The following is a 288,358-nucleotide window of genomic DNA, read 5'->3' on the forward strand; positions in this document are numbered from 1 at the left end:
CGAAAGCCAGTTGCACTATATTATTTTCCGTTCAGCAGCCTAACAGCCCACGGATAGAAACTGTTTTTTAGCTTGTTGGTATGACTGATTATACTTCTATATCTCCTGCTCGAGGGTAGAAGATTAAAGAGGTGCTGGCTGGGGTGTGAATTGTCCCTGAGAATTTTCTCGCTCTCCTAAGGCAACGATCCCTTGCGATGTCATCTAGCAGGCTCAGGGGACAGCCCAAGATATCATGTGCTGTGTTCACCACCCTCCGTAGAGACTTTCTGTCCGTGGCTGTCAAGCCAACGTACCACACTGTGATACAATATGAGAGGACACTTTCTATTGTGGACCGGTAGAAGGAGGTCATCAATTGTTGTTTAACATTGTTCTTTCGCAAGACTCTGAGAAAATGGAGTCTCCATATATATGGAGCATATGTTGTGTATATAAAGCGAGGAATTCCTCCCTCGCAGCTTTTCCAAACAAGCTGATTTCCTTTCCAGCTGAAAATGTGGGCGAAATCTTTACCACATCTCAAAGGAAGCATGACAGGGTCACGGGGAAGGTGGCTGAGAAGACAAGTTCCGCAGGCCTAATCTGGCCTATGGGCTGCTTGCCAGCAGGTCACACTGAGCCAAAGTCATGGCAAACACTCGATCCGAAGGGCACTGTCAACAATGCGACACCCCCACAACCCCCTTCGCTTTCAGGTAAGAAACACAAGACAAGTTTAAGTTTTAATGAGAAAATAAGTGTATACTTGCATTTTATGCCTCACAGTCACTATAAAACAGAAGCAGGGTACAGCAATGAAGTGGTTAAACATATACAAGAAGCCACGTTATTTTGCAGCAAGAGTGGTTGGTCACTTGCAACGACGGAGTTGCAACGGTATTCTGCAATGGATCCTTCTGGACTGGGAGTGAAATGGTCAGAACTGGTCTGAGGAAACAGCTCTGCAGTTAAGGAATCCTGGACATCGTCACAAATCGCAATCCTTAACTATTAAGTCAATGCACAGTTCAATTTTATCGGTATTTGCTTCAAAAAAGTAATAATTCTTAACTCTTTGTATGTGCCTGGAAGCAAAGCTTATTCTGCATTAATTTGTTGTTGTTGTTGTTGAATATATTTGCATGTACTGGCATATATTTAAAGACATTAAGCAGTGGTGGTGGGAATAATGAAGAGATGAGTCCATTGCTCCACTGTCAAAGCACTTGCTGAAAATGGTAGCTAAGGTTCCGTAATTCCTGAAAAAGAAACTGTCCTTTGTCAGTAGTTTACAATAATAACCATCAAAAACTCTGTTGTGGGAATAGCATAATGAATCAAGCCTCCCTTTCCTTTTAGCAAAGTTATCCCATGATGCCACGAGACCCATCTCAGATTTTTGCTGCTGGGGGAAAACACAGAGGGGGTGGAGAATGGAACAAGATACGTAGAGACAAATGAAACATATGTTTTGAAAAAATTTTGCTTCTAGAAAAAAGGGGATTTTCTCTTAACAACTCCTTGCCCTTTCACCTTGAGCTGACTACAACCTTGTAAAGGAGGAGAAAGCATCTCATTCCAAGCAAATGTATTATCTTTAGCTTTACCTCCCCTTTAAGAAAACCATCATTTCTCAGCAAGGGTTGTGTGTAATGTAAGCTGATCACCCACCTTCTCCACGCTCCATCTTTCAGAGCATTTTGCCCACTGCTGGCTTAAAAACATCTTCAGCACAGAATCCAACTGCTTCGTCATAATCCTGAGAATTTTTTTTTAACCCTCACTTTTGAAAGACACAGTCTTTTGGAGTAAAAAAATAAATAAATCCCAACTTGATTGTACAGGCAGTTTCTGCAAAAAGGTTCAGAAAACATTGAAAAATGTTGGGTGGCCCTTGCCGGGAAGAAAGAAAGGTTCTAAATTCTGGTCTCTGGCCCTTTCTGGTTTCGAATCCACCGTGTTGCATCTCTCTCCCTCCCTCTTTCTCTCATTCAACATACCTATTTTTCCTTTCATCCCATTAGCTGAATTCCTCTTGCCTGTGCAGCATTTAAACCTCGGGGAAACACCTATCGCACAACCCAGCCAAAATTAAAACACCAAAAACAAAGCAAAACCCTCCACTGATTTAAATAAGCAACAGCTAAATGCGTAGGCTGGTTCGTGCCCCAAATTCTCATTAAAAAAAAAAGTAATCAGAAAAGTGTGCAAACCACTAATATAAAGATCATTTATAGAAAATATTTTCTGACTGGATTTTCTGATTACAAAATCTGCAAAGGGCATAGGATCCACCATGTTTTCTAATGAGGTAAACAGAGGTTAGCTAGCCTGGTGTGTAACCAAGGAGTGTTGCTGATGCACAGAATTTGGATCCTCCTATTGGCAGGGAAGGCTCCCACTGCATACACAAAACTCTTATCTTCAATTCTTTATGACTGGCTCCTCTATATACGTGAGGAGCTTGGTTTGGAGGTTTGCATCCGAATTCGGTACAGATGTTATCCAAGCAGCTGGTCTATGTATAGCCAAATATTTCTAATTTAGTTTCTGCACACAGTACAGAATCCTTGCCAAGGCTGTTGTGTTCATACTACTCTGATTATATTTAGACATTTACCAGGAGGAAATTAATGTATTTCAACATGAAATCTCCTTGTTCGTCTGAACAGCAGAATACAAAGATCCTGTTCATAACATGAAACATAAAATAAAATGGAAAGAGAAGAGAAACTTGTTGAGGGCTGGTTTTTTTGTTTTACCTCATCTTAAAAATCAATGAAAAGTAATTTCTAGTTAAGATGCATGTACCATTCTTGAGTTGCCTAAAATGTGACAAGCTCTAGTCCAGAAATTTTTGGGATTCCATCACTAAACACATTCTACTGCATTTCTTGAACACAACAAGAGAAAACCAGCAGCCTCTAATACTACGCCAGAAGGCAAAGCACAGGAATAAATACCGCATTTCTTTTCTAAATGTCAAGATTACAAAACTGTTCAATACTTTTGGAAATGTTAACTCATGCAAATACCATGTCAGTTCAGCTTAGTTATTAACAAATACTGCATCAGTTTTAGTGCCTTTTTATATCCCTTTTCATAAAAGAAAAACAACAACACACGTTTATACCCCTAGAGCTGGCAAACAGCTTTGGAGAAAATAATCTCTACACCCACATTTCTTTGTCTTCACCATTCTACTTCACACGCACACAAGCAAACAAACAAACAAACACACAATCACTCCATATTCCTTTGTCACTGATTCCCACCCTACACTCGAACTAAAGCTGCAATAATATCTTTTAGCTCTGAAAACACTGTTTGAACAGCAAAAATAGTCCTTTGGCCCTGGCTCCTCTCTTCCCAACTCCCTCCGTTACCTTCTCCAACTTTTCATTTTCATGGTCACACAAAACATTTCTGCCCTCCCCGCTCTATTAACTAAGACCTTTACGTAGCATAAATATAGTTCAAGATACCATTATTTTTCTTTCATATCCTTCTCTGTAACATTCCGACTCGATGTGTCAGTTATTGCCTCAAGTAAAAATATTTTCAATGGTTCAGATGCTCCCCATATCTTTTCAACTCAGCCCGACTCTTCTTCCAATGGTCCTTTTCATGTTAAACACAGATGATAATGCCAGTAAGCGCTGAGAAACAAAGAGGAGGCCAAACTGCTCACTTCAAGCATATAGACCCACTAAAACTAAGATATTCTTATTTGGCATTTCTCTCTTCTATGCTACCTATGGATTGTGCAGCACTGCTAAAAGGAAACATTATTAAGCATACTGATTATGTGAGGAGGAAAAAAAAGGGGATGGCAAATCTTCAACAAAAACCACCCCATTATAAGTTAAGAGAAAAGCGAACAATCTGCCATCTCCCTCAAAAAACCCTTTCAAAAATAAACAGAAAAAACAATACATCGTATTTTATGGCTAAATGTATGGGATTGTACATTCACATTTGCAAGTTAACAGCCTCTGTTTTGTTGTTTTCTAATAAAAAACAAACAAGCAAAAACTTTTAAATTAACAGAAAGCCTTCCAAATCCCCCCCCCCCCTATTTGTTAACAGCAAAAATAAAAAATAAACCTTGCTATATTATGGCTGTCTAGGATATATACAGTAATAGCCCTCTTCTCAACGCTACACGTGGGACGATGAAGAGCTGCTGTCAAGCCCATACACAGCTTGAACAATTGTTTGTTTCCATGTGAGGTGCCATCTTGTGGTGAAATACTATCTAGGCCAAACTCTTCCTGTTCCACATATAAGGCTGGGAAGAAGACAATATTCAGAAAGGAACACGTGTTCGTTCTGCTCGCTCCGAAATGTGTCCTCTTGGGTTGTCGCTGCTGCTGCTGCTGCTGCTTCTTGACACAGCCATGATATCAGCACCAAGGTTGCTCCTTGCTTCTTCAGGCCCTTTTTCTTTTTGGTGTGTGTGCAGGGGGGCGGGGAGGGGGGAGAGTAGCAGGTGCTTTTCCTTAGTATAACTTTTCTGCGTGTTTTGTGCGTATATCTATGCATATATGAACTGCTTCTGTTTAAACATGGGTTGCAGAGATCGATACACTTGTAATAAATACCGGATTAAAATGCCAAAGCTTTCCTTTAAAAAAAAATTAAAACTTTGTTCTTCTATTTGGTTTCTTCCGTCTCTGCATTTTTTTGTTTTTGTTTTTTGTTTTAAACTGCTCTTTTATTTTACCAAGAGAACTATTCATTTTCTTCTCGGTTAGCATAAATGCCTGCTTCCCACCGCAGCGCCAGGGCACTCTTTCTGCGGTTGACTCTCGTAGCCTCAAGGACCTGAAAGGGGGGGGGGGAGAGAATAGTTTATTTGGTTACCAATCTCAAATTTTCCTGAAAAGGGCAGCCACTGAACAGTTCTGTGCACTTAAAAAGTTTGCATCAATAGAGCCTGGCTAACTTGAAAGACATACCCTCCTTGCAGCGTTCTGCATTTCTTACTCCCTGGGATAAAAAAAAAGCACGTCAGCACAGCTACAGGCTAAAACGTTTGAATTTAAGCATGTCAATGGAAAAGCCAACATGCAAGGAAGAGCACAGCAACATCGGGATGAACTGCAATTTCATTGTGAAACAACATAAGCAGTGGCAGGCACAAGGCATTTTGCTGCCTGAGGTGGAACAGCAAATGTCACCCTCGCCCACCGCCGATCCCGTATCAAGTTATTTTGGCACCTGAGACAGAACAGCTAACAAATGCCTCTCTTCTTCCCCAGCTGTAAAAGGCAATAATAATAATGATATATTTAAGTAACTTAAAAATCGACTCCCCTTTCCTGACACTCAAAAAAAGCTGCCTGAGGTCTGCACCTCATTTTGCCTAACGGCAGGGCTGTGGCAGCGTCAGCCTCAAAGAGGAACTCAGAGTTGCCATAGCCTTAATATACAATGAATGCACTTCATCCGCAGATGAGCAAAGCCCAAGACTAAGAACCGCAGAAGGTTTTTCTGTCCTCTGCTCCATCTGTGACTTTACAAAGCCTTTTGGAAATACTCGATCAGGTCTTAAATCATGCTCCATGATCAAAAGTTGCTTTTGTTTTTAAACCACGAAACGAACTTGTGAGGCTGGGACAAAAAAGCAAGCAAGCACTGCGTCTACACACTTTAGAGGAGAGCTGAGCTGTTTGCAGATGGGCACTTCCCAGCATAACTAATTATTATTATTGTTCTTCTGCTGCAAGCTAAAGCTGACTTGCAGTTGACCTTCCATGCTATTTGGGGGATGCTGTACTTTTTTCTCTGTGTACAGCTATGTTCCATCCATGCCAATGGGTGTGCAATATCGGCTGTGGCTGGAAAGTGGGAGGTCCAATTCACTTGAATGGCCATTTAAAAAAAAGAATACTGCAAGAGACTATTAATTTTTTATATATATAAAAAATATGTAACTACTGTACTTCCCAAATACTACTTAACTGAAACATGACGGTAAGTGAAACGCCAAGAAATGGAGTATTAAACATTTGCTTTGGATTGGAAGGGCAGACTGGCAATGTTTAATTGCAGGGGGTGTAGGAGTTCTTAACACGTCTCCATTTGTTTGTATGGGATAGGAAAAGGCTATATCTCTATAAATCAGTGTTTTTCAACCACTGTTCCGCGGCACACTAGTGTGCCGCGAGATGTTGCCTGGTGTGCCGTGGGAAAAATTGTGTTTATTTGATTCCTATTCAAGAGAATTACTTTATATATAGTCAATATAGGCACAGAGTTAAATTTTTTAACATTTTCTAATGGTGGTGTGCCTCGTGATTTTTTTCATAAAACAAGTGTGCCCTTGCCCAAAAAAGGTTGAAAAACACTGCTATAAATGATGGTTGGTGAGACCAAAACCCACCATCCAGCAAGGAACTGCTTGTACGAAAGGTCCTCGCTGGCTTGTGGGTCTTTAACCTCGCTTGCCATTTTCAGGGGCACAGCCTCCTGGCACCCAGTGGGTATGAATGAATGATGGCATCATGGGGATGCCCCATAGGAAGTGAGGGGGTAAGGGGCATGGCAACACCACACTAGTGTGCGAGGAGTGCTAAGAAGTCAGAAAGTTCTGGCTTAGAATCTTTTTTGACCCACAAAAGCACTTGGGAGGCCTTAGGCAAGCTGCTATTTCCTCAGCCTCAGGCCTGGTCCCCTTTGTAATGGGGCGGGGAGAACCTTATTTCACAGAGTAGTTGTGAGGGTTGCTGAGTGAGTACCTAAAGTCCTTTAAACACTTCAGAGCACCATATAAATTGTTAAGTACTGCCGTGGTCTAAACACTTGGCTGGCTGGAAACAGGCATGTGCCTTTTCGTTTCCGGAAATTTCATTTTAAACTCAGGTAGTCTCTCATTCCTATTGCGTGGTCAGGCGGACTCCCCCAAAACCCTAGGCAGCCCTTGAGGGAAATAACGACACGGGACAACGTTCTATGCGATTAATACTGGCCACAACTTTATTAAGATTCAGATGTAGGGAGACCTTGGCACAGGCATTGGGCGTTTATCCTTCCCAGCCCCCCAGCCGGGGTTCTGGGTAATTTCAGGGTTATCCAGCATGTGTAGGGATTGGGCTAGCTCTGGAGAACATATGTTCAAGCAGACAGCCCGCCCCCCTGTTTGCCGCCGCTGGAAGGGGAGGGCAATGACAACCTCTGGGTGTATGGCCAATGCCTCCCCCTAAGACCCCTCTAGCGAGAACCCTGGTATCGCTGCAGTAATGGGGGTGGGGGTCACCGCCCCCCTATTTTAGGTAAAGGATTCCGCCCAAGGCCTGCAACCGCCAAAGTTGTGACGAATTGCTACGGGAAAGGCGAAACCTGCCAATGCAGGGAAAGTCCTTTCCGGCCCTTCAACAGCGACCTTACTGAGTGAGTACCTAAAGTCCTTTAAACACTTCAGAACACCATGTAAACTCTTAAGTGCTGCCGTGGTCTAAACACTTGGCTGGCTGGAAACAGGCATTTGCTTTTTGGTCTCTGGAAATTTCATTTTAAACTCAGGTAGTCTCTCATTCCTATTATCAGGCCACTTACTTTAGCCAGCAACAAAGCAGAAAAGAGTTGGGATGAGGGCTGGAGCCCACAGGATCCCAAGATACGAAAACAGGTAAAAACGAGGATGAGGGATGTTGCCTGTAATAGCTTTGTTATAAATGTTACACACCCCTGAGACACAACACCCTGGCGTTTTCTTGGGAATTTCCTGCAAGGGAAGTTCTCTAGGGCAGCTTATTGTATTGAGAACAGCTTTTTAAAAACAGGAGACCCACAATGGTTTCCAAGATTGCAGTTCTTAAAAATGGAACTTAATCTGGGCGAACGTTTGTAGGATTGCACTGTTAGTTATCTTAAAAGTTGGTTGCCCGTGTGGTGTGATCATCTCTGGTCAAACAATAAACCTGGAAAAATCTCGCTGAAATCGCACGAGTATGTGCGACCTTGTCAGAAACTGGTGTGATCTCATCCAGAATTGGTGCTGATGCTGACGCCAATTTCCATTTGCCTCATGCAGCGAAATGGGATGTGTTGCTCCCAGTGTGTGTGTGTTGGGGGGGAGAATAAAATTTGAAAGTGGAGGAATGCATCCCCCCTCCACTTAAAAACAATTTGCAATGCTAAGCTGGGAAAGCTATAAAATCATACAATTTGGAAAACAAACTTTTTTGGCTCATTATACCTAAGTGAACTTTGGGTTTCTCATTGAGTGTGTCTCATGGAGTTGCAGCCAAACACAGCTCCCAGTCAAAGGGACCTGAATATTAGGTGTGCTTTTACACATGTTGCAGTCACACATTTGATATTTTGTGGTACACTTAAAAGCATCTAGGTTGTGAACCTTGAGCATAATACATGAAGTGGTCAAAATAAAACCATTTGGGAGGAGTCTAACTAATTACACTTGAGTAATGGAAGTTTTGTCACATATTGAATAGATTGTTCTGCCCTTTGAAGAAGACTCAGATGCATCCTTTGGTAACATTTATAGCTTGTGGCTAGAAGACTTAATCATAAAATCGTTGAGTTGGAAGGGACCGCAATGGTCACCTGGTCCAACCCCCACTCAGCAATGCACAAATCTTTTGCTCAACATGGGGCTCAAACCCACAACCCTGAGATCAAGAGTCTCATGCTCTACCAACTGAGCTATCTTCTATGTATTTTGCAATGCAGTCCAGCCACAGTTAAGCAATGAATGAAGTCCCATTCATTTCAGAAGTAAATGCATGCCTTTAATATCTTCCATTACAATCAATGGTGGTTACATCTGCCTGAATTGTGGTCATGTTTTTTTAACATTTTCAAAATGCTGCGCTTAGCAAAAGAATACTGTTTACTATATGTGATAACCTCTAAAAATAATGCAAATAACTATAAGGTACAGTTACAAATTCATAAATCATAAAGAGAAAATGGACCTACGCAATCTTAAAAATTCATGAGTTAGCAATGCAATATTTCAGTTTCAGAACTGAAGAGTTGCTACTCCTGCTGAGAACTTTTGAAAGTAGAGAGGCAGCAGACCTGGTGAAGCTGAGCTTTGTCCAAAAGAAGAAGAAGAAGAGTTTGGATTTGATATCCTGCTTTATCACTACCCAAAGGAGTCTCAAAGCGGCTAACATTCTCCTTTCCCTTCCTCCCTCACAACAAACACTCTGTGAGGTGAGTGGGGCCGAGAGACTTCAGAGAAGTGTGACTAGCCCAAGGTCACCCAGCAGCTGCATGTTGAGGAGCGGAGATGCGAACCCAGTTCACCAGATTACAAGTCTACCACTCTTAACCACTACACCACAATGGCACTCAGCCCTACCTCCTTCATTTCTATGGGTTGCCAGGATGCTATGTAAGTGACGTGCAAAAATCTTCTGCTTGAGACACATTGCTTGCCCTTTAAGGACAGCTAGGTTGCAATAAGGGCTGGGCAGCCATTAGTAATTTTAATAATAATAATAATAATAATAATAATTGTATTATTTATACCCTGCACATCTGGCTGGGTTTCCCTAGCCACTCTGGGTGGCTACCATTAGCATGGCAGCAACAGTGATTGCTACAACACTGTGGTAGGAATGTGATCAAGTTCAAGTGCTATCACAATGACAACACTAGAGCTGAAAACACTTTAATTACTTCACTGGGTGATACACAAGGGGCTGTAAATCTAGTGCACAGTTTACAGACACCCCCCTCACTTTAAATTGGGGAGATCAAGGCAGTGCCCTCCAGTTGCTGTGGTCTACAGCTTCCAATAGCTCCAGCCACTATGACAATCAAACAGCCAGGAATGATAGTAATTGTAGTCCAGAGCATATGGAGGGCATCACTCTTGACTACTCCCCACATTAAGTCATGAGGATGAACATCACATCACATCACACCATACGACTGCAGTCATCGTCATAATTCAAATATTGTGATCTGAATCTTGAAAGTGGTCCTATGTTCTTCTCGCCCCACCGTAAACAGAATCCCAAAACTGAGGCTAGGTACTAGTTGCCATCATCGTTTACAGCAGACGTGGGAAACCTGTGGCCCTCCAGAGGTTGTTGGATTACAACTCCCATCATTCCTGACCACTGGCCATGCTGACTAGGACTGATGGAAGTTCGAGTCTAAGTATCTGGAGGGCCATAGGTTCCTAATGCCTGGTTTAGGGACAGTTATACATGGGAACCAGCTGCCCTTCCCATCATACATTTCGGTCAAATTCATTGCCTAGTCCAAAAAAAGAAAAGAAAAGAAATTTAAGGCCCCAGTTGGGTGAAAATGCTCAGTGTGGTGGCGGAACAGTATTTTGGAAAAAACAAAGGCCTTCATCTTTCAAACCATCACTTCAGTGGTTATGCAAACAGCAATGGAAAGCAAACTGCAGCAGCATGCATTCGAAATCCTCATGCAAAAATAAAAAAAAGATGTTAAGCAAAGGCAAGTGCTTGAAAAGTACCTCAGAGGTAACCTTGTTAGACAGTAATTTACAGGTGTACTGCCAGAAAAGGAAAAGACCATCATTAGTTCACAAAGAAAAGACAGAGAGAGTTCAAATTAAACTGAGAACTAGCGTCTATCTATTAGCTTTACAGTGCAATCCTATTCACGTCTACTCAGACGTAAATCCTCCTGAGTTCAGTGGTGCTTATACTCTGGTAAGTATGTATAGGATTGCAGCCTGGATTGTTACCAACCCCACCCCCCCAAAAAAAACCCAACTTAAAAAATAATAATCCTGCTTAGACAAGCAAAATAGTAGCCAATTTAAGAATAAAAACAAAACAAGGAAGCTGTTTGTCAGTCACGACTGCATTAACCGTTTTGGCAATCTAAATGATGAATTCTGGTACAATTAATAATAATTGTAGTAGTAGTAATAATAATAATAATAATAATAATAATACAATTTTATCTGATTCCTCCAGAAAAGGCAGGCAGAGAAAGGAAGAGATCTCTTCCCTTTAGCTATGGAAGTGTTTCAAAGGTTCAGTTAGTGCTTTGCATCCAGCTGGTGCTAAACATATACTGGTACTTGGTCTTGGTAATTGTGCCACAACTGTTATTTCTGACTGAACAGCACATATAAACAGGAGGTCTGGGGGGTGGGCATGGCCCAGGGAAGACACACGCATTGGCACATGAGCTCCCAGCTCTCAGGTGCGTCTCAAAATCTACTTCTCATGAAGCATTTAGATTCACCAGTTCCACTAACCTCCACGAGGAGCACATTTGTGAAGCTCCCTGTGCCAGGTGGCTATTGATTTTGTACTCACTAGACTTCAGTTGGCACTGATCAGAAAATTCGCTGTCATTCTGCCAACATAAAAAGCCAACTTCCTACAAGTAAAAAAAATCACCAGCGACTGCACAAGGCAAGGAAGATGCAGCAAAACCCTCCACAGCTTTTAACTGCTGCTTGAGTATAAAGAACAGAAGTACGGATTGCGTGCAGTAGATTTTAAGGTCAACAACGGCTCTGCTGGTGTTTTCGACCCAAGCTTTCAAGCAAAATGCCATCTCTATGGAATTTTGCCTTGAACTTAACACTGGGTGTGGTACAAGCTGTGATGATAAAACAGGAGGGTTGTTTGGGAGGAGGTAAACAGACAATATTTGTGCTGTAGCTAAGTTGCTCACGGCAGGGTCTCGTAGCTTTGTGCCTCGGTCCCAAGCGCCCCACTGATTTCACAGGAACATCTAAGCGAGAGGATCCTTCTGCATCTAAGTATGGCATTTTAGCTCCACAGTGGAGTCACGAGGACACAGTGTTACTGCTGGGACCCCCTTTTGCCCTGCACAAATGTACACGACCCTGGGGAAGGGGGGGGTGTCAGCCATATTCAATATGCCCTCCTCATCTCTGAGAGGGAGAGAAAGAAAAGGGTTCCTCGTGGACATGCTGCAAGGTGTGGTTAAGGGACCAAATAAATTCATACCTGATCCTACAGCCGCAGGAGATGGCTGTGATTAAGAGCAACCTTGGGCAAGCTTTTTAGGTTTTAGTGCTATCACTGCTTTTCCTTTATAAAAGCTCTCAACAGAAGGGTACCGTTTAAAAAGACCCTAATAAGTGTGCCTGAAACTGGCCCTGCACATTGCCTTGTTGTGCTGAATTCTGGAAATGTGATCTTAAAAAAGTTTTAGAAACTTGTTAATTATTAATTTTTAAAACCCTACTGCGTGCAAAAGAAAAAGAAAAAGCCATCGGGCGGAGGAAACAGAATATGCTTACGCTGCTCTCATCCATCCTCTCCCGCCTCTTGGTTTTGTGACTTTCATAGTCTTCCATAAGAGTCTGCATCAGGTTCTTGGGTCTTTGGGATCCTCCCGATTCGTCTGATGCCGAGTCGGAATGCGAGGGGGGACCTTCAGCGGTTGGGGATGGAGGTGGCTTGATCTTCTCTATTTTACCTGCAAAGACCCAATCAGAATTTCCTTCTCTAGGTAACAGACTCGCAAGCAAGATTCTGGAAAAAACAAAACCCAAAAACCACACCACCATACTTCCAAAAGGAAAGAGAACTGAAATGAAGCATGGGCTGAAGAGATAATTACTGAGTCATGGTAGTTTGCTCTTCTCATTAAGAAAGAAGGGCCAGGACAGAATTTTTGCATTCAGATTTTCAAAACTTCTTTTTTAAAAAAATTTAAGAAAAGTTTCTGTGAATCTTGACAGACGCTTATGGTAGTTTAGGTCAGAGGTAGGGCTGCCTTTGGAGTTGGTTATGGTACTCAAGGCCTTCATTCCTGCCTTCCTCTCATGTACTATGCTACTGTTCCAATGCACTTTCATATACAGTGGAACCTTGGTTTTTGAACTTAATCTGTTCCGGAAGACCGTTTGACATCCGAAAACCGAGGCTGAAAAGTCAATGCAAAGTCAATGGTGAAAAATGCGCCTTGGAAGCCTTTCGACTTCTGAGGCATGTTCAAAAACAGAAGCAATTATTTCCGGGTTTTCGGCGTTTGGGTTCTGAATTGTTCGGCTTCAAAGACACTCAACAACTGAGGTTTGACTGTGCAATGGAACCTTGGTTCTTGAATGGCTTAGTTGACGAACAAATCGGCTCCTGAACACCAAAAACCTGGAAGTGTTCCGGTTTTTTTAACGTTTTTCTGAAGCCGAACCTTCCATGTGGCTGTTGGCTATTGTTTCCAGGATGCCTGCGCCAATCGGAAGTTGTGCTTTGGTTTTTGAATGTTTCAGGAGTCGAACAGACTTCCAGAATGGATTAAGTTCGAGAACCAAGTTTCTACTGTATACCAGAGTGCACTGGACTCTGCACTAGATGTTGCCCTCTCAATCAATGAATTTGGAATGCCTGCCTAGAAAGTGGGCTACCACTGCTATAACCTAGGAAATACCAATCACAGTAAAGTCTAATGTACACAGCCTCAAATGGACAGAAGTGCCAGCAAGGTTGAACAAGTGTAACTGCCACAACAAAAAATGCTGATTGTATGACAGCAGGGGAAATACTACTACAGTATTTTCACTGCTCTAAAAATGATGGATTGTTGTGGATTTATGCTTCCTAGATAGGACATTGAATATGCTTGCTTTTTTGGGTTTTTTTTGCATTTGAACATATAATAACTGCTTGCTAGGTTCATCGGCTTCAGTGTAGGGGAGGGCAAGTTTTCAAGCAAGGTTTATTTGCCTTATGTTATTTTATATGCAAGGCTAAATTGCAAAAAGAAAATGCAACATATTTAAAACAACATGCTACTACTCTTTAAATAGTAATTTGAGATGCGGGTATATATGAGGAATGGAGTCTGAAAGAAGCAGAAGGGAATTCCCCATTCCCAATATGGTGCCCCTATTGCCTTGGTCATCAGCTTTTGCATCAGTGGTGGGAAACCTGTGACCTTCTAGATCCTATTGTACTCCAGCTCCTATCATCTGTAACCACTGGCCATGGTGTCTGCAGCTGATAAACGAGTTTAGAGTCCAACATGATTAGTAGTTCACATGATCAAAAAGGGATAAAAGGAAAGCTTCCATTACATTTCCCTGAAGATAACAGCAGACATCTATCTATCTATCTATCTTTCCAGGCTACATTTTCCTCATCTCTATGCACCCAACGTACACAAAAATCTTAAGAGAAGCTCATCCAATGAGCCAGAATGACTATGGCCACTAGAGGTCAGGGACAGAGCAGAAACAGAGAAATATCTGCTTAGAATGAATACAGGTAGTCGGTTTAAGAAAGAAGTGAACATCAACGTGACTGACAGCTGAGGTTCATTGCTTTTATTTACCACAATGGGAAGAGCTCAGCTACATTGATATAAGGTTTCAGATAATCTGGATGGAACTAGCAAACACCATGGTTCTAACGAAATGCAGCCTTGAATTGTATAGGAGACCAAGCGTGCTTATTCTTGAGTTTGTAGATCAGATACAGAGAGCTTACAGGTGTTGCTGAACTACCATCACCCCTGGCAAGCATGACCAATGGCCAGGGATGATGGGAGTTGTAGTTTTGCAACATCTGCAGGGACAAAGATTCCCCACCCCTGCTTTAGATTTTTTTTTTTTTAAAAAATTTGCTACCAGAAGAACTGCAAATGTCATCTCCTCCCTCCCCCCACCCCCACCAAAACAATCAATGGATTATAAACAAAGCAAGCATCCTCACCCTGGGAGGAAACTTGTACAATATCTTTAGAAGATCTGCCTGGGAATTAAATTAAATTTGCTCGACACAAACGAAAATCTGACTGTACAGAGATCTTGGGCCATTAAAATTGTCTGTTATACTCTGCCAGTATTATACCTGTGTTTTTGCAGAATCTAGCCAAGGTTAAGAATGATTAAGTGCCACAGGTTTCAATGCGTTAAGTTCATGCTTTGTTTCCCCCTCCAACTGAAATTAACCAAACTTTGAAGTGTTCAACCTGAAACAGATTGTCTCCATTGGGACTAGGATAAAAATAGCAATAAAGGTGTGTATCACATTGGCAAAAATATGCAGAGATCAACCACTGGAGGGCCACCTAAAAAGGTAAAGGGACCCCTGACCATTAGGTCCAGTCGCGGATGACTCTGGGGTTGTGGCGCTCATCTCGCTTTACTGGCCGAGGGAGCTGGCGTACAGCTTCTGGGTCATGTGGCCAGCATGACAAAGCCGCTTCTGGAGAACCAGAGCAGCGCACGGAAACGCCCTTTACCTTCCCGCTGGAGCGGTACCTATTTATCTACTTGCACTTTGACGTGCTTTTGAACTGCTAGGTGGGCAGGAGCTGGGACCTAGCAACGGGAGCTCACCCTGTTGTGGGGATTCGAACCGCTGACCTTCTGATCAACAAGCCCTAGGCTCTGTGGTTTAACCCACAGCGCCACCCGCCTAGTTCTTGCTAATTGCTGGGATTCTTGGGAGAACAGAAGAAGTCTAGCTTTGGTGTTGAATGGTAAGGGGAACCTGTGGCCCTCCAGATGTTTCTGGGGGTACAGCTCCCATAAGCTTTGACCATCAACCATACTGTCTAGAATTTCTAAGACTCCCACAACCTCTGTAAGGGCCAGTTTCCCAATTTGTGCTGTACTCTTGCATAGTATCATCATGATCAACTGATAGGCATTATCCTTAAAAAGCAAGAATACGTAATTAGAATGTCTTGACAGTCTAGGCAGAAACAAATCTGCATTTAAGTGGTCCACAGTATGCAACTCTTGCTGAAGGTATTAAGAAACACTGCAGTGGATCAGACCAAGGTCTGCTTAGACCAGTATTCTCTGTAAGAATCCCACCAAACAGAGGGCTGTGCATGGTTTACTAACGGCCTGCAATCCACCTCATGCTCACATCTGTGGCAAACTCATTCCCATCACTTTACATACCAAATGGAAATTCAGCTGCAAAAATAATGTTGAGCTACGGCTGAATGGGCCGGTTCGTTCAATGCACACATAAGTTATCTGGCAAAATAATGAGAATCTTTCCCCCGTCCCTTTAAGACCCTTCTCGGAATTCACCTTCCACTTGCATCCTTTGATCTCTGAACTATTGGGATGGAGAATGGCAGTCCCAGGGGCCTCAGGGCTCTCCCCAGTCAATTAATTTATTTATAGTACAATAGATATCTACTGAGAAGTATGCATGTTTCAGTTCAGTGGGGCTTTCTCCCAGGTAAAATAGGTATATACCGGTATGATTTGCAGCCTTAGATTAAGGTTACCAGATTTCCCCCCCCCACACACACACAATGAATCCGGGGACACTTTTCAACTTCAATGGATTTTGTATGGGGGCCGATTTGTAAATCTGGGGACTGTCCCCGGGAAATGGGGACGTCTGGTAACTTTACCTTAGACGTATGTGCACATGGGGGGTGAGCTGAAGCTGAAGCAAAAACGGCAACCTGCGTTCTGTCTGTGAAGCAACTGTTTATTCATGAACACTAATAGGGGTCATAAATGGAGGCTTGGGGAAAGCTACAGCTGCCATGAGGCATCAGTCATATCCTGTTAGGAATTTCCTGGTGTTCACAGATGAGACATCTGGTACACATGGATGGTTTCGTCCCTCACTGAATGCTGCACAATGCCCTGAGTGTTACAATAGAATACAGGGTAGTAAATTCTTCCTCAGCTCAGTTATATCTGTGAAGAAAATAATACCGAGATCAGAGAAAGTAGCAAAGGTGTGTTATGCGGTTAGCTGGAGGGTGTGAACTCTACAGAAACCATAAAATGTAGTCCAACAAGAGCAATGAACGAAAGCAGCAAAAAAATGAAAATGAAATAGTGCATATCTGGTTTTCTTAGAAAATTACACTAAGACAGTCAACGTGTTTGAGCTGTAAGTTGCAGTAGTTCAAGTTGCATCAGAAGAAGTGTCACAAGAGTCCATGAAAACGTATCGCACAATACATTTGCCAGGCTTTTAGATGCCAAATGGCGCTTGGTTAGTATTACAGTGCAATGCACTTGATAACATCTTCTAGACGTTAAGTATTCTAAAATAATTATAAATCCGATCCTGAAAGCAATAACAGACACACACAAAAAGAACTGTAATTTCTAGTGATTCACAAGATTTCAAATAAGCTTGTACCTTATTGTCCCAGTGCATAACAAAGACAATTTTACATCAAAACTTCTATTACTTTGTCTCTCTTCTTGGTGTTTAACAATATCGGTAAATTTTAGAATATATACTACACCCAAAATTATTAGTATCCAATTTCTCAGTGTTGGGTTACCTCTCTGCTCCCAGCAAGTTTTAAAAAAAACAAAAACATGGCCAGTATAATTTTTAAATCAGGCTTGTGAATGACTATGGACTCAGCTACAATAGTAAATAAGCCAACGATTTGAATGCACTATAAACATGCAACACCAGATGGCAACAGAGAGCAGGAATTTTTTATACGTGATTTCTCATAGGGATTTTTTTCTCTGGTTATAACAATCTAATTTTTGACTTATTTATAGTGTCTTTTCCCTGTGTCACACAGAACTTCTAAGGAATGCTGAAGAGGGAGAAGGATAAAAGCACTACATACAGAGGTATACCCACCAATGCATACGTTACTTTTCTGTTCACTTCACTCTTGCATTCATCCTATTTGGGTTTGTCTTACTAACCATCCTGTATATTTTCCCCAAAACCTTCACTGTTCTCTAAATAAAGATGAATCCAGGTTTACCTCCCTTTCAACCGCATCTCACATTTCACCAGCATTTTATTAGCATCTAGGTTTCCTGCAAATTATAAAACAAAACAACCCTTCCCTGACCTACATAATCAGTGCATTTCACCACTTTCTTGAAACCTGAAAATATGACTGAAAAGCAAATTCCATTCCCAACTAGCAAAGAGATGTACGAGGCTTTATTGTTAGCCATTTGCCAGGGTAAAAAAAGAAGATGATTTATTCACCTTCTTTGTTTCTTGCAAAGTTGTGAAATAGAGTGAGAATATTTATTAGCTTAAAGGAATAATGCAAGCCAGGGCCAGATTTAGGTTTGATGGGACCCTAAGCTACTGAAGGCAGGGGCGTAGCAAGGGGGGGCATAGGGGTGGACCGCCCCATGTTCCATAATGGAGGGGGAGACAAATTATCAAGGAACAATTACTGCCCTACTAGGGCGGTTCATAAAAAACTTTAATTTTTTTTGAAAATGCCTGCCCTCTTATCATACTATACTAGGGATTATATAGCTATATATGAAATTTCATGCATATCGGTTAATATCTTGACCCTCCTCCACCAAAATAGCTGTTTACTTGGCTGTTTCCCTATGTCGTGAAGGCTGAAATTTCAGTTCAGTGAAGCACTTACTGTTCCCAAACCTAACCCTGCGGAAAGCCATCTAATTAGAGTTTAATTTGACTTTGAGATTTTTTTAGGAGGTAATTTAATTATTGTTTGATTTTATACCAATGTTATGTATCTGATGTTAGCCACCCTGAGCCCGACTTCGGCTGGGGAGGGCGGGATATAAATAAAAGTTTATTATTATTATTATTATTATTATTATTATTATTATTATTATTATTAATTCATTTGTAAGAAAATATGAAATAACGTAAAACCATTTTTGCGGGGGGGGGGGGGAATCAATGGGAGGGGTGACAAGAAATTTTCTGCACCTGACCTTCCCACGCCTCTGACTGATGGTAATGGGGCCCTTTATATATCCAGCTGTCTTTCGTCAACAACAAATTGTCACTGTTTTTTGTGTTGAATATATGCTATATGGTAATTTATGGACCTAATAGATAGATGATAGATAGATAGATAGATAGATACTTTATTGTCATTGTACGCAGTACAACAAAATTGAATGCCACCCCACATTTACAAACACATATACACATTTATACATTTACAACCACACATACACATACATACCATCCATCACAACTCCCCAAAGATCGTATCATTTGGTTACAGCATTTAAAATAGTTATAGCTCTTGGATAAAAACTGTTTTTTATTCTATTCGTTCTTGATTTAATTGTTCTGGATCTCTTGCCCGTTTGCACATAACAAAATATGTATTTTATCAAAGTAATTGTTGAACTTAACTTATATTTTGGAAATGTACATCCAGTTTTTTTCCCTTTGAAATTTTTTGGGGGCCCCCAAGAGAGTGGGGCCCTAAACTATAGCTTGTTTAGCTGATACGTAAATCCGGCACCGATGCAAGCACATGTTTGGAAATGCTATTGAAGATGGATCTAGCAGCCAGCTTGCCCACTTTTAATCAGGTTTGTTCTCAAAGCAGAAGCTCACAGTTCCAATTTCTGGATGTTCCTTCAAGTTGACATGTTACAGCAGATGACATTGAGGTCAAGAGTGAATGCCACATGGAAAAATAACTTTGAAGACGCACCCACTCCTTTGTAGCCTATTTCCCTCCCCTCTATCATTTGATCTACATTGTACACTATTGTTCTACATCTACATCATTTATCTTTTCTAGGAAGTAGCACAGATAGTTATTAGATCTACTGATATCAATAGGAAAGTTACGCCCATGCTTTCCATCCCCTACTGGAATCAAAGGAAACAAAAGTACCCAAAATTATTGGGATGGTGGACCACCACTTATTTACATTTCAAAAGCAGATGGCAATGATATAAAGTGCCTTTCCCATATGCACCTTCCCATGCCATAATATATGCACTTGAATGAAGTTCCATCATTCACAGAGGCAAGATACCCAGCAGTATGCAACAGACTCTCCGGAATTCCCATTCCTAGGGAACTCAGAGAGATTCCCGCCAGATGATGGAGACAAACAAATAAGGAGGGGGAAATAACGTCATGTTCTGCCATGTGCACCCAGGAGGCATCTGGATGCCATTTTTGCTAACAGGATGCAGGGAATAAGTGGGACCCTTTGTTCTGATCCAGCAAAGGTTGCTCTGCTGGAGGAGTTCTTTGTCAGGGTGAAAGTTTGAAACCAAACAGAAAGGCTGTAGTCTGAGAGCAACCTAGTCTCCATCAGGGATAGCCAATTTGGTGCCCCAACCCAGATGCTGGAGGACTACAACCCCCATCATACATGACCATGCTGGCTGTCGTTGATGGGAACTGGAGTCCAGTAACAAATATATCAAGGGTACCATGTCACTGGTCTGCGTCTATTTTGCTGATTAAGGAAAAAGTTAGGCTCTTACCTGGTGCAGTTCTGTAAGACACAGTTCTGGTGGGTAGAGGAGGCGCACTCTTTGCAACAGGGCTGCGTGCCAGCTGCATACCCTGCCTTTGTCTTTTCAGTTCTTCCTCTCTTTCTTGGGCTGCTCTGATTTCTTCTTCTATCATAGACAAAGTCCTCTGCTTTTTTGACCTTAATTTGAAAGGCCCTACTGTCACCTCCGCTTCTTGCATAGCCAGAATGGAAGCCGTGCTCCTTAGCTCAGCGGCTTCTGAATACTTGCTGAAATAGCTGACTTCTGGCTTGGTTTCCTCCACAGTGACTGGTCTGGTGGCGTGAGCAACAGGAGATGGCTGTGGAACTTGCCTTTCCCTGAGTACAGAGTCTTGAGCTGCAGAAGTCTTTGGTGCTGAATCTCGCTTTTCTTGCACAGGAGAGGACACCTGAGGTGGCTGAAATGTTGGATTGTGCTGTTTCTCAGAGCATGGTGCCTTGACCACCTCCTCCTCCTGTTCCTTGACCTGGAGGTTCTTTTCCTCTGCAGAAGATTGCTTAAAACTTGCTTTGTCAGCCTGCTCAGCTATGGCTTGCTGAATGGCGTTTTGGACCAGTAGGCCAGCCTGGTATTCCAACTGCTCATCAATGAGCATGGAGTCAAGTAACGGTGAAGATGGAGAATAAAAGCCGTGGTCGCTAAGTGACTTGAAAACACCGTCTCCTCGAGGGTCGGAAGGAGTGTTAGCTTGAGGGGTCTGGGGCAAGGAGAAATCGGTGAGCGAATTTTCTTGAAGGGCATTCATTGTCTCATTGGAGGCACCACTGTCACTAATATTGTCCATGCTGAAGTCATTGGAAAGTGTTTCCAAAATGGTTGTATCCTGAGATCTCACTGACAATTCATCCAGCCCAGAGTCCAGTTCCTCTGGAGGGGAAGACACATTGACTGACCTCGAGAACTGATCTAAGGTGCCCTGCTCATCATCTCTCACCACTGTAAAGACAGCCTTTGCACTCATGAACTCGCCATCATCTGACCATCCCTTTGTAGCATGGCCATGTTTCGTGGCATCACTGTATGGAGAGACTCTCACCGAGTCACCAGAGATGTTCTGAACGCTACTGTCATCTAAGATGCAAGACACCTTCTCAGCTTTTACAACAGTTATATCGTTGTTACCAACTAGCAAAGTCTGCCCACACGGAGAGACAGGCTTTGTAACTGAGGCTGTTCGCCGGTCCATTTGAGATGGACCTATTGGTTTGTAGAAGGGTTGTATGGTGAACATTTTGGGGGTCCCTGATCTCTTGGGTGCTGCTGTTGTGTTATTTGGCGGGCCTGAATTTTCCATTAACTGGAACTGCTTCCGTGCAGCTGAAAAATCTATTTGCTCTGTGACAACCTCAACCTTTTTACTGCTAGCTGGATCAGGTGCTGCAGACAAATTTGAGATGTGTTTCACAGGCATTGGTGGCTGCTGCTGCTGCTTCTCTTTGCGTTCCTTGTATTTTTTGTGAGACTCCAGGTGTTCCTCATCTAGTTGCTCCTCCAGCGTCTTCTCCTGGGGAGGGTTCCACCACTTTGCTGCTATACCCGGGTTCTTCTTGACAGCCTGGCTTCGAATGAGCTCCCGCCGCTCTTTCTCCAGCTCCATCATTTCCTCGGAGGGCCTCACTTTACGCACTCTGTAATTATCCCTTAGATCCTCCTCCTCAAAGAGCTTTGATGGCTTCTTGTCTTCATGAAACGCTCTAAGCTCAAACTTAGCCTCTTTCTTAATGGTGGCCAACGTCGCTTCTCCATCCTTGGAAGACCTTGAGCTTGTGGAAGAGCATGGACTCACTGGCACTTTCAGGCTGTCACAGTGTTCCTCTTGCAGGATGCCCATGGAGTGGCCATTTGGCTTAAGCTTCCTGGGCACGACGTTTATTCCACTGTGCTCCACGACTGGAGCCGCTTGCCCGCGAACTACAATGATTCCGCTTTCGTTGGGTGCTCTGGAATCATTAGCAAGGTGAACAGATGGACTAGAGCCATCCACAACAATGGATGCGCTTGGCTCAGGGGAGGAGGAAGTCATCCCGTTAAAGGGGTTATCAGAAGCCGAATCGCAACAGTTTGCTTCTAGCACTTCATCGAGGTACCTGATCTCTTTAGCAACCTCACTGTCCAACGATTCGTGCCTGTCTTTAAGTCCATTGTGGCTTGTAGCAGGGGAAGTGAAGTGAGTTTGGTTGTCTGCTGCGCGAGCTGAAGTCCCCACTGTGATGCTTCTACGTTCGGAGGCCAGGGCTTCTATTTCCATCCTCTCTCCCTTTGCTGCATGCACACCAGCAGGGTCCAGGAAATTGGCACGGTATCGGTCTGTCTCTTTTCTCAACTTGATGTCATCCTCAGAGAGTCTAGATGATTTCTAAAGAGGAAATAGAAAGGGAGGGGGAAGCAACTATGAAGTTCTGTGGAAAAATAAGATTCCTTGTAATGCAAAAAAAAAAAAAAAAAAATGCCTAAAGCAACCATCACCCCCAGCAAACAAAACCCCCTGTAAATCATTATATGAGAATGGGAAACAAATTCTTCTAGAAAAGAAAGAGAATATGCTTTTCACATGATACAGTGGTACCTCTGGTTACGAATTTAATTCGTTCTGGAGGTCCGTTCTTATCCTGAAACCATTCTTATCCTGAGGCGCGCTTTCGCTAATGGGACCTCACGCTGCGCGTATGCCTCTGGTGCACAATTTCCGTTCGAATCCTGGGGCAAAGTTTGTAACCAGGAGCAGCTACTCCCGGGTTAGTGGAATTCGTAACCTGAAGCGTTCGTAACCAGAAGCGTTCGTAACCAGAGGTACCACTGTACATGCAAAATGTTATAATAATTATATAGCCACGCTTGAAATCCAGTAAAGTTTCCACCTTCATTATCTCCCACCTGCGCTTATTATTGTTGCTACTTACTAATTGCTATGTGCAACAGCTTGTTTTGTCACTGAGATCTGATATGAGGGTGTCGACCGACTTAAAAACAAAGACCTGCACAATAACAGTTGACTTTCGCATTTCAATATTTCATAGCATTTTTGAGACGCAATGAATTAAAATGTGTTCCACAGCTAAGGAAGAGGACAGGCACACAGTTCGTTGTTTTAAAGCAGGGGTCCCCAAACTAAGGCCCGGGGGCTGGATGCGGCCCAATCGCCTTCTAAATCCGGCTTGCGGACAGTCTGAGAATCAGCATGTTTTTACATGAGCAGAATGTGTCCTTTTATTTAAAATGCATCTCTGGGTTATTTGTGGGGCCTGCCTGGTGTTTTTACATGAGTAAAATGTGTGCTTTAATTTAAAACGCATCTCTGGGTTATATGTGCAGCATAGGAATTCGTTCATTATTTTTTCCAAAATATAGTCCGGTCCCCCACAAGGTCTGAGGGACAGTGGACCGGCCCCCTGCTGAAAAAGGTTGCTGACCCCTGTTCTAAAGTGACAGAAAGTCCAGTGAGGTGTAAGGCGACCTTTTTTTTTTTTTTTTTGCTTATTTATTTCATTTAAAGGCATTTATAAACTGCTCATTAAAAAAACAACACCTCTGAGCAGTATACAGCATTAAATCAATAAAAAAGGTTAAAACAGAAATATAACACAAAATTGTTAAAACAGCAGTATAAAAAGCATATGAAAACAGAAGCAAAAAACAAAAAAACAAAAACCCAGGTCCCGTTCTTATGGATCAAGGAAAACCTGGGCAAAATAATATGCCTTCACAAGAGACCTGAAGCACACCCCATAGTACAGGGACAATAACGGGAAAAGCCAGTTTTCAAATCACCACCTATAACATACCGTATTTTTTCGTGTATAACACGCCCCCCTTGTATAAGACTGCCCCTGTTTTTGGGGACTACAATTTAAGAAAATGGGGGGAGATGGCCCAGAGTTGTTCAGTTTTTTGGGGGGCGGGGCGGGGAATGCACCACCGTCTGCAAGATCACCGCCAGCCGCCGCCAATCGCACGCCCACTGGCCGCAATGGCAGCCAATCCACAGCAGCCCTGGCCGCAGCCAACAATAACCCGCCTAATTGCCGCTGCCGCCGCAGCCAATCCAAAGCAGCCCCTGGCCGCATACACCATTCACCCATCCAATCGCCACAGGAAAAACTCCTGCTCGGGGCTGCAACCAATCACCTGTCCCAACTCTGCACTATCCATGTATAAGACGACCCTCCCCAATTTTAAACAATCTTTTAGAGTAAAAAAAAACACAACCCTCATCTTATACACGAAAAACTACGGTACCCACCAACATTTCTCCAATAAAAATAGGAACGTCCCATTCAAGAAGAAGAAGAAGAAGAAGAAGAAGAAGAAGACCCCATCCATCAGACTGGGTTACCCCAGTCATTCTGGGGGGCTTCTAACTTATATAAAAACATAATAAAACATTAAACATTAAAAACCTTCCCTATACAGGGCTGCCTATCCTCTTGGGTCAGGGGTCACACAACTCCAAACCCGTCAACATTTCCCCAATGAAAATAGGGGTGTCGTAAGGGAAAGTGGGACAGGATGGCTTCTGTAAATCCAGGAACGTCCCTAGAAAATAGGGACACTTGAAGGGCTTGCTATAATATTCTGTAGGGTGCAGTGACACAAAGAGAATTTCCCCAGAAAGGTGCAAGAAGACCTTAAAGAATATTTGAAACGACGCGAAATTGAAATCAGTGGATATTATAGGCCATAGCATTAAAATGTTAGTTTAAAATAGAATATAAGAAGATAGAATTGTGATTTTTTCCCCTATTTTTTGTATTTCTGTTAAGAATAAGGTGATAGATATAAGATGATAGATAAGGATTAAGATTAGTTGTAAAAGAAGAGTTAAAGTGGTTACAAAGTTACTACAGTATATTTGAAATGAACGCAGAAGAGAGGGCGTGAGGAAGTCCCCCAAGTAAGATTATAAACAAGATTAAAATAGTAAAATAGGTGTTTGAATGTAAGGTTTGTTTTTGTTGTTGTTTTAGTTGTGTCTTTATGTATTGTATTAGTTTTTTGTTTTGTATCTTGTAGTTTGTATTTTGTATGTATTCTTTTTTTGTATTTTGTTTAAATACCAATAAATTCCTTAAAAAAAAAATTCCCCAGATGATATGTGTGATCTTACAGGGCTATGAGGCAGTCTTTCAGGTATTGTCACTTTGAGAAATTACAACTTGGGTTTCTGAACTTTTGCATTATAGTGTGGATAAATACAATAGGCGAAAATCCACAGTGCTACTTTAGGCACACCCAAATTCTTGAACACTTTCTTTAAGCAACAGACCTCTATCTTTCCCTCTCCCTCCCACCTCAAACTCCATCACAATCACTTTTGAGCACTCGTGCAAATTTCAAATGTGGCTTGCTGGGCTGCTGTTCAAGGAAGGTAAGCCCAAAGCTCCTCTGTACAAGTGGATCAGTGGTCAAGGATGATGGGAGTTGTAGTCCAAAACCAGCTGGAGACCCAAGTTTGGGAAACCCTGATTTAGAAGATTCCTCAGAACTAGAACCTTAATTTACACTTCACAAATAAGGAAATTCTTCCAGAATGCTGGATAATAAAGGGTGGGATCCAATTGTCCCATTCTGTGAATGGAAGGGCTTTGGTGTCTATGAATGCCTCTGCTTGTGCAAGAGAGAGGTAAATTTCACATTCACCTTCTCCTAGATAAAGGTAAAGGGACCCCTGACCTTTAAGTCCAGTTGCGGACGACTCTGGGGTTCCGGCGCTCATCTCGCTCTATAGGCCGAGGGAGCCGGCATTTGTCCACAGACAGCTTCTGGGTCATGTGGCCAGCATGACTAAGCTGCTTCTGGCAAACCAGAGCAGCGCACAGAAACGTCATTTACCTTCCTGCCGGAGCGGTACCTATTTACCGTATCTACTTGTACTTTGATGTGCTTTCGAACTGCTAGGTTGGCAGGAGCTGGGACCGAGCATCGGGAGCTCACCTCGTCGCGGGGATTCAAACTGCTGACCTTCTGATCAGCAAGCCCTAGGCTCTGTGGTTTAGACCACAGCACCTCCTGCATCCCCTGTATAGACCCTGAAAACCAGTTTCATGGGATTGTGGAAGATGGTGTATAAGTCTGCCGAGGAAGTCAGCAAAGATCACTTCCCCTTTCGGTTAACAGAGGTATTCATTAGATCAAAAGCTTTTCTGTTCATGGAAAGTCTTTTTCCTTTCACATAAGGGCACAATTTGATAGGTGAGTGCTTGCATTGCATTCTATCTGGTCATCTGTGGTGAAAAACAAAATCTCCAGGTGACTAAGCAGGAAAATTATATTAATTTACTTCTCTCCTTCTTTAAGGCTACAAATGATTAAATTTAGTATAGGTAGGCAGTTGGTTTAATGAAACTTTTTAATGGACTGGTAACATCTGTTTACTTATTTGCAAGACTGGTATTGAAAATGCTGCATTTTGATGTTTGGGGAAGAAATATGAGATAATCAGGATAAGCACTCAAATATAACTGAAAAATAGCACATGCTGAAAAAGAATTAATGTTTTAGTGTAAAGGTTTAGAACCCACTACAGATTTATTTACATCCTGAGGGAATTTGGCATGGCTAAGGAATTAAAAGGTTTCAAAATTAAAATGACAAGTTAGGACTGTGAACCACACTGCTGATTCACAATAGCTTCTTTATTATGAACTGTGACTTCTGTAGCTATTAATAAATATGGCACAAGGTCTGAAAAACACACTCTCTCTCCTTGATTTCTTATGCCCCTACTAAATTGAAAGGAAGGGGTGGTTGGTTTTTTTTTTTAAGGCAATGAATGAAAGACCTATATGCTGAAAGTGTGCACTAACTTGCAGAAACCAGGACATAAATTAAACATTGCTCTTTTGAAAAGTTTCATTACAAGCAAAATAACAAAACAAAAATGCGGCTTGAAATTAGAACCGAAACAAATCAAGGGAAAACACTGGAATTGCAGAATTTGTGTTTGCATTTAAAATATTCAATTTGCAGTTGTCATATTCTTTGGTTCCCCCCCCCCCCCAGTTTAGATACTGGATGCCAAATATGACTATGATCTAGTGACAGTTAGCAAACTAACAGTTAAAACAGACATTACTATTATTTCATGTTTAGCAACCATGTCTAGGATTTAATTTTATTTGTAGTGCTGAGGGAAGATTCTCATTAGGACGACGGTGTTTAACCTTACTAGCCATGTTCCAGACAAAAAATCCCCCCTCTGCAATGGGCATAAGAAAAAAGCTGCATTTAGTGCAAATGGGAGCTTTTAAAGGAGGTTCTCTCTGCCACTGCTTATTGCTACAGAGCAATTTTTATCACTTGGAACGCTGCTCATATAGCTCAGTTGGTAGAGTATCTTAATCAGGACCATCTTAACCATTGAGCCTACTGCTGCAAGGCGCCAGGGCGCAATAGCCTGGAGGGCGCCTCCGCCCTCCAGCCCCGCTGGCAGTGCCCACTTGCTGCCCGGCGGAGTGCGGGAGCGCGAGTTTGCTGGCCACGCCAGGGCGCATGATATGCTTAAGACGGCCCTGATCTTAATCTCAGGGCTGTGGGTTGGAGCCCTACTTTGAGCTAAAGATTCCTGCATTGCAGGAGGTTGGAAGAGATTAACTTTGAGGTCCTTTCCAACTCTAGTATTCTGTGATTTCTATAATAACGAATATATAGTCTTGCAAGATCTGAGAGTTCTGGTGCTTCTACAGATACGACGACTACAAAGGACCATGAGGGGTTATTTCCCTGTATCCCTTCCTGGACATGTTGTGTTACAGACAAACCTGCTTCCGTATAAACATTCACAGTTTTGACATGTTCACAGAACTCCCAGTGACGCATCAAACATCACCTTAGCCTCTGGCCAATAAAGCTATCAGACCATTGTTTATATAGAACTAAAACTCTCATCACTTTAGAACTGTGATCAAGAACAGGCACACTGCAAGCTGGGGTTAAAATATGCTTCCTTTGTGCTTGAACACACTGCAGCAAAGGTGAATGTGCACTGGGCTGTAACCCATCACTTCTCTGAGCAAAAGAAGTGATGAATGCTATTCCCTCTGCTGCCTACTGTTTGGCCAGTAATACCACTACCTAAGGACAGCAGATGAGATGCTTCTCAAGGTTCCTTTCCTCCCTGCAAAAAACACTGGATGCTTTTCATGAAGGGCTTCGGGGTTAGCTTATATAGACATATCAATGGATTCTGCCTGCAAGAGACCCTATGGACAAGCGGAATCCAACTGGTGTAGGCAGTGGCAAAGGACTTGTAGATGCACCCCTTATAACAGGAGAAGCAGCTGTTAGGTACAGTTAACCATGGTTCGGTCCTAACCCTGCTTTAAAACCCTGGCTTCCCGTTCTGGCTAAGGAGAGAGAACTCTGCTCAGAATAAGCACATGCACACATAACGATAAATCAGCCACAGCAAGTATGGCCCATCAGCCACAGCAAGTGTGGCCAATGATCAGGGAAGATGAGAATTATAATCCAGAACTGGAGGGTATCAAGTCGCCTACCGCTGCCGAATACTGTTGTTCTCTGTCAGTGTCACTACACTCAATAATTACATTGACGGAATTACAAGTCACACACATGGTGTGTGTGAGAGAGGGGGCGGGGAGGAGGAGAGGAGGAATCTCCCGCGACCACCATTCCGCTCAAAATTGCCTCTTTCTGAAATATATTTTCTCTAAGAAAAACAACCATGTAATACTTGGTTTCATCCTTACAATGGGAAGACAAGGCCACTCTGTTCACAGAGAAAAGGTAATCTGCCCTATTACCGAAGTCTTGGTGCAATATGAACTATTAAAATAAAACAGATGTTGCTTTGCAAGCTTGTTCCATTTCCCTGATTGCTCTAGTTGCCTACTAAAATATGATGCTTTATGGTCATTTCACAACTTCTTCTGTGTTTAGCACACAAAGCAAAAAGGTAAAAGAGTTTGACTACTAGCTAGTGAAATAATTAGAGAAGAAACCCCATACTAATAATATTCCCATTACATAATTATCTCATATACATCTGATTACCTAAATTGTAGGTCCTAAAATCAGGACATGCAATTTTGGCATTACACAGTTCCTGAAGGTCATGCCATTGTTACCATCCTTTTAATTAAACATATGTTTACATATCCAGATGTACAAGAGGCTAATGAAAATAGTTGCTCAGAAGCCTCTAACCAACACAAGATTAAAAGCAGCAGATACACAGACTGAATGAATGAATAAATAAATAAACAAAACATTGTTTTAAAAAATGCAAACATGATGCAATCAGAGTTTTCTATGTAATTTATTTCAATGGGAGTGTTTAGGACATGCTTAGCCACTATATGTCCCATAGATTTCTATGGGAAAGATTTAAGTCTGATTTGTACATGCCCCATATAATTGTGACATATTATTGGGTCAAAATAAATACCCAGGTAAAGTGAGAAAAATAGGTCCTAATATTACCCATTAGACCCCACTAAAATAAATGAGAATTACTTCTTCATAGTAAATCAGAACTCAGCTGTAGAACCGTTAAAGCAGCTTCTGCAACATATATAGATAGATGATAGATAGATAGAAAAATAGATAGATAGACAGATAGATAGAAAGATAGATAGATATAGATATAGTATGCTGCCCACCTGACTGGGTTTCCCCAGGCACTCTGGGCAGCTCCCAACAGAATATTAAAAACACAGTAAAACATCAAACATTAAAAACTTCCCTAAACAGGGCTGCCTTCGGATATCTTCTAAAAGTCAGGTAGTTGTTTATTTCCTTGACATCTGATGGGAGGGCATTCCACAGGGCGGGCACCACTACTGAGAAGGCCCTCTGCCTGGTTCCCTGTAACCTCACTTCTCGCAGTAAGGGAACCAGCAGAAGGCCCTCGGAGCTGGATCTCAGTGTCTGGGCAGAACGATGGGGGTGGAGACGCTCATTCTACAGTTAGGGTTTCTCTTTCACACTGTCTATCTAGAAAGGCTGCTACCTTTCTAGATGCTCAAGGTCCTACTCTAGACTCTATGTGAGTCTAGAGTAGGACCATGAATATCTAGAAAGGTAGCAGCCTTTCTAGAACATGGGTGCTCTTGCCATAGGAATAAGAAGGAGGGATAATATAAACTTTTGAGAATACATAGGATGAGGCTTGAATAATGTATTAGACACCCGTGCTTGAACATGCTTGTAATTACTAATTAGGTCAATGGGGGCGAAAGTCCCTTTTGAGAATCCACACTTCCTTGCCATCAGTTAAAAAGTGATGCCAGTGATAGTAAAGCAAACAAAAAATTAATCTGACTGATTTTTTGTCCTGAATTCTACCTTCCCCTCTGAACAGATCACACAAACAGACTAGTTTCACCACATTAGCATATAGCTTCAGTGCTCAAAAGTTCTACTGATGCCATCTTGAAGTAATCAGAATTAAAACTCCGCAGGAGTTATTTTTAGTAAGTGTAGCATATTCCACACTCGCATGCCTTGTTTTGCCTTTTGATTCCAGCTGCTATGCAGCAGTGACATTTATGCAATGTACTGTAGTAAAACTGCAACTATTTGTGGCTTTTAAAAGCCATTAGCATATCCCCCCCCCCCCCGCTTCTTGGAATTCCTATTCCACAAAATGTTAAGTGTCTGAGATGCAAAGCATGTATGGAAATCAGAACAGAGGTAGTACAGGGATCAAAAAGCAAAACAGCCAACAACTTTGTATTACTTGCAAGCTCTTGTCATGCAGGGACCTGGTGTAACCTGGGTCTTGCCACTGCATCCAACTGTTTCAACAGGGACAAATTTTTGGAAGAATGTCAAGGAACTTCCAGTGATCAGGATGGAAGAAAAAATCTGCTGCTTGGACATTTGGAACCTTAAGGCCAAACTGCTGCGCTTTCCAAAATGGACCCAACCAGGAAGTAATAGGATGAGGGACACCCAGCCTTCAAAGCAAAATGGGTACATGGGTGAAGGAAGCTAAACTCTCTTCCCCTCTCATGACTTGCCTCCATTCAGCATCTCTTCCCAAGCCCCTTTGTCTTCAGTCACTTCTGGCATTGGGAGACCTAGCATGGGAAATATGGTCTGAGTGGTTTCTCGTTTGCCCCATCACTTCCCCTGGGAAAACCTGTTATTTACTGCTGAATTGGAACAAATGCCAATCAGGTTTTCTTCAGATTGCCGTTTGTTCTGATTCAGCAGTACACAGTGGGTTTTCCCCAGGGAAAGCGGTGAGACAAAAGGAAAACCTATCAGGCCCAGTGTTAGAAACTCAGATATATCGGGTCCTCCCTCAAAGAGGGCACATGTTGCAGTGCGACCTGGCAACCAGACGCTGTTGTTGTTGTTGTGGGTGGGATCATCTGGATAGCCATAACCCCTATTGGTAGGGCCCTCGATGCTGGGAGCAATCTGGCCAATGGGACGCAAGAGAAAGGACATCAAGGGACCTATTTATGCCCATGCTCTTGTCGCCGAGCTTCTTCTTCGGGCCAGTGCATTGAAACACCCGCCCACCTCTCCCTATATTTAGGGATTGCGCTTGACCTTGCTATGCCATCATGTGTCACCTGTTGTTGAGGCAGGGGCACGGCAAGAATTTCCCCCACTTGGCTGATTGGCTGTTGCCACTTGGGTTTTGCCTGCCACGTAGCAAATTGTCACAACTTGTAAGGTTGCGAATAGGCTCTGGTTCAGGTGATAGGGATGGCAGAAGGGTCTCGCCATCCCTATGTGAAGGGTATTCCGGTAAAGGAATCCAAGGATTCAATGGTTTGGTCAACCCTGAAAGGGGTTGTGCCCGTGCCAGAATCCAGGGCTCATCAGGGCGGCGGACAGGTAGAACACCGCCTTTTGCTAACCCTGGTGTTTACCCTAGGCTGACCTACGATTGAGCTCTGGGTCACCGCTGCCTGCAACGGTGCAGGGAGCTAGTCGAACCAGAGCCTATGCAACCACTCACTTGATTGATTGTAATCAATCAAGTTGTGGCCTAAATTCTGCCAAAAACCAAACCAAAATTTGAGTCATGTCTGAATTTATTTCTAGGGTCAGGTTAAAAGGTCTAAACGACTCCTTAAAAACCAAGGCTGCAGTCGCCAAAACAGAATGTCTAGTTGCCATTTTGGAGAAGACAGCTCTAAAGTCTTACTTTTCAAATGATGGATTGACTGTGATTGGTTCTTAGTTAAACATATGGCTAGCTCGGATGACAACCTTGAGCTAGGTTAAGATCTTTGAGAACTTAAAGAAGAAAAGTCACTTGATCCAGGGACAGTCCACATTATATATTGGCCTATTCCAACCTCTTTTTTTTTTAACTGATGATGCAGACCACTCATAACATAAGAAAATTCTTTACAACTGTGAGCAGGGCAGTGGTGTTGGGTAACTGAAGACAAACTACAATAATTGACTATAACGTTGTTTACTGCTCCTGCTCAGGCTGCACAGAAAAAGCAATTTGGTTCCAGAAATTCATTCTGATTGTGCAGACAAAATATAAGTGATAGAATTCTACAGGATGTGTTGCTAGTGTGTGAAAACAGTCAAGATCCAATGATCCTCGGGCATGTACCTCCAGGCATGTACCTCTCAGGTGCTATCCTGGCACCCAGGAATCTTCACTTGGTCACAAGTGCCCAATAGCCAGGTGCAAAATGCGCCTGGCTAATTTTGAAAACTGTTCAGACCCATGCCTATAAAATCACAAGACAAACTGAAGAAATCACAGGACAAATGGAAGTGCAGATGAGCCCAGAGTCTTGGCAAAACAAGCAAAGTATATCGACTGGAAGCTGAACTCAGCAAATTGGCCTAAACAGCTACTTTAGGCATGCTAAAGAGCTTCCATGTGCTGTCATTTCTTTCTTGAAAGGGTAAAAAAAGAGAGAGAAAAGCAGACCACATCCTGTGTCATGAAGTCCTTTGGGATCTTACGGTGGTTTCCAAAGCATTTTGTCATTTTTGAGGGGTAGTGGCTGTTAGTGAGAAACTCGTATCTGAAGTACAAAACCAGCTATTTCTTTTGGGGGTGTGGAAAGGTTAATAAAGAATGACTTACAATGCTGCTTTCAAGAAGGAAGTATAACAGGATGCCGTCAAATTCTTTACATGCCATTGGTGTATCTGGGCTATAACATATGACCTACCATGTGACGACTAACTAGCACTATAAGCTCAGTAATTTCCCTATGTTTTCTTAACCATTCGCCTAACCATTCCCCAGGCCAGCTCATTTCACTGGAAGCCTGATTTAGAAACTGCTCTCCTCCTCCTCCTTGTATGGACAAAAGGAACCAAGGAATCCTAATGAATAAGACATTCCCTTCTCCAACCCACTCCTCCTGCTGCTCCCTCCCGGCAGCCACCGATTCTCCATTTCCTGATGAAAAGCCACCAATGAAGCCAGAAGCAGCACATCTGGCTTATGTTAAGGTACTTATTTGATTAACACATTTTCATCAAAGTTGCATTAGGCAAAAAAGGTGGATGATGAAAGGAAGGCACAAACTCAACAAGCATGTTGCAAAGTAACTATTCAGAACAAGAATCTCCTAAAAGTCTGGTAGGTAATGTATGAAAATTTGGAGGCATGAGTGTAAGTTGAAAGCAAGATGCGCCGCCCCCCCCCCCCCACAAAACCAGCAGAATGAGAAATTGTTTGAAGTATATATTATCACACCAAAATGGTTATATGAAAATAAATGGTCTAATCTTCCGAAGGCAATTGTCTTAAGAAAGATGCACACTTTTTAAAACTGTAGACGGTAACTCTAGTTTCCAGAATATTAGACAACAAGAAACAACTCAAGACAGATGCTATTTAAAGAAAGTGAGGAGGGGGAGAACTAAAAACAACTGGAGGGTGGGGAGAGGAAAGAGGAGAGATAAATAATTTATCCAGACAAACTGATAAATCATCGGTGAACAAGTAAACTGGTAACAACAAGAACTTGGGATAACAATCCTAAATAGTGTTTTAACTACTAAATTAAGTGAACGAAAAGAAATAGCGAAGCAATGTGAGGCAGCTTGGAGAATGGTGATATAAAGGCACCATTCTATGCTTGCTTTTTCAGACACAATTAAACACACTCGCTATATCAATGGATGCATTATTAGAATGGGAGAGAGCGAGAAAGAAGTCAAAGGAGAAACAGACCTCACAAGTGCCTGTACAAACCCAAGAGGCTAGCTACCCCTATTGTGTTTCCCCAGTGTCCATTTGCTGTACTCAAGAAGGTCTCATGTAGCAGAAAAGTATAAGCTGTGTTTTAAAATAGCCTTTTGAAAAGGAAGAGAAAGCTGCGTGATCCTGCTGATAACCCCCAAGTACATTACACTGCACTGCAGCAGCAGAAGGAGGCTGTTCCGAGTAGCTCAGAAACGGGTCTGCAATCATTTAGAGATCTACTTCTCCTAAAATATTACAGGCTACTCCTGAAAATTGCATGTTGCAAAGGCGCAGGGTATTTCCTCCACTCGTGCTAACTTCATCTAATTGATTAATTTTGGTTGGGACAAGCAAGAAGTGTCTTAAGTTATTAAGGCAGGAAAAGGAAACACATGCATTTGCAACCGTTACCGCATAGTTTGCAGCAGACGGGGGCCACATATTCTTTTAAACCTCAACCACACTGCCTGCAACCTTTACGATAAAATGCACTCTTCAGAGCAAAACACTTAATGACAGGACAACCTGTGGTGTCTAGAGTTTAGGAAACAATAAGAAACAGGATCTTACCTCATTTGATGCCTAAGATCTTTGAAGCAGCCGTGCCTCTCCCACCCCCCACAAAGACTCCTTTTTTTAGCTCATTGAAATCAAATTCCTTCTCTGCCTCCTTATGGCACTGTGATGTCAGAAGGCTGAGGGCTGGTTTATAGGAAGGGAAAGAGGGGGAGAGAGCACACACAAGCTCCCCCCCCCCTTCAAGCCATTCATACAAAGAAATGTTAGAAAGTAAATGTCAGGCTGCTGAGTCTCTGCAAACTAGGAACTTCTAGCAAGGCTCACTCTGCCACTGACATCACTTTCCACCTCCCACTGTGGCTCCATTTGTAACCAAACACAACTGAAACAAAACCCCAACCATAATATTTCAAGGTTTGAAAGTATCAACTTCAGTTTTCAGGATCGTAAGTGATGTAAGTGATCAAGAAGGCTGATCGCTGAAGAATTGATGCTTTTGAATTATGGTGCTGGAGGAGACTCTTGAGAGTCCCATGGACTGCAAGAAGATCAAACCTATCCATTCTCAAGGAAATCAGCCCTGAGTGCTCACTAGAAGGACAGATCCTGAAGTTGAGGCTCCAGTACTTTGGCCACCTCATGAGAAGAGAAGACTCCCTGGAAAAGACTCTGATGTTGGGAAAGATGGAGGGCACAAGGAGAAGGGGACGACAGAGGATGAGATGGTTGGACAGTGTTCTCGAAGCTACCCACATGAGTCTGACCAAACTGTGAGAAGCAGTGAAGGATAGGCGTGCCTGGCGTGCTCTGGTCCATGGGGTCACGAAGAGTCGGACACGACTGAACAACTGAACAACAACAACAACAACAAAGTGATGTAAACTGTCCAGCAAGAGCAGCCAGCATGGCATCCTCCAGATGTTGGGACTACAACTCCCATAATCTCTGATCATGCTGAGGCTGGTGGGAATTGTAGTTACAGGAGATTATATCTGGTCACAGTGAACTACCACGGGTTTTGCCACCTTTATGAAACATTGTAATATTATAAAACAAAACAACTATGTCCACTATTGAATGCAAATACATTCTACACTGACACAAGTAACAAATACTTTTAATTTGTTAAACCAGAGCTTTCTAAACTTTTCATGTCGGTTAAACATTTTTTTAGACATGCATCGTTTCACAACACAGTAATTTAGTTTTGCTAGCAAACCAGAGGTTAAACCAGGGGTCCCCAAACTAAGGCCTGGGGGCCGGATGCAGCCCTATCGCCTTCTAAATGCGGCCCACGGACGGTCCAGGAATCAGCGTGTTTTTACATGAGTAGAATGTGTGCTTTTATTTTAAAATGCATCTCAGGGTTATTTGTGGTGCATAGGAATTCATTCATATTTTTTTTCAAAATATAGTCCGGCCCCCCACAAGGTCTGAGGGACAGTGGACTGGCCCCCTGCTGAAAAAGTTTGCTGACCCCTGGGTTAAACTAACCCCCTTCCAGCCCCTGGAGGAGCATGGGGAGCGTTTGCACGACACACCTACACACTGCAGCCAACACACTAACGTGTCATGACACACAGTTTGGAAGGCTATGAGTTAAGCAGTCTAGAAATCAATCAATCAATCAATCAATCTGCTTAGCCTGACAATTAAAATTTGTGGTGCCACTGAAAGTCCAAGTCTCTCTATTTTTTGTCAGAAAGCATGATGTTACCGTGTATAAACAGACTGCAGCCACGAAAATCACATCATTTTGTTATGTTAAATTTAGAAAGAGACATGGGGGTGCAACTGCAGAGTTATCCTGTTGCAGCCCTGATTCACAATATTGTATGAGGATCCTAAAAGTATACAGTACTGAAAGGTGTAAAAAGAAAAGAAAAGGATGCAGACCAAATGCAAAAAATAATAACAACAACCCTGCAGTGGTGGCAGTATATGAAGCAAAGAAATGTTAATGTCATTATTTTAACACACTGTGGGACACTTTCTTACAAGGCATGTAAGAGGACCGCCTCTCCCCATATAAACCAACCTGGACTCTGTGTTCATCATCTGAGGCCTTTCTTCGTGTGCCTTCTCCATGAGTGGTCCGGAGGGCAGCAACACAAGAATAGGCCTTTTTCTGTATTGGTTCCCCATCTGTGATATGCTCTCCTCAGGGAGGTTCACCTGGCACCATCATTATATATTTTTAGGCGCCAGGCAAAAACGTTCCTCTTGAACCAGGCCTTGAGCTGATTAATATTCTACAGCCTTTTAAATGTGCTTGGGTTGGCTTTTGTTGCTTCTGTTTTAACTTCCTTGGAAGTCAAACAGCATAGTTCCCGAACGTCTCAAACCCGGAAGTGACTTTTCTGGTTTGCAAACTATTTTTGGAAGCCGAATGTCCGACGGGGCTTCCGATTGGCTGTGGGAGCTTCCGCCGTGCTTTGGTTTTTGAACGTTTTGGAAGTCGACTGGAATGGATTCCATTCTACTTCTACTTCCAAGGGACAGTGGTCCCTCGACTTACGAAATACTCGACATCTGAATTTTTCGACTTACGAACGAAAAAAGTGGCCTCACGCCTACGAACTTTTCAACATCCGAAGGAAATCCATTGGCGGTTTTAGATGCGGTTTCCTCAACTTATGAATTTTTCTAAATATTTCCGTTTCCAATGCATTCCTATGGGAAATCGCCTTTTTCGACTTACGAACTTTTCGACCTACGAATGTGCATTCAGAACGGATTAAATTCGTAAGTCGAGGGACCACTGTACAACTGTATTTGTGCTTTTATCTAGTTTTTTGTCTTGTGAACTGCCCTGAGATATTTTGAGGACGGTATATAAATCTTAATAATAATAATAAAATATTTACTCAGAGATGAGTTAAACCCTGTTCAAACACAGCTTACTCCTAGTAAGCATGTTTAGGATTGCCACTTAAATGTAACTCCTCATGCAACTTTTGTATCATGATAGCGATCCACATACAAAATTGCAATTGCTGTTCAAAATTCAGAGCAACTGCAGAGTGGAGATTGGCAAATAAATAAATAAATAAATGCTGGTTCCTCCTACTGGGCCGTGTTACTGAGAAAAGATGAGGTCACAGCTTTTATGTGTTTTTAAAAGGTGAAAGCCCCAACTTATACATCTGAACCCTTCTCAGTTTATGTTTATCAGGGTACCTAACTTAGTATGATATAATAATAATAATTGATTATTTATACCCTGTCCATCTGGCTGGGTTTCCCCAGCTACTCTGGGCGGCTCCCAACAGAATATTAAAAACACGATAAAAAGGTGTATACAAATTATAGTATGAGGGCATATCTACATACTAATTTAAGTCATGTTGGGTGCTATATGCCCCTCTAACTTTACTACAGTTCCCAGGATTCCCAGAGGAGAGAGGACGAATGCAAAGCCGATTTAAATCTGTAGTGAGTGTCGGCTAGATGAGCAAAATGGTGTGCATATACCATTGCTTGAAAATAAAGGCTATACAATTCAGCATAGCCAGGGAAACTGAAGCATTCGTTGTTTCTAAGGAAAGTGTAGTTCACACAATGCAGTGTGTTCCAATAATTTATATCTAGCAAAACCAATTATGTGAAATCCCTGGGCTATAAATACAAGTTCAGAAGAGAACAAAAAAAAAATTCCCTTTTATTTCCAGTGCCCATTATTTGTTGCTCATTTTCAGGCACAAGAAATGCACAATGTTTTAACTCCTCACCTCGGCCTGGGGTGGCAGGCAAAACAATCCGATCCAATGGTTTTCCAAAAAGGAACTGCCCTCGATTGCAAGCATCCTAAGGTGCCTGAAGTCAGTTTAATGGCACAGGAAACCAGGCCATCAAGACATTTACATGCTAATGCAATTATGGGGTAGACTGGAGAACACAAGCCTCTAGAGAATAGCTGTAGATGCTACATTATTTTTGAGGGGTGGGGAGGGGAGAAAGAGAGATTGTCCCGGTATATATTCTTTCCTGCAAATCAGTCTATTTGCACTGAATCTGAAATAGCATTCATACAAGTAAAAAAGCACATGTATGGAGAGCTAGTGTCTTCAGAATGAAATGTGGCATACATTGTGCAAAAACACCACTGGAACCATTAACTGAATAATAGGATTTCCCTATAAATAGACATATTTTGCAGCATCCTGTATGGTCTTTCTCTTAACATGGACATCAAATCTAATCTCAGGACTGAAAAAGCAAGATGGAGACATATCACAGATTAACCAAGATTTCTTTTTAATGTTTCATTTTATAATCAGGTATTAATCAGTGTTGCTGAGCTACAAAATGTTTAGGCTGAAATTCTATGCACAGTTACTTAGGCATAACCCCCATGTAATTAAATGGGACTTGTTTCTGTGTGAGCAAGTACCGTATTTATTGGTATTCTAGTCATCACTTGCCTTCTCTTCTACATTCTCAAATTGAGTGTTAGTTTGAATATGCACCAGGATTGAATGCTAAAGCCTCTCCTGAAATGACCTACTTCAGGTGCAAGGTTGAATACTTTGCTATGGGCTGGGAGGAAACCTCCCTGCACATAGAAAACAAGGGTATCAGGGATAACGCTTCAGTTATATAAACCTTATAACTGCTACAGTAACTATAGGATAGACAGGGCAGGGCAGGATAGTAGAGTATCCAGGTTAATTTCCACTAGAAAATCTCTGTACTGCTATTTAGGGGAAAATAATATTATTGGGTAGTATTCAGTTGAGTTTTATTCACAGTAGACCCACTGAAATTAATGAACACGACTAACTCGGGTCATTTTAATTTCAATAGGTCTACTTCTGTGTAAAACTTAAGTTGAACTGAATACCAGTCAATATTGTTGAACCAGTCCCAAGGTGATTCCCAAACTTTCTCTCTCGCTCCTGCTACTGACATCTTGCAACTTTTATTCATTCTGAGGCAAAATGTGCCTTAAAATGGGACTGGCAACAGATCATGACCTTATGAAGTCAGCTATTACCAGTGGTGGTGGTAGTGCAAAAACCAACTGAAAGATTGAATTAGCACCACTTGTATATTTATTTTTTAAATATATATATTTTTATATCGCTTAGTAGCTTAAGTGTTTTACAAAATAATAAATACTGTATAGATCAGGGGTCAGCAAACTTTTTCAGCAGGGGGCCGGTCCACTGTCCCTCAGACCTTGTGGGGGGCCGGACTATATTTTGAAAAAAAATAAATGAACAAATTCCTATGCCCCACAAATAACCCAGAGATGCATTTTAAATAAAAGCACGCATTCTACTCATGTAAAATTCCCGGACCACATTTAGAAGGCAATTGGGTCGCATCCGGCCCCCAGGCCTTAGTTTGGGACCCCTGGTATAGATAATGATGAAACTGAGAAACTAAAACGTGGTGCAAATACAGTGCAATAAGAAATGTTAAAATCCTAAAAATACAAAAACCTAGCAGCACATCTTTAGAGTCAGTTATCTGCACTGGAAATACAAGAAAAGAACCTTCCACACTGGATTTCCCATCCCCATCTACAGTGCAAGCACATTCTGGGTTCCAGCTTCCGAACCTACTTCTATCTATCGTTGCGTATAATTTCATTTGTAGCAGAAACAGGACTATTACATGTTTTGCTCAGGCTATGAAGAGCGCCTTTCACCAACACACTTGTACAATGAAGAAGAAAAGGCAAATAACTGCCAAGCAGAAATTTTCTTACAATGCGAGCTATATTTTGGCAAGCTCTAGCTTTTGTTTGCTTGTCTTAACCAAAAGTACAAAGAGCCACAAGAAGCATTGTAAAGCAATATGCTATTAAAGTGATCCATTCAACTAAAACAAACGTTTCCCGTCCCATACGTCTCATGTGTTTATTTTATCAGTGCAAACTAATATTCTGATTATGCAATAAGATAGCAGCATGATACATTCACTCTAACAGGATTTTCTTCTTCCCAGGTCAACAGTACATCCAAGGAAAAAAAATATTTCTGGTTTTACGGGTGGGGTGGGGAAATGTAGTTGCTTTTAGTTCTACATGTCTAGGAAATCAGCAAGCACTTTATGGATATTTACTGCTGCATAGATTGTTGGTGTGAAACTTGCTCCATTCCAGATAACCAAACTTGTGAGAAACCCCTATACAGTATTCTGATACAGCCATGAAGTATGAATAAGCATATCCTGTCCTGTTCCTTTGAATCCCCACCCACTCAGTGGCTTGACAGAACTGACCCCACCAGGCCTTTAGTGTAAGTTTAGATTCACTAGGAAAGTGCAACTAGCCTCACTGTAATTTTTGGATTGGCCAAAGAGATGACTGCCATTAGACATGGGTCTCCTTTTGCCATCGGGTCAAACACCAATCGGTTTTTAGGAAGAAGACTGGCTCCTATGGGCTTCAGATTCCCATAAATATGTGAAGTTTTATCCTCAAGCTTTTGCATTCTTGGGAAGCATGTGATCATAAGTCCAAAGATGGTTCCTCTCGGAAATTTGACTCTGCAAGGAACTTGGCCAGCTAAGTTAGATTGGCTTTCTTTACAAGCCTAATTGTTGCCTTCTATTAAACTTCTACTGTTAACCCCCTCCCAATATAATTTATATTTAGACATCTGGCTATAGTGATTTTAAAAGGCAAATATCTGGAACTTCTCATCAATTTCTCCCTGTGCTAAAATGGCATGGCTAGCCTACGTTTTGTGTTCTAAAGACACTTCACAAGTTTTTGTGGTGGTTTTGGGCTGGGAACTTAAGTCCAAAGCTCCTCTCATTGATTATTTATTTTAGAGCTGGTTTTGGAAGGCAGGGACCTGGGGGAACGGACTCAAAAACTCCCCCATATGGCTGAATGGACATGGGTATGGCAGGAGGTATGTCCTGTCTGGTGGCAACATACTGTAATTTTGTTTTGCTTTGAGGAAACCTGTTTACAGAAAAAGGAGCGGTCCAGTAAGGGGCACCCCCTTCCAACCCACCCTGATTCACCACACAATTTTACTTTACTTTTCTTAAGCCTATTCATTAGAGGTTTAGTCCTCCACACAGTACCACTCATGGGTCTTGGCACTCATCTAGCCTGAAGAGAAACTAAATATCTAGCGAAGTAAACTGCTTTGCAAGATAAGAAAACATTTATGACACGTGACATCATGTTTTCAGTCAGCAGCAGAAGTTCCCCAGAGAGCTTCTTTGAACAGAAACTTGAAGATAGCATCCAAGTTCCTTTCTGCACTCATTGACACTTCCAGTGCAATTCTTTCCCAAGTACTTTGAATGTGTTAAGATTGCCTAATCATAATGCATTGTTTAGTTATACGGCAGAGATCACCATAAAGAATGAACGCAACCAAAAAATCGGATTACAGAGAAACAAGTCATCCTTTTATTTACACCACAGATTGGCAACCTGTGCCTCCGCAACAGCAAGTAGCCCTAGCTTCATCTTATGTGGTTCTTGGTTTTTCCCAAAAAAACCTCTCCCATTCTTGCATCCCATCATGGTTCCTTCCTCCCTGCCTGCCCATTTCCTCCTTCGTCTTCTTTGGGGGGAAAGGATTTTCTCCTATAACTCTCTGAAAACGAATGGGTATGTGGCATGTAGTGCCCAACAGATTCTCCTGAGAGCATGTGTCCCTCAGAAAGGGAAAAAGATTGCACCTGATTTACACTGCTATTGTACATTCAGAAATATAACTTATTCTTCATTGTGAAAACAAATACTGTAAATAAAAAAATCTTTGTAGTACTGCATTTCTGTTACCAACTCTGTTTTCCAGGACTTTTTATAGTCTATTAAAAACTATTATTTTTTAAGTTGGCTTAAACTTAAAAATTAAATAACAAGAGCTACTTCTTATTGCACATGTATTATCTAAAGAGTTACATAGGACATGTTCTCCTTGCCTAATCATAGCAGGTTAATGTAAACAATTCTATCCGCCCCGCCCCCCAAATATGCCCCATCAATTAATTGCATTGTCCTTTAATTAAAAACATGCATGAAGCATACACAAACAAGGCAGGATCTAAACAGATGAAAAGAACTAAAAGCAAGTTTTATGTCGTACACCGCCACCCTGAAATATGATACGATGAAGGTCACTAGAACCATGCTTGAAAGAAATAAAGTAAAATATATTGGGTGGTACCAATATTAATCTTACTCAGAACAGGCCCAGTTAAATCAATGAACTTCCATTAAGCTGGTCTAAATCTCTCCCTAGTTTGTGGGTGCAAGGGGGACTGGGATGGCTTTGGATCCAAGCTGTTTCCTGGTCATCCCCTGGCATGCAACCCCTTATCAACGGTTGGGTCAGGGCATCCTCACTGTATTCCTTACAGCAACTCTATTAAGTTTGGCCTGTATTACAAATGGGAGACTCAGAAAGTGTGGCCAAGAACTTCCCATTGGACGTATGCCACCTACTTATCTAGTGATTCCTAAGCTAGGCTGAAGAAGTGAACTTCAGATCTCCCAGCTCATATTTGTGCAATTATTATTAGTATTAGTATTTGCCACCCATCCGACCAGGTTGCCCCAGCCATTCTGGATGGCTTCCAACAAATGATAAAACCACAGTAGCACTATCTTTTTACTTGGGAGTAAGCTCCAAACTTGCTTCTGAGCGGACTAGCATAAGACTGCACAGTTAACCACACGATCTCCCAGTCACTTGCCACATTAAACACCAACACTTTCCCAAACTTTCCTGCCCCCTCCACCATTCTAAATATATAAATCAGCACTACTGTTGCAATATATATCTTTCATCCACGTGGCCTCAAGGTAATCTGATTTAGAAGGTGGATGGAGTATTAAACAATTTAAGGAACTGAGAAGTATTCTTCTCAGACACTGCCATGCCGTGTGAACTGGAATGGCAGACTTTGCAGTGCCTCAGGAGTTTTTCCAGACTGCTGCTCCACCCACCTCCCCTGTCTGGAGCATTGTAGCAGTAAACTATGCAGGAGAAAGCAAGTGAGGAAGAAGAAGAAGAGGAGGAGGAGGAGGAGGAGGAGGAGGAGGAGGAAAAAGAAGAATCCAAGGAGCACTGGAGTGTGTGCGTGTTGTGCAACAAGGGCTCTTTCAGAAGTACAATGCTGATCTTGCTATTCCCTAGTCTTCCATTCGGAATTGCAGTAATTGCCACAACCCAGGCAACCCAATTCTTGGCAACTGGCACAGTGAAGCCTTACCCAACCTGGTGCCCTTAAGATGATTTGGAATATAGTACCACCACCACCGGCCCCAGCTGGGGATGATGGGAGTTGTACAAAACAACAAGAGGTCACCAAGCTGGGGAAGGATGCTCTGGAATATCACCAGTACACTCCTGCACAAAACTCCTAGGCATGAACAGCCATTGGCTTATCTCACCTTTTACCTCTCTTGAGCTGCAGCCAACCAATGACAGTTCTTAACATTCTGTCACACTGTAAACTGACCAAGAAACAGAGCCCTGCATGGGTCAATGCAAATGAAAACGTGATGCTACACACAAAGCAGCAGGTTATTGATTCTCAAATGGCCAATGCCACCAGGGTCAGGGAGCTAGTACAGTGGTACCTCGGGTTACATACGCTTCAGGTTACATACTCCACTAATCCAGAAATAACGCTTCAGGTTAAGAACTTTGGTTCAGGATAAGAACAGAAATCGTGCTCTGGTGGCGCAGCGGCAGCGGGAGGCCCCATTAGCTAAAGTGGTGCTTCAGGTTAAGAACAGTTTCAGGTTAAGAACGGATCTCCGGAACGAATTAAGTACGTAACCAGAGGTACCACTGTCTAAGTCTCATTGTCCACAAGGGAACCCCTTAACTTTCTCTTACGTAAGTGAATACTTGCTGGTTATTCCTATGGGTGTGCGTAAAGCACTTGGGGATGCTAGCATGGGCACAGCATCCACAGCATCCCCTTAACACATGAAAACTTGACACAGATCCTGCCTGTCAAAATGATGGAGATTTCTTTGTTGAAACCAACAGAGCATAATAAAAACTTGCGATAATCAGAGCTGGTGGGGGATGCGATGCTATTGTGTAATCTGAAACATTTTGTTTAAATCCTTGGCACAATGAATTATAAAATTTAGCCTAAGTATCAGATTAAAACTTCTTTCCCCTTTAATAACACTGTTCCTCATTTACATTTCAGATAGGGATCAGTTTTGTTAGTAGATGTATTTGCCTGTATAATAATAATAATAATAATAATAATAATAATAATAATAATAATTTATTTGTACCCTGCCCATCTGGCCAGGTCTCCCCAGCCACTCTGGGCGGCTTCCAACAAGTATTAAAATACATTAAAATATCACAGATTCAAAACTTCCCTAAATCAGTATAATCAGTCTTTTTGATATTATATAAACATATAATTACTGCAAAATCAAAACCGGAAAGAAAACTGGTTATCATACATCACATTCTTAAACAACAACAACAACGCCACAGGCCAACAAATGTTTCTCATAATTCAGAAAATATTGTGGTTTCAGACAGAACAAAGCAAATTATTTTCTTACCCTCAAATCTTGTTCCATCGAAAGGCAGAGTACCTGCCATGGGGCTGTGTACCTAAACATCTTTGGCAACTTCACCAAACAAATGGCAAAAGGCACACTGCGTTTCTCAGCTACTTGGGCTGGTTCTCATTGGGAACATTTAACACGAGGAAAAGAGTTGGAAGTTATATTTCTCAAAGGTCTCTCGGGCTTGAATTATAAGCTGCAGTAACAACCATCACACTTGCACCCAGAGGAACTGAATAAGTAATTCACTAAGAGGCTTTTTTCCCCTGGGAAGAGCTTAGCTCAAACTCAATTAGCAAAAATAGGATGATAACCTCTGAAGCTCCCACTTCTCCAAGCTGTAGTTTGACAATAGATTGCATGGGCCAGTTTGGATATCATGATAAAGCATAATTCCTTTTGATGGGGATAAACTGTGGCCAAGTCTCGAGCTCAGGCAATCTTTCCACTCCTTTTGCACCATGGTCCAAACTGTAGTTAATATTAAACAATGGTTTGCTTCAAACAAGCCAACTTCAAACTCTGGGTTATGAAGCTGACTTATTTGAACAAACCATTTGAACAAGCCACCCCATCAACAGGGAAAGCCACTGCTGCACACTCTCAAGAGAAACTAACTCTTAGCACCTCTCCTCCAACCCTCATATCCAATCCAATTGTGAGGATATTTACAAAGACTTTTTTCAGGCACTATGGTAATACCTGCTATAAAACTTCATGTACATTTTCTGGTACAGAGAAAGGCCAAAGTATGAGTAAGTTTTGGGTTTGGCCCACGGTTCTAAGATCTGATTGGGCTAAAGTTCACCTTAGTTTTGGAGGTAGTATTGAAGTGGGACTGGACAGGACAGCTGGTTAGTGAGGGGGTGGGGTTTACCAAGAATGACAAATAGTATTTTTCCCTGAGTGACAATTGTGTTAAGATATCTTTTTTTTTTTTTAAGGTGCGGGTGGAGGGAGAAGGAGTCAAGACAATCCTACCCATTATGAATGCAGGAAACAATATCCTGAATTGCATGGCATAAAATCCTTGCCCCTACTGCCCCATGAATCCCAACATAGATAGAAGAAGAGTTTGGATTTGATATCCCGCTTTTCACTACCCGAAAGAGTCTCAAAGCGGCTAACATTCTCCTTTCCCTTCCTCCCCCACAACAAACACTCTGTGAGGTGAGTGGGGCTGAGAGACTTCAAAGAAGTGTGACCAGCCCAAGGTCACCCAGCAGAAGCATGTGGAGGAGCGGAGACACGAACCCAGTTCCCCAGATTACGAGTCTACCGCTCTTAACCACTACACCACACTGGCGTACACTTCCTTCCATCTCTAGCAGCAATGGGAGCAAATAACATTTCCCCTCTTCAGTTCCTGTTTTAAGGCATTTTCCCAGAATGCCACCAGCGGCTGTTTTCAGTAAAGGGAACAGTTGGGGTTCAACAAGGTTCATTTGCAATGCAACAGGGAAGAGCTCTCTGCAGAGTAAGGATGGAAAAATCTGTCAATTTTGCTTCTCTCGGTTTCTCATTTTCCCCGTCTTCAATTCGGTTCTCCACATTTCTACAGCAAATTGCAAACAGTCTTTTTTTAAAAAAAAATCCTCAAGGAAATTCTTCAGCATTTTAGTGCATATGCCTCCTAATAAACACAATTTTGGGTACGCAGTTTTGAGTAACGCACAGATTCCCCCCCAAAGTTATTTTCCTGATATAATGCATTTTCATATATTATCTTTATATATATACACACACACACACACACACACACAAACACACACACTGGTGCCCCGCTAGACGAATGCCTCGCTAGACGAAAAACTCGCTAGACGCAAGGCATTCGCTAGCGGAAGGCTGTCTCGCAAGACGAAAATGTCAATGGGCTTGCCTTGCAAGACGATTTTTTGTTTTGTTTTCGTCAAACCGCTATTTTCCCATTGGTGCTTCGCAAGACGAAAAATTCGCTATACGACAACACTCGCAGAACGAATTATTTTCATCTTGCGAGGCACCACTGTATATATATATTCACTTCTACCTAACTTATGCATTTTTGTAAACACTGTTTGGTTAGAGAACTGCATTGCAAAGTTTGGATAATTGCGAGTTTGAAAGGCATTATGGCAGTGCTTGCATAAACTCTCACTTAATTCTCTCTCACTAATTCAGATTCATCTGAAAACAGAACTAGAAAAAAGTTTTGAGTTTGGGGTTGTTGTTGTTTAAAGATGACTTACCTCTCTCTCTTTTTTTTTCCTTTTTAGAAATAGCTTGGTAATAAACACCCTAATCTAGCAGCAGCAGCAGCTGGTTAAGAGTTTAGACATTCTTAGCACTACAGAGACAACATTCCATGCCAGCCTATTCATTATTGAAGACAGATGCGAGAAATGCGCCTTCACTGAGCAGTTTTGCATGAGCGTTCCTAGCTTTCCTTTACTTAAAAAGAAAAACAGTAGCCCTCACAGTTGCATCAAAAATATGTAAAGAATTGTTTATATTCATAGCATTTTTAAAGTAAGGTTCTCCAAGAGTATATGACTGCAAAAATCAAAATGATCATTAAGCAATAGAGCAGGGGTTAGCAACCTTTTTCAGCCATGGGCCGGTCCACCATCCCTCAGACCATGTGGTGGGCCGGACTATATTTTTTTTGGGGGGGGGGGAAATGAATGAATTCCTATGCCCCACAAATAACCCAGAGATGCATTTTAAATAAAAGGACACATTCTACTTATGTAAAAACATGCTGATTCCCAGACTCTCTGTGGGCCGGATTGAGAAGACGATTGGGCCGCATCTGGCCCCCGGGCCTTAGTGCCTACCCCTGCAATAGAGTGTTGATTACAGCAAAAAATAAATAAAAATACAGGTGTCTTCTTGTGCTTTTATAACCAGTCCAAACATTGTATCTGCAGATTATGGACAGTCAAGTCATGCTCTTGTTTATGTAAAATGGATGCTTAAGATAGCACTGATGGTGGGAGAAATTAGCCACGGTCTTGGGGGTCAAGTTGTTAAATGTTTTCTGGCTATTTTCATCAGCAGATATTCAAGCATCTGCTATGCAAGGAATGGAGGGAAGAGTCTGAAGCAGTTCCCATCTCTCTGTTTACCCACAGGAACATGCAGCTGTTATGACCTCTTGACTCATCTCCATCCTTTTAAGGGAAAGGGCAGATAATGTCTTCCTCTGGACATGCCCACACAGTAAAGTAAATACTAAGGGACTAGATGCTAAATAGGAATAGGCCAAGCATTTCATGTTGCTTGCCAGATAACTATTGAACTAAAAGCTCAGCAATAACTAACACAAAAAAAGAATGTGCTTTTATGGATTATGAAGTTAAAAATTGTGAGTATACAAGGAAACTCCCAGATTCAGCAGGCAAGTCTTATAACATTATACAGTCAAACTTTGGTTGTCGAACGTAATCCTTTCTGGAAGCCCATTTGGCTTCCGAAATATTCGACAACTGAGCGCAGCTTCCGATTGGTTGCAAGAGCTTCTTGCACTCAAGCAGAAGTCATGTCAGACATTCGGCTTCTGAAAAACGTTAGAAAATCGGAGCATTTACTTCCAGGTTTTCGGCGTTCAGGAGCCGAAATGTTTGAAAACGGAGCTGTTCAACAACCGAAGTTTGACTGTACAAGTTCCAGCAAACACGGCTGCTTGTGTTATATATATATATGTTATACTTATGCACAGGTTCCCGTGAAGATGGAAACGTATGCAACACTCTCAATCAGGGCAAAAAGGTTGGGAGTACCTTCAGGGTTCTGGCCAAACTGGACCAAACTGTGGTTTGTCTAAGCAAAGCAAGATCAAAAGCACGGTTTCTAATCTTTAGTACTTTGGATAAAGTTAATCTGATAAACCATAGTTCAGTGTTACATCCAAACCAGGTAATTCTCTCTGCACTGGGCCTCAATGGTTAGAGCACTTTTATTGCACATGTTACAGGTGTGTCCAACATTGGTTGCACTCCAAATCAAAAATGAGCTGACCAACAGATTCCAATCATATTTGAAGAGAATTAAACCCAAAATGCACAGTAATAAATACTGTTTGAAATCTTGCGCTTTTCTTCTCTCAGCAAAAAATCATTAACAGAACAGGATGATCATTCAGAGAAGAACTACCCGGTAGGCAAAAGTTTGTGTATAAGCTTAGAACAACAGAGGGGATTCATCACAATCAGCACTCAAAACTGCATTTAGCACACACCCAGAAAAAAGCACATGCATATCTTGTGGTTCTGCAAATTTAGATTATTATGGTGCAGTTATGCAAAATGCCTGAAGGGAAGTCTTACTTTTCAGGGGCATATCAATGCTAGCATTTTGCAGTTGTACCTTGCATCTGCTTCCTTCTTCCAGTCAACCCATAACTACTGAGCTTGGCTAGGGTAACAGTCACAAGTTTAGTAATTATTCCCTATCAGACCTTGGGGATGAACACACTTAACTGATAATTGCAAAGGATTGCCATCCTTTTGGCAAATCTGCCTACCATACTGTACCCTGATGTGTTTTGAGACTTTGAAATGCTGGAAGATTGTCGGAATACGTTTCACGGATCCGCCATGGATTCATATTTATTTGGTTATTTTATAAGTTTTTCGAGGTCTACTTTTGGTATAATTGCGCGTAAAAGCGAAAGTGAAAGCATGAATGAATAATGTGGTTCACTTGTGAGATTAATCCGCCTTTATTTTGTAGATCCGGTCATGTTCAAAGTTGTTAATGAGCGTTAAACTTGCTTCCCGCCTTTTTGGAGGGCAGCAACAGTGATTTTATTGGTTAAAGTACTAATGATGATGTCACGTTTGTTCCCTAATAAAAGGCAGAGGCACCCCGCTTAGGCAGAGGAGTTCGTTCATGTTCTTTTAGTTGGGTTTTAGTTGAAGTCAAGTTTAGTTTAAGGGGCTAGGAGCGGGCTGGACGGGTTGGATGGGTTTTTCTTTAGTTAGAGTTAGATCGCTGAAGATCATTCGGTTTAGCCTTAGTTAGGTTTTCTTTTAGGTTAGCCTAGGGTTAGGCCCGCGGAAGATATTTCGGTTTTAGTTTATTTAGTTAGCCTCGCGGAAGATTGGGCGCGCAGGGTCTTTAAGCTTAGGGGAATTTAGCTTAGGGGACGAGCCTATGCGGGTTCTGCCGAAGCCACTAAAGATACAACCGGTGTCTGTCTTCCTTTGGGGTTAAAGGGGGGAGTAAAGTAAAAATTTTAATTTCTTTAATTTGGTCCGCATATTCAGAGTCAGGGTATATATTTATTTTCACGAGGCAACTGTTCATTAAAGAAGGCAATTAGGAACTCACACTCCACCAGAGTCTTCAATTGGCTTACTCATCATCCTTCAGACTGTGAGGCTTGGCCGGCGACCGTGCTCAAAAGCACGCGGAACGCTGGCCGCTTTCCCCGCAACTGGTACCTCGTGCATAACCAGTCTAAGGCCGTGCACGAGGAGCTCCAGCAACCAAACCCCGACAAGTGGTGCCCTCTCTGAGGCAAAGCGTAGTCAAAAATCGCTTCCACGAAGACTCCGGTTAAAGGCAACATATCGGAAGTGGCTCGGAAACAGACATTGAGAGGTGAGGTATAACGGCCCGGTTTATCCAGGATTTCGCTGCAGTAGCGCGAATCCACCGCTTGCCCAAAGTACTGTAAATAGAAGTCGCGCGCGTATATTTTGCCCCAAGGGGTCCCCGGGTAGAGCGGCAAGGAGTTTAGTGTAAGCCTACGGGCAGAGTAAGGTCTTCCCTAAAGCCTACGGGTGGGAAGGGTCTGGCAAAAGCCTACGGGTGCCAGGGTTTTCGGTCAAAGCCTACGGGTAGGGCCGGTGTCTCCCAAAAGCCTACGGGTGGGAGGGAAAGTTTTTCTGGCAAAAGCCTACGGGTGCCAGGGTTTTCGGTCAAAGCCTACGGGTAGGGCCGGTGTCTCCCGAAAAAGCCTACGGGTGGGAGGGAAAGGTTTTCTGGCTAAAGCCTACGGGTGCCAGGTTTTTTCGGTCAAAGCCTACGGGTAGGGCCGGTAGCCCCTAGTAGAAGCCCACGGGTGGGGGCGGAGGTTTTCTGGCTAAAGCCTACGGGTGCCAGGGTTTTTCGGTTAAAGCCTACGGGTAGAACCGGTGTCCCCTAGTAGAAGCCTACGGGTGGGGGAGGAAAAGTTTTGGAAAAGTGTTTAAAAAATGGGCTCCTCACTCTCAACTGCTCAAGTAAAATTTTGTGAAGATTTATTGTACCTTTTGAAAAGAAATGGTCATCCTGTCTCTGAATCAGAAGTAGAGCTTTTAGTTAAAACCATTGGGGAAATTTGTCCCTGGGTCCCTAAGGAAGGAACGAAAGATTTAGCCTCATGGGAAAGGATCGGGTTAGAATTTATGGCCAACCCGAAAATCGGAATTCCTGTACAATTAGTATGGAGCAAAGTAAGAAACTGCTTTCAACAAATCGCTCCAAGAAATGTTTTGCTTAATGGAACAGTGAATTTGGGAAATACTGCTTTTAATAGTGCCCCTGTGCTGCCGCTTGCGGTTGTGCCATTTTCGGCCCCCTCGCAGCAGCCAGTTCAGGCCCCGTTGTCGTACACGCACTCGCCCTTGTCCAATTTGTCGTTGCCAGATTCATTGCCGCCTGTGCCGGTGCAGCAGACGCCGTCGGCCTTTCAAGCCCCGCCGCGGACTGCCCCACCGCCAGTCGCTCAGCAGTCATCGCAGGCCTTTTACCAGCCAGCGATTTCAAGTCAGCAGCAGCCGCGGACCTCGCTCCAAGCAACGGTCCCGCTTCCTCCATCGCAAGCCGCGCTTTTGCCAGCGATCCAGCAGCAGCAGCAGCAAGCAGCCTTTTTGCCAGCAAACCCTGCTGCCCTGCAGGCCGCGCTCAAGCCAGCAGCTCCAGTTTTGCAGCAAGCTGATTTCCAATCAACAGCAATCCAAGCTTCAATGCAAGCAGCACAACAGCAATTTACCAACCCTTCAGCACCTCCAATGCCAATGCAGATTCCAAGACAAGAGCAAAGCCAAACAATGATGATCCAGATGCCAGGACTTGCAGTACAGAGCCAACAACCTTATGCTCCAACTTCAAGTCAGCCATCTTGTCTTCATCCAACTTCAAGTCAGCCATCTTGTCTTCATCCAACTTCAAGTCAGCCATCTTGTCTTCATAGTCAGCCATCTTCAAGGCATCCAGATGTCAAAGACTCTTTAGCACCATCTAGTGGCTCATCATTTGGAAAGCATCAAGAAGATTTAAACTCACTGATGCCACCTACAGACCCTACAGCAATGCAGCCCATCTGCAGAACCCAAGCTTTGGAAGCAGCTTTGGGACAAATAGACTTTAGTGCTGATCCAATGCACATCTTTCCAGTGATTCGTGCTAATGGAGGACAACCTGCAAGATATCAAGCTATTCCTTTCGAGACACTACGTGAACTGCGAAAAGCCATACGCGAAAATGGACTTCAAGCTCCTTATACTAGAAGTTTACTTGAAGGACTGTCCACTAGTAGACTTCTGCCATCTGATTGGAAGTTGATTCTTCGCACCTTCCTGTCGCCTACAGATGCTCTTCTGTGCCTTCAAGAGTGGAAAGAAGTAGCAGCCAGACGTGCAACGCCACTTGCCACAGAAGATATGCTCACAGGATCAGGACATTACTCCAATCTCAATCAACAGCTAGCCATACCTGATGCTGCACTTGTCACCATAGCAGACATTGTAGTCAAAGCTTGGCGCAGACTACCCAATCGCACAGATGCTAGCTCAGTATCAGGATTCGCTGCAGTTAGGCAAGGTCCAAAAGAACCTTATGGGGACTTCGTGGATCGCCTGATTGTTGCAGTGGAACGACAGATAGAAGATCGTCATGCCAGAAACATGCTGACAAAACAACTTGCCTTTGAAAATGCCAATGATGACTGCAAGAATGCCCTAACAGCAGTTGCAGCTCGTCCAGATGCCACATTGACTGAGATGCTACGCGTCTGCCAGAATGTCGGTACCCACTCCTACAAAGCACAGCTCTTGGCAGCTGCGGTACAGATGCCACGTCAAGACAGCTCTACGCCAGTCAAGAAGTGCTATGGGTGTGGAGGCGATGGGCATTTCCGGTCGCAGTGCACAACAACGCCAAGGCCTTCTGCCAAGCCGCCAGAGAGATGTCCCATCTGTCAGAAAGGATTTCATTGGGCGAATGATTGTCGCTTGAATCCACAAAACACATCACCTACCTCATCTCCAGTTCAGGGAAACGGTTCTGCGGGCCGCGCCCCGGCCCCGGTAAAACAATAGGGTGCAAGTTCAAGAACATCATGAAGGTCAACCATCCCAGAAAGGTGAACAACGCTACTCCTTATCCAGGTCATCAGGAAAAAAGAGTGATCCAGAGAGATATCCACTCTTCAGATGTCCAGAGAAAAGATGTGACCTCATCAAGCATTCAGGTTCCAGAGGTTTCATCATCTGCCTTACCTATTCAAAGGGTTCCAGTAGAGAACACAGCATTCAGTTCACCTTCTGCTGACCGCCCTTCAGTTCCTGCTGATGTTGATCCTGCTTCACAGCAAGCAATCACAGTCAAGTCTCTGATCGCAGAATTGCCTTCAACGTTGAGAAGACATCCTACTGAGATCAATCTCGCAACTCCTGAGCTTTATTCACCTTCAAATCAAGGTCAATCTGTCATTGAAGGACATTTGCCCTTGATGAAACAGCAGTGTTCAAGTTGCAACCCAGCTGATGATCACTTTCCATGTGGCCAAAGAATGCAAGTGAGTGAGACAGCTCCCTCTTGTGGAAGCTTAAACATCACTCCAGTTAACAATGTCCACACCTTTGTGTCACCTCCAGCTTTTAAGCTCAGTCAGCCACAATCAAACAATTATCATGGACAACCACTTCAACTGTCTTGTGTCAAAGAAGAAGTTCCATCCTGCCAGTTTGATGCACAACTGACTGAATGCCAACAGGTTCAACAGCATCAGCAACTCTTACTAACGGAAGAACCCCAAGTTTGCCAACTCAACGCCAAGCAGCTTCAGAGTTGCCAACTTCAGCAGTGCAAAAAACCCGAAGCCAAAAAGATATCTTCAAACACTGCCAACGAAGAACAAGAAGAATCTTCTGTCCCAGGTATACCACTCTTCTTAACAGAGGACTGTTACTTTTCAAATCCATGGTTTGCTCAGCAATTGCCAACATCCATTCGTGGTCCATTCCCAGACACCTCAATTTGCCTTATCCTGCCTAGGATGGATCGCCTCCCTGCCACAGTCACACTGACTGCAGGCCTAGTTCGAATCACAGATTCATCGCAGTTGCTGATTCCAGGATTTTCAACTGTTCCTTGTGTCCTAACAAAAGGTTTGGAAATTGCCAGACTCTATTTGCTTACTTCTACACCTACAGCTCCTGTAGACTCTTTGCCTCCTCAGACAGCAATGGCGCTAATCAAGATTACAGAAGAACGCCCTCATCTCGTCTTAGAAATGGGTGGACGAAAGATCAAGGGTCTTCTTGATACAGGCGCAGATGTCACAGTGATCGCCAGAAAGGATTGGCCTGACCAGTGGGCAACGACTGTCACCCAGGAAGTCTTCGGAGTCGGAGGTTTCGAACCCGCCCACCAAAGCGTGCATCCGATTACCTTCCAGTCAGACTCAGGCTCCATGGTGCAGCTCCGTCCACTTGTTATGGATGTGCCTATCACCCTTTGGGGTAGAGACTTATTGTCTAAAGCAAGAACTGTTGTCCATACACATTTTTGATGTGGGCCTTTGCATCAGCGCCAGTACATGCTCTTCCACTCACATGGAAGGAAGGACCCCCTGTATGGGTCGACCAATGGGCGCTGACGTCAGAAAAGCTCGCTGCAGCAGAGGCCCTAATCAAAGAGCTGCTACACCGGAATCACATGCAACTCTTTATTCTCCATCAGTACCTCATGGATAAAGCTCCACAGTCATTGACTTTAGAGTGTTCCCTTGATAGTCTTCAAACTGTCCCTTGCAGAAAACCTATTGCAAAGTTCTCCTGGAGAATTTCACTGCTTGGTAAGGTGAATTCTCCTGTCTACAAGTTCTGTTCAGCAGCATCTTCAAGCACTCTCACGCCGTTGAAACTTTCCTTTGTCTCAGTGATCCAATCATCAACCATGGGACGCTCCTTGCTATGTTCCGTGCTGTCTTTTGCATGGGCATTCTGTTGGCTGGTTTTGAATGGTACTCACCGTGCCTACAGATTGCTGCCATCACTTCTTGCAGCATACCTGTTTCCAACCAAAACCGCAAACCCTTTTCACCTGCTTTCTGTTGCTCTCTACCTGGTTGCAAATATGCTCCGCATCTCCCCAGGTATTCTTCTGGAGTATCTTTTCCTGCATCAACCAAGAACTCTACTACAGGCTCTTCAGGCAGTTCCTCCTTGTGCTCAGAAGTACTGTCTTCCGCAAGGAACTCTTCACCTGAAGATCAAGTCATGTAACCCTGCGTGGTACTTGCCAGCCTGCATCTTCAACGACAACCCCTTGTTGCTTAATCTTCTCAGCGGAGGACTGTCCCTACTTCTGCGGAAAGAACCCCTATTTCCCACACCTGTTTGTGCGCTCAACTCCATTCTTCACTCAAGAAACACGCTGGTCAAACTTTGCGTGAAATTCGATACTCCCTTTTCATCACAAGCCGTGATGTCTAACTCTGGTTGTTAGCTATTCGCTAACTTCTCAACTTCCTGTCAAATGCAGCAACTCTTCAACTATCCTCAACCTATGCCTTTTGTTTGCCCCTGGGCAGCCCCTTGGTTCCTGGCTGCCTAGATTTGTTCCAGTTATTCTCATACCTGCATTCACTAGCGGATCACCTTGATTTGCTTGCTTAACCTCCTTTCTTCTACAGGTATCGTTGTTTCTTCAGAGCTCGATGTTTCAGTACTTTCCTGAGCTCCATGAACTTTTCCTGAGTTCCAGGACTATTTCTTCTACATGGTCGTGTGTAGTCGGAGAAGAAGACGACCGGCAACTCATTCATCGTCTTCATCCTCCTCTCCAACACCATTTTGCAGTTCTAAACCTGTCTTGTACTTGTAAAAATTGCATATTTACCTTTGTATGCTTCTTGAAATATCCGCCTCGCATGTTACATGTGTTTTCCTTATAGCTTGATAATTAATGATATGGATGTTTATATATGCAAAGCTTTTCTGAAATGGTTTCCATTTAGAGCGTCACAATTTTGATGATATGGAAATGTTTATGTAAGGTCAAAGCATCATCTTTGTGCAGTTCTAGTCATAGATATATTTATACATATATGTTTTATTTCAATAATCCTAAATCTCCACGTTGTGCTTACAAAAGTTGTAGTTCAAAATGTGGTAACATTTATATGCCTTTTGGTCAAAGAATTGGTCATTCTCGGATTTGTTCAAGATATATATGTCAAGTCTGGTGGCGTCCTACCCTTTTGGTACCCCTATTTATTTTAAAGATTCCCCCTCTATATGCTACCTTTTGGCAGTAAACCAGGTTCCCAGCTTTTCCCTTCACTCTGTTTCCTGCTGTTAATGGGAGACCCTTATGTAGCTGGTTTAATTCCAATTTCGTTTCGCTGGAAACCCTTGCGTAGATGGTTTAAATCCTCATCCTGGCTGGGACACCTTTATATAGGTAGCTTAAATCCCCTCTAGTGGCGCAAACCACTTGTACTTAGGTGCCTTAAATCCCCTTTCTGGAATCAGACCCTAGTTCCCCGTTACCTGTGGTCGCTGTGGTAAGTCCAGAATCTGTCTTCCTGAAAGTTCCCTCGATTCTGTAGCCTCAGTGCCACACACCTTTTATGTTTCCTTATCCATTTTTCCTCAGTTTTCCAAATAAAAAATAAAAAAAAATGGGGGAGGGGTCTGGGTAGGCCATGTAGCCCCAGCTCTAGTTATACTTTAATTTTGGGTCCCGGATCGGGACCTCTCTTATGTTTGGGCAGTCGTTATCCGTTATTTTTAATTTTGGACCTGTATCAGGTCCTCTCTTGTGTTTGGGGAGTAATTTGTTGTTTTACGCTGCACGCGAAAGTATACATGCTTATAAGACGATTTGTTGTGTTACACTATGTATTGAAGTATTTATATATGCCTAAAAGGTTTACAGTGTATCGGATCGATCACTTTTTATGTTCGGCTAGTGGTTTGTTATTTTCATGACTTTATTGCTACATTATTGTACAAGTATTTCCTCCTATGAAAAGGGTGGATGTTGATGGTGTTGCTAGTGTTTATATCACAGTCTTGATGTGGACACTGTCGGCACTGTTGACGCTTTGCCTTTTCATGTCAAGGTTTATATCGAAGCAAATGGTAATGTTTATGTCAGATAAATACTTATGATATCTCTAACCTTCTTTTTTTATATAACTAAATCAAAAATAATTTAATTTAAAACAAAAAAAGAAAGATGATATGTCGGAATACGTTTCACGGATCCGCCATGGATTCATATTTATTTGGTTATTTTATAAGTTTTTCGAGGTCTACTTTTGGTATAATTGCGCGTAAAAGCGAAAGTGAAAGCATGAATGAATAATGTGGTTCACTTGTGAGATTAATCCGCCTTTATTTTGTAGATCCGGTCATGTTCAAAGTTGTTAATGAGCGTTAAACTTGCTTCCCGCCTTTTTGGAGGGCAGCAACAGTGATTTTATTGGTTAAAGTACTAATGATGATGTCACGTTTGTTCCCTAATAAAAGGCAGAGGCACCCCGCTTAGGCAGAGGAGTTCGTTCATGTTCTTTTAGTTGGGTTTTAGTTGAAGTCAAGTTTAGTTTAAGGGGCTAGGAGCGGGCTGGACGGGTTGGATGGGTTTTTCTTTAGTTAGAGTTAGATCGCGGAAGATCATTCGGTTTAGCCTTAGTTAGGTTTTCTTTTAGGTTAGCCTAGGGTTAGGCCCGCGGAAGATATTTCGGTTTTAGTTTATTTAGTTAGCCTCGCGGAAGATTGGGCGCGCAGGGTCTTTAAGCTTAGGGGAATTTAGCTTAGGGGACGAGCCTATGCGGGTTCTGCCGAAGCCACTAAAGATACAACCGGTGTCTGTCTTCCTTTGGGGTTAAAGGGGGGAGTAAAGTAAAAATTTTAATTTCTTTAATTTGGTCCGCATATTCAGAGTCAGGGTATATATTTATTTTCACGAGGCAACTGTTCATTAAAGAAGGCAATTAGGAACTCACACTCCACCAGAGTCTTCAATTGGCTTACTCATCATCCTTCAGACTGTGAGGCTTGGCCGGCGACCGTGCTCAAAAGCACGCGGAACGCTGGCCGCTTTCCCCGCAACTGGTACCTCGTGCATAACCAGTCTAAGGCCGTGCACGAGGAGCTCCAGCAACCAAACCCCGACAGAAGATTCAGTGTTGCCTGGAGGGGCTGCAGCAATCATTCTCTTGGTGATCCATTTACCATAAAGATCAAGGCTTCCTAACAACAGCACTTAGCTGCCTGCATTAGCTCCACCTTTTACTGGTGACCAATTCAATTACAATATTTGGATTCTGAAATGCCAACAACAGACATAGGCACTGTACTTTGCTGGTGGAACAAGACCAAGTATTCAACTGTGTTAATTTATAAGACTGGGTTTCAGCTGAAACATGGTTTGTTATCTGGGTGCACACTGCTTAACTTCCATTGCCCAAACAGCTCAGAACATGGTGACTCTCCTTTACCAGAATGCAAAGGTACAGATGCTAAGCCAGCAGTTGTGGAGAAACATAATGTGTACTGATTTTCTGTGCAGATAGTTTAAACCTGGGAGTAATGGCATAGAGCAGGCATGTCCAAAGTCCGTTTCGGGGGCGTAATCTGGCCCGCCGGTCGTAAAAAGCTCAACAACTTTGGTTGGCCCTCGTGGCCCTTCACTTCATCAAATCTGGCCCTCTTTGAAAAAAGTTTGGACAACACTGGCATAGAGGAACTGGTGCCTGCCTTTGTGCCTCTGAATATGATGGCCTCTACAGATACATATGAATTGTAAGCGGAGGAGCACAAGTAAACCCCATAACATATCTGTTTATTCAGTGCTGCTTCATGGAACACTTGCCATTTTTCTCCATTCTGAGGATTCGCCAGTCTTGAACTCCATGTTTACAAGCCAAGCAATTAGGTATGCATGGACAGCTGTAAGGAAGCCTCAATGTGTGTCAGTTTATACTAGCTGAATGTTTTGCCATTAAAAAAAAACCATGCTGGGTCTGTAAAGGCATTTCTAGTTCAGTGTTCTTCTCTGTATTCACACTCCTCTAACTGCTGAAGGAACATGTTTGTTGTCCCTGGAAATGCAAACCATATTGTGACACTCTTTAGCAAATAACATTTAAAACAAGGGTGCCAGCCCACAAAACTTTTTGCCACAATAAATCTGTTAGTCTTTAGGATGAGACACTTTGTTCTTTAACTTTAAGGCAGGAAGATTTGCTCTAAATGGCCTAGGTTTTGACAAGCAATAGCTCAGTTGGTTAGAGCATGGTGCTGATAATGCCAAGGTTGCAGCTTCGATCCCCATAGGGGACAACTGCATATTCCTACATCGCAGGGGGTTGGACTAGATTATCCTCAGGGTCCCTTCCAACTCTATGATTCTATGAATTCTAAGCATTTAGCGTGCTGGTTGGTATAGCCATCCATTTGGCTGCACTCTCCCTTATAAGGGGATGAAAGCCATCTGGAAAATAGGCCCCACCCATTAATATGCCCTCTAAAGGTAAAGGTACCCCTGACCATTAGGTCCAGTCGCGGATGACTCTGGGGTTGCGTTGCTCATCTCGCTTTACTGGCCGAGGGAGCCAGTGTACAGCTTCTGGGTCATGTGGCCAGCATGACTAAGCTGCTTCTGGCAAACCAGAGCAGTGCACGGAAATGCCGTTTACCTTCCCGCCGGAGCGGTACCTATTTATCTACTTGTACTTTGACACGCTTTTGAACTGCTAGGTTGGCAGGAGCAGGGACCGAGCAACGGGAGCTCATGGGGATTCGAACCGCCGACCTTCTGATTGGCAAGCCCTACGCTGTGTGGGTTTAACCCACAGCGCCACCCACATCCCAATATGCCCTCTAAAAAAACAAAACAAAACCCAACTCTCCCATATTTTAAAAAGCCTACAGTGTTGATAATTTCTTATAAATACGCATCAAAACCATCCAATCATAAACCTCACTCTTATTTAAAACATTTATGCCCTTCCTTTCCCAAATGTTCAAGATGGTTGAGAAAGAAACATAGCAGTCGATATACTCCAAAAGAGAACAAACAACATCTCTACAAACACTACTTATAATGTCTGAGGCACTGAGTTTTCAGCCTAGCTTTAAGAACAAAACCCAAAAAGGAGAGGGGAGGGAAACTTGCCAAATGTCCCTCACAACAGCTGTGTGCAAGTGTAGCTCTTTCAACAGCATTTCTATGAATGTATGAAGTCATAAAGAACAAGACCTTATCAACAACTGGATATTTTACTTAGGCAGAGCCTTTCCTTTTTCCACTTCCTGCCTTGGACTACAAACAACTGATGTTGAAAAGAGAGCACACACTTTTATTATTTATGGTTCACATAACAAAGCCATTCCAGCCACAACCCTTCTTAAATAACGACTAGTGTATCTCTAAAGAAAACCTTCAATTAGAAAGCAGCATGTAAACACGGTGGTGACTTTAAGACTTGATCCTAAATGTCAATTATGCCAAAACCAGTCATTTGGGTAACTGATTTGATATGTGGGTTGGTTATTTAAGGAAGTGTCTTCCCCAGCTGTTTCAAAACCGAAAATCTTAAGCGACGTTGTTATCAAACCCTACCACACTTGTTACTTAAAATCTGCATAAACAAAAGTAGAACTAATTTAAGTAGGGTGGGTGAAAGTACCGGAGACCTTGCTAAGAGAAGCAACTGTTCTCAAAGTTCATCATGTTTTTTCTGTATGGTATTTTCCCACTTTTACCAAATATAGTGTTCTCTGCCAAATACAGTACATACAGAGCAAAAATGTGTTAGTGTAGAGCAGGTAAATCCAAGGCACAGAACTTCTGGCTAGTAGGCCTAACTAATCCTGGCACAGGTATCAATTTGGTCCACAAGGTCATTTCCCCAAACCACACACCCCTGCCCCACACCTGATGCCATCTGTGATGTCAGGTGTGCAACAGGGAAGGACATGGCTACAAAGGAACAATGGCTACTGAAAGTGAGTTCCCAATTGTTCCTTTGGAAGCAGGGCTGAACAACATCAGGCCCCACTGGGATCTGATACACAAAGGAGCTCCTCATCAGCAACTCCCTACTGAAGCCAGGGGGTGGGGGACAACGCTGGTAGCACTGATCAGGGATTACAGCAAACTCTTGTGAACTTTGAATTGGTCTGCCAAGGCGAGGTGGGTGGGTGGGAATTAAGGAAGAAGTCCTCCAGCCAGATCTACTTCCCCTCTCCTGCTTAGGTTGGCAATATCATACAACTATAATTCTTCACGCACTCCTTGGCAGCTTCTCTCGTACGGTGCTATTTACATGTGCCAATGGTAAAACTCTTGTTGGTGCTGCAACCACATTGTATGTGTGCTTATAATCAGCTGTAAAGGTAAAGGGACCCCTGACCATTAGGTCCAGTCACAGACCGGCGTACAGCTTCTGGGTCATGTGGCCAGCATGTCTAAGCCGCTTCTGGTGAACTAGAGCAGTGCACAGAAACGCCGTCTACCTTCCCGCTGGAGCGGTACCTATTTATCTACTTGGACTTTGAGGTGCTTTCAAACTGCTAGGTTGGCAGGAGCAGAGACCGAGCAACAGGAGCTCACCCCATCACGGGGATTCGAACCGCCGACCTCCTGATAGGCAAGCCCTAGGCTCTGTGGTTTAACCCACAGCGCCACCCGCGTCCCTATAATCAGCTGGGGCAGCACCAAAGGAAAGCAGATGTCATGCAGATCCCACACAGATAGGTGGGTCCTAGATGTAACTTATTACCAAACATATATTAAAACTAGAAGAGAGAAAGAAAGACACACAAAAAATGTGTTTTTCGATTCAGCGTTCCCAGAACCAATTTTTAGAACTCTCCTCATACATTTCCACTTGGCTACCAAGTTTACTGCTGTGAGCTTATCACTAGAACTGTCGGTCAAGTTTGTATTTTCCATCTTTTTATTCAGCACTGGATCATATTTGACTACAGCTGGACAATCCAGCAACAGTTCCAGATATCCCAGGGAAACCAGAATTAAAACAGGAACAAGTGCAGGCAATTCCAAGAATCAGAAGTTCCACCACAGTGACACAATTTGGAATGCAGCCAACATGTGGCACTCCTGTGATAAAGTAGCAATGAGCCATACACTTTGTTCCGGCACTATAATATTTTTAAACATAGCACATCATTATGAAAAACAGAGCAGTAACAAATTACAATAAAAATAGGAGCAGCAGTCCCCACACTGCACTAGCCATACATGTGAGTATGGATGAAGCAAAATTCAGCTCAGTTGGTTACACAATGTTGCCCAACCTGATTTGGGAAGCATTATTATTCCATGAAATTAAAAGATGCCTGATTCTTGGGAGGAAAGCAATGACAAACCTAGACAGCATCTTAAAAAGCAAAGACATCACCTTGCCGACAAAGGTCCGTATAGTTGAAGCTATGGTTTTCCCAGTAGTAATGTATGGAAGTGAGAGCTGGACCATAAAGAAGGCTGATCGCCGAAGAATTGATGCTTTTGAATTATGGTGCTGGAGGAGACTCTTGAGAGTCCCATGGACTGCAAAAAGATCAAACTTATCCATCCTTAAAGAAATCAGCCCTGAGTGCTCACTGGAAGGACAGATCCTGAAGTTGAGGCTCCAGTACTTTGGCCACCTCATGAGAAGAGAAGACTCCCTAGAAAAGACCCTGATGTTTGGCATGAGTTTGGCCAAACTGCAGGAGGCAGTGAAAGATAGGCGTGCCTGGTGTGCTCTGGTCCATGGGGTCACAAAGATTCGGACACAACTGAACGACTGAACAACAACATTATTCCATGTAGCATCCTTGCCATGTGTGTATTAAGCAGGGTCACAGCATGAAATGAAGGGCAGATTACAAGCAGTAGTTACCATAACAGAACTGCACACAGACTGAGAAATGAAGCGAGGGATGTGCATATAAAATCTGTGCCAAAGAAACCTAAATACTGCACCAAGCTGAATTCCATTACCTGCAGTGGTAAACTTAGCACAATTTCTTCTGTTACTCTTTGGGAAGGACAAGGAGCTAAGAGGGGCCCTGATCCACTACCACTTATAATCTTATTTGGGAAACGGTGTGACTTGCGAGAAGAAATCAGTCGCTATGTACTCTGCAATGAGGAGGGCTTGTTTTTAATTTTGTTTTTTAAACTTTTTTTTAAAAAAAAATAACAATAAATGAAAACTTAGATAAGGAAAGTAAATTCTATGTTCAGAATTACATCCTGCACTTGTGGAGAACTGCAACACACACACACACACACACACAGCCATGGATAAAGCTAGAATTCACTTTTTTTTTTTGAGGGAGGGGAGATTAAATATTGGTCAGAGAGACTCTTACTGCTTTCACCATCTGCTACCCAAAAACACTATGTGAAAGAATACTAGGTTAAAGAAATACTAGGTTAAAGAAATATCACATCTCTACTAACCACATTTTATCAAACTGTGTGTGTGTGTATGTGTGTTTCTATAAATGAGAAACATGTATCTTATTAAACAACAGGTTTTTATCTATGCACTTAGTCCAATATTGCCTATAAATGTACTGGTATATTCTGGAGTATAAGACTACTTTTTAATCCAGGAAAATCTTCTCAAAAGTCAGGGGTCGTCTTATACGCCGGGTGGAGAATCTGCAGTCGAGTATATCTCAAAATCTATATTTTTATTGGAAAAGTTGGGGGTCGTCTTATATGCCCAGTCGTCTTATACGCCGGAAAATACAGTAACTTCTTTCCTCCCAGTAGCCCTTAGTGCAACTTTATTAGGAACAGCTGTCAGAAAGGTATTTCCCTACTTTGAGATCGTTCTCCCCAATAAACCAACATGCTACCTGTAAATTTCGTGAATAGAGAGTCTGCTGAACTCTAAATCACCAGTAACATTCCTTGCATCCCACAGTTTTCCTTGAGAGGTTTCCCATCTTGACCCTGCTAAACTTATGAAACCCAGTGACTCAGAGTCCGGCATGGTATGGCTTTCAAATGAAATTTATGCTATGGGTGGGTGGGTGGGGGAGTTCTTTTGGGGCACCAAAATAATTTTGTATTAAGGAGATATGGGCGCAGGGAAATACTGACAGTGTTGAAAGGACAATCCACTTTCAAGTCAAAGACAAGAGGAAAAAAATCGTATGCTTATACAGGTAGTTGAAAAGTTTTCAGTCAGAACATTGATCAATGTGGCTCAGTATCGTCTACACTGGCCGATAACAACTCACCACGGTTACATACGGGGACATTCCCAGCCCTACCTGGAGATGCAAGGAATTGATGCCTGGAACCTTCTTAGATGCACAGAAGATGCTCTACCCCTGAGCTGCAGCCCTTCCTCTAAAGCAGCGTCTCCAGCTGTTTTTGGACTACAACTCCTATCATCCCTGACCGCTGGTCCTGCTAGCTAGGGATGATGGGAGTTGTAGTCCAAAACCAGCTGGAGACCCAAGTTTGGGAAACACTGCTCTAGTCTAAAGCATTGTTATTATTTATTAAATTTCTAAACCACCCTTCATCCAAAGTTTATGATAGAAAAATGCATATCCCAATAACAAACAAAAGAACAATACTCCCCTCCTCCCCCCTTTAGAAGGTAGGTAGCCGTGTTGGTCTGCCATAGTCAAAACAAAATAAAATTAAAAATTCCTTCCAGTAGCACCTTAGAGACCAACTAAGTTAGTTCTTGGTATGAGCTTTCAAACTTCTTGGTATGTGCATGCAAACTTCTTCAGATACCATACTAAAGACATGTAACAAAGGCGGCAGGGAAGCCTCCCTGGGAAGAGCATCTAAAAGCAGGGGGAGCCACCACAAAAAGGCCACCCTCCAGACACTCATGGAGGAAGAAGGGTCTCAGATGATGATCACAGGGCCCTGGTTGGTTCATATGGGGAGAAGTGCTGAATAGAGGTATTGCAGCCCTGAGCCATTTAAGGCCTTTAGTATATAAAGTACATAACTACACATGGCAGAGAACAATATCAGTGCTCTAGCTGAGATGGAACTGTGTCGGTTCCTGTTTATTATTATTACTATTTATTGCAAATTCTGACAGTATTAACTTTTTTTTTTTTTTTAAGACAACTGAGAGCTTTCAGAAAGGCAAGTCAGAATGCTACTATTTTCTCCCAAGCTGATGGGAGTAGCAGCCGTACGCTAAGCTTAGCTGTATGCTAAGGAAGCAGCACAAGATAAATGCAAGAAAGTGACGTTACCCTTGTCCAATTCATCTTCAGCGCGCTCCTCTGAGACAGACTGACACCATTTCTTACCCTCTATCTGTCTTTCAGGCACAAAGTACTCAGCACTAATGAATGAATGATTAAGCACCAGCTTGTGCTACCGTTTGCCCTGGATACAGTTACCAGAGCTTTTGCCTGAGCCAAATTCCTGGAGCTCATTTCCTTGGCACTAAATGGCAGTGCAAAGAAATAAACACACACACACTACACACACACACACACTCTAGGGCAAATCTCAAATAATCTAAAACCTGAAACAAACAGGACAGAGATAGGTTAATCCAAGGGTCCCCAAACTAAGGCCTGGGGACCGGATCCGGCCCAATCGCCTTCTAAATCCGGCCTGCAGACGGTCTGGGAATCAGCGTGTTTTTACATGAGTAGAATGTCCCCTTTTATTTAAAATGCATCTCTGGGTTATTTGTGGGGCATAGGAATTAGTTCATCCCCCCCCCCAAAAAAATACAGTCTGGCCCCCCACAAAGTCTGAGGGACAGTGGACCGGCCCCTGCTTAAAAGGTTTGCTGAAGCCTGGGTTAATAAAAGTAAGCATATTCTCCAATCTTTCTATGAGCAGTGAAATTCAAACATGCACATATTTTCATACCCAGGTTCCTATGTGACTGGGAGCCAGAACATCAAAAATAAAATAAAATACATATATGCTTAAGAACATAGGAATATTGGGAACATTATGGTCGTATAGTTCCGTATGTCCTGCACTTTAAGAAGATAATCCATTACCTATTGCCCCTCTGAACACTTAACACACTTCATACATAAAATACAGTATATAGTGTACAACAACAAAGAACCTACAGCACACATGATGAAGTTGCCTGGATGGTTCAGGGTACAGTGTAAATAAAATAATCAAACTAAGCACTAAACAACAACCCCCACCCCCTAAATCAATAGTGTGGAACCAGTCGTCTGGCAGATGAAGTCTAACGCCCATCAGTCCCAACCAGCATGGACAATGGTGTGAGCTGTAGTCCCAACAACATCTGGGGGGCCAACAGACTCCCTCTCCCTGCCCCCCCCCGGCAATGTTTTACGGCAAGTTTTTTTATTGCATGCATTCAGAGCCAGTCTATACATTCACTAGAATAAAGTGGCATTGCTTTTCCTGAACTATACCTTTTCAAGTTGTGTGGGCAGAGTGTTGCACATTTGAAAGCAAAAGGGACCGGGGAGAGGGGACATTCCCTTAAAGCAAAATAGTAGCATGTCAGGGAGAAGGGTTAACATACAAACAGGTACAAAAACCCTGCTTGAAATTCAGAATGGGCTGCACAGTTCCTTATTGACTATGCAGAAAGCAGAACTGTATTCATGACACACTTAGTTCCATGCAGTGTGTAATAACAGATGCATGTTCAGAATCAATTCGTTAACGAGCGCGGGTGTTCCCTTGGGCCAGATTTCATGTTTTAAGGAGCAACTAAAGGGTGCAGTTTGAGCAGGCTCACAGCATCCCCACACCCCCAGCCACCAGAGAGGGGGAACTGTGCGTTTAAATCATGGCTCCAGGCATTGTAACCATTCAACTCTCCATTGCTTCTGCTTTGCCAGCAACTTCAATTAGGATTGACAACAGCTGCTGCTGCTACAGCCAAAGATTGTGACTTAAGATAAGGGCTATTTTCATGGATGGGAGCATTAGAGGCATTAACAGCGGCCTGGGGATCCAGTAATGGAATAATTCCCTTAACAGCTCCATAGCTAGGGCTGGCATTTGTTACATCATTTATTATGGGTGCTTGTTTTCTTGCACTAGCCCAGGCATGTCCAACAGGTAGATCGTGATCTACTGGTAGATCACTGGACGTCTGTGGTAGATCACTGGTAGATCAGTGTTTTTCAACCTTTTTTGGGCAAAGGCACACTTGTTTCATGAAAAAAATCACGAGGCATACCACCATTAGAAAATGTTAAAAAAATTAACTCTGTGACTATATTGACTATATATAAAGTAATTCTCTTGAATAGGAATCAAATAAACACAATTTTTCCCACGGCACACCAGGCAACATCTCGCGGCACACTAGTGTGCCGCGGAACAGTGGTTGAAGAACACTGGATCAGTGGCTCCCCCCAAAGAAGCTAAAAAACTTTGGCTCCCCTAAAAAACTCAACATCTTTGCCCCCCACCCCTAAAATGACCCGACCCACCAAAAACAGGGCTTTCCTTCCTAACACAAGCTCAATGTCGCTTTCCTCCTCAACAACTTTGACCTGAACCCCCCAAAAGGGGGTAGATCACTGCCAGTTTTTAACTCTGTGAGTAGATCGCAGTCTCTTGGAAGTTGGCCACCCCTGCACTAGCCAGTCAGACATGAGGGCAACAGGCAGGTTTGCCAGAATCATTCAGGCCATGTGGCAGTTGCACCAGGACTTTCCTTAACCCACCCTGGTGGCCCAGCCCAGGTCACACATTGGTGGGCATTCAGTTTATTGGAGACTTAAGATTCCAAAAGCATCTATGCTAAGAGTCTTGAAAGGAAAATGCCAGATGTCAGCTCTTGCTTCTTCGTTACCCAAAGCAACTAATCAATCACATATTTTTGAGGGCCATTTCACACATTATGTGGAAGCAAAGCCAGCCAGCCGACAGGAAGACACAGCAGGAAGCCAAAATTGGGCAGATGAACTATGTGATGCAGCACATGGTTGCCACATACACACTTTACTTTTTTAAAAAGTGCACAATTAAAACATGTTGCACTTTGATCATTTAGGCCAAATATTGGAACTATTCCAAATGTATATCTTGAAAGCAAACCTGTAAAGGTGTGTGTGGGGGGGAGTATTACAACAATTATTGACTTTGCAGCTGGAATCTGTGCTGTGTAGCCTAAGTGCCCCGACTTTACCTCCTAGAAGATGTGTTTATGAGGAAAATCCTGCCACTTGTTGATTAGCATTGTTTAAGAATAGCTCTGCTGAGCCAGAGAGGAAGTGCTCTGTTGGTTTCTAAGGAGAGATTCAAGTGAAATATCATCAAAACAAGATAAACCTTGCAGTAGGAACAGATTTCTCAGCACGTAATCCCAACTAGGGATTTCTCCTCCCCTTCAAAAGAGGGGATGGCGGAAAGTATCCTTCTCAAACTCTCTAGATTTAAGTACACTCCCATCATCCCTGCCTGTTAGTCTTGCAATCCTAAACCTATCTACATATGCTGAAATATTATCTCACAGACCTCAAAGAATACCTGAGTACATGTTACTGTGCATAAGATTCTAGCCACAAGCTACAATCATGGACACACTTACGATAGCCACGATGAAAACCCTATTCAGCTACATTAGGATACTTTACCCACAGGTGTACCCACAGGTGCCAATAGGCTGGCACTCTGCCTCACGGTCCAACCACACATACAGACCCTCCAAGTGCCCCTATTTTCCAGGGACAGTCCTGGATTTACAGAAGCAGTCCTGGTTTCTCATCTGATCCCAGAATGTCCCACTTTTCCTACTTTCATGGGAGAAATGTTGGGCGGATATGGAGCTATCTGACCCCCAAGCTACCTGAAGGCAACCCTGTATAGAGGAATATTTTTTTTAAGTTTAATGTTTTGTTATGTTTTTATATATGTTGGAAGCCACCCAGAGTGGGGCAACCTAGTCAAGATGGGTGAAGTATAAATAGTAAAATCACCATAATCAACATCATTGGAGAAATGTTAGAGGATATGTTCGGAGAAAGGCACTTGTATAATTTCTGGCAGAAACCTGAGACTACTTTGGCAGATCAAGGATTCTCAATAATTCACTTCAGGCAATCAGCTCGGACACACAAGGGCAAAAGTTTGGAGAGGGATGGGGGCATGCCTGTCAGCACTAACCCCAAACTCTCCATTAGTGCCTCCTCCACCCTCAATCTTCTCATGTTTAGCACAAAGGACTGGTGAGGTTTTGGAAGGGTGTTCACCTGAATGTGCTTAAAATCCCCCTTTCAATGCCAGGAAACCAGCGTACAATCCCCTCTTCAGACATTTCTGCTTAACACATGAATGTCGCCAAGTGGAGGGAACATGTTTTAAAAGCTACAGACTACGCAGAAACAGTGAAGCTGACAGCAATATAAAGAAATAGAAAGGATGAACTGTTTGTGGAAGAATGGAGGCCCTTTTTGGACTACTTGGAAAAGAACTTAAAACAAATGAAATCGTGGGCAGGGTTCGAGACAGGCTTAGTAGAAGACAAATGATAAAGGAACTGTATTGGAGGGAGTGGGAACAGATGAGAATTTGAAATGGAAATTCAATAAAAATTATATTTGGGGGAGAAAGAGAGTGAAGGGAACATGTCCAGTGCCACTGGGACAGGGATGACTTGAGTGCTCTCATCCCTCTATAAGGGCATATTTACCCTTAAGTAATTTGGCTGAATTTCTGAATTCCTGAAGAGGGCTAACATCCTGGCAGAAAAGAATTCTGACCCAAGCATTTATACACATACAAAAAGGAATACGGTACTGTATTAACAGTTCTCAGCCCTCTAGCCATGTCTTTATCTAAGAAGTTATGGCCTACAAAACCAACACTGTACCATCAAATTAAAACTCATGTTCCATTATTCGAAAGTGTTTCAGAGTTTCACTCTTCTGATGGTTAGAAACTGACCTCTAACCTATATTTATTACAGGAGAGCTTTACCACAGTATCATTATACATTTCCAGCCAAGAAGGGGATGGGCTGTACAACTCATGTAAGAGTCAAATAAACACCTTAAGGTCATATAAACACATTAAGATATCTTTTTCCCCACTTAAATTTATGTTGGCTAATGTCATCATTCAGAGATTATTTTCTTTTGAAATAATCCTGCCCCCTCTCCTGTAAGATCATGATTGTCCCACTTTTTGCATCAATAGGAATTTTGCAACTTTTAGATGGGTCTAGATTCATTAAAGATGATAAAAGGTATAAAAGTTGTGTAACACTGGAGAGAAGCAACAATATTACAAAACACCCCAATGTTTGACATTTTGACAGTAACTCAATGTAGCTCAGCTATTTATATATTACAGTGTTTTGATCTAGATGCCGACCATTGCGAACACACAATAACTTTCCCTATGGCATTATGAAACAAGCTTGAAAGTTTGACAAAATGCAAGTACAGAGTAGGTCAGTACTTTCCAAAGTGTGCATTATAAACCTCTTGTAGAGCAAGTGTCGGGAAGCTGTGGCCCTCCATAAGATGCTAGACTACAACTCCCATCATCCCTGACTATTGGCCATACTCACTGGTGCTCATGTGAGTAAAGGTAAAGGACCCTTGGACCATTAAGTCCAGTCAAAGGTTACTATGGGGTGTGGCACTCATCTTGCTTTCAGGCCAAGGGATCCAGTGTTTGTCCACAGAGAGCTTCTCTGGGTCATGTGGCCAGCATGACTAAACCGTTTCTGGCGCAACGGGACACCGGGACGGAAAAGAGCATACAGAAACACCATTTACCTTCCCGCCTCAGCAGTACCTATTTATCTACTTGCACTGGCATGCTTTCGAACTGTTAGGTTGGCAGGAGCTGGGACAGAGCAACAGGAGCTTACCCTATCACAGGGATTCGAACCACTGACCTTCCCATTGGCAAGCCCAAGAGGCACAGTGGTTTAGACCACAGTGCTACCCGCATCCCTGGTACTCATGTAGGGAGATCATGGGAGCCATACACATGTAGATTTATTTGGAATGTCATTTCTTGCGTAGCCTGAATAATAATGCAGATAACCTATTGTTTCTCAAATGTGATGCCAGAGGGTGGGAGACAGTTGCAAGGCAAACATTTCATGTATTGAACCATTTAGCATTTTATTCTCCTCTGCACAGAAAGGAAATGGGATTTGCTAGTTCCACCTGCTCTCTTGACATTTTCTGCAGCGTAAGTTGGAGGCAGAGCTACACACAAACGAACATAGGAATTTCCAGGTGAAGCAGCAGGAGCTAAAGATTAGTGCTGAACAAAAGCAAAACGTCACACTGAAAATTTAAGTTCGAAAGGAAAATGCCAGGAGCGATATTAACAAGAAATAGTTATATGGTAGTGTTAGAATGGCTGAAAGGCCACACGTCAAGGGAGGGACGAACTAAGACCATGCCTACAATTACAGTTGTTCTCCACACCACACCAAGGCTGGATCTAGACATGTCAAAGAAGCGTTTCAGTTAAACACGTTGCCAAACTTTCGTAAGAGAAATCGGGTTAGCAAAAAGGGAACTCCACAGACCCATCTGGTGTCACAGTGTTGGAATGCATAAACAACACATATAATGCTTTTTTTTCCCTTTGCCCATGTAGCTGAGTCCCAAGAAAAACCCAGTTGTTCCCTGTTAAAAATCCATGGATCTCAGCAACATTTCTGTATGCTAAGGATTTGATTACTTGCAATAAAAATTGTTTGAATTATCTCTGTCTCGTGAGATCACAATTTATTTCTGCCAAGGTATTAATTACATTTACAGAAAAATCCACCCCCCCCCCCGAGCAATGGAAGGCCACTACAGGGACCACAGGTCATCGGCATAGCACATAACTTGCATAGAGAAGGTTCCATGTTCATTCCCTAGCATCTTATTTAAAAGCAACTCAGTTGGCATGGCTGGGAATGGGCTTGACTGAGACACTGGAAAACCAATGTCAGCCAGAGCAGATTTAACAGTGCTGTTTTAGGCATGTTTCTTAAACTTTTGAAGAACTTCTAATTTCTGAACTTTTAAACAGCTTTGTGATTCTGTTCTAAATTAGATTCATAGAATCAAATAACTGTAGAGTTACAATGGATCCCGAGAATCATTTAGTCCATGGTTTCCCAAACTTGGGTCTCCAGTTATTCTTGAACTATAACTCCCATCATCCCTAGTTAGCAGGACCCGTAGTCAGGGATGATGGGAACTGTAGTCAAAAACAGCTGGAGACCCAAGTTTGGGATAACCCTGATCTAATCCAACCCCCTGCAGTGCCGGAATATGCAACTGTCCCATGTGGGGATCGATCTTGCAACCTTGGCATTATCAGCAACATGCTGTAACCAAATGAGCTACCCATGCCATGATTATTATTATTATTATTATTTTTAAAAAAGCTTTTAGTTCTTTTGAACACTCTGTTCTGCCTCTACATGTTAGCATGGAATGGTTGGCAAAGGGATGGAATCTAAATTATGAAAATAAACAATGTGCCAAAAATTAAGCCACAAATTGGTTACTTAAGAGTTGACCAATTCTACCCTAACAAAATAATTGGTGCCGTATCTGTAGACAAAATTAACTGCACTCTAAACATCTTCCACTGCCCTTGAGTTTATGTCTTTGGTATGCAACCTCCTCCTCACCAAAGAGTGGGCAGCTTAAATCTCCATAGGGCAAGCATAATTTTGGATCAGTCTTTCACATTTAATGCTGCCAGTGGAATTATTTGCTTTTTCAATTCCTATGCAAATTTTTAATTAGCATATTCTTAAAGTCACCAAATCTAATTTGATAAAGAATCTTTTCACAGAATTTGAGACTTAAAAGAATAAGCTAGTTAAGTTCATTCAGTATATTTAAAACCGGCGAAAGAAACAGCATTGTATTAACAAAGCAGAAGTGTTCAATAGGACTTGTTTCACATATACAATCCATGTCATAGTTTTCTCTCCTTTGAATATGAATGAGGGTGAATGATATGGGGGTGAATCCTGCCCCCTGCCCCCCCCCGTGCTTTATCTTTCTGTGGAAAAATTTCAGCTTTGTAAGTTCCTTAATAACAATGAAAGAATGACAAATGCAAGTAATAGATTAGGTAAGCTTGGCAGTGTCAAAATTTTAACTTTGTTTACTAAATACAAGAAAAATAAATATGCTAATTTAGATGATTCCTCTAGAATTACCTAGAAGATTTCATGACGCAAATATAAAATTTCCCAGTGCAAAGGAATTCCCCCCCAGTACTGCATCACTGATGAAGGTCAAGCTGGGGTTCATACTTGAAGGACAAAATGAAGTTCCGAATACAGTCATACCTCGGGTTACGGCCGCTTCAGGTTGCATGTCTTCAGGTTGCGCACCGCGCAGAACCCAAAAGTACCGGAATGGGTTACTTCCGGGTTTCGGCGCTCACGCAGAAGCACCAAATCGCAACCCGCTTGTGCGCAGACACAGCGCTCCGGGTTGTGAACGCTGCAGGTTGCGAATGTGCCTCCTGCACAGATCACGTTCGCAACCCGAACGTCCACTGTATCCCCAACAGCTTTCATTCCACTGTGTCAATCTTCAAGGAAGGTGTCACATTAGGATGCATTTCACACTTTCCTTAACCCTCTGAAAATGAGCAAGGTGGGTTGAGCTAGCACTTTTCTATACCATAAATGTTTCACTGTCCATTGGAGTTGCTGCATTTACAGATGAAACAAACAAATGCTGAACCAACTAGCTAAACTGAAAGCCACATCCACTTCCATAAAGCACTGCAAACTTTAAAGGAACTTTAGAATCCTGGTTGTTTATAGAAAACCGAACCATATGCATCCTAATAGATTAGACTGCACACATATAAAAAAAATCAGTGTAGGTATAATAAATCAAGTTAAGATTTAACAATGAAGGAATTCCACTATGCTACTCTGTTAACAAAATGTTGTGAGCTCTAATTGCTCAGATCATACAGTATTGCAGACACTTGTGATTCATTTTTATAAAATTGTTTCTATTTTTTTAAAAATAACTTTTTATTAATTTTCCAATGTTTACTCAATGTCACCACAGTTTTGCCAATTATACAGATTCCAATTAATATCAAAATAATTCCTTTTAATTCCAAATGTATACAATTTAATCAAAGTGGTTTCCCACGCTCCTTGATCAATGTTTTCTGTCCAGTTCTTATATTGCTGTGGTTCATATTTTTTTATTAACATCTAATTACATTTCAGTTGGTATATTAATCATTAATACAACAGCTGCATTTTTTGTGATTACTCTTCAAGCTAATACCTTACCTAACTTTCCATAGGATTTCAAATGAGGTGCTCTAATTATTTTCCTTTTCTCTGCATTTGTCAGTCTGAACATGTCCATTTATAAAGTCTTTGGCTGCCCAATTCTTGACATTCCTCCAATTGCTGCTGTCTCTCAGCGTAACTGGGGCGGGGCTATAATTTATAAAATCATTTATAGGCTGCCTTTTAGGGCACAGCAGACTCAAGGCAGCTCACAAGGTCATAGAAATACAATGCGTACAGAAAGCTAAAACAAAAACAGAAACCCACCCTGATAAATGTCAGCAACATTATCATTTAAAAACATTTGCCTCTTGAAACAAAACAAAACAATACAATACAAATCCCTGCATATATAGAGAGCTATTTTAAGATGGACAGCTTTTCTAAAAAGGGGGAAATCCAAACTTAGCAGAAGTTAGCCCAAAATAAAGGGTTTTTTTTAAAAAAAAACATTTAAACACCTGCTTTAGAGACATGGATAACTTAACCATTTATTGTATATAACTCAATTATCCAACGAGTGGGTCTAAGGGTTGGGATGTGGTTGGTCTCATGAGCCCGTGCTGTTGCGATGTGGAATGTTCTCAGCCTCTCCTACCGGATTCCTTGTACATAGAGTTACATGATCCAATCCGGTCACCAAAACAGTTGCTTCCTGTCGTCACCATCCAAGACTGTGCAAGGAAACACTCACATTTCCTCTAATTCGGTTCCTCCCCTCCACCACCCAAAATCAACAACATCTCATTAATTCTGCATCTGCAGAAGGCCTTTCTTTGGTACTCCACCCAAAACGGAGGAAGCGTTTTATTTGTTTGGGTCACAACAGACACACCCCTTGACAAAAATCATGCTATACTATTTATTTTAAGCAGTACAAAAGGCAGATTTAGTGGCCGTGAGTTGGCTTTTCTATATGTCCAGAGGTTGTGCTAATTAATTGTAGGAAAGTGGTTTCCCACTTAAAGATGACTTGAGGGACCACTACTCAGGGCTGAAAAGATAAGAGAAATCCTGTCTTAATGTGGTGGAAGAGGCCGAAGGGTTACTTCCCTCTCATTGAATAAAGCAACTTTTACATGAAAGTTTCAGAACGCTTACCATTTGATGTTGGCAGTATTCAAGAAGTTGGCATGCAATGGTGCTTCCCTACTGAATTTTGAAATCTGAGAACTGACGCCCACCCACACCCACGTTTCTCACTTGGCAGCTTGATTTTGCAAAACAGCTATCAAATTTCACCTGCCACAACTTAGCAGGTGAACAACAGAGCCACTAACAGAGGTCTAGCTCCCTCTTCATGGAAATATTTTAAGTGGTTTATTAAACCATAGTTTCACGTTTCATCAAAGGCAGGAAATTATACTGTCGTTTAATCTCTTCTTACAAGCCTGAATACCAGAATTAACCAGTGGATTGGGTAACCTGGTTTGGAGTTGGGAGATTGAACCACGGTTCCTCAGGTGAGAAGGTGAAGAAGGCACAATGCGTTTTCTCAGTCTAATAAATCATGCTTTATTGGACTGAGATCAGAGGCAAGTTTCCCAAGTGAGGATCTGATGGAACTGGCACAAATTAAGTCCCAGTAGGACAAAAGTGAACAAATTCTCATGGTTCTAGATTCAGGTAGGTAGCCGTGTTGGTCTGACACAGCTGAAATAAATAAATAAATAAATAAATAAAACTGTCCACGTTAGAGACCAACTAAGTTTGTTCTCTAAGGTGCTACTGGACAATTTTTTAAATTCTCATGGATTGGTAAAGTATCGGGGAAAAGGGAGATACAGGAAGGTTAACTAAAAGAGAAACAAGGCATGGAAGAATTGAAATCAGCCGTGGCAGAAGGAAAGGTACACCTATTAGCATATAAAATTACAATTACACTAATGCAATGTACAGATTTTAACCCAAGATAAGCAATGCACAACAACCTTCAGAGCCATATATTTAACCACAAACTTCTATCGTTAGAAGTTGCCACTCTGATGCCACGTCAGTCAGCTTCAGAGTGGCATCCAGTGCAAGCAACATGTCATACCTAGTTACAACTATAGAAACACACTATGTCAGTGGTTTTCACCCAGTGTGCCGTGGCTCCCAGGGATGCCTTGAATGATGGTCAGGGGTGCCGTTGGCAACACTGGTCTCTGTCCCTCTTTCCTTCTCTCCTTCATCTGATGCCCTCTCATGTCTCTGCCACCTAAAGGCTTGTGTGGCTATTTGTTGCAGCAGCCCTGGCTACAAGCTCCCCAGGCAAATGGTGCCTCTGGGGCTGGCCAGGGGGTGCTGGTTGCCTGGAGCAGAGGCAGCCTTGAAGCAAGCAAGGAAGGAAGCCCAGCCATCCAGTCTGTCAGCCCTTGCTGTTGGGAATGGACAGACAAGTCCCAGGCCCCTGTGTGGCAGTGTGAAGAGGACTCCCAAGGGCCCAGAGGACTCCCAATGAGAGGGGAGAGGAGAGGAGGCTGAGGGAACACTCCACAAGAGGGTGTGTGCTTGAGAAAGGGTGAGGGGCTGCAAGCTCTGCAGGCAAGGGGTGACATAACTGGGCTCCTGAGCCCCACAGGGGTGCTACAGAAAGAATGTAGTTGGTGAAGGGAGCCGTGGAGTCAAAAAGGTTGAAAACCTCTGCACTATGTGGTTCCTCAATGAGTACCAAATGTCAGGAGAGTTAGGCTCTCATCTCCAGCAGCAGGTGTGGGGTGGTGGGGAGAAGGAGCAGCAGCAAGGTGTTAGAGCACCCCCTGAACCCTTCTAAGTGAGCTTGCTGCCCTCAGATAAACTTTCCCAATGCCATTGTTGAAGTGAAGACTTGGTGTCCGTTCAGGCAGCTTCTGTACAAGGAGCAGGGGTGGGAATCTTGTCTGCCTCAGGCAGCAAAATGTTTTGGACTGGCTCTGCCTAACTTACATCTTTCCCTTTTTTGTCATTTTATAACTTAGTATTTCCTTGCTGTACTGTGTGTGTGTGTGTGTGTGTGTGTGTGTGTGCGTGTGTGTGTGTGTGTGTGTGTCGGCAACACTTTTTACTTATTATTTTCATAAGCATGAACTAATGTGCAATTCACGTAAGTGACACATTTGTTAATATCACATTTTTAGCAGAAATTGTTAATACATGTTTAATTTGGTGCTTACAATAAAAATATTGGTACCGTACTTCGGTTTTCAAAACACTCCACTCTTTATTGTTAAACTGCTTAACGTATTGTCTATCCTTAACATATACTCCGAGGCTTCAAAGCACATACATTTCAGTAATCCCCAAGTGCCAGCCGGGCGCAAAAAATAGCAACCAGCCTTTTTTTGAGGTGCATGCCAATCTTCAGGCGCAAAATGAGCTTGGCAATCTGCTATTTTCGAACCCTGGGCCCTGGTGAACTCTCTGCAACAGGATCATGTGTAACTGGGTATTAAGATGAGGAGATGGAATTTAACTGTAATTGGGATACCCCTGTCAAACATCTTAATAAATAAATACATGCATAATGCTAATTATTTCTATTGAAATGCGAATTTATGAAATTCTGGACATTAAAAAGCACAAATACAATATTTAATTGGCACTGGAGCATGAAATAAGTAACCAAACACTCTAAAATTAACAGTAGCATGTGCCCATCCAATTCAAGTGGCTTCTTGGTAAAAAAACAAAAAACAAAAAAAAAACTCCAACCATTCAGCTATAACCATGTTTTGTTTTGTTTTTAAATGCTTTTGGCAAGAATTGTAACCTTAGGAGCTTCAGGCTGAAAACACAAAGCGATATCCCAAGCATAAGCGAGACCTCTCTATTCCTTCCTCCCTCCTCTGCCTTTTCGACAATATTAGATTACAGCTTAGCAACAGCGAGGGTGGAGGAGGAAATTCCTTTATTCTCACCTTCCAAAAATGTCTTTTGTATAATGCATATATTTACTATTGTTTCTTTGAATGGTAGCAACTGTCCCTCCCCCCCCTTCCATAGTAATGAGTTTGGGTTTTTTAGGAGCAGTTCTAGTTTGGAATGGAAGAGATGAGTCTAAGGCAAATACTCGAGGAACAGGAAATTAAACTAGGAATTCAGAATTACTGAACAGTGAGCAGATATTCTGATCAAACAAAAGATAGCTATATAGCCTCTTCCTCATTCCGTGTTCTAAACAACCCTGTGATTAGCAACATGCTGAAGATGCAACTCGGAGCGAAGTCCCTAGCTTGTTTCCAATTCACTTTTATACGTGTATGCCTTTCGTTTTCAGCTTTTTCACATTGAAATGAATGTGGAAAGCCTGTGCATGGAGGAGCTCTATGTATGCCTTGCAGTGCACATGCTACCTCTGGACTGAAATGAAGTATTAAGAGCTTTGTTCTGAGATCTTGCCATGTTGTTTTCCATTACTCCCATTACGTGTCGAGGTCCCCAAACCACCCCTCAAATCTTATATTTATTTTTCCTCAAGACGACACACTATGGCTTATTTTCAGGGGATGTCTTATTTTTAATCACTTCACTGAGGAGACTTTCACTTTCACTTTCTACTGGTCACCTCCAAGCCTCCTTCCCGCTGGAGGAGCCGCCCTCCAGCTGCTGCCCGTCTTCTTAACCGCTGTGCATCAGTACGCTGCATAGCCACGCCTATCCAGGGCAGTCTTAAGGGCGCTGCCAGCGGGGCTGGAGCTGTTGCCAGGAGGCGCCGCGTCCAGCCTCGCCTCTTCCTTGGCACCCTCCAGAACTGCGCCTATCACTATGGCTTATTTTTGGGATATGGCTTATATAGCGCAAATGCTTAGAAATCCTGCTACGGCTTATTTTATGTCTTTTTGGGGGAAACACGGTACTCGTTTGGCCATGCTACCTGGGGCTGATGAGAGTCAAACAACATCTGGAGCACCAAAAGGTTATCCACCCCTGCTATCAGGGTTCTGCTCTGAAAAGATCTGAAGCATCCATTAGGATGTGAAAATACAAAAATGGCTTCAGATAGCCCTGCTTCATATATCCAGTGGGGATGAGCAGATGCTGAATAAGAGGAACAGTCTCTGTGCCCTGCTATGCCACATCTGTGCAATTCTTCCTTTCTTTTTAAATTGCACAAACATAACCTCTGCACAACTGAGCTTCTGTATGGAGATGCCAGTTGCACAAGGAGTTGTCTATCTGGTGGCCAGGAAATGTGTGTATTTTCTTTGCGAGGTTCTGGCGAACCTGACAGCTACGTTGGCTTTGGGACCAATTAACTGGCCGTCTAATTTACTTCAGTGGCCATATTGCCTGTGCGAACCTGGTCCTTGAACTTCCCCACTAGTCTTGCCTGGCATTAGAGGGTATCCTTAGTTTCACTTCAGTATAGAACCATAGCCTTGACTACACATGCAGCAGAAGGAGATGGAAGAATCCTGAAATGCACCAGGGAGAGCGATTATTTTTCAGGTCGCTCTCAGTCTCCACAGTGCCCTTTTTCTAAATTTAACGGGAAAACTGGGGCAAACAGCAGTAATGTGTGAGGTGGATGGAATGGAAATGCTGGCACTCACAGGGACAGAGTAGGGTGGTGGCAAGGTCAGAGGAGCTCCCAGGCTGGCAGCATTGGTGTACTGCAGGTGTGCATCCTGTTTTCACAGTAGCCAATCAGATGCCAACGGGAAGACTACAAGTAGCACATGAGTTCCACCAATGCTGTGTTAGAAACTCAGATATATAAGCTATATTCACACACACACACACACATAAGATATATGACGTGCTCTGGTCCATGGGGTCATGAGGTGATAGCCAAGTTTAAATACATAAAAGGGTGTCATATAGAGGAGGGAGAAAGGTTGTTTTCTGCTGCTCCAGAGAAGCGGACACGGGGCAATGGATTCAAACTACAAGAAAGAAGATTGCACCTAAACATTAGGAAGAACTTCCTGACAGTGAGAGCTGTTCGGCAGTGGAATTTGCTACCAAGGAGTGTGGTGGAGTCTCCTTCTTTGGAGGTCTTTAAGCAGAGGCTTGACAGCCATCTGTCAGGAATGCTTTGATGGTGTTTCCTGCTTGGCAGGGGGTTGGACTGGATGGCCCTTGTGGTCTCTTCCAACTCTAGGATTCTATGAAGAGTCAGACACAACTAAACAACAAATATAAGTTAGGTGCCAAATGGGTCCTTAAACCAATATTATAGCCACCAAAATGGAATGTCTAGTTACCATCTGGGGGCAAGGCGGCTCTAAAGTCTTATTTTTCGAATGTGATTGATTCTCAGAATGTGATTGATTCTCAGTTAAACATCTGGCTAGTTCAGATGACAACCCTGAGCTAGGTTAAGTGCTTTGAGAACTTAAAAGAAGAAAAGTCACTTGATCCAGGGACTGTCCACATATATTGGCCTATTCCGACCTCTTTTTTCTTAATGGTGACTGCTCCTGCTCAGGCAGCACAGAAAAAAGCATTTTGGTTCCAGAAATTCATTCTGACTGTGCAGATAAAATATAACTGACAGAATTTTACAGGGTGGGGTATTAGTGTGTGGAAACAGTCCAGATCCAATGATCCCCAGGCATGAACCTCCAGGTGGTGGAGCTGTCAGGCTCCATCCTGGCACCCAGGCATCTTCACTTGGTTGCAAGTGATCGAAAGCAAGGTGCACAACATGTCTGGTGCCTGGCTAATTTCAAACCCTGGCAACCATTTGTGTCCCCAAGCAACTGGCATTCAGAAGTACAGCATCTTTGATACTAGATGTAGTACACAGCCATCATGACTAGTGGCCACTGACAGACTTTGTCTTAACCCCTTTAAAATCCATCCAAGTTGGGGGCCACCACTGCACCTTCTGGCAGTGACACTTGTAGTTTTAACTAGGCTCTGTGTGAAAAAGTACTTCCATTTTTTTGTGTCTGGAATCTACCAATGTTTGGCTTCATTGGATGACCCTGGGTTCTTGGTACTGTGAGAAAGGGAGAGAAATGTTTCCCTCCCCACTTTCTCTATACCACACATAATACTTTACAGCTCTATCATAAGAGGGGCCTGGTAGATCAAGCCAATGGCCCGTATAGTCCAGCATGCTAGTCTCACAGTGGCCAACCAGATGCCTCTGCAAAGCCCAAAAGCAGGACCAGTGTGCAAGACCACAACCCTCTCTGGTGGTTTCCAAGCAACTGGCATTCTGAAGGATACTGCCAATGGAGGCAGAGCACAACCATCATGGCCAATAGGCACTGAAAGCAGTTACCTCCATGAATTGCTTCCTCCTACTCTTGAATATATCCAAGTGTAAGAAAATCATAGCCTGGGAACCAGGGCTGGATCTGGACACATCAAATAAGTGTTTCAGTTAAACGCTTTGTAAATTTAAACAGGGAAAACAGGTACAGAGTTACAAGACTCCACAGCGCCATCTGGTGGCATGTTATATCGCATATACAGCACATATAAATCACTTTTTCTTTATCGATCTAGCTGAGTCTTCATTATATGGTAGGGGTTGTTGTGATTGTTCTTACTACACTGAAGCATAAAAGGAAAGTTGCAGGTAAAAAGGAATTTGCTGCACAGTCCTAAACATGTCTAATCAGAAGTAAATCCAACTGTGAGGCTTACTCCCGGGTAAGTGGGTTTAGAACTGCATTCTTAGGTGAGATTTCAATCAGGTTCAGGGAACGAGGTTTGCATTCTACTGAAATTTGCAGGTGGTATTTGTTTTTGTTTTTTGTTTTAAAAAACATGTACATAGACTCATGGAATTGTAGAGTTGGAAGAGACAATGAGGGTCTTCTAGTCTATCCCTACAATGCAGGAATATTTCACCCATCATGGGACTCAAACCCAAAACCCTGAGATTAAGAGTCTCACGCTCTACCAACTGAGCTATTCCAGGTTCTTTAAAAGTAATTGTTCTAGACATTTCCATAGCCAGCAACTAAATGTATTACTAAGGTCACATAAAGTAAAACAATTTTGTTATAGTTGTTTTGTTCAGTGTTTGTAGGTAGGAACTGTATTGTTATTTACATTAGCATATACGAGGAAGCTAAATAAACTGGAAGCTATGGTAGACAACATCTAAAAGGAAATAAACAGACGCCGGAACAAAACTGCTCATTTTGTGACTGAAAATGAGTTAATTGCTGGTGTGCCTGAATTGTCTATCTGCAAATCGGTATTTCCAAGGGAATGCTGAAAAGGAAAAATCACAGTGAAAGTGGCAATAGAAGAGATAATTGTGGGTATTGCACTTTGCATGTTACAAAGGCATGTCATTTTCCAGTGAAGCTTGCCATAAATAAAGTATATGCACAGCCTACTAATACAAAGCTGTGCATTCAACTTACGTACTGACTCCCAATGCTGAGACAGCTTTGAAAAAGTAAGATTTAAATTAATGAATCCTTTCCCTGCTTAAAATTTCACACTGAATGGCTAAGGAATCCCAATAGGCTTTATCAGTGACAGAGCAAGAACCTGCCCAACGTGTCCATGGCCCAGAATTAAGTTATCACTTTTGACCATTTTCTTATAATCTGCTTAATTAAGTACTTTCTAGTTTGTGGCAAACCACAGTTTGCCAATGCATCCAAAACAGCAAACCAGGGCTTACATTTTCTGGTTTGCGATCACAGCTTGCAGGCCAAGCACAAACCACAACTCACCAATGCAGGTGTATTGACAAACAAGGAAGTAGCTATTTAAGGCCAGTACAAGGGGAAGAGATGAGGGGGGTGGCATGGGTTCAAGGTTCAGTCATGCAGTGCCTAACCATGGTTTGAAGTTACATGTGAACTTACGCATTATAACAACTTCTTTTATTTATCCCACGGGTAAAGTCCACAGCTCCCTTGATCAACTGCATTCTTTCTCCGGGACCCCTGTGGGTCTCAGGAGCCCAATTATGTCACCCTTTGCCTGCAGAGCTGGCAGCCTCTCGCCATTTTTCAAACACCCTCCATTGTGGAGTGTTCCCTCAGCCTCCTCTCCTCTCCCCTCTCTTTGGGAGTCAAGCTGGGCAACCGCTGCTGTCTCTGAGCTGCCCCCCCCCAATGTCCCAAAGAGAGGTGCCTCCTCACACTGGCCCACAGGGGCCTGCGACTTGTCTGTCCATTCTCAACAGCAAGGGTTGGCAGACCGGCTAGCTGGGCTCACTCACCTGCTTGCTTGCTTACTCGAAGGCCACCTCAGCGCCTGGCAACCAGCACCCCCTGGCCAGCCCCAGAGACACGATTTGCCTGAGGAGCTTGTAGAAAGGGCTGCTGCAACGAACAGCTGCACAGGCATTTGGGAGGCAGAGACGTGAGAGGGCATCAGAGGGGACAGAGGCCAGTGTCAAGGCACCCCAGGGGCCCATGACACACTGGTTGAAAACCACTGCCACAGGGAGTAAGTCACCTGAAGAGAAAACTGTTGCTAGGGCCAAAGAGCTACTATAGCATGATAATTAAAGGACTGAGTTCTGAGGAAGAATGTCCTGGGTTCTAATCTCACACATGCCATGGCAGAAAACCTCAGTTTGCCATTCACTGGGTGACCTCTTAGGCAATGTTCATCTCAGCTTTTCTCTCTTTCTCTCCCTCCCTCCTTCTCATATGCAGTACAGGATAATGACCCTGACCTACCTTACAGGGTTCCTGTAAGGATTACTAAAGTAATGTATATGAAGAAAACTAAATACTATGTAAGCATTATATAAACAGATGCTCAGTATTTTTACTAGGGTTTTTACTACAATTCTACTAGCAGTATTTTTACTGCTACATGTGAATAATCTCTTGAGATGTTCAGGACCTTTGGAAGTTCTTCATATTTCTATCCAGCGTAATAAACATTGACACCCCACCTAATGCTTTCTAGATACACATGAACAAGTCTCTTGTTTTCTATCTCTTCCATCTTTCCATAGTCACATACTCCTTTGGTACGTACTCAACTGATCCCTTCAGTGCCCCTTCCCATCATACAAGCAAAGCAAACTATACTCAAAACTGTCCAGTTTAAGCTGCAATTGAAATTACACACGTTTGAAGGAGAAAAAAAAGTCTGTACATGCTGAACCTATGAACTTGCACAGATTACCTGTGCTATTTAAAGGAATGTGTAAATATGGCTAATTTACTTAGCAGCTCACCTGGATGATCTAAAACAGCAATCAAGACAGATACTTTAAAACCCAACAGGAAACACAACTGTTGTCTTAAAAAAAGAAAGGTGTACCTGGTCTAGTCTTCCAATTACAGAGCAACAACATTAAGGGCAAAAGCATCCTCTGCTAAGCCCCATATCCCCCAAATAGTTCACAAAAGCTTGCAATGAAGCATCACCACCAGTTTCATCACTTGATCTCCACAATTGTCTGAAAGCAATGAAGCCCCATAGTCCAGGAACTAAGCTAGACTAGAAAAGAAAAAGCAATTTACAGTATATGCATTGTATATGCGATATAACATTGTGCCACCAGATGGCGACGTGGAGTCCCGTTTTTCTCTACTGGTTTCTCCTGTTTAAATTTACAACGCTTTAAAACTGAAACACTTCTTTGATGTGTCTAGATCCAGCCCATTAGTTGGGGGGGGGGAGTAGATGTGATATAATTAATTAATATATTTCACTGAATACAGTGGTACCTCGGTTTACAAACTTAATAATAATAATAATAATAATAATAATAATATATTAATTATACCCCGCCCATCTAGCTGGGTTTCCCCAACCACTCTGGGCGGCTTCCAACAGAATATTAAAATACAATAGTCTATTAAATATTAAAAGCTTCCCTAAACAGGGCTGCCTTCAGATGTCTTCTAAAAGTTTGGAAGTTGTTTTTCTCCTTGACATCTGGTGGGAGTGCATTCCACAGGGCAGGTGCCACTACCGAGAAGGCCCTCTGCCTATTCCGGAAGCCCATTCTTAAAACAAAACCTTTCTCTAACCGAGGCGTGCTTTTCCTAATGAGGCCTCCCACCGCCGGTGCCCTTTCACCATTCGGATTCCGTTCTTAGACCAAGGTGAAGTTTGCAAACCGGGACACTACTTCCGGTTTTGCAGAGTTTGTAAACCGAATAGTTTTTAAACAGGGCTGTTCTTAAACCGAGCTACCACTGTAATCAATTTATTTATTTATTTAATAGATCACTGGCTGCTGTATGTTTAAGTTCAGATAAAAGTACAACTAATAAAAGGAAAGTATAACTGTACATTAAGTTATTATAATATCACAAAATGCAGAGAGGATAATTGGAGGTTTGAGAAGGTGTTAGTGTAAGTGTGGATAGTTGTTATGTATGTAAGCATTTATGTTTGATGTAAAAGTATGTAAGTAGTTATGTGAGAAGATGTGAATGTATGTGATGTGTGTGTTTTTTTGTATGATGTGTATGATTTTAAACAATAAAGAGACAGATTATGATATTAAAAAAAAGTATTTTTTTTTTAAAGCGTAGGAAGCAGTCCATGCATTGACTTTTCAGAATGAGTTGTTGCATAGGTTCTGGTTCGACTAGCTACCTGCACCCTACATTCCCTAACTCCCTAACTCCCTACATTCGTAGGACAGCCAAGGATGAACACCAGGGACAGCTGCTGGGAGGAGCACCAATCAGCTACCCTGATGTCCCCTGGACTCGGGCGCGCGCCAGACCCCTTTCGGGGAATGCCAAACCAATGAGTCCCTGGATTCCTCTACCGGAATATCCTTCTTTTGCATAGGCGTGGCCACCTCACATGCCATGCCTATCACCTGAACCAGAGCTTATCCGCAACTTGTGACTATTTTGCTACGCGGCAGGCGAAACCCAAATGGTACCAGCCAATCAGCCAAGTGGGGGAAATTCCTGCCGTGCCCCTGCCCCAACGGCAGACGACACACGGCGGCATAGCAAGGTCAAGTGCAAGCCCTAAATATAGGGAGAGGTGGGCGGGTGTTCCGATGTGAAAGCCCCAAAGAGGAAGCTCAGTAGCCTCGCATGGGCTTAAATAGGTCCTGCGTTGCTGCTTTTTGTGACACCCCATTGGTCAGATTGCACCCCAGCAACACGGGACCCACCTATCAGGGGTTGTGACTGCTTCCACATTACCCCCCACAACACCGGGTCAGGTGGCTAGGTCACACTGCAACAGGTGCATTCTTTTATAGAGGACACACTTTATAGTGCACCCCTCCCCCCCCCAAAAAAATGGGGTGGTTGGGTTAGGAGTGGCTAAGCAACAGAATAAATACTTTCGTAAAATGGGCATTGTTCCTTTGGCTGTCGAGTCAATACAAAATACAGCTGTGAGAATGAAATAAATCCCTAACAGATATGAGAAGCCTCTGCAAAACATTCACCAGGGATGAATACCAATTCACATGCCCAAGCGCTGAGATAGTGCTGGAATCTCAAATGGGCTCCATCACAATGCTGAAATGTTAATCAGGTTTTCCAATACAGAAGACAACAATCTCCTATCTCCATTCTGTTGAACAGTCGTTTTATATACACAGACGTATTCAATCTCTCTTCACACCCCAAGTTCCAGAGCTAAAGTGATTTAGTTAATGTGTGACCACAATAAAGAATTCACATCATCAGTGCCCATTCCGGACAACACTAATGTACAACTCTCCTTTTAACTTAAATTTATTTTTTAAAACCCCACTTAATATAAAAAGAAACCACTACATCGCTGACATAAAATGTTACAGGAAAAGTAAAGTCATTTAAAGCAGAATGAAACTTTTCAAAAGCTAAATACATGCACACGAAAGCTCATACCAGGAACAAACTCAGTTGGTCTCTAAGGTGCTACTAGAAAGAATTTTCGATTTTGTTTTAAATTCCAAATGACATCATATACCATAGATAACAATGAGCAATGCACAAAAAGAAAAAGAAATAGTTTTAAGAATTAGGAATCAGAATCCAAGTAAACTTAGGCAAACATTGTTTGTCTTTTAAGTGGTATTTAAAGCTGGTTCCTGTTTCTACCTCTTGAAGTACCCAGAGAAGGGGATTTCAAAGGGTGGGTGACACCATTAAGGAAGTCTGCTCCCATACTGTCACTGTTTCCACCAAAGAATTAACAGCAGGGTTTCCTTGGAAGATCTTAAGACTTCAGAGAGGTGGTCTGCTTCTAAGGAATCCTTCAAGCCTTTTGGTAAACAGTGTGTTCAGTTAAACACAGCCGATACAACCTTAATATTTGCAGAGAACACAGGTACCAGATCCACCGGGTCTTGGAATTTGTTACTCGCTTGGCATTAATTTGAAAGAGGAGTTAAGCACATGCTTAAGTATCTCTAGTTGGAATTAACTGTACTTAACTTTGGCTTGATCTTTCTTTTTGTATATGTTTTTGTGCATTTTCTGATTGTTGTTATTACTGTACAGCATCCTGGGAACTGTTTGGTTCAAGGGCGTGCTAGAATATTTTAATAGAATAAATAAAGTGGTCTGGCCAACAGACTGAGCTCTGAGCCAGGAAGTCCCCAGCTTAAACATTGCCTCATGCCATGAACTCACTCCTGTGGCTGTAGGTTAGCTGCTGTATCTCATGGTGAACCTCAGGTCTGCAATATTTATCAACAGGAATGTGGTTTCACATAATTAGGGATGTGATACAATCCCTTATCTTTCCTTTTGTGCCTACGAACTCCAAAACAATCCCACAGAAGAAAAACTACCCTGGTTTTAGGTCTTTAAATCACAACATCAGATTGTTAAAGTGCAGCCACCCAAAGTTAAGCACCTGCTTAAATCTTGACCACTAAGATCGCTGGAACTAAAATGCTGATAACTTTGGCTGAATTAAATAACCTTTCTAAGGCTACAATCCTATTCCTGCTTACCTGGGACTAAGCCTCACTGGACTCAATAAGACTTAATTCTTATAAACATGTATGAGATTGCAGTGTAAAGTACACGCAGAAATAAAAGTGAAGTCTATATTATTTTCAGGTTCCTGATGCTAATTTATCAAACCTAAAAGGTTTTAAAGGGAAGTCAGACTTGGAAATAAAACATAGCTTGTTGAACAGAAATTCCAAAAAGGCAATGAACTTGTAATATACCGGTAGGTAAAGCAAATTGGGAGAGATGGAGGGCACAAGGAGAAGGGGACAACAGAGGATGAGATGGTTGGATAGTGTTCTCAAAGCGACTAGCATGAGTTTGGCCAAACTGCAGGAGGCAGTGGAGGATAGGGATGCCTGGTGTGCTCTGGTCCATGGGGTCACGAAGAGTCGGACACGACTGAACAACAACAACAACAACAAAGCAAATTACCATGGGATATAAACAAGTCCATCAATAAATGGAAATGACAGAAACACGATTCTTCAAACAGTTCAGTGTTTCCAAATATTCTAGTAAGTTTTCCTACTTTCTTGCTAATTAATTTGCTATTTGATGGTGCACATAATCCTTTTCATGCCACTTCTTTGCAACCCATGAGCTCAGAGGCTCCCTCTTCAGGGTTCACACATGCATGCAATTCCCATGGGCATGGAGTTCCAAGGGTGGGGTGGGGCAATCGCATCCCCACCTCACCAAATAAACCATAATATCCAGATACCAGGTATCATTACAAATGAATAAATAGCAAGTTTCTAGCATTTGTAGAACCTGAGACAGGAGGAAAAAAGTAAAGGCACGATTCCTCTCACTTTTTCTGTGTGTGATTATCTCAGCCTGCTTCCTCTTTCAGTGTTTCAGTTTGCTCCCACCCTGAGAAATTCCTGAGACCACCCATGCCCATGGGGGGGGGAGGTGTTAGCTACTGAGAGGAGGAACCTGAGCAAGGAAGAGATAAGGGAAGAAAAGATTACACATCCCTCACCTGCTGCCTCTTTTAGAAAGGCCCTTAGGGGCTACAATGACTTAGCTGTATGTAACCTGCCCTTTGGCTCACATTCTAACACCTTTCCAAGAGGCGGAAGAAATGAAAGGCGACTTGCTTGCTCAATAATTTAAAGAGGTAGGAATATCCAAACGAAACCGGAAAAAAAAATTAACTGTTGTTCTCACTTCACGCCAGAAACACAGGGAGCAAGTGGGATCTAGTGGTGACATTCAGAAGGAACAAGCCATGCAACCGCAGCATTAAACCCAGTCTACAGGATAGGTGTTTCCTGGCATTTGCAACAGTCAGAAAACCTCCAAATACAATCTTCACTTTTTAAATGCTTCTTATTTCAAACCAACTAGTTAAGGATTCAGGAAAACGGCACCCGAATATGCTAGTGTCTGTGGACAACATGGCATTCTACAGAGAGGAAGTGCTCTGCATTCCATTCTGTCCTTCATTTCTCTGTTCACTTCATGCGGAGAGATGAGGCAATGTCCTGGTCCTTTTTATACTGAACATTTCTAAACCGTTTGCTGTGCTTTCTCCCCTCTAAAGAAAATAATAATAATCCAAGGTTCCCCAAAAAGCACATCCCCTATCTTAAACATACGTTCCCCGTTTTAAGAATGCCAGTTGAGATCTCCCTAACCTCCCGAACCCTGCAAACCACAACCAAAGCCTTCAAACTGTGATTTTCAGTAACCACACACACACACACACACACACAGTCAAGTTGACTCTGATCCTCCCAAGCATCAGATGCCCTTCCAGAATCCCAACTACCTTCTCAGCACCCAAGTTATCTCACCTTACTTCTCTAGTTACCTGTGCTCTCTCTGAACTGTAGGGGGATACGGTTTTCTCACAATTCCCCTCATATCTGATGGGGAAGGGGTCAAGGCAGTTGCAAAGTCTAAATTAACCATGGCAATGTTCACAGCCAATGAAGCCACCGCTCCATGCACACTGAGTGGAGAAGGATCAAGTCATGTTTCCATCAGCCCACTCAAGCCTTGTGCATCCCACAGTCCCCATAAAAAGTTCCCTCCACCATCCAACCTATTACATTTGGACCCCTAAGTGTTCATCCCCCCCCCCATATTTGCATGTGGGTGGCCGAAAGGAAAGCAGCCAGGTAGAAAGCCTTATTCTTGGGCACACTCAAGGTTAAAAGGGGCGTGTGTGTCCTTTTTCACAGCAGGTGTGATTATTTTACCCTTCATGATAACTATGGCAAGGTCATCCATACAAGACAGAGTTTATCCGATGCACACACACACACACCTCTCTCTCTCTCTCTCAAAAAAAGGAAGAAAAGTAAAAGGTTTCGTGCCTTTTGGCATGCATACCTGATACGTGCCTATCAGTAAATGCTGCAATTCTTACCACGGAGCAATTCGCACTGAGATCAATGCAGCTTTCTTCAGAGCAGACAGGCTTCCAAGGCCCTGCATGCACATCCTTGCGAGTCAATCTCAGTGTGTGAGAATGTGTGCCGGCCACAGATCCAGAGCAGAGAGGGGCCGAAATGCCCAGAAATGGCACCCTCCCATTCTCCAGCACGGCTTCCCACCAGGAACCCAGGAACCCGCCCGCCCCCCGCCGCCTCATACACACACAGGGGTGCCAACTTGAATAAAATATGGGGGGGGGGGGAGCAGGTAAGCCCCTCCCCACATAATCGATCACATGATGCAATACACACACACACACACAAAATTTAATGGCAATGCCCATCAACGGTGGGGGGGGGGCTGGCACTCTCAAATATTTTAAGGGGGGGCGAAGGAACCTCGACCACTATGCGCGCGCGCACACACACACACAAGCTCTGTAGCTGTGGCCACACCAAACCAATCCCGAGAGCAGCCCTGACCCTCCTTCTCCCAATGCATGCGAGAGGTTTGCAGGCAGCAATTACTCCCTTGCGCGCGCACAGACCCCTCCGTTCCATCACGCGGGGGGGAAAGATGGACGCGGGGCAATTCTTCCTTTCCCTCCCGTCCCCGTTTCGCCCTTCCTTTGCCAACAGTTGCTCCCCCTCCACCACGTCCCCACAACAAGCCCCGAAGCGAAGAGCAGGAGGCGGCAGCGTTGGGCGCCCAGGCGGAGGGAAAGGAGAAGAAGGAGCAGGAGCTACCTCAGTTCCTCTTCGCCGGCTTCTCCAGCAAGCGAGCCAAGTCTCTCAGCCCGGCGGCGGGGTCTCTCTCTCTTCTCTCGCTCGCTCGCTGCGCCAAGGCGCGCGCGGAGGGAAAGCAGGATAACGCGCGCGAGCAGCCGTCTCTTTTCTCCACCTCCTCCTCTTTCTCCGGCTTGCCTCCGTGGCGGGCTGCCGCTTCCAAGTTTAGGAAGTGTGGCGGCGGCGGCGGCAGTAACACAACACACACTCTCCGGTCTGTGAGGAAGGGAGGTGGGCGTGTTGTGAGGCAGCTTCACCGCAGGACATGGAAGCCGGCTACGAACGCGCGCGCTCTCTCTTTTGCCAGCTCGCCACGCTGCTGCCGCCGCCGCCTCCTCTCCTCAGGCTCGCGCCTCTGCTGCTGAATAATAAATAAATAACCGAACCGGAGCTCGCTGCTTTCGGCCTCGTTCGCTCCGTGTAGCCGACACGGGTTGGGGCGGGGTAGGGGTGGGGGCGGCGAGAGGCAGCCGCCGCCGCCGCCTCCTCCTCTCAGGTTACCTCAGCATCTATTCAAGACTCGCGCCGCGCCTGCAGAAAGAGCTACTGCTGCTGCTGCTCTCCGTCCTCCCGCCATGGCGGGGATGAGGCCAACGAAAAGGATCCGGCCAGCCTTCAAGGCAGCCGCGGTGGGCCACCAGGAAAAATATATGAAATGAAATAAAACCCATCTATTCATAGGTCAATAGAAGGATTCCAGCTTGCCACTCAAAGGAGCCAACTCCTAAAGGCTGGGGTCCCTTCGCCCCCCCTCCGCAGGAGCCAACTATTAGCCCCCCCTCACATAAAATAATTGAGGGAGCCAGGCCCCCTCAAAGTTGCTGGGAGTTGGCATTCAATTGGTGTGCACCTGCTGCATCTTGTGATCGAATTTGGAGGGCTGGGGGCTTCCCTGGGTTCCGACCCCCCAATATTTTATTCAAGTTGGCACCCCTGGTAACCCCAATAAAATCCATCATAGGGCAGTATCTTTCATAAGCCAATATAATGGTTATTTGTGGGTTCCAGCTTGCCACTCAAAGGACCCAACTCCTAGAGGCTGGGGTCCCCTCACACCCTCATTGGGAACCAACTACTAGACCCCCAATTGGAGAACAGCCTTTACCAAAGGTGTCATGGGTTTTGAAGACGCTCAAACTCAGGACACAAGGGAGAAACGTGCTAAGAGGAAGGCACGCATGGCAAACCCTCGCTGTGATCAATTCTTGCCCGGAAACCCATGTCCCCACTGTGGAAGGAAGTGTGGATCCAAAACTGGACTCCACAGTCACTTACAGACTCACTTTTAAAACTGTGTTTATGGAAGACAATCTTACTGGGCTACGAGTGATCGCCAAAGAAGAAGAAGAACTAGCCCCACAATAAAATAATTGAGGGAACCAAACCCCCCCCCCCCCCGTTGATGGTCACTGCCATTCAAATGGTGTGCATATGCTGCATCTTTGTGATCAATTTTGTGTTATCACCCCCCCCCCCTAATATTTTATTCAAGTTGACACTCCTGTTACCCCTGCCGTCTCAAGTTGTCTTTATGGCTAAGGGTGCTTTATGCCTAGCTTAAGTTAAGGACTGGGAAAGCCTGACCTCAACTGCCCCTGCTTCTTGTGACCTCTCCCCTGGGCTACTGGAATGCAGCCTGTCTGGAGCTGCCCATGAGGACTGTCTGGAGGCTGCAGGTAGCAAAGGAGGAGGCTGTTATGTTGCAGAGTGGATCAGCACAATGGGGCGATCATGTGACGCCTGTCCTTAAGGGCAGCACTACCTGCAAGGGAGCTGCGACCAGGCCCAAGTCAAAGGATAAAAGGAAGGAGAGCTCTGCTACAGCACTGCTGTGCACTGGGCAGCTCCTGTCCGCTTCCAACAGGGCATGCGTGCAAGACGACTTCCTAGTGGATTGTGTGCTATGGGTCAACTCTACCTCCCGTTCAAAATCTGTTGCCAGAGACAGATGGGGCTGGAAACACTCATTGCAAAGCTGCTCAGGGAGGGCGTATGAGAAGGATGCAACAGCCATGCACCTTTGATTGCAGCCTTCTCATGCTGCCCTACCTGAGTGGCTTTGCAAGACTGGGACAGGGCTGGCTTGGCAATTGCCCCAGAAGTCCTCCCTACACTACGCCCCTGTCTTCAATGGCAGGGAGATCACCTAATTACCGGTAATAAACTTGAACTATTTGACCACTGGATAGCTCAGTTAGAGCATGGTGTTGATAATACCAAGGTTGCAGATTCAATCCCCGTATGAGACAGTTGCATGATATTCCTGCATTGCAGGATCCCTTCCAGCTCTGCATTTCTATGATTCTATGACCCCCTTCCCTAGTTTATCAGAACTTAATGTTGGTGGTGCTTCTTTCTTGGCCCACACAATATAGCAAGCTATCTCCCATGTTCCAATTTTACTATTTCCTATGTGAGGGTGTGTTTAATTAATACTAATTAGGCAGGAGGCTATTAATAAGTCACAGAGGAAATCAAGTGCTGTTTTATCATGCATATTTTAGTAAGTCTTGCTCATTGCCTGTGATTTGCATTTCAAAACACTTGCAGCAGCGGAACAAAATCTGTCTTAAAAGCTTTTAATAAAGTTACATTTTCTTAATGTCCATGTCTTGGTTTTGGATATGCATAGAAAAATAAGCAGAGACATGGAACAATTCCTGGATCGTTTTAAGAACCAAGCATTCTGGAATGTGGTAGGAATGCAGATGCAAAATTAGGTAAGTTATGGAAAACGGATGATTGGCAGATGTTATTGCTTATTAAGGATTCACATCTGCAAAATACATGCCCCCCTCATAGGTGACACAAATCAGCATGTAGAGATATCTGAAGCACGTAGCAGGGTGCAGCAATCAGCTGATTTCCTGCATAAAACTCAAAAGGCTTCAGCTCTTCCAGGTTTACATGGTACTGGCCACTAAGAATGTAAGAAAAGCCTGCCGGATCCGGCTAATGGGCCATCTAGTCCAGCATCCTGTACTCCCCGTGACCAACCAGATGCCTTCTTCATCTTCTTTGGCGATCACTCATAGCCAAGTAAGATTGTCTTCCATGAACATGGTTTTAAAAGTGGGTCCATAAGTGACTGTGGAAGCCAATACTGGATCCACACGTCCTTCCACAGTACGGACATGGGTTTCCGGACGGGAGTTGATCATGGTGAGGGTTTGCCAAGCGTGCCTTCTTCTTAGCAAGTTTCTCCCTTTCGTCCTGAGTTTGAGTGTCTTCAAAGTCCATGACAAGTCCATGAGTTCTACAAGAGAGGGATAACACCCCTCCCCACTGCTCCCCTCATTCTCAATGCCGTACATAATTTTATAAACTTCTGACATGTCCACTCCTACTTTCCTTTTCTCTAAACCCGTGCTTCTCAACCAGTGTGCCGTGGCACCCGGGGATGCCTTGAATGATGGTCAGGGGTGCTGCGGGCAACAACTGGCTTCTGTCTCCCTTTCCTTCTCTCCCTCCTCTGATGCCCTCTCGCATCTCTGCCTCCCAAAGGCTGGCATGTCTGTTTGTTGCAGCAGCTGCCCTGGCTACAAGCTCCCCAAGCAAATGGTGCCTCTGGGGCTGGCTAAGGGGTGCTGGTTGCCAGGAGCAGAGACGGCTCAGAGACCAGGGGGCGGCCATGGCGGCTGTCTGGAGGACTCCCAAGGAGGGGAGAGAGGAGAGGAGGCTGAGGGAACACTTCACAAGGGAGGGTGTTTGAAAAAGAGTGAGAGGCTGCCAGCTCTGTAGGCAAGGGGTGACTTAACTGGGCTCCTAAGCCCCACAGGGGTGCCGCAGAAATAATGTAGTTGGTCAAGGGAGCCGTGGACTCAAAAAGGTTGAAAACCTCTGATCTAAACTATAAATCCCTAAATGCTGCAGTCTTTCCTCACGGGAGAGTTGCCCCCTGATCATTTTGGTTGCTCTTTTCAGAACCTTTTCCAATTCTACAATATCCTTTTTGAGGCAAGGCAATGAGAACTATATACAGTATTCCAAATGTGGCAGCACTTTAAATCTGTATAACGGCATTATGAGATCAACAGTGTTGTTTTCAGTTCCTTTCCTAACGATCCCTGGCATGGAATTGTCTTATTCACAGCTGCCACACACCAGCTTGACATCTTCATAGAGCTATCTTCTGTCAATCTTCATAGAGCTATTTCTGGTCAGTCACCACCAGTTCAGACCCCAAACATGCGTAACTTTACACTTTACCATTTTACTGCCCATCCACTCAGTTCATTGCATTTGGGGCTCTTCAGAACCCCCTGAACCGCCTTTATCGAATCCTGAGCAACATCAGCAAACTACTATGCTACATCAGCAGCATAGTAGCTTAGCAGAACCTCCATGTGCAGAAACAGTATATCTGTGGGTGTCAGGTGCTAGTACAAGCTGTGGGATGGACCATAGTCATCATATTCTGTGAGTTTCCTAAGGCAGACCATGGTCTGATCCTGCAAACCAACTCATATATCTTAACATACATATCTGAACAATTGTTTTCATCTTCACTGGGGACGAGGGACATATTTTGGTTGCAAAAATAAATGAATACTTGAGATGGAAATTTAGAGATCTCCTTTTTAGGCTCTTCTCCGGATACAATTATGTGGAAAAGGGAACACAAAGATTTGCAGAAATGCTTATGTTTGAAGGAAACAGAACTCAGAGGCATTCTTTGTGTGTTTCATGAAAGTCTAATGAACCTAGGCAAATCCATCAGCCACACAGCAGAGCTGTGGGAAATGTGGAGGTCACCTTCATACACACTTTACATTGCAACTTAGGAATATCTAATATCACAAGCACGCAGGGTAGCCTGGTAAAAGAGAAGCAGTATGGGAGGCAGGAGATTCTGGAAGGACCCCACGTATTCATTAATAAATTCTGTAGAGATGTGAGGATTCTCTCTAGGGGGATGGTCACTTCCCAGCTGCGACTTTTACAACCCAGCCCTAAATATATAATTAAGTGGAAGTCTTGCTATAGTCAGCAGAACTTACAAGGCAGTGTATGTTTAGCATAGCAAACCCAGGGCAGGGCCAGATTTAGGTTTGATGAGGCCCTTTATATGTCCAGCTGTCCTTTGTCAACAACAAATTGTCGCTGTTTTTTGTGTGTTGAATATATGCTATATGGTAATTTATGGACCTAATAGGTATCTAAAGCCATTTGCGCATGTTGCCATGCAACCAGTCCATGCAGAAGGTAGGCACCCTATATATGTTGTTGTTGTTCAGTCGTTCAGTCGTGTCCGACTCTTTGTGACCCCATGGACCAGAGCACGCCAGGCACGCCTATCTTTCACTGCCTCCCGCAGTTTGGCCAAACTCATGCCAGTCGCTTCGAGAACACTGTCCAACCATCTCATCCTCTGTCGTCCCCTTCTCCTTGTGCCCTCCATCTTTCCCAACATCAGGGTCTTTTCTAGTGAGTCTTCCCTTCTCATGAGGTGGCCAAAATATATAGAAATGAGCAAACCAGTGATATTTTAGGGAGTAGGCTAACAGGCGGTGTCCATTACTTACATCACAGGAGCCTACACAACACAAAACACTGTTGCTGTATGTAAGTTTCATTTTATTTGTTTTTTATCTTATATTTTGGAAATGTACATCTAGTTTTTTCCCTTTAATTTTTTTTGGGGGGCCCCAAGAGAGTGGGGCCCTAAGCTATATCTTGTTTAGCTTATATGTAAATCCGGCACTGCCCCAGAAGCAAAATGCAGCTTCTATTGCTAGTTGTACCAATTCTCCAGACTGCAGGTGAGCAACTACACAGAACCAGTGATGTGGTTCCCCAACACCACCAAGAAAAATAGGTACTGGAACTCACCATGACATTGTTCCAGTAAGTCGCCGGAGACACAGGGCAGTCCTGAACAGCCGCTGGTTTTACAACAGCCACGTTCACTGACCACAGAGGTGCTTAGAACTACAGCAATCTGTTTCCCTAGCTGGTTTGGAGGCCACCCCTGGTTCTGGTGCAGATCAAATAAATGCGCCCCATCTCCCTCATTCTCTTAGATTCAGGCGGATGGCTAGGGCAGCTCGGAAGGGCCCATGTGGAGACATGCGCATGTGCAACAGTAGAAGCTTGGCTGGAAAGCTTAAAGCCTGCCACTGCTACATGGGAGACGGATTGAAGAAAAACAAATATGAATTGGCCCTGCCCAATTGTGACTAGGAGTGGCTAGGAGCTAGGTCACAGATCTAAAAACAAAGTATAGACTCGCACATGCTGGCCAGCTTCCATTTTGACTCGAAATGTTATTTTTGGGCTTCCCAGAAGTACGTAAAGTCAAGAAGTTGGTGGGGGAATATTGGCCTGCAATCGCGCCCACCTGAGAGGTGCTGGAACTGCGCTTCGGCATGTTTCGACTGAAAAAAAGCACTGCATACAACATATCTACTCAGAAGTCCCACTGAGTGAGTGGGGCTTCGCCCTAGTTAAGTAGGTAAAGGATTGCAGCCTAGAAGTTTGAATGGTCTCTAATGGTGTTGTTTTCTAATTGTCACTGCATGTTCCAAAAGTGATACAGTCCAGCAACCAACATATGACATGGGGCGTCTGATCACAAGGCAATAGCCTTCCCCCTAAGTCAGGGAAAGAAAGTGGCAAGGGTGATTTTGCTTACTAAGAATCATGTATCCCCAAATTTGAGAACATAAAGGAAGGAAGAAAACAGGGCTCTTCGAAATGGACAAACAGCTGGCATCTGTTCACGCCTTTATTTGACATGTGGCTGAAGGCAAACCTCCCTTGGACAGCTGGTCCCTATAAAAGCCACTGTAGGCGAAAGAACAGCTGCTCCTTGCTGTAACAGGTGTCGCTGCAGAGAGTTTGGGTCTCCTTTCAATCTCTTTCGCTTGCTTATAACTAGGATGAAGTCTTTGCATGAATTCAAGGCAAAGTGACTTTGAGTATAAGCCTCCCTACCTGGCTAGTCAGAATAATAGAATGTTGGAATTGCAGAGTTGGAAGGGACCCCAAGGCTCATCTAGTCTAACCTCCTGCAATGCAGGAATCTCAGCTAACGCTGACCTCTGCTGAGCAACCTCCAAGGAAGGAGAGTCCACAACCTCCCAAGGGACACTGTTCCACTGTTGAACAGCTCTTGCTGTCAGAATGTTCTTCCTGATGTTGAGTCGGAATCTCCTTTCTTGTAACTTGAAGCCATTGGTTCAAGTTCTACCCTCCAGAGCAGGAGAAAACAAGCTTGTGCCCTCTTCCATGTGACAGCCCTCAAGGTATTTGATCTCTGGGATCTTTCACCCCAGTGTGCATCCATTTGAACTAACTTCCATTCACCATTTTGCTGCCCAATGTCGTGAGCCCTGTGGAGGCGTCTTGGCAGGGTCTGGTCAGTGGAGTAACGGAACAAGTGTGCCAAACTGGATCCTGGGGAGGGGGAGCCACTGATCTAGATGCTGAGGAGGGGCTGAGCAGGTTGTCAGGGGAGAGTCCCCCTTCAGTGTCACTGGATGCCTTGACAGCCACGGTAGACCCACCTGACCTGACCTAGAGCAATTGCAATGCCAAACCACCCCCACCCCAACAATAAATGGTGGCACTGTGGGTTAAACCACAGAGCCTAGGGCTTGCCGATCAGAAGGTCGGCGGTTCGAATCCCTGCGATGGGGTGAGCTCCCGTTGCTTGGTCCCAGCTCCTGCCCACCTAGCATTTCAAAAGCACGTCAAAGTGCAAGTAGATAAATAGGTACCACTCCAGCGGGAAGGTAAACGGCATTTCCGTACGCTGCTCTGGTTTGCCAGAAGCGGCTTAGTCATGCTGGCCACATGACCCGGAAGCTGTACGCCAGCTCCTTCTGCCAGTAAAGCGAGATGAGCACCGCAACCCCAGAGTCGTCCACGACTGGACCTAATGGTCAGGGGTCCCTTTACCTTTAACTGTCTGGTAATGTTGAATAAAGTATCCCATCCCTTGCTACCTCCTCACGTTCTCCCATAACAATGAAGAGGTAGGCTTTGTAAATGAAAGAAAATAACCTATCATTCACATAGCAAGCTCTTCCTTCTTTCTCCAGTCTGCTAAAGCCTTTGGGGGAAAAGAGAAAACTCATTAGATCAGTGATGGCCAAACTTGGCCCTCCAGCTGTTTTGGGACTACAATTTCCATCATCCCTGACCACTGGGTCCTGTTAGCTAGGGATGATGGGAGTTGTAGTCCAAAAACAGCTGGAGGGCCAAGTTTGGCTATCACAGCATTAGATGAATCCATCTCATCCAATGCAGCTGTGACCACCTCCAAAATAAATACCGAGATAGTTGTTAGCATAATTGGGAGGGGAGGGGATGGTCGTGGTAGGAAGTGCCATCCTGTTCACTGCTTACAGCTAATGACAACGAAAATGATGCTTGTGCATCGCTGTTTAGATAGATTAGACTTCCTCAGTGCCCTGAAACTGCCACTGAATGACATCCAAAAATCAGCAACCAGAAAGAGACAGGGAGTGCCATTTACTTCAAAGGCATCCACTATAATCATAACTGTGGGACCTAGAAAGAGTGATGGGATGAAGCATGTGGTTTTTGTACACGCAGTCTATTGGAATGCAGTAAATCTACTGGTCATCATATGATATTTGAGTGAGAGGCTTTTTCTTGTGTGCTCCTCTCTCTTCTGATCTCAGGCAGACACAGATTAGATTTCCGTTCCGCAACCGAAATAGCAGGCTGCACACAATGAAATTAGCTTAGTGTCTCATAAACTGAGGATTCCCAAGACACTACGGCAGAGACGTGTGTTAACTCACTCTTTCCCAATCGAGCAGGTAAAAAGGGAAGAAATAACTGAAACAGATGCCGTGCGTCGCCTACAAGTTTCCTTCCTTGCTTCTGAACTGTAGCTTTTGCTGTCTTCCAGAAATGAAAGCTGAATTGCTAATAGAACCCTAAAGATACAACAACCCAAATCCAAACCTACACAAGCAAATCTCCTGGGTTAGATACTCTGAACGCTGCCAACCAGCTGTTCAGCAGGGGAAGAAGTATAAGGAGGGGAAATAAATCCAACCTTCTGCCCTGAACAGCCAATCTTCAGTCAATGCCCCTCCATCCCTCAACTGCCGTCACAGTGCCTAAACGGCATCCCTGAATTTAACTAGGCAATATGAATTTCTCTGTCCTTGGGTGTATCAATATTCTGCAGACAGTGTTCCACAGGCCAGCAGTACAGTTTGCTACTCACAAGGAAAGGGAACCTGTGGGCTTTCAGATATGGCTGGAGTACAACTCCCATCATCCCTGACCATTAACCATGCTTGCTGAGGCTGGTGGGAAGTAGAGTCCAACAACATCTGCTGGATCCCCTACTTGCTTTAACAGGTGGTCTTCAATAAAGCTAGTGTTGTTTAACAGAATCAGTGTCACCAGTGCGGTGCACATGCGTTCAAGCATGGCTAGGCAATCTGTGGGAGCGCACTGCTGGGACAATCAGATTGGCTCTGCTGGTGTGCTGCACAACCCCAAACTTGCCCCCTTCCCCCTCCTAGTAAACACAAGTAACATACCCTCCAATATTCCTCGGATGAAAATTGGGACGGACCCTGAACTGACCCTCCTCGAACCCCCATTTTTTTTTGTCTCCCTCCTCCTATGCAGAGCATTTCCTATCAGAGGAAGGGCGAATATGCCACCACAACTACAGAAACAGAACACACACACACACACCCTCCACCATCGTGAGAAAACTCCTTAATCTCAATCTTATTTCATTCTTTGGTAGATTAACAAAAACAAAAAACACACTCCAATAAACACATTTTAGAAAGGGGCAGGATTGGATGCGGATGCACAAAATGTATTTTTTTTTTATTAAAAAAAAATCAAGAACAGAAATTGAGTGGTGGCAGTGGGAAGCCCCATTAGCTAAAGTGGTACCTCAGGTTAAGAACGGTTTCATTATTTAAGTTCGTAACCAGAGGTACCACTGTATTATTATTATTATTATTAAAATGAGGGTTTGGTTTGCTAGCAGGCCTCTGAAGTTACTCCACTTTTCTGTTTGTTTCCTCTGCAAAAGTGTTTTGCTGATTTTGCTCACATCACATCATGAATAACACTGAGTCAGCTTCCCCATTGGAAAGTGTTGCCAATGTAATTAAACCTCCTTATTCAATAAAGTCTCTTTATTAAAAAGCTACACTTTTGGAAAACAAACAAACAAACAGGGAAAATCCTTCCAGCAAAAGACCCTCGGCATGTGAATGTGCTGGCGTTCCCCTCCTCCTTTTTCAGCTGCCTTTTTATGGGAGTAAGGGAGGCATAACTGAAATACTTTTCACTAATTTGCGATTCATGGCTGGCTTTGAAAAACTTGCTCTCCCCCCCACCAACTAATTGGAAAACGTTAGCACATTTGACAAGCTCACATCAGGCCCTTGAAGGGCATCTAACTTCCATTGATATTCATAGCTGAGGCTTAAACCAGTAGCTGGCAATATTCCCAAGTTGTTTCCCTTCAGAGAAAAGTGGGGCGCTTAAAATATCTCAGGTAGCAATCAGCAGTTTGAGAACTGACAGCACTGTGTGCCCTGCAAATGGATGTTTTTGTGAGTGCAGCTTTGGCTGTTCTGCAGGAAGGGCGAGAGAGCAATTGTGCTTTTCTCTTAAAACTTCTGGGCCACGTCTACACACAGAGAGAGGAGATATGTGTCTTATCAATTCAGTGAATGCCAGAAGCCCTATCATCATCATCATCATCATCATCGATTTATTAATCACCTTCCAAACAACCTGCTCAAAGCGATGTACACTACAGATCATTAAAAGCAGCTGAAAACAACAAATACATATTAAAACACTACTAAACCCAAAATAGACACTCCGTCAGGGCTGCAGTTAAACACAGGTCAGCAGATCTCTGTTGACAATGAAGTTAACTGTTTATTCAACATCCAGATTGTAATATTATAGAAGCTACAAGGCAAAAAAAAAAAAAAAAATGCCCCTTACTCAATACTGGTTGCCATAGGGCATTTAGGAAAACATACATTCATAGACTTACAAGAAGGTTCATATCAACTCACCGTGGCTGCCACTTCCACCTCAGAGCTTTCAGTTATCTCTTCAGGCCACACGTTAAATCCCTTAGTTTCTGTGAAGAAATATATATTTTAAATATAAAAAATGGTTCTATTTGCAGGCCATTAAAAAACCAGACAGAAATCAGCAGTGCAACAACAGAAATCAGTAGTACATATTAAAAACAAGCAGAATGAGTAACATTAGCAGATATGTTGGGCTGACCCAAAAATTATGAAGGCCTGCCTAGATCCAAAGCCCCATACTGGTTTTGTACAGCCATGGTAGCTTTAGACTTGCAGTTTCTCAAAGTGCAGCAGTCTGCAAATCTACATGAAGCTCTTTTTTTAAAAGAGAGGAGAGTTTCAAAACCAGGTTAGTCATGTGGTATTCATGGGACACAGCTGTTCAAAAGAAAAAGGACCAAAACTGCACGGGGTAGGCCCAAACCAGAGCTCTTCCTGCTTGTACTTATGGATATATAATTAGAAAAGGACTATGGAACTTTGTTTCAATACAGTGGTACCTTGGGTTAAGAACTTACTTCGTTCCGGAGGTCCGTTCTTAACCTGAAACTATTCTTAACCTGAAGCACCACTTTATCTAATGGGGCCTCCTGCTGCCACTGTGCCGCCAGAGCACGATTTCTGTTCTTATCCTGAAGCAAAGTTCTTAACCTGAAGCGTTATTTCTGGGTTAGCGGAGTCTGTAACCTGAAGCGTCTGTAACCTGAGGTACCACTGTATATGTTTACGGCTATTGTATGCAGAAAGATGGAGAGACTCACGATTACCAGCAATGGAAGAATGGTTGTTAAAATTGACAAGACTTCACTGTTTGAAACATGGCAACCCTAACATATGAATTTGGGGACTGAACCCAGAGGTCCAGCGCCAAGGCCCTTCTGCGAAGTTACAGGGAGCCAGGCAGAGGGCCTGCCCTGTGCAAACGCCCTCCCTTCAGATGTCAAGGAACTAAGCAACTATCTGACTTTTAAAAGACTTCTGAAGGCAGCCCTGTTCAGGGAAGTTTTTAATGTTTAATGCTGTATTGTGTTTTTAACATTCGGTTGGGAGCTGCCCAGAGTGGCTGGGGAAACCCAGCCAGATGGGCGGGGTATAAATAATAATAATAATAATTGTTGTTGTTGTTGTTGTTTAGAAAATGGTTTGTTGGGTGTTATATTGGGGCAGATGAAGTGACTATTGTTTACATATAGCGGACAGGTGAAGAATGGGAAGTTCTTTAATTTCTGTATTTTATCTTTTCTAGTCTCTCTTTTAAATTCTTTTCTTCTCCTTCCCTTTTCTTTTCCTCTTTTCCTCCATGCTTTTATTATATTTAATGTTGGATAAAAATATATATTTGGTATTAAGTTTTGCATCTCTCTTTATAAACTCTAATGGCACTTATTCCAGAAAAGAAAAGAAAAGAAAACAGCCTAACATATGGCCTTTATTTCATTCATCACAACTCTTTTTTGTCTATTTTCAATTGCGGTTTAGAGAGCCTGACATTAAAAGGCTTACAAAAACCTTTGTAAGCTTTTTATAATTTGTAATGCATATTTTAAGGGAAAATAAGGAAGTACCGTATATACCCGAGTATAAGCCGACCCGAATATAAACCGAGGCACCTAATTTTCCTACAAAAACCTGGGAAAGCTTATTGACTCGAGTATAAGCCGGTTCACCTTTGCCGCTGTGGAGGAGGAGGAGGTACGAGCAGCCCGAAAGCAGCCCTTTGGGCTGCTCCTTCCTCTTCCTCCTTTGCCAAGTTTGCATTTATGCGAGCAGTTCAGGAATGGAACAAGCTGCCTGGGGAGAGTAAAGAACTGCCGTTCTTTTATGCTTCTTAAGGAATGGTTGACTGGGGAGAGCAGGTGGCGGCACAAGCGGAGAGAAAGGGCTTCTTTCTCACCGCCCCCACCGCCCACCTCACTCAAGTATAAGCCGAGGGCAGCTTTTTCAGCACAAAAAATGTGCTGAAAAACTAGGCTTATACTCAAGTATATAGGTATATAAAATTTAAAGTTACTAGAAGCACATTAAACAAACAAACAAACAAACAAACACCTGTACCATGGACCACAGAATCATAAATCTAAACAGATTAATTTCAAAAATTGCAGGCTGAATGAACACCAGCGCATGTTACTGATGTCAATTTCAGCTCTCTTTTCATCCGGCCACATTGCAGGGAAATTAAATGAGGCGTAGCTCCTGTAGGGCAGCTCAATCAGCACTAGCTAGCTGGGCAGCTTTTGATCTGTCTGTGTGCTCGCTAGCTTCCCTTACGTTGAGCACACTGCTGACTTACTTGTTTCATTTGATTCACTGTTGATTTCAGCCCTGAATAGTGCTTTGGATGGCTGATGGAGCAGCAACAATCAGAGAGAGGGGACAACAGAATAGAAACAGAGTTGAGGTAGTAGCAGCTCAGTTGGCAGAGCGGGAGACTGTTGAGCTCAGGGTCGTGGGTTCAAGACCCATGTTTGGGCAAAAAGATTCCTGCATCGCAGGGGGTTGGACTAGATGACGCCTGTGGTCCCTTCCAACTCTACCATTCTATGATTCTATCTCCTCAAATGCAAAGCAGACTCCCAATGAGAGGGCAAGGAGTATGCTAGTTAAGATTGAGGACTGGCCAGATCTAACTCCCATGCTTACAACCCCCTTAATCATATATGAGGGTCAACATTAGATTTATTGATTTTTTTTATAAAAAAATGACATTTGTAACACTATTGTTGATAACACACCCTCCAGATGTTGGACTCCAGCTAGCACAACCAATAGCCAGAGGTGATAATCCAACAATGGACGGCCACAGGTTCCCCATCCTTGCCCTAAGTAACCTGCAACCTGAATATACTACTGCTGCTAACCTTATTGTTTATACCCTGCCCATCTGGCTGGGTTTCCCCAGCCACTCTGGGCATCTTCCAGCAAAATATAAAAACGTAATAAAACATCAAACATTAAAAAAACTTCCCGATACAGGGCTGCCTTCAGATGTCTCCTAAAAGTGGTGTAGCTCTTTATCTCCTTGACATCTGATGGGAGGGTGTTCCACAAGGAGGGTGCAAATGGCAAGAAGACCCTCTGCCTGGTTCCCTGTAACCTCACTTCTCACAGCGAGGGAACTGCCAGAAGGCCCTCGGAGCTGGACCTCAGTGTCCGGGCTGAATGATGGGGGTGGAGATGCTTCTTCAGGTATACTGGGCCAAGGCCGTTTAGGGCTTCAAAGGTCAGCACCAACACTTTGAATTGTGCTCGGATACGTATTGGGAGCAAGTGAAGATCCTTTAGGACCCTTGTTACATGGTCCTGGCAGCCACTCCCAGCCACCAGTCTAGCTGCCGCATTCTGGTAGCCCAACATCACTTTCAAAGGTAGCCCAACATAGAGTGCATTGCAATAGTCCAATGATGATCTCTTCTCTTAAGACCCCACATACATGCTTAGATCTTGAAAGTTTCCTACCACTGGTTGAGATACAGAACTTTCTTACTGGTTGTCTCTCACCTGGCTGGAAATACCTGTATTTGTCATGGGAGTGTCCATTGGGCGGAATATAAAGAATAAAACTATTATTAATTAATATTACCTAGCACATGAAATGCTACTGGTGCCATGCGCTCATTAAGATGACTTAGGCAAGCCTCTCTCTCCCATAGCCTCCCCTTGATTCAGTCTCTGAACCCTCACACAGAGTTCCTGCAAGGTTCACTGAGAAAATGCTTTGAACACTCAAAAGCACTATGTGACTAATAATAAGATTTATTTTTTAAAAAATGCTTTGGGGGTCTAACCAGGTACCTAATGACATCACACCATCAAATATTATGTGACTGTAAAATGAAATGTGTTTCTACTCCATTGATAATACAACAGCATTGCCTGCTATATTTATTGGCCAGGGGTATTGATTGCAGCTGTTGCTCCGGTGAGAGCTACTGACAACAGCAATTGAGATAATCTGCACACTATAGAGTTGCTTATTCTTTCCGAAGGCGTTGCAAGCGGAGGAAAAGAAAAGAAAGAGAAGTTGCCAGGGAAACCCTTTTGAAGTATTTCTGTGGTTTGAAAACACCCTCTGAAAGGATCCCTGCATTCATGGTGCTGAGTATCTTTTGAAAACCTGCCTCTTCAGTTCATCAAGTGGCCACAAAGGGCCACGATAACAGTTGCTTCCTTTTATTTCAAATCCATTATGTGTTAGCGTGTTATAGCAATGAGATCTTGTGCACAGAAGATCTATTTTTCTTCTTTCAGCAACTACAGAACAGAACAAGCGGATTAGGTGACTAGCAAAATGACTGCCATGTGATGGTGAGAGTTGCATGCATGCATGTGTCCTAAGAACACAGGAAGTGACTTAGACCGAGTCCGACCATCGCTCCATCTAGCTCAGTGTCGTTGACAATGATCAAAAGTCACTTTTCAGGGTTTTATCCTAGGTCTGTCTGGAAATGCCATGCACTAGAGTTATGGTCTTTACCAATGATGGGCCTATACATTGCAGAGACTGCTGGCAGTGGGGACATTTTTTAAAATGTATTCCACAACTATGTTCATCTTTCTTTCTTTCTTTCTTTCTTTCTTTCTTTCTTTCTTTCTTTCTTTCTTTTTTAAGGTCAACATGGGCCTCAGATGTTGAATTAAAATGGGGAACCGGATTTGGCACCAGCATGCAGCATACCTGAGCAAACCCTGCGGCCCTAGAACCCTCCAGGTGCTGCTGTCCAGCTTGGACTCTGAGGGAGGCACAAAACCCCACAAATTGCTCCCTGCTCCCCCTGGATCAGCCTCTGGCCTTGCTATCCCTTCCACTGACCTTGATGGGGCCCAACACTAGTGACATTGGGCCTCCAAACCCCTTTATTTTTTTGAAGGCCTGCAACACTGATATGAGCACTGCAGTCCCCAACACAGCCAAAATCCTATCTTCCCCACAATGATGTGCTGCTATGACAGCCCAGGCTCCTGTCAGGATATAGGACCATCTGCCCAGCAGCGGCAACAGTACTGACTGGACTGCCAAATTGGTGAAAATGGACTCACCAGCACGGCAGCCATTTAAATTTCCCCACAAGGGTGGAGTTTATGGTGAGTTCCAGCACCTCCTTGTCTAGAAAAATAGCACAGATTATTTTGATTTATATACCACCTTTTGTCCAAAGATCCTAGGGTGGTACACAACATTAAGAATATAATTTATGCAGCATAATGATAAAAACACCATACAGAATGCTCTGAGGCTCATTTCCCGAGGCTGCAATCCTATGTCTACTTTCCTAGGTGCAAGCCCCAGGGTGCAGAGTGGGGTTTACTTTGGAGTCAACATGCATAGGGCTATGTTTATAAATGAAATTATGCTGCCTCCGTTGCCGTTCTCTTGGAAATATTGTGAAATGAGTAACAGAAACCCCCTAGGCCTCGGAGCAAACCTTTCACATTGAATACTTTGGAGCACACTTCTGCCTCCCTCAGTTAGAGATCAATTCTACTTTACCCTCTTCGAGCACTTATGTAAGCTGTCCCTCATTGTCATGGGCTGTATTTTGATAAGTGACACCTAGCTACATTATATCTATTATAGAAAGGATGCTCTCCCTGTTCAAAATCACCAACGGCATTAAAACATGTTGCGATAAAATATATATGAACTTTTTATTGGCTTGTGTCTGCCGACATCCTTTTTACGACTCTCTCCTCAGTCATCAAGCTTAGAAATTCATTATCTCCATGCAGCGTTCTCAGTGCTGTTGGTGAATTCACCATCATCTGCAAGAAAAGCTCTTAAAATTATATTGGTATCTGCAGAGGTGCTGCCAGGTGCCCTCCTGCCTCGACTGCCCCACTCTTTTCTCCGCTGCTACTTACTGGCTCCACCCCCCCTTACCTTTTACCTGCCATCTTGGTCACAATGACCTCTCTCCAGGGCCAGCAAGCCTATTTGCGACCACACCATGCAAGGGGAAGTGTTGAGACAGTCAACACCCCTCCATGTTTCCCACCATGTTAACTTAATTAGCTGATTGGCTGAGCTTGCTGCCACTCTTGCTATTTGAGGAATGGTTTAAATTAAGATCGTGGGCAGCTGGTGCCTTGGTTGCAACCCAGCAGTTTCCTTCCTAGAGCATCCCTGCTGTTTCCTGTCGCAGGGGGCTTTTGGGGGGGGGTGGAGATTGGGGAGAGGCTGAGCTGTGAAGCATACAGCCCTGAACTTGGGTCCCATAGTGTAGCCTTCATGGAACAGTCCGGCCAAAGCTTGACCACTTGAGTTGGCTGAATGTATAAATTCGTCCTCGGTTTGGTTGATATACCATATTTTTTCTGTGTATAAGATGCCCCCATGTATAAGACAGAACCTCCCCCCCCCATTTTAACCCAGAATTAAGAAATCAATTGGGACCCAGGTGGCGCTGTGGGTTAAACCACAGAGTCTAGGGCTTGCCGATCAGAAGGTTGGCGGTTCGAATCCCTGCGACGGGGTGAGCTCCCGTTCCTCGGTCCCAGCTCCTGCCCACCTAGCAGTTCAAAAGCACGTCAAAGTGCAAGTAGATAAATAGGTACCGCTCCAGCGGGAAGGTAAACGGCGTTTCCGTGCGCTGCTCTGGTTCGCCAGAAGTGGCTTTGTCATGCTGGCCACATGACCCGGAAGCTGTCTGCAGACAAACGCCTGCTCCCTTGGCCTATAGAGCGAGATGAGCGCCGCAACCCCAGAGTCGGACACGACTGGACCTAATGGTCAGGGGTCCCTTTACCTTTTTAATAAATCAATATTTTAGGGTTGCCGTATCTCTAGAAGTGAAAATCCAGAAGGGCAGCAGCAGAGGTGGAGAGCTGTTGAGCTTTTGGGGGGGGGGGCAAATGGACGAGCGAGCATTCTGCAAGCCCCAATCACATTGCCAGACATTTGCTAAAAAGTAAAAATGAAAAAATCCCCCCAGCGGTCCGCTTTTAAATGTTTGGCAGAACTGGTTCCAGCAGCTTCTTCATGGCAGCCGCGGGGAGGTACAGCGGTACCTCGAGTTACAAACGCTTCAGGTTACAAACTCCGTTAACCTGGAAGAGTTACTTCGAGTTGAGAACTTTGCCCCAGGAGGAGAACGGAAATCGTGTGCTAGTGGCACAGCGGCAGCAAGAGGCCCCATTAGCCAAAGCACACCTCTAGTTAAGAACAGTTTCAGGTTAAGAATGGACCTCCGGAACAAATTAAGTTCGTAACTAGAGGTACCACTGTAGTGGGTTTTTGTATTTATTTTTTACCCCTGTGCATTCACCATCCATGTCTAAGATGACCCCAATATTTGACTCCCCCCCCCCTGCAAAAAGCATAGTCTTATACACGGAAAAAATACGGTATTCCTCTTTTTCAACAAGGAGACCGCATGTGGCATTTGTTTCTCTTCCATCTTACCTTCCGTTGTCTTCTGTGGGCAGGCCACACATATTGTCCTCTAAGGAGCCACTGAACATACTGGTGGCATCTCAGCTATTGCAAGCAGCATGAGCAATGGGAACCCGACTTTGGTCTGAAGATCAATCTAAACTATATTTCTGCACGTATATGCAAAGAACATGGCTGCTCCTCTTTACTTGGGTGTTAGTTTGAAGTGTGTACCCTCCACTGAGTCAGGTCCCCTTGCGCTGAATCAAGTAGAGTATAAACTCAGAATTACATGTGCTGTACTGTTAAATTTGCTTGTTGTGCGACTTGGAATTATGGGTGGGATGCATAACTTCAGGTAGTGCATTTTTTTTTTTTTAAAATCCAGCTGTTATCAACTTCCTTTTTTAATTTTCTCCTTTGAAATATGTTTTGCAAAATAGCTGGCTGTATCAGTCTCTCTAGCAAGGTACATTGGTCTCCCTCATTATTAACTTTAAGGTGGAATTTAAGAACATTTTTTTATATATATATCCAGGCATTTGATGACAGGAAGACCTGTCCCTGGTAACCCCGATATTATTAGTTTTGACAGTAGGTGATTGCTTTCAGGAGTTTTTAACTCTTTATAGAAGTTTGAAGTGTATTGTTTTAGCACTAACACTTTTGCTAATCTGGGTTCCTTTGGAGGAAGGTGTAAATTAAAACAATAATAATAATAAGAAGAAAATCTCTCTTTGCACCCTTTACACATTTGGGTTTAGAGCAGGGGTGGCTAATATAACACCCTCCAGTTGTTGCTGGACCACAACTCCCATCACCTAACCATAGGCCATGGTGACTGATGAGAATTGGAGTCCAACATCTGGAAGGCATGATGTTGGCTATTTCTGCTTTATAGCTTGTGACCCAGCAGGTATGTGTGTGTGTGTGCACACACACATGTGTTGTAGGGACCATGGGCTTTTCCTCAGCCAGATCTAAGGTTTCAGTAAGTTATTCCTAGTTTATATCAAGAATCTTAAGCCCAACTATGTGTTTGTGTTATGTTAAGTGTGAAAAAGCAGCTGGAGGGGGGCTGATTGAGTGTGGGGGTGGGTGCAAAGGGGAGATGCCAGGAACCAAAAATGATGGCTGCACAGATGAGAGTTGGCTCACTTAGCTGACCTCGAGGGAAAAATGCATCCCAAGCAATTTTTAACATGAAGCATTAATTTCTTTTGATTATTAAGAGTTTTCTCCAAACACATTTGGAACCAATTCTATTTGTGCAGCTGTCTTTTGTTGTTGTTGCTGTTCCTAACCCTTTTCTGCAGCTGTTTTTGATTCACTCTGACATGAGTGGGAAGATGGGGTTAACCCAACAAAAATTGCACACCAACAAAAATTGCACACACACACACTCGTGTACACACACACTTTTAAAGCACATTCCCCAGCAACCCTTAACTAAACACAGTGCCCAGAATTCTTTGAGGGAAAATGTTATTTGAAAGTGTTTTAAAGGCACAGTGTGTACACAGTCCCAAGAAAGGGCTATTTGCACCTGTAAATCTTCTTTGCAGCAAATAGCTTCAAGGAAGATATGCGACAAGAAAATGGTGAGGGGAAAGTGTTAAACCTTTCTTCCTAATCCAGATCAGGATCACAACCAGCCTCGTGACTGTTTATTTTCCAAGAGATATCTAAGCGGGTCACTTTTTGCATGAGAACGCTATGCTTGAAAAGACCTCATCCACCAGGGCAATTCTTATGTTCATAACAATCTCTTCATTTTTTGAATAAGGGTGCTTCCAGATGGGTGTTTATTACAGGATAAGTGCTCCTCACACATGCCAGCATTTTGCAAGGTAAAGGTAAAGGGACTCCTGGATGGTTAAGTCCAGTCAAAGGTGACTATGGGGTTGTGGCGCTCATCTCGCTTTCAGGCTGAGGGAGCTGGTGTTTGTCCACAGACAGCTTTCCGGGTCATGTGACTAAACCACTTCTGATGCAACAGAACACCGTGATGGAAGCCAGAGCGCACGGAAATGCCGTTTAATTCCCACCACAGAGGTACCTATTTATCTACTTGCACTGGCGTGCTTTCAAACTGCTAGGTTGGCAGGAGCTGGGACAGAGCAACGGGAGCTCACTTTGTTGTGGGGATTCGAGCCGCTGACCTTCTGATTGGCAAGACCAAGAGGCTCAGTAGTTTAGACCACAGCTCCACCTGTACCTCCTGGCATCTGCAACACCTCATTGGCATAAAAACACCAGTCGATACCCCATTTAATCCAAATTTATGCTTTCCAATGAAAATTCTGTAAAAAACAACAACAACCCAATTCTGTTGCCAATGAGACCCATCTCCAATGTCTCGGGAATCCATTTGCAAATTAAGGCCCCACCTGGAAGCACCTCAAGTAGTCTTATTTGGTATTTGAGGGGCAGTCCACACTTTTATGCAACAACGAGCGTTCCCCACATCAAACGGGGTGCGCATGTTGCGAGGTTGCGAGGAGGCCCGTTGAATCACGGTGGCAGCTCCTGGCAGTTGATCTGGCTTTACCTTCCCAGGTTGGGATACCTGTGGACTCCACCTACTCTAGCAGCCGCCCAATCCCGGCTCGGGAGGTGTTGCCAGGGGGATTGGCCAGGTAGAGGGAGGGATTATACAGTACACACAATAGAACCTGAGTCATACCTGGGAAGCCCAGGGTCATCATTGCCCTCCCCTTCCAGTGGCGGCGAACATAGGGGGTGGGCTATCTGCTTGAACATATGTTCTCCAGACTAGCCCACTTCCCAATCATGCTGGATAACCCTGAAGGTACCCAGAACCCCGGCTAGGGGGCTGGGAAGGATAAACGCCCAATGCCTGAGCCATGGTCTTCCTACATCTGAAATATTAATAAAGTTGTGGCCAATTTAATCCCATAGAACGTTGTCATGAGTCTTTATTTCCCTCAGGGGCTGCCCCGGGGTACGGGGGGGCTTCGCCTGGCCGCGCAAATTCAAGTTTGCTGTTGGGTGTATCCTCAATGGAAACTGCAGCCCTCTTCCAAATTTGGCAAGTACACCTCTGTGATATACAAGTCTTCAAATTCCTGTTTGTCATATTATCTTTTTTTTAGATGTACACTTAACAAATCTCAGGTGCACACCATAAAGTAAAATAAAAATGCAGGATTTGGGGGGGGGGGTCCCTGTCTTTTGCTGTTCTGTCTGCTCATGCTGACTCTCCTTTGCTCTCCATCCCACTTCCAGGGCATCATCATCACTGTGGCAAGAGGAGCCGCATAGTGTGTTATGCAGAGCATCCCTGGGGAAGGGATTGGGGAGGGGGGAAAGACTGCAAGAGTACCAAATCCGGTGATGGGTTAATTAGGCGTGAGAGCACTGAGGAGGCTCCAGATGAGTAGAAATAGAGCAGCAGCAGCAGAAATGCAAGTTGGGTGGGTGAAATGCAAGTTAGTACTTTGATATTTTAGTGAGTGGGGTGAAGAAATGTTTGGATGCAAAACCGTCAGGAGATTATAGAGCATCTGGAAGAGTGAGAATTACAGAGTAAAAAGAGGACAAAGACACAGAAATAGGTGCAGTGAAAAGGCAGTTTTATTTACTTGTAATACTATACAGAGAGAAGGAAAAAAACAAAAGCAAAACCCAAACCCAGAAAGTAGCCATAGATACAGCATGGCTGTTGCTGGCAGTGTTCTGAAATCTCTTTTTATTTTTATTTTTTTTGTCTGTCTGTCTTTGATTTTTTTTTTTAATCTGAAGAAAACAAAACAAAAAAAAGCATATACAGTCTCAAAAAGTACACTTCAGGTTACAAAGGACAGCAGCTATTTTCAGCAATTCTAATCCAGTAGTTAGCACAGCAGTTTATTGTCGTTCTTTCTCTCCTCTGCAAAATGGGATCTTTTAAACCTTTGCTCGCATAGAAAGTGGGTGTGTGTAAAAAAAGAAAAAATCTCACCCGTACTCTACGTTCACCAGAAAACTGTATCTCACACAACATTTTCTTGAGCCCCTCTTTGTAAAAATAAAAATAAATTCAGTTATTTATGGCACACAGAAAATCTTTTTAAAAGTTAGGTGTTTGCCCTTCTTCTGAACTGGCTTTGTACTTGCTGATGAAAAGGAAAAACAAACAAAAGAGTTTTAAAATGGATTTGTCTCTTGCCTTGGCCTATATACAGTGTGTACAGCCTCATTTGTGCTGGCTGGAGCTAATGAGAACTATAGTCCAAAACATCTGGGAAACCCAACTGAAGGACTTGGTTAAATCAGGGAAGGGAAACATGAGGTTCTTCAAAATAGAAAATTCTTTCCAGTAGCACCTTAGAGACCAACTGAGTTTGCTCATACCAAGAACAAACTCAGTTGGTCTCTAAGGTGCTACTGGAAAGAATTTTCTATTTTGTTTCGACTATGGCAGACCAACACGGCTACCCACCTGTAACTGAAATGAGGTTCTTCAGATGTGTCTGAACTACAACTCCCATCATCCTTGAACACGGGCTATACTGACTGGGGCTGATGGGAACTGGAGTCCAGCAACATCTGGAGAACCACAGATTCCCAATCTAAACACTCGAATTCAGTGGGACTGACTTACGAATAAAAATGTGGTCGGCAGCAAGTCTATGCATACTTACTTGGGGGTGTGCTCTGGGAAGCAATGTTATGTTTTTGTTTACATTGCAGTAGTTATTTCTAAATTTGCATATATAATGCACAAATTAGCAGATGCCAAATTTTATACAAAACCTGCCACCTTTTGCCCACTTTTCCAGCGATGCATAACTGCATACCATGCAACTACCCCGTTTTAAGTGGGACACTTACAGAATTTACAGAAGCTGCGTTGGCATCTGATTCCAATCCTGGATGTCCCATTTTGGCTCCCTTGCTCTGGCTGCACTAGAGCATGGGACCAAAAAACGTGCCCCCCCCATTTTTTTGGTCCTGCACTGTCGTGCGTGTTAGTTGGCTCACATCAGAACACAGGACCAAAAAAAGAAAAAAGAAAAAAGGAACCCAAAGCCACGCCAACTTACCTTGCCCCCTGTGTGCTACCCACTCTTATTCCTCCTTCCACCGCAGCTTTCCAGCCAATGTACTTGCCGGTCTCCGCTTCCGAAAGTATGGCAGCGGCGGCAGGGGAGGTTGTGGCAGTGGCAGGCAAAGGTGCGAGGGAGAGCCCGGGGGGGGGCAGGGCATGAGTGACAGGGACGGGGCTGGAGTGAGAAGGTGTGTGTGGCCTCCATTGAGGATGTGTCCCAATTTGCCTCACTCTGGTGTTGGAGGGTATGTAACTTGCTGCCCTATCAGTCGGGGAGGGCAGAAGATGCAGCCTTGTGTTTGCTTATGCTCAGAGGACTTTTCCAAAGATGGCTAGGCTTAACTGGATTTTGAATCAAGCTGTCAGTCAGGCCATTGCAAACTGATACGTTTTTCGGGGGGGGGGGGAGAAGACATGCAAACTGAATATAATGCTTGATCTTGATGTAGTTTCGAACCCATAAATGCCTAGCTATGTGAAGACTACATTCCCATGTGTACTTGCTTGTGAGTATGTCTCACTGAACTCAACAGTGTGGGATGTGATACATAAGTAGCACTCAAGTACAACATTCCTTGTTTTCCTAGAGAAGACATGCGGGGGAATGTTTGGTCCAGCCAGTTGAAAACTTCCTGTTTCCTCCTGGCCTGGAGCACCCGTCCTCTTGCATGTGACTAGAGGTGGGTGTGACCTTACCTGCCCAGGTAACAAAAGGGCAAGGCACGCAGCACACTTCCTTCTTTTCGACTCTTTTTCCATCTTCCTTTCATCGTGTGAACTGCAGTAACTGCCAGTCTGCAGTCCCTGGGATTATCCCCCCCATATGGGGTAGATCCAAATGTACATACTTTGTAACCAAGTCTGCCTTCAGGGATCCAACTGTGAACTGATTTTGTGAGTAAACTTATTTTATATACTTTAAACAAGATTGTGGCATGTTTATTCTTTTTAAGAGGGATTAAGAGGGAATTTACTAGGAACATACAATTCAATACTGAATTGTATGATAGTGAGAGGCTTACACAAGCCTGCAACCAGCCATCTGCTGTGCGTTTATAAGGGGAATGTAAAACTCTGCTAAGTAAAGGAACTTGCTAGCACAAGTTAGGAAGGATATTAATAAACAATATATCTTTTCCTGCCTCCCTGAATATTCCCACAAACAGGACTTGTGAGCAAACATGTTTAGGATTGTGCTGTATGTTATTTGCTTATCAGCGGAGATAGCTCATGTGCTTAAAGTTACATCAGTTACCCAGCTATTGCTGTACTCTAAGTATGCTATATAACAAAATGAATTTTATAAGGTGAGGCTGTTAAGTTGTCTGAAGGGCATCTGAAAAGAGGTTCCTGTATTTTAATTGAATTGTGAGTTCAATCCAACCCAACTTAAAAGCGCACCGATTTTGCTGTCATCAATGGGTCTTTGAAGTGCTGAACTTTGGAAGGATAGGGCCCTAGCGTTTTAAAGTCAAGATAGTTATCTCTCAGTAGACTTGGAAAAGTCTTATTATAAAAGCAGGTGGATATTATGCGTAAATAAGATTGGTTATTTACAGCAGTGAGATATTTTGTGACATGCTCAATAATATTTATGAAGTAAGATGTGTGTATTAGGGATGGAAGTTTTTGTCAATTCTGGTTATCTCAGTTTATCTTATTTCCAGCTTTAAATTTAAGTTTTCCACATTTTGCAGCAATTTGTGGTTTTGCTTTGTTGTTTTTTTAAAAAAAGAAAATCTGCATGAAAATTCACCAGCATTTAAGTGCACATTTCTCCTAATGTACACATTTTTGCATGCAATTTTGACTAATGTACATCTTTTTTCAAGCATTTTTATAACCTAATGCATTTCACTGTGTTATTTTCACCAATACATTAATTTTATGCACATTTCTCTCTAATGTATGCACTTCGTAAGCACTGTTTGGTTGGTGAAAGCAAAGTTTGGATAAGTGTGAATTTTGAAGCTGTGTTTTGGTTTCCCTGTTGTTTTGGAAAGTGCAAATTTGATGGGTGTGTGATGTGATGGGTGGGGAGAGAGAGGGAGCTCTGTGAGCATAGTCCGTTGAAAGTTAGAGCGGTTCTACACATTATGCAGCGTGAGATGGTAGGTGGAACATTGCAATCCTATATGTGTTTACTCCTACATGTATTGTCTTACTGACTTGGGCAGAGCCTGCTCTCAGGTGGGCAGATAATTGTAGCCAAAGATGGCAGAATCCTGATTGTACTATTTTGGGTCCAGACTGCAAAGGAACCCTGAAACAATCTAGAAGAGGGGAATGAGATTCTTGTCAATTGATTCAAAATCACATCTAGTAGCACCCAGCTGTCTCTAGATTGAATTCAAAGGTTTCAAGCCTGCTGATAAAGGTAAAGGTAAAGGGACCCCTGACCATCAGGTCCAGTTGTGTCCGACTCTGGGGTTGCGGCGCTCATCTCGCTCTATAGGCCGAGGGAGCCGGCGTTTGGAAACGCCGTTTACCTTCCCGCTGGAGCGGTACCTATTTATCTACTTGCACTACCTTCTTCTTATACATAGAAGATATCATTTTGGATACAAAAGGACCCATATTTAGAGAACCGAGTTTGCTGTTACTCTATAGATCTGCTGCCTGTATGGTGCCAGACTGTGACCTGTGATTTTTTTATTGGGCTGTATTCCTGGAGCTCATCAAACTGAATTATTTGTATCGCCCTTCAGGACACGGCCTATTCATAGCAGTCCTGACATTTATTTATTGTGTAAAAATAAAATTTAAGTGTCAGATTTCAAGGAAAGGCAAACATCTGAAAGCGTTCAACTTTCACCGAAAAACAGCAACGTTCAGCATTTAGTAGTAAGTAATGTCTTCACTGCTTGAACTTCCACTAACTTTAAACTTTGCATTGTTTTACTATTTTCTTAAGAGGAAGTAGTGCAGTGGAAGGGGGAACACAGAGGAATGTAGTTTCAGTACATTTTTTTTCAGAGCAGAAACAATGCTGCCATCTGCCAGAATAATTAACAGACAGGTAATGAAACTTCCGAGTTTGTTGCAGATTAGCATAGAGGAAGGAAGAGAATGAGGAAAACAGTGAAGTAGAGGCTGGGTATTTCGTCACTTTTCTTTGATGGGATTCCTGCTTCATACTAGTAATTTAAATGGTAACACTTCTTTGAAAGGTTGCTAGCCTTTCTAATTAAAAGCTGACTGTTGCTATTCAGCTAGCTGAAGATCTTTTGTTAAACTTGTCTAACAAGTTGAAAGAACAGTCCGGTTTAAGAACGATTTGGTTTACAAACTCCACAAAACCAGAAACAGTGTCTTGGTTTGAGAACTTTACCTCGGCCTAAGAACGGAATCCAAATGGTGGAAGGGCACCGGCGGTGGGAGGCCTCATTGGGGAAAGTGCACCTCGGTTTAAGAACAGTTTCGGTTTAAGAACGGACTTCCGGAACGAATTAAGTTCGTAAACCGAGGTACCACTGGAGATGGATATATATATATATATATCATGATCACCTCAGCTGCTGCCTGCATTTTTAGACTTTCCTTGAGGGCATGGTTGTGGACTCTCCTGGGATGCTGATGGGGTGTGTATGTCATGATGAGTTCCTAACACTACACCACTGCTAGCAGGTAATCCTAAACCACTGTTGTGAAGGGGACACAAAGTAAAAACAACCATGCAATTCCCTCTGCATCCAGAACTGGCAGATGCACTACTCAAGGCCCCAAGGGGCCACTGTCTTGTTTTCTACTGATGATCTATAAATGAAAAGACCTTAAAAACATAAAGAATATTTGATAAATGATTGTGCAAAAGCGCTTCTATACGCTCTATGTGGGGCTATCTTTGAAGGTGACCCAGAAACTACAACTAATCCAGAATGCGGCAGCTAGACTGGTGACTGGGAACGGCCGCCGAGACCACATAACACCGGTCTTGAAAGACCTACATTGGCTCCCAGTACGTTTCTGAACACAATTCAAAGTGTTGGTGCTGACCTTTAAAGCCCTAAATGGCCCCGGTCCAGTATACCTGAAGGAGCGTCTCCACCCTCTACCCGGACACTGAGGTCCAGTGCCGAGGGCCTTCTGGCGGTTCCCTCGCTGCGAGAAGCCAAGTTACAGGGAACCAGGCAGAGGGCCTTCTCGGTAGTGGCACCCGCCCTGTGGAACGCCCTCCCACCAGATGTCAAAGAGAAAAACAACTACCAGACTTTTAGAAGACATATGAAAGCAGCCCTGTTTAGGGAAGCTTTTAATGTTTAATAGATTACTGTATTTTAACATTCTGTTGGAAACCCAGCCAGAGGGGCAGGGTATAAATAAATTTTTTATTATTATTATTATTATTATTATTATTATTATTATTATTATTATTATTGAGCTCTGGTCACAATTTGGCCACGTTTTCCCTCTTGACTTGGCTGGAATAAGGGTCAATCTGTTGTATAGCTTAGCTCCCCCCCCCCAGTTGTTATATCAGAATTCTGCAATGCCCCAACATGCAGCTGGGAGGATCGACTTGTGAGGCCATATAAGATGCAGTTAAAGTCAGAACAACACTATGAGAAACACAGGTAGGGGCCCCAGATTTTGCAGACCGTGCCATAGTATTTATGCTTTCGAGAGATACATCATGCCCTTTTTTGGATCGAATAGGAGACTAAAAGCGAATGTTGTGTTCATACAGCTTTGGGGCGCAGCCTGCATTGCTGGAGGTCTCCGGGAGAGAACAAGAAAGAAGAGAGTGCTAAGGCATTTTGTCCAACGGCACATCATACCTAGTTTTTGTCATTCATTCATTTAGATAATATCACAAAGGCAAACTGGAGGAGTAATGTAAACATATACTATACAGTACATCAGCCACAGGAAACCAAAAGAGAAAAACAACCCTGTAATTATTTTCTTTCTGTATTGATACTCCTTTTTAACTGTAAGGTGGGTGCTTGGTCAGTATGGTGGTTCCGTTCTACATCTCTTTCTTTAAAAATAATAATAATCAGATAAGGATGTAGTGATTTTTGCCAGGATGGGGGACAGGGGAATCCTCAAGAAAACTTAGGTGAACTTGTAGAAACTTTGAAAATACAAAATATTTTTTTTTTAAATGTACAGGTTACTTGTTGTTGTTTTTTTATTCTAGGAAAACATGCTGAGAAGATATTTTCCTCCCTTGTGTATTTTTAAAATTTATTTACAAAAGTTAAGGCGAAAATATTAATTGTGCCACCCAGCAATGAAGCTAATCCTTTCTGCCTACATTTACTTAAATAAATGTGTTTTTCTGTGCTGGAATTGCAAATAAGCAATCATTGAAAGAACATCTAGGTGCTCTAAGGGTGTATCTACCTTACAGACTTGCAACTGGGAACTGCAGTTCTGCGAGAGGCATGAGAGATTGCAAAGGAATTGTCAGCCCCCTCCCGAGCCTGCAGTTCCCAGGATACTTTGGGGGAAGTCACTGAAGTTGTAAAAATGACACAAATGTGTAATCTAAGTGATAACGACCACTAGGAAAACTCAGCAGGGAATCTCTCTCTGGTTCTTACACTGCCTGGGCTCTTTTTTTTTTAACCTTTACTTCCCAGGCCTATCCTTTTTCCAGCATAGAAGAATTGTGGATGAAAAATAAAATGAAATAAAATTAGTTTAGCAACATAGGAATCTGTCTTATACCACATCAGACCATTGGTTTATTTCTAGCCTGGTATTGTCTGCTCTGACTGGCAGCAGCTCTCCTACGTTTCTTCCCTGTCCTTACCTGAAAATGCCAGGACCTTTGCCATGCCAACCAGGTGATCTACGACTGAGCTATATGGTCCCTCCCTTAAAAACACTCGTTCCCCCTCCACCTCGAAACTCAGTTATTCTAGAACAACATGCATGCCCAAATCTAGATGATTCAGTTATCATTGTTATTCATTAAATTTGTTAGTTGCAGCCCAAAGCGACTTACATTTTTTGCTATGCTTCATTCATTTTCATGTGGGTAAATTCTCCAGATGTATACAAAGAGCATTGCCTGATGTACAACTGAATGGGATGGCCTCTGATAATCTCTGGACCCTGTTGAAATTTTGGGGCGCAGCCGATATATTCACTCATGTAAACACGACTACGGCTGCAGAGTTGATCAGATATTATGGCTTGGAAGCAAGACTTGAGTTATTCGACCTGATTTCCCTTTGAACAATTGGACCCAAGTTCAACTAACTTAGCTTGGACGTGAGGGCATGCTCTAATAGTCATTTGAGAAGCCAGCAGGGGTAAATCCATATAGCTCAAAACCCATCTGTTGACTTGAATGCAGTTCAGGTGTGCTTACCTGAATCATGTCTACTGTAGGTTGTGCTTGATAGGAAACTAGTCTCTGATATAATTTAAAGATGCCATTGTCGATAACTCCATGAAGATGATCGTTTTTTTCTGGTTTAACATTAACTTGGCATATATGAAGAAGCCCAGGAAGATGACTTCTCGGGGCTTAAACTACAATGAGTGAAACTCAGTTTTCTGTATGGGGGGGGGGATGTCTGCTTTTGTGCTCTCTTTCTAACCATTAAGGATTAAACTTTGCTGTGCACTCAAATCTTATAATAATGTCATCTGAAGCATTTTGATGCTAAATGAATGAATTCCTAAACCTTTTCCATACCTATGCAACTTGAAAACAAATACCTAAACCCAACAATAACATTTCCCAAAGCTACCTAGGCAAGTCAGAGCTGCAAATGGTTACCATTTTTATCTCCCTTTTACCATGTGAGACATAACATACCATGGAATCCTTCAGTACTCTAACTGGGCTACGTCAAGGACACTGAAGCTAAAAAGGCCATTGGATTTGACTGGAACTGGCAAAAAAATGGAATTGCAGGGGTGTGGAAGACACCAGATGGACGCTGTATGGGGAAATTATGGGCTATGCCACACTTAACCTAACAAACCAAAAACAGAGGGAATAATATGAATATTAATAATTAGTTTTTAAATAGATGGAAGCTGTTATCCATTAGAAATACGGGGATCAGATGGAAAACTTGCTTAATCTCTTTGCACCTCTGTAAGTTTATTTTATTGTATTGTTTATAATGTAGAGTTTGGATATTCAGCATTGGTTTTGAAATTACCATACCCCTCTTAGCAGAAAATAAAATAGCTGCATGAGAGAGACCATCCTTCGAAGAGATAATCTACTCTTTTTAAGGCTGTGATCCAATGCACACTTATGTGGGAGCATGTTCCATTGAAATCAAGGGCAACATACTACCACGTAAATGTGTTTAAGACCAGGATAGGATATAATCTTGCAAATCCTGCTGTGGCCGTTTGGTATTCCCAACATGAAAGTTACCATGCATGGCACAGAAAGAAAAGAGTTAAGAGCGGAAACATCATTCAACACAATGTTTAAAGCTAATAGTTAATACAGTGAAAGCACCACGAGAAAGAGAGAGAGAGAGAGAGGGAACAGGTACATTGTGAGAAACAACCTCAGATACTGGCTTTGCTGTCGTTCTAAAAAATGAAATTCCTCCTTGGTTGAAATCATTTTAATGCCTCTAGAAAATATTGTTTCTAATTTGAATGTCACACATGTAGCTATCAACCAGAAATATATCCACTGGAAAAATAGCCAGTGGGATACAGAGCCTAAGCAAGGGGACATATGCTTTCCATCCGTCTCAAATTACTATAGTGGCTTCATTTGTGTCTCCTTCCAGTTTGAGACTTCATCAACAGGCTGTCTTTTCACATAAGGGTGCCTTGAAGAGGACACCTATCACTTGCGTTAGTCAGAAATTGCCACAGTGTGTCATGGGCTTAAATGAGTAATTCTGAAATTCTTACCACAGCAGAACCCCAATGGACTCCGAAAGGGAGTTCTACAAGAGTGCAGATAGAAAAAAAAAGCTGTATCGGTACATGTGTAAGTTCACCACAGGTTCACTGATAACAGTCATCATAGTAATTGATCGCGAGACACTTGTTTGAAACAATGGGCCAGCTCAAATGCCTTCAAGGAGGGAGCGGCAGAAGACTTCTGGCTCACACAATCTCCACGGCTCCGCCATTTAATTCGCTGCGGGAAACATGAATAACCAAACAGGAGATCCCACTGTTGCTTGAATGTGGGGTGTCTTATAAGCTTAAGAGATCAAATCATCTGGATTTAGAGGGTAGCATCTTTTAAGGTCAGAAGAGAACTCACAGTCAAGCAATCATGGGATCTTCCGTTTTTTCTTCACTTCTCCTCGCAGTGAGAAAGTATCATAAAAGGAGCATGTGAACTCAAGAACCAGTCTTGTCCTCTCCCCTCAGCGGCTATCCTGAGGGGAAATAATGTCTGACTATGCCCAATGAGACAAAGTAGGGAAGGACCCTCTGTTATTCTGCGACCTTTATGACTCATAGAGCATTCCTTCACGACAAAATGAGAGAGTGAAAGGCTATTTTGCTGAACATTTGGAAAACAAGGAGGACTATGAGTCACCTTGGGTGAATGGGTCCCTAATTGCCTCCTCTTGGTCACCAGCCGTTGAAGCGCAATGTTCTTGAAAACTGTTCCAGTGATACAAAAAACCAGCATCTCAATTTGGTCTACCCTTATGGCTTACTCTCATTTCTTCCTGAAGAAAAGCTCTATGAATGCTCTGAGACTACATGAACGCAAAAGCAGAGCTTGCTCCAATTTGAAGGCATCAGCTTCCTCACTTTGCTCTTCCCCCTTTCTGGGACAAACTTGATAACATACTCTAGATCAGCCTTTCTCAACCTTGGGTCCCCAGATGTTGTTGGATTACAACTCCCATCATCCCTGACCACTGGTCCTGCTACCTAGGGATGATGGGAGTTGTAGGCCAAAAACATCTGGGGACCCAAGGTTGAGAAAGGCTGCTCTAGATGAAACTCATCTAATAACTTGTGAACTGGGCCTTTTCTCTCCTTAGGGAAAACTGCAGCTTTCCTAACTGCTTTTGATAGGAATGGTGATCAAACCATGCAATCGTTATCATATCCTTAAGCCAACTGCAAACGAATCTTTTACATACCAGGGTTACAGCAGGCCACAAAAAATAATAACAAAAAAATGGAGGCACAGTTACCAAAAGGCAAGTCATTGAAATCGGTGCCTGTGCTTCAGTCATGGACCTGTTCCCCCCAACATGCCTACTTCCGTCTGAATGTACAGAGCACAATACTGTAACCTGGAAGATTTAGGGAAGGCCAAAACCCAAGCCCAAAACCATCACTCTCAATTCGCTAGGCAGAAAAAGAATTCAATTTCACTGTCAGCTGCGTTTGTTGGCGTGAAACCATGTTGTGTTTCTGTTGTCGTAAAATATACTCCAGGTCTGTTAGCCAGCTTTTGCCAACCCAGTGTCCTTTAAGATGGTTTGGACAACAAGCCCCATCAGCCGTGGTCCTGGTTGAGGCTGATGGGAGTTGTGGTCCAAAACATCTGGATGGCATAAGGTTGTTGGATGCTGCTTTGGCCAACACACAGCTGCACACACACACAAGTCCCATTGAAGCCAACGATACCACCTACAATGAACTGTCTTCTGAGGAGCCCAAGGAGTAGCTACAGCTCCGTATCTACTGTGGAACATTAATTCCTAGCAGTGAAGCTGGCACACAACCCCATTGCAAGCCCCATGAAAATGAATGGAGGTTGCACAGGAGCAGTGCTTTGCTGAGTCAAACTCACCTGTTTGTGACCTACCCGCTAAGCACAAGCCCCAACAGTTATGTTGGAGGTTTTATGGGGCAGGTCTTTCTGAAAAAACTACCAGAACAAAACAAAGGTTGTGAAGCTGTTTGGGGAAGGAAGAGCCCAAATGTTGTAATATCAAAATACTAGCATGATCATGTGCTCTCCCCTTGCCCCAGTAAAAAATAAAACCTATTTGTTTGTGGGGGTTTTTTTGTTTTTGTTTTAAAAAGAAAACACACACTCACATTAAAATGCAGTTTAAGGCTCACATGTATGTGAAACTTAAAAGAGTCCTGCAAAATCCTTGGAGGCTGATCATACCTGCTAGATATATAAAGTAAAATTCTTAATATACATTTATAAGTTTCATAAATATATGCAATATATAAATATGCATATTCACACACAGCCATCGATGCATATTCATATATTATATATTTATATAGATATATAGATATAGATAAGATCTGTTTCAAATACGAAAGTGATTTTGTGTGTGTTCACTTTCCGTTTCTGTCTCACCCTTTTAAAAAATAATCCTAAAACAGTGCATTTGGTGAGAAATCACAATTTCACGATTCATCTCCCTTGAAGAACTAGAAAAAAACCAGAGAAACCCAACTGCAAGGCAATGGAGGCAGTCACTTCCAATTCACAGTATTGCAGTTAGAAAAATACAGTGAGGTCTAAGGGAGTGATGGAGCACGAGCTGCTCGGAAGAAGAGGAAGAAAGGAAGAGGTGGTCACATGACAATACAGCATTGACAGCGCTTTTTCTTTTCTGTACCTGGGAGTTTTTCCATTGGTAGACTTTCCTCCTTCCCCTCCGGTGAGGAGGGCTCAGTTGTGTCCGATAAGGGCCTCCCAGAAACCAACTCCGCAGCGTTTCCATCCATGGTTGAGACATCCGTCACAGTCTTCTCACGTAGCGACTTTTCGTCGTCTTCGTCGATGAGGACCAGTTCGGCTTTGATTGTCTCATCATAGCCCAACACCTTTTTTGTCTCATCTTCATCATCAATGTTTTGGTAGCCCATAAATATCATTGTTACAGGGTGATCTGCGGTGGCTTCTGGGACTTCATCTCCAGAGAGTTTTGCTTGGTGTCGCGGGTTCTCGGAATGCCTTTTGCTGGATTTGTGCACCATCTCTAGTTTGGCCTCCTTGAAAAGCATCTGTTCCTTCATATGGCCGAGGTTTCCGTCCGCTATCGACACAGTCCCCCCTTTTACGCTTGATTGTCCAGCCTTCTGAATGAGTTCGTCTACATCCTTTGAGCTCAACTTGTGCACTCCGTTTTCTACCACCGCACCCCCAGAGTGCATCTCATAGACTACTTTGGTACCATCGTCATAGACTTTGATTCCTCTTTGAAGGGCAGCCTCTGGGCCAATGGGGGACGTAGAGAGAATCTTGGTCTCTCCTGTCTGTTTGTCTTTCTCCACATTAATTTCCATGCTGTACAAAGCTTGAATGGAAACAAGAGAGGAAGTGCATGTTACAACAACAAGAAGCATGTGAATGGTTAATTGCCAAACAGACAAGCAGACAACTGTGCCCTGCCCTGCCCCCCAGTAAGGTGTCGCCTAAAGCGCCAAGCGATCTATGTTAGAGGTGTGGTGCATACTGTGAAGAAAAGCAGTTGTTAACCTGCAGCGCTCAATGAAACTGGTGCGAGCCATATCCTCTATCAACCTGAGCAGAGTTTCCTAATATTATCTGTGTTCAAGGGATTCTGTTAAATTAGGGAGTTGATGAACAAGCAGGTCTACCACCATGTCTCCATGGCCAAATGACTTCAAACTCTTACGACCAGTGTACATGCTCACCTGACTGATCCAGAGAATGAGGATATTATATACAGTACAACACTGAAAGTCAATTAAGAATTTCAAGTGACATAGAGTTTCTTCACCACTGTCAGACATTCCCTTGGGTGTTTTTTTGTGTTTGTGTTTTTTGTGTTTTTTTGTGCAGGACAACCTCCACTTTATCAGGAGAAGACATCCACAGTGTATCATATCACCATGAGGAAGTGTCAGGGAGCATGGGATACAGTGGTGCCCCGCTAGACGAATGCCTCGCTAGACGAAAAACTCGCTAGACGAAAGGCATTCGCTAGCGGAAGGCTGCCCCGCAAGACGAAAAAGTCAATGGGGCTGCCACGCAAGACGGGAAAAAAAAAATTCGTCGCAAAAACTGCTATTCTGCCTTGGTGCTTCGCTAGACGAAAAATTCGCTATACGAAGACACTCGCAGAACAAATTATTTTCGTCTAGCGAGGCACCACTGTACATCAATATGTGTAGATTAGGGTGTATGCCGTGATTCTGCAAGACTGCAGAAAAGCTACAGAATGTGGTAATGGGGGTACAAAATTCAGCTCCCTGAGAACCTCAGCTTCAGCTAACAAAGCCGTTCTCTAGTCCTGCAAAGATATGGGTGTGGGTGATACAATCTCAGAAGCCAATGCTCAGCAAGTTTTCAATGAGATTTCCAATAGCCAGGGCTTCGGAGCCCTGTACACACATTTTGAGAATAGAAAGAAAGAATGCAAATCTGATTGAGCCACTCAAATTTCAGCATACATAGGCCTTCCTGAGAGTGCTGAAATATAAAATATGAGCTTCCACGCTTCCTCGTACAAATATTTCCACTAAGGATTTAGATACTTTTCCTGCTTAGCCTACCAAAATCTGAGTGGAAGCTTGAACAGTCTTCCATAAGGTTTACAAAAACTAATAAAGATGGGCAAGCTTGGCTTCAGTTATCACTCTTAACCCAGCAGTGAAAACAGGGAAAGATCAAAAGGAAACAGAGGAAGGAGGCTTAGTGTGCCTGAAATATAAAGGTCCACAAGGGAGTAGCATGGAAATGGCCTCCAGCTCCACAGTATCATCAGTTAATACAGCCAGAAGATGGGGAATCCATAGCCAATGCAGATTCCACTTTCTGATCCATCCAAGGCCTGGCTCACACATGCACACAACAACAGTTGATTCATTTGCACTCAGTGTACATAGTATTACTACACACACGTTGACTCCACTGAAAGTACTGCATTTTGCTACGAGAAAGTATTAAAGTTCTTTCTATGACAACAGATCTGTGGCAGTCCATTCATGTGCAGAAGTCACCCCTTGATATGAAGTTATTGAATGGCAAGGATGCATGTATGTATGAACTGTCCCTAAGATGCACATGACAGCTAGGTTGGGATGCATGCGGCAGGAAAGTGCATGTACTTCACACTGCAAACAGCCATATCATACAACTGTTTCTGATGAGCAAAATGCACATTGGTTATTTGCAGGATCCATATTGCCATTTCAGGCTAGGCCTCAGCCCCCGTATGAAGTTTCTTCTCCAACACAGGGATTCCAGCTGACAGATGACAACCTAGCCAATGAATGCCCTTTACAATACGTGGATTGATCTCAACCCAACTCCTCTTTCATGAAATACTGCCATTAAAGGGAGACCTTCATAGGATTTTAGAAAATTGGGACCCGGATAAACAGAACAGAATCAATTCTTACACATAAGAAGAAGGCAGTAGAAAGTGGGATAAACATTGAGCAATGCTTCCACCCACCCACCCAGTTCTGATCATCTGCTGACACTTCAATATATTGTTTATTTAAATTTAATTTTCTGAATTCGGCTTCTGGTTGGTTTCACCTCCCCAATTCAAGGCAGGTTAGGATCTAAATGCAACCCATTTCAAAACCTCAAATACTAGTGTTTGGGAATTTAGATACAGTTTTGGCACCCTGGATAAATTAAAATTTATGCATCTGAGTTGACTTCCTCAAGGCCTTCCTTCCATCTATATCTATATATAATTAGAAAAAACCACCCGTAAACATTTGTTGTATAAGCTCTCACTCAGGGACCAGCTACGAGCTGAAATCTTATCCATTTATTTGGAAGTAAGTCTCATTGAACTCCATATACGTCTGAGCAAACAGGCATAAGATCAGGCTGCAAACCATTTTCTAAGAACAAAGAATATATTGGCACCGTAATAAAAGTTGAGAGAGAGGCAATCTTCACAGTCTATTAACATGAAAGAGGACTGATATGGAATGTACCATGATATCCCAAAGAGAACTTGTAAACAAAAAAAAAAACTTATGGCATTATTACAAGTAACAGACGGATTAAGGGTTTGTTATACTGTATATATGTCGATTCAAACATCTTGGCTCCTCAACAGATTTCACCACCCTTCTCCCTTTTTTCTAGCAAACAACCATAATGACTACTCTGGTATTGGCAGCAGTTTAACTGAGCACAGTTTTAAAATGAAAATTCCAATGAAATTGGCCACAATGAATCGGAACAAAACATTGTTGATGTAGCATATTCCTCGGCTGAGTCTATTAGTTCCGCTGTACTTTTTTAAAAAGAATACTGAACATAAATCACATCATTAGTTTTAATTGTGGTTCTTTGACCCACCAGCAGCTACATATTCCAAACTGGAGGTTTGGCCAAATTCTGTATTCTCATGGGATAGTATAGGTTCCAAAACTCTACAATAAAGACCAACTAGAATTTTGTATATATTTCAACTTGAGCTGACCTGTTCCTCACCTCCTACACTGATTTGTGGATCAGAACACAGCTATCCACCACATTCCCACACCTTTCCAAATGTTGCAACACATTTCTTGGTTCAAAAAAAGTACAGTGGTAACTTGGTTCTTGAACTTAGTTGACTCCTGAAACCATTCGAAAACCCAGGCGCAGCTTCCGATTGGCTGCAGGAGCTTCCTGCACTCAATCGGAAGCCGCGGAAGCCGTGTCAGACATTCGGCTTCTGAAAAACGTTCACAAACCGGAAAACTCACTTTCGGGTTTGCGGCGTTCGAGTACCAAGGTACCACTGTGTTGTTGTGGTTGTTGTTCAGTCGTGTCCGACTCTTCGTGACCCCATGGACCAGAGCACGCCAGGCACGCCTATCCTTCACTGCCTCTCGCAGTTTGGCCAAACTCATGTTAGTAGCTTTGAGAACACTGCCCAACCATCTCATCCTCTGTTGTCCCCTTCTCCTTGTGCCCTCAATCTTTCCCAACACCAGGGTCTTTTCTAGGGAGCCTTCTCTTCTCATGAGGTGGCCAAAGTACTGGAGCCTCAACTTCAGGATCTGTCCTTCTAGTGAGCACTCAGGGCTGATTTCTTTGAGAATGGATAGGTTTGATCTTCTTGCAGTCCGTGGGACTCTCAAGAGTCTCCTCCAGCACCATAATTCAAAAGCATCAATTCTTCGGCGATCAGCCTTCTTTATGGTCCAGCTCTCACTTCCGTACATTACTACTGGGAAAACCACTGTATTGACATGCATTTAACAATGCATATTTTGAGATAAATTATGCAGCAAATGGGAATTTTAAGAGAAAATGCATTCCAAAAAAAGTTATTTAGATGTGATTATTTTTGGTACAGCATTTTTTTTTAAACTGCAGATGAATGTGGACATGGAATGGAACACCCTCATGAGTAAACACATGTGAAAGTGGCAGAGACCAGAAATATATTGTTCCGCCCATCCCTACCTAGCAATAAGGCCTTCACAGGCACATGGGTATGGATGGCATGTGCTCATTGACTGTCGATCTAAGACCATGCTTCCTGAAACATCCCTTGAGGGTTAGCAATGATTCTTTGCAATTTCAGAATGTTCGCAAAGCAGCAGCAAGACAGCATTTATATAAAATCCCAATTGGAGCCTCATTGCTTCTTTTCCTTTCAATTGAAACTGTGAGTAACATTGGGTTGTTGGTTTGTTTTTGTTTTTTTGATTGGCTGGAAATTGATAAGGTCACTGTTGGAAGCTAGATGAGGCTGTTTCAAGAACTACATCCAGCTTGCAGGCCAGCAATTGTCCATCCCTGTATTGCAGTTTGTACCTATGCATAGAAACTCTCTTGCTGGTTCAGGTAATAGGTCTGTACTGAATCTAGTACAGTACACTGACTCCAACTGTGGGAAGTCAGGTGACCCAGGAAATCTTAGAAGTTGCGTGAAGACAGATGCTCCCTTGTTGTTCAACGCCAACACCTGGTTCTCAGAGAGCCAGTGTGGTGTAGTGGTTAAGAGCGATAGACTTGTTATCTGGGGAACCGGGTTGGCGTCTCCGCTCCTCCACATGCAGCTGCTGGGTGACCTTGGGCTAGTCACACTTCTCTGAAGTCTCTCAGCCCCACTCACCTCACAGAGTGTTTGTTGTGGGGGAGGAAGGGAAAGAAGAATGTTAGCCGTTTTGAGACTCCTTCGGGTAGTGAAAAGCGGGATATCAAATCCAAACTCTTCTTCTTCTTCTTCTTCAGAAGAGAAGGCTGATTTTTCACTCATTGTTTCTCTGCCCCAGAGCACAGAACACTACTAGGGGCAACGTTTTGCCGATTCCGTCAACACAACAAAATGGTGCAAGCCTTGCATCCCATCGCAGACATGTTTAATGCAGAAAGGAACAAGACCCCCTGAGCTCAACTGAACTTATACTTCCTAGTGTACAATTCTTACGGCTGCAACTTAAATATTCCAAAGGTCTTTCATGTGGTGAAATTTCCTCTCACTCTCAGAGTAAATACCTTCAAACTTTTAAAAAAATAAATAAAACTCTCATGCCATTAAATGAGGACCTGAGTCAATGTGATTTTGTAATAAGATTGCAGCACACTCAAACAATAGCAACATTGTTTTACATACATTCATTGTGTATCTGAAGCTTGCGGGGGTCCATATGCAGCTCTGGGATTTGATCACGCAGAAGTAAAATTATATACAGATGTGATCCCTTTGTTAAGAATGTTGCATCCTTCCCCCCCATCAGCTCTGAGCTCTGCTCTTGTCCTTTTTTAAATGACTTGCGTTTCACTCATATCCAGCCATTTCAGAGTTTTCTCCTGTTTCCTACTGTATTCTTTATAAACGGATGATCTAAGCAGGTTGTGTGGAGGAAGGGTTGTAAGCAAGAGGTATTGGGTCTCCTATATAATAATAATAATAATAATAATAATAATAATAATAATAATAATAATAATAATAATAATAATAATAAAATTTTTATTTATACCCCGCCCTTCCCAGCCAAAAACCGGGCTCAGGGCAGCTAACACTAATTAAAATCACAGCAAAAACATAAAAACAATCAATTTAAAATACAAATTCAAAATTAAAACTGCAGTCTCATTTTCAAATAGCCCACCAATAAAAGAATGAAGCATAAGTATCAAACAGAAACCAACCCAAAGGCCAGGTGGAACAGCTCCATCTTGCAGGCCCTGCGGAAAGATGCCAAATCCCGCAGGGCCCTGGTCTCTTGTGATAAGACTGTTCCACCAAGTCAGGGCCAATACTGAGAAAGCCCTGGCCCTAGTTGAGGCCAACCTAGCATCTTTGTTGCTCGGGACCTCCAAAAGATTATTATTTGAGGACCTTAAGGACCTTGAATTTAAACCCAATTCACCTCACATTTCAGATAATTTCAAATAGAGGCACCATGCCCATAACTAGCACTCAGGCCCTTTCGTCCACTGCCCCTACCACCTACCTGAAAACAAAAAGTTTGCATGAAGAAACTCCAATAGAGACTTGCTGTTTTGCTTTTACAGTGTATGGAAGAATGCATACTTGTAAAGAATCAGGTCCATTTATTTGAATCCATCCATTAATCTGCATTGTGTTGATGTGACAGCTACATTTGAAGACCAACTCTATTAATATATTTCCCTGGACACGTTCAGTTACACTCCATCGTTTTGGAATATTACTAATCTCTCCCGTTGGTGTTGTAGAAGTCCTAGAGAATGGGACTTTAGTAGACAGATGAGCAGTAAAAGAATAATGACCGACTTAAGTGCCTCATGAGAATGAAGTCCCACCTGGATTCATCTCTTAAAATAGGTGTTTATATGTTTCTTAATTTTTTTCAAGCAATTTCCCCCACACATATTTGCAAAAACAACAAAAACAACACACACACAACCCCAAACAAACATTTGGACTCAACAGCTTGCTTAGAATCCTAATCAGAAAACAAGTGTCGATTTCCCTCACAAGGCTGTATTTTTGTCTACTTGTGGAAAATAGGAGAAGCTAGAATGCTGTCTGTTTAGAAACCAGAAAACCATCCTCTCCAGTCCAGACGTGTTTCTAAAGAGAGGCTCTAAGTAGCGCTGGTGCTTCTCTTTACATGCAAGACACAGTTTCATTGAAACAGAGGATAGGCTGCATTCTACACTTGGGTCACATCTACGCCCTTCATTTAAGGAGTGTTGCCTTCCTCTGAAGAATATTGGGAACTGCAGTTTACACCTAACAAAAAATACAGTTCCCAGCACGCTCAACAAACTACAGTTCCCAGTACTCTTTGGGCGAAGCCATGCACTTTAAATGTGGTTTAAAGTTATGGTGCAAATGTGACCTGACTTGTGCGTTTAAGCACTGACTTGTGTAAATGGTCCATGAATTTTAACTATTATCTCATGTTCGCTGAATTGCATTTGCAGTCTACCACCAATTACTTCCAGAATTGGGTTGATGCTATTTTTTTTATTTTTTTTGCTCACAAACATAAATGTCCTTGCTGTGTAAGTTTTTAAAAGGCCAGACCCTCAAATATATCCTCCCGACTGCATATTTACATTTGAGAAATAACTCCATTCTTACGATATCTCGGTTAAAGTTTAACCACCCTTGATTTTTTTTTTAAAAAAGATATAACGTAGAAAAACATATATTTAGGTTGCTTATGGCTTACATGCAAATTCATGAGCTGTTTCCTCCTGTTTAAAGTATAGCTGGGCAATAGTCCCAGGGAATATGTTTTTGAAAAAATAATGTCTGCCACATTGGCTGAAAGAATAAACCATGCTCCGCTGAGACTTACCAGTTACCCTGTTTGTTCCGTCTTTCCCGGGAACCGGCTCTGTTGTTCGTGAATAGAGGGTTGTGAGTTCGGGGAGCTGGGAGTAAATGTAATTTACAGCATCTGGTTGTCAGAGAACAGGAAATACAGTTAGGTACAGCCATATGGACCCCCAGAGGCTTCACCGCTTAGGCAGCAGAGTTCCTAACTTATCGCCCCAAACAATAGACATCAGAAGCTTTGTGACAGATAATTGCATCAAAGCAAGCAAAACGCAGAGTCACGCTGCTTTGACTGCCATTCAATAGACTAGCTGAGGTTGGAGAGAGAAAGACCAGATGACTAAAACTTTTCTAGTTGTACGTGCACATAATCATGTGTCAGGAGGTTCTCGATTTTAGCAGGTCAGTGACCCCTGAACATAAAGTAAATCTTTTTTAAAAAAGTAATCACCATTACACAACAGGAATAATCAATTCTACAACTGCCATCTTTTATTGCTAGTGTGAGTTCAAATCTTTCCCAATGTAATTAAATATATTGTTTAGTAATGGTTTTGTGTTCATAAGCTAGTGGGTGTTTAATTTGTTTCTACAGCTAAAATGTGTATATTAAGTAATCTTTGCATTCCGATTCCCTCCATCAAACTTGAATTTATATGCTTATTGCAAAAAATTGTTTGGTCATGTTTTGAAATGTTGTAATCCATCCCATGATGGTTATTGAAAGGCTGGAGATACATCCCTCATCTCTCTCTGTCTCTCTGTCTCTCTCTGCCTCTCTGTCTCTGTCTCTCTCTGTCTCTCTCTCTCTCTCTCTCTCTCTCTCTCTCTCTCGTGGTAACCTGGAAACCTTTTGGTTGACTTTCATCTTCTTCTAAGGAGGCCAGTCACAAAACACACACCTCACAAATAAACAGGAAGCTAAAATATAATAATACAGCACACCGTTTAAAGTGCCGGGTATGTATTTTGTGTAATGGGCCATATGGTGTCTTAGATCTTTTTTGCAGCTCTGTATAGCTCCCCCCCCTCAAAACAGGTTCTCTAAGTTGATCTATAAGCAAGCCAGCCAGGCTTTTAGCATAAACTAATGATGTGTATAAACTAAACTGGGTGCCTGGGTGGTTTTTGTTTCTGTTTTAAAATCATGCTTTGATGTACAAATCCAAAAGACCTAAGTAGCAGGCCTTTGTGTGTTGTGCCTTAAAAACTGCTCCCACAAACAGACTCAAAGCAATTATTTATGGCAACACCATTGTCTGCCATCACTGAACAAATGTGTGGAACAAGCTGCTGTGTGTTTTACAAGATTCCCTTGGCAGGAATAAATATGAGGGGACCTCGCCAATAAATGTTCAAGTCATGACTCAACGGCTGAGTTCCAGAATCTCTCTGCAAACCCAAACTCTGTGAACTTACACTTTACTACAGGGTAATGTGTGTCACATAAGCACTGGAAACCCACTAAGACCTAGAAAATAAGGCAGTTGTGATTCAGATCCTACTCTTGCAAGGCATTTTAAGGCAAACATTTTGCAGGTGATTGGTGATCTATTGCAGAATGGCAGTCATTACAGATTCAGAGGCTTGAGATTGCTTTGCCGATCACTTCTGCACCAGAACAACTACGCAGAACATTATAGGATGCAGAGCAAAAACAATGTAACTTGTTGTAAGTCCCAACAAGAGGAAGTATTAAATAGTGGGTGGACATAGCAGACGACACAGTGAAGAAGAAGAAGAAGAAGAAGAAGAAGAAGAAGAAGAAGAAGAAGAAGAAGAAGAAGAAGAAGAGGAGGAGGAGGAGGAGGAGGAGGAGTTTGGATTTGATATCCCGCTTTATCACTACCTGAAGGAGTCTCAAAGCGGCTAACATTCTCCTTTCCCTTCCTCCCCCACAACAAACACTCTGTGAGGTGAGTGGGGCTGAGAGACTTCAGAGAAGTGTGACTAGCCCAAGGTCACCCAGCAGCTGCATGTGGAGGAGTGGAGACACGAACCCGGTTCCCCAGATAACGAGTCTACCGCTCTTAACCACTACACCACACTGGCTCTCACTGATTCTCCAAGTAGCTCTGTTTATTCTCAGGCTGGAACAGAACTGAACTGAAGGGCTCAGCAGCCTGCTTATATAGAACTCAGCTATAAGCAACAGTAACAACTTTCTGTAGTTACCCAATCCCTGAGCGTCACTTTCAATCCCTCATTTGCATGTGCGAACCTGAGTGAGAACTGCAGCAGAATGAACTATATACACACACCCCTAGTGGCCTAGGGTGAGAACTTCAATACATAACAGGAGGTACCTTTCCAATGAGGTGGTTCCTGTTGTGCAGTACCTGCAAGTTAACTATTGTCATTTCTGATTTCAGCAAAGGCCTGGAAGCATCAGGATTCATAAGTGTTCACCCAGAGGCACATGGGACTGACTAGGGAAGTGCCTTTAGGATCAGAGAACGACTAAGATCTACTTTCAAGTAAATATATTTAGACTAGAGATACCTGGCCTCCATCAAAGTAAGACAGCTTACACACAGATTCGCCATTGGTATTAGCAACTTTGGGGAAGCATTGCTTCAGTTTCATCACCCAGACAATTCCCACCCCCTTTTAAACATAATATGGATGGATGGCAGATTAACAACATGATAAAAATGGTGGTAGGGTAATAGCAAATAGAAAGGTCATTTATCAGTACCAGTTTTAGATGTAAATGGTAGAAGAAAAACATTTACCTCCATCTTGGCGCGAGAAGCTCTGAAAAAAGAAAAATACTGGAATCAGTCGTTTTTTCTTCACGTTATGTGCATTTATTTACCTGTATATAAAACTCTTGCATGTTCAAGAATGCTTGGTATACATTACATTAATCATACTTACAGCAGTCCTATAAAGCAGGCCAGCATCATTTTTGCTATATGACAGAGCTTTCTGCGGTTATAGCCATACCCATAATGCACACTCATGTTCATCCAGCCAGTAAATATAAGCTTGTGCTTTGGAAAAGCCCTTTCACAACTATTTTGGGGGGTCCGGGGTATGCTCTGGTTCAGCAGAAGCAGCTTAGTCATGCTGGCCACATGACTTGGAAGCTGTACGCCAGCTCCCTCGGCCAATAAAGCGAGATGAGTGCCGCAACCCCATAATCGTCCGCGACCAAACCTAATGATCAGGGGTCCCTTTACCTTTATTCTGGAATAATGATATTGTGAGAGTATAAGTGATTAGAAGAGGAACTCCGTGTGCACCTGATATATAGTTATTGAAAGCCTCTCCTCTTCCCGGAGGGGAGGTGTTGTGAGCAGGAATCGCTCCCCGCGGTCGCAGGGGTGTATGGCCTGGCCCCTGCGTCACTGGAGCCCTGTGCCCGCATCACGCACCCTAGCTAGCCAATCCGGATGGCTGGGGGAGGGCATGGTTTAGCTGTTTAAAAAGAGCCGCGGGCACATGAGCGCTGCCTTGTTGTTGTGGATTCCTCGGATCACCCTCCCTCCCTCTAGATTCTGCTTCTGCACCTGACCTTGACATGGACCTCGGTTGGTCGCCTTGGTTGTGTAAGGGGCCTGGTAGCAATTTTTTTTTCCACTTGGCAGATTGGCACCACTTGGTTTTTCGCCTACCTCGTAGCAAATTGTCACAACTTTGTAAGGTTTGGCGGTTAGGCATTGGAAAACACGTTGTGTGTCAGAGGGGAGGTTGTGGCCACCACCTACCCCTCCCCTTGAAGGGTATTCCATTAAAGGAATCCGGCGGTCGTGGTTCCTGTCCAATGCCCAGGTGGTGGCTACTTAGGGCCATGGTACGACCCTCCGGTGACTCTAGGGGAAAGCTTCCAGTTGATTTGCACCAACAAGCTCCCCCTACAGGTTGTTAACCCTTGCGTGACTCTCTGCAGAGCGGGCAGGAGTCAAGTATAGTCTGTACGGATCCAGTGCCTGAGCCAATACCACTCACATTCTGTAACCAATAAAGTTGTGGCCTTTTTTTTTTAGCCCATTAACCTAAAATGCTTGTGTCCATGTGTCTTATTTCATCACAAAGCGGGGAGCGGGGCCTCGACTCACAATCTGGTTATTGTGGTGACATTTTGTTTGCAGTTACTCCTGTCATGGGGAGTACTTTGACTCAATGCCAACTGTTAAGTCGTGGGTGGACACTGCAGACGACACAGTGATTTCCAAACAGCTCTTGTTTGTTCTCAGGCTGGAACAGAACTGAGCTGAAGGCCTCAGCAGCCTGCTTATATAGAACTCAGCTACAAAGCAACTGTAACAACTTTCCGCAGTTAACCAATCCCTGAACGTCACTTTACAATCCTTCTTTTGCATATGCGGACCTGAGTGAAAACTGCAGCAGAATGAACTATATACACACACCCCTAGTGGCCTAGGGTGAGAACTTCAATACATAACACCAACGTCTCTATATATGCTGCTTCTCTCGCCCGAGCTGAGCTTGCAAACGGGCAGGCAGCCTGCACCGATCACAGGAAAGGGGTATGAAACCAGTGTCTTCCAATTCACGCCCACCCGCTTCCCTCCACACAGAAAGCAGGGCGATGCTTGTACGCATTCCACACACATGAAGTATTTGAGAATCTGGATCTTTCACATAAATCAATTTTTTTTTTTGTAGAAGGAAGATCAGGTTTTTGAGTACCCTATTCCAGAATACCAGCTACATGATGCCAATGTCAAATAGCAGCATGCAAAAAAAAAAAAAAAAAAAAAATCCAAATAAAACCCACAAACTACTCTACTATAAGCGGCAAGTGTGGAAATGCCCATCATTTTTTCAAAAGAAAAATCTCTCGCTTCAACATCTCACACTTTATTTGTAGATGATCAGGTTGTTGTTTTTTTAAAAAAAAAAATTTAAAAAATGCTTTTACCTTTTGCAAGTCCTCAAAGGATCTCTCTGTTTCTTTTAGTTTCTCTAAGATGATTTTCTCTTTGGCAGATATTTGGGATTCTTCACTTTCTAGTTTTCCTATTTCTTGTTCTAACCTGGAAAATATATCAAATAACGTTTTAGTTGTCTGGGGAAAACATCTCATCTTATGCTCTTTGTTTGGCTTCCTAGCTGAGAAACAAGTTTTTTCGGATGTTCGATTTGCCCACACAGTTCTTACAACCTTTTGTGACAAGTTCTCCATCAAGGCTAATTTAAAAAAAAGGTTAGATGACTCAGTCAGGGGCCAGCTTGCCTCCTGAAAAAAAATGTTAATTTACACAGCCTTGTACATCATTTGGTTTCTTAACGACCAATTCCTAAATGTAATGACTGGCGCCTGATTAACCCATCACAGCTCACAGACATATGCAAGCCAGCATTCAATATTATAGTTAACAATTGATTGATTGATTGATTATTGCATGTCTATTCCACTTTCCTCTGAGGAGGTCTCTCCTGCTCCTCATTTTATTCCCCAAACAATCCTGCAACATAAGTTAGGCCACCCAGTGAACTTCATTGGCTGAGTGAGGATCTGAATGCAGGTTTAGGAGCAATACTACAACTGTGGAGTTCCTTCTTGACCCCAAGAGGTGCCAGGTTAAAAGGTTTCTTGTAGAAGTGGCAGGAAAAGTGATGAAATGCAGTATAACCCACTACCCACGATTGATAAAATTGCTACGGTATTTGTTATCTTCTTTTGTGAATTTCTGGGGGGGAAACAGTAATCAACAGCAATTTCCTTGTGCTATGTACAATGAATGTCTTAGAAACCTAACTTTACTTTTAAAATAAGCACAATGTTGCAATGCAGTACCATAAACAACCTCAGCAGTAATTGGCCGTTGCACAGTAGACATACCTTTTGTTTGTACTTGGAATAAAGCCTTTAAAAACATTGTACTGTACAGATCCTTCCTTCCTCCTCTCCTGTCTTGTAATTGTCACCAGACACCTGACAAGGAAGCCGTTTCCTTGTTTTTGTCTCTTGAGTGCATTGCAAGCCCAAATCTCAAACACGAGTAGCAATCAGGCCAAACAATCCAAGACGGAGCTCAGAGACTGATTCAGACTTGGAGAGTACCCGAGCGAGGAACAGGGCAATGGGCAGCATGCGAAATAGATTTATACCTTTGCTGCTCTGCAGCCAAACAGTTTCCAGGGTGGTCCACGATCAGATACAAAACAACAAAACCCCTACTGCAAAATCAAATTACACTGGAAAGCAGCCATTAAAACAGTTTAAAGCTCAACCATACTGGGGGAAGAAGAAAACTTTTGCCTAGTGTTGAAAAGCCTTTCTGGGAGGCAAACTCCATATGCAAGGTGTCACCGCTGAAAAGATTTCTCCCCTGATCACCTCCCACCATACATCAGTTGATCATGCCACACAGAGAAAAGCCTTCACTGATGATCTCAGCACATAGACGGGATGATATGGGAGCAGGTGGTCTTTCAAGTGCCCAGCTCCCAAGCTCCAGGGAGCTTTAAAGCAAGGATAAGGAAACTCTGGCAACTCCATATGTTGCTGGATTACAACTGCCATCCACCCTGATGTCAGGACAGGTATCAGGAGTGGACCAGCAATAACTCACACAGTGTTATTCAAAGAAACAAACAGCACAGGAGGCCAGGCCTGGCGAGCACAGCAACTCTTCCCAATAGATCTTGGCCCAAGGAGGCTGTTGTGAGGAATGAAAGTCTCTGCCTCTCCACAGCTCCCTAAGTCTCTCCCCCCCCCCCCCAGGGTCCTTCCCAAGCAATCTAAGACTCTGCTGCCTTGTCTTTGCTCTGCCCTCTTCATACCTCTCCGGGTTCTGGGAGACCGGTGTGTGTGTGTGTGTGTGTGTGTGTGTGTGGAGAGGAGCAGGTCACAGCAGGAGGGGGAGACCCCCTGGCTTCTTCAGCAGCCTGCCTCATCTCTGCCTCTGGCCCAGCCTCTTCTTCTGCCTCTGATTCTGGACTGCTCTCTGCCACAGCCCCTTCCTGCTCACCAAACCCTGTTACCTTTTCAGCTTCTGTTACCTCCTCCTCCTCCTCCTCCTCCTCCTCCTCCTCCTCCTCCTCCAAGTCTGCACCCTGTTTCTTCAGTGTCATTCACATCGCAGTTATTTCAAAATTGATGGCTCCTGTGAAGAGTGCCATCGCACAAAAGTGTTTTTTGATGGCTCGCAATACTGTTGAATTAGCACTCAGTCGAAGAACCAGGACTCTAGCCTTATCCCTTTGGCAGATGAAGAATGTAAGGACTTTATATACTAGACGGCATTTGTCCATGGTGGAGTAACCCTTCTTAGAATATTCCTTGGTTTGAAATTGACATAAATCCTCTTAGATGGATTCTATCTCCCCAAGACCCTTTAAGCAACTGTGGCGTCCATGCTTTGCTTTCCCATGTCATCCGGCTTAGCCTCTCTGGCTTAAGGCTCCTGCTTTTGTCTTCAAAGCCAGGATTGCTTTGTTATCTACTTGTGTAGTTGTCTGTGAGAAAATATAACGCGTAACTTTCCCTGTCTTTTCCATTTCCACAGAAGAAGAGTTTGGATTTGATATCCCGCTTTATCACTACCCGAAGGAGTCTCAAAGCGGCTCACATTCTCCTTTCCCTTCCTCCCCCACAACAAACACTCTGTGAGGTGAATGGGGCTGAGAGACTTCAAAGAAGTGTGACTAGCCCAAAGTCACCCACCAGCTGCATGTGGAGGAGCGAGGACGCAAACCCGGTTCACCAGATTACGAGTCTACCACTCTTAACCACTACACCACGCTGGCTCCAGAACCACTGGCCATCTTTTATTCTGTAAAAGCTTTTGATTCCACGCTGGTCAGTTCCTCCCAGTCCTAAATCTACAGGGTTGTGAGCCGATTCAAATGTTGTATTTCTGCACGCACATTGCATAAATTGGTAACACACGGACTGGACTTAACCAGAATGGAATAATGAAATCCAAAACTCCAAAGGGTCTCCCAGTTAACATACAAGAGCCATTTGTTACCCTGTGTTACTGGTGAACCCTCCTTATGATCCATTTACAAAACAGGAAAGCATATACAGTCGTAACTTGGTTATTGAACGGCTTAGTTGCCGAACAAATTGGCTCCCGAATGCAGCAAACCTGGAAGTAAGTGTTCCAGTTTGTGAACGTTTTTCAGAAGCCGAACTTCCGGAGCAGCTTGCGCTTCGAGTGCAAGAAGCTCCTGTGGCCAATCGGAAGCCACGCCTTGGTTTTCGAATGGTTTCAGGAGCCGAACGGACTCCCGGAACAGATTATGTTCAAGAACCAAGGTACCACTGTACATCAAGAGGGTGAATTGGCTTTTAGTATTCAAGGAGTTTGTTGTCACTGGCAAAGATAAGGTTCAGGACAATCCCCTCAGAAACTTCGGTCTCTTAGCCCCTATGCTGCTCCAGCATAACAAAACTGCATTCTACGATCCCAAAGCCTGGGAGTTCTCCCCTTTTCTCTTAGCAAACGGATGCAATCTTTTAAAAAAATGGGCTCCAGACCACCCTCCTTTTTAATTCCATTTAGGGAAATTAGTTTTGATAAAGAAGTGGGAGGCCTGCTCAGTGTGGAGGACCACTCTGGGAATTGATGAGCCCTAGGGCTATTGCTGGCTTTCAAATTTCATTAATCTTATTAACGCAGATTGTTTTTTGCTACCCTCATTAAAACGGAATTGTAATTGCTAAACCAAGGTTTGCAGCCACATTGCACTTGAACTGCTATCTGTTCTTGGTGGTGATATTAGTAGTTCTGAGAGCTGGAGACCATCACGAACCATTGCTGGCTTATATTCGCCCTGTGTTAAAATCATTAATAATTTTGAAAGTAAATATTAATGCATATACCTATGGACAGTTATAACCAGTGATTTTTTTTTTAAAGGGAAAAACAAAACAAAGCGGCACTCACCATTAAGTTGCTACAGTAAGTGCCACACTTCAAACATTTTTTTTTGGGGGGGGGAGTGTTAATACTGCGTACCTTTGTGTACCCCGGGAAAAAGCACTGGTTATAACTAACTAAATTAAAACCGACATCTCTACCCATTTCTGATACTAACTTACACCTGCTGCAGTTCTAAAGTGTAGGGTGTGGGGAACCCTGATTTTTCTTTTAATACGCTGAGGACCTGGCATTTTGTGCACTATAAATAGAGCAAGTAGCAGCAGGACATGGAAATAATTTTAAAGAATTTGCATCATCCGCCTTCAGTACTGTATATGCCATGAATATAACAGAAGGCAGCCTATTTCAAAAACAGGAATTCTGCATTTGCAACAAAACACAGTCAGAATTACGGAGCTCGTTTCTAATGCACGACAACAGGGGTGACCCTCGTCAGCAGGATTAAGTAGGTGTCTATTGAGTTAAAGCGTTTGAAATTAGGACGGAAGGCACAGAACATAGGAAGAGTCCTGCTGGGTCAGGCGAAAGGTTTATCTGGTCTAATGTTCTGTTGTGTTCTGCCAGTGGCCTATGGCAAGCTCACAAGCTGAGTGCAGCATCACTCTCCCCACCTGCAATTTTCAGCAACTGGCACCCAGAATACTGCGCGATATAGTGGAAAGGGAGCATAGCATAGCTGTCAAGTTTCGGATTTGAAAATAAGGGATCAGCAGTCTCACTTATCCCGGGGACAGTCACATGTCAGTGGTGGGCGGAGCCAGAAGCAAAAATGGGTGGAGCAGCAATGTAAACTCCAAGCGGGCTCGGGCTCAGAGCGGAGCATAGAGGAGGGCAGCCAGCAAAGAGGAGGGCAGCCATGTGCTCCGCGCAATGGAGCCCCATCGTCTTCTTGTCTGATCCCATCAAAACAGGACAGGAAGCAGCAGCTGCTCAAAGGCAGCCAGGCTCCGCCCACCAGCTAACCCTATTGGCCAGCTGAGGGGCTCGCCGGCAACGGATAGGGGCTGATGCAGGGGGAGGAATACACCCCCCTGTAAGCACGGGAAACGGCTCCCACTTGCTTTGAGGGCTGAGGCTTTTCTCTCCAAGTAGGCGAGGTCTTCCCACCCAGTCCCTGGCCAGCAGGGGAGGAGCTGCTTCCATTAAAAACGGGAAATTTAAGGGAAATAAAAAATAAGGGAGAGCAGCAGGAAACTGCTTGAAATAAGGGAGAATCCCGGGGAAAACGGGATACTTGACAGCACTGGAGCATAGCCACTGTGGCTAATAGCATGCTGTGCAAAGGAAATGCATTGAGTGGCTGGCGCAATGCATCACATTCTGCTTACTCCGGACTAGCACCACTTTGCTGGACACGAATTTAGACTTGCACCGTTATCTGTAGCAGCAAAACCAGGTTTGCGATCAACGGAGAGTTGCAGCCAACTCCAGTTCCACAACGAGGGGGGCATGAATGTAAGAAGAATCTCCTGGATCAGACCAGTGGCCCATCTAATCCAGCATCCTGTTCACAAAGTGGCCGATCGGATGCTTATGGGAAGCACAATATCGGGACCCGATACATGCATTCTATGCACACACACTGGTAGATATGGCCCTGAACATCTTAGCACAAAATTGTAAGTGATGCTGGGAAATCTATGATCGTTCTCCTGGCGTTTGTTTGTTTTTTAGTGGACAATGCAGGCATGCAAGGACCACGTATTTGAATAATAACACTGGACGTAGAGGGTGCTTAACTATTTCCTCTCAGTTTTTGAGAACAGGTTCAATTCTGATCACAGAGAGACCATGGGGAAAAGGGTACCTCCTCCTCCTCCTGTATAGCCTTCAAGCCTGTCTTTCCCTTTTTTTTTAAAAAAAGAAGAGGGCGTGTGAAGCCAACAAAGTCCATGTATGAGCAGGATCACTTCTGCTGGACCATTGAAATTTGCCCTCCTGCTCCTCTCCTCACGTGCCTCAAATCTATTCTAGAAGGTTGAGGGTGATGGGTTTTTATTACGCTTATTAACTATATTTTATCCACCTACAGACCCACATTTGTGGGTTGAGACAAATGGCTCAGCTTACATTTAAGAGCTTGTGGCTGAGCAGAGTTTAAATCCCATCTTAAGCAGTTTAATTGAAAGCATAGGAATTAGTCATTAGTTAATTTCTCCTTTTTCGATACCCTGTTTATCAAAGAATCAGGTTACTGGCTGAAAAGTAAGTTTAAAACAGTCAAGCATTCATCCTTAGCGGCAACGGTGGTAAAAATATATGCAGCTAAAATCCTTGTATTTACAGCAAAAACAGTCTCAGGCATCTACCTGACAAGAGAGAGGGCGAGAGTGAGGAACAGGAACTATTTCTTTGCTGCTTCCCTCCCAGGAGATAAGGGGAAATGACATCACATGGAGTCTTCTCTATCAGTTATGTTTCTATGATCTGAGTCTGTCTCTCAGCAATACAGCTCTATGGTCTTAACCCCTTCTCATGCTAACTAGCAAGAATATGCACTGTTAGATTTGACTGCAAAATCTTTCACAGGTGAAACTTCCAGAGCAGATTAGTGTGTGTGTGTGTGTGTGTGTGTGTGTGTGTGTGTGTGTGACAATGGAAGTTCTGCTCCATAAGCAGAAGTCATTCAGGTTGCACAATGACTTAGTTGGTACAAGCCCAGGAGTTTAATAACAGATCTCATAACTTTACATTTAGTGTGTCCCTTAGGTACATACTTCAGATGCAATACATGAACTATAAGGAGGGGGGATAGTTCCAGTATTGTTGGAATGCTACACTGAAATCATGTTGAAGAAGAACTCCTGGAGATAGTTTGAAGTCAAATTCATATGGAAACTGAATGGCTACAACTTTGAAGGCATCTGTAAAGTTATATTCTTTCCTTTTCACTCCCTCAGTCTCTATTGCTGTTATCTTGGAAGTACAGCAGGGAAGAAATAGTAAAAGGAGCCAGCACCTTCCATACTTCTCAAAGAAACACTAGCAAAAGCTGGTTGCCCTTTGACATGGAGAGAACGCAAGATGCAAAGCCTTTAGCGTTGCTTCCGGACATAAGCAATAGCTCATTAGAGCAGGATGACTGCATTCAGTGAACCAAGATGACCTGTGGCACGAAAGGAGCAGAGACCTGTAAGCATTTTTTTTTAATGGTTTGGAAAATAAAAAATAACAAAGGAACTCATCACGCTGACCACCAAAGCATTCCCTGAAGCATTGTGAATATGCCAGTGAGCTCAGAAAAAAAGCCGGATTCTTCATTCTCTGGTGCTATAAATTAATGTACTTACTAGTCTACTTGTACAACAGTTATATGCACTGTATCAAACTTTTACTGCAATGGTTCCCCCCACAGAATCTTGGGGATCATTGCTGGGTGAAGTTGCTGAGAATTTTCCATTAGCTCCTGTCACAGAACTGCATTTCCCAGGATTTCCCTGTGAGAGGGAATGGCCATTAAATCAGATACACTTCTGCAATACATACCTACCCATTATTTCATTTTCATTTTCCTTAAACAAATATTTAAACCAGAGAGATCTGAATGTATTTGCTAAATGTAGGTATTGAAACGGAATGTGTTTTTTTAAAAACAAAACAAAACAAAACCACAAACCCACAGTTTTCACAATTTAGTTTGCCTTTGATTCTAACACCCTCATTGCGATTCTCTGTTTTTTACCTGAAAGTCAAGTTCTATCGAATTCAGTTACTGTCTTTCAATTTATCCTGTGCTTGTTTGTTTTCTTTTGATGGGGTGGCAATCCCAAATCATACACTTCATATTAAATGGCAGAAGCCAACCAATGAACTCCAAGGTAACAAAGCAAAATGGCATTGGATAGGGAAAAAAATGTTGTGCAAAAAAAATGCAGCGCTTGGAAGAATATTAAAAATGTACCAGCTCTTCATTGTTGTTCAAGCTGAAAGCAAACTCCAGATGTTACTTTAAGTGAGCATCACACCAGATGCAAAAACCTGATTTTGTGATCCTAAGAAAAAGAGCTCCCCTTCTTTCCTTCCTTCCTTCCTTCCTTCCTTCCTTCCTTCCTTCCTTCCTTCCTTCCTTTCCAAGGGAAAATGTATGAAAAGCTCACTCCTGACAGATTGCCTCTCACTGCTGATCTTTTAGATGCACCCAGCTGTGCCGCTGCTGCTTTCACACCCAAAAGCATGGGGGAAGGGATATTCCTTTCTGCAAAAGCAGAAGCAGGGCCCTTGCTGTCTGTGGGTGGTTGCATGCTGTACAATGCACATGCACAATAAAAATAAAAGAGCTGGTCTTTGCTTCCATCTCCTCTCACCTCTGGGCAGCTTCCTTTTGCCAGAAGATGCTTTAGAAAGATGCCCATCAGGGGTCCCCCCTTTTTTTGATGAACTGGCAGAAGACTCTTACCAAGAGTGCTAAACTTTCCCAAAGCACTGGGAGTGAAGCTCCATGGTGATACAGCATGGTACAGCATCACTTTGACTAGGGCTTGTAGGTATAATATGGTGAATTTCACACCCCTACAACCAGAACTGTTCTGGGGGATTTCAGTCCTCCTTCCTCTGTCTACCCTGCAAAATTTGAGTCAGCGCTACTAACTAATTTTTAGGTCAGCAATAAAGAAGCAGAGTGTAGAAGGAGCAAGCAGGAACTCCAACAGCCAATACTTCTGTCTCTGATCCCTCACACTCCAAGATGCTTTCAATATCCTTTCTGTCCCCATTTCTCTCTCTTAGAGCCGAATGCTCCACCCTATCGTGAGCAGAAAAATTGGGGTGCAACATTTTCAGCAAATACCCTCCATTATCAGAAATAATTCTATCCAGAGAAATTTAGGCCCAGTTAATCCTAAATAAAACTATATTGGTAGTTTAAACTGGTGGATGAAGGAAATAATAGCTTAAGGTGGAAGGACTGGCAGGAATGGGGGGGGGCACCACTGCTTCCTTCAACAATATAATTGAAGGCATCCACATGTGCTGGAAATTCTCAAGCCATGGTGGCAATATTGGGGATGTGCATCACTCAATATTCTCCAGGTGTCGTCATCCCACCCTTAAATTCTCCAATACTTCAGGAGAGGAGGGAGTGTGAGAAAGAAAATTCTCAGAATTTCTCAGAAAAAATGTTGCTTCCAACTTCAAAGTCATCTCCATACGATTTTGTTGCTCAGAATGGTGTTATTTTCTGAAGACTGGATCCTAGGCCATGGGGAACACCATTCTGCTTTGATTTAGTCACAATTCAAATGACCGAAATTCAATTCCAATTGCATCATTTATTAGTAAACGTTGACAATCAGCAAGACAGCCTGGAACGTCTCCAGAATGAAGACCCATTAATTCAGCAATCTTATCTTGAGAGAAAGAATGGTGCAAACAGGCCCTGCTCCTTGTTTAAGATGGCTTTAGTCCATGTGAACTCATGCCTCGATAGTCATTCCTTTGATAACTGTTCAATATCTTGAGAAGAACATCAACGCATGTGACCGAACTTATCGGCATCTTTGTATCTCCCATGAAAACATTGCATTCCAAGGTTTTAAATACCGGTATATCTTGTTAACAGCACCCTCAAAGCGTTGAAGGGTTTTCTCAGCACTTTCCCATTGTGAATGACTTTTAAGTTCAATTCATCTGTGATAGAAGCCTAGCTAGCTTTTGTTGCGTAGTTATAGTCACAAAAGCACAGTCACCAGGAAGTAATGCATCAGCCACCACTTAAAAATGCACTCTCAAGTCCCAAGGGTAAAATATTGCATTATGTAGAGGAGAAAGTTCAGTAGGGCCAACTGTTCCTGAGGATAAACTGTATAAACAGTTATACTCAGTCCCAGTTATACTGGTCTGAAGGGACATTATGCAGCAAAGCAAGTCAGCAGCTGATCAGTGCCTGTATGGGAGACTCCCTTGATGGAATAATGGTGGGGTATAAATATAAATGTTTCAAAAACAAAACATAAATGGTGCTTTGTTTTAATGCCTTCTATTTTTTAAAAAAGTAATATTTTATTCTTTTTCCATATTGAAAGTTATATTTGTTACTCAACAATTATACTCCAAATCAACAAAACTAGTGACTTCCTGCTCACCCAACACCAGTGTTTATAACCCAAATTACATACAATTATGCTGTTAAATTTCCGTCTTATCTAATTCCACCCTCTCTAACATGCTTCTTAACATATTCTGCTATTTTCTTACACCTCAAACCTCTTCTAGATCAAATTCATCTGCTTCAGGTTCATTTGTATGTGCAAATGCCTTTTCTGTACAGCAAAAAAGGGGGGGAGCCTTGGACCACCCTGCCATCCCATGTCTCAGCCACATGTGATAATCTAACTTCTGAGGATGAAAGATTCAGTCTGTTTAGATGTGCTCATCTGTAAGCCTGGTCATTTCCATTTCTGCATTGTTCCGCATTTTTATTTTAAAAGCATGCAAACGTGGCTTTTTTTGTAAGCATTTTTATCATAAATGCTTACATTTTGCACATTTCCCCTAGCTAACAACTGTAGTGTATCACAAAATTAAGAGAGGGTAGCTGGATTCTTTCCCCATTCTTTTCTAAAGGGGTGAGATTCAGGACTGTTCACTTAAAAATGCAGATTGAACAATTCACCTAACAAAATCCTTAAGCCTCTTTCCTACTCAATGGCATCTCCAAAGTACTCATTTGTGTGTGTGTGTGTTTTTAACCTGCCTCTCAGTGTAATGAGTGGTTTTTCTGCCCTGCAAGCCAACCCTATCCCCAAGAGCAGGTTCATTTCCTATTTTAAGGAAGTAAATAGTTGGGATGTAAATATTATTCTTCCTAAAATAAATCTATTGTTTGGAATAGCTGAATACAGACAATGGTACGATGTACCTGTGAGCGTAGCATTGCCTGTCGATTTGCACTCCAGTGTCCATTGCTCACCCCACCCCCATCCTCCTCTTTCCCCTTTTCTTTCTAATGTCTCAACAAATCTATTGTTTGGAATAGCTGAATACAGACAATGGTACGATGTACCTGTGAGCGTAGCATTGCCTGTCGATTTGCACTCCAGTGTCCATTGCTCAAGATGCCTCATTGAAAATAATTAAGCCCATACCCTCCAACCTAAGGAAAAGTGGGACATTCCAGGATCAAATCAGAAACCAGGATAGCTTCTGTAAATCTGGGACTGTCCCAGGAAAATAGGGACGCTTGGAGGGGCTGACAGTTTGGTGGCCCATGAGAACAACCAAGGTAGAATCAATACCCTGCAGTTTTCAGCAGCCAGAAACATCATAACCAGACACTGGAGAGACCTGTCAGGAGCAAGAATGGACCAATGGTACCAAATAGTATGGGAAACAGCCTTACTAGAAAAATTAACCAATAAGCTGAAACTGACACAGGGACAAATAGAAGAAAACGCCTTCACCCCAATATGGCTCCCCTTTATCACATACACAGCCCAACAAGATAATGACAAAAACCCACCAACAGCATACAAATCAATATGGCTAACCTGATCCAAAACACCCACACACCCCACCCATACATGAAAACAAAGACCACCACAGCCAACCACAAATGAACAACAACACCCTAGGCCAACCCCAATCTCTCCTACCACCAAAGGAACACAAGCGAACAGCAGAGAACCTGCACAAGCAATGCTGACACCAAACTCCACATATATTAAGTAAAATAGAAACATCATCACCCACCCCGCCCCCCACCCATCTCTCCACCCCCATCCTCCTCTTTCCCCTTTTCTTTCTAATGTCTCAACAAATGAAACTGATTTGTAAAAATGATACATGGAAAAAAAATACGAGAGAGAGACATTGCACATACTTTGTAAATCAAGAAATCTTTAATAAAAATACATTTTAAAAAAGTACCCTACGGTTTTACTGCTCAGATCAGTAAAATAATGGCCAGCTAAAAATACCAAGCAAAAACACACAGCTGGATTTTTTTTTTTTAAATTAAGAACGTAAGACGAGTCTGTTGGATCAGGCCAATGGCCCATCTAGACTAGCATCCTGTTCTCATAGTGGCCAACCAGATGCCTATGTGAAGCCTGAGAGCAGGGTATGAACACATCAGCACCCTTTCTACCTGCAATTCCCAGAAACTGGCATCCAACAGTGGAGGTACAACACAGTCATCCTAGCTAGTAGCTACTGAAAGGCTTATTCACACACACGAAATTTGTCTAATCCTCTTCCAAAGCCACCCAAGTTGAACTCAAGACAAGGGCGGGTCTCTCTCCCTCTTGCATCTATGTGGAGCCATCCCTTCCAAAGAACAGCCCAGAGAATCAACAACAGCATCCTGCTTCCCTTCCACTAACTTGAGCTTTCCTTAGAGTTTCTGGACGTCAACCTTTTTTCTAACGCAATTTCTCATGTGATAAAAATTTTCTGCTTTCATTAAAAGCCGTTTCATTCCAGTGGGACAACAATTCCAAGGTTATTCCAAGTGCTCTTGTCCCTTGCAAATCAAGCCAATCAGGAAGCTCCACGATTCGCCGACACTGTGCGCCATTTACTGTTTCCACCCTTCAGTGTTTCCTGCCATTGTTCTTACAAATGCCTCTGAAATGAGTGTGATGTGTCAGTTCTCTTGAGTTGCCGCCCTTACCTTCGGTTAGGGGGATTTTGGGAGGCTATTTCAGAGGAAGTGAAACCGAAAAGCTCTTGGCTTCTCTTTCAATGTGGCTTTAGGCTGCCATTTCCCAGGACCAGCGGCAGATTCTGGGAAGAGAGGCTGGCAGTGATTAATGAATGGAAGAAGCCAGCCAGCCAACACTTGTTCCTTCTCCTGCCTATGCTCAGACAGATGAGAATGAAAGCTGGCTGTCAAAAGATGAATGGAATTTGCCTCCTTATCAGTAGAAAGTGCTGAAGGGAAGTGGCATGCAGCTCTCAAGTTCAGAATTTTAATATGAGCTGCTCTGTCTTTCTGAGTGCTTCCAGACTGTTTGCTTTTATTTGGGTGGGATTCAATCATATGCTGGAATCAGGTTGCATCCCACCAGTCAGACTTTTTGCAATAAGGAAAGTGATGAGGAAAGACACTGGAAACAGTAGGCTAACCATTGCCTAACATAACACCACTACCACCACCAATGTGTCACCCATCTGTCTGGGTTACCCCAGCCACTCTGGGGTGCTTCCAACAAAACACAGATATTTTGCTAATTATAATGCTGGGGCTTCCTGGAAATGAGTCCTTGCCAACCCCCCCTCCCCTGCTTTTAGACCTTACTAGTAGGTAGCCGCGTTGGTCTGCCATAGTCAAAACAAAATAAAACAAAAAAATCCTTCCAGTAGCACCTTAGAGACCAACTAAGTTTGTTCTTGGTATGAGCTTTCGTGTGCATGCACACGCATGCACACGAAAGCTCATACCAAGAACAAACTTAGTTGGTCTCTAAGGTGCTACTGGAAGGATTTTTTTATTTTATTTTGTTTAGACCTTACTGTTCATGATGGTGATTTCAATAATAAAATATTGATTTTCTTTTTCTTTTCTTTTTTTAAAAAGGCATTGTGCTGTGTGCCTTGGTTCTACAGCGTATTCATTTTAGTGACAAGTGAAGACACACCTTTTTGTCAGGCTTTTAGAGGTGGAGAGGTGTGATGGGTGAAGTCATTTCTAAACACGACACTGCCACTGTATTAATGCCATAGATATTTTATGTGAATTTGTTCTAATGGTTTTATTATGTGTTGCTTTTTTATTTTGTTGTACACCGCCCTGTGACTGTGGTACTGTTGGGTGGTGTAACCATAAATACATAAAGGTTGCCTGGTCTGCTAATGACAGCTAGACAATCAGGCGACATTAAGCCGTGTCTGCACTGGGTTAGGCCATGGCGTAGCATGGGTTTCCAGTGCCCGGGGCCCCATGGAAGGGTTGGGTGGGAGGAAGGGAAACAGGCAGAGTATGCATGCGCATTCAACTGCCTAACAGAGTCCGCATCACCCAGGAGATTGCAGCCACAGAGATAAGAAAAGAAGAGTCGTTCCATTGTCTGGAGAGGTCACTTCCTTGTTTGCATGGATAAGCTGTTTTTAACAGAGCCCAGCAACCGAAATGTGCAACTGTATTGAACCAGCACCTAACAATTTTGCACTCAGGGGGCAACCACCTCTGTTCCCCACCACACTATGCCACTGGGGGCCAGACTTAGACCAACGGGTGTCAGACCAGGAAAAGTGTACTTTACTTCCAAAGCCATCTAAGTCAGAAGCTGTACATATCAACGGTTGCAAAGACAGGAAATAGGGGTTTTGGAGGAGCATTTCTGATCCTTTGCTCACATCAAATGAAGCTAACTCAAGCTGAGTCATAACTGTCTCATTTCCAGATGGCTTTCAAGCCAGAAGTAAGGACAGCATGCTTAACAGGCATCACAGCGTCAACTTAGGAAAACAAAACAGCAACCGCACAGATAACGGCAGAAAATCCCCTGTTGCCTCATGGGATGCTGGAATCAAGAGGACTGAGCTGTGGGAAGCAAAGAGATTTCACACTGGTTTCTTTCTCAGCATTTCCAGTAAGAGTCAGCTGACGACTTCCTGCATGAACGGGTTGGGTCTCAGTCAAGTCGGGTGAAATGCTTCACCCCGAGGGGCCTTCAGAACAGTGTGGAAGTTCCAAGAGTGGGAGAAGAAAAGGAAAAAAGAAAATCCCAGCCATCTGGACGGTTTCAATCTGAGGGGTTAAAAAAATCAAGGCAAGAGCAGCACCTGCAACCCAGACATTTGGCAGAGACCTAAAAGGGATTTTGCATGAAATAGTTTATGGCTGGATCATGTGTAGAACTCCTGACCAGTCATTTCCAGATATCAGAAAGACTGATCTGTAAATTTAAGGCGCACCAAAGATTTCCAAGCAACCATTGTCGCTGCTTCTAACCCAGCACTGTACTCAGAAAAGTATTTTGAATTCCCTGAGCCTTTGCAGAAAAGGCAATGGAATATACTCGAAGTCAGGAGTGAATTTCATGCTCTTTATTCAGCTCATAGTAGCAAGGAATGAGTCTTTCCCCAAAACGTCTGTGTATATACATTATTTACACAATGGGCCCCATGTGATTGGTTAATTCAGGGCTACTCCTGAAGGCCAATCAGGTCACTGATTCACTTCCACCTGGAGCTGGATTGGGTGGCTCCTACAGACCAATCAGACTGCTGCATTCTGGATCCTATTGTTCTAGGACCAATCAGACTGCTGCATTCTGGATCCTATTGTTCTAGGACCAATCAGACTGCTGCATTCTGGATCCCATTGTTCTAGGATTCAGCTCAGTACATAACAGGCAAGAAGCAAACCATTTCCCTCCCCTTTGAATGTTTACACCAGTGGTGGCCAACTCCCAAGAGACTGCAATCTACTCACAGAGTTAATAACTGGCAGTGATCTACCCCCTTTTTTGGGGTTCAAGTCAAAGTTGTTGAGCTTCTTTTAGGAAGGAGGAAGGCCCATTTTTGGGGGGTTTGGGTCAAAATTGTTGAGTTTTTCAGGGAGGAGGTAAAATGTTGAGCTTTTTAAAGGGGAACCACAGTTGTTCAGCTTTTTGGGGGGAGCCAATGATCTACCAGTGATCTACCACAGATGTCCAGTGATCTACCGGTAGATCACGATCTACCTGTTGGACGTGCCAGGTTTACACCATTCAGGTCAGGCCTGTATGACTTCCGACCGGTGCTATTTTTCTAGAGAAAGAGGTGCCGGAACTCACCATGAACACCTTCCTTGTTCTCTAATAATGACAATGGTGCCCACCTGAGAGGTGCTGGAACTGAGTTCTGGCTGAAAAAAAGAGAGGCTTGCTTCCGACCCCCCATGCTGAATTCAGTCCACCATCAGCTACGTAAACAGAAATTCACTCTCAACAATTACAATAATTAATTACTAAACTATGATCAATAAAAACAACCACAAGCCACAATGCATAAAATACCACCATACAAAACCATGTAAAAGGATCAAATTGAGAAAGACACACAATTTATAACATCATTAAAAAAACAAAACAAAACCTGACTCCAAAATCTGTTCTGTTTTCCCCAACCCTCCACGGAAACTTTAGGGGTGCACATGAGGGAATAATAATAATAATAATAATAATAATAATAATAATAACAACAACAACAACATTTTGTGGCATCTATTTGCAAATATACAAGCTGGTAATGGCTATTTGGGTGTTTTCCTGCGCCACCCCCAATTTGTGTTCAAGTGGGAAGATTAATCGGGCACCTGCCTCATATTAGGTCAGATATTTGTCCATGGAGCTCAGTACCAACCTGGCATGAGCCCTTTTGGGTATCAGACAAAGGTCTGTTATATCATTCAGTATATAAATCTTGTACTCTACTGATGACTTGTTTACATACTTGAACTATATCTGCGAGAAACAGCTCTTGCAAAAGTTGTGGCAATGCATTAGGTCAGAGGTTTTCAACCTTTTTCGGTCCACGGCTCCTTTGACCAACTATATTCTTTCTGCGGCTCCCCTGTGGGGCTCAGGAGCCCAGTTATGTCAGCCCTTGCCTGCAGAGCTGGCAGCCTCTCACCCTTTCTGAACACCACCCCCCTTGGGATGTGTTCCCTCAGCCTCCTCTCTTCTCCCCTCCTTGGGAGTCCTTTGGGCAGCTGCAGCGTCCGCCCCTGAGTCCCAAAGAGAGGTGCCTCCTCACACTGCCCCACAGGGGCCCAGGAAGCACCCCCTGGCCAGCCCCAGAGGCACCATTTGCCTGCAGAGCTTGTAGCCAGGGCTGCTGCAACAAACAGCTGTGTAAGCCTTGGGGAGGCAGACACATGAGAGGGCATCAGAGGAGAGAGGGAAGGAATGGGGGACAGAGGCCAGTGTTGCCCGCAGCACCCCGGACCATCATTCAAGGCAGTGGCGTTACGAGGGGGGCGATGGGGTCGGGCCGACCCAGTTTCTGGGGGAGGGTGGTTAAAATTGGGCCGGGCCGGCCCCGCCGGTGGGCCCCGAGCAAGCCACGGAGCGAGGAGCCTCGCCCCGCAGCCTGCTCACAAACCTGCTCCGCGGCCTGCGAGCAAGCCATGGAGTGAGGCCGCTCCACCCCGGGGCCCACCCGCCGGTGTCAATATGGGGCTGCAGCTGCATGCTGCTCTTCGCTCTGCGGCTCACAAGGTCGCCACGGAAGCAGCAACGCCGACCCAGACGGAGTGCGCCTGCACGAAATGTCACACGTACGCACTCCGTCACCGGGCCACCGCTGCTTCCACAGCAACCTTTCAAGCCACAGAGCGAAAAGGCTGAAAAAACAAACCTATGCTGCCAATACTCATGGTAAATCAGTATACAATAAGCAGCACAAAAACAGCGCACACAAATCTACCAAACCACTCCATGTATTGAATTCTATATTGGTAGTCCAATCAAAAAGTGAGCAATACAAGAAGTCAAACAAAGAAGCCACAAACAGAAAACTCATTCAAGTTAGTACAACAGGACAATTTCAGTCTTTAAATGTCTTTAGCCAGGCTCCTGTAGATATTGATGAAAATAGGTCCAGTCAGATGATACGCACAGATGTTAATAGATGAAAGCAAGTCCAATCAGATGGAATATTGAAGATGTGATGCATAAAAATTAGACAGCGTTTGTCCCCTGTTTCGCCATGGACAATTTTGGGCTTCTTCAGTAAATTCTTTCCCAGGATTTACTGTATATTCATACATACAAATTTACATGTTACATCTCATCTAAACTAGAACATCTAGTCTTCTTCTTCAAAATATTCTTTCTCAAAGATTTGGTACATTTGCACACTTTCAACTTCATATGCTAAGTTCTTTCTTGGCTTAAGCATTTATTCATTTACAGAGCGAAAAGGCGGCTCGTGGGGCTGCCGCACGTGATCAGCAGGGAGCCGGTGATCGTGCGTGGCAGTCCCACGAGCTGCCTTTTAGCTCTGTGGCTTGAAAGGTCGCCGTGGAAGCAGCAGCGGCCCAACAATGGAGTGCGCACGCATGACATTTTGCGCAGGCGCACTCCGTTGTGACATCACGATGCCCTGCCCCCAGGAGGTGCCTCTGTTTGCTGCCCTGGGTAGTGAGGAGGCTTCCTCCGCCCCTGATTCAAGGCACTCCTGGGTGCCATGGCACATTGGTTGAAAACCACTGCATTAGGCCATAAAAGATCAGAAAATAAGTTCAGTTTTAATTTCTGAAGCAAAAGCTTATTTTTACTACAATGCAGGGGGGCATCTAGTGGACACCGATATTATAGCAAGTACTATAAAAAAAATGAAGGAGGTTCTCCGCCCTCTCCCGAATTAAGAGACCATATCTAATAGCTGGAAAGCACAGTTTTATATTTCCGGGGCGGGGCGGGGGGGGCATACTTCTGTAACTCAAGCAAATCACCCAAGTCTAGTTCGCCACAACTATGTCCTATAGAAAACAATGGAACTTAAGTTAGTGATGAATTCAGTTGGTTGTGGTTTCAAAGGAATTTAGTCTCCATTAATTTTAGCTGGATTAAGGCTGGTTTTTATATTCAGTAATGTCTAGGCTGCTCTGAAAGGCTGCATCTTGTTGGCAGAACATGGGCACTTCCAGGTACATTGCCGCTTCGCTAGACGAAAAACCCGCTAGATGAAAATTTTCGCAGGACGAATTATTTTCGTCTAGCGGGGCACCACTGTATTGCTATTTTGCGGGGCAGAATTCAATGTCATGCTGACAAATTCAAGTTGTGCAATTAAAGTGGATTCTTATTTTGGTCTTGTAATACTAGATCTTGGGGGGGCTACCCATGAAATTTACTGGCACAAGCTTCAGAACAAACACAAGAACATACATGCTCATATGGTGTTTATTTGGTTTTGGTGTTCACTGCCATAGGCTGCAGCGATATTTGCTGGAGTAGATAGGGAGGGTTAGATCTGTTAGCCAGTACATGTAGAATGTTTGAAGGCAGGTGTAACTTTAAATACCAGTGGGGGGTAGAAAAGTAACAAGGGAGAGCAGTTGCCTTTCTGCTTTGTTTGGGGGCTTCCAGAAACAGCTACACCTCCCAGTTCTCCTTACGTTCTGTTGAGATTGAAGATACGTACCTTCCAACATACCCTCCAACATTTTCCTAACAACAACAACAACAGTTTTATTTTTTATACCCCACCCACCTGACTGGGTTGCCCCAGCCACTCTGGGCGGCTTCCCAACATAAATGAAAACATAATAAAACATTTAAAAGCTTCCCTATCCAGGGCTGCCTTTAGATGTCTTCTAAAGGCTGTATAGTCACTTATCTCCTTGGCTCAGGGATTGCATGACTCCATGCTCTCCGACATTTCTCCGATGAAAATAGGGACATTCTAAGGAAAAGCGGGACATTCTGGGATCAAAACTGAAACTGGGACAGCTTCTGAAAATCTGGGACAGTCCTTGAAAAATAGGGACACTTGGAGGGTCTGAGAATGTAAGAAGAGCTGTACAGGATCAGGTCAAATGTCTGTCTAGTCCAGCATCCTGTTCTCACAGTGATCAACCAGATGCCTGTGGCAGGCACACACACACACACACACACACACACACACAAACAAACACACAAGTGCAACAGTGCACTCCCTAGTTGTGATTCCCAGCAATTGCCATTCAGAGGTACCTTGCACCTGGAAGAAGAAGAAGAAGAAGAAGAAGAAGAAGAGGAGGAGATTGGATTTGATATCCCACTTTATCACTCCCCGAAGGAGTCGCAAAGCGGCTAACATTCTCCTTTCCCTTCCTCCCCCACAAGAAACACTCTGTGAGATGAGTGGGGCTGAGAGACTTCAGAGAAGTGTAACTAGCCCAAGGTCACCCAGCAGCTGCATGTGGAGGAGCGGAGACGCGAACCCGGTTCACCAGATTATGAGTCTACCGCTCTTAACCACTACACCACACTGGCTGAACATAGCTATTGTGGCTCACAACCACTGATAACCTGATTGACCACAAATCTACCTATTTTAAAGCTATCCAAGCTGGTGGCCATCCCTAAAACTTGTGGCAGCAGAGCCCATAGTTTAACTATCAATATGAAGCAGTCAACAGCATGCACAGTAGCCAACAAAGCATGAATTTTGACCTACTATTGCGTGACAGAGGATGTGTCTGGCAAATTAATTTCCTTCGCATCTAAAACACCGTGCATTTTGTCTGTGCTCTTCCTAAGGACTTTGTTTGTGTGCGTCATATGGCTCACACCCTAGAGATGATTACAGAATATGAATTTAGATCGTTTCATTAAAACTAAAACATTGCAAGGAAGAATATATGGAAAATGCTGGACTATGATAAAATAATATAGAAACAGAAGTTCTTGTTGTTGTTGTTGTTGTTTAGTCGTGTCTGACTCTTTGTGACCCCATGGACCAGAGCACGCCAGGCACTCCTGTCTTCCACTGCCTCCCTCAGTTTGGTCAGACTCAGGTTGGTAGCTTCGAGAACACTGTCCAACCATCTCGTCTCAAGGATAGTTCTCCATATTTCTGCATCAGTTTGTGCTATTTTGTTTTAAAGCAAACTCATCGTGAAGAATTCCTGAGATGGTTTTTTAATTAAACAAAAATCACAAATAGCTGCAGAAATGTGGAAAGCTGAATTTAATATTGGGAAAATGTGAACCAGAGAACTGAAATTGGCACCCTAACCCTAACCCTTACATCCAGTGGCATAGTGTGGGTTGCCGGTACCCGTGGCAGGCAAGCCACTGACAGGCAGGGCCATGCTGCTTCACCTGCCTGCCTGTGCAGGGGGAAGCCCAGGCAGCAAACACGGCCTTTGACTGGGCCACACTGGGGTCACCCCTTGCCTTCCTTCCTCTGTGTGAGCCCACTCACCATGTGCCTGAGCTGTTCTGCTGCCTTCATCAGGGCGGGGGCAGGGATCCCTGTGAAAGAAAGCTCCTGTGTTGCACTCCCTCAGAATTTTGTGCCTGGGGCCACGGCCCCCCTGGTCCCCCCATGCTACACCACTGCTTCCGTCCCTACTCTCCACTTCCACTTCACTGTTGATAATTTTATGAACCTATATCATGCCCTGCCCCTCCCCAAGGTCTCAATATATCACTCTTTACAATACCAAATTGTGTGCATGCAGTTGTGGGGGTAGGGAGTACAACAGAAATGCCTTTAAAGCTGCCCACAGTTGGTTTTCATTTGGAGAGTTTTACAGTTTCCACAAGAGACCTTAAAAGTCATACGCACTTCTTCCATTTATAGATATATTTATACAGCTGTTTAAACGCCAGTGTAAATTTACAATGAAGCCAGGACAGTAAAATAGTTACTAAAGTGACTTTCTTTAAGCCAAATACATGTCTCAGAAGGAAACACCATTGCACAAACAATTTGAATATAGATCAAAGGCATTTAAAATTAATGGTCCAAAATAAGTTGATCCAAAGAAATGTAATGCTGGTATTTTGCTTTTTAAACAGCACATCTGTGAGAATATGAACATGTGCGTACATACACACGCACACACAGAAATTAAAAGGAAATTACAGAATGCTTTTACAATATTCATTACTTGGAACTGAGCCGTGTTTGAAACCACTGCATACGTATGGCTAAACATCACAGGAAATGCAAGACTAGCATTTCAGCTACTTCAATATTTGATCTGGTGACAGTGGCCAAATTGGCTGTCGCACACGAAAACTGGAATGTGTGCTGAATCAGGGATCTAAGGGGGTGGAGGAACTGAAGAATTGGGGGCAGGGGGCATGGAGAGAGATACATATTCTCAGTTTTTCCAGGCTGACTTTCACATCAGATTTAGCCTCCATGGTCTTTGGTCTCCAGTGTTTAGAAGAAACAAACCCAGTCAAACTGAAAGGAGAAATGTGCTTAAGGTGGGCTAGTTGTGGGATATGGTAGTTTAGCATCCGGAGAAAGCTGGCTGCCAGTGGATGACAGTTCTAAATTTCAGTGCAGCGTTCAAAATCCACCAGCCACATTTTACACCTGGCTATTGGCCACTTGCAACTAAGCGAAGATGCAGACACCAGGATGGTGCCTGACATCTCCACCATCAGGAGGCGCATGCCTGGGGAATCCTCGGATCTTGCCTGTTTTCACACACTAACAACACATCCTATAGAATTCTATCCATGATATTTTATCTGCACCATCAGATCGAATTTCAGGAACCAAAAAGTCACATTGAAAAATACGACTTTCGAGCTGTCTGGCCCCAAAACTAGACATTCCGTTTTGGCAAATGTAACCCTGGTTTAAGGAGCCATTTGGCACCTAGCTTATATAAGTTTCAAACGCTGCACCAGTGTAATTGGAATTAGAAGGAGAGCCTTGGAAAAGCTATTCCTTGGCTGGAAGTAGCAGCTGTCAGTCAGAAAACCACCTCCTAATTGTTGTCATTGTGTGGAGACCTCAGAGAAATGGAACAGTTTTAAAGAGACACAGAGGTCCCATCTTCACTTCTTTAAGCAGTATCATACAGCCTTAGACAGTCATGGCTCCCCCCCCCAAAGAATCCTGGGATTTGTTAAGGGTTTGCAGCCCTGAGTGCTCACTAGAAGGACAGATCCTGAAGTTGAGGCTCCAGTACTTTGGCCACCTCATGAGAAGAGAAGACTCCCTAGAAAAGACCCTGATGTTGGGAAAGATGGAGGGCACAAGGAGAAGGGGATGACAGAGGATGAGATGGTTGGACAGTGTTCTCGAAGTGACTAGCATGAGTTTGGCCAAACTGCGGGAGGCAGTGAAGGATAGGCGTGCCTGGCGTGCTCTGGTCCATGGGGTCATGAAGAGTCGGACACGACTGAACGACTGAACAACAACAACAAAGGGTGCTGAGAATTGTTAGCTGACTCCTGTTTCCCCCATAGAGCTATGGTCTCCAGAGTTCTCTGAGAAGAGAGGTTGACTGTTAAATCACTCTGAGATTCTGTGACAAACTGTTGGCATTTAATTTCTAGCTTGCCAGCCAAAGCTGATCCAATTGCTCATCTGGGCATAGTTTACAGATTACTTCATCCTAAAAACTGAATGTCAACAGCTCCTTCAATACAGTGAGGCATTCTCATTTCTGCAGTGGGCATCAAACTGGAGGATTGCAGGCACTGAGAGCACATTCGGACACTGGAGGATCTTGTAATCCAGCTGGTTGGGATTCTTAGGGCTTCAATCCTATACACGCTTACATTGGAGTAAAGCCCATTTACAGGATTTGCTTCTGAGTAGATATGCACAGGATTGCACAGCAAGATACAAGGACCCACCATTTTATAAAGGGGGTTATCTCCAAGTAGGGCTGGACGATATCTGGTTTTCAACATTTCGATATATCACCAGCTAAACACTGTTATACAGTGGTACCTCGGGTTACAGGCGCTTCAGGTTACAGGCACTTCAGGTTACAGACTCTGCTAACCCAGAAATAGTACCTCGGGTTAAGAACTTTGCTTCAGGATGAGAACAGAAATCACATAACTCCAAGACCAGAGGGAGGAGAAGGTGCAAGAAGACTGGAAGAAATTTAAAGAATATTTGAAACGACGTGAAAAGTTAGATATTTGAAATTGAAATCAGTGGATATTATAGGCGATAGCATTGAAATGTTAGTTTAAAATAGTACATTAGAAGATAGAATTGTGATTTTATGTATTTTTTGTATTTTTGTTAAGAATAAGGTGATAGATATAAGATGATAGATAAGGATTAAGATTAGTTGTAAAAGAAGAGTTAAAGTGGTTACAAAGTTACTATAGTATATTTGGAATGAACGCAGAAGAGAGGGCGTGAGGAAGTCCCTTAAGTAAGATTACAAACAAGATTAAAATAGTATTTAGGTGTTTGAATGTATTGTTTGTTTTTCTTTTTTCTTTTGTTGTTTTAGCTGTGTTTGTATTGTATTAGTTCTTTGTTTTGTATTTTGTATTTTGTATGCATTCTTTTTTTTGTATTGTGCTTAAATACCAATAAATTCCTTATATATATAAAAAAAGAGAACAGAAATCGCACGGTGGCAGTGTGGTGGCAGTGGGAGGCCCCATTAGCTCAAGTGGTACCTCAGGTTAAGAGTAGTTTCAGGTTAAGAACGGACCTCTGGAACTAATTAAGTTCTTAACCTGAGCTACCACTGTATATCGATATATCACAATGTCTGAAATAAAGGAATCATTGGCTGGCTTCATGGTTTCCCCAACATTGTGAGTTTTGCATTTTGCACTTGCGTGCGCACACGCCATGATTTGTGACATATTGCCAGGTCAAAAATTATGAAACTGGTATCAAGATATGGACTTCAAACCAGTCTTGGACGATATATCAATATATTGCCCAGTCCTGTAACTGAGACTCTAATCAACCAAAGTTTATGCCATAATAATTTGTTAGTCTTTACAGACATTCTACAAGGAATCTTGGGGTGCTGTAAAGACTAGCCGAGTTCCCAAAGGTGAGCATTTGTAGACCAGAACCCAGTTCGTGAGAGACATGCAGCTAGCCAATACACATATATACACACAGCTAATATATAACACGCTGCATCTCTTGTATGCCAGTTTGCAATGGATTCAAAGCATAACTATAAATACAAGTGAATATTCGCAACAGCTATGATGGGATCAAGCTATGATGGGGTGCATCTATGATGGGGTCAAGTTGGACATCTGGGTGTAAGATATAGACTGTGTACTGATGGCTGTGCGCCTGCCAAGTTGATCCCTGTGCTTCAGCAGCAGAGGAGGCTGCATGCCAATGTTTTACGTGCAACAGCAAACATGCAGCCTGGTAGACAGAGTTAATTAGTGCCTTCTGAATGACCTTCAGGGTGTGCTGGGAAAGAGTTTCATACTCAGGAGAAAAGGAGCACAAAAAACAAGGGGACAGAACAAGTGGCGGGTGATGCTGTGTTAATATGCACCCAACAGCCAAACAGTGAGCCTCCCCTCACCACAATCTTGTTGGAAACACCTGTGCCTCCTTCCCTGCCCCAAAACTGCAGATGATGCTTTGTTTAGGTGTGCCTTGGTCAAATAATCTTGGTCAGATAACCTCTCTGCCCCCTTGCCACCTCAGGCAGTACTGTTTGCAGACCACCCTGAAAGCTTCTTCCACATAGATCTTTGCTCACATCTAGTTATGGGTGAGATCTGGTTTTCAATATAATGATATATCACCAGCTAAACGTTGCAATAGGGGACGCAGGTGGCGCTGTGGGTTAAACCACAGAGTCTAGGGCTTGCTGATCAGAAGGTCGGCGGTTCGAATCCCTGGCACGGGGTGAGCTCCCGTTGCTCGGTCCCAGCTCCTGCCCACCTAGCAGTTCGAAAGCACATCAAAGTGCAAGTAGATAAATAGGGACTGCTCCAGCGGGAAGGTAAACGGCGTTTCCGTGCGCTGCTCTGGTTCGCCAGAAGCGGCTTTGTCATGCTGGCCACATGACCCGGAAGCTGTCTGTGGACAAACGCCGGCTCCCTTGGCCTATAGAGCGAGATGAGTGCCGCAACCCCAGAGTCGGACACGACTGGACCTGATGGTCAGGGGTCCCTTTACCTTTACCTTTAAACGTTGCAATATAGAGGAGTGCCAACTTGGCCCTGCGACCGTGGGTGCCTGGGGCATGCATCGCCCCAGCACCGAAATTTGTGGGTGCCTGGCCCTTTAATGGAAGCTATGTAGAGACATTGGCTGGCTTCATGGTCTCCCCCGCATTATGATTTTTGCATAACACCCACACCCACCCACCCACCATGATTTGCAATATATTGCCAGATCAAAAATTTTGAAACTGATACCATGATATGGACTTCAAACCAGTTTTGGATGATATATCAATATATTGTCCAGCCCTAGTCACATCTACACCATACATTTAAAGTACAGTGGTACCTTGGGTTAAGAACTTCATTTGTTCTGGAGGTCCGTTCACAACACAAAAATACAAGATAGAAAACACATAATACACACACACATACACAAAAAACTGATAACACCCCCCAACACATTTAAAAGGGTATCAGATGTTAATAAGCCAAAGGCCTTGTTGAAGAGGAATGTTTTTGGCTGGCACCTAAAGGTGCCAGATGATAGGTAAGCAGAGTCTGCTGTGCAGTGGCTCATCTACTGTAGTTTACCATCCTGTTCTTGTAGAGATGAGCAGAAACAATGCACTCTGCTCCAGAAAGTCTGGAGTGGATTGCATCATTCAGTATGGATTCCAGGGACCTGCAGACACCTGCACATGCCCAGGGGCATACAGCATGCTGAAGCATGGGTAGGAAGAAACACCACCTGTTTAGCCTTCTGAGAGTATAGTCTAGAACAACCCTGGCGAAGCCTTCTCCTATGCACTGATGTCTCTTCTGGCGCACGGAAAGAGTGGCCTCCTTGGCTACTTGGAGGTCTCCAAATACGGGACAGGAGCATACACATGGCAGGGAGAGCTTCAATTCCACTTAGGGCAGGACTCTGGCCCATCTTTAATATGAAATCTCACAGGTTAACACGTGTCGCCTGAAGAATTTTACGGAAACTGCAAAATACAGAAACAGGAGGGGGGGAAGCGTGCAAAGTCCAGCATATCACAGCTGGGCAGGCATGATCTCCACTGTGTATCCATAGAAACTGATCCATTACGGAGGATGTGCTCTTTCCATTGGGGAGAAACAGATATACAGCAGTCTTTTAATTTTACACCAGAGATGGACATGCCTTCTGTCTGTGTATATCTCCTGACTTTGGGTTTCTGCACTGCCTCGAGAATGCAGTCCTTTACCCTGCTTAAGGATGATGAGGATCATGCTACCTAATGGCATAGGTATCATTTTGCTAATACTGTACAAGTTAAGCAATGAAGCCAATAGGCTTTGCATTTGAGTGCTTACAACAGCATTAGGCAAGCAACAAAAATACGATGGGAGCACTGTTATCTCTACTCCTAATTTCTCTTGCAGACCATATTTAATGCTGGTTAAGCCATACTTGGAAGAACTAAAAATGTCCTTAAAGAAAGACCTGCTTAATTACAGAACTAAATCCGGTAACCGTCCCAAGCAGATAAGGTGAAAATTCAGTATTAATCACATCCTTGTTTATTGATATATGCTTTCCTATATAATGCAACAATAGTTAGGAATGGTAAACATTTGAAGCACATTTAAAACACATCTTGTCTCTCAAGAATCATGGGAACTGTAGTTTACCCTTACAGAACCATAGTTCTCAGCATCCATAATATACTACAGTTCCCAGAATTCTGCATAAAGTTACAGCATACACACAGCCTGCTAAACAGCCTTCAAAGCATAAAAGAAGGTTATGAAAACATGCAATTGTCACGTATTTAATTCCTAGGTCTAACAATGCTATTTGGGTGGCTGGAGTGGTTGGTATGTTGATCCGTGTGATAATCCACAAGCACATCTTTAAAAGCTGCCACACCTGGAATGCAATATCCACTCTAATTTTAGAAGAATATTTTGCAAAGCAGCTGTAGCAAGCCAATACCAGATTTGTCCCACTGAGCCTCCTAAACCTCTGCTGAGCTGACGGGCTCCGGGGCGAGAAGCCAGAGAACTCAGTTCACCTATTTACATGCCATTCCAAAACCACTCTGTGGCAGTCTGCCCATCATTGATCTTACGGTAAGAGGGCAGTTAAACCAGCTATTCACAACATACTCCAATCCCCGTCCTCACGTACTGCTAGAGACACTGGCAAGCTTTTAGTAGCATATCAGATACCATTCACAGCTTCAGAGAGTGTCAGCTCGTATCTGTTACACTCAGATTCCAGCTTCGCTTCCAATAGACTTTGAGCCAAGTGGTCTCAGCACAAAGCCAGTAAAACAGCCTTCTAATGTTGGAAGAGAACACAAGAGAATGTGTGTGACAAGTTTTCACACCCATGGCACCACAAATACAGATTCTCACAATATTCTCACTGTTGTCCCTGGAAAGCAGGGAGGGCAATGAATTCCAGTGCTTTTTTGTGATGGTATTCACCAGTACAGAGTACATAAAGGTAAAAGGACCCCTGACCATTAGGTCCACTTGTGGACGACTCTGGGGTTGTGGTGCTCATCTCACTCTATAGGCCGAGGGAGCCGGCGTTTGTCCGCAGACAGCTTCCGGGTCATGTGGCCAGCATGACTAAGCCGCTTCTGGCAAACCAGAGCAGTGCACGGAAACACTGTTTACCTTCCCGCTGGAGCGGTACCTATTTATCTACTTGCACTTTGACGTGCTTTCGAACTGCTAGGTTGGCAGGAGCAGGGACCGAGCAACGGGAGCTCACCCCGTCGCGGGGATTTGAACTGCCGACCTTCCGATCGGCAAGCTCTAGGCTCTGTGGTTTAACCCACAGCACCACCCGCGTCCCACAGAGTACATACCCTCCAACATTTCTCCGATGAAAATAGGGACATCCTATCCAGTACCCTCCAACATTTCTCCAATGAAAATAATAACATCCTAAGTAAAAGCAGGACATCCCGGGGGAAAATCAGAAACTGGTGCAGCTTCTGTAAATCCAGGACTGTCCCTGGAAAATAGGGACACTTGGAGGGTCTGGGAGTACCAGCGCCGGAGGAGGGAAAAACTTAAACACGATAGCAGAGTTTCCAAAAAAAATAGACAAAAGACAATTGTACTTAATCCAGCAGAGCTTTACTGGTACTGAAGGCAAATGAGCATAATGGTCACAAATCTAATACAATCAGGATTGGCACAGTCCATAAAAAAATCCAGTTGCAGCACTTACAATAAAACTTACAAACTTATCATAAGTCTAAACCTTAACACTAAGCATACAGAACAGAACACTAGAACAAAGAGACAGAAAGAGAAACTGAGTTAGTGAGACCCAGGCTCCTCCTGGTCTTACTATTATGGTCAGCATTACTTTGTCAGAAAGATAACAGAACCAGTTTAAACCAGCTGTACTCAGCTTCCCAGAAGAAATAACCCAAACAAGAACCTTCTGCCTGTTTCTTTCACATAGAAAGAAAGCCTTCTTTCACAAAGAGAAGAAACCTTCTAGAACCCTCTTGAACTAATCAGAATAGGAAAGATCTCTACACATTAGATCAATATTTTCTGTACTAAGAAATGCAAACTGACACACCTCTTCCTATTCCACCCATGGAAGAAGCCATTTTGTGCTGGCACTCATGGCACTTTTTCAAGACGTGAGTACCCATATGAGCACCTCATTTTCCTATATACAAACATATGCTGCTCACATTGGATTCCACAGTATGCATAACAATTCATTTTAACAAGAAGAACAATAACGAGGTCTTTAAGCAGAGGCTTGACAGCCGTCTGTTAGGAATGCTTTGATGGTGTTTCCTGCTTGGCAGGGGGTTGGACTGGATGGCCCTTGTGGTCTCTTCCAACTCTATGATTCTATATACATACCAATGTTACTTTGTTTAAATAAGCACATACCGACTGTGAAATTTATGGCATTGTTGAGCCACCAGGTGGCACATAAGTTTCTCTTTATTTAAAACCAGGACCAAGACCAAAATCATAGAAGTCTCTCTCAGCCTCATCGCTTCTTTCCACATTTTCCTTTTCCTTAACAGTACAATCTTTAACCATGTTCACTCAGATATTAATTCCATGGAGTACAATGGGAGTTACTCCTGTGTAGATGTATATTTGGAACTTTACCTAACAATCCAATGCACACTAGGATTTCTCAGCAGGGCTGGAAGATATTAAAAGGGATGTTCCTAGAAATTTGGCTGAAAAGTTGTAATAAGACTATGAGACTTACTGTTAAAGTCTCTAGAGTCTAAATTAAACCACAGCAACCCTAAGCACACATTTACTCAAAAGTAAAGGCCATTCATGGTTGAACCCAGGGAAGCTTTCTCCCCAAAATTAGACTAGAAAGCATCAGGCTGTAGAGTTGCTAAAATCCTGCCGGGGCACATTTACCTGCGAGTAACGCTCCATAACTGAATATTGGTGAGTCAGACAAGAGAACTGAACTGCAACTGGCAGCAGCCGAACCCAAAAGAAAAGGAAAAAATATGACCATGTCTGAACCCAAGAGGCTGCCTTACTCTCTGAGTAGGAGAAAGAGCCCTGATCTCTTGCCTTCTCAATTTCCCCTAAGCCAAGAGTTAGATATCTCCCACCAGTTCTATTCAAAGAGCAGTCAGGATACCTGCCTGGGAAACCTGGCATATACCTGACAAACTGAATATGGCTCTCATTGGTCAGACAGAGCCAGGGGGCACTCTCTCCAAGGGGAAACAATGGGCAGGGCAGAGACAGAGGCAGAGCAAGGTGGGTGTGGTGGGTGCTGTCCCCCCTGGGTGTCTTCCCTGCGGGGGGTGACATCGCCGCCCCACCCATGGGACACTTGCTGCGGGCGGCGCACCCCTGGGATGCTCGCCCTGCTCCCTGGGATGCCAGCTTCGCCCCCAGGTGCATGTCGCACTGGGTGCCGGAGCAGCTTAGCTCTGCCACTGGGCAGAGTCTTTAAAGACTTCACCAGGAAAAAAAAAAATCCTGTCTCACATAAACAACCACACCTACTAATTCTGGCCCTGCATTCATCACACGAATCCAGAGATGCTTTGCTGTCCCTAACTACGTGCATGGACTCCCCACACAATCACAGCTCCAGAAACCAGAGAAGTCTAGGCTTCCCCACCTCAGTTGTCCATTAAGGAGAGAGCTTTTAGTGGAACAATCTTCCTCCCGAAGTCAGGCCATCTTTGGAGGCATTTCAGTGCCTCCTTACCGTACACAGCTTTAGCCAGACCTTTCTAGGTGTATACTTCCAGTCTGAGTTCTTATTCTGTATATCAATGGAGTTTAATGCATACACCGCCTGGAGAGATAGTATAGAAATGCTTTAAAATAAACAAATAAATAAGAATGTGTGGAATTGTGCCAAGGGAATTGTGACTTGTGGGGACTGGGCCAGAGGCACAGTCCTGCAGGTCCTTTGCAACCATGCTGTCTTTTCATGTGAGTAAGGCAGGAAGGGTACTTATATCCAAGTTAAGCACGCAAAGGATTATGCTGTGACGTTGCCACTTTTCTCCTAGCCTAGTGTTCTCGATGACATGGCCCAACCCATGCCACCTTGTCGCAGGTAGGGAAATTTGAGTGTGCAGGCACCAACTCTGATGTAGAATGGGAGAACATTGTAAGATAATTCTTTATCGTGTGTCCTTCTAAATGTCTGAATGAGCGGTACATTTTGGGGGCTGGAGGGTTTTGGGTTTGCTAATCGGAGCTGTGTGTGCAGGTTCACCATGAGATCAGCTCCAAGATTCCCTTGTAGCATCTTGTGGTATCCATCTAGGTACAAGGCAAAAAGTCATAATATTCGGCTTACTCAACGCTTTCCCTACAGCGTTAGCTACTTTTAAAAGCAGACTTCCTCAGCCGGTGCCCTCCAGTTTCTTTTTGGACTGCAACTTCCACCAGTCCCTGACACCACTGCAGTGATGTAGCCCAAAACATCAGGGTAGGGTGCATCAGTCAATGGAAGGCTGAGCTGCTGTAAGCACCCTGTCCATGTCCTCAGGCCTCCTAAACTGAAAGTGATCCCACATGATTGAGGATGCTGCTACTGCTGTTGCCAATAATAATAATAATAATAATTACAGAATCATAGAACTATAGAGTTGGAAGGGACCCTGAGGGTCATCTAGTGTAACCCCCTGCAATGCAGGAATCTCACTAAAGCTTCCATGTCAGATGGCCATCCAACCTCTGCTTAAAAACCTCCAAGAAAGGAGAGCTCATAACCTCCCAAGCGAGACTGTTCCGCTGCTGAACAGCTATTACTGACAGAAAGTAATTCCTAATGTTTAATCTCCTTTCTTTTAACATTGGTTACAAGAAACATTGTTACATTCTTGTAACATTGGTTACCCTCCGGAGCAGGGGAAAACAAGCTCCCTCCCTCTTCCATGTGACAGCTCTTAAGAAGGCTGATCGCCGAAGAATTGATGCTTTTGAATTATGGTGCTGGAGGAGACTCTTGAGAGTCCCATGGACTGCAAGAAGATCAAACCTATCCATTCTCAATGAAATCGGCCCTGAATGCTCACTAGAAGGACAGATCCTGAAGTTGAGGCTCCAGTACTTTGGCCACCTCATGAGAAGAGAAGACTCCCTGGAAAAGACCCTGAAGAGAAGACTCCCTAGAAAAGACCCTGATGTTGGGAAAGGTGGAGGGCACAAGTAGAAGGGGACGACACGAGGATGAGATGGTTGGACAGTGTTTCGAAGCTACTAACATGAGTTTGGCCAAACTGCGGGAGGTAGTGAAGGATAGGCGTGCCTGGCATGCTCTGGTCCATGGGGTCACGAAGAGTCGGACATGACTGAATGACTGAACAACAACAACAACATCAAATCTCCTTGGTATGAGCTTTCGTGTGCATGCACACTTCTTCAGGTATCTGAAGAAGTGTGCATGCACATGAAAGCTCATACCAAGAACAAACTTAGTTGGTCTCTAAGGTGCTACTGGAAGGATTTTTTATTTTGTTTTGACTATGGCAGACCAACACGGCTACCTACCTGTAACTGAATCATATCTCCTCTCAGTCTTGTGTTTTCAAGGGTAAACAGCTGCTTGAACCGTTCCTCATAAGGCTTGGTTTCCAGACCCATCATCACCATCATCATCATCGCATTCAACTCAGCATATCCCCAAAGTTCCTAAAGTTCTGTTTCCCCACAATTTTAACTTCCAGATGCTTAACTAGACATGGTCCCAGGCTGCAATGTCAACACACTGGGATTTGACCACTTTGGGTAGGAAATATGTTCAAATGGACACATGTCCAAGTACTTCACTTAACAAATATTTCCAGTGACAAAGCCAGTTGCATTTGGCCTACTACTCTGTTGCACGCAGCAGCAGTGAAACAAATTCACCACCATAAGAAGGGGCAGTAATTGAATAATGGAAACAATGAGATCACAGAGAGAGTGTGGATTTCCCTTGATTGGCTATGAATGAGGCTGATTGTATTCTGTAGGTCCTCTCTGCCTGCCTGCCCCGGATGGTGGTTTTTTCTTCTTCACTATGCACACTCATGGAGAATGAGCCCCTGCCCCTGCTTTTCACAGCATGTGGTCATGTTAGTTTGAGAAAAGTACCAAATAAAGGCCCTTTCACCCCAACAGTGGGATGCTATAGCCAACCTGATGCCATATTAGGAACCCGAGTTCAGCAATAACCCCATGATCCAGGCATGTATTTCTTAGACTTCTGTACTCCAAATTTTAAGAATCCAAAGTTCACCTGGTTGATGAAGGCAGGTCACTCGTTCTCAGCCTAAACTACAGTATCTATCAGGAAGCAGGCCAAACAAACACACTGGTCATCTGTATACACTAAAAAAATGCTATAGGAATAATTAATAGGACAATGAAATAATTTGGAATAAATTATCCTCTATATTTACCTGAAAGTATACATGTTGGTTTTTTTGGAGGGGGGATGTTTATGACTGCAGGCAGAGCAACAGAGGACCTTTCCACAAATTACAGAAGGGTATGGTGCTAGTGTCTGGGGGAAGCCCAAGCAAAGAAATGCATTTGTATTTAATATCATTGCCTCCTGAATAACATGTGGGGTGGGGCATTCCAGAGGACAGGTGCCACCACAGAGAAGGCCTCCTTCCGTACTTCCATAGGGCAGGGGTTGCCAATCTTTTTGGAAATAGGGGCAGATTTGCATACCAGAGGAACTGTCATGAGCATCTTACACACTGCAACTAACCACACACTGAATTTTACTGGCTACAATAGAATTGCTCCTTTCATGCCTAATTTGGGGAGGAGCCTTGTAGGCACCAGCGAAGACCCACTCAGAATCCAAAAAACCAAAGTGTTGCACCAACAATTACAAAATAACCCCTCTGCAGCACTACAAATCTAACTCAATGGTGTAACGTTGGAAAATGTCGATCACTTCTCCTACCTAGCCAGTTATCTTTCCACAAGGGCCAACATTGATGCCAAAATCCTGCATCGCCTGAGCTCTGTGAGTGTGGCTTTTTCGCGATTGAAGTGCAGAGTGTTTGAGGACTGGGACATTCACAGGGAAACCAAAATGCTTGTTTACAAAGCTATTGTACTACCAACTTTACTATATGCTTGTGAAACATGGACCACTTATAAACGCCATCTCCAACTCTTCGAAAGATTCCATCAACGGTGTCTCCGAAAAATTTTATACATCACTTAGGAAGACAGGCGAACTAATATCAGTGAACTGGAAGAAGCAAAAATCACCAGTGTTGAAGCAATGATTCTTCAACATCAACTTTGTTGGACTGGTCATGTTGTGTGGATGCCTGATGATCGTCTTCCAAAGCAACTACTCTATTCCAAACTTAAAAATGGGAAGCGTAATGCTGGTGGTCAACAAAAGAGGTTTAAATACTATCTCAAGGCAAATCTTAAAAAATGTAGTATAAACACTGACAACTGGGAAACATTGGCCTGTGAGTGCTCCAGTTGGAGAACAGCCTTTACCAAGGGTGTCATGGGCTTTGAAGACACTTGAACTCAGGATACAAGGAAGAAACGAGCTAAGAGGAAGGCATGCTTGGCAAATTCACACCGTGATCAACTCCTGCCTGGAAACCAATGTCCCCACTGTGGAAGGATGTGTGGATCCAGAATTGGCCTCCACATTCACTTACGGACACATTGTTAAAACCGTGTTTATGGAAGATGAAATATACTCGGAGTTGAGTGTGAATTTCATGCTCTTTATTCAGCTCATAGTAGTGAGGAAAATAGTTTCCCCAAAACGTTTGCTTTATATACACTATTTACACAATGGGCCCCACGTGATTGGCTAATTCTGGGATACTCCTGTATGCCAATCGGAGTGCAGATTCACTTCCACCTGGAGCTGGATTGGGTGGCTCCTGCGGACCAATCAGACTGCTGCAATCTCAATCCTATTGTTCTGGGACCAGTCAAACTGCTGCAATCTCAATCCTATTGTTCTAGGACCAATCAGACTGCTGCAGTTTGGATCTTATTCAACTCAGTACATAACAGAAGACAATCTTACTTGGCTACGAGTGATCTCCAAAGAAGAAAGAAGAAGAAGAAGGTGTACGCGTGGGCACCACATTGACAATCCTTGGTATAGGGGAAGGCTGTCTTTGAAAATGTCAATTGAAACATGAAATGGCAAGAAGAAGAAGAAGAAGAAGAAGAAGAAGAAGAAGAAGAAGAAGAAGAAGAGGGAGCCCTGGTGTTTTTCGGTCTTGGTTTGAAATGGTTGAAAACCATGAAGTATTTATTCTCTCGGTGAAAGAGATGAGGCTGGGAACAAATAGGGCAGAATAATGTGGGATGGGAAAATGAGAGAACCAAGACTGGTAAATTCTTAAGCACGGCACACTGGCTATTTCACAAATGCTGCTTGTATTAGCTGTGGCATTTCTCATTCCACATGTCTGCAATCTGAACGCGTAACAAATACGAAAATGATTGTCGAACGTCAGAAGCTACTTCCATATCTGGTGATTTATTTGCATATATTATGATAAAAGCAGCAAAGCAATTTTCAAAATATAGGGCTACCATATGTCTTGGATTTCCATTGGAATTTGTCCGGGTGGAATTTCTTGGAAAAGGCAGGCGTATGGCAACCCAAAAAATTCCATGGAGATTTCGCAAAACAAACAAACAAACAAACAACATCTCAACAACTATGCTCCCCTCCAAAAAAAATCTCAACAACTTGGCCAAAAGAAAATCTTTGTGAAATATGGCAACCCTAAATACAGCAAAACATGGTAAAAACACATTAATCCAATAGCAGCAACTGTAAAAAACAACAGCCCCCCCCACAGTTACTCAATCTAGGTTTTAGTGCAACAATAATGTCATTAAAGCTGCCCATATGCCCAAGAGAGCAGAAATTTTACCTGGCGCCAAAATGATAGTCAAGTTGGCACCAGGCATGGCTCCCTAGAGAGTGCATTCTAAAGACAGGCACTATTCTCTAATCACCACACCCTGAGCTTCTTTTTGAGGTGGTAGACAAAACAGGGGACATTGATTGTGCGGCAAAGCAAATAAAAAAGTGTCAGATTGAGAGCATAATAGAGAAAATGATGAAAGTGCAACTAGATTTAGAACTTGCTTTGTTTTTCATTGACTAACGCAACAATATACCCAGCAAAGAGAATCAATATTTCATATAACTGTAGCCACAAGAATATGCTACACAAAGTACTGGGAAAAGATTCAATTCCCAGTATTGATAGAATGAGAGGCAAACATATATGACTACTGCACAGAAATGGCCAAGCTTACAAGAGTAAAGAGAAATAGTAAAAGAAAGAAGGGAGAAACTTGATAGATTTGCACAACCTTGGAGTTTTTCCCCCCCCCATCCATTATTGGGACAGTAGATCACATTCATCACGAGGTCATAACACTGGTTTGACATGCTGCTTTAGATTAGATTAGATTAGATCAAAATGTTTTCTACAACAGCACAATTGCAAAGTGATATAAGTTTTATGTATTTTTTTTATCAAGATCTTACATAATATGAAGTTGGGCATTATATAAAATCGTATAAATATATGGATTAAAAATGAAATGATGAATATATGAAAACGGTTCTCTTCTGTTCTCTCACCTACTTTCCTGACACGCAAAGAGCATTCTTAACACCACTTGTGAAACTGCCCACAATTAAATGGTGAGATGGGGGTAAGAGTTCAAAAGGAGGGAGTTTGAAAGACAACCTCCTACCCCTCAAATATGGCAGATCCCACTCAACGCCAGCAAAGCCCCTTTTGAGCTTGCTCTGACTTACATTGGCACTCATTCCTAACCTCTACCGTATGGAGATCAGAGACTGTTGGGCTTGATTTAAAGCTTCATGATTCCAGATTGAGAATGACGGGAGCAGTGGCGTAGGGAGCCGCTTTGCCACCCAGAGCGGCAAATGCGGGGTCACCCACCCGGGGTGGGGCGCTGCTCCCTAGTGTGCGCATGTGCGCCCTGATGTCACGACGCATGCGCAGCATCCAGGGTGGAGTGTGCATGTGTGGACATATGCACTCCACCCAAGATGCTGGGCGCAAGCGGCCGGCACCCCTTCCGTGTGGCGGCGGTGGCAACTTTTAAGGCTGCAGCGCGTGAGCAGCAGCACAGACGCCTGTCTGTGCTGCTGCTCGCACGCTGCAGCCTTAAAAGTTGCTGCGAGGGATCCTATTCCCTCCCCTTCAATACTTCCCCAACAGTGACTCTCCCTAAGTTTCACTGACAACTAGGACGAATCCTTCAGTGTTCATACGGGAGTTGTCTCTGGGGTACCTCAGGGCTCTACGTTTGAAAACCTCTTGCCACCTATGGGATCTCCCTACCAGGGTTCCCATCTACTGCAGTTTGCCTCCCCTTTAGGCAGATAAGTGGCACACTTGGCTTCACTGTCCAGCCCTCTGTATGACAGGAGAATAAGCAAACAGTTTCCTCTTCCCCAGGAAAGCTTTGTTCTCTCCTCTTAGTCACACCTCCTAAGGTACTGATACACTGCCACAGTCAGCGAACGTTTAAGCACATTTAACTTTATTAGGTAACTTGAAAACATGGATGTCTCGGGTTATTACTGGTACAAATCTTCTTCTCATGTAATTCAGCTTAGTTATAATATTTCCTGCATCCCTTTAGCAATAGTAATGACCTTTCCTCCCATTCCCCACAGCCTAACCTCTCATTTTCTCTCTCTAATCTTCCACCCCAAACTGCCAAACCCTCAACTGCCTTTCAACCGTTGTTCCCCCTCCTTTTAGAATGCCAACTAGCTCCGCCTCCCAGGGAACGCCTACCTAACATGGGAGTGATAGATTAGCGCATGATGAACCTGAATCATCAGCAGGCATTATTCCGCCATAGTTGCCACCGCCGCCACAGTGGCCGCATGGAAGGGGTGCCGGCCGCTTGCGCCCGACATCTTGGGTGGAGTGTGCATGTCCGCACATGTGCCGGGCGGTGGCTTGGGAGTGGGGTGTGTGTGGCACCGAGTGTCACCCTCCCCCCAGGCTGGCACCTGGGGCGCTCCGCCCCCATCGCCCCCCCTCGGTATGCCACTGGGTGGGAGGTCTGTTTAGGTTGGTTTAATCTGAATATTACTGACCTCTTGAATCAGCTTGAAGGTACACTTCTAGTTACATGGCCTGACTTTTCTGCCATCCTCTCCTTCCTACTGCATACTAATTGATTTAGATTATTATATTTCAACATTTATTTTTCTTTTTTTAATGAGCAGCAACAAAATGTTGAAAAGCAGCAACAACAAATGTGCATGAAGTGAAATAAAAGCTTCACTGAACAAAAACCACCGAAACCTTAAAGCACCAAGGAAGATGAACAACAACAACAACAACACAGCAGTATTACCAATCACCAAATTAGAGAAGGCATACAGAAACCTGTCCAACCAAGAAAGCTTTCATGATCAAAGAGCAAACCTGATAGGCTGCCTTGGGAAGTGAATCCCACAGTTAGGGTGCCAACTCCAAAAAGGCCCCACCATATTGTTGCCAGCTGTCATCTGACAATCTTAGGACACACAGGGTTAGGAGATCTTAAATATTCTGCGTTGTATCTAGGGCAGAGCCGTAGCTAGTCCAGATAGCGCCCCCTAGCCACGAACAAATTAGCTATTCTTTCTGCCTCTCCTCCCACCCACCCCTCCACCCATTCAATTCACCCTCAATTTAAAACCATTTCTTATGTGGCAATAATCAATATTTATATTTATGGACATATTTTTATCTGATTTTGCGTGCCGCCCCCCCCTTTCCTGAGCCCCTGGTGGGGGCCCACCTCACCACCCCCTAGCTACAGCCCCGATCTAGTGCAAGATCTATTCAGAGTAGACCCACTGAAATTAATAGGCATGACTAACTTGCATTCATTAATTTCAACTGAGTAAAACCCAATTAAATGCAACCTTTTGTTTTGGGGCCCCCTGTTACAGTTAACAAACACACCAGAGCTAAGTAGCGTCAGATATCCAGTAGTGTCTTTAACCTGCAAGATTGCTGGTTAAATCCACCACCTCAAACTGCCCTCTTCTGAACAATCAGCTAAATCCTTGACTGATTGCTCGAGCAATTGAATCAGCAGCAATATAAATTTTGTGCCCCTGTCTTTCATCACATGCAGACAAACCCTGATGGCTTGGAAGCAGGATTCGGGCCTAAAGATGTAAGAAAAGAGCCTACCTATGGACGTTTCCTTCAAGGTTTTTCACCTTCAGCTCATCCTCTTCTGACTGCCTCTGCCTGGCTTCTTCTTCTGCTGGTGAACCGGCAGGAATTCCTTGCAGCAACCATTTTTCACGGAGTGCTTTTGACTAGGGTGGAAGATGATGGGGAGGGGGGGGGGAAGCACACACGGTGAGACATTAAGAGACTTCTCTTCTTTAATATTTGATAGCTCTCTTGAAGACACGGATTAGCACTTTCAGCACGACACACACGGAACACTCTGGGCCCATCCTCAAGGACTGGTTCATATCTCAACATGGGTGTCGCATCTACTCTATGTAGTAAATAGGTAACTGGATTGTTAACTGGCAGTAATTTTGATTTGCTGCTGTAAGTGGCAATCAATCGGACGAGGACTGAAACTCTACACCGGGGTGGAATTCGATGTGGTACTAGTTTTAAAATAGTTAATTCTGTCCTCATCATGTGATGTTCTGGGGGTTCTCCTGACCTCCACAAATGATTGGGGATGAGTGGGAATGCAGACCCAGTATACCTGAAGGAGTGTCTCCACTCCCATCATTCAGCCTGGACACTGAGGTCCAGCTCTGAGGGTCTTCTGGCGGTTCCCTCACTGTGAGAAGTGAAGCTACAGGGAACCAGGTAGAGGGCCTTCTCAGCAGTGGCTCCCTCCCTGTGGAACGCCCTCCTAGCAGATGTCAAGGAAATAAACAACTATCTGATTTTTAGAAGACATCTGAAGGCAGCCCTGTTTAGGGAAGGTTTTAATGTTTTATCGTTTTGTTTTTTTTTAATTACAGTGGAACCTTGGTTCTCGAACTTAATCTGTTCCGGAAGTCCATTCGACTCCAGGGGCGTAGCAAGGGGGGGGTCGTAGGGGTTAGTCCACCCCATTTTCCATAATGGAGGGGGTGACAAATTATCAAGGAACAATTACTGCCCTACTAGGGCGGTTCATTAAAAAACTTTTTTATTTTGAAAATGCCTGCTCCAAAGGTCTTATCTTACTATACTAGGGATTATATAGCTATATATGAAATTTCATGCATATCGGTTAATATCTTGACCCTCCTCCACCAAAATAGCTGTTCACTTGGCTGTTTTCCTATGTCGTGAAGGCTGAAATTTCAGTTCAGTGGAGCACTTACTGTTCCCAACCCTAACCCTGTGGAAAGCCATCTAATTAGACTTTAATTTGATTTTTGAGATGTTTTTAGGAGGTAATTTAATTATTGTTTGATTTTATACCAACGTTATGTATCTGATGTTAGCCACCCTGAGCCCGACTTCGGCCGGGGAGGGCAGGATATAAATAAAAGTTTATTATTATTATTACTTATTATTCCTTTGTAAGAAAATATGAAATAATGTAAAACCATTTTTGCGGGGGGGGGGAATCAATGGGGGGGGGGTTTGACAAGAAATTTCCCGCACCGGGTACCACCTGACCTTCCTACGCCTCTGTTCAACTCCCCAGGCATTTGAAAACCAAGGCGCAGCTTCCGGTTGCTGCAGGCGCCCTGGAAACAATAGCCGACAAACGCATTGGACGTTCAGCTTCCCAAAAATGTTCGAAAACCGGAACACTTACTTCTGTGTTTTCGGTGTTCGGGAGCTGATTTGTTCGTCAACTAAGCCGTTTGAAAACCAAGGTTCCACTGTATTAATATTCTGTTGGGAGCCGCCCAGAGTGGCTGGGGAAACTCAGCCAGATGGGTGGAGTATAAACAATAAATTATTATTATAGACAAAGAGAAGTAGGGAAGCCGCAGTTAAGCTAGCAGGAATAGTGTTGGCTTCCGCACTATTTTGTTTTTTTAATAACAAAAGGTGCATCTGTCAGGATACATGAACTTTTTACTTTCTTACCCACCACACACCATTGCTGCGGATACTTTTCTCACAGCATGGATGGGATCTGGTATCCAAAGTGAGCCGCATGACGGGCTGACATGTCACACACATGCCACATGGCGTGTCCATGTTGCTGTGGGATTCTGAGGAGGCCTAGTCCCCTCCTTGAAATTTGATTCTGAGGAGGCCTAGTCCCCTCAGTCCCCCCTGCCCCAGATGGCACCTCAGAAAGAAACCTGATGTGAGAGAACACGGCAAAGCAAAATAGGGAGAGGTTCAATGTCCAGCTCTCCTCACTCATGTAGAGTTTCATTGTCAAAGTTAGCTTCTCTTTATACATGAACAGGACAGATGTGTCATGTGTGAATAAACATTTTGTTCTTCTGCAACACATGTCCTTCAATGAGGCTACCGATGAATAAATTGGCAATTCTGGCTTCTAATTCTTCCAGTCCTAAATTCAGTTCACCACATTTCTGCAACTGTTTGTCAGCATATTAGTGTATATTTCTCCTAATACAGTCACAAAATTTGGAAAAACAACTGTTGAAGGATAGCTTTGTTTCTGTTTGCGTATTGTTCTGGAAAGTGTCGACTTTGAAGGTTTGCATTAAAATGCAAACCCAACCGGTTTTCTCCCCCATCCCTAAGTAAGGGCAAGATGCTATCTGCTCATGGCAGGCCATCTTTGTATTAAAGGCAAGCCATTATCTGAAAAGGCACTAACAAGAGTTTCTAAAACAGACCATGCTGAAAGAGCAGAACTAGCTTGTGCAGATAGACGGAAGGAATCTACCTGCTTAGAGAAGCCTTTCAAACGAGATCAAATCAGCACAAGAATGAAGTCATGCTTAAGGGTTCTTGCTCGTCCTTCCTCCACAGTTGACAAAGAGATGTTGAGCTGTGTCTTGTGGACTGGTCTCCAGCCAGGTCCACCCACCAGCTGCTGTTGTTTACAGAGTATCTAACAGAATCGTTGCTGAGAAGCTGAATTGGCTGTTAGTAGCTCCTGGCAGAGCAATAAAGTGATGAGCAGATCTATCAGTGATAATCTCCCTGGCATCAGCAACCAACTGTATGGCCCTGACTCCGTAGGGAAAACAATGGCTAGCTGATCTGGATGCACACCGAGACACAGGTGTTGATGAATTTTGCTATTATAGTCCTGAAAAAAAGCTGTAGTTTTGGCTCATTTTTTTTTATTTTAAAAGTGAAGATTGGAAAAAAGGGTATGATGGCAGTAGTTTGGTTCCTCTTCCAACACAAACAACTTTAAAAGAAAGGTAAAATAGATTTCTACTCAACTATTTCTATCCTGAATTTTTCTAAGAATTCATTCCCCCCACCAAGAATGTATTCCCCCCTCCCCAACAAGGAGATCTCAGTGCATCAGCCTATGCTATCATTCTGGTTTATGACAGGTTGATTATCAAATCCAGATGTTCAAAGATATTTGTTTGTGGGAAAGCACAGTTAAGTGGTTGCAGATAAGCCAATATGGAGCAAAGCTTCTGGAAGACTGGAGCTGGGTGTTCATTTCTGAAGCTGCTAAACCTTAGCCAAAAATTAATTAATACAGCTGTGCACTCCCCAATTCTAATGCTGATAATTTTGTGGGTGGTGTCTTTTTGGAGAAGAGCAGCGGAGACCGACAGTATTAGTTTTATTTTCAAAGATAAAAGGAGAGCATAATGGAAGCAAGCGGTTCTTGTCAACAGGCAGGTAAAATCCATTGTTCCTGAATCAAATTTGCAAAGGGGGTTCTTGCACTTCAAGGTGCCTTGCAGCCAACTCACTGCTCTATGTGTTCCCTGCTCAAATTGCAAAATGGATCCCAAAGAATTATCTGCCCTTTCCATGAGCTGTAGCTTAAGGTCTTCCTTTGCAGAGGCGTGGCAAAGAATACACAGCCATCAAGGAATATTCCTTTAGTTCTGCCCAGACTACCCAATGATGCAATACCAACCAATTCTATCTGACGGTTAGCAAGCAATCAGCTTAATAAATAAATGATCACTCAGTATCTTCCAACAGAGCTACTCTGGTTACCAACATGTGACTGGGCTAGGTTCAAAGTTATTGTGTTAATTCACAAAACTCTAGGCAACTTGGCCCCCACAGTACTTTAAGGACCCCCTGATTCTTTACATGCTCTGCCTCAATCGGCAAGGCCTTCCGATGCGGCAATTTTCGGCGGCCCCACATCCCCTTGAGGGATGGCACCTTAGAGTGGCAGGCCTTCCCTGTGGAATTCCTTGCCACTAGAGGTTCAGCCACCCTTGCTCATTTTCAGCCATCTTATAAAATTTGATGTGTTTCTATTGTAATCTTGTTTTGTTTTGTTTTGTCTGCTTACCACCTTGAGATATTTTACGTGAAAGGGTGGTTTAGAAATATTTAAATAAACTAAATAGCAGTGCTGGTCCCAAGCTAGAGAAATGAAGTTTTTTTTGGGGGGGGGGGGGACCTCCAAAAAAATCAGGAAAAAATTGGGTCTTCCCATTTCCTACCTTGTGAAACCTTGTTTTGTTTCTTTCTGAAAAACTGGAAAACTTGAAAAAACATTGAATTATGAACTATTTTCTTTTGGAACAGTGAACAAAATGCTTAAGGCAAGGTGTTCAGATATATATCTTTGTCCTCTAAAATTATTTCTAAAACTGTGTAACAGGAAGACATTTATTATTTATCTATTTCAAAAAAACCTTATATACTGGTGTGTGTGTTTTTTCTAACCCATCTCTAACTGGTTTACAAAAAGAGTGGGAATTATTTAAGACCATGTATCAGACCATGACATTTTTTCTGTACACTTAAGCCAAGCAAGTCCTGAGGTGTACAATGAATTCTATGGAATTCAAAGACAGGAAAATAAAATATATAAAAGAAGCTGTAGAAATGCAACTAAATATCAGACATTTAGCACAGCATGTTAAATTGCTACAATAGGCAGAATAACCATTAATAAGCTCAGCAAGTAGTCTATGCTGCCGGAGAGTGGAGTTTGGGAACCACTCACCTAATGGGATATCTTACAAAGACATATCGTATAAACTCATATACTGTCACCCCAGATTTCTTTCCAGCTAAATTTCAAAGTACAATTGGGAAAAAAGCCTGCTTAGGTGCAAACATCATTCATTGCTGCAGAGACTGCAAAGGAAACCAAGGATGCTTGGAAAACGTAAACCGCCCTTAGATCTACAGATGAAGGGCAGTATACAGATTAAAATAATAAATGAATGAATGAATGAATGAATGAATAAATAAATAAATAAATACCAATTGTTTTCAAATTCCTGTATAAACAACCTGATCCACACCTCTTGCATAAACTGCAGATTGCAATTTAGCTACCCACCAGATTTCATACTGTGTTACAAATGTTGTAACACAGACCTGGACAGCTTATAGATGTATTAAAAGGTATATATTTAAATGTATCAGGAGTTTGTATTTAAAGGTAATGCAGCCTGGCCTGTATTTGCACAGATGCAGCCTTGTTGCTCTCTGATGAGCTTTTAAATCACCTTCATTAAATATATAGGCATATCGTTAGCTATTGCTACCAGAACATTAAGATTGTTCAGGCATTGGCCAATGGCAATTTTAAACGACTGCAGTAAATTTTCATTCAATTAGCAGTTGCTGCTCCACTTCTCTAGGGAGATTAGCAACTGTAGACCAAGCCTACAGCACATCACTAGAAGTCACTCTGCTGAGGTCTTATTGGCTCTCAGTATGTTTTTGAACACAATTCAAAGTGTTGGTGCTGACATTTAAAGCCCTAAATGGCCTCAGATCTGTATACCTGAAAGAGCATCACCACTCTCTTCATTCAGCCCGGACACTAAGGACCAGCTCTGATATGACCTTCTGGTGGTTCCCTCACTGCAAAAAGTGAGGTTACAGGGAACCAGGCAGAGGGCCTTCTCGGTAGTGGCACCCTCCCTGTGGAACACCCTCTCATTAGATGTCAAGGAGATGAGTAACTACAGCAGGCACCCCCCAAACTCGGCCCTCCAGCTGTTTTGGGACTACAATTCCCATCATCCCTGACCACTGGTCCTGTTAGCTAGGGATGATGGGAGCTGCAGTCCCCAAACAGCTGGAGGGCTGAGTCTGGGGATGCCTGAACTACAGTATACTATCTTTAGAAGACATCTGAAGGCAGCCCTATATAGGGAGGTTTTTAAAGTTTAAAGTTTGATTATGTTATTGGATGTAGGGACGTGGGTGGCACTGTGGGTTAAACCACAGAGCCTAGGACTTGCTGATCAGAAGGTCGGCGGTTCGAATCCCACGATGGGGTGAGCTCCTGTTGCTCGGTCCCTGCTCCTGCCAACCTAGCAGTTCAAAAGCACGTCAAAGTGCAAGTAGATAAATAGGTACCGCTCTGGCAGGAAGGTAAACGGTGTTTCCATGCACTGCTCTGGTTTGCCAGAAGCAGCTTAGTCATGCTGGTCACATGACCCGGAAGCTGTACGCCGGCTCCCTCGGCCAGTAAAGCGAGATGAGCGGCACAACCCTAGAGTCATCCGCGACTGGTCCTAATGGTCAGGGGTCCCTTTACCATTACCTTTACCTTTATGTTATTGGATAGGCTGGAAGCCACTCAGAGGGGCTGACACAACCCTGTCAAATGGGCAGAGTACTACTACTACTACTATTACTGCAGTCAGAGAGATACCGGTAAGTCTGGCCAGCCAAGGCAGACGCCCAGTTTCTGTTCTGTTCTGCTATATACATGCCAGGGCTAACGCAAGACATTTTCCCACCTGAGGCGAACCACAAAATAGTGCTTCCCTCCCTGCTAGGGAAGGAGGAGTGTGTAAATAACTACATCAGGGAAAAGGGAAGACTAAAGACCTACACCGGGATCTCCTGCGATTCGGCGACCTGAGGCAGCTGCTCTAACTCTGATACACACATTGGCATTCTTTTTCTAACTTGGGTAAACAACTGTCAATCCTCTTCTACTAATTATACTGCTTAACAACACACACACACACACACACACACAATAATAATCTGGGTCATTCCTATTCTTTTTAAAGCAAATATCAGGTCAACAGGGGGAGGAGACGGCTGAGCACCTCAAGCTATTTTTGGGGATGTGGATGTCTCTTGCCACTAGTTTATTCTAGGCTTTTTATCACGGCTAGTGCTAGGACAGGAAGCATCGGTAATGAATCACTGACAGGAACTGGAGTGTCCTGTAATGAGCAGATACAGACAGACGATGCTCCGGTGAAATCAAAAGGCACAGATTAGAAGCACCAGATAAACAGTTTAGCTCATCAAGGAGACGGATTCAACTCTGCTTCTGTTATTTCCAGGGCCATTGTGGGGCCAATTATATAAATAACTCAACACACACACAGCCTGTTCCCCTTAGCTCATTTTGAACGCCTTCACTTTCACGTTATTTAGATTAATCAACATTCAATAAATCCCGTATTCAGATGCTTCCATCTCCACTACCTACTGTAAAGTAATCCATCCTGTGCCACTTTACGCACAAGAGAGAGATGGGATACAGAAAGATAATGTATTCATTTCCCTCAGGGTGGTTAGAGTGTTGGACGGGGACCCACGAGGCCAGGGTTCAAATCCCTGCTCAGCCACAAAGCTCAGTGGGTGGTCTGGGGCCAGTTATTAGCTCTCAGTCTAACCTACCTCTTTTGGATGAAACGGCTGAGGGGGAGAATCATGTAAACATCCAAGCTCTTGGGAGATATGCTGGGATATAAATGTAATGATAAACTGAATATAATAAAATGAATTGGGTGGAATTCAAACTCATGTTCAGATGAATGTTCGGTCTGCAAGAATATTAGCCTGCCAGAGGGAATGATTCTGCTCTCCTCTCCCACACCCAATTCTGGGGATACCCCAGACTCCCCCAGAAATAATCCTAGGGTGCATGGGGATGCAGAAGGAGTGGGGGAAGCCCTGTAGAGCAAGTGGAAGCACATGTACAGGACTTCCAATGATAGAGTCATTTGGTGACTTCCAATCATTTGCTGACTGCCAGGGCTGTCTTTACACAGGGGTGCAAGGGGTGCGGGGCACCCGGGTGCCAAATTCTAGGGGGCGCCAGGTGCCTGCCATTGAAGCCGCCTAAGCTCTTAACTATCTACCTGTTATGAAATACAGTGGTACCTCGGGTTACAGACACTTCAGGTTACAGACTCCGCTGACCCAGAAATAGTACCTCAGGTTAAGAACTTTGCTTCAGGATGAGAACAGAAATCGTGTGGCAGCAGTGTAGTGGCAGCGGGATGCCCCATTAGCTAAAGTGGTACCTCAGGTTAAAAACAGCTTCAGGTTCAGAACGGACCTCCAGAACGATATATAGATATTTATTATGACGGCCATTGGCCCACGCGCACGATTTTTCAACCTCCAAAACGAATTAAGTTCTTAACCCGAGCTACCACTGTAATAAATAATTTTGATCAAGCTAGAAAAACAAAATGCATATATACCTAGGTATTACCCAAATGTATACCTACAGTTTCACTAAAGGACTTTCGACTTTGTGCACTCATTTACCAAAGACACGCTGCGCCAGCGGCGGCGCTTGTCATTCACAATGGCGGTGCTTGTCGGACTCAATGATTTGGGGGTGCTGGGCGGATCTTTGCACCCCGGCGGCGCATATGCTAAAGACTCCCCTGGTGACTGCTTCTCCTTATATCCAGCTTTCCTCATCCAAAAGTCATTCAAAGAAGCTCAATGAGATTGTAAAATGATGAGGGGGGGGGACCATTCACAGTTAAAAAACCCAAAACTATAAAACACACACACAAACACACACACACACACACACACACACACAATAGCATGACACATGTTTTGTCAAATGGCAAAAAACCATCCAAATCACCCTGCAACTTCCTTTACTCCTATGTTTGTGTGCAAATATCTTTAATAACCCTACTCATGTTCCTTCATCTGATTTATAGCTTAGTGAGATGAAGATGAAGCATTTATGGTGGCCACAACTAGGGAGGGGCTGGCCCGTTAAAATCTGCTCCGCCTGAGTTCTCAGAGGCGACATGACTCAGCCCTCCCCATTTAGTTTCCAGGCAGATGAAAAAAATATATTTTAAAATCTGCCCAGTTACACATACTTAAAAGTAATTACAAATTAAGAGGTGGTGTGTGGATGGAACACTGCCTTAGTTCCCCTGTCAACTTTTCCCTTTCAGAACTTCAGAAACCCAGTGTATCCACCCACCACTTGAATGGAAGCAGCACACCACCCCCAGGTCACTTCATAATGGAATCTGTCCGAGTATAGATTCTGAAGTAGACCATTGATCCAATCCAGGTCATGCGTGATCAGTCCAGATCGAATTAGGTGAATCCTCTGTGAAATCCAAAAAGGACAGATTCCTCCTTCATCCACTTATAAGATAGCTGAGAACAGTCACACACAAAACCCTTAAAACATTTGTCCCCTTTCATTGCATCCATTACGCAATAAAGTATTTTCGCAACTGTATTATTAAGCGCAGTAAATGCCCGTGTCTTTATTTAATCCTCCTTCTAGTAAAATTCCAAGCCTTTCTAGCAAATAGTGCTATGACAAAACCTGTCCTCTAATTTCTAGAAAGCTTTATTCATCCACATAAGGGGGTCCATTTTTTAGCCTCATTCACAGGGCACTTCAGAATATATAATTTCACCAAAAGTGCCAAGTGAGTTTATTGCAAAGTGGCTGAGTGCAGCGGGTGCTTTTTTCCTTTCTATTAAACATTTCTTCACTGCTTTGCAGCATCTCTGACTGCCCATGTTTCCTGATCTAAGAAAGTCAATGAGGTCTTTCTTTGGCCTTCGCCTGTCCCGCAGGGAGCTGTGGAAGTTATGAAGTTGATATGTGCAATGATTTTGTTTTTTTGTTTTTTAAGAAAGGCCCTTCCTTTTACCTATTAAAAATAGTTTCACATTGATTTGTTTAAAAGTAAAAATACTTCACTTTTAAAAAATGCAATAAGAGGAGCAAGTCAGCAGTAAATCACACTGATCAAGTGGAGTTCAATCTTTCTTAGCAAAGACAGGATCTGCATAGGAGTGTCAGTCCTATTGCTCAGCAATTCATCTCTGGTAGGTCTTGCCCACATGACGCACTTGCTGAGACCGAAGGTCTTTGCCTCATCATAGTTGACTAAGTCCTCTCCTCTTCAGGGTTTCCCTCCAAGCAATATGAGACTGTGGCTTTATGAAGCTGACCTCTCCTCTGCCCTTTTCATGCCTCTACTGGTTCTGGAAGAACAGCAGGGAGGGGAGTTTGTCACAGCAGGAGTGGGAGACTCCTGTGCCTCTTCACCAGCTGGACTCATCTCTGCCTCTTGGCCCCCCCCCTTCTCTCCTGATTCACCTTCTGCCTCTAGATTTCTCTCTGCCACAGATGCTCCCAGCTCACTAAACCCTGTTATCTCTTCAGCTCCCAGCACCTCCTCCTTCCAGTCTTCTCCCTCTTCTCCTTCTGATCTCTCATCGTTTTCCCACCACCAATCTCTGAACCCTGAGCCTTCTTTTCTTGGGGGTTCCCCAGCCGGTTCCCCTCTGTGTCTAACCAGTCCATGCCACTGCCTTCCTAGACTGAACTGAAAACTCAGCTGAGGGTATAATAAGTGTGGGCTCCCAGAAAGGCTGCAGAATGCAGAAAATAAGGTAAATTATTTGTGGAATGAAATAATAAACACTCACAAAACCCTTCAGCCGCTTAGAAGGTAAGTGCCGTACACTTCACCCATGCCAATTTTACTAAAATCCCCCCTTGCTTTTGATAATTTTCAAATGCAATTTCTTTTCTCATTAATTTAAGAATGCTCTACAGCAATAAGAATTTTTCCAGCACAACGTTATTAGGATCCTCTTCAAATAATCAAAATCACCTAGGAGATGCTCCTTTACACCATAGCCTTTTGTAGGTAATTAAGAGGAGTAAAACTAACCGAACAACAACAAAAAAGAGGATAATTGGTATGTATCCAATTGAAGGTGGGTGTGACCTGTTCAGAACTCCAGGTAACCCAGCACAGAAGCACTGAGTTGCTGCTGTCTATCTGCCCTCAAACACTCACTCAAGTATTCAAAACCCTCATTAATGTATCAGGTTTATTTAATCAAACGAATGAAAAATATGCAATAGCATCCCAGTGCAAAATTAACTGCTGCTGAAATACTACTACAATTTAGGGATAAACACTCCTCATTCAACCCAGAAATTATAGCCATAGGACCCTCCAGAGCAGAGTTTGCCCTACAGCGTCAATTACAAAACTACATCTATATGAAGAAATACTTTTTAAAAAAGGGGGGATGACGTTTTTTAAAATGTTCACTGCACTCAGACTGGTGCAATCCTATACAGGTAAAAAGGTAAAGGACCCCTGGATGGTTAAGTCCAGTGAAAGGCGACTATGGGGTTGCAACACTCATCTTGCTTTCAGGCTAAGGGAGCTGGCATTTGTCTACAGACAGCTTTCTGGGTCATGTGGCCAGCATGACTAAGCCACTTCTGGAGCAACGGAACACCGTGACGAAAACCAGAGCGCATGGAAACGCCTTTTACCTTCCCGCCGCAGCGGTACCTATTCATCTATTTGCACTGGTGTGCTTTCAAACTGCTAGGTTGGCAGGAGCTGGGACAGAGCAACGGGAGCTCACTCTGTCACAGGGATTTAAACCGCTAACCTCGGTTTAGACCACAACGCCACCCGCGTCCCCTTGGTGCAATCCTATACATCAGCCTTCACCATACATATGTTATGAATGTCAACTTCAGGCAGCATGGTCAATTATCAGGGATGATGTGTTGTTGCAGGGATCATTGGCAACTCAGGGGTGGAAGATTGCAATGCACACTTACCTGGGAGTATGTCTTATTAAGCTCAGTATGGTTTACTTCTGAGCAGTGTTAGGAAGAAGAAGAAGAAGAGTTTGGATTTGATATCCCGCTTTTCAGTACCCGAAGGAGTCTCAAAGCGGCTAACATTCTCCTTTCCCTTCCTCCCCCACAACAAACACTCTGTGAGGTGAGTGGGGCTGAGAGACTTCAGAGAAGTGTGACTAGCCCAAGGTCACCCAGCAGCTGCATGTGGAGGAGCGGAGACGCGAACCCGGTTCCCCAGATTACGAGTCTACCGCTCTTAACCACTACACCACACTGGCTCACAGATATATAAGCTAGGAACACAGATATATAAGCTAGGCACCAAATGGTACCTTAAACCTAGGTTACGGCTGCAACAACAGAATGAGGGCGACTAGGGGGTTGGATTAGGCGAGCCTTCGGGTCCCTTCCAACACTACAACCCTATGATCTCAACTACATTGCTTGACTGCAGCTTGCTCTTACAACAATTCACTTGTCCCAGCATGTGAGAAGGAAACACACAGTGGAAATGGAAATGGTATTAACAATGGACTAAGGCAGAGGTTTTTCAACTAAGTTCCATTTGGGTGGCCTGTGAAAAGGGTGCAGTACAGTCAAATAGATCTGTACTTATCCCTGCACTTACTTTCCTTGAAGTGATGATGGAGGACTAAGATGCCCAGCAAGGGGTCCATGATTTGTGCGGTAGCGCAGGACCATAATACGCACATCTTTCAGCTGGTTCGATGGAGATGTCAGTCGCCAACTTGGAGCCCAGAAATCACCACATAGTCGCAATTGGACCCATGCTGGTAGCAAAACGCTCCTGGCACTCGGGGAATTTCGAACACTGATTCGAATATAAACTTTCTTTGTATGTATTTTTGGGTGGTGGTGGTGGTTGGAGAATGACATTATACTATTTGGAGAAGTGCAGATTTCAAAAGCTAGCTGCGTTTCGGGCCATGTATTGGTTTGGAAAGCGGCAATTTGGCAACTTCACATTGGAATGTGAACGAATTTCTCATCTATTCCCAGCCAAAGATTCTGTTGAAAGAACTTTTAGTCAAAATTTGGGGTATTTAGGAGGGAGAAATATTTTCCTGAATCTGGCTTACTTTCATTTTAACTTCTGCTGCTGGGAAAGAATTTACTGAAGAAGCCCAAAATTGTCCATGGGCGAAACAGGGGACAAACGCCGGCACCCTGTCTAATTTTTGTGCATCACATCTTCAATATTCCATCTGATTGGACTTGCTTTCATCTATTAACATCTGTGCGTATCATCTGACTGGACCTATTTTCACCAATATCTACAGGAGCCTGGCTAAAGACATTTAAAGACTGAAATTGTTCTGTTGTACTAACTTGAATGAGTTTTCTGTTTGTGGCTTCTTTGTTTGACTTCTTGTATTGCTCACTTTTTGATTGGACTACCAATATAGAATTCAATACGTGGAGTGGTTTGGTAGATTTGTGTGCGCCGTTTTTGTGCTGCTTATTGTATACTGTTTCAGGGTCTTGGCAGGTGGCATTCCCACTTTCCCATTCCCCGGAATCTCCCAGACTGAGAGCAGAAAACGCTGCCTGCAGTTTGGCTTCACAGTAAGACTTTGTCACAGAGCATCACTGTGAAGCCAATCAGAGTGAGGGAAATCCTTCCTGCTTTCACCCTAAGGAATCCTGGGAGGGCAAAATAGCAGCCATTAGTTGTCCAAATTCTGAGGAGCGGCATTAGTGGGGGCGCCACATTTGCTACTGGTTTGGCCTCCTCCTTTGAAATTTTCTGAAATGTCACCCTTGACTTCATACCCTGCAGAAATAGTGGGAAAGTTGTCCTTTGCCTTATAAAACGAAAGCTCAAAAGAAAGAGGAGAAAAATATTTCCTGGATCTCGTAGTGGTCTGAGTGAAATGGCAACTCCTGTTGCACCATGGAAATGCAATCATGTTATTTCCTGATAGCACAGCAGCCAATATATGCCACCATGAGGGCTGTAGTGACACTGATGGAGTATTTGCTTAGGCTATAATCAATTACCCCAGACAAATTCATTATGCTTAGTTTTTTTGTTTTTTTTAAAAAAAGTGGGGTTGGGGGAGAGCAACAACAAAGGCGGCCAGTAAAATACAGAATGGCCTGATGGAGATTTGCAATGCAGTATTACACAGAATATGGTTTTCCCAGTAGTAATGTATGGAAGTGAGAGCTGGACCATCAAGAAGGCTGATTGCCGAAGAATTGATGCTTTTGAATTATGGTGCTGGAGGAGACTCTTGAGAGTCCCATGGACTGCAAGAAGATCAAACCTATCCATTCTCAAGGAAATCAGCCCTGTGTGCTCACTAGAAGGACAGATCCTGAAGTTGAGGCTCCAGTACTTTGGCCACCTCATGAGAAGAGAAGACTCCCTGGAAAAGACCCTGATGTTGGGAAAGATTGAGGGCACAAGGAGAAGAGGACGACAGAGGATGAGATGGTTGGACAGTGTTCTTGAAGCTACTAACATGAGTTTGGCCAAATTTCGGGAGGCAGTGAAGGATAGGCGTGCCTGGCGTGCTCTGGTCCATGGGGTCACGAAGAGTCGGACACGACTGAACGACTGAACAACAACAACAAAAATTACACAGAAGTAAGTCCTGTAGAGTCCAGTGGGGCTTACCCTCAGCAGGGTATAGTACTGCAGACACATCAAATGTATGGAAACAACTTAGTGTGCGGCATCACCCAAACTCTGGCACTGCAACAGATTCCAGGTTTTGTTTATGCCATGAAATTTGACTTAGGTTTACTGTGGTGCAGAGACTAAACTATAGCTCAGGAGGCCTCTGGTTTGATTATTGCATCTACCGGGAACCTGGTAAGTGGCTTAAGTCAAGCTAGCCCTTGCTTTGCCCTTATCTTCCTACATAAATAACAATGATGATCGTTGCCACGCTCTGCAGTTCCTGTGGCCACTGATAGGTGTCTATGCCAACTGCAGCATGAGGAACTGTTAATGGGGTGGGGGCCCCTTCGCCCAGAAGTTGAGCAAGCTACTGGATGAAGTGCCTGACCCCCCCTACCCCAAATTAAATGTGCATGCAAGGGTGGGGAGAGAGGAGAGGAGCTTCACAGAGCAATTTAGCAAGCTGCTCTGTGAAGGAAAATGAAAACAATACTGACCTGACTTATAGGGAGTAATGGCTGGTGCCCACTCCTAGACCTGTTGGGGCTGCTAGGAGGTCACAGGGGCATGGCCAAGTTGCTGTGATTTTCTCCCCGTCCTCCTCCCTTGCAAATGAACACTTATTGCAACAGTTAGCACTTAACTGAACAGAAAAGTGTCTTATTTTGGTCCAGAAGGAGTCCCTGCCATCACAGTTGCTTCTCTGCTGAAAGAAAAGTTGTGTGCCCCCCACCTGTTCTGGTTGTCCTCCTATGCTCTTTCTTTCTTTCTTTCTTTCTTTCTTTCTTTCTTTCTTTCTTTCTTTCTAAATATTTTTATTAAAGATTTTCTTGATTTACAAAGGTAGTGCAATGTCTCTCTCGCATTTTTCCATATAATATTTTTACAAATCAGTTTTTGTTTTTGAGACATTAGGAAGAAAAGGGGAAGAGAGGTGGGGTGGGGTGACGATGTTTCTTTTTTACTTGATATGAGTAGGGTTTGGTGTCAGCGTTGTTTATGTAGGTTCTCTGTTGTTTGCTTGTGCTATAGTCTTTCTTTTCAAAGGAACAGTAGACACTTAAACATTGCATTTAGGTGCCTCACCATGGTTCAGAGGGGTCTCTGCTATCCCAATTTCTTAGTGTGGCTTCATGCCAAAGAAACTGTATATTATTCAGAAGTAAGCACCACTGAATTTCATAGGTCTTGCTCCCTGGTATGTACAGGATTGCAGCCTGAATTGCTTAGTCTTAAAGGTCACGAAAAGTCGGACACGACTAAACGACTAAACACCAACAGCAAAGGTGCCACACGGGCCTGAAATTGAGATCGCATCCATTTCCAGACCTACAAATAAAATTATCTGCAACATAGGAACCTCCTTCCTTTAGCAGTGCCCTGGATGGAAACTTTCTTCCTGCTCCCCAACAAACACACATGTGTGGAATTTATGGCATAAAAATACAACACTGCTTGGAGGGAAAAAATGCATTGCTGGTCTCAATCTTAGCAGGTGCTGAATGCCTGCAGCTGCCTGCCAGCTATTTGCGTATCGAGGACCTCAATCCACCCCCCATTGACTTGACACAGGAGACATCATTTTTGGTTTGGGTTTTTGGCAAATAATTTAGGGCCACAACTTTATTTAAATACAAATTCGGTGAGTGGTTGCGTAGGCATTGGTTCAGACTACTGTCACACCAGGACAGAGGCTGGCCTAAAACCAGCGATTGGGAGAATGCCACTGAGGAGAGTTAAGGAGCGGGGGGAAGCAACGCGTCCCTCTCCCCAATGGTCCCGGGGACTCGGCTTATGGCCCTAACCCCTACCGGGGGCTTCGGACAAAGCATAAGAGTCGCTGGATTCCTTTAACGGAATTCCCAGCATCAACCTGATTCTGGATGGACAGCGCCCAATCCAGCAATCCACACAGGAACCAATGGCAAACCGCCAACCTTACAAGTTGTGACAAGTTGCTACTGCAGTAGGCAAAACCAAAAGGCACAGCCAATCGGCCAGATGGACAAATTCCTACTGGGCCCCTGCAAAGCAGACGACCCCATGACAGGCAGAGCAAAGTCAAAGCAGAGGCCTAAGAAAAAAGGGGGGGCGGGACGGGTGATCAGCAGCCGAAGCCAAGAGAAGGATCACCCTGCGTGCGGAGGCTTAAATAGGACGCTAAGCTGTCCATCACAAATTGCAACATTAACTTTTGCCCAGTAACTCCTAACTGACCAGTAGCTACTAAGGCCGGCTACTGGCCCCACCCCCACAGGAAGGGAATGTGTCTTGCCAGGTCCCGATCGCAACACGTGCTCTTACTCATGGTAGAACCCGATTTGAGTGGACATTAGGACACATCATATGAAAGCTTTGCACAAGTCTCGTTCTCTCTGTGCATAATCATCTATTTGTTTATTTATTTACAATCATATCCTATGCTCCCTTTGGGAAATTCAGAGCCACTTGTGTGGAGATTCCCAGGAAATCCCATCCAGTCACTGACCAAGCTGAATCCTGCTAAGCTTTTAACATCCTTCCAGCATCAGACTCCCAGCTCAGGCTCTGTTTGCTTTCAACAGAAAGGTTGTTCAGCATACTGGAGTGTGTAAAGGCAGGAAGATTTCCTGCATGAGGTTAGACACTCCAGCAGCAAGTCTCCAGGATTCTGAGCAGAGATCTTTCTCCAAAATGATGCCTAATCCTTCTGCAAGGGAAGCAGGAGCTCTGCCCTGAGCTATGATCCCTCCACAAGGTATACCTGATGTTTGGAAAAATCTGGACTAGTGAGAACCAGGTAAGCGAGGTGGGGAAAGTGATCCACATTTATGGATATACCTCCCAAAGTTTCCAATCCATAATCCCTTAATTTCTGGATGTTGACACAGATTAGACTTCTGTCTATATGGCACGGTGCCAAACACCTATTTCAGATCAATAGATGAGGCAGTTTGATACACGGAAGCAAACACAGAGACACACAAAATGTAACGACTAAATACTGTAGTAATCAAGAGAAAGGAAACAAAAAAACCCTGAGCATCTGTAGAGCCGTAAAGCAAACCATTTAAGCAATGCAGCGAACACACCCAAATCCACATCCATTGCATTTTCAGAGGGATAAAACGAAGAATGAATTTGCGGCAATAAAGCTGCGTTGCAGCGTATGCCTTCCTCTCACCACTCCCCACCCCCCAGATCCCACACCTTTCCAATCTCTGCTCTGCCCCATCCTTTTCAGAAACAGGGGACTGTGTAACTGAGAATCTCACACACAGAAAAGAGACCTGGGGAGGATCTTATTAGCTGGAACAGACAGGCTCTGGCAGAGCAGGCTGCTTCATGTCGGAACAGGCTCTTTGCATCTCTCCAACGTGTGATCTGCATGCCTAATAACAAAACAGCTCTGGTCAACCCAGCAGCTCCCCCCCCCCCCCAACTCAGCCCCTTACCTTGAAATGCTGCAGCTGAAGTATTTGGTCTTCGAGCTGTTGCCTCTTCCTTTCTATTTCCGTCTGCCTTTTCCTTTTTTCCTTGGCAAAGAGGGTGGGGGGTGGGGGGGGAAACAGAAGAGAAATTGCCTGTCAAAGAGAGGTAGAGAGGCTGGAAGGAGCAAGGATTTCCAGATACAAATTTATATGTATATTTTTAGAAAGAGAGACAGAAGCAGAGCCTTTGCAGAACAGAAGCCACCAGATACATCTGTGCCACTGTCTCCACCTGCCTCACAAAACAGCCAGGCTTTCAGGGAAATAACATGTCAGCTAAGGACTAGCTACTTGTTCGCCGAGGAAGAGAAGATATTTGTCTCACCTCTCTGTCTCTCTGTCTCTGTCTCTCCGTCTCTCAGACTCAGCTATGGGAGCAGCAACTGAGAGCAGAGTCCCCGGGGGGGAAACGGCGGGTACACAACCTAACAACCGAGTTAAAGGGACACAAGCCCTGTTGCGTGTGCATGTGTGTGCGTGAGTGTCCTTATATACCTTGAAAACTGCAAAGTATAACCCCCCCCCCCAAGAGCAAACAAGTGTCCAGGAAGCTGCCAGCCAAAGTATAGGATTATGTAAGAGATTAAAAAGCAAACAAAACAGGGGTAACAGCAAGGCTTGCTTACAAGTATGGTTCTATATTGCCACTTGGCAAACAACCTGCAGAATTCAGGTGGCCTGAGTTTCCACAGGGTTTATTTTGTTTATTTATTTAGGCCCAATCCGCACAATACGTTTAAGTGTCATGCCACTTTGAGCAGTCATGGCTACCCCAAAGTATCATGGGAACTGTAGATTGCTAAAGGTAATGAAAAAAATAAAAAGCAGAGACATCACCTTGCCGACAAAGGTCCGTATAGTTAATGCTATGGTTTTCCCAGTAGTGATGTATGGAAGTGAGAGCTGGACCATAAAGAAGGCTGATCGCCGAAGAATTGATGCTTTAGAATTATGGTGCTGGAGGAGACTCTGAGAGTCCAATGGACTGCAAGATGATCAAACCTATCCATTCTTAAAGAAATCAACCCTGAGTGCTCACTGGAAGGACGGATCCTGAAGCTGAGGCTCCAATACTTTGGCCACCTCATGAGAACAGAAGACTCCCTGGAAAAGACCCTGATGTTGGGAAAGATGGAGGGCACAAAGAGAAGGGGACGACAGAGGACAAGATGGTTGGACAGTGTTCTTGAAGCTACCAACATGAGTCTGACCAAACTGCGGGAGGCAGTGGAGGATAGGGGTGCCTGGCGTGCTCTGGTCCATGGGGTCACGAAGAGTCGGACACGACTGAACGAATGAACAACAACAATCGAGATTTGACATAGAATGAAGAAAAGAATCATGCTTTGGCCTGGACTTTAGGATTAATTTTGGCTGTGAGTCCTGGAAGACCTGCACCCTGCCTTGCAGGCCTTCTTCCACCTGGCCTGAGGTCCTGACTGACTCCAGCTACAAAAGCTGAGGCTGCATAAGAGGCCAGAGACCATCTTGGCTGCCTCTTAGTGCAGACCCAGGTTCGTGAGTCTGAGATGCTACTCACTATGAATCACCATTGGCAAGACTGGCAGCAACAGCAGTAGATATGCTCTGTGCTTGGATAATATTTTATTCTCTTGTTAATTGTGCTGTCTTAAATGTGCATTTTATATTCGACTTCCTTTAGTAACATTTTCTTTTGAAATGTTCAATTTTTTTTGTTAACCTTGCAGAGCTAAATGTGTATTCTGTAGTTGCTGTCCTTTATGATGTATTATTTTGAAATCTTTAAGATAATATTTTAGCTTCCTGTTAGTTTTGTTGTTTTGAATGTACAATTTATATTTGACTTTCTTCAGTAATATTTTATTCTGGGTTGTTTTATTTTATGTTTAATGTGTTGTAAACCACTTTGAGGGTTTTTTCTTAACAATATAAAGCAGTATAGAGAAACCATCATCATAATAAAAAATAATCAAGGTGACTTACAGAGACTAAGAAACACCAGCACTAAAACAGTGTCTTGAATGTTGGGTTAATGTGAGGTTATGATTCTATTACATATGTTATGCATTGAAGTTCTCACCCTAGGCCACTAGGGGTGTGTGTGTATAGTTCATTCTGCTGCAGTTCTCACTCAGGTCCGCACATGCAAATGAGGGATTGAAAGTGACGTTCAGGGATTGGGTAACTACAGAAAGTTGTTGCTGTTGCTTGTAGCTGAGTTCTATATAAGCAGGCTGCTGAGTCCTTCAGCTCAGTTCTGTTCCAGCCTGAGAATAAACAGAGCTGCTTGGAGAATCACTGTCTCGTCTGCTATGTCCACCCACTACTTAATAACATATTTCTAGTTGGTGCTAGAAAACTCAATATGTTCAATGAGGCCTACTCTTTAGCATGTGACTTTGTTTAGGAATGCAACATACTAGGGTTGGTCTTAAACAACCTCTTGGCCAGCTACCTCTGAGTAAGTGAAAGCATACAACAATAATTTACTTGTTGACTGTTCAAACTCTTGGACAACATTTAAAGAACAGCATGCAGTTGTCGTTTTTCTTCTACCCACATTTTTGGGGGGATTAAAACGACAGAAAGCACATAGCAGCAAAAACTAACCACTAAATGAATGTGTTATCTAAGTGGAAAATGGTATCTGTAAAGATGAAGCATAGGTATTAATAAATATGTTTATGGAGATGTACTAATAAACGTATTTACTAAATCATCACCAAACAGAATCGCATCTGACGTTCTCCAGAAGTGACTTCATTCAGCATAGTGGAGCCCTCCTTGAAAAAGAAGGCAAGATCCAAAAGGCTTGGCTATATGTGGATTATTTCGTAGGATTCTACAGTGTAAAAAAATCTCAACACTTGGCACCCAAGTGGTATGATAGGATGCAGTGAAAGCTTCGGGGGGGGGGGGAACAGAGACAAATGGAACAGAAAATGCAGAGTGCACAGCTCAGCCCTTCCTACTTAATTATGTGTTGGTGTTTCTTCCAGCTGTGTCTATGCTGTTGGTAGAATGCAGAGGTGCCCGATTTGATCAGGAGGGGAATTATACTGGGACTGGGCTGGAGCAGCAGCAATATCAACAACAGTTCTGTGATGTGGCTGAATACTAGGGACAGAAAGTTCTTCATTCACTTGCTGGATGGTGAGGCTATGTGTGTAGATTCTCTCGCTCAGCAAATAGCCACCTGAATCCCTTAGCCAGGGACATTTATTACACTGCTCTGGTCTTCTCAGTGTCTGTAGCACACACTGGGCCTTTCCAAAGCATATACAGTACTGTAGATCCTTTCCTTTTAAGAAAGCTTCACAGCATTGCAGTTCATACTCGGGCTACAGGGAAGAATTTACGTTTGGTGCTAACATGAAATAAATACCAGAACACAGGGCCAACAAAGGAAAATTACAGCATATGGTATTTTTGCTGACAAGTGCAAAGAATTGTTGTTCAGTCGTTCAGTCGTGTCCGACTCTTCGTGACCCCATGGACCAGAGCACGCCAGGCACGCCTATCCTTCACTGCCTCCCGCAGTTTGGCCAAACTCATGTTAGTAGCTTCGAGAACACTGTCCAACCATCTCATCCTCTGTCGTCCCCTTCTCCTTGTGCCCTCCATCTTTCCCAACATCAGGGTCTTTTCTAGGGATTCTTCTCTTCTCATGAGGTGGCCAAAGTACTGGAGCCTCAACTTCAGGATCTGTCCTTCTAGTGAGTACTCAGGGCTGATTTCTTTGAGAATGGATAGGTTTGATCTTCTTGCAGTCCATGGGACTCTCAAGAGTCTCCTCCAGCACCATAATTCAAAAGCATCAATTCTACGGCGATCAGCCTTCTTTATGGTCCAGCTCTCACTTCCGTACATTACTACTGGGAAAACCATAGCTTTAACTATACGGACCTTTGTCGGCAAGGTGATGTCTTTGCTTTTTAAGATGCTGTCTAGGTTTGTCATTGCTTTTCTCCCAAGAAGCAGGCGTCTTCTAATTTCGTGACTGCTGTCACCATCTGCAGTGATCATGGAACCCAAGAAAGTGAAATCTCTCACTGCCTCCATTTCTTCCCCTTCTATTTGCCAGGAGGTGATGGGACCAGTGGCCATGATCTTAGTTTTTTTGATGTTGAGCTTCAGACCATATTTTGCGCTCTCTTCTTTCACCCTCATTAAAAGGTTCTTTAATTCTTCCTCACTTTCTGCCATCAAGGTAGTATCATCAGCATATCTGAGGTTGTTGATATTTTTTCCGGCAATCTTAATTCCGGTTGGGGATTCATCCAGTCCAGCCTTTCGCATGATGAATTCTGCATATAAGTTAAATAAGCAGGGAGACAATATACAGCCTTGTCGTACTCCTTTCCCAATTTTGAACCAATCAGTTGTTCCATATCCAGTTCTAACTGTAGCTTCTTGTCCCACATAGAGATTTCTCAGGAGACAAATGAGGTGATCCGGCACTCCCATTTCTTTAAGAACTTGCCATAGTTTGCTGTGGTCGACACAGTCAAATGCTTTTGCATAGTCAATGAAGCAGAAGTAGATGTTTTTCTGGAACTCTCTGGCTTTCTCCATAATCCAGCGCATGTTTGCAATTTGGTCTCTGGTTCCCTTCATGGATCACTGCCTTGTCGTGGCGAAGGGGCTTGAATTACTCAGAGAAGCTATGGACAGGTCAAGATGGACAGGTCATAGTGGAGAGTTTGGACCAAACGTGATCCACCTGGAGAAGGAACTGGCAAGCCGCTCCAGTATCCCTGCCAAGAAAACTCCATGGACAAAGACAACAGTGCAAAGAATAACTGCAGTCAAGTGTGCTCAGGAAGGCTTCTACCTTTTAAACACACATTTCCTCTAATGTGTCACGAATACAAATATTTACAACGTGCTATTATTTGTATACCTGAAAGACGTAGGTTAAGAGCAGGAGACTCAAATGGTTTTCTCTTGATTTCTTGCTGACTCAGGTTTTGGCTTTGGGGAAAAACACCCCACATCAGGAACATGCCAGCATCTATTGCTATGAAGAAATCGACCCTATCCGTAACACGATCACAGAGAAACTACTTCTCATTCAATCATCTTATTCAAGTCTCATCATAATCATCATCATCATTTTTGAAATCACCATTTTATTTTATTTTTCCGTGTTCATATTGTGGTTCGTTCATCTAAGGCGCAAGTAGCAAACCATGTTTTATTTAATGACAGTGGCACCTAAGCCTTCTTCAGACATGTGTATTTAGGGTTAACTAATCATATGAAAGGGATGAATGTGCCAACTCTGTGACTCCATCCTTCTCCAGTGTGGTGAGAGCCAGTGTGGTGTAGTAGTGGTTAAGAGCGGTAGACTCGTTAAGAGCGGTAGACTCGTAATCTGGGGAACCGGGTTTGCGTCTCCGCTCCTCCACATGCAGCTGCTGGGTGACCTTGGGCTAGTCACACTTCTTTGAAGTCTCTCAGCCCCACTCACCTCACAGAGTGCTTGTTGTGGGGGAGGAAGGAAAAGGAGAATGTTTGTCGCTTTGAGACTCCTTCGGGTAGTGATAAAGCAGGATATCAAATCCAAACTCTTCTTTTTCTCCAATTCATGGACAGCGGCTGCCTGAAGTGGTGAGTCTCCACAAGGACAGAAGGCTCCCTGCTCAGACAGTCACCCTCCATGAGCTGGAAGGCAATGAAAACATACCCTACAAGTGTCCTGATTTCCCAGGGACAGTCCCGGAATTACAAAAAACCACCCCGGCTTCGGATTTGATCCCGGAATGTCCCTATCCCCCCCCACCACCACCAGTGTTGTCGCTGCTGAGCTTGGGGAGGAGAATGAGCTGGCGCTTGTCCTGAGCAATGACTGTGGCTGTGAGGGAGCATCCCATTGCCTCCCCATGGCCACCACCGCTGGCTTCCTCCCTTGGGCAGCTCATAGCGGCTGCCGGAGAGCAGGAGAGAAGAAGAGTTTGGATTTGATATCCCGCTTTTATCATTACCAGAAGGAGTCTCAAAGCGGCTAACATTCTCCTTTCCCTTCCTCCCCCACAACAAACACTCTGTGAGGTGAGTGGGGCTGAGAGACTTCAGAGAAGTGTGACTAGCCCAAAGTCACCCAGCAGCTGCATGTGGAGGAGCGGAGACACGAACCTGGTTCACCAGATTATGAGTCCACCACTCTTAACCACTACACTACACTGGCTCTCAGAGGAGAAAGAGAGAGGAGAAAGAGTGGATGCTGCTGGTGCCAAGACCAAGCCCCAACTGATGCGCAGGCTCTGAGGGGCAGGCTGAGGGCAGGGCCACTCTGGGCAGGAAGAAAGGCGTTACTGAGGGGAGCGCAAGGAGTAGGAGCATTGATTTTGTTTGGTGCTTTGTGCACCTGCGTCTTATCTTGCCCCTTTCTAAAAACCATTTATTGGCGTATTTTTGTTAATTTACCAAAGAGTAAGATAACATAAAATTTGGATTAAGGGTGTTTTCTCAGGATGGTGGAGTGTGCGTGTGTGTGTGGTGTCTCCTTGGTGTGGTGGTGATGGCACTTGCTCTTCTTCTGATAGGAAATGCTCTGTGGAGGAGACAAAAAAAGGGGGTGTCGAGAAAGGTCAGTTGGGTGGTGTCAGGGACTGAGAGGAAGAGGAATGGTGATTGCCGCCCCCCCTCGTAGCTGACAGGGAACAGGGAGGCCATGTTGAATTACAGCCAAATTATGAAGGAGATAACAAGTCAGAGACAGGCGAGCAGCCAAGTTATGAGGTGTTAGAAGAAACAGTGGGGGAGACACAGCAGCCAGCGGACACTTCATTAGACAGCATAGATGATCTGCTGTCCCCTAGAATGCGACATTCGTTGAGGGTGCAAGTGCAACGGACACAGAAGCATTTGACAGCAGGGGGCCACCGTAGGGTCAGATGCTGTTGGGAGAGAGGGAAGGGGGAGGAGCCACAGTGAGCAACTCCATCATGGAGGAAGGACTGGATTCTTCATCATCTGCCGTAATGACTGAATACTAAATACAGTGGTACCTCGGGTTACGTACCCGATCCGTTTCAGGGTGCCGTTTGCACCCCAAAAAGTACGTAACCTGAGTGTCCATTTTGCGCTTCTGCGCATGTACGAACTGTGCAGAATGCTTCAGCGCCTGCACAGACCGCGCGGACATGCGCAGAAGCGTCTGCACAGCGAAATTCACTTCTGGGTTTGCGGGGTTCGTAACCCGAAAAAACACAACCCAAAGTGGACGTAACCCGAGGTACCACTGTAATAAGTAAGAGCTTTCTTGTTTTCTTCCTGCTTCTTGAAACCATAGGGAGGGAGGGAGGGAGGGAGGGAGGGAGGGAGGGAGGGAGGGAGGGAGGGAGGGAGAGAATTCCTCAAGCCTGACAGGTGGGAAGTGAGAAATGTCCCTATTTTCATCTGAGGGATGTTAGAAGGTATGTGAGAATGGCAACAGGAGTTGGAGCTAGCAGGCTTGTCCCTTGCAGGCCACCCCCCTCCCCAAATGCGTTCAGTTAAACATAGAAGTGTATCCCTGAAGAGTGCAATACATAGAAAGCCCAGGACGCTGCCTTATAATGGGTGAAACCACTGGTTCAGTAGCTCTCCAACATTTCAGACTGGGTTCTCTCCCAGCCCTGACTGGATATGTCAAATGTTGAACCTGTAACCTTCTACATTCTAAGCAGATGCTCCATCTTGGAGCCTCAGCTGTCATACAGACTATATTCATTCCGTAGATATTTTGTTGGAGCTCACAGAATTCCAGTAACAACGGCATGGTAAACATCTAGTCTCTGACTGGAGTCTCCATTAAATCAATGGCTCTTACTTCTGAGTAAGCATTCGTAGAATTGCACTGTTTGTGGGTTGTTGTTTTAAATGATTGCTTCATTTATTCACTACATCTACTTCATTCCTGTACATCCGAGCCTTTCCTGTTAGTTTCGTAATAGAGTAAGCGACTGCGATGGTAAAGAAGGACTGCCACTCTTTGCCAACAATGAAGCCTGGTACTGGGAGCTCCTTATAGAATGCGACTCCTCCGAGCATCATCTACAGTTGTAAACAGAGCACAATAGGTTGCTGCAATGCTGGCAGAGGGAGTCAAAATGAGAAGATGATGAGGCTTTCGTAGCACAGGAGGCGGGCACAGTGGTGGGGGAACCCTTGACACTCCTCCTCTGGTTGCAGGATACCTGTGGCCTCTTCCTTCCTTTATTTCTGCAGGCTGTGCTTATTCTATTGACTGTAAATATGAAAATTTATTTTTCTGCCACAGAGTCAAACGAATTAGAACTCTTCTACTTTACAAGGCCATAACCTCGAATTTTCCAGTTAAGAAAGAAAAGAGTGTTTTTACTTTCTTTTAACACTGATTTTCACTCTCCAACCCATAAGAAAGAATGAAGCCCCAGCTTTGTTAATATAATGTAAAGGCGAGCACTTTATTGCTGCTACCTGCCTTACAGGTAAGACTAACATATCCCGGAGACAGATCTAAGTATCTGTTAAATGTTATGTTTTCAAGAACAGCAGCTATTGCTATTGTCTCCCGACAGCCCTTATTTCAACCTAAAATCTGTTTTGCACCTAGCAGAGATTAAATCTAATTAAATTTTGCCCAACGCCTCTCCCACGCTCTCTTAGAGATGCTACAAACTGCAGACTTTTGATTTCCAACATCATGCCCTTGCTTTTTTTCAGTCTCCCGTATAATTTTGCTTGACATCCACCCTGAAGACAAGTTCAAGAGAATCTGAAAACTTACTTGCTATTTTGCAATATCTTAGCTGGGTATCATGCTACCCTGGCTTTTAGATTTTTCCCATCTTGAAAGACCCAAGGCAGTTCATGTCAATGTAAGTAACAGGGCAATTCAGTACAAGGTTACATGGAAGTAAGCACCATTGGGTTTAATGGAGCTTGCTTCTGGGCAGCTTCGTATAGGATTGTTTTTCTATAATAGGTCTCAGATGTCCAAGAGTTGGGAACACTTTTCAGCCAGAGAGGCTTGCTACCTTGTGGGCAACCTTTCAGAAGCAAAAGTGGGCCAAGCAATGGATATGGATTTTTACAGTAAAAGAAAATAAAATAAAAGGTAAAGGACCCCTGGATGGTTAAGTCCAGTCAAAGGCGACTATGGGGTTGCGGCACTCATTTTGCTTTCAGGCCGAGGGAGCCGGCGTTTGTCCACAGACAGCTTTCCCTGGTCATGTGGCCAGCATGACTAAATTGCTTCTGGCACAATGGGACACCGTGATGGGAACCAGAGTGCATGGAAATGCCATTTACCGTACCTTTCCACTGCAGTGGTACCTATTTATCTATTTGCACTGGTGTGCTTTCAAACTGCTAGGTTGGCAGGAGTTGGGACAGAGCAATGGGAGCTCACCTCGTCGCGGGGATTCGAACTGCCGACCTTTTGATCGGCAAGCCCAAGAGGCTCAGTGGTTTGCTGATTTTTACATTAAGTACACTCCACTCCACACCCTTGTAAGAACAAAATGAAACCTAAGAATGCAGCCAAATCAAACCAAAATCATTGGATTATATCTTTTTTTAAAAAAAATCATGTATTATTATATTTCCACAAACTTCACATAAAATTCCAATACATAATAACTTTCTCTTTTATCGACTTCCCATCCCATTTTCTGCAGTGTTTTTCTTATACTATCCTATTGCTGCAAACTATTTTGAATCTTTCAGATAATATCCATAATAAAGTAGTCTCTAATTATTTCTGGTGCTCCTAGTTCAAATCCTGCTCACGAATTCATCATATTATAATTCTCTTTACATAGTCTGAAAAGGGCTTCCATTCTTCCTAGAAATCATTGGGTTTTATCTAAAGTTAGTCCTACTCAGAGTAGACCCACTGAAATTAATAGACCTAATTAATCATGTCCATTAATTTCAATAAGTCTCCTCTGAGCAGGACTAGCTTTGGGTACAGTGCAATCCTTAAAACGACCAGCAGAATAAAAAAACATAACATAGGTGCCAAGACAGTATCTCTTAATGAGAAGGAATTTGACAATATTATGCAAATCAAGAGATTCTGCTGACTGATCTTTCAAAAAAGATCCTCGAGTGCAGTTGGTTCCGCTTCAGCTTAAGTGTCATGAAGTCTAGTTTTTACCAATGTTCGGTAAGTTGTCTCACATACATACATACCAATAATTTAACCTGACAGATATCTATGAGACACCATTCAAACACCTTGATCTATGCTACTAAGTTCACTCCAGTGAAAACATTTAATATAAATCAATCAATAACAATTCATTCGACCGTCAGTCAGAACACAATCATCCATACAAATTTTAAAAACCTGAGACAACTCAGAGGGGTTTACACTAAAACATACAGTAAAAGTAAATTATACATAAAAACCCATATCGATATTTAATATATGTTTTAGGTGTATACCTAATAATATTACAAATGAATGAGACAAGCTCGGCTTTTGAAACATGTGCATTATACAGGTGGGTAAAGCAAACCAGACAGCCAAGACTGGTTTCAGTTTCCTGCCTGGGATTGCTTCCATATGATGTGTGATATTGTCCACAAAGTTCCCATTCCGGCACCCATTTTTCTATAACACCAGAGGCATCAATACAGAGTAAGAAAGCTAAATCCACTCTTGCCCCTTGGATCATAATCTTACATCCTGGAAACATAAGATCCAACAACACTCAACATGCTTAATTGCAAATTCTTGGTGAAATGTCTTGGCACACCCAAATGTGGGCTGCTTAATTAAAACTCACTCCCGCATTTAAAAACAAACAGACGACATGGCTTTGCTCCCAAAACAATGGAACTTAATGAACCTGCATTGCTGCAGGTTGACATTTTCCTTCCAAAATGTTGTTTCACTGGCTCTTTTAGAGAACAAAATCAGTAAAGGTCTCCTAAGAAATCCACGTGGGAGCTTCTGTGGATTCCTGGTGAACGTTTGAAAGCCTCACACAGATTAAAGAAAACAAACTTGAATTGCTGCTTAAAATTAGCCACCGCCATTTCAAAGGAAATGCAAAGGAATGTGGCTTTAGCCCTGTGGAAATCTACTCACCCCAAATTGGGCAGATGTCCCGCCTTCTCCCCTATGATTTGCAGCGGATAACAGATTTGCACAGCACTGATTGGCTGCCTCATGTGCTAACTCTCCACTCTATGGAGCAGGGCTTTGCTTAATGTTGATTGACAAGTTAATCATTAAGCCATTCCTCCTCTTCTCTAAGTCATTAAAAAACCCCAAAACCACAACTGCATATAAGTTACGCCTTTAAAAAAAAGGCACCAAAAATGTTTCATCTCATAACTATGTGATATGCTTGGAAAAACTGAACTGCCCTTTTGAAGCATAAGATCATAGGAATGATCTCTCCTGGAAAACTGTCTGTGGACAAACCCCGGCTCCCTCGGCCTGAAAGCGAGATGAGCGCTGCAACCCCATAGTCGCCATTGACCGGACTTAACCATCGAGGGGTCCTTTCCTTTTCTCTTTTACCTCCTAATATACACATACCTGCATCCAAACATGCAAGTCTTCCCCTAATATCTGCATTTTGTACACATTATTTGGTCGGACTACATGAACAACGCTAAGAGTCTATGGATCACAAAATTTGGAGAAGAACGAATTTTCAATTCGTGTGTTGTTTCAGAAAGGTTCTCATTAAAATCTGAATAAAATTCAATGACTGTAAATGTGTATAGTATTGTGGCCTAAATGTGCACCACTTTGCTGGATTATGCCCCTACTGAATTGCTGGTGTGTGTGTTTTTTCAGAGAAAAAGGCTTTCGCAACCATTAGCAAACAAATAGTACGAAACAGTAAATCGGGTCCTCCCTCAAAGAGGGCACGTGTTGCGGTGAGACCTGGAAACCGACACCCTGTGTTGTGGGTGGGTACAATTGGTCAGCCACAACACCAGATTGGAAGGTCCCTCGATGCTGGGTTTAATCGGGCCAATGGGGCACACAGGGCCGTCTTAAGCACATCCTGCGCCGTGGCACAACAATCCCTCTGGTGCCCCCTATGCCCCGGGTGGTGGTGGGGCGGCGGGCACCGGTGGCACAGAGGAGGCCCCTTGGGAGCCGCTACCGCCACTGCTGTTCCCACCGCTCCCTCAGGTGACAGCAAACCCCTTGTTTGGCCAGCTGCTCCCCTGAATGGGAGAAACCCAGGTGCCGTTGCGGGTACTGTACCTGTGCGCAGCCCCTTCACCTGTTGCCTGGCCTCCGCCCTCCAGAAAGGGCGCTGGCTCTTCCTTGACCTCATGCAACACCAGCGTCTTCTCCCACTCGCGCGTAAACTCCCCCAGCCCGCCTCGGCCGGGCCCCTCCTCCAGGGACTCCAAGTAGAAAGCGGTGCGAGGGGCTGGCTGGCACCGCTGTTGCTAGGCCAGTCCATGGAGCCACGTGGAGGGCAGCAAAGTCCCATTAGGGGCGGTGGGGAGGCGGTGGAAGGCCGCCACGGAGGGAGAAAAAGAGGGTGCGTGACACTGGCGAGGCTGGACCGAGGCGCCCCCTTTTGCTCCACTTGCCTCTGAGGCACGGCGCTCGCCTCACGGAGGAGGAAATCTCTGAGGAGGAAAGGGGGTTTAAAAGAAGAACGGCACAAATAAACACAGACCCCCTTCCTTCCCCCTTCCCCCTCGGAGATTTCTTCCTCCGTGAGGCGAGCGCGACAGATGCAAGGGAGTTACAGAGCCGCCAGAGGTAGACCGGGGAAAGGCAGTGGCGGCAATGAGGGGAGAGCTGACTGAAGGTTCCTCCGAACTGCGCGGCGGGAGAAGAGAAGGTGCGAGTGGGGCTCCCGCCACAGAGGGACTGGCGGCGTGCAGGAGGGAAAGGGGAGGCCGCTGGCAAAGCCGTGCAGTTCCCCCACTCGCTGGGGCGCCCCCTAGAGGCCGGCGCCCTGGTGCACCGCGCCAGGGAGCCCAATGGGAAGGACGGCCCTGGGGGCGCAGTCCAAACAGATCAAAGGAACTATTTACACCCACGCACGTGACCCAGAGCTTCCTCTTTCGGCGTGTGCATTCGGAGCACCCGCCCACCTCTCCCTACCTTTAGGGCTTTTGTGCTTGACCTTGCTATGCCATCGTGTGTCGTCTGTCACTGGGACAGGGGCACGGCAGGGATTTTCTCCACTTGGCTGATTGGCTGTTGCCATTTGGGTTTCGCCTGCTGCGTAGCAAACCGTCACAACTTGTAAGGTTGCGGACAGGCTCTGGTTCAGGAGATAGGGATGGGAGAACGCTCTTGCCATCCCTATGTGAAGGGTATTCCGTTAAAGGAATCCAGGGACTCAATGGTTTCGTCAACCCCTGAGAGGGGTTCGTGCCCGTGCCTGAGTCCAGGGGGACGGAGAGAGCCTGTTCCCGGCTTTCCACTTATCCAGGTGTTCACCCTTGGCTGACCTATGCTGGAACCCTCGGTCAGCGCTACCTGCATGGCAAGGAGCTAGTCGAACCCAGAGCCTATGCAACCACTCACTTTCTGTAATCAATAAAGTTGTGGCCTAATTTCTGCCAAAAACCAAACTAAAAATTGAGTCAAGTGTGAATTTCTTTAGGGGGGAGGTTTCTGGGTCTGAACACGCAACTATTATTAAAACAGAATGGTAATAGTAGTTTATTATTTATATTCCGCCCATCTGACTGGGTTGCCGCAGCCACTCTGGGTGACTCCCAACGAAAAACAGTAAAAACACAATACAACATCAAGCACTAAAACCTTCCCTGAACAGGGCTGCCTTCAGGTATCTTTTAAAAATCACATAGCTGTTCACCTGTCCGACATCTGCTGGGAGGGCATTCCATAAATATATATCACAGGGGGTCACCAGTACAACCAACAGCATTTTAAACGACGTTCTGCTTAATTTACGCTACAACAATTTTAAATGGATGAAGCTACAGCTCCTTGTGTTTTAATGGATAGCAGCTATTGCACTTGAGTCACAGAGAAACAAATGTACAGGAAGGAAGGAAAGCAGGGAATCCCTTGTACAGGTGCAGTTTCTTGAGTCTCAGTGTGTCACAGAAGAAAAGTAGGCGGACTTGTAGTAGCAGCCTTCCGGATTAGTAGTAACACCTACACAGACTAGTAGTAACACCCAAGCTGCCAAAAGAGAAGACAGCCGCAAAGCTTTGTTTAAGAAATGGTTCCAGCAGCTGAAGAATGCTTGGGAAGGTTTATGTTGAGCGCTGGAATGCTTTTTACCAGAAATAAAATGTTCAGGAATCAGTACTGGATGTTTATACACTTGTTCTGTGCAGATACGTTTTTGGTTTTTTTTTGTTTTTTTGAGGGAAGCAGAGAATGACAACATGCTCTGGATATAAATTGCCCCATGTTCAATCTCCAGCTTCTCCATCTGGGCCTAAGGGAGATCTCATGCTGAAATTCTGGAATGTTGCTGCCAGTCACTGCGGAAATTACTGAACTAGGTGAACTCCGTATAAAGGCAGCTTCCTGTGTTCCTGAATGCACCAGCATCACCTTAGAAACCTAGATGGCATTTTGGATTTCTGCCTCCCCCTAGCCTTGCTGTTTATGTCACATTGCCACGTTATCCCTAGAGACTTTCCAGACCATGTCGTAAGAAATTACAGGCACGCAGGAGACCTAAGAATAGAGAACAGAAAGAGATGAAGAACACATGTGTCTTAGGAGAGGGTTTTGTTTTGTTTTTAATTGTACTTATGCACTGTGGGTTAAACCACAGAGCCTAGGGCTTGCCGATCAGGTCGGCGGTTTGAATCCCCACAATGGGGTGAGCTCCCGTTGCTCGGTCCCTGCTCCTGCCAACCTAGCAGTTCGAAAGCACGTCAAAGTGCAAGTAGATAAATAGGGACCGCTCCAGCGGGAAGGTAAACGGTGTTTCCGTGCACTGCTCTGGTTCTCCAGAAGTGGCTTAGTCATGCTGGCCACATGACCCCGAAGCTGTACGCCGGCTCCCTCGGCCAATAAAGCGAGATGAGCGCCGCAACCCCAGAGTTGTCCGCGACTGGACCTAACGATCAGGGTTCCCTTTACCTTTACCTTTGTGCAACAGATGATAGCTCAGTCAGTTGAGCATGAGACTCTTAATCTGGATTCGAGCCACATGTTGGGCAAAAGATTTCTGCACTGCAGAGGATTGGACTAGATGACTCTTGTGGTTCCTTAAAACTCTACAGTTCTATGATTTTATGAGTCAAAAGGAAATTGTGAGTCATTTCTGATGGATATATATGAAAGAGCAATTTTAGTGCTGAGAGGGCTTGCCTTGCTGGGCTCATTTAACACTTACAAAAGGAAGATTCTGCTATGCTTTGGGAAACTATAACTATATACAACATAGTAATCTCACCGATACTAATATATTTATATCCCATCCATTCACAACTAAGTCTTATGGACCGTTTGGGTAAACTGGGAACAGATTTTGAGCTGCTGGGACACTTACCACTCCTTCTAAGGCTGAACTCAGTCCCAGCGTGCCAATAGCTTTGTAGCAGGGCAACCATGAACAAGAGGGGCATACCTGCATGCCTGAGAGACTCCCAAGGTATGGATGAGTACAAAAGTGATGGAGAAACCCAGCACAGCAGCAAATGAGTGAGGGCAGAAAGCTTGCTGAATTGGCCTTGTGATGCTGCCACAAAATATCTGGCAACGTAGCTTCGTCACAAAGCCAGTTCAGAGTGAGAGCGATACGTCCTGCCCTCATTCTGTTGTGGTAAAGGTAAAGGTGCTTCTCTGCTGCCGGTGCAGTACACCAGAGGTGCCATAGGATAGGAAGAGAAGCCTCAAGAAATTTGCAGATCTGAAATATCCAGGGTGCTGATGGAGTGGAAACTCCATGGCTTTCAAGGCATGTTGGAGGACACACCCTAGACTACAACTCCTTTGGGACTCCCAGAACTCACTGCAAAAGAGCAGGTCCTACACCTGCCCCATCAGGGCTTCCACTCCACCTTAGAAGCTGTGGCCCCAACCTACATCCTTCCCCATCTGACGCTTCTGCAGTGGTTAGGCTGGAAGCAGTTGATAATAAAGCCCCCACGGGGGTTTACAGCGTCACATTCCAGCGTGCCACATTAAAAAGGCATTACACGCCTCTTTGTTCTCTGTGACTAAAGCTTACATGGCTTAAAGCCACTGAATAGGTTTTCATCTTGTCACATTTTCAAGGTCCGGGGGTGGGGACACAGAGAACCGGTTAGCAGTGAATTCTTTTTTTAAAAGAAAAGAAAAGAAAAGAAAAGCAAACCTCTTCTCTCATACAATTCCAATTAAAAATCTGATGGCTCTGTTGTTACCTGAAAAAAGAAGTGTCATCATCATGCAGCTTGAACAGTAAACAACTGCCACCTCAGAAGCGTTGCTGCGATTCCTTGAAGTAACTCTTGACACATCTGCTTAAGACGAAAAGTGTTGTGGAAATGAATGTAGTAAAAATAAATGAGCCTTTCGGAGACCCATTTTTCTTGACTCTCAGCTATTACAAGCATTACCGCAGCGATTCACTCACGCCACACGTAAAGGGAGACATTGTGAGCACCAGCACAAAGTGCAGTTAACTCCAACGGCATGGATTGTTGCCATGCGTAGCCGCTGACATGCTGTGTCAGGTGTGGGGAAGCTTCCTTAGCCTGAGAGGGTCATGTTCCCTCAGGGGCAGCCTTCCAGAAGCCACACACCAATGGTGGATGTGGCAAAAGGAGGTGCGGCCAGGTAGACACCTATCTCCAACCACACATGCGGGACTTCTGCTATCTAGGACTTATTTGCCACCCAACAAAGAGAGTAGAAAACCATCTCTCATGTCAATAGTTAATTATTGCATACCCTCCAACATTTCTCTGATGAAAATAGGGACGTCCATAATACGAGCACAATTCAAAGTGTTGGCGCTGAACTTTAAAGCCCTAAACGGCCTTGGCCCAGTATACCTGAAGGAGCATTTCCACCCCCATTGTTCTGTCTGGACACTGAGGTCCAGTGTCGAGGGCCTTCTGGCGGTTCCCTCATTGCAGAGGCGTAGCAAGGGGGGTGCGGTGGGTGTGGTCCGCCCCATGTATAATGACTGAGGGGGTGACAAAATGGCAGGTGAGTGGGGGGCACACCTCGCGCCCGGCAGCAGCAGCTCTTCTCAGAGTAGCCTTCCTCAGCCTTGGCAAGATGCACCCAGCCCCAGCAGCTCTGTTGCCGGGTCATGTCTGACTCGACTGTGGAGAGCAGGAGGAGAGTGAGCAGCAGCTTCCCCGCCCTTCTTCTGCCCTGAACTGTGGCACGTGGGAGGGCACCCTCTGCACCCCACCCCCCTTGGGAGCACGCCCGCCCTGGGCAGCGCGGGCATATGCTCTGGCGATGCCTCACTGCGAGAAGAGAGGTTACAGGGAACCAGGCGGAGGGCCTTCTCAGTAGTGGGGCCCTCCCTGTGGAACGCCCTCCCATCAGATGTCAAGGAAATAAACAGCTACCTGACTTTCAGAAGACATCTGAATCCAGCCCTGTTTAGAGAAGTTTTTAACGTTTGATGTTTTAATGCATTTTCAATATTCTGTTGGGAGCCGCCCAGAGTGGCAGGGGAAACCCAGCCAGATGGGCGGGGTAGAACTAACTAACTAACTAACTAACTAACTAAATAAGTTGTTGTTGTTGCTGCTGCTGCTCACCCATCTGACCGTGTTGCCTCAGCCACTCTGGGCAGCTTCCAACATATATAGAAACATAATAAAACATTCAACACTAAAAAGGTTCCCTATACAGGGCTGCCTTCAGGTGTCTTCTAAAGTTTGTGTAGTTACTTATCTCCTTGGCTCAGGGGTTGCATAACTCCACACCCTACAACATTTCTCCGATGAAAATAGGGACGTCCTAAGGAAAAGCGGGACGTTCCAGGATCAATTCAGAAACTGGGACAGCTTCTGTAAATCCAGGAGTGTCCCTGGAAAAAGGGGGACGCTTGGAGGATCTGTCATTGCTCTTATGTCCTATCCTAAAAGGTGCTTTACAGAGTACCATAGAGAAAAGCAACAGGCGGCTGCCCTGAGGAGCCTACAATCTAGAACTAGAAAATGAAGACATCTCTGATAAATCGCTGCATGGTTAGAAATAATAAAACACTTTATCTGCAGTAAAAACCATGCTTCTCAGCAACTGGGAGGATCTCCTGTTGTATCTTTGCATGTGCCCCACCCCAGCCAGCCCTCCTGCAATTAAACATGTGTGAGAGGGGCAATACAAAAGGCATGGGAAATGCTTTGAGCATGTCTGCTCTTTAATCTGTCGTAGTTCTGCATCAACCTGCGATTTAAAGCAAACAACAAACAAACCAAAACCTGCACAAAAGTCATATTGAGATAGGTACAGTGGTACCTTGGTTCTCAAGCAGAAGGCGTTCCGGGAGTGCATTCGACTCCCAGAACCATTTGAAAACCAAAGTGCGGCTTCTGATTGGCTGCAGGAGCATCCTGCAGCCAATTATAAGCTGCGGAGGCCAGGCTGGACGTTTGGCTTGCGAAAATCGTTCGAAAGTCGGAACACTCACTTCTGGGTTTCAATTGTTTGCGAGCCGATTTTTTTGGCAGCCAAGGTGTTCGGCTTCCAAGGTACAACTGTATTTAAATATTTCGCGTCTACTTTACCACAAACATATATTTAAATGCACTCTTTATATCCATGTATGCATTTCTAAATATATTTTACCATAAGATATACATTTTAATGCATTTTGATACTTTTTTTGTTTGGGGGGTGCCACTGCAAGAACAGGATGTTAGACTGGATGGGTCATTGGCCTGATCCAGCTCGCTCTTTTTATGACAAAACCTGGAGACAAATAATCCACGCCTTAATCCTGGAGAATTTGCATGAATTATTTTTTTCAGTCATTCCCATCCATGACCATTGACCATGCTAGCTGGGGCAGATGGGTGTTAAAGTTCAATAACATATGGAGAGCATCACATTGGCTACCCCCAGATTGTGGTCTTCTGAGGTACCGTATTTTTCGCTCCATAGAACGCACCGGACCATAGGGCGCACCTCATTTTTAGAGGAGGAAACAAGGGAAAAAATATTTTTCTGGTTTTCCTCCTCTAAAAGCCGTTTTTTGTGTGTGGTTTTTTTTTTTTTTTTTTTTTTTTTTGAGGATCAGCTAAAAGTTTTGCAAAGGGAAAAGCCCTGGCTTTTTTGAGGATCAGCTAAAAGTTTTGCAGCTGTTTTTGCAAAGGCAAAAGGCTTTTTTAAGGATCAGCTAAAAGTTTTGCAGCTTTTTTTGCAAAGGGAAAAGCTCTGGTTTTTTTCCCGAGGATCAGCTAAAGGTTTTGCAGCTTTTTTTGCAAAGGGGGGAAAGCAAAGCTCCTTTTGCAAAGGGGGAAAAGCAAAGAGGAAAAGCCCCATTTTTATGAGGTTTAACTCACATTTCTGAAAAATCTTAAGGAAAGGGAGCCATTTCTACAGTTTCCAGACAGATAATCTAATCAGCCAGTCACATGTCCTGGGGAAACAAACAACCTCCCTCTGCAGCACATTCAACAAAGGAGGGCGGGGCTGAAAGGGAGCTGGGACTCTTATCTCTCTCCGATCTCTTGCTGATCAGCTGCTGAGGGGGTCCTTTCAACACTCCCTTTTCTCTTTGTAAAATAAAAAGCATGATCCTCTTTTGGCCCCTGGGCAATTCAGCTCCAGGGACCACCATTCGCTCCAAAAGACGCACAGGCACTTCCCCTTACTTTTTAGGAGGAAAAAGTGCGTCTTATGGAGCAAAAAATACGGTATATCGCTGTGGTGGCCAACCACCTGCATTTTTTTTAAAAAATAATAATCCACAAATTAAGTTGTTGGTAAAAGAGCCTTGTGGTTTGTCACTCTTGGCTTTATGCTGCTGGCTCTTTCAGTGAGGCAAGGATGAAATAAAAGGAAAAAGAAATGGAGGGGAGGGGAAAGCAAGCAGGATAGTATTTATTACCGTATATACTTGAGTATAAGCCTAGTTTTTCAGCACACTTTTTGTGCTTTAAAAGCTGCCCTCGGCTTATACTCAAGTCAACCATTCCTTAAGAAGTGTACAAGAACGGTGGTTCTTTACTCTCCCCAGGCAGCTTGTTGCATTCCTGAACTGCTCACATAAATGCAAACTTTAGACCCCAGAAGGCAGAAAGCCTATCAGTTAAGGAAGTATTAAAACCCCACAGGTGGTCACTTTCCCTGGCTCCTGCTTAAACAGGACAGGATCCCAGCCTTCTCTGTATAACACAAGGGAACATTACGCTGTGGGTTAAACCACAGAGCCCTAGGGCTTGCTGATCAGAAGAACGGCGGTTCGAAACCCTGCGACGGGGTGAGCTCCACAGCAGCAAAGGAGGAAGAGGAAGGAGCAGCCCAAAGGGCTGCTTTGGGCTGCTCGTTCCTCCTCTACCACAGTGGCAAAGGTGAACCGGCTTATACTTGAGTCAATAAGCTTTCCCACATTTTTGTAGGGAAATTAGGTGCCTCGGCTTATATTCGGGTCGGCTTATACTCGGGTATATACGGTATGTGCCTATGACAACCAGAGGCAGCAGAAAATAGGTCCCGCTTGTGAACACAACCCAGTGGCTTTCTGAACCTGGAGGTGTGAAGTGGACCAGATTTCAACAGTTTAGAGTTGAAGACTCACAGCAGCAAGGCACACGGCAAGGGTCAAGTCCCATTCAAGATTATTTAAAAACACACAAACACATAACCCCAGAACAGTATATTGAGGAAAAAAAGCATTAATTAGGGATCATTTTTAATACCTTATAAAAACGAAACAAAGTTACAGTCGTACCTTGAAAGTTGAACGGAATCCGTTCCGGAAGTCCGTTTGACTTCCAAAACGTTCGAAAACCAAAGTGCGGCTTCTGATTGGCTGCAGGAAGCTCCTGCAGCCAATCAGAAGCCGCAGAAGCCCCGTCAGATGTTCGGCTTCCAAAAATAGTTCGCAAAGCAGAACGTTCGGGATCTAAGGTGCTGGAAAACCAAGGTACGACTGTATTCATTTTGGCCTTGCACAGGGCGCTGCTGAAATTTGAAAGACCAAGTCCATGACTGCTGAATTCACTTTCCTGGAAGTAAGTTCCATTGAACTCAATGGGCCTCTCTTCTGATAAGTTACACATGCGTTGCAAAGCCTTGTTTAGTATTTGTCTCAAGCTATCCATCAGAGTATCTCAGCAACATTCACAAAAGCCCTATGTTATCATCTGTGTACTGCAGATATGACGCTGAGAGATATTGGCTTGCCTGAAGTCAGTTAGTGAGTTGAAGGCTGAAGGCAGGGGTGTGAGGAGGTAGGAGCTTCACTCACAATGCACCACACTAGCCCTGTTTGGGTGCTTGGTCCCTCTCACCTGATAGCCCTCATGTGATGGGGAGAGTGGGACCACGTTTGCTGGCCCCAGGCCCCTCAGCCATTTCCCTGATAGCTTGGCCTCTCCACTGTCCACACACGGGGGCTACAGCAGGAGTCTTGCTGTATGCACACAGGCCGAGCACAATTTCGAACCCTGATCATACATGCACCCAAGTGTACATGTATTTGCACCCACATTGATAAGAAGTAAGTGGATGTGGGGCAGATCTTGCCACCATGCCACCCAGAGGCGGAGCTAGCTGCTCCAGCACCCGGAGCGGCGCACATGCTGTGCACCCGGGGGTAGGGCTAGCCACCCTTGGCAAGCGGTGGGCGTCCCAGGGAGGTGCTGCCCATGGTGAGTGGCAAACGTCCCAAGGGGGTGCCACCCATGGTGAGCGTCCCAGGGGGCGGGGGGCGATGTCACCCGCCTCAGGGATGACACCCGGGGCGTACTGCACCCACCGCTCCCCCTTCCTCCATCATTGATCACAATGGGCCAATGGCCGTAATAATAAATATCTATCTATCTATCCATCAGTGATGCCACCTCCCTACATGCATTCTATGTACAGAAAACATATGGAAAGGACTCCACTCTCAATTATGCCAGTTTCTGAGCCAATTTATTGTATTTCTGGCTTGTGCCAAAAGAAATGCAGACGTGACTGCAGTTTCTTCCTGATAAATGTTGACAATATGTGAATGTCAGTCTTCGTAGTGCAAACGTCTCTCTCCGTTGCTACTTTTCCTGTAAGTGGCCAAAAATGTATAGGAAGGCAGGGTGGATAATAATGAATGAGGAGCGTGGGAGAAAGGGAGGGGGGTAAATTATATTTGAGACGGACAATGGGGCCTTGTTCTCAAACATAAATGAAACACAGCTGCTTGACAGCTGTGCCATTCGGCTCCAGAAGTCAAAACACCAGACAGAGTGGAAGTCACCGCTACCCACTACGAGGCAAGGCAATTCCAAGTGGACTGCTGGGCTCTCCTGCGACCAATGAATAAAGCTATTTGGGCCCTGACACTTCAAGAATGTCAAGTCCAAGCACAGACGGCTTTCTAGGATGTCGGCCAGAGTAAAGAATTCGGATTCCAGAAGTTTCACAGCTCATAGAAACCTTTAAAGTGGCTGGCTTCCTACACCAGAGGTTTCAAAAAAAAAGCCCTCGAGATGAAATAGGTCAGTTTACTCAAGGAGGAAAGGAGAAGCAAATTTGCTAAGACACACCTGATCTGCACAACACAGGAACTTTATGACTCTATAGCTCCACTTTGCATACGGACACAGTTTGTATCTGTCTGGTTATAATTCATGTAGTGTCTCTAACATGTAATATAGGCAGGGGCATCGCTAGGGGGGGCAGTGGGGGCGCTATGCCCTGGGTGCCTGGGGAGGGGAGGGGTGACAAGCGGCGGCCCCTCCTGCCACTCCCCAAGGGGAGCCCCGCCACCCTGTCTGTGCAGCGCTGCTGCTCCCGGGCGACGGAGTGAACGGCGGCGCATGGGGGTGACAAGCGGCAGCTCCTCCTGCCACTCCCATGCGCCGCCGCTCCCTCCGTCCCCCCTGCTCGGCAGCCCCACGAGCCGGCTTTTCGCTCTGCAGCTCAAAAGGGGGCTATGGAAGCTGCGGTGGCACTCCGCCATGACGTCACAATGTGACGTCAAGACGCTCCGCCCCCGGGGCGTTTCCTTTCGCCGCCCCGGGTACCGCGGAGCCTTCCTCAGCCACTGAATATAGGATAGCCTTTGTGGTGTCATCCAAATATTGCTGGACGCTAGTTATTTAAGGGACGCGGGTGGCACTGTATTCTATAGCACTGAGCCTCTTGTGCTTCCCGATCAGAAGGTTGGTGGTTCAAATCCACACAACGGGGTGTGCTCCTGTTGCTCTGTTCCAACTCCTGCCAACCTGACAATTCGAAAGCATGCCAGTGCAAGTAGATAAATAGGTACAGCTCTGGCGGCAATACCATCAAGAGATCTCAGGGCAGTTCACAGAATAAAATACAAGATAAAACACAAATAAACAATGAAACCAAAGTAACAAAACAATAATGATCCCTTCCCACAGATACAATTTAAAAGGCTGTAGGATATTAATCAGTCAAAGGCCTGGTTGAAGAGGAATGTTTTCGCCTGTTGCCTAAACATATATAACGAAGGTGCCAGAGCATTCCACAAATGGGCAGCCACTACAGAAAAGGCCCGTTCTCGTGTTGCCAACCTCCAGACCTCACGTAGAGGAGTAACTCGGAGACGGGCCTTAGATGATGAACAACGAGTCCAGGACAGTTAATATATGGGGAGAGTCAGTCCTTGAGGTATTGCGGTCCTGAGCCATTGAAAGCTTTATAGGTCAAAACCAGCACTTTGAATTGGGCCTGGAAACTAACTGGCAGTCAGTACAGTCGGGCCACGATCGGTGTGATATGCTTAAACTGCCTTGTCCCAGGTGAGCAACCTGGCCACCAGAGGCATAGGGAGCCTCTTGTGTGCCTGGGGGTGGGGCGCCCTGACACATGCGTCGTGATGTCGCGCCGCATGCGTCAGGACAGACTGTCCATCCCGCTGGTGCTGCTGCTCCAGCGGCGACCCGTCGAGCGAGCGCCGGCTCCTGGGGCTTCCCCATCTATGCTGCTTTAAAGCAGCACTGACGGGGCAGCCCCACGAGCCACTGATCGCGCGGGGCAGCCCCATAGTGGCGCCGGCGGGCAGACCCTGGACGGGCCGCAGGGCAGAGCGGCTCCACTCCGCGGCCTGCTGGCGGGGAGTGTCACCCCCTCCCCTGGAACCTGGGGCGGACCGCCCCCACCGCCCCCCTCACAACGCCCATGCTTGCCACCAAATTATGCACCAGCTAAAGCTTCCGAACTGCCTTCAGAGGCAGCCCTATGAATAACGCATTGCAGTAATCCAAACTAGAGGGTCCCATCAGCCCAGGCAGCAAAACCAATGGTCGAGGATGAGGGGAGTTGTGTTCCAGCAACATCTGGAGGTCCCTATGTTAGCTACCAATAACCAAGTTGTTTTGCTAAGTCTATACAAACATACATCATGGCTGTATTTGTACGTTAACACTAAACTATGGTTTAGCTTTATGTGAAAGATCCTTGTGCTTATGATCCACTCCTTCCCCTCTTCTCTTGCGGTGTGGGCAAATCACATCCAGATTCCAGCATTCTGTTTCCTCACATGTAAAACACTCGTACAAAGGAGAGTCAAACAACTTCTGGAGGGTGAAAAGTTCCTCAGCCCCGAGTTACATTTTCAGCAATAGATACCCACATGGTAAAATGTGTTGTGGCATTCTCCATCTTTAAAACCCATTAGAGTTTTCGTCTGATTGTTTCGCACAGGTAATAAAAACAACTGATCTAATATCTAACTAAATTGATATGGAGTGAAGACACAAATCTACAGAGAAGAAGGGAGAATTACTACTTTGTACACTCTGCAAGCTGCTCTGAAATTCTTCTATAGCTTTTAACTTGCAGAAATGGTTTTTAATGTGGCCAGAATTGCCTCTTGAAATAACCACCCACTCTGACTAAGTACATGTGCTCATTTTTCCCTGAAGGGAGAAATTACCTGATTACTAAAATATTGTACCCAAAGAATACCAAGCCTGCAAAGCCCAGACTCACAATGGTTCTTAAGAGCTTACACCAAATTCTTTAAATGTGCTCTGATTTGATTTTGATTGCAGAACACTGACTATTATAATGCCACCAGGAGCTGCAGCATGAGCTTTCAAGCAAAAGTCAATTTGCGCTGAGAAAGCTCTCCTAACAAGATTTGGCAAGATCAGAAGTGTGTGTGTGTGTGTGTGTGTGTGTGTGTGTGTGTGTGTGTTAAAGAGCAGTGTCATCCTCTTGCAATCAGAGAACCTGTGACCCTCCAGAATATGATGGACTTCTGTCAGCCCCAGCCAGCATGGCCAAATGGTCAAGGATGATGAGAATTGTAGTCTAGCAACATCTGGAGGTCCACTAATTCACAACGCCTACTCCAAATGGAAGGCACAAGCAGAGTGTTGGAAAAGGTATTAAGCACCGTACCCTGTCCGCTGCTTCTCCCTGAAAATGCCCCATACAGAGAAATGGTGGAAGGAACTAGCTTGGGAAGCCCCAGTGGAAGAAGGGTCAGAGCCCAGGGATTGGTGGTGGGACAACAATGAGGGGTCAGAGGGAAAAGACTGGGAGGAGGAAGTGTCAGAAGCTGAAGAGGTAACAGGGCTTGGTGAGCTGGGAGTCTGTGGCAGAGAGAAGTCCACAGTCAGATGCAGAAGCTGAAACAGGAGAGGCCAAGAGGCAGAGATGAGTCAGGATGGTGAAGTGGCACAAGCTCCCCTCTGCTCTTCCAGAACCAGAAGAGGCGTGAAAAGAGCGGTTAACTTCACAGAGGCTCAGTCTCCGATTGCTTGGGGGAAACCCAGGAGAGGAGGTTACTCAGATGGCTGTGAGGACTTTCAGTCTCCATAACTGATCCAAACCTACCAGGTATGAGCTGCTGTGGCTCATCAGGCCTGACGCTCCGCCAAGTCTGTGCAGATCTTGTTTTTGCTAAAAAGAGTCAACTCCGACTTGCACAATGTGTTTTACTGGCGGCTCGCTCCTGACAATTGTTGTCTCAGAGTCAGGTAGGATAACCTTCACAGAGTATGTTTCTCTGCAGCTGTCAGAGGACATTCCTCTGTTTTAAGGTGTCATCGATTTGAAGGGCTATCTGATCAAGTCCTCTTTAAAAGCAAAGACCCATAAAAAGCCACAGGTGGGGCTTTGGTCAGCTGTTAGCACTGGACAGTAAAACGAGCAGGCAGCACAGAACACCTAGTCGCATTTTTGTTCCCTATCAGTGAGATGTCTTCTATTTCTATTTAAATTACAGTACAGCAATTATTTCTAAATTTGCATCTATATGTCATATGCACTTTGAATGCAAACTGGTGCCCCATTTTAGACTCTTTTGTGTTTGTGTGCAATGCATTTTCTCGCTTCCTTTTTGCCCATCGCCACACAAGTGTTCGGCATACTAGGATTTAATAGGTTTGGTATCACCTGCCTGCCTGAAACAGGAGTGAGGTCTTCATGAATACACAAAAGCAATAATGGGGCCCTTAATTTTTATCAGAGTTGGTGTGTGTGTGTGCTTGTTTTGTTTTTGGTTTTTTTTTTTTTGCAAATCGGAACACTGGGGTGCATTTTGCTATGACATTCTGGAACCCTAAGAGAAGAAATCAATGCCAGACCCTTAACAAAAGCCACACACACAGCAAACGGAACCGTAGTATCTGGAGCCATAGTGGCATTGCACAATCTGATCAGCTATTTAAAAGAAATATATCTAAAAGCATGTGAAGGCATTTGCCAAAAACGGAAAGGATATTAGCGTTCCAATCTCAGTCGACCTCAAAGGAAGGCTTTGACAGATTACATTAGCTACTCCTTCAAAGCACAAACACAAAAGGCCCTTTATTTGTTTTACACAAGGAAATTCTAAATTATCGCGCAGCAAAAATAAACTTGCCTATGACATAGGGTCAGAAATTAAAACATGAGAAGCAGGAAATTGTTCGGAGTAATGGATCTCACACTTCTAAATTTACAACAAGAAAAGAGAGGCCATTAGCTAGCTAGAATGGCTAACTATTAAAAAAACAAAAAACCCCACTGGTCTACACTGGACAAGGACAGGCCAAAGCAAGATTAAGCAGAGTCATAGCAGAATCTGATTGGATGAAGGCAGAACTTGGAAAGTCCAGGGAAAGAGTCATGGGAAAATCAGGAAGATAAGGGACGATCAAGTTTGATGAGCTAGAATGGGCTAGGAAAAACCCAGAAGGCCTGAGGCAGATATTATGGGCTGGTACTAAATTTCAGGGGGCCTACGGCACAGTGTTGTCAATACATCTCCACTCCTCCAACACACAACACACACACACACACACACACACACACACACACACACACACAATGTGGCTATACTTTCCTTTTTCTTTTGCCACTGCTACCATTTTGGCAGCTATCATTTTCCTCCTCACTGCCCCCCCCCTTTGTATTTTTATGTTGGGTGAGTGGCAATACCGCTTTTGAATGGAAGCCAAGCACACTTTTCATCTACAGCTGCCAACTGCTACTTTAGTTTACTCACAATTCAGTGCCATAGCGCATGGATCTATGAATTTCTCAGCCGGGCTGGTGAGGGGCCTTCTGAGCCATCAAGACCCTTGGCCCGTGCCTGACCTGACTGATCTCTGGTGCAAGTCCTGCAGGTAAGGAACAGACCAGGAAAGCAGAAGCAGATGATCCTCATGGGTAGAACTGACAGCATCTAGACCAGGCATACGCAAACTCGGCCCTCCAGATGTTTCAGGACTACAACTCCTATCATCCCTGACAACTGGTCCTGTTAGCTAGGGATGATGAGAGTTGTAGTCCCCAAACATTCGGAGGGCAGAGTTTGCCTATGCCTGATCTAGATGATGGACTCAGCTACACTCAGTCAATTATATAATTATAACTGCATTATAAACATGTGACACCAGATGGCGCTATAGAGCACAAAACTTTGTCTATGCAATTTTACATAGAGTTTTTTTCCCTCCTTTTGGTTATAACAATTTAATTTATGACTTAATTTTCCCCTGTGCGTAGATCCAGCCTATGCTGGCATTCCAGAACTATTCTAAAGGAGTATGGTTATACTCCTAGTTCCAGCTAATATTTGGTTGGGCTTGAATTCATGTGCCACCTTTGGCACAGCCTTCTACGGTAACACGGGATAAGCACAGTTACTTTATATTTACTTACTTTGAAATGATGAACTTTGCAAAGGCAGTAGAGCACCCTACAAATGCAAATGCTGCCGAAATCATGACTATTAAAAGAATTTGGTTTTAGAATTTTAAAAAATCTCTGGCAGCTTAACTGAATTTGGAAAATACTGGAGTAAACATTGCTATTCGTTCTGCAGCAACGGGTTGTTTGTGACTCCGAGGAGATGGCTACTTATAGCTCGCGTTACTATAAGATTCGAGCATCTTTCCGTACTTAAAAACATTTTACACTGTGATGTTAAGAACTCATTTTCGAAGGTTTACAGAGGAGGACTTAAAAACTGCAAAGCAACTCAGTGGATTGCCCAAGGTCACTCACACACAAGATCTGCACTGCCATGGAACAGGATTCCCCAAAAGGCAGCAGTGCATCAGTTATTGATCCTCCTTTCCTTTCCTAGAAGACAAGGGAAGTCTTATTGTTAGCTGCCGAAATATTTTTGGCTTGGCAATGGAAAGTCTGGTATTCCAGCAATTCACTAGGCAGAGCAATAGATTTAAACATAGCTAAGACTGCAGCAACAGTCATGATAGGAAACACATTGGTGAGCGATCTGCAGCTGATCTGCAATAAGAGGCAGGCTTTTATACATTATTTTGTCATTCTGGAAGATTTTGCTGGATGAGAATAACCCTAGCTTCAGTTTATTCACAGTTGGAGGTAGGGATGGGCAAATCTCTCAGTTTTGATGCTCCAGCTTCCTATTCCCCGCCCCATCTCCAATTGCATTTCTGCACAATTTGCTATATTTTTGAACATCCTCACAAAATATGTCATAATTTTAATGTCAGAATAAACACATTCTTGCACACAGTTCTGACTGGTGTGCCCATTTTTGTAAAGCATTTCCCCGTAATTTAATGCATTTCTGTACGTTGTTTTCACTAACATATGCATTTTGACCCATGCTTTCCCCAATATATGCAGTATTGTACTCGCCAATTGATTGGGGAGGCAGAAGACGATCCTGGCAAGGGGTGTAGCCAGGACTGGGACAAAGTGGGGCAAGCTGAGGATGGGGAAAGAGAGGTTGGTGTAGGAAGCATTCATAGGGTGACAGGGGATGGCAAGGGGATGGAGGCCAGAGGAGCAGAGGACCCATCACCATAGAAGAAGAAGAAGAAGAAGAAGAAGAAGAAGAAGAAGAAGAAGAAGAAGAAGAAGAAGAATCACTGGCCTCCTCCCTTGGGCAGCTCTTAGCGGCTGCCGGAGAACAGGAGTGAAGAAGAGTTTGGATTTGATATCCCGCTTTATCACTACCCAAAGGAGTCTCAAAGTGGCTAACATTCTCCTTTCCCTTCCTCCCCCACAACAAACACTCTGTGAGGTGTGTGAGGCTGAGAGACTTCAGAGAAGTGTGACTAGCCCAAGGTCACCCAGGAGCTGCATGTGGAGGAGCGGGGAAGCAAACCAGGTTCACCAGATTACAAGTCTACCGCTCATAACCACTACAGCACACTGGCAGAGGGGCCCTGTCTCCTCAAACACAGCGGGCTCTGAGGTGTAGACAGTGCTGGATTTACGTATAAGCTAAACAAGTTATAGCTTAGGGCCCCACTCTCTTGGCTCCCCCCCCCAAAAAAAAATTAAAGGAAAAAAAGTGTTTGCATTATTAAGTTTGTTATGAATAAAAAATTATTTTAAGTTAGAGCTTAATAATTATTTCACTATTAATATACTTCTTAATTGTATTTCAGTTCAACAATTACTTTGATAAAATACATATTTTGTTATGTGCAAATGGCTTTGGATACCTATTAGGTCCATAAATTACCATATAGCATATATTCAACACAAAACAGTGACAATTTGTTGTTGACAAAGGACAGCTGGACATTTAAAGGGCCCCATTACCTTCAGTAGCTTAGGGCCTCATCGAACCTAAATCCGGCCCTGGGTGTAGGGAGCAAAGGGGGTGGGGTACCCTCCAGGAGGCAGGTAAAGGCTGACAGCCCAGCTCCCTAGTTGGCCAGGTTTGGCTAATTAGCTCTGGGAAGAGGTGTGATTAGGCTCAGGACAGGTGAGGATCCCATGCCCAGGTGCTGCAATCAGCATTCAAAGTGCAAAAGTGAAGTAGAGTTGAGGTGCTGTGCTAGTTCAACTTCCCATGGTGATGGACCACAGCATGGGTGTCCTAGGAGCTCCACTGTGATTTTTTGGGGAATGAACTCCAAGTTCCCAGACCCTGGATTGGCTGCAGAGGCAGGAACCTGGCCTGACTGCTGGACTGGGCTTGCTGTATTGAACCTGGACAGTTTTCCTTGACCTATCGGACTTCTGGACTACTTGCTAGCATTTGCCATTGGGACTGTAAACACCAGCGGGACTGGTCACCAGGCACACCCAAGGTTGGCACCACAACTTAAGAAGGATGTTGACAAGCTGGAATGTATGCCAAGGAGGGTGGCTAAGATGACCAAGGGTCTGGAAACCAAGCCTTATGAGGAATGGTTGAGGGAATTGGGTATGTTTACCCTGGTAAAGAGGGAATTGAGAGTAGATAGGTCAGCAGTCTTCTAATATCTCAAGGGCTGCCACATGGAGGATGTTTTCTCCTGGTCTAGAGGCTAGGACAGGCTTCCTCAACCTCAGCTCTCCAGATGTTTTGAGACTACAGTTCCCATCATCCCTGGCCACTGGTCCTGCTAGCTAGGGATCATTGGAGTTGTAGGCCAAAAACATCTGGAGGGCCGAGGTTGAGGAAGCCTGGGCTAGGACCTGAACTAATGGATTCAAGTTACAAGAAAGGAGATTCCGACTCAAAATCAGGAAGACCGAGCTGTTCGACAGTGAAACAGACTCACACAAGAGGTGGTGGACTCTCCTAATTGGAGTTACAGGTGGGTAGCCGTGTTGGTCTGCCATAGTCAAAACAAAATAGAAAATTCTTTCCAGTAGCACCTAAGAGACCAACTGAGTTTGTTTTTGGTATGAGCTTTCGTGTGTCTATTTTGTTTCTCCTAATTGGAGGTTTTCAACCAGAGGTTGGATGGCCATCTGTCCTGGAAGCTTTAGCTGAGATTCCTGCGTTGCAGGGGGTTGGACTAGATGACCCTTGGGCTCCTTTCCAACTCTACAATTCCAGGTTTCTATGGTCTTTGTATGTGTCTTCTGATGCCTGACCTGCAGCATTGAGCACCCCTGTAAGTTGGTTTCTTCCAGTGTTTCTCCCATTACATTTTCTGAGAGATGTTTTAAGAATAACTTGCTGAAAAAAGGCTGGCGTATGATGTGACCCTGAGATAGCAGAGGGTTGGGGATTGTGGTGCTTTGTCTGTGAAATAATTTAAGCCCAGTTTATGCTATACAGATCTTGAATCTGTTGTTGCCTCTGCCAAGCCTTCGGTGGCCAGGATGGCTATAAATCTACATAAGCTGACAGCTCCTGATCCTGAGAATGCTCTCTACTACTGCTGAGACATTAACGGCAGACTTGCAAGGTACCTCTTGCATATATTAAACATCTGTCTCTGTTGACCGCGGCAACATGACAGATGATTTAATCAAGGCAGCTCATCCTTTGACCTACAGCCTCTAATGATCAATCTGTTGATGCGATTCCAGTATTGGGAGTCCATGTTCTGCCCATGTCCAGGAATCATTCTTGTTCATACCATCAAAATGTCTTTTGTTTTTTTGTTTTTGAAAGGGGGGGGCACAGTAATGCTGCAAAAATGCTGATTTCAGCTATAAATTATACAGACACCTTGCTTTTACTCTCCGCTCCAAGATCTTAATTATATAGGCATCTTGCTGCGAGATATAACCCTGAGTACCTCTGAACTAATTATTCGCTCCTCCAAAACTGATCAGTTGAGTAAAGGCGCCATAGTCAGACTGGCGGCTTCAAATCAGAAAGGCTCCTGCCTGGTAAAGGACACCAAGAGGTATCTGGGTTTGAGGCCCACTGGGCCAGGCCCTCTTTTCATTCACGAAGATCGCTCTCGCCTTAACAGGCATCAATTCACACAGGTGTTGTGCAATTGAAGTGTGCAGCTTATAGGCAGCTGAGTTTGCATCACACTTAGAATAGGAGCAGCTACAAGTGCAGCGCAATGGGGACTACTGACTGACAGAATAAAAGCCATTGGGTGATGGAGTTCTACTGCTTATTAGAAATACATTCGCCAAAACTCCTTGGAACTTACATTCTCTTTATAATTCCTTGGTTTGCAGGTATGCTGGGTAAGGTAGCATTCTACATTAGCAAAAAAACAGTGTTTTGAATCTGTTATAAACATGCAACACCTGATGGCGCTGTAGAGCACAAAACTTTTCTATGTGATTTTACATAGTCGGTTTTCCCCCCTTTTGTTATAACGATTTAATTTATGTTTGATTTATAGTGTTTTTTCCCCTGTGTGTAGATCCACCCTTGGTCTCACAGGGACCTTCCATGATTTAATTTGTTTATTCCCTATCATAACACATTTGTTTGTTCCGACACAGTTATAAGAATTGCTGCAAAGATCCATCAAACCACCACCAAGTTTCATCCAGATCCTGCATTGCCTGTTTGCTGGTAAAGGTAAAGGGACCCCTGACCATTAGGTCCAGTCACAGACGACTCTGGGGTTGCGGTGCCCATCTCACTTTACTGGCCAAGGGAGCCAGCGTACAGCTTCCGGGTCATGTGGCCCGCATGACTAAGCTGCTTCTGGTGAACCAGAGCAGTGCATGGAAACGCCGTTTACCTTCCCGCTGGATCGGTACCTATTTATCTACTTGCACTTTGACGTGCTTTCGAACTGCTAGGTGGGCAGGAGCTGGGACCGAGCAACAGGAGCTCACCTTTTCGCGGGGATTCAAACCGCCGACCTTCTGATCAGCAAGCCCTAGGCTCTGGTGGTTTAACCCACAGCGCCACCCGCATCTGCTGGAAGCCAATGTAACTGGCCATACATGTGTCACTTGGCGATATGTGTCGCTGGAGCTTACATCATTAACTATCGGCACACAAGTACCATAATACACACAATACGAAGAGCCCAAAGATTGGTCTGAAGGCATACGACAAGAGTTCTATGTCTGAAGCTAAATGGGTCTGGTTTTGAGCATCACCTGGGGTCTACCTGAGAACCATAGGCAAGCTCTGCAAAAAGAGCTAGGCACAAGTGTAAAAAATAAAAGTTTGTCCAGTCTCATTGCAGCAAATACATACTTAAGACTCCCCCCCCCAGCTGGATCTCTCAGGCGGGCGCCATTGCTACTTTAAGAGAGCTGAGTGGCAGGGCTCCTAATTACTGATGAATGGGCTACCCCCCCCAGTTCCTCAGCAGCCATGTGTGCATGCCGTGGGGCGTGCTCGCGTCACGGGGAATCCACATGACACGTCAGCATTCCCTGAAGTGTGTGCGAGTGATGTCAGCACATCGCGGGGTGTGTGCAAATGCCGCGAGCACATTGTGGGGCATGCTTACGCCATGCACACATGCTGCAGGGTGTGCTGACGTCGCACAGTCCCAGGCCCCCTCAATCACAGGGGTAAGGCAGTGTGCAATGCATGGTTCATGGTGAGTTCTGCCCCCCCCCCTTTTCACAAAAAATAGCAATGTGTATACTCCAGAGTTCTGCACCCAAATGCCCCTCTTGTTTCAGAAATAAGCCCATTTGAGACCCTTCTCCTTAGGCCTTTATTTGCCCTGAGAGCCTGGGACAAGGGGAGACTCTGGGTGGGCTCTCCCCCCCCCTCAAAAACAAAACACCTTTCCTCTTTCCCCACCCTCTTTCCTCTTTCATTCCATGCTTGGTTTCCTTTCTCTCACGTACAGTAATTGTTTTTTTGAAAGCACAAATTCTGTAACAGCAATGTGCTTATGTATGTTAATAAATAAATTGATTCAAAAAAAAAATAGCAATGTGTATACCTCTATAATACTTTCAGAGGTGCGTGTGTGTGTAGACCCAAGGAAGTGGAACACAAACTAGGGAAAGATCAGAGGAGGAGCTGCAGCAGCTTCTTACCCTGATTCCTGTGAGAATCCTTCAAAAAGTGACCCAGTGCAAAATATCCCTATATGACTGCTGATTCACATTACTCACGGGGTCACCAAGCCATCCATAAAGTGCAAAGCCATGGGGCTGAACCTGTCCACCCTGCCATCAGTTGCCATCTGCACACGAAATCCACCTCCTGGGGGGGATGATTTCTAGCATTCCAAACCTCTGAGCAGACTGAAGCCATATTGCTTTGGGTTTAAAAGGCCATAGGAATTATTCCTCCTTTCACTCAGGCAACCACAAAATATAGTTTGGTCCCTACAAGAGAAATGACCAAACGATGCCCATGCCCGTTGCTCACAAGAAGCAATGACTGAGGGCATATAGATGCTCAGTGAATTTGCAGGGCAATTCCGTCCCCCCTTCCCTAAGTTTTGATGAAATAGATTTGGAGAATGCCTGGTCAGTGTTCTGAAAACTAGGCGAATGTCAACCCCCCCCCCCCGCCCGTTGCACTTACTGCTTCAAAGATGGCAGTAAAGTTTTTCAGTACAGTGGTACCTCTGGTTAAGAACTTAATTCGTTCCGGAGGTCCGTTCTTAACCTGAAACTGTTCTTAACCTGAAGCACCACTTTAGCTAATGGGGCCTCCCGCTGCCGCTGCTCCGCCAGAGCACGATTTCTGTTCTTATCCTGAAGCAAAGTTCTTAACCTGAAGTGTTATTTCTGGGTTAGCAGAGTCTGTAAAATGAAGCGTATGTAACCTGAAGCGTATTTAACCCGAGGTACCACTGTACAAGCCTATATAAGTTTTTGAGTAGACTAGGAAATGTGGTTAATGGGGCTAACACCCAGATAAGTGGTTTAGATTTTGTTTTATATTATTTTTTCTAGAATAATAATAATAATAATAATAATAATAATAATAATAATAATAATAATAATAATTTATACCCTGCCCATCTGGCTGGATTGCCCCAGCCAACAGAATATTTAAAACACCATAAAGCATCAAACATTAAAAACCTCCCTAAACAGAGCTGCCTTCAGATGTCTTCTAAAAGCCAGATAGCTGTTTATTTCCTTGACATCTGATGGGAGGGCGTTCCACAGGGTGGGTGCCACTACCGAGAAGTCCCTCCGCCTGGTTCTCTGGTTCTCACAGTGAGGGAACTGCCAAGAAGGTCCTCAGAGCTGGACCTCAGTGTCTGGGCTGAACGATGGGAGTGGAGACACCCCTTCAGGTATATCGGAGCGTCTCCACCACCATTGTTCAGCCCGGACACTGAGGTCCAGGACAAAGAGGTGCCGGAACTCATCATGAATGCCTCCCTCGTTCTCTTAGAATGACAATGGTGCCCACCTGAGAAGTGCTGGATCTGGATCCCACCTGAGAGGTGCCAGAACTGCGTTCCAGTGAGTTCAGGCTGGAAAAAACCAACAACCCTGGTTTCACCCCCCCTTGCTTTGAAAGGACATTATATGTACCAGCATACACAGTAACTGAACTGACAAGGCACCAGCAAAATCCATAGAGGTTTTCCTAATCTTGTTAGGAACTTCAGAAATTGCCTTATATTGAGTCAGGCCACTGGTCCCACTAGCTCAGTATTGTCCACACTGACTCTCTAGGGTTTCAGGCTGGAGATTTTTCCAGCACTACCTAGAAACACTAAGAATTGACCCTGGGCAAGATCCTCTACCACTGAGCTTCTGGGGGAGCTAGAAAGAAAGTGCACTGTATCAGAATCTAATTGCATGCTGACTTCCGGCGGCGACGCCATTGCGGAGCAGTCGTGGGCTGCCTCGGCTGCGAGGCGACCCAGTCCGCCCCGGGGGTTGGAGCCCCGCTACAGCAAAGCGGGGCTCCGATGGGGTGCGGGAAGAGCGTCCCGCACCCTGGGCTCCCCGGCTATGCCCATTGTGGCTCCGAACCCTTCCCTCGCTCCCCCTGTAAGGGGGGAGTGGGGGTGAAGGGGAAACGGAGCCGGGCTTCAGGGGACATGCCCCAACCGGGACGCGAAGCGGCGGTTGCCCCCGCGATGAGCGTCAAAGTTCTACCTGTCAAATCTGGAGTTTAAGAATCCCGGTGGTCGTGAGTATTGGATTAGACTTGCTTTTGTGCTTTTTGGACGACCTGGGCGATATTTGGAAAGGGAGCCTGCCTTTCTCCCTCCAGAGGGATAGAAAATAACCAGTTTAAGAGACTGCTGTTACAGCGATGGCTACAAAGTATCTGAAGTTTGACATGTGAGGCTTTTTGGATTTCTCTTTGTGGAATAAATTGGTGGACAATATCTCTTTTTAAAATTTGTGGTTCTTACACCCTGGACTCAGGGAAAATGGCTGTGAAGGACTGTGACTGAGTGGAAAGTTACTGGTATTAAGATGGAGGAGTCTGAAAATCGAAACTGCAATTTGACACCTATGCCCGCTTCTGCCATGCTCGGTTTTGTTCTTGATTTGGCTATGAACTGTGAAATGAGTGATGAAGAAAGGATTATTTTATTGAGACTGGAACTGCTTAACAGAAAATTGGAAATATTGAATTGTCATATGTCAGAAAAGTTATATCCCACAGAGGAGACTTCACAGGAAATGGTTGCATTGGAAGTGAACCTTGGCACGGAACTGAAGGGATTGATTGAACAACAGGATGGAAGGATCTGGCAACTCCGGAGAAATGGACCGTCCTTTGGGGGTGGCAGACCCAGGACGGAGAGAATTGTTATATCTAACTCTCGAGGTGAGAGCTCGGGAGCGAAGGTGAAAATTATATGTTTTTGTCTACAAATAAAAGAAGAATGGGACGATGAATTGGAGAGGCCGGAAGAAAAGGTGCATACCCGGATGCTCTGTGCAAGGACTGTTTTGGACTTAGTCTGGATCTGTGGATCTGTAAAGAAAAAGGATATCTCGAGGAGCGGCTCTGGAGAAAGACGACCAAAAATGGACAGAAGGGGGATAGGGTGAGAGGTATTAAGGGTAAAAGGATAAAAGGGACTTATTATGGTAACCTGAAACCGGTGTGTTAAGACTTTAAGTTTGAGATAAAGAAAAGAGGTGTTTAAATTTTTGTTATTAACAGCAGTTATAGTGAATGAAGATTTTTTGTTATGACATATTGAAAATAATGGGTTAAGAATTAGAATCTTGTGTGGAATTTATACGAAGTTATAACATGATTCGACTTATGTTAAGATAAGAACGGGAAAATATTGTTTATTATAAAACAAGATTTGTTAAGAAGAATGTTTTAGATTTTAATTCAAGATTATGATGGTATATGATGTTATTAAAGTAATATTTAGGATTAGAACTGAAGGTGAAAAGGCAGGGGAAGTCTGTAGTAAGATTCAACCAAAGATTTTTTTTTTCTTATAGCATAAGAAGAATTATTGGCGTTTTTGTATTTGTCTATTTTTAGTTGGGTGTTGGGTCAATGTGGGGGTTATATATGTCTGTTGTTTGTTGTAAAACCAATAAATTCCTATTAAAAAAAAAAGAATCTAATTGCATGCTGTGGGCCAGCATAAATAGGCATAGAAATGAAGAGTAGATAAATTCAATACAGATCATCAATGGCCTTTGCCAAAGAACGCCAACCCAACCAGGCCTTGGCTGATTTGAGATTATGAGGGACAACTCCACCTGCTGCAAGGATCTTATGCCTCTGCCTTGCCCCTCCCAACCGCCCTGGAGCTTTGTGAAGCCTGTTGCCTGGAGGACAGTGCTGGAAAAGCTGCATGGGAGACATTGAAAGTCAGACGTTGAAAATGTGAGTGAATATGGGACATGGAAGAGGAACAGTATCTCCCTAGGTGAGAAATGAGGAAGGGACTGAGAGAGTAGACCCAGGTGAGAATAGCAGGGAAGGATGCAGCGAGTGAGAGGGGTGATTCCCAGCAAATGCTTGGATGGTTTTATGCTGCTAGTTGACCTTCTGTCTAGCACATTTTCATGTTTGGCTTTATACTCTGTGCTGTTTGGCTTTAACCTTGGAATAAGTTAATTTGAATTATGGTGCTGGAGGAGACTCTTGAGAGTCCCATGGAATGCAAGACGACCAAACCTATCCATTCTTAGGGAAATCAGCCCTGAGTGCTCAGTGGAAGGACAGATCCTGAAGCTGAGGCTCCAATACTTTGGCCACCTCATGAGAAAAGAAGACTCCCTGGAAAAGACCCTGATGTTGGGAAAGATGGAGGGCACAAGGAGAAGGGGATGACAGAGGATGAGATGGTTGGACAGTGTTCTTGTAGCTACCAACATGAGTCTGACCAAACCGTAGGAGGCAGTGGAAGACAGGAGTGCCTGGCGTGCTGTGGTCCATGGGGTCACGAAGAGTTGGACACAACTAAACGACTAAACAACAACAAAGTTAATTTGTAAGATTTAATACCTAGTTGAATGGATTGTTTGGTTGGGTGGCTGATATTCTTGTACAATGGAACCCTGGGTTACGTACACCCTGGGTTGTGCACGTTCAAGTTAAGAATTCCCGCAACCCGGAAGCGTTTCCGGAGCGTGCGCTACCCCTGGATGCACAGAATGCTTCTGTGCACTTTGTGCATGTGCAGAAGCGCTCAAATCACGCTACTTCTGGTTTTTCAGTTTCCCCCCATGCGTTTGGGATATGCACGCCCGTGTTACGCATGGCGACCCGGAACGGATCGCGTGCGTAACCTGGGGTTCCACTGTATTTACTTACTGATATCATATTTATGTGTAATTGTTCGTACAATGATTTTGAATGCTTAATGCTGTTACCTTGATATGAAGTGACCTGTCTTGGATACTGTCTTATGGAAAGGTGACATACATGAACGGTTGATCCTTCCCTTGAACTTTAACACACACACCCTGCCAGCAGTCCGCCCACCAACTTGTGAATGGGGAAAGGACCATATTATGTGTATGAGAGAAGGGTCAGTCACATGACTGCTTACCCACCTCTCTAAGAAGACACTGCTCACAGCTATTTGAACTGGACTACAGGCAGAACGAGGCCTCGGATCCCATTCATTTCAAGATAAGTTTAGTGTGAGCAACGTGATCTCAGTTGTGCTGGGGGGAGGGAGAGTCAAAATTACAGTTTCCTATTTACTGATTCCCACTAATAACCACCCCCCCACCAACCAGTAGTGTTCTGTCTTGTGACATCTGAGGCATCTCCAGCCTATCAGTATTTTGTGGGAGGGATTCAAATGCGTACTGAGAAATTTCAGTTTGTGCAATTAAATGGACTACAGTGCTCTGCCGCTCTAGCAAAACAAATGAATTTTTAAAAAGAAGCACAGTTTTTGCTGTTAAGGGCAATGGGGAAATGCACTCAAAAGAGTGGAATGAATTAATGGTTAGCAGGAAGATGTGCACACACCTTGCAAGGAAATGTACGAATGCTCGTTGTGCAAACAAATCAGAACAAATGCTCAATAAAGACCAGTTACAGGTAGGTAGCTGTGTTGGTCTGCCATAGTCAAAACAAAATTAAAAATTAAAAAAATCCTTCCAGTAGCACCTTAGAGACCAACTAAGTTTGTTCTTGGTATGAACTTTTGTGTGCACGCGAAAGCTCATACCAAGAACAAACTTAGTTGGTCTCTAAGATGCTACTGGAAGGAATTTTTTAATTTTTAATTTTGTTTCAATAAAGACCAGATAGACTCTAAGCATAGGGACGTGGGTGGCACTGTGGTCTAAACCACAGAGCCTAGGGCTTGCCGATCAGAAGGTCAGTGGTTCGAATCCCGGCGACGGGGTGAGCTCCCGTTGCTCATTCCCTGCTCCTGCCAACCTAGCAGTTTGAAAGCACATCAAAGTGCAAGTAGATAAATAGGTACCGCTCCAGCGGGAAGGTAAATGGTGTTTCCTTGTGCTGCAGTGGTTCGCCAGAAGTGGTTTAGTCATGCTGGCCACATGACCCGGAAGCTGTACACCAGCTCCCTCGGCCAGTAACACAAGATGAGCACCACAACCCCAGAGTCGTCCACACTTAGACCTAATGGTCAGGGGTCTTCACTAGACTCTAAGGATAAGCTTTGTGCAAGTAAATCAGGATGAACGCTCAATAAACATATTGTTTGGAGGAGCGTCTGTCTTTGCTTATCTGTTCACAGGAAACCTTAAGACCGACTTGTTAGTGCCTTATTAAAGTACATTGAACAAGTTAATTCAAAGCACAGTGAGTTCCTTATGCATAAATAAGGCTTGGAGACTTGGCGTTGAGTTTTAGAAGGAAAAAGCACACACACACTTGCCTCAAAGCTGTCAACTTTTCCCTTTTCTTGCGAGGAATCCCATTCGGAATAAGGGAATTTCCCTTAAGAAAGGGAAAAGTTGACAGCTATGAGTTGCCTCCTTCTTAAAAGCTAAAATATTAAACACTTTAAATCACCAGACTTTTTGTTTTGTTTTGTTCCCCAACAAGTGGAACCTTTTTTGATGTTTTCCGGGAAGAATTTCAAAGGATTTAATGCACAGTAGACCTGCAGATTTTTAAATTTAAAAGGCATGCATTAGTGGATTAACTGACCTAAGAAAAACAGCTTCTCAGAGTAACGAGAGCAGAAGCCATTCCTATGTCTACAAAGGAAATATAGAATCCATCTGGGGGCAGCTCTAAGTAAAACACAACATCTGTTGATCATTGGCAACACTCTGGCAGAGTTCCTGAAAACCAAGGGGCCTGAGTCATTTTCAGCCTTCTCGCTTCAGACCTGAGATGCACAGACATCCGCATGTACGGAGCCAAGCCCTTCTGAGCCTCTAGCTTTGCTCCATTAAGCATATCAGTTCCTCAGAGTGCAGAGGAAAACCTCCCTACTGTTAGTTGGATGAAGCTCATGGGCTACCTCAAGGACAGGGTCAGGAAGGGATAGCCGATGAGCAGAAAGCACAACAGCGTGGCTCTCTGGGAGCATTGCAATCATTTTGATTCAAGTTAAAGTTTTCCCCCAGGAATAATTTTAAGACAAAGAGAATTTAAAAATAAATAAATAAAAGAAAATGCCAGTCCAGTTTCAAAATACTGTCCTAAGAGTCAGATTATTAATTTCGCTGTCTGGGCTTCTGCAGAAACAGATTGGCATCGCTGTGATGCAGTGCAACTTAGACTTTAATTGCCTAAGCAGAAAACAATGCTTTCAGGGGCTATTTCATCACACTGTAGGCTCACATCTCCTTTCAGCGACCTTCACCGCTCTTGCCTGATGTTTCTCGGGGCACATAGAAAGGGACTGTGGTCCTTAATGAAGAGGGGAGCCCAAACTCTCCGCCTTTGATTACTCTTCCCCTCCCCAAGAGATGATCGCTTGTAGAAAACAAACAGGGCCATTCACATTAACGTCAGTGAAGAAACTTGCACTGTGCAACTACTTGAAAAAGTGAGTCACGTAGTGGTGCTTTTGTGGTGAAGATACCACAAGGCTGCATTTTCTATTAGAATTGGGTTTTTTTTAATCATGGGAAATGGACCAGTGAATGTTCCAATACATGTTCAGATGGTGACCCATCACTTCCTGGTTCACACCATATTGTGGTGACATGTGCTGGACATGTGCTATCCGGAACCTTGAAATGTGCTGGAGCATTTACAGCTCATGTGTGCATGATGGGTTCCCACTTATGGGACCTTCAGGATGTTGAAAAATGCTTGTGAGGGCTGTTGTGAAAGGCGTCTTCGCTACCGAAAAGCAACAAACCCTTGGAACTCCCGTAAGCGCATGTCTTGACTTGACCTAACGCAACTGATGGGAACTATTAAGCTGAACAGATGAGGTTACAATTCACAGTCAAGAAGATCAGCTATTTAGTCTGCGATCCTACTACACATGCTCAGCAGGGAGCTGAACTCAGTGGGACTTCCTTCTGGGAAGGCGTGCCTATGGTTGCACTGAAAACTGACCATTAATACGATTTATATTTGACTTGGCTTAAAAATTCTTACCACGACTACAGCAGTGGTATAGTTTTTGTTTGAGCCAAAGTGCTGCAGGCTTTGATCCAGAAAAAAACAACGCCCTGCACCTGTCTTGAACATAAAATAAGTCAGTCCGCCCCCTGCCCCCCCAGTGACCACTGTTCCAATTCCAAGCCATCTGCCAACCATTTCCACAGCGCACTGATATTTTTGTGCTGGAAGTGGATAGTATTTCTCCCTCCTGCTTTTCCTCTGCTCTTCCACGGGTGTTTCAAGCATGCTGTGATACATGATAAGAAAGCCGGTGTCTGGGAAGTACAAATCCACCAGAACCCGATCTGTCATGCTCTACAAGTCAAGGCATTTGTTTGCTACAAAGCAATGGAGTAAACAAACGAAAGAAAGATGAACTCGGCACAACTTCACCAGAGCCTGCGTATCTAAAGCTTGCCATTTGCGTCCGATGCATGTGCTGGAATCCTGAGCACCCTTTTCTTCTTCTGCTATCTCATCTCTCTCACACACACACACTCTCTCTCTCTTTCCCCCATCCACAGACAAAAGAGCCGAGGAAAATGAAGCAGACTTACTGCAATAGCTTGTAGCCTTTCCCTGTGCAATTCAGCCTCCGCCATCCTGGGAGAGAAGGATGCAGCAGAAGAGGAGTGAGGGAGGAGGAGGGGGGGAAGACACTGCAGTCACCCAGGGAGTAGCACGCCCGAGTTAAGCCACAAGAGTCTTTGGAAAGAAACGCCGAGCAGGATCCTAGCCGTGATAATGATAATAGTAATAATTTTTAAAAAGCAGGCACAGCTGGAGAGACACCGCATACAGGCTCAGGGGAAGATAATTCCAACCACGGGGACCAGACTGGTGCCTGCCTGCCTCCTGCCTCCCAGCCGTAGGGCTGCTGCTAGCTGCATTTCATTGCTGCTGCTGTTGCTGTCGCTGCTGCTTCTGTGCACTGTTGCTGTCACACAAGCCATGTATGTGCTCTGAAAGCAGCTGAGTCCAAGAGGATGGCTCTCATGGCTGTAATTTTTTGTTGGTGTCTGGGGTGGGGGGGAGCTCTTGACGTCTCGCAACGCCTTCGCTCCTCCTCTGGAGTGCTGGGTCAACCCAAGGAGGCTTGACATCAGCAGCGTACATAGTAATCAGAACCTGCATGAAACGGCGGAGGGGGAGAGAGAGAGAGAGAGAGAGAGAGAGAGAGAGAGAGAGAGGGAGGGAGGGAGGGAGGGAGGAAGGCAGCCCAGCTACGACACACAGCACAGCTTTGCAAGGAAGCTTCAGGGAGGAGGTGGAGGGAAAGTTGGATTAATAATAATAATAATAATAATAATAATAATAGGATGTGGCATTCTGCCACTCAACAGCTATTGAGCCATGTGGAATCTCTCCAAATAGATAGAAATAGATAGAAATACTTTATCGTCACTGTACAGTGAGATTAAACGAGGCCCCCTCTCCCCCCACAATCTCTCAGTCCTTGTTGCACCCTGTGTGTTGTCCTACAACCTCCAAACCCGAACATCAGCTGCAATTTTGCTGTCTTCCATTCAGCAGCCTAAACTGTTACAAGATGGGTAAATTTGGAAAGGAAGGGAAAAGAAAGTCAGGAGTGCCCAATCTAATTGCTGATTGCTATACAGTATACAGAGGCTTAAGTGGAGTTCTGTGATTCTTTCCTCTGTTTACTTTTTAAGCCAAAACTGGCCTGCAGTAGGCTATATATCTGGGCAGCTTAACCCCTTCTCCTCCTGTTTTCCCCTTCCCCTTCCCAGCTCAAAATTTCTCTCTCCACATGCTGATTTTTTCCCTTACCTGTGGAGCCAGGGAGAAATATGGGGAACTCATCTCTTTCCTGCTACAGGTTTTTTCCCTTTTTAAAAAATAAACTTGGTGAAAGCAACTTTGAGCTGAAAAATGACCAGAGAGGAAGGGGTTAAACAACCTCCTGCTGCCCAAACACTTAAGACACAACTTGGCCCAGGCTATTTTTGGTTGAAAAGGAAAACACACTTGGGGGGGGGGATCCTGGCACTCCATGTAAGGTGTGGTTTATTTAAGCGAAATTATTCTTTCTTGCTGCTCTGTCCTAAGGGACTGAGGCCAGTTATAATGCACTCTTGGTTTATTCAAAATTTGCAATATGTGATATGGGGGGGGAAATGCTGGCGTATGCATAATTTGATTTAGGGTGCAATCTAGCAGCAATGGCTCCAAGTGCAAGCCCTATTGACGTGCATGGGGACTATATGGAGCTCGCAGAAATGACTGGGGAAATCCGTGACCAGAGTGACGACGCGGTGGAAAAAGAATGGGGAAAATTTAAATTGTATTTAAAAGAGCATTGTAAGATTAAAAATTAGATATATTTTGAGGATAAGATAGGTTGTAGAGTGGAAGTTAGTTGATTATGATATATGATGATAAGATAGGATAAGGGATAGACTTAATTAATCAGATAAGGATATAAGATAAGATAAGAGATAGAAGATATTAATGGATAAGTTGTTGATAGAAAATAGATAAGAATTAGATAGATTTCGGAAGTTACGAAAAAGGTATTCACAAGGGACGCAGAAGGAGGAGACAGGAGGAAGTCCCATTAAGATGTGAGAAAAATTGAATATTTTTTTTAGGTAGTTCTAATTAGTTGATGTGTTTTTATTTGTTTATTGTTTGTTGTAATTGTAGTGTTATGTTATTGTGGTGTTTTTTTGTTGTGTTAAAAATTATATATATATATATATATATATATATATATATATATATATATATATATATGAAGTGCATGGGAACTGTTGGGCAACAGGGTGGATGGATTCTCCCCACCCCATCAACTGACACCTGCAGCTTGATTCTTAACCAATAATAACAATAACTGGCAATGAAGGCTCCAGGCCAGTGGCGGAGGAACCCTCTCCGTCACCTGGGGTGGTATGCTGAGGGGCGGCGCGAACCGCCCAGCAGCTCTATCAGACTGTGCATGCGCGGCAGCCCGTACAGTCGCTCAAACCATCTTGCCCCGGTGAGCAACATGGCCACTGAATTCTGCACCAGCTGAAGTTTCTGAACCGTATAGAACATTGCAGTGATCTAACCTCAAGGTTACCAGAGCATAGACAACAGAAGTTAGACTATCCCTGTCCAGATAGGGGGACACCTGGGCCAGCAGCCAAAACTGATGGAAGGCATTCCTTGCCCCAGAGTCTACCAGAGCCTCAAGTGACACCAGAAGTACCCCCAAGCTATGTACCTGCTTCTTCAGAGGTAGTGTAACCCTATCAAGAGCAGTCCATATCCCATACATCTGGTCTAAGGAATGGTCCACTAACAGTGCCTCAGGTTTACAGTCATACCCCGGGTTGCGCACCTCCTTACCCAATCTGGGGTTCGAACCCACAATCCTGAGATTAACAGTCTCATGCTCTACCAACTGAGCTATCCCAGGTAAAGGTAAAGGCAAAGGACCCTGGACGGTTAAGTCCAGTCAAAGGTGGCTATGGGGTTGCGGTGCTCATCTTGCTTTCAGGCTGAGGGAGCTTTCCAGGTCATGTGGCCAGCATAACTAAACTGCTTCTGGCGCAACGGAACACCGTGATGGAAACCAGAGTGCATGGAAACACCATTTACCTTCCCACTGCAGTGGTACCTATTTATCTACTTGCACTGGTGTGCTTTCGAACTGCTAGGTTGGCAGGAACTGGGATAGAGCAATGGGAACTCCCCCCGTCGCAGGGATTTGAACTGCTGACCTTCTGATCGGCAAGCCCAAGAGGCTCAGTGGTTTAGACCACAGTGCCACCTGCATCCCTATCACCCCAGGCACCCCAGTACAAAGCCTGTAATCTTGAGCCTTGTAAAATGCCAGAGACAATACTGATGGTGAATAATAATAATAATAATATTGTCCCTAATTTCATCCGATGAATCTTGGAAGGTAAGTTATAAACAAGTAAAGGTAAAGGTAAAGGGACCCCTGACTATTAGGTCCAGTTGTGGACGACTCTGGGGTTGCAGCCCTCATCTCGCTTTATTGGCCGAGGGAGCCAGCGTACAGCTTCCGTCATGTTGCCAGCATGACTAAGCTGCTTCTGGCAAACCAGAGCAGGGCACAGAAACGCTGTTTACCTTCCCACCAGAGCGGTACCTATTTATCTACTTGCACTTTTGACGTGCTTTTGAACTGCTAGGTGGGCAGGAGCAGGGACCGAGCAATGGGAGCTCACCCCATTGTGGGGATTTGAACTGCCGACCTTCTGATCGGCAAGCCCAAGGCTCTGTGGTTTAACCCACAGCGCCACCCGCGTCCCTTAAACAAGTATAAGATATTAAATTCTACACAGCTTAGTTGGCTTTATTCTTTGGTAAGGCGCAGCCTGCTCTAGGAAATCAGTTACAGAATAGATTCTCCCAACAGAAGCAAATGTGACCACACAGAATACTAGACTCTTCTATTTCCGAGCTGGAGCCCAAGTGGCAGAGAGCCAGTTCAGACAAGCGAGGAGATTAGAAACACACTGGAATGGCTACTGTTTTATTCCACCCTTCAGCGTCCAACAAGGAACCTGATCGGGAAAGCAAGAGGGATGGGGAAAGGGAAGAATAATCGGTGCCTAATTCATACCATAGACCTGGTGCTGAGCTCCCTAACAATGAGCAGAATCTGTGCCACTATTTGCAATGCACAAAGGGGCTGGAGATTTAGGGCTAAACTAGATGCATTGGTGGCAGAACATATGCAAATGTTTGGTTGTTAACCAAATTAATATAAACCAAATTAATATAAAGGCTGTGGGTGATTTAAGGAATGGGACTAAGGATGGGGGACAGCGGCATAGGAAGGGGGGGCGGCGAGGACGATACACCCCAGGTGTCATCTCTGAGGGGGGTGACAAAACCCCCCCTGGGCGGATCACCACGCCGCCCCCCCCCGGGCGCCGATCACCATGCCAATTGCCCCCCCCCCGGGCAGATTGCTGCTCCGATTGCCCCCAATGGGTGCTGATTGCTGCACTGAACACCCCCCGGGCAGCTCGCCACGCCCCCTGGGTGCATGGCATGTGCGCCGATTTGGGTGCCTGCATGGCTAGCTCCACCGCTGGTGAAGGAGAAGAAGAAGAAGAAGAGTTTGGATTTGATATCCCGCTTTTCACTACCCGAAGGAGTCTCAAAGCGGCTAACATTCTCCTTTCCCTTCCTCCCCCACAACAAACACTCTGTGAGGTGAGTGGGGCTGAGAGACTTTAGAGAAGTGTGACTAGCCCAAGGTCACCCAACAGCTGCACGTGGAGGAGCAGGGACGCGAACCTGGTTCCCCAGATTACGAGTCTACCGCTCTTAACCACTACACCACACTGGCTCTTCTTCATGATACAGCTTCATCTCACCCCCCCCCCCACCTGTTTGTTTTTCTTCTACTGAGCATTTGAGTCTTGAAGCCCCACTGGTTGGTTTTGCAAAAACAAAAACACAAGAAAAGGTAAATCGAGAGACTGGGGATATCTCACTCCATACATCACCAGCTGTTACCATTAAATTGGCCACAACTTTATTAATATTTCAGATGTAGGAAGACCTTGGCTCAGGCATTGGGTGTTTATCCTTCCCAGCCCCCCAGCCGGGGTTCTGGGTACCTTCAGGGTTATCCAGCATGATTGGGAAGTGGGCTAGTCTGGAGAACATATGTTCAAGCAGATAGCCCACCCCCGTATGTTCGCCGCCACTGGAAGGGGAGGGCAATGACGACCCTGGGCGTTTGGTCAATGCCTCCCCTTGAGACCCCTTTAACGGGAACCCTGTTATCGCCACCACAATGGGGGCGGGGGGTCACCGCCCCACGCCTCCCCATCCTGTAAATGACTAAAGGATTCCACCCAAGGCCTGCAACCGCCAAAGTTGTGACGAATTGCTACGGGAAAGGCGAAACCTGCCAATGCAGGGAAATTCCTTTCCGGCCCTTCAACAGCGACCTTGTCATAGCAGCGCCTGCGTGGCTGTGTGACTGTAGAAAAAAGGGTTGGTTAAACCTGCCAAGTAAGCATCAATTGAGGGAGTGGAGGGTGGGGAAGCTCTGAATCCATCGGCCGCTTCCCAGGTATGACTCAAGTTCTATTGTGTGTACTACCTAATCCCTCCCTCTACCTGGCCAATCCCCCCTTGGCACCACCTTCCCAGCCAGGATTGGGCAGCTGCTAGTGTAGGTGGAGTCCACAGGTATCCCAACCTGGGAAGGTGAAGCCAGACCAACTGCCAGGAGCTGCCACCGTGACCCAAAGGGGGCCTCCTCGCAACCTCGCAACATGCGCACCCCCCGTTTGATATGGGGGAACGTTCATTACCACACGTTATTGTTTCTGCTTTCCTTTTTTATTTCCACATTTTTTCCCTTTCTGTTTCTTTCTACATTTGAATTTGGACTCCCACCAGGAGAGGAAATGGCATATCTATGAATCTGTATCAGATATCGAAGCCTTGTTTAATTTTGCCCTACGTGTTTGACTTTCCAAAATGTAAATTCCTGTAGTGCTTGTTTGCAATTCATGAGATGATTCCTATCGAGATCTGGCAATGATGCAACTATGCCAATAGCCTGAAGCTTCAGGAAGTGCTGGTATTATACCTTTTCCAGTTTCACTTTACCTTGCTACATCTACGCAGTGCTCTCTTACTCAGGTCCATGATTACAAATGACAAGTAAAAAGAAAGAAAGCATTTTGATATACAAAGTCCTTTAAGAAAACCATTGTACCTATTCCTGCGTTACTGACATCCTACTGTGCTGGTCAGCAAGTTATTTCATATTTAGTAAGGCTTCAGTTGAAGACAACAAAACATTTCTCCATAACTGGGATTTCAGGTGTTAGTTCATGGATTACTAGCAGTACATGTGAAAAGGATCTAGGGGTCTTGGTGGACCACAAGCTTAACATGAGACAACAGTGTGATGCAGCAGTAAACCCGCCCCCCCCCCCCACCAAAACATAATGCTATTCTAGGCTTCATCAACAGAAGTCTATTGTCCAGATCAAGGGAAATAATAGTACCACACCTGGAATACTGTGTCCAATTCTGGGCACCACAATTTAAGAAGGATGTTGACAAGCTAGAACGTGTGCAGAGGAGGGCAACCAAGATGATGAAGAGTCTGGAAACCAAGCCTTACGAGGAGCACTTGAAGGAGCTGGGTACGTTTAGCCTGGAAAATAGGAGACTAAGAGGAGATATGACAGCCACATTCAATATATCAAGGGCTGTCACATGGAAAAGGGAGCGTGATTGTTTTCTCCTGCTCTGGAGGGTAGGACTTGAACCAATGGCTTCAAGTTGCAAGAAAGGAGATTCTGACTAAACACCAGGAAGAACTTTCTGACAGTAAGAGCTGTTTGACAGTGGAAGAATCTCCCTTGGGAGGTTGTGGACTCTCTTTCCTTGGAGGTTTTTAAGCAGAAGTTGGGTGTCCATCTGTCATGGATGCTTTAGCTGAGATTCCTGCATTGCAGGGGGTTGGACCAGATAACCCTCGGGGTCCCTTCCAACTCTACGATTCTATGTCACTCAAGTTTACAGCAGGGGTGTGGAACCTGTGGCCCTCCATATATTTCTGGACTCCACCACCCCCCTGACCGCTAACTGGTGCTGATGGGATAGGTATTTGAGTCCAGCATCATCTGGGGGACTGCAGGATTCCCACCCTAATTTGCAGTCCGATCCTCTAATTCTTCCTTGAAAATAAATCACAGTATGGCTTACTATCAAGCAAGAGTGCGTAGAACTGCAACCCGGCAGCTGGGTTATATCCATATTTACTCAGGAGGAGTAAACAGAAGTAGGAGTTAATCAGAACCTGCTTCCAACAGGTATAATAAGCTTGCAGCCTAGTTTCTATTTATACCCCTAGGAATGCCACTCCAGTATGTTTACATACTTAAGTTTCATTTTTCTGCCTGCTACGATACCGTGCAGTGATATAACTCCTCTGCACACTGGAAAACTGTTGAGGGGCTCTACTAGAAGTTTCCTTCTGACTATCAGTGGGCTTGCCCGGTGACAGAAGCAGGCTTGACCCCCAACACTCTAAGCAATATCGGGTGGCTGACTCACAACCACCATTTAAATTCCCCACAATTGCCACAATGCAGCATCCCTCTGGAGCATTCTGGGATGTTAAAATGGTGGCTAGACATATTTGACTAGTGCTGATTAAAATATGGTGGCTCGAAGAAGAAATCAATAATGCTGGGTGGTGGAATATCTACCCCAGGGTGTTTGGTAATGACACCAGTCCTGCCTCCAGACATTCAGGACTGGAATTTATGTCCATTAAGATGGCACCACACTAATAAACACATTTTTATATGCAGTTTTGACTAATGTACACATTTTTTGCAAGACAGGTTTCCCTAATGTATTGCATTATGTATGTTGCTTTCACCAATAGCTTAATTTTTGTGCACATTTCCTCCTAATACATGCATTTTTGCAACTTTGGTTGGTTGGAGAAATGTTTTGCAAAATTCATAGAATTGTGAATTTCAAATGACAGCTGTATTTCGGTTCATGTATTGTTTCAGAAAGTGTCTGTTAGATAGATTTGGCTTTAATTTTATTCTGAATCAGATTTCCCCTCAAACCAAAAGCTACTGTATACAATCAGTTAAAATGCAAAAGATTACAGTTTTAATAAACTAAACAGCAATCACAACATTTTCACCATTGCGCAATTAATATTCCATAAAATAACTGGGTCATGCTTTATGTAGGGGATGGGTGAATCTGTCAATTTTGGCTTCTCTCAGTTTCTCATTTAAGTTCAGTTCTCGGCGTTTCCAGATAAGTTTGCAATTTTTGTTAAATGAAAATCCTCGTGCAAATTCACCAGTGTTTTAATGTGAATGTCTTCTAATATTCACTTTTTTGATGCAATTCTGAGTAATATATACACATTTTTATGCACTATTTACACTACTCTGAGCATTATTGTACAAATTACTTATCTGGAGAACAGAATTACAAAATTCAAATTCAAATGCAAATTTTGAAGGCTGGCTTCATTTGGTTCAATATTTGTTTGGGAAAGTGCATATTAAGTAAATTTACCTTTAAATGTGAACTGGATCTAATTTCTCCTCCATCCCTAGCTTCAGGTGAAGTATTCTTTAAAAAAAATGTATTCAACAGCAAGGTGCTAGGAACCTGTATTACTTCTTTGGATACAAATTCCAGGAGGCTGGAGCTTCAATGCTAAAAACCTGATTTCTAGCACATAGTACTCTCAGAAATTCACAGTACTCTCAGAAGAATTGATGCTTTTGAATTATGTTGCTGGAGGAGAGTCTTGAGAGTCCCATGGACTGCAAGAAGATCAAACCTATCCATTCTCAAAGAAATCAGCCCTGAGTGCTCACTAGAAGGACAGATCCTGAAGTTGAGGCTCCAGTACTTTGGCCACCTCATGAGAAGAGAAGACTCTCTAGAAAAGACCCTGATGTTGGGAAAGATGGAGGGCACAAGGAGAAGGGGACGACAGAGGATGAGATGGTTGGACAGTGTTCTCGAAGCTACTAACATGAGTTTGGCCAAACTGCGGGAGGCAATGGAGGATAGGGGTGCCTGGCGTGCTCTGGTCCATGGGGTCACGAAGAGTCGGACATGACTGAATGACTGAACAACAACAACTCTCAGAAATTATTCATTAAGAACACACCCTTCATCTCTGTTGATCTCAGGGTGGGGTACAAGATACAGATTCCATAAAACAGCTGTAAATCACAAAAAACTAAGGTTGCAATAGGAGATAATAATAATTTATAGCCCACCCATCTGTCTGGGTTTTGCCAACCACTCTGGGTGGCTTCCAACACAAACCACAGAGCAGACTGCAGTTACACTAAAACACTGAAAATTCATAGGAGGGACAGGTAAATCATCCCTGAGCCAAGTACATTTCCAAAAGGGATTGGATTCCACAGTTGTGGTACCACTACAGCAGGCCATTTTCACATCCCCACACAATGCATATCTGATACACACAGGGCCAGATTTAGGTTTGTTGAGGCCCTATGCTACTGAAGGTAATGGAGCCCTTTATATGTCCAGCTGTCCTTTGTCAACAACAAATTGTCACTGCTTTTTGTGTTGAATATATGCTATATAATTTATAGACCTAATAGGTATCTAAAGCCATTTGTGCATGTTGCCATGCAACCAGTCCATGCAGAATGTAGGCACCCTATATATAGAAATGAGCAAACCAGTGATACTTTAGGGAGCAGGCTAGCAGGCGGGGCCCATTACATACATCATAGGAGCCTACCCAACACAAAACACTGTTGCTATATGTAGGTTTTACTTTATTTGTGTTTTTTCTTATATTATGGAAATGTACATCGAGTTTTTTTCCCCTTTAATTTTTTTGGGGCCCCCAAGAAAGTGGGGCCCTAAGCTATAGCTTGCTTACGTAGTTATACGTAAATCCGGCACACACAGAAGAGACTGCTCTGAAGATCTCTGGATAGTGGGCAGGATGGTATAAGGCAGGCCTAGGCAAACTCGGCCCTCCAGATGTTTTGGGACTACAGCTCCCATCATCCCCAACCACTGGTCCTGTTAGCTAGGGATGATGGGAGTTGTAGTCCCAAAACATCTGGAGGGCTGAGTTTGCCTAGGCCTGCCTTATACCATCCTGCCCACTATCCAAAGATCTTCAGAGCAGTCTCTGAGTTTGCCTACGCCTGGTATAAGGAGAGACCTTCCCTTGGGTATTTGAGTCCCAAACCGTTTAGAGCTTAGTACCATGGCTTTGTAACACTGCATTGTCTGCAGCAAATCCCCAACTTTCATCTGGGTAATGGAAATCATGCTCACAATTGTACATCATGTAACCTTCACATCTATTATGGAAAATGAATATCTGAGCAATACTCGGTGGTTGGAACTCTTGGAACGACTGTGCTTTGCCAAAAGCTCACAGGAAAGTGAACAAAAAGGACATTCTTATTATTTTCTGGGCAAACAAAGAACGCACTGAGTGGGGGGTGGGAACAAATGTGACACCAGAGTAAAAGAAGCCACAGTCCTGTGTGGACATCAGGTCTGGCTGCAACGGCCACATTCATGTTAAAATAACACTGTGAGTTAAACCACAGCTTATTCGTTAATTTTTTTAACAACAACAGTGCTTGGGAATATTTTCCAGCAGGCCCCAAACAGACACGACTTCAGACAGAGGAATAAAGGAGAATTTTGATTCAATTCACATTTGGAGGCAGATCCTCCTTTTATCTCTTTATATAACAATATGCAAGAAGTGAAAAACGGGCACCCTGTGAAAATAGTAGTTCTCTGAATTTTGCAGCAAAGTTCTCCAATCAAGTAATGTATGGAAAATGTATATGCTGAGGTAAAGTGAGGATAAAATGTCAAGGTAAAGAAACTTTGACAGTTCTAAGTCCAGTTGCAGATGACTCTGGGGTTGCGACGCTCATTTTGCTTTACAGGCCGAGGGAGCCGGCATTTGTCCACAGTTTTTTTCGGGTCATGTGGCCAACATGACTAAGCTGCTTCTGGCGCAACAGAACACCAAAACCAGAGCAGTGCATGAAAACGCCATTTACCTTGCCACCAGAGCGGTACCTATTTATCTACTCACACTGGCGTGCTTTCGAACTTCTAGGTTGGCAGGAGCTGGGACCAAGCAATGGGAGCTCACCCCGTCACGGGGATTTGAACCACTGACCTTCTGATCGGCAAGCCCAAGAGGCTCAGTGGTTTAGACTGCAGTGCCACCCGCATCCTAAAGCGAGCATAGAAATGCATATAATAACGAAAATTGCATTGTATCAGGGAATTGTTCTGCAAAAATCTGAAAATTGGGCAAAATGGCACCCATAAATGTGTAGGCTTTGAGAAATTCACACTAAAATGCTGGTGATCTTTTTATAAGGATTTTTTTTATGGCAAACTGATGTGAAAATGCAGAACACTGAAGTGAAAATTGGAAAAAATGAAAAACTGGGAGAAGCTGACAGATTCGCCCAGCCAGAGTCAGGAATTGACAGATCGCTCTATTTCCTGCCTGTGTCACATTCACGCATCTCTAAGTTCATCTATATATGCATAAGCATAGGCCCCATTTGTGTTGCTGCATGTAAGGTAAAGGTAAGGTAAAGGACCCCTAGATGGTTAAGTCCAGTCAAAGGTGACTATGGGGTTGCGGCGCTCATCTCGCTTTCAGGCCGAGGGAGCTGGTGTTTGTCCACAGACAGCTTTCCGGGTCATGTGGCCAGCATGACTATACCACTTCTGGCGCAATGGAACACCGTGACAGAAACCAGAGCGCACATTAACGCTGTTTACCTTTCTGTTGCAGCGGTACCTATTTATCTTCTTGCACTGGCATGCTTTCGAACTGCTAGGTTGGCAGGAGTTGGGACAGAGCAACGGGAGCTCGCTCCATCACAGGGATTCAAACCACTGACCTTCCGATCAGCAAGCCCAAGCGTCTCAGTGGTTTAGACCACAGCGCCACCCGCATTCCCTGTTGCTGCATGTGCTCACTATATAGAATATATGCAAAGGGTGAGCATGGCATGTCCCTCTGCAGGGGTGACCCATGTGCCCAGGACACATGCATCCAGTCCATGAGACTTCTGAGTCTTCATGTACGTAAAAAATAGTCTGCACACATGTGCGCATACCCTACAATATGAAAAAGAAATCCAGAGAATCACATCTTGCTCCTGCCCTCCCCTGCTCACATTCTTAAACCAGTTATCATGACAGGAGCTAAAAAGGATAACAGTTCAAGGCAGACAAAATGAACCTGGCCCCAAGAACGGAGTCAATGGTTGCTGTCATCTGTCCCAGAAGGCTGGCTCCTGGAGTGGTTGTCATTCCCCCGTGCTGAAACTAAAAAGCCTTATAAGGTAAAGCCTGAACAGACCGTTAAGCACTCTGAAGTGCTCCTCGGCGTTGGAAATCCTCCGGGGAATGCACTGCATACCCCTGGCAAAGATTACAGCATATTTCATGGCAAGCTCTCATAGTAACAACACAGATATTGTATCTCTGGATTTCAAACTCTGCGAGCTGCCCTGTCAGAAATAGAACAGAGTTTCGTCCCTGTTTACTAGACTGCTTGGCCGAGGTGACCGGGCTAGCTCATTCACTAAAACCCTGATCTGAAAAAGTAGAATTTGAAGAAGTGTGCATGCACACAAAAGCTCATACCAAGAACAAACTTAGTTGGTCTCTAAGGTGCTACTGGAAGGATTTTTTTTTATTTTTTATTTTGTTATGAAAAGACAACAACACCCTTGAGCTTGAATATAACTTCCACAGTAACCCCATTGTTTTTCTTTTTCTTTTTTGTATATATTTTTATTAGTTTTCTTTTCTAACAAAATCATTTCTATCAAAATCATTTCCAAACATACCGGTACATTCTACACCCCACCTCCTCCCAGTTGGCTTCCTTCAGCTTCCCCTCTGGTTTGTTACATTAAATGATACAATCTGCTATTCCTTATCTGCCAAAATGTTATTACAATGTTATTATTCATGCATTTGTAACCCCATTGTTTCAAAGCAATTGTTCAGGATCTGCCTCAGAACCATTCTGCTACCGGGTTTAAAAAGAGTCATGGGCCCTGGAACATTTCCAGAAAGTTACTGACTTAGAAAGACTCCAGTGAAGTCGTTGCTACAAAAAACACCCTAAGGAGTTGCACCAGTCTCAGAGATGCCATATTAAACTTCCTCTCCCTAAAATCCTAAAGATGTTGAACATGAACAGGACCAATTAAAATTTTAGTGAAATGTCTCTGGTCCGTGTTATCCCGTGGCTGCCACTGAATTCTGCCGAAAGTGACACAAGGAATAACTCAATCTCTTTGTTAGGAAAATAAATTAATTACCCAAATCTGTAGAAATTTCTAAAAAGTTGAGAGGAGATGGGCCAAAGTTCAATGGCAGATAATCTTATCACAACCACAACATTCATCAGGTTTGCCACAGGTGTTTTGCCTGAATAAGACACACTAATAATTTCATGATTTATGCATTAGGCAACATTTGGGTGTATATTTCTTATTTTAAGATTACATACAAATAAGTTTTGTTTGCTACATTTTTTGAACTAAAAATTATGTTAGTTCCCACATTTTTGACATCTACTTCTGCCTCAAAACTAGAAACTACTAATGCTAATTACCATTCTTCTGTAAAGCCTTCCAAAATTACTGTTCATTCAAATTTGTATGCACTTAGAGAATTATAATCTGGAAACTGATCCTTCTCTCTATATTTTACCAACCATTTAAATGATAAATCTATGTTATTCGACTAAATTATGATACAATTTGTAGTACAATATGTCATCAACACAGAAAAAATTATAATACAATATCTTCTATTGTTTCAGTTTGTTTTGTTTCCTGTTTTAAAAATATGCTCATGAAAAACCTTGAAAGATGAATAAAAAGAGCCTTATATAATTTACAAGTTTGCACAGTTACCAAATTAGCAATCAACAGTTATAGTACCAAAGGACATGTTTTCCAAAGACATCTGATTTAAATACCCTCCTGATAAACAGTACAGCTAATATCTAGGACAGTTCTAAGAACGGGCGTTTCCAGTTGAAGAGTGGATCGAGCCATTAAAGAAAGTGTCGCCTGCAGGATTTACAAGCCATTTGTCCATCCAGCCAGTGGCATTTTGTGTAACACACAAAGCCACTCTAATGTTACGCAGTCAATAATAGTCAGGTCTGGTTCAGCTGAAGAGTTCAACTATTCTTCTCGTTCAAGGGCAATGCTGGTAAGATGGTTAGGAACAACAACAGCAACAAATTCCTACCCCACAACCAATTCCATTTATCTCTCAGATCAATTAAATAAATACATATGATGGAAATAATTTGGTAGATTCATCATTGTCTCCTGAATTATAGGGAAAGATTCTGTGGTGTTGAGGAAATTCTGAATATCTGAAGAAAGTGTATTGACAGACCAGTCAGTGCCTTAAGACTACAATCTTAGGCACACTTATTTTGGACCACTCAAATGGATTTCAGACCCTCCAAGTGTCCCTATTTTCTGGGGACAGTCCTGGATTTACAGATGCCATCCCCGTTTCTGATTTGATCCTGGAATGTCCCACTTTTCCTTAGGACGTCCCTATTTTCATTGGAGAAATGTGGCAGGGTATGGAATTTATGCCCAGGTAAGCATGCACAGATTACACTGCATAAGAGGAGCCTGCCGGATCAGACCAATGGCTTATCTAATCCAGCATCCTATTCTCACATTGGCCAACCAGATGTTTATGGGAAGCCTGCCAGCAGGACCTGAGCACAACACCACTCTCACCTTTGGCTTCCAGCAACTGGTATTCTGAAGCTTACTGCCTCAGAACATAACCATCGTAGTTAGTAGCCATTGATTTATCTATTGCTCTTAAAGCCATCCAAGTTGGTGGCCATGATGGGCTCTTGTGGGAGCAAATTCCAACCCTGCTGCCCAGCTCCAAGGTCAGAAACTCTGCCCGGCTGAAGAAGGCTGCCGACCGGCTTTGGGACGCCAACAAACTGCTTGTCATTGTCCAGCTTTGAGCTGCGACACCTAAATTCCTGTAGGTGACTGGTTGCAAGCAAAACCAGAAGAGGCAAGCTGGGATGGGCCACAATTAATCACTCCAGGGGGTGGACGCAAGCAGCGCACACTGTCCAATTAGGCTCGCCACCCCAGGGAACACCCACCTGAAAACCTGCCGGCGTTGGCTGATCGTCAGCAGGTGGGCCATCCCCTGCTGCCCCCGCCAGATCCATTGGTGTGGCCTGTGGTCTGGCTGCAACACCGCCCACCATTGAAGGTGAGTGGACATGCCATTCGTTTTGATTATTTGTGCTGCAACCTTACACAAGATTAACTAGGACTGAGGGCCCTTGAACACAGTAACCACACATAGGGCCACACTATTATTTATTTAAAATATTTACAGGCCACCTTTTCTACTTAGAAGAAGAAACTTCTGTTGAGTTACAGGATCTCTTCTAAGTTACACCATCTTTACACAGCAGTTCCAAACATGACAGCTGCAGTTTTCCAAGATATGAACCCGACGACACAAAGGCTCTGTTCAGAAGCCCTGGACCTACTCCATTCTCCTCTTGCAGGATGGCTACGAGGAGATCAGAAACATCCGCTTCTGTTTTCAATTAACTGCAGTTTTATTAAACTGGGGCACAATATGGTTTATCCGAACAAACTGCTATTATTATTATTATTTATTAAATTTCTATACTGCTCTTTATTTGAAGATCACAGGGCTGTTTGCAATATAGAAACACAGAAGTACATACCATAATAACGAACAATAACAATAACCCCCAACACACATAGTTTAAAAGGTCATAGATTGTTTAATTAGCCAAAGGCACAAACTACCATTTGCCTGATTGAGATGAGATTGAACATTGATTTCTGATCCCAGTATGTTTTGGATAAGCCATATTTCAAACCAACCATGGTTCCTAGTTCAGATGAAACAACAAACCGAGGTTCTTCAGATCTCTTTGTGGCTGCACTGGTGGGGGACATAACACCAAACTGTGACTTAGCTTTAATCTAACCCTACCTAATGAGGCTGAAAGTTTCAAGAGCAATGTCACACATGACATTTCGCTTACTGGCAGTGTGATGTAGAGGCACGATATATGTGGAAACATGATAATCAGGCCCACATGCTTTTGAAGACCACACCTCTCCAAAAACTAATAATAATCCCTGGGGTGTTGTGCCTGGAAAGTATGTGCAAAGCTGCTCATTCATATCTGAAACTGGTAAGCCTATCCACCAAAGGGAAATATTACCAAATGAGAAGGCAGTAGGAATGGGTGGGAAGGCATGTTGTTTAACAATGCAATATTGCTCAGATCAATTTTTAACTAAGTCATCTTAGTAGGTGGCTTCCCATTTTATAGTCAGAACAACTGGTTTTTTTTGTATTAATAGTTTGGAACACAGCTTTCATCGGTCTCAGCTTTCTATAGTTTCTGTTATAAAAACCACAGCTTCTAATGATCAGGAACTCACTTATAAAATGTATGCAAGAACACACAGGAACAGCCACTTGCCAGTCTATAGTACGGGATGTACAATACAATTATATGCTTTTTCAGTTCCTTTAGTTTATGATTATTTGATCGTATATCAATAAATCTCCCTATTAGGGATTTGGCATACTTAATGATGGGACTTTAAATTCCTTGCAAATTTTTATTTATTTATTTAAAAATATTAATTCCATGTGTCTGTGCTAGGAATCGAAGTAACAGAAAAAAAACTTTCAAGCAAAGCCTTCATTGACTAATAATAGGGTTGCCATATTCCCCAAAGTGAAAATCACCCTACATGCCATATGTCCAGGTTTCCCCGGATATTTTGCAGATTCAGCAAAAATCTGCCCAGACGCTGTTTTGCAGCCTGATTCCCAGATGTGTCTGGGGAAACCCAGGCGAAGGGCAGCTCTACTAATAAATGTGAAAGATTTGTATGCTGGTGGGCTGCTCTGTTGTTCCATTTCCTCCTTCAAGGAAGGTTCAAGGTGTGTGGGAGAGCTGATTCTGATGGGTGGAAGGAGAAAACTTTCTTGGATAAGACAGGAATAGATGAGATGCAGGAGAAATCCAATTTTCTGTTCATCTTAATGAGAAGCCACATAATCTGCAGCTAGCTCCCAAAGCAACACACAAACCAAAATTCTCTGAATTTTGCAATGCACTTCTCCAACCGCATACTGTGCAGAAAAAATGCACATATAAAGATCCATGTATCAGTAAAGGTAACCCACAAAAATGCATTCTGTTAGGGAAAACTGCATGCAAATATGTGCATAGTATTCAAAAGTGCAGACAAAAATGTGTTCATGCGTTTGCACGAAAATTTTAATGGCGATAAAGAAACCCAGACTCACCAATTGCTGAAAATGTGGGGAACTGAATCAAAATTGACAAATTTGTCCATCCAAGGTGGGTGGGGGGGATCAAGCCGCTACAAATGTTCATGGAGATGGGCAAGTTTGTTTGCTAAGAAATGGCACTGCTGTAAAATAAAATAAATGCTCTAAAAAAAATAAATGCTGTAAAATAAATAAGAGATGCAGCAGAAACAGCGCACAGCACAGTTGTGTGCTGGAAATTTTGCAGACACATTGAAATGCTTCTTCCCTGTTGACTGATCCTAAAACACATCTGGAGTAGTAGAAGCAGTATTACTAGTGTATAATCCATGTGCATGGCATCTTCCACCAGGGATTGCTTACCTGTGGCAGTCCATACGTTCCTGGAATCACATTGATCCCAACCAGCAAGACCAGGGATGGATGGACATTATAGTCCAACATTTGGAATGCCAAAAACTCCCCATATTTGCCTCATGCAGCCCTCTAAGGCAGGGGTGGCCAACTCCCAAGAGACTGCGATCTACTTACAGAGTTAAATACTGGCAGTGATCTACCCCCTTTGGGGGGGTTCAGGTCAAAGTTGTTGAGCTTTCTTGGGGGGGAGAAAGGCCCGTTTTTAAGGCATTCAGATCAAAGTTGTTGTTGAGCTTTTTTAGGGAGAAGAAAACCCCCATTTTGGGGGGGGCGGGGCAAAAAATGAGTTTTTTAAAGGGAGCCAAAGTTGTTGAGCTTCTATGGGAGAAGCCAGTGATCTACCACAGATGACCAGTGATCTACCGGTAGATCACGATCTACCTGTTGGACGTGCCTGATCTAGGGCATCCAATGGAGAAAAGCGGGAGCAAGGGAATAATATGGTTCGGGCTTTAAATTTTAACTTTGCCTGCCACATTAAGCAATCCACATACCCCACAACCCGGAAATAAATTCCATTGAAACACAATGCAGTTGTTTCCCCAAAAAATATATGTGTAGAATTAGGAGAAAATTCGTGAGATCTAGCAAGTTCTCAGGCAGCCCCACGAAATCATGCAATAGGCTCCCAGAACCTGTTAATATAATGATGATGATAATGGCAATAATGGTAAGCAAGTCAGGGAGCTTAAAAGCTCTCCCCCTTGTGTGGGGAGCAAGGTTCAGTTGGTACAAGGCTCCAGGAAGGTAAGATTGCGTACCTTCTGCATGGGAGCAGTTTGGAGGCTTGTTTTGACGATATAGTGGTACCTCGGTTTACGAACTTAATCCGTTCCGGAGGTCCATTCTTAAACCGAAACCTTTCCTAACTGAGGCGCGCTTTCCCTAATGAGGTCTCCCGTCGCCAGTGCCCTTCCACCATTTGGATTCCGTTCTTAGACCGAGGTAAAGTTCGCAAACTGGGACACTACTTCCGGTTTTGCAGAGTTTGTAAACCGCATGTTCGTCAACAGGGCCGTTCTTAAACTGAGGTACCACTGTATGCGATTTTGGTTTACAGACTAGCCTCAAATCATAACCCCATGCGAGTTGTGAGTTACCTGCAGTAGCATTCTGGGGGTAGAGCCAGGTCCAAACTTGGCTACTTAGGGAGCCTGAAACGATAAATGAGATCAAGAGCATTGATGGTTCTGGGATGGGACTTGGCACTTTCAAGAGCTGCTTTCATAAACGCAGCTGTATTGGCTGGAGAAGCACAATACTGGCTAGTTATAAGTCATAATGATTAGAGTTCAAAGGAAGGGACATGCCTAGGAAGGACAGGCACACATTCCCGGCCTTGCTTGATGTTTTCTTCACATCCTTGAAGATTCAAGCATCTTTAACCATTTATCAATGGTTTGCTAATAAATCGTACCAGAGCCAGATGCTCTTTCCAGTGGGAAAGGCTTTTAAAAAAAGCTTTAGATTAAACCACTAAGTTCTTGCATATTTATAAACAAAGGGTATGTGCCCCACAAACCATTTAACTGACTTAATCCCATTGAAGTTAATTGGATAAAGCCAAAGTAAGCATTTTGTGGATCACAAATTTAGCCTCAGTTATGGCTCCTGAGAAATAAAGTATCATTTTGATCTTTTACTGTACAGACTGCACTTTATGTATTTCCCATTCATTTCATGTGGCTTTTCTCATGCTAGCCAAGAGATATTTATGGCACATTACGAGGAGATTGGGATGACCTTTCATTACTGAGCAATGGGAAAGGCCCGCAGATAATTTAAGCACCATAATGTATAGGGGACTTCAGCGCAGATAGTGGTGTATAGTTTTGTTTTTAAGAAGCCCTAGCCGGCTTTTAATTTTCCCTATGCAAAACACAATGTCATTGATTACTACACCAATATATTTCAGAACCAAAACAAAATATAAAATAAAAAAATAAAAAAAAATCCTTCCAGTAGCACCTTATAGACCAACTAAGTTTGTTCTTGGTATGAGCTTTCATGTGCATGCACACTTCTTCAGAACCATTAACTTTCCATTTGTCATTGGGTCCAATGAATGGCGGCTGGTCCTTTGGGGAAAACGGGGCACTAGTCTACCAACATCTGTCTTCCCTTTTAACTTAACAGGGAGTCCAGGGTGTGGCACTGCCAACTTTTTCATTCTTAGTCTTGGTGTGGTCTTTGCTGAACTCCATAGGGAGCAGCATGTGGTCAGAAGTAGCAGTATTTGGCTGTGTCTGCCATTGCATCCAGTTCTGTCTACATTTTGTCTCTCTGCCTTCTAGTTCCAATGAGCACCAGCCACCATGGGGTACAATGGAAGAATGTATTGAGGACATGAAACCAAGCCTTATGAGGAATGTGTAATAAACATGCAACAGCAGATGATGCAGAAGAGCACAAAACCTTTCAATTTTACATAGGGTTTTTCTTTTTCTTTTGCTATAACGATTTCAGACTTATTTATAGAGGGTTTTTTTTCCCTGTGTGTAGATCCACCCTAAGAACTGGGGCAACGGGCTTGCTATTCCCCATTCCCGCCCTGTTCTTTTGCACTTGTGTGACGTGTTCTTTAGATGGGAATGCTTCTGAATGCTAGTTTCTGGAGACCACAGGAGGGGAAAGTGCTCTTTTGCTGGAATCCTGCTTGCAGGTTTCCTACAGGCATCAGGTTGGGCACTGTGAGAACAGGAGGCTGGACTAAGTTGGCAATTGGCTTGATCCAGGAGAGTTCTTCTCATGTTATTAAAGGTAAAGGTAAAGGGACCCCTGACCATTAGGTCCAGTCATGGACGACTCTGGTGTTGCTCATCTCACTTTATTGGTCAACGGAGCCGGCGTGCAGCTTCCGGGTCATGTGGCCAGCATGACTAAGCCGCTTGTGGCGAACCAGAGCAGCACACAGAAACACCGTTTACCTTCCCGCCGGAGTGGTACCTATTTATCTACTTGCACTTTGGTGTGCTTTCGAACTGCTAGGTTGGGAGGAGCAGCGACCGAACAATGGGAGCGCACCCCATTGTGGGGATTCGAACCGCCGACCTTCTGATCGGCAAGCCCTAGGCTCTGTGGTTTAGACCACAGCACAATGTGTAGCTCAGAACATAAATTATCCAGTGACTTTCACACTTTCTGAATGTTTCAATGAAATCCTTGATTAAAAGAAAAATAAATAAAGAAGTTATTCATGTGTATTTTAAGAGGAAATACATTTAGAAATGTGTCTTTTGAGAAAAAGTCTTTTGAGATACAGTGTGTGTGTGTGTGTGTGTGTGTGTGTGTGTAGATATATACAGCACACAAACACATATATGCATAAAATGTGGGGAATATGTTCATGCAGAAGTCACAAAGCCCATCAACAGACTGATTCATCCTAGTGACAATCTACATGTAACAATGAACTTAAAGTGCTTTCCCTCTGATCCAGAACATATTATGTGTCCACCGGCCTCTGATCTGCAAATGCAGAGATTCGCTCAGATGGAAATGGGTCAGCAATTATAAGGAGCATCAAAGAATGCTTTTAAAAAACAGCTTCTGCTCCCTGGCCCTGGCTAGAATTTAAATGACTTGTGCTATCGCATTTGTGTGCAATTCCTTTTCTGGATACACATACTTTCTCACAATGCCACTTAGCAATTGCAGTGTCAAGGTGGAACAAAGGCTGCATGTTGCTTAGGAAACTGTGGAATATTTTCTTTTACTCCATGTACATCATACCTGGTGGTGCCTTGCTACAAACTACATAGCTGTTCATGGAGTCAGAGGTTAATTCTGTGTCCAGGGTGGCTGTCTACCAGCTCCATCTGGTATGCTGGATGAGACCCTACCTGCCTGTGCGTTATCTCACCAGAGTGGTGCATGTCCTGGTTATCTCCTACTTGGACAATTGCAATGTGCTCTATGTGGGACTACCTTTGAAGGTGACTCAGAAACTATAACTAATCCAGAATACAGCAGCTAAACAGGCGACTGGGAGCAGCTGCCGAGACCATACAACACCAGTTCTGAAAGACGTACATTGGCTCTCAGTACATTTCAGAGCATAATTGGTGCTGACCTTTAAAGCTCTAAATGGTCTCGAACCAGTATACCTGAAGGAGCATCTCCACCTGTAACATTGAGGCTGGACACTGAGGTCCAGCTCCAAGGGCCTTCTGGTGGTTCCCTCACTGTGAGAAGTAAAGCTGCATCGAACCATGCAGAGAGCCTTCTTGGTAGTAGCTTAAGAAATGTAGACTCATAATATTTTCAGTTTAAATTGCAAGCAGAAAACTATTGGAGGTGGGGGCAAGCAAGCACACTTGGAATAAACATCAGTGTAGTGAGATCTAGGCAAATTCACATTCTGAGCCTTTCTAAATTTTGGCAGTATGACACTACACTTCCCACAATTCTTTGGGTGAAGAAGCCGTGACTGTTTTCAAGTAGAATTATACTGCTTATAGTGCAGATGGGGCCTCACTCAGCCCATAAAATAAACAGCTAAAGAAAAATCAGAAAGATGACTAAAGCCATTTTGAAATGCCAAGAGTTAGGTTTTCTGGAAAGCCATTGTGGAAAAGAGGAATCTACACAAAGTGTATTTTGGCAGCAATTTATGACAAAAGGCCGTTGACTGGTAGCTTGGAGTTTGAAGGGTTTAAAGCTAACTCTCATAACTTAAATTTAAAAGTTAAGTGTGCTGCTAAGCGGTTTCTTGTCCACGTGGAGCCAGCGACCAGTGAAACTCAAGGATCCTCTTATGTCAAGAAGCATGTAACTCAAGGATCCCCTTATATCACAAAAACATGTGTGCCCCAAGCCGCATAAATACTGTTGCACCGGGCTGGAGCATGGATACGGACACAGCACAATGGCTGGAACTTTTCCAACAGTGTTTCTCGATATTACAAGGATAAGTACTGTGAACTGCACATAAAGTTGGCAACCATAATAGGCCGGGCTGCAGGCAAACCTGCTGAAAAATTCAACATCCTTCACCGCAGCTCAGGCTGCGGATTAATTAAAAACACATACATGTTCCGCTATGTTGCCTGACAACAAAAGCCCTCATATGGTAGAATGAACAGAAGCTTTGCTGTTGTGGGAGCGTGCCATCAGTGGTGTGCGGTGAAATTTTTCCTGGGGAACAGTTAGGGCCAGAGGCGCCAGCTTGCAAGGGCGATTTGAACATTGCAATGTCCCAATGTTGCAAGTTTGAGCATCATGCTTCCCTCCCTAAGCCAGGCAGAAGCTTTTCCGTGCTTTGGGAAGAAGGCACCAGGCCTCTGACATGATGCTGGAGCCCTCCTGCCTTCTTCCCAAATCTGGGTGGACTCTTGGACTTGTCAGAGCATCACAGTTCTCCCCCTAAGCAGGGCCAAAGCTTCCTGGGCTTTGGGAAGGAGGCACTGGGGAACATTTAGGGGACTAGCCTAGTCCCCTTAGTCCACTGACCTCACGCCGCTGCATGCCATAATGGCTGCCACATCTGAAAGAGCGGAAAAAGAGAGAGGGTCAGAAAATTGTGCAAGCAAAACCCCCACATTAGCAACAACATCAGCCACCACCAGCCTCTCTCACATGGTAGATCTATACACAGGTGACGATGATGCTATAAATAAGTCAGAAATTAGATTGTTATAAGAAAAAAAAAACCCTATGGAAATTAGTGTAGAAAAACATTATGTTCTCTGGCACCATCTGGTGTTGCATGTTTATAACACATTCAAATCATTGTTTTTGCGCCTCTGTTTGCACCTCTTCTGTTCAGAAAAAGACAGAAGGGTGGGTGTCCAGCTAAATGTGGGCAGGTTTAAGGGGGTATGTTCAGTGTAGGAGAGGCTGTTAGGAACTGAGCAGGAAGAGCAAACCATGTGTTGTACATTGTGGATTTTTAAGTAGACCATTTGCTGCCAGGAGCACTTGGGGGGGGGCGTTGGCACCCACAGAAGATGACCCCTGATTTAGAGAACTAATGTAGGGTCGTAGCTTACCTATTAGGATTTACTGGGAAGCACACCAGCAATTAAAGGTCGCTAGGCATTGTTTTACTTCATTATTGCAAGTTTTCTTACTAGTTAAAAGCTGAGTCTTAGTTTGCTTTTAGATACTGCCTATGGGTCCTCATGTAAATAGCCATAGGTACAAGGGCCTCTGGGGGAAACCTGATTCCCCCCAGAGATCACCCTACATGAATTTCCAGCTTTCTTTGTAAATGAAAATGCAATGGCACAATCAAGCATTAACACACTTTTAAACCCCATTTATGTCAGTAGTAATGTATGGAAGTGAGAGCTGGACCATAAAGAAGACTGATCGCCGAAGAATTGATGCTTTTGAATTATGGGGCTGGAGGAGACTCTTGAGAGTCCCATGGACTGCAAGAAGATCACACTCATCCATCCTTAAAGAAATCAGCCCCGAGTGCTCACAGGAAGGGCAGATCCTGAAGTTGAGGCCCCAGTACTTTGGCCACCTCATGAGAAGAGAAGACAACCTAGAAAAGACCCTGATGTTGGGAAAGATGGAGGGCACAAAAAGAAGGGGACGACAGAGGATGAGATGGTTGGACAGTGTTCTCAAAGCGACTGGTATGAGTTTGGCCAAACTGCGCGAGGCAGTGGAGGATAGGGGTGCCTGGCATGCTGTAGTCTATGGGGTCACGAAGAGTCGGACACGACTGAACGACTGAACAACAACAAATGTCAATAGGGGAATTTATGTGTGCAAACCTCTCACTGAATTCAACAGGGCTCAGCAGGGCTTAACTTCGGCCATATGCCTACTCAGGTCTTCTCTCCCTTCCTTCCTTCCTTCCTTCCTTCCTTCCTTCCTTCCTTCCTTCCTTCCTTCCTTTGAGAGACACAGGGAGAAATGTGCTGCAGGCAGCCTTGTACCCAACTGCTGAGCAAGACATAAACCTTTCCCAAGCTTCTGGGATGGTGGCCAGTAAGTTCTGCAATTTAGGAACTGTTGAAGAGTGCTTGGGTCTGTTGATGAGCATTTGAATAGAAACATAGTTCTGCATTTATCTCTCTGCCTAGTGATTTACCTTTAAAAAAACAAAAACTGTTTGGCATCAACCAGTATTTTATGGCGATTCCCTCCTCTTCCCGCTCCGTACGGTGACATCCACACCATACATTTAGAATCATATAGAATTGTAGAATAGGAAGGGGCCACAAGGGTCATCTATTCCAACCCCCTGCCCAAATTACTTGTACAAATTAACTATCTGAAAATTCAGACGTGCCTTTACTCTAGCTAGACTGGATGTGTTGTCCTCTGCCATACTGGAGGGCAGATTTCAAAAGATTCCAATTGAAAAGCGACTCTGCCCCTGTGGGAATGGCAACCTGGAAACAGTGGCTCATGTCTTCTTGTCATGCTCCCTCTATAAGGATTTGAGATCCGAATTTATCACACCACTCCTACTTACTATCCCAGGCCGCCCACCTGCGGCCATGTTGTTCTTTCTTTTATCAGATCTGATAACGACAAAAGTTGCTAGATTCATCGAGGGTGCAATAAGTCTAAGAGCCACTATCTGAACGATAATCATAGATATATGTTTGGTTTTTTTTATCCATTGTTGTTTTTATTTGTATATTGCGTGTCTGTTGTTGCTATGGCTGTTGGCTATGGGAATAAAGCTTTTATCTATCTTCCAATCCCCTGCAATATTGGAAACCTTTGCCCAACGTGGGGCTCGAACCCACGACCCCGAGATTTAAAGTGCACTAAAAGCACATGACTTCCCCATAAGACACCTGTGAACTAGACTTGGTTTTGGGTGCCGGGAACTGTAGCTCTGTGAGGGGACAACTACATTTCACAGGATTTGGGAGGGGGCATGTGCATGAAAAGCATTTAGCCATTACCATTAACTCCTCACTTACAGTGAATCCTCTAAAGTCTTGTCTTTTGTAAATGGCGTAAAAGGCTTTCCCTTCAAATGAGTAAGTCTCTCCCCCCCCCCCCGCCCTCCATCACTTTCCATTGGACCTTTTCCTGGACAGATTTGTTTAGTCTGTGCTACGGCTTGCTTTGTAAGGTGCAGGCAGCACAGCGATGGGGCAGTGATGGAATGGTCCCACTTCATCCCAGCCTTATGAGGACAGGGCCGCTGAGCACAGACCTGTCAATCACATCTCACAGCATCAAGTGTCTCCTCTTTTAAGACGACCTATTAATAACAGCCAGGATACTTGCTCTGCACAGTCACTACGAGAGAAAGACTGGAATGTGCCCAAGCACCACGAGACACCATCGTTGTTCACCATATATGGTGCTTTCAGGGCATGCCAGATGTTTTAAAAGTAGGAACGCCTGCACATCTGTGTGCGGCCTCCCCGATAAATTAAGCCGGAGAGAAGAAAAGGCACAAAGCACACATCTGCCCGCTACATCCAGCCACAGGGAAGCAGACAAAGCGAAGGAAGCAAATTTTGTTGTTTCCAGTGGGAAGGAAAGCAACACACACACACACACACACACACACACACACACACACACACCATTCAGGCTTACTGTTTTCTGCAGATGTAATGGTGAATGTGTAACACCAACACCAGACCAGTAAAACAAAAACCCAGCACAGAAATCATGCTTTACCATTACAGTTGTACCTTGGTTTTCGAACAGCTTAGCTCCCGAACGTTTTGGCTCCCGAATGATTGAAACCCGGAAGTGAGTGTTCCGGTTTCCGAGCTATTTTTTGGAAGCTGAACGTCCGACAGGGCTTCCGTGGCTTCCAATTGGTTGCTTTGATTTTCTAATGTTTTGGAAGTGGAACTTCCAAGGTGCGACTCACTAGTGCAGGGCTAACCATGGGTTTACTAATTTCGCTCCCAGCAGCACAATTAAATCATGGTTCGACTTCCTGGATTTGCATCACAGCTTCAATCTTGCTCAGATGACCCCCCCCCTCCATTTTTACTTGGTGACTTTTATGTCGTTTTTCAACAGACACAATTACAACTAGCCCTGCAGACGGCTTTCTACATCTGTGTACCGTGGAGTCCCATTTGTTTTTACACCAATTTCTTGCCGAAAATCTTTTCCCTCAGTACCTATTTGTCCTCCATGGCACTGTTTATTGAAAATGTGTATGTCTTCTTGATAGAAAACCTCCCCTTTTTTTTGGTTTGCTGGGTGAACAGCATCAGATTTATAACATCCCTAACTATTCATTTTCTTGTTGTTGGGGTTTTGTTTTTTTGTTTTTGATTTTGCAAAGTTAGTTGAAACTGTAGCTTGTTTTGTCTGAAAGATGTTGGATTTAAATCTTTAGAGAGAGAGAGAGAGAGAGAGAGAGAGAGAGAGAGAGAGAGAGAGAGAAATGGTTCATCTTTCAGTTGTTGCTGTAGAGGATTACTGAAGACGAGAATCATCATTAAAAAAAGGAAAAAAAAAGAAGAATGAAAAAGGCAAGATAAATGGAGGAAATCCTATGCAACCAGCAGCTGTTCCCCAAACTTTCCTTTTGAAAAACTGGGAAACTCTTCTTTTTAAAGTTACAGACAAAGAGGGATATGATGAATAGGAAAGCACATCAAACTTCAATACTTGAAAAGTCTGGTTGATACTTGCATTTGCATCTCTTGATTACCCAGGAGTTGATTTGTGACCAGACCTTTGAAAAGCATTGGATTAAAGGCAACACAAAGATTATATGATATGAATTCAATTCAGTTTGCATGAAAAGGCAAACCCTCCAAATTCTCCCTTTCCAAAACAAAACAAAGTTATCCGGTGAAGTTCGTGTTTCTTCGAATTTGGCAATGCAAATCTAACCAAGCAGCATGTACAAAGATGCATATAGTAGGGTAAAGGTAAAGGTAAAGGGACTCCTGACCATTAGGTCCAGTTGTGTCCAACTCTGGGGTTGCGGCGCTCATCTCGCGTTACTGGCCGAGGGAGCCGGCATACAGCTTCTGGGTCATGTGGCCAGCATGACAAAGCCGCTTCTGGCGAACCAGAGCAGTGCACGGAAACGCCGTTTACCTTCCTGCCGGAGTGGTACCTATTTATCTACTTGCACTTTTGATGGACTTTCAAACTGCTAGGTGGGCAGGAGCTGGGACCGAGCAATGGGAGCTCACCCCATCATGGGGATTCGAACTGCCGCCCTTCTGATCAGCAAGCCCTAGGCTCTGTGGTTTAACCCACAGCACCACCCGCGTCCCTATATAGTAGGGCAAAGTGGGGTAAATGCGTATGTCAGTGGAAAATGCATTGTGTTAGGGGACATTGCTTTGCAAAAAAATGTGTAGGAAAATCTTGTATTAAAATGCAGGGAACTGAACAGTGTGATGCTGCATCATTCGGCAAAGAATTTCCCTGTTTGTGCAAGAAGCAGCTAATTAAAAGCTAATTTCATTTTAAAGCACTGAACAGCACTTCAGATTTGGGATACTCTGAATCCCAGGAGGATGCAGCTAATAACTAAAACCACATATTTATTGCAACATCTCATTGGTAGTAGATTCCCACCCAGCACCTTCTAACATCAGAGAAAGCCACCACTCAGCGATCCTGGATGGCAGTAAGGTGAATTCATATGCTGTACCACCAGTATTTATTTCAGGGAGACAGTTACCTTCAAGAGTTAGGAGGTTTATCTGCTAATAGTAACACCTTGAACTTGGCTCGGTAGCAAATCAGCAACCGGTGCAGGTCTCTGAGCACAGGTCTCCTATGCTGGCAGGGTCTCTTTCCTGTCAGCAATTGTGCTGCAGCATTCTACATTAACTGCAGCTTCTGGCTCAAGTGCAAAGGAAACGCCACATAGAGCTCATAATTGGACTGAAACTCCCACCATCCCTGACCGTTGGCCATGATGGACGGGGGCTGATGGGAAATGGAGCACAACAGCAAGAGACTCTTAATCTCAGGGTTGTGGATTCGAGGCCCACATTGGGCAAAAAGATTCCTGCATTGCATGGGGTTGAACTAGATGACGCTTGTGGTGCCTTCCAGCTCTATGATTCTATGAAATCTAGAAGGTCACAGGTTAACCCTCCCCTGCTGTAGAAGCTAGAATACCTTGAGTAACCCAACTGCAGAGGCACTAAGCCATTCCTTTGCGCTAAACCACCGCATCTTGTCTCTAAGTAGCGGTCCAGGAATTTCAAGCAGGAAATCATCATTTCAAGATTTTCCCCCTGTCAGAATCCACTCTGACATTAATGGCGACCTTAGCCAGCCCTGTAATCCCACACAAAATTGAGTGGTTGTGCTTTCAGGGCCTGCCACTTCCCCCACACTGAGAGCTCCGCCATCATCAGACACACGGCTACTCACTAACACAAGCCAGATGTTGGACAGGCTCTGTTTCCTGATTAGTTGAGAATTCTCATCTGGAACGGCGTATTTTGGCCACGATCCTGAAATCCAACCACTGAATTAACCTTCTAAATAAAGCACAAAGTGCAAGTGCAACCATGTAGGCAAGTAGATGTGTTTGCACTGAATTTACTTTAAAATTTAGCAAGCAAGATGGAGAATTTCTGCATACCAGGATTTACATATAGAAATTGGCACACAGGGTTCCGATCTTATTATTTTTAGCGGAGAACAACCCGAACTTCTTAAAAATTCAAGGAGTCCCTATAGATGCATGCCACTCTATAGACAGATCTCGGGCTTTCAGATATCACTTTCTTCAGTTCTAACTTTCTTTCTTTGCATCTTTTGGACTTCTTTTCATGTCTGTCGATGCTGTCGTGACGCTGGCAGCCCACTGTGAAGTGCTGAGCATTTGTAACTGGCACAGAACTGGGATGCGGCAGCTGCCTTTGAAGAAGAGGTGTCGGAACAGAACTGGGTCAGGTCTGTATGCATTAATACATCTCGCTGTGGAAATGATATTTTAAAAATCCCCAAACAGCTCAGGTAGAAAGTTTGATTCAAAAGTGTTGGAAGATATTCCAGTTTAATAGTGGAAGCTGTAAAATGGTGCTGCATTGGCAAAAATGGCCTTTCTGCAAGTCATCATCCACTTCTACTTTCCTACTTGGCCAAAATGGATTCTTGAACCGGATACGCATACCCTCCGACATTCCTCAGGTGAAAATAGGGACATTACTCACTCCCCTCAACTGACCCTCCTCAGCCCCCATTTTTTGTAGTTCTCCTCCTACCACAGAACATTTCCTATCAGAAGAAGGGTGAGTACCATTCCTTGCACACCACTCTGCTCCTCTTTTCTTCCTGCCCAGTGCAGCCCTGCCCTCTGCATGCCCCTCAGAGCCAGTGCATCATGTGGGGCCGGGCCTCAGTGGCCGCAGCCTCTCCTTCTCCTCAACTGCTCTCCAGTAGCCGCTAAAAGCTGCCCAAGGGAGAAGGCTAGCAGCGGCAGCCATGGAGTGCCAACGGTATGCTCCCTCACAGCTGCCACAGCCGCCGTCACTCAGGAGAAGCACCGTCTCGCCCTTCTCCCTGAGTTCAGCAGTGGTGGCACTGGCAGGGTAATAGGGACATTCCAGGGTCAAAGCAGAAGCTAGGATGGCTTTCATAATTCCAGGACCATCCCTGGAAAATCGGGGCACTTGGAGGGTATGCAATGTGGACAAAAGTTACTTCTGTCTTGCATCACCACTTCCCTTTGGATATGTGTTCCTGGAAAGTAACTGCAACATCCCACCCTTTGAAGAAAGGAGATCTAAATGCCCACTTATGTGGGAGGAAGGCCTACTGAACACCACGATCCCAAGTCTACGATTACACTGAAAATTCGCATGATTCACTTGAGTGAAGGCGTAGAGTAACCTCAAGAGGGAAACTGATGAGAGGCAACAACTCAAGGCCTGCATTACTGACTGCAGCTCTTGCCCTCCATGGGAGATATAGCCTTCATTTGTCCGTCAATGTAAGCACCTTCCAGATAAGTCAAAGCCTTGTGGGGTAAACGGCTTGAAACTGAGCCTCCTGGCTTAATTGGAGGCTTGCTGCTGAGATAGCCCTGCAGTGACAATAAACACAGTCTTCTTTGTGTACACTCCGGCGGTGGGAATGCGCATCTGGGATTCATCTGGCATCTGAAGTTTGCATCTGGAGGTAACAGTGGGTGCTCTGCATGACTCCAAGCTGATTGTTGCTTAGTCTTCGTTTACATGGTTAAGTGTCAACATCTGTCCTAAGGGAGGGAAACCTCCACAGAGGAATTCAATTACTTTTTCATAAATGAACACACACAACTCTTTTCTTTTTTTTAAAGGTTGGTGCATTTGTTTGCCATGTGGAGGGGAAAGCATAATCTCAAAAGTGTGGTATCTAGAGCAGGGGTGGGTAATCTTCCTCCTACCCCACCCCTGAGAGTTGCGTTTCTGTGAGGCAATCTGTTTGGGGCAGTAACTGAAAGTGGTCAGAGCCAAAAGTGAGTAGCCCCCCCCGTATCGCTTTCTGCCTCCCTTTTTCTCTAGGTATCCCCTGCTTTTCAGCCACCTGGGGGTCACAGGGTGCCTAGAGTATGGGCTTTCTGGTGCTCCTTTAGGGCTCCTTGGGGTAAGGGGGCCAGTAACAGTCAAGGAGTATCCCTAAATGAAAATATGCCCACTAATACGAATCTTCCCTTTCAAGGGAAAGACATAGGGAGGCTTAGGGCATGTTCAAGGCAGTGCTCTCAGCCCATGTGCACAAAGGTTGGGTTGTGACAGGCTCAGACTTACACACTTTTGCTTCAATGTCCAAGGGGAACCTCTGTGTGTGCATTCCAAGCTCCTTCCATCTATTGCCTCATCCACCTCCCTTTCCCAACTGTAGTGCTGTTAATGTGCAATTTTTCTTTTATGTTCCGGGATATAAATTAATAATTATGTTCTGCAAAACTGTTCTGCCTTGCAGCTCTACATCTCCACATGCTGCAACATTAATAAATTAGTCCCCAGACACTCCCTTTCAATATAGGTTTAGTGTATAATTACAAAAGTACCAGAAGGCAGAAGATTAACTGATTGTGGGGCCCAGAGATATGTGTTGTCGAATAGCAAAGCTCATGTTGTACTGAGTCATTAGATCTTAGTTGTCCATGCTCATTCTCCCTCTCCCTCCCATCTTACATTCCGATTTCCATTTCATAAGTCCAGTTCACACAATGCCCTGCGGCTGACCATCTCCTTCATCAGATTAGCAGTCTCTCGGGAAATTGATCTACCAAATTGATCATGAGAGCTACATATTAAGTCATTTAAAACAAAACTCAGTTAAAAAACTTAATAATTGCCCTTTGCTTCTCAAAGTACTCAAGGCGATTTACATATGATAAAACACACAATAAAACCTGATCAACACAAAAGCAAACCTTATTTAAAATGAGCAACGTGTTAAGACACTAAGGGCAGATCTACACTTGTGGTTTATAACGTTAAAAATGTGTTATTAAAATGTGACACCAGAGGGTGATGCTGAGCAGTGAGCCACCGGCAAAGTGAAACTGCCATTAAATGTTATAGGACATTATATTTAATAAAGTTAGAAGATCCAGTCTAACAATCTCTGAAAGTGTAGTACAGTGATAGGGATCCTGCAGACCATGGACCAAATTTGGACCATAAGGTCATTTTCTCCAAACTGCCCACTTGCCCCACACCCAACATCGTATGAAAATTTTGAGAAGTATTGAAGGACAAAATGGTTGGACAGTGTTCTCAAAGCTACCAGCATGAATCTGACCAAACTGCGGGAGGCAGTGGAAGACAGGAGTGCCTGGTGTGCTCTGGTCCATGGGGTCACAAAGAGTTGGACACGACTAAATGACCATAAAGAATTGATGCTTTTGAATTATGGTGCTGCAGGAAACTCTTGAGAGTCCCATGGACTGCAAGAAGATCAAACCTATCCATTCTCAAAGAAATCAGCCCTGAGTGCTCACTAGAAGGACAGATCCTGAAGTTGAGGCTCCAGTACTTTGGCTGCCTCATGAAAAGAGAAGACTCCCTAGAAAAGACCCTGATGTTGGGAAAGATGGAGGGCACAAGGAGAAGGGGACGACAGAGGATGAGATGGTTGGACAGTGTTCTCGAAGCTACTAACATGAGTCTGGCCAAACTGCGGGAGGCAGTGAAGGATAGGTGTGCCTGGCGCGCTCTGGTCCATGGGGTCACAAAGAGTTGGACACGACTGAACGACTGAACAACAACAACAACAAAAATGACTAAACAACAACAACAATTGAAGTGTGCTCCTGATTGCAAGATGGCAAGGAAAAGCAGGTTTCAGCTCTCCTGTAAAGTTAAAGCCACTGCCTGATGAGTCAGCCGAGTGAGAGAATTCTCTACAGGAAACTCACTTGCACAGATGATGCTTAAAAAAACCCTTCAGTTCTCAGATCAGTTCTCATCTGTTTTCTTCAGTTAGGTCAGTTGGACTTATGTGGCACGACTTACCGTTATAGAGATGGGTAGCACAAAAGGCCACTGAATGGATCTCCTTCATGAATGAAACACAAGAGATTTCAGCTGTTAAATATGAGCTCATTCAACATCTCTGATTGTGGCGGTCGATATCTGGTTTTCAACATCATGATATATCACCAGCTAAACATCACAATATACTGATATATCATGATGTCTGGATACTCAGCCAGATGGATGGGGTAACAACAACAACAACAACAACAACAACAACAATGTGCCATGTTATCATCATCATCATCATCATCATCAACAACAACAACAACAACAACGCTATACGCCATAGGCTGGCTTCATGGTTTTCCCTGCAATGTGATTTTTGCTGGCTCCAGCTCTTGTGATTCGCTGCCCCTGCAGGAGGCAGGGAAAAACTGAGCTGGCAGAGTTAACAGGGCTGCAAGAATCAAGAGACGCATTGGCTGGCCTCATTGTTTTCCCCACATTGTGATTTTTGCATAGCACACACACACCTCATGATTTGTGATATATTGCCAGGTCAAAAACTCTGAGACTGATATCACAATATGGACTTCAAACCAGTTTTTGGATGATATATCAATATATCGTTCAGCCCTAGTGGCAGGCTTGGGTACTATGGTGCCCTGAGTGAGGCCAAAATTTGGTGCCCCCACCCCAAGTACTTGTGCTGCCTTCCCAAAGATGGTTAAGCAGGCACCTGGCTTTGGGAAGGAGGTGTGAAGCTCTGGCAGGTCCTAGACCCTTCCTACCTCCTTCCCAAAGTTGGGAAAGCACTAATTAGGCTTTGGGAAGGAGGTGGGAGGACTTTAGGACCCTGTCAGAGCCTCATACCTCCTTCTCAAAGCCCAGCGTCACAGGCTTTGAAATGGCACCCCCACTGCTCGCACAGCCCTAAACCAGATTCTGCCTCTGATTAGCAGATCAGCCCTATGAGATGGATTTATCCAGCTTGTTCTGCCTCATTGTCATGAGCATAGCATATACCTCCAAGTTAGAAACTTGCATTTATTGCCAATCTTCTGAGACAGAATGGTATATTTGCACCACATTCCCTTTTTTATTTTGCCATAAAAGGTACTTGTGATGATGAGAAATGTCAGGAAAAAGATTTTAGATGGTCAAACATCTAAAATGTATCTTGTTTTAATGACTCCACATTTCTAGATCAATATTTGCTGAAAGCAAATAGATTGGAGACTTAATTGATAAGTAAATCTTTCACTGCTGCTGTGTAAAGATCAGTATAAAACTAGGATAAATGCATGGGAACCTTATGAAGTGCCTTCTCCCATACCATCAAACCATCACTGGTCCCAGAAGTTGGGATGGGCTCTTCTTGTTACCTCATTGGCATAGCTGTCAACTTTTCCCTTTTCTTGCGAGGAATCCTATTTGGAATAAGGGAATTTCCCTTTAAAAAAGGGGAAAGTTGACAGCTATGCTCATTGATGGGCTTCGACTGCACTATGGTGAGGTGAGAGAGCCTTCTCTGTTACACACACACACACACACACACACACACACACACACGAATGCCATTCCTCTGGAAGTACAAATGATGGAGATCCTGGTAGGATTTCACCCACAAGTAAAATCACTCCTGGAAAAAGGATGGTGGAATACATGAGTTCTTGATCTAATCTAGGAGGGTTCTAAAATTCATCAAATCTGAATTGAAAGAAATATGACAAAGGCTCTGCTCATGTGATTCCATCATCCCTGGGGCAGTGTATGAAGACGCCACAGCAGAATGGCATGTGTGCTGCCATGGTAACAGATGCATTGGTTGGCACTGGGTGTGGGCTTTTGTTTGGATATTAAGCTGGTAGCTGCAGAATGCTACAACTGGTTTGTTAAAACTGGCAGCACCCATCTATTTCCACTTTCAGTGTGGATGAAGGACAACCTTTGCAGATGCAGATTTTCATCTGTCCCTGACCCCTGTCCAAGATTGATGTGAGGGGCTTTATTCCAATTCAATTTTTGCCATGGCACCCATTTCTGTTGATCTGGCAGCCGGCTGCACTCCAAGAACAGAGAAGTGAGTGAAGGGATTGGCTTCTACAGGTGCTGACAAGAGGAAAGTCAGAACAGAATGGATTCGCTATTCGGTTTTGGAAACTGACACCTTATCTGAGAAAGGGATTCCCTACATGACAAAGAAATCAACAATGCTGCCAATAACTGCATATATTAGTAACTATCTCTAATGTGAATGGCAATTAGGAGGATTTGAATTAGTTAAGGCTCTAATTACCATCAATACAGTATCTGCTAATTATAAGCAGTTCTCTCTCTCTCTCTCTCTCTCTCTCTCTCTCTCTCTCTCTCTCTCTGTGTGTGTGTGTGTGTGTGTTTGTGTGTGTATGGAAGTCCAGTTGTGAAGATATTTGTTTTGACTTTCTTATCCACATTTACACTTGTATTCATCCTACCATCTACCCCGCTGAAGGCATACAGCATAGGGGCAGGTGGAAATGTGCAGAGCAAGCCCCCAACTCCTTGTTGGTGACTTAGCACATACATGGTGCACTTTCCACCCAGTGATGGCAGTAGTCTGAAACAATCTGCCTTGCTCATGTTGCCTTTCCAACATGAGGACTAAAAGATAATGAAGACAGAGGATCATGAACTACAGGGATGGGGAATTTGTCCCTCCACCAGCAGTTGCTGGACTCCAACTCTCATAAACCCCAGTCTGGAGGACAAATGGTCAGGAATGATGGAATTTGTAGTCCAGCTATATCTGGATGACCACAGCTTTCTATTATTATTATTATTATTATTATTATTATTATTATTATTATTATTATTATTATTATTATTATTATTATTATTATTCCGCCTTATACCCGGGGGTCTCAGGGTGGTTCACAGAATAAAATAAAGATATAAAACCATAAAACACCTAATAAAAATAAAAACAACAATCCAATAGCCCCCTCCCCCCAAAACACACACACACACACACACACACACACACAGACATTTTAAAAGGGCATAGGATGTAAATCAGGTCAACCAAAGGCCGGTTTAAAAAGGAACAATTTTGCCTGGTGCCTAAAGGTGTGTAATGAACGCGCCAGGCGAACTTCCCTGGGGAGAGCATTCCACAGATGGGGAGCCACTGCAGAGAAGGCCCCGTTCTCGTGTTGCCACCCTCCGAACCTCTCAAGGAGGGGGCACACGAAGGAGGGCCTCAGAAGATCATCTTAGGGTCCGGGTAAGTTCATATGGAAAGAGGCGGTCCTTGAGGTATTGCGATCTTAAACCGTTTAAAGCTTCTTTATAGGTCAAAATCAGCACTTTGAATTGGGCCCGCAAACTAAATCATGTATTCAGAAATAAAGTCTGGCACCGATGTCTCACATTGGCATTGCTAAAGCAAATCAAATGCACGGCACTCAAAGATTACCCTAATATCTAATGTCTTCCATATGAAAAAGCAAACTATTTTGGGGTGGCAGAATCTATCACTGATTGGAGCATATTTCAGCTTCATATATAATCCACCTAGAAGCTGAAGTCTTCACAGCTTTCTGTGCTTTAAGTATTTGGAGGAAGCACTTACAATGGAAACAAAAACTGGACCCTTACCTTCCAGTTTTTCAAGTGCTCAGCATTGCACAACACACAAAACTTATTTAAAAAAACCAGATCATAGTTTGCTTAGTATGGCAACTGGCACCAGCTCAACGAAGCTTAGACTGACTCAAACTTTGCTTTCTGATGCTAGGCTCTGTTCTTTGATACGGAGAGTGAAAAGCTACGTGTAAGCAATGAAATCAGATACGTCCATTCCTTACAAATTAGACCATTTGCAGCCAGTACAGTACAGAGCTGGCATTGAAGGTGACTTAATTATGAAAGGAAATATGGAGACAGCTTGATCCAATGCAGCCAAGGGCTTCAAAGCGAAGCAGAATTTGGTACGATTAAGGAGCAGTAGATCTGGCAGCAGGTACTAAATGAGGAGGATAAGCACACTTTCTTGGTGTTTGCTTTGTGGGCTGCCATCCAGCTATGGAAACATAAAGTCCTTGGAACTTTCCCAGATGGGAATCAACTCCCGTCTGGTGATACCTTTCAAACATGGCTTGGGAAGAAGAGAGCATGAGGTATGAGAAGGGCTATGTGTTCTGATGTCTAAGACAATTTACTTTCTTGCTGAAGTTGTGGATGAAGATGATTCTTGCCTCTGGATCCATTGACAATTGCTGGCATGACCTGGTCTTCAAGTCATGCTTCAGAATTACAGGTCTCCAAATACCACACCTTCTCCAAGCCTCCCCAAGGTCCAAGAGAAAGGAATGGTGAGTTGCTTCTGTGAGCGCCGTAAGGATATGTTCAGCAGAGAGTCAAACCCAAATTGAGAGACGGGGAAAGAATATTGTTCAACTTGGACCTTGAGAAACAGCTTTAACATCTGGGTTATTTCATCTTCTGCTTCTGAGATAGTTCAGTAAAGTACTTATGTCAAAATTTTAGTCTTAAGACCACTTCATACAGGATCTGCTATGAGTATGAGTGTTGTTGTTGTTCAGTCGTTCAGTCGTGTCCGACTCTTCGTGACCCCATGGACCAGAGCACGCCAGGCACGCCTATCCTTCACTGCCTCTCACAGTTTGGCCAAACTCATGTTAGTAGCTTCGAGAACACTGTCCAACCACCTCATCCTCTGTCGTCCCCTTCTCCTTGTGCCCTCCATCTTTCCCAATATCAGGGTCTTTTCTAGGGAATCTTCTCTTCTCATGAGGTGGCCAAAGTACTGGAGCCTCAACTTCAGGATCTGTCCTTCTAGTGAGCACTCTGGGCTGATTTCTTTAAGAATGGATCGGTTTGATCTTCTTGCAGTCTATGGGACTCTCAAGAGTCTCCTCCAGCACCATAATTCAAAAGCATCAATTCTTCGGCGATCAGCCTTCTTTATGGTCCAGCTCTCACTTCCGTACATTACTACTGGGAAAACCATAGCTTTAACTATACGGACCTTTGTCAGCAAGGTGATGTCTTTGCTTTTTAAGATGCTGTCTAGGTTTGTTGTTGCTTTTCTCCCAAGAAGCAGGCGTCTTCTAATTTCGTGACTGCTGTCACCACCTGCAGTGATCATGGAACCCAAGAAAGTGAAATCTCTCACTGCCTCCATTTCTTCCCCTTCTATTTGCCAGGAGGTGATGGGACCAGTGGCCATGATCTTAGTTTTTTTGATGTTGAGCTTCAGATCATATTTTCCGCTCTCCTCTTTCACCCTCATTAAAAGGTTCTGCAATTCCTCCTCACTTTCTGCCATCAAGGTTGTATCTGCTTAAAACTACCACAGGGATGGCTACTGCAACTGACTTCCGATGGGTAGTGATCTCACACTATTTTCAGTAGTTTGTATGACTTGCATACTGCTGGGGTGCCCAACTTGCACCTTCATAGGCATTTTAACAGAAGTATGATTGTATAGCATTAAACCATCTTTTTAATAAAAAAACTGTATTGTATCCTTGTAAAACACTTAGAGATTATTGTAGTTAAGTGGTATGTAAATTATTTAAATGCATAAAAATATTGCTGCTCTATTTTTATAGTACTCGTGTTGTTGTGGAGATGCGAAATAAATGTTTATTTTTTAAAACACACACACACACACACACACACAATCACAACATACCTATTAAATGGCTCAGTTTTATTACCCCCAAATGATGCCCCCCCCCCCAAAAAAACCTTATAGTGAGATGATGGCGAAGGCTAGGAGGTCCCTATTTTCTTTGGAGAAACATTGGACCGGCATAAAAAAGATTTTCTTTTTGATCATCTTAGACAATCCAAGTGTTCCTATCTTCCAGGGACAGTCCTGGATTTACAGAAGCCTTCCTGGTTTTTTATTTGATTCTGGAATGTCCAGCTTTTCCCTAGGACAGGGCTTCCCAAACTTGGGCCTCCAGCTATTTTTGGACTACAATTCCTATCATCCCTGACCACTGGTTCTGCTAGCTAGGGATGGTGGGAGTTGTAGTCCAAAAATGGCTGGAGACCCAAGTTTGGAAAACCCTACCCTAGGACATCCCTATTTTCATCAGATAAATGTTGGACTATGGAGTTATGTGACCCTGAAGTCAAGGAGATAAGTAACTACACAACCTTTAGAAGACAAATGAAGGCAGCCCTGTATGGGGAAGGTTTTTTTAAAAAAATGTTTAATGTTTTATTATGTTTTTAAATATGTTGGAAGCTGCCTGGAGTGGCTGGGCAACCCATTCAGATGGGCGAGGTATAAATATTAGTTATTATATTATGGAATAGGACATCCCTATATTCATCAGATAAATGTTGGAGGGTATGAAGGCAACATTTCAACAAAGCACTTGCTGGATACATTTTTTTCTACTATGAAAAGCTCTAATGCTACAGTAGTTCTCTGTATTGTAATCTGGAGATCTCTTAAGTTTAGACCTATGCTCACATAAAGCTAAAATTGTAGGTGAGCATCCAGCCTGGCAACAGAGGAGGAGGTAGCCAGCAGCTATAATTAGGTCAGAAAAAGCTGACAAGAAAAGCTCAATATTTTCAAGACTGCAACTAAGGTACACACCACATTGAGCTTTCTTCAGTGAATCATTGCTCCACAAATTAAATAAGAAGGGACCTCACAAGTAGCCTTGCTTTGTTGCTTTAATTATCCAAATGTGATCTGGTAAGAATTCCTTTCCATCTTCTTTCTAACTCATTCAGCAGTGATAAAACATCTCTCTGCTTCAGTCTACATCTTGTTATCATATCCGGTAAATGCCAGGCAGAACTTTTTTGCAATCCTACAAATGAGATTATTAAAATGGCAGGCACATTGGGCTTTGAAATATTTGCCCTTTAAAAGCCAATATTGATTGTCCCCAGTTGTCTGGGAAATTAAGGAGCTGGTTCATGCATGGAATAGCATAGGTTGATGACTCATCCCCTCATGAGTCATACCTGAATTTGTCCATTGGTCTGACTGAAAAAACATTGTGTTTTAAGCAATGGCAAATGGTAGAAATTTATTATCTGTGGTGCTTGATCTGTAATGACTTACTCAAGCATGTTACCACCTAATGCTGTGGTCATCTACTGAACAAGTCTTAAACTGAAGGAATGAAGTAAGCAAGCTACCTTGTGAAGAGATGAGGAACTTGTGGGCCTCTGGATGTTGGAAGACTCTAACTCCCATTGTCTCTGCCCATATGAAACCTACATCTTGGGTCTATGTGTCAGCAATAAAACTCCAGTGATCTTTAGCCCCACCCAAGAGCTCTTTGGGAAAGATCACAATAACCACAATAATAATAAATAAAGAAATATATTATTTCTACCCTGCCCATCTGACTAGATTGTCCCAGCCACTCTGGGCAGCTTCCAACATATATAAAAACATAACAAAACATTACATATTAAAAGGCTTCCCTATACGGGGCTGCCTTCAGATGTCTTCTAAAGGTCATATAGTTATTCCTTGACATTTGATGGGAGAGGCCCTTGGAGCTGGACCTCACTGTCCAGCCTCAATGTTATGGGTGGAGACGCTCCTTCAGGTATACTGGGCTGAAGCTGTTTATGGCTGTAAAGGTCAGCACCAACACTTTGAATTGTGCTTGGAAACGTACTGGGAGCCAATGTAGGTCATTCAGGACCAGTGTTATATGGTCTTGGTGGCCACTCCCAGTCACCTGTCTAGCTGCTGCATTCTGGATTAGTTGTAGTTTCTGAGTCACCTTCAAAGCTAGCCCGATGTAGAGCGCATTGCAGTAGTCCAAGTAGGAGACAACCAGGGCATGTACCACTCTGGGGAAACAGTGCACGGGCAGGTAGGGTCTCCGCCGCATACTAGACGGAGCCGCCCTAGACAAAGTATTAACCTAAACAGAATTAACCTCCAAAATGACTCCTAGGCTGTGCACCTGGGCCTTCAGGGACACAGTGACTCCATTCAGGCTAGGGAGTTCCCCACACCTGCCCACCCTCTGTCCCCCAGAAACAAGACTTCTGTCTTGTCAGGATTCAACCTCAATCTGTTGGCTGCCATGCATCCTCCAATCACCTCCATACACTCTCAAGAGTAAAACCATTTTCACTCTGTAATGTATACATGGGCTTGACTTACCATTTGGATATCTGTGGCTCTGGAATGGGCTTTCTGACAACTGTTGATAGCGCACAACTGTTAACCTTCACCCTTGTCAGTATGGCAGCTTTCATAAGCACTGAGTTCTCTTTGAAATACAGCACCCCAGAGATGTGCCTAATGAATATCTCTGTATATTTTTTAAGAAGCCATATGTTATATGCAGCAATATATAAAAATGTGTATACATGAAAAAGATTATTAAGGCAAGCCTGTTTTATGATTTCAAATACTTTCCATATGTTATCACATATTCCAGACAGTATACTAGTCTCATAAAATTAGGCTTTATTTTTTAAAAAGATATGTTTGTTATTCTTTTCAACCAAGAATTATATACGTATATGTGTTCCATTATTATTTTTTTAAAAAATAAAATACAGGAAACATTTCTTCAGAGCTCTACAGAAAAAGAAACTTGAGCCATGGATTCCAAAAGCATCGATTATTCTGAAACAAAGATCCTAGATCACAATTCTCCACACCAGTGATTTACTATTTTTTCAGTGAATTTGACTAGGAGCCAAAACCACTGATGACAAGTTATAACCGCTAAGTCCCCAGCACACATAGTACACAGAATCTGACCTCCATGCTGCAAGTCTACACGTTCAGTACCATGTTCCCGGTAGGCACTGAAAGGAACATGAAGGATCACAACAAACTAGCTAAATGCCATGTGATAATTGCTTCAAAAGTTATAGGCTGGGAGGGAAAAGTTACTAATCATCTTCAACATACCATCCAACATTTCTCCAACGAAAATAGGGATGTCCTGTTCAAATAATAAGGGATGCGGGTGGCACTGTGGGTTAAACCACAGAGCCTAGGGCTTGCCGATCAGAAGGTCGGTGGTTCGAATCCCCGCGATGGGGTGAGCTCCTGTTATTCAGTCCGTGCTCCTGCCAACTTAGCAGTTCAAAAGCACGTCAAAGTGCAAGTAGATAAATAGGTACCGCTCTGGCGGGAAGGTAAATGGCGTTTCTGTGCGCTGCTCTGGTTCGCCAGAAGTGGCTTAGTCATGCTGGCCACATGACCCGGAAGCTGTACGCCGGCTCCCTCGGCCAATAAAGCAAGATGAGCGCCACAACCCCAGAGTTGTCCACGATGTCCCCTAATGGTCAGGGGTCCCTTTACCTTTATATAATAATAATAATAATAATAATAATAATAATAATAATAATATCCTGCCCATCTGACTGGGTTGCCCCAGCTACTCTGGGCTGCTTCCAACATAATAATAACAACAACATAACAAAACATTAAACATTAAATAACTTCCCTATACAGTGCTATCTTCAGATGTCTTCTAAAGGTTGCATGGTTACTTGCCTCCTTGGCTCGGGGGGGGGGGGTTCGCATAACTTCATACCCTCCAACATTTCTCCAGTAAAAATTTGGGACATCCTACCATACCCTCCAACTTATCTATGATGAAAATAGGGACGGCCTAAGGAAAAGCGGGAAATTCATGGATCAAATCAGAAACTGGGTCGGCTTCTGTCAATCCAGTACTGTCCCTGGAAAATGGGGATACTGGTGACAATTCCCACAATGCAAACATATGCCCTAATAAAAAGCATATTCACTACCTGGCTATTCACTGAATAATCTCATGTGTTTTTCAGGTTTGTAGCTCCAAATTTAGAACAGAAATTGAGAGCATTGTCTATTAGCACTACCCCATAGCAAACAGTGCTGTGTCCATGGTGTTTGGCCATCTCTGTCTGAGAAGGTGGTGGTGATAGGGCAACGGTATGTCTCTGGAGCAAGACATGGCTGCTAGTCATCAAACTCAGTGGGGCTTACTTCTGAGTAGACCAGTATAGGACTGCACTGCAAAGCAGCAGTTACAGTCATACCTCGGGTTACGTACGCTCCGGGTTGCATACTTTTCGGGTTACGAACTTGGGTAACCCAGAAGTGCAACCCAGAGCGTGCGCGACGCGTGGATGCGCAGAAGCACTCTACGCACTTCGGCATGCGCAGAAATGTTCGCGCATGCGCAAACCGGGACTTCTGGGTTTTTCGTGCACTTGTTCGGGTTACGTACTTTTCGGGTTACGAATTGTAACCCGGAACCAATTACGTACGTAACCTGGGGTACCACTGTACTTTATCTGCTAATCTAGCTTGCTGCTTCTAGTACTGGAGACCGTTGAATTTCAAACTGAACTGAAATGTTGTTTCAGCTCTTAAGTGGAGTTGAAACGGAGTCTTGGAGGAGATCCCAGCGATGCCATGTGTGCTCTAGGAAAGCTTTCAAGCCAATTATAAACCCCTGAAAAGGAGTCTGGCAAGCAATCACGAATGACCTGCTATAAATGGGAATTACAGCTCTTGGAATTCCCCTAACAAGAATGAAAGCTTTTCAGGGAAACTGGGCAGGACTGTGGATGGTAATGTCTGTGCCTGCAGGCGACTCAAGAGTACTTGCCTTCCTTCCATCTGCCAAAGGGTTGGAAGTGAGTGGCTTATGCAAAAATGAGACTCATGATTTGCCATGCCACCGTATACATTATATGTGCTATGTGAGCAGACATTAACGCTTTAGACCTGAAAAAAAACCAATTCACGTTCATACTACGGGTTACGTACGCTCCGGGTTGCGTACTTTTCAGGTTACGAACTCCGTAACCTGGAAGTGCAACCCGGAGCATGTGCGGCAAGGGGAACGGCAAGTCCGAAGTCCTTAAAAAGCAAAGCAAAACAGAACAGAACTGTTTTGCATGCTCAAATAATGGAAATAAAATGCAAATAAAACAATCTGCTTCTGAGTCTATGCATTTTGAAATTATTGCTGTCGCCCCTTTGCTGGCAAGAAAGCTCTGCCTCCAACAGCCATTGAGAAGAAGAAGAAGAAGAGAAGAGAGAAGAAGAAGAAGAAAGAAGAGAAGAAGAAGAAGGCTACACCTTAAATTTCTACTACTGCAACATTGTGATATCTGGATTTGGGCGATGGTCTACATGTTTGAGCAAGCCTCTAAATTCCTTCTACAAGCAAGGGGCAGACAGCATGCCGCTGCTATTCACCAGGTGAGGTGGAGGCTTCCAAATCATTTCCTTCTTCTGAACATTTAATTTCCTTTCTCTCATCTGATCAATGAGCAGCAACTGTTAACACTGATGTGGCTTTCCATATTAGCTTTGGGTGCCGATGAGGCAACTTCCAAATGAAAAACAGTAGCTGTGATCCTCCCTGAAATTCTTAATTTTTGATCCTTGGCGAAGGGGGTAAAAACAAACAAAACCCCAGATATGTTCTGGAAACGAAGTAAACCCTGCTAAAGTTCATACACTTTGCAGCAATATAAACTAACGCAGCAGCATAAATATGCTAAGATTAAGTTGGCTGATATGGAAAGGAAATACACAATTTTAAAGATAAGATTATCAGTTCATGAACTCCAATGCTGGCTAAGGAAGGAAATGAGAATTTTCAATAAGGTGTCACATGAAAAGACGCTTTTGCTCAATGTTATTAAATCTAATGATTGGCAGGGTGATGATCCCCAAACATTTAACTCAGCTGACGTACTATGGCCAGGCTTCCCCAGCCTGGTGCCCTCCAGGTGTCTTTGACTACAGTTCCCATCACTCCCAATAACTAGCCATCCTGGCTGGGGGTTGATGGGAGTTGTGGTCCAAATGATCTGCAGGGTACCAGGCTGTATGTATATGTTTCTCTATTACTAACAGCCTTGGGCTGATTGAACATTCTGTGGCCTTTAAAATGTGTTTGTTGAGTCATTTATATAGACAAAGGACGGAAAGCTTGTGGCCCTTGAGATCATATCAGGGCTATCTTTCTAGAGGGGGGTGGGGAAAGGTGCTGGAACTTACCATGAACACCTCCCTTGATCTCTTATAACGACAATGGCTCCCACCTGAGAGTTGCCAGAATTGAATTCTGGCTAGGAAAAAAGCTTTACCTGAGATGTTGCAGGGTTACAACTCCCATCTCCCTTTACCATTGGCTGTATTGACTGAGGCTGATGGAAGACACCAGACTGGCTACCCTGGTACTAAAGAAATTGATTGCACAATGTAGTTTTATCCCACATGGGAGTTTTCTTGCTCCCCTCAGAAGCAACTTATGATATGGAGGCGGGGAAATTCACAGTGTGCTACATTTAGTTTTACTAGATGTGGTGGGAGGCATGGTTGCTCATGGGCTGCTATTTTCATTACTGTCTTCCTCCAATGTCTAGCTCTCAGTTCAGTGACAATTACAGTTTCCTTTAGCTGCCCACATCAAGCTCACACACCCGCACAAAAAATTCCATGTAACTGGCACAGGTTAAAACACTGGATAGATCCTAACACAAGCCAGACTCGTATGTTTGACACAAAACTATAAATTTTAGTGGACATGCTGACTGCTGAATTCTCAGTTATACAGACTTTCAAAGCGGGACGGGGAGCAGATTTCAACCCAAACAACTTGTCCAGATTATATTGGTTGGGATAAGGTCAACAGCCTAGGTGAGTAAACGAGAGAAAGGATCACACAACTATAAACAATGTTTTTTTTTTTTTTAAAAAAAATAAGTTTTATTACATAAAATGTATACAAAAGTTTGTAAATTTACATAAGAGTACATACTTACATAAAAAACAAACAAAATAGCCACTAAAAGGATAAGAAGAGAGAGAGAAAAGAAAAAGAAGAAGAAAAGAAAATAACAGAGTGGAAGAAAAAAGAGGAAAAAGATACATTTTTAAAGGAAAAATTACATTACAATTGGTTGACTTCCACCGCTGCGTAACACTACCTATTTCCAACTGAAATTTTCCGCCATTCTTTCCTTTAACACCATGTATTTTTTAATGTTACTATAATTCAGCTTTAAATTATTCTACTCCAAACACAACCAAAACCTTTCATTGATCCTTGTTTACTTAAATATTCATTAAAACATTTCCATGGTTTTGAATCACATTTTTTGATTTTTGCCTTATCCAGTTAGTCAATTTTGCCATCTCTAGATATTCAGCCAATTTGCTCTGCCATTCTTTCTTGGTTGGTACAATACTATCTTTCCAGTGCTGGGCTATCAGGGTTCTCGCTGCTGTAGTCACATATAAAAAAAATATCTACTTTCTCTTTTGGTATATCCCCATTTACTATTCCTAATAGGTATGCCTCAGCTTTTTATTATATGATATTTTTATTATTTATTTAATTTCTCATGTATCATAGTTCAATATTTCTTAATTTCAGGGCACAGCCACCACATATGGAACTGTTCCAACTCTAAACAATGTTGGTGGTTTAAAGTGCCTATAGGCTATAGTTTGTAGTGTAGTTTTGTTTTGGTCTTAGCACACTCTTTATGGGACACGGGTGGTGCTGTGGTCTAAACCACAGAGCCTAGACTTGCCAATCAGAAGATTGGTGGTACGAATCCCTGCGATGGGGTGAGCTCCCGTTGCCCGTCCCTGCTCCTGCAACCTAGCAGTTCGAAAGCACGTAGTGCAAGTAGATAAATAGGTACTGCTCCAGCAGGAAGGTAAATGGCATTTCCGTGCGCTGCTCTGGTTCGCAGAGGCAGCTTTAGTCATGTTGGCCACATGACCCGGAAGCTGTACGCCGGCTCCCTTGGCCAGTAAAGCAAGATGAGCGCAACAACCCAGAGTTGTACCCAACTGAACCTAAGGTCAGGGGTCCCTTTACCTTTAGCACACTGTTTAGATGCCATTGGAGTGACCATTTCTTTGTAGGAAAATTCTTGGAAGAAAGGGAACAAAAGACCAGATAGCTTAAATGCATTGTGGGGATGGGCCCTTTTTCAGTCTGTGGGCAACGTTTGCTTGTGGGCAAGCCTCCCAGGACTGTATCCCAATGCTGAGCAAGGTCACCGCTGGTAATACACTGGCAAGGCAACGGATGTGACTCCTATCTTTTGCAGAACAGCCTGCATATTAGTCACACAAAAGCCAGAGATCCTACACAGACATCACTGTATCCTCCATCCAGCAGGTCAGAGTCCATTTGTGTAGTCAGTAAAAGCAAAAGGTGACCAAAAGCAAACTTTTTGAGTTTCTGGTCCATGGTCTCTCCCAGCTGATACATCCACTTGCCAAGGACGCAAGCAGGTGAGCCAACTCTATAGAGCTGAGGTGCCTTCAGTCCCCTCAATATAAGTTGGCAGGGGGTCAGGCCCTCTCAATGTTGAGGGGGTGGAGGAGGCCGAGGGTGGAGCCTGAGTGCGAGAGGAGGTGCCACCAGCCATTGAAGCTGCATCGCGCTGGGCTCCTCACTTGGTCTCCTCCCAATGATGCAACATTGTGTTTGCAAAGCTCATATGATGTCACACTCACATGACACACACCAAGCGCATGATGTGACGCATGTTTGCCCCCCTTAATCTTCAGCACAAAACAGCACCTCTGGGCACAAAGGAGTCTAGGTATGTCTCTGTTGCCACAATACAGGACTTCATGTATCTCACACAAGAAGGAACCCAAGTTGTACACAAGGAAAAATTCAATTCTGTGACCTGTATAAATTATGCAGATATGCACAATTTCTTTCGTGTTGCATAATTTATTCTGCTTTGTTTCCATTTTGCATAATTCAATCTAGTTTGTTGGTGATGGGAGAGGCAAAGAGGTATATAGGTCACTGGAGCATGAGCACTTCAGTGACAGCGCTCGAATTCTAGTTCAGCCACTCTTTTAGCTTCCAGTTTTCACCAGGCATCTCTCACACCAGGAGGGTAGAAACACAATCTTTTAAAGATATTCTCAAGTAGATAGTTATGCACCCAATTCCACATTCTGCAAGGGTTTTTGGGGGGCACGGGGGGCGGGGAGGTTGCATCATCACAGACCTAGACATATACCATGGAGAATTGGAATTGGATGGCAGGTCAGGTTGCTATCTCCCTCAGCCCCCATGGGCCAAATTTGAATAGGCACAGAAATTCCCATTGCTGATCCAGATGGTCTCCTGCACAGGGATCCCCTTCTATTCACACAGATCCTTTGGGAAGAGGTAGAAGAACACAGAAAGGATCAAGTGACTTACTGGAAAGGGAAGCATGTGTGGCGTGGATAGATGATGTGCAGTCCTATAAGACAATAGCTACCTGTCTGCTCCAAGCGAGATGCCACACGGCTGTATAGCTTCAGCTGTTCCTGCAAATGCCATCTGTCACCACCAGAGAAAAAGAGCACCTTGTAAAGGACTGAAAGCTGCTCTAGCAAGGGAGAGATATCAGCCCAAAGGAGCAGTTGTGGCATATCCTCTCTCTGTAAAGACCAGTTTCAGACTCACAAACAGACTTGAGAGGATGCTAGAAACTAATTACCACTTCAAGGTTGTGCCTTCTGCCTCCAGTCCTTTCTGGTGAGATAGTTCAGAACTGGATTTTTTTTTAAACATGCAACCTGTGCCAGCAGATCTCGTGACGATCGGAAAGTGGCACTACAAAGTATAGATATGACAGTGATTTTCGACTAAAGGATATTCCTTTAAAGAGCAAGTGTCATGGTAAAATAGGTCTGCTATTTACTTGCTTATATTTACTTATATTCAAAAGGGGGGGGATGAAGCAAGTGTGAAGAGGAAGAAGGCAGTCCTGTATCAGGAAGTTTTTAACATATTATGTTTTCATATGTGTTGGGAGCCACTAAGAGCAGCTGGTGCAAGCCAGGAGGATGGGCATGGTATACATAATAAAATTATTTATTATTATTATTATTATTATCATTATTATTATTTTAAAAGATTTACATAAGGGTAGTGTGCAACCTCGCTCTCTCTAATTTTACTATAAACAAATAAACCAAATGGTCATTATCTTGCAGATATGATACAACAGAGAGCATGTGGATAAAACAGTATCCAAAATACTGACCTAGTGTACCACAGTGTACTATATTAATGAGAAAGAATGGTATGGAAAATTTATATCTGTTTGCTTTGTCATTCAACAGTCTTCCATGCATTGTGGAGTTTTGAGGGGATATTTACTGAGACCTTTCAATGGTTCTATAGGAGGCACACTGATGCCTGCAGGACCTGTATTTGTGATCCTACCATATGGAGGAATTTTCCTCCTAGGCTATTTTAAAGCAAGGGCTATTTTATGGAAATGAGGCTCCAGCACCAAGACAAGGGACATCGTCTTTTTGGTTGGCACAAAGGCCAGCTCTCTGGGACAGAGAAGAAAAACAGATCTCACTGCAAAACGGGGCTTAGCTGCTTAGTTAGTTGTGGCAAGGAGTAGCTACTTTTGGGCTGGCACTGCTTAATATTGTTGTTGTTGTTGTTGTTGTTGTTGTTGTTGTTGTTGTTGTTTAGTCATTTAGTCCTGTCCGACTCTTTGTGACCCCATGGACCACAGCATGCCAGGCACTCCTGTCTTCCATTGCCTCCCATAGTTTGTTCAGACTCATGTTGGTAGCTTCAAAAACACTGTCCAACCATCTCATCCTCTGTTGTCCCCTTCTCCTTGTGCCCTCCATCTTTCCCAACATC

The 288,358-nt window shown here is 43.9% G+C and overlaps 1 protein-coding gene across 6 annotated transcripts; it reads right to left on the reverse strand.

Moving 5' to 3' along the window:
- Nucleotides 1-712: 712 nt before the first annotated feature.
- On the reverse strand, nt 713-238,733 carry PALM2AKAP2 (PALM2 and AKAP2 fusion). Of its 6 annotated transcripts, XM_033173325.1 has the most exons (12): nt 238,542-238,733; nt 195,857-195,937; nt 178,003-178,133; nt 138,797-138,911; nt 136,641-136,662; nt 133,925-134,026; nt 125,812-126,492; nt 102,861-102,928; nt 20,139-22,527; nt 12,227-12,405; nt 10,451-10,489; nt 713-4,809 (listed from the first exon to the last, which is right to left on the reverse strand). In XM_033173325.1, exons 1-12 carry the CDS (start codon nt 238,584-238,586, stop codon nt 4,717-4,719), a joined length of 3,945 nt encoding a protein of 1,314 aa, XP_033029216.1. In that variant the 5' UTR covers nt 238,587-238,733; the 3' UTR covers nt 713-4,716. The 6 variants fall into 6 exon arrangements, with proteins under 6 accessions (XP_033029216.1, XP_033029218.1, XP_033029217.1 ...); XM_033173326.1 differs by lacking the exon at nt 10,451-10,489 and having other exon boundaries at nt 2,167-4,809; nt 238,542-238,732; XM_033173328.1 differs by lacking the exon at nt 125,812-126,492 and having other exon boundaries at nt 2,167-4,809; nt 238,542-238,730.
- Between the last annotated feature and the right edge of the window lie 49,625 nt (nt 238,734-288,358).

Source organism: Lacerta agilis, chromosome 16 (assembly GCF_009819535.1).
Source record: "Lacerta agilis isolate rLacAgi1 chromosome 16, rLacAgi1.pri, whole genome shotgun sequence".
Lineage (NCBI taxonomy): Eukaryota > Metazoa > Chordata > Lepidosauria > Squamata > Lacertidae > Lacerta > Lacerta agilis.

Bases quoted from the DNA above. Each gene is read 5' to 3' on its own strand.
- PALM2AKAP2 (XM_033173325.1), bottom strand. From the start codon at position 238,586: ATGGCGGAGGCTGAATTGCACAGGGAAAGGCTACAAGCTATTGCA. The intron at 134,027-136,640 runs GTAAATGTTTTT...TCTGACAACCAG, and splicing joins CTTCTCGCGCCAAGATGGAG to ATGCTGTAAATTACATTTAC. The intron at 12,406-20,138 runs GTAAGAGCCTAA...GGGTCTTTGCAG, and splicing joins GTCTTACAGAACTGCACCAG to GTAAAATAGAGAAGATCAAG.